This window comes from Ptychodera flava, chromosome 5 (genome assembly GCF_041260155.1).
Source record: "Ptychodera flava strain L36383 chromosome 5, AS_Pfla_20210202, whole genome shotgun sequence".
Classification (NCBI taxonomy): Eukaryota; Metazoa; Hemichordata; class Enteropneusta; family Ptychoderidae; genus Ptychodera; species Ptychodera flava.
The window spans coordinates 39,915,194-40,202,206 of NC_091932.1; the positions used below are offsets into that span (position 1 = coordinate 39,915,194).

Consider the following 287,013-nt stretch of genomic DNA (forward strand, 5'->3'; position numbering starts at 1 on the left):
GGCGAAGGCCAAAAGTCTCCAAAGGCAAAAAGACTCTGGCAGGGACTAGACTAATAGGTAACCGACCAGTGCTGAATAATGCCGAAGATTAACCAAGTAACATTTCCAGGCTGTGTGAACATGAAAATGGAAATCTGTTGTCCTGTCTGTATGAAATTATCTCACTAAGATCATCCTAGGGACCTGTATACCAAATATTAAAGCTGTCTAACCAGTGGTTTTGAAAAAGCAAGCAACCTAACAGTTGACAGAGCTCTGCTGTGTTATGTAGAGAATAACTTTTAGTGACACGTGTTGATGACGAAGGTGGGTATCTTTGATAGCTCATTTCAGGATGGTCTGACCGAAAATGGCAAAATTAGCTGCAAAAATAGCCACAATTGAAGATTGCATTATAATTTCAATATATTACATTAAAGATAAACCTTAGGAACCTGTATATCAAATATCAAAGCTAGCAGATGAGTAACATTTGAGAAACAGAGATTTTGACCAAAAATGGCAAAAATTGAGCCAAAAATGGCAAAAAATGACCCAGAAACACAAAAATTGAAGATTTCATCAAATTTCAATATATTACACTAAGACCACCCCCAGGAACCTGTAGCGTGACCAAATATCAAAGGCATCAGACAAGTAGTTTTTGTGAAACACATTTTTCCACCAAAAATGGCAAAAAAATGCGCCAAAAATACAAAATTTCAGATTTTATCATATATTTAATATATCATATTTAGTTCATCTGTAGGAACCTGTATATCAAATATAAAAGCTGTCAGATGAGCGGTTTGATGAAATAAATGGACAAAAATATTCCTTAAAAATACAGATTTGCATATTTCATCACAATTTGAACAAATCTAAGTTGGGTTATCCTTAGGGACCTGTATACCAAATATCGAAGCTGTCTGACCAGCGTTTATGAAGAAGAAGATTTTTACCAAAAAATGCCTTTTTGGCACTAATTTGCATATTTTCAACAATATTCAAAACTTAAAAAAATATTATTTCTTGTAATCATATTTTGCATCTACCCAACAAATATCAAACTAGTAAGTACTGCGGTTCTCAAGATATTTGAGTGGATGGACGCCTCACAAACGGACATACATACATACATACATACATACACACATACACACACACACACACACACACACTGTGTGTGTGTGTGTGTGTGTGTGTGTATGTGTGTATGTATGTATGTATGTATGTCCGTTTGTGAGGCGTCCATCCACTCAAATATCTTGAGAACCGCAGTACTATACATACATACATACACACATACATACATACACACATACATACACAGACATACATACATACATACATACATACATACATACATACATACATACATACTGACATACATACTGACATACATACTGACATACATACATACTGACATACATACTGACGACGGACGCCGGACAGATACCCATCCCAATAGCTTCTATAGACTATGGTCTATAGTAGCTAAATAGTGTCTTGCAAGGTGTGAACAAAGTATATGGCTACGGTCATCCATACAGACTTGTTTACCCAACTGCAAAGCTATCACACAAGCAGTATTTGAGAAGAAGACTTTTTTCTAAAATTGGCAAAAATTGCTACAAAAATATGAAGTGTATTTCCGAACTATATAAATTATAAGGGTCATCCTAATTAAGGGACCTGTACACCAACTATCAAAGCTGTCTGACCAGCTCTTTTGAAGGAAAAAAAAAAGAAATTGACCAAAAATGACAAAAATAGCCTCAAAGTACAAACTCCCAGTTTTTGGCATAATTTGTAGAAATCATATTTGTGTCATCCCTAGGGACATGTATACCAAACGTTAATAATAATAATATTTATTACTTCAAAAATGCCTTCCATGAATGGAACATCTCAAGGCGCCTCACAAAACACAATCAAAAAACGAAAATTACAAGAGTTAAAAAAACAAAAAAAAACTGACAGTCACAATTGAATAAAAATTACAAGAGTAAAAAAACAAAACTGAGAGTCACAATTAAATAAAATGAGAAGACAGTCGCTGATTAAAAACTACACAATATCATTCCTAAAAAGATTGTGCTGTGTGACCAGAACTATTGTAAAAAGAGGTTTCTGACCAAAAATTAAAATTACACATTTACATATTTCATCACAATTTAAACAGAATTTTAAGAACGTCATCCATGTGGACCAGTGTTCGGAATATCAAAACTGCCCAACAAGCGTTTTTTTTTAAGATTTTTAAAAGATTTTTCAACTGAAAATGACAACAATTGCCTTAAAAATACAAACTTGTATAATTCATCACAGTTTGAACAAATCTGAGTATGGTCATCCCTAGGGACCTGTATACCAAATATCAAAGCTGTCTGACCAGCGGTTATGAAGAACATTGTTTACAAACAAAAGCTTTTTTTTTTGAGATAATTTGCACAATTTCAAAAATATAAAAAAGAGAACAAAACAGTCTGGCATAATCATATGTAGCATCTACACAACAAATATTGAGTCTGAGTACTGCGGTTCTCAAAATATCTAAGTGGGCGTACATCCTCAGCAATATACATATGTATGTAACCGTACCAGTACATACATACATACATACGCACATACATACATACTGACAACAGACGATGGGCAGATACACATCCCAATAGCTTCTACAGACTACAGTCTATAGTATCTAAAATTGATTCATAACTATAAAATCTGGTTTTCAGTCTATTCATTTATGACTCTTTTGAATGGCTAATGTATGTATTCTTGGTTCAAACTTAGCCGCATGTAAATACAAAACAGAAAGACATGATTTACAGTGTTTCATCTAGGATGCTACACCTTGGAGGGGACTGGTCCCCCTCTACATCTGCAGCTTCAACAACTGCCCATCCTAACTCCGGTCTTAAGGCCAGTGTCTTGGTATCTTGAGAAACTGCCATAAATCCACCAACAAAGTGCATCTTGTATGAATCTTCATCATGGTAGTCCCATACAAATGGTGCTCTTGCCAGTCCAGATGTGAAGGCTTCTGTTGTTAATCCAAAAAACTCTTCACTGATGGCCCAATTGTCCAGGCATTTATTTTTCACCATACCCTCAAAACCTTCACGGTAAGGAAACAGTGTGATTATCCATCCAGATATGTATGGTCCTCCAGAATTATCATCTAGCTGTGGAAATGATAAAAAGACAAGTAATTGACAATGATGTAGTCAGAGCTTGAAAAATGGGAATTTGTTACTGGAAGTAACTAAAAATTGAAGTCGATATGATGAGCATGAAAAACGATGCAAGTATCAAAATCACGTCTGTGACTGATGCCCATATTGGATTGGATTGTAAACAAGAAGACATTAGTAATAGTACAAATGGCAAAGAGTTATGTCCTTTTACCAAGTTGGACTGAATTAGTTATCAGTGTCATGTCCTGGCCTTTGAAATGTCAAAATTCAACTAATCCGCAAGAAACTTATCCAGGTATGTCTGAGTAATGGTTCTTGACATAAAAAAGTCAGAACGCCAGATGTGAACCAAAAATGTCGTCATGTTCAGTACAGAAGAGACTTCCTATAATTAGCTATTGATACTGCCAAATGCCTTTCTTGACTGGTACATCTTTCTATGATCAACATCTGCAGCAAGTCATAAGATTTAGTGCAGTCATTCACAATAAAGATCTCTTATAATCAAACGTTATTTCCCGGTTAAAATCTCAACTTTACAACAAAAAACAATGGAGTTGTTCCATACCATGGTGTTAAGAATATTAAGCCAATCTTGGCTGCCACCCTAATCACAAAAGATCATTAAATAAGTCAATAAATAATCTCGTCATCTTGCTACACACTGGACGATCAACATTTGTACAGAGTTTCATCAAACTTGCTGTGGTATTTCTTGACATAATATACTTATTATGAAAGTACATTAAATATGCAAATTAGCAATTAATTGACATTATACTGCTAATGTCTTTGCACATGAGTATTTACTATTAGCGTACTAAGAGATTAACATCTATACCACATTTCATCAAATTTGGGTTGGTATTTATTAATACGGCACCCTAAATACAAAATTCATCAAATATGCAAATTAGCAATGAATTGACATGATTCTGCTGAATGTCTTTGCACACAGCTCTGGTATATGAACATCTGTACCAAGTTTCATCAAATTTGAGTCAGTTTTTCTTGACATATTACTGGAATTATGAAAATTCATTTATTATGCAAATTAGCAATTAATTGATACAATACTGACAAATGTATTTGTGTGATATGAGAGCTTTTTCCAAATTCACTAATTATTCAAATTAGCACTAATTATGAGTGCCACCCCCAAAACATTAGACGTACATATGTATGCCATAGTGTATTATCCTTGTACCAAGTTTGAAAGAATTTGCTCAGGCATGTATGATATATCTGCATCACGGACAAATGGATGCATGTAGCCCAATTCATAAGTGCCCTGGACTTTGTCCTGGGAGACTAATTAAAACTCAAATATTCTGGTGAACTGATTTAAACTTCTGAAAAGATAATATGGTATTGAAGTAATACAACACCAGATTTTAAGATACACGGAATATCAAAACGCACTATCATATTAATTATACAGAATAGACCCTTTTCATAAGTCTAGCGCCCTCCTGTGGCCACTGTGAATTTGAAGTCATTAAAAGCAAGGCCACTGGGGAAAACCCTCTGCAGTGGCTGCCAAGGGTTTTCCCCAGTGGCCTCGCTTGACTTCAAATTCACAGTGGCCACAGGAGGGCGCTATACCGGTACTTACAAAAAGGGTCTAATTGGGCAAATTCACTTGACCTTACTTTGTAGATATCAGACCAGAATTTTCTGTCCACCTTCCCACTAGCAGCCTTGACAAACTGATCCAAGATTGGTAGCAGTTCCTTAGTCCACCACTTCAGATCATACTGCTCCAGTTTTCCTGCCTTTTCCCTGACAGCTATCCAGTCTTCCTTCGTGCCCTCTAGCGTAATGGATGGAATACCACAGAGAGTCGAACACTCATATGAAAAGAATGACTGCATAGCATCCATCAAGACAATATCACCCACTGCCTTTTCCATTGGACCAGTTGTGCTGAACTTTGGAGTGATGAGATCATAATTATTGACTCCAATTTCATCTTTGATCTTCTGTGAAAATTCACCGAACACCTCTGGCCATGGATTGGTTGCCAAGCCTTTTACAAAATCATCTCTCCTGATTGTTATCTTCTTCTTCCCAGAGTGTGCCACAAACTTCTCTCTCAGCTGCTTTGAATTCTGGTTGATGTGGATTGCTAATCCCTGTGAGATACACAGCCATATCATGTCTGGACTCAACACCAATGGATAGTGATTATCATAGGCCAGGTGTACCGCCTTCACCAAGGCATGTAGAGTTCCTGAGCTGACAATGTTGGCATCAGTTTGAAAACAACTCTCAATCTTCTGTTTGGTTCGAGCTGTGATATCTTTTATGTGAGATCCAGACGGTAGTTTTTCATTACAGGGAGATACCCTGGCCACTTCAAAGGTTACTCCTGTAACAGTAATTTAACAACTTGCATTCAGCAAATGATTTTGGTAGTTAAAGTATACTGCAATACATTTTCAACAAGTCATTGTAAATGACATAGTCCCTGATTGGTAAATAAATTTTGAATCCATTGACAGAAATCATGAAATTAAATTCATCAAAGTGTATCCGGTAAATGGCTGATCTTGCATTGATGTGCATGTGCTTTATTGATGTACAAATGGAATGACAGTTTCACTTAATTAGTGTAGTAGCTGGGCAATAAATGTGACTATATGTTATGAGAGTAGGTACAAAAAAGTCAGAAGAAATGGCCAATTGGCAACCATATTCGATTGTATCAGGAGGAAATTTGACTTGCATAAGTAAAGTCACAATGAACATATATCAATGGCTCTTTGAATGTATGAGTAAATGTATATCAGATTATTGTGTATGCTGTCTGCTGAACATTAATATTAAACATCCTCAACCATGCATACTTACACTACATTTTCACCATGACCTAATACTGTCTTACTGCATTGAAGTGGCCAGGGTATCTCCCTGTATTACTGTCCTTTGGATTGACAACCATATATGTTCAGTAGGACAAACTGATTCACAAACCTGTACGACTGGGTGACTCAATGGTTTCTTTCACAAGCTGTAATTGTTTCTCTACCTCCTCAGCTCTTGAAATGACCTCTGCATCACAACAGCCCCACTCCCTCATATCCCTCTGAAAAAAAGGAAGAGGATATTTCAGTCCAATCATGACAAAGTATTACATCCACAAGATAAGCCTAATAGGCTAAACCCGGAATTCGAATCGACCACTGTACAAACAAAGCCATGTGCGCAAACGCTCATAGTCGTACGTGTATTTCCATACGCGTTAACACATGTACCGGCATCACATGATTATTTGGGCGTACTGAGTCTGTAGAACACATCGCGTCCTTTTTATTCCGGAGTATAGAACCATTAAGACAAGTCATCGTTGATGACACTGTCCCCATTTGTCCATTTTGTTATAATCTTTGGTGTCTGTAGCTGTGGTCTAGGTATAGCTGTGGAATGACATTGATGCAACGGGTGCATCAGGCCTGTGACTTGCTTAATAAAGTAATCTGAGGAACGTTCACCATCTCTGCCAGTAATGACCATTGAAGGAACTTTTGATTACATAACACATAACGATGCCCTCACTGCCTCTAGTGTCATGATGGCACATACTTTTAGTATACACATGGTTTGGTGGAATTTTAGAAATGGTATGGGATCGAGTATGTTGTTATAATCAGCCATTTCGGATCATATAATGAAACAACTTAATGTGCACAAGAATGCAGCCATATCACGTTTAAACAAAATCAGTCCATCGAAGGACAGTGACCTATGTTTATGTTTCAAAGACATAAAAAAATCACACCAAAATTGAAATCAAATGGCTGTCTATTGACCATATGGATCATAGCACAAAATTAGTATATGTATGCCATAGTACTTTATCTTTGTACAAAATCTCAACAACATTGGATAAGGAATATTTGCATATGATTAAGCCTCAAAGACATGATGAAATCCAAAAATGACCATCTGGCAGCGATATTAGGGAAAAATGACAATCTGGCAACCATATTGGAACATGTCACGAAGTACATTGACATGTATATGTATGCCATAGTGCATGATCTTTGTGCCAAGTTTGGACAAAATCGGTGTAATGACCTTTGAATTAAGCTTCAAAGACATGCAAAATTCCAACAAAATGGCAGTTCTGCAGCCATATTGGCTCCGATCGCAAGGTTAATTGATACACGCATATGTATGCCATAGTGCTTTGCCTTTGTGCCATGTTTGAACAAAATCGGTTCAAGGATATTTGAGTTATGGTTCAAAGACATGAAAAATCGCTAACAAAATGGCTGTCTCATGCCCATTTTGGATCGTATGTAGGCCATAGTGTTATGCCTTTGTGCCATTTTTGAACAGAATCGGTTCAAGGATGTTTGAGCTATCAAAGACATGAAAAATCGCTAACAAAATGGCCGTCTCATGCCCATTTTGGATCGTATCGCAAAATAATTTGACATGCATATGTAGGCCATAGTGTTATGCCTTTGTGCCAAGTTTGAACAGAATCTGTTCAAGGATGTCTGAGTTATGGTTCAAAGGCATGAAAAATTGCAAACAAAATGGCCGTCTCACGCCCATATTGGATTGTATCGCAATATAATTCAACAAGCATATGTAGGCCATAGTGTTATGCCTTTGTGCCAAGTTTGAACAGAATCTGTTCAAGGATGTTTGTTGAGTTACGGTTCAAAAACATGAAAAATCACAAACAAAATGGCCGGCCGTCTCACGCCCATATTGGATCGTATCGCAATATAATTCAACATGCATATGTACGCCATAGTGTTATGCCTTTGTGCCAAGTTTGAACAGAATCGGTTCAAGGATGTTTGAGTTATATGGTTCAAAGACATGAAAAATCGCAAAAATATGGCCACCTTGCAGCCATATTGGATTGTATCACAAAATAAATCTATGTGCATCTGTAGGTCATATAGTGCTATGCCTTTGTGCTAAGTTTGAACAGAATCGGTTCAAGGATGTTTGAGTTATGGTTCAATGAAAAATCGCAAACAAAATGGCCGCCTCACGCCCATATTGGATTGTATCGCAATATAATTCAATATGCATATGTAGGCCATAGTGTTATGCCTTTGTGCCAAGTTTGAACAGAATTTCAAGGATGTTTGAGTTATGGTTCAAAGACATGAAAAATCGCAAAAATATGGCCACCTTGCGGCCATATTGAATCGTATCGCAAAATAAATCGGTGTGCATCTGTAGGTCATAGTGCTATGCCTTTCCCGGTTTGTGCCAAGTTTGAACAAAATTGGTTCAGCAGTGTCTGAGAAACGGCTCCGGACGGATGGACACACAAGACCCAATCTATAAGCCCTGCCGGACTTCGTCCGCGGGAACTAATAATAGACTAAAATGTATGTGTCGATCACTTTCAAAAGTTAGATACTCGAATTACCACGCAAGAGTTTGATAAATTTTTGACAATGGGTTATGACAAACTAACTGAATTTTGCCTGATGAAAATATCTTGTTTGAATCAGCAGTTGTGAGATCAGTAATGAAAATTAAGAGAATAAACATAATTTGTCAAAGTTGCAGAAACATCATCTCAGAATCAACAATAGTAAGATCATGGAAATGGCCAGAAACTGCTTACGTGTTTTATTGCATGATTGCAGTTGTCTGTAAATTTCACACTTTTGCTACAAGTTTCCAACTTCATTAAAATTGCTATGATCAATATCATGAACAATATTCACCACAGATAATAATAAATGTCATTAAGTATACAAATATGTAATTAGCTAAAATTAAAATACTAAATTTCTAACTGCTGTAATTGTATCACCACTTTATGTAGCAAGTGTAATTGCCTTTGGTCAAGTCCTTCAAGATTTATATGCCAAACTGTGAAAGCTCATTGGATACATAAATTATAAATTAGCTGACATGAAAATGCAAAATATCTTTCACTAATACAATAACATAGCGTCAATGACACTTGGCTCACATTTGGTTTGATGTGGCAGGCCAGAGTGAGTATACTTATCTAAGTTTACCCCTGGGAATATGCATATCAAGTTTCAAAGCAATCAGACAAGCAATTTCAGAAAAAAGTTTTTGACTAATAATGGAAAGCAATTGCCAAATGTAACGCTCATTTATTGGACACAGACACGATCACTGAATCCAACATGTTCTTTTATTTCCGACTCCACAGAAACTAAGACAGAGCACTGGTTTGTTTACAACACAGTAGTTTATGACATAAGACTAAAAGGAAAAAACCAAAGATATCTGCATATCGATTAAACTCTGATGGCATCTGACCATGGTAGATGGCTCAGATAAAAAGTAAATACGGAGCTAACTCAAACTCCGGCTAGAACAAAAATGGCGGAATGTCATATAGCAAATACGCATGCGCGCGTGTTTAATTTGCTCACGTCACACACTTCCCTGCTTGATGGTTGGTGTCTCAACAACCAAGCAAAAGCTACAAGCTAATTACATTTAGTTTGAGAAATCATCTGCATAATCAAAAGATTTGACTGTGCTATATTAGTCAACACTTGCGAGTCAATCTGAAAAGCAACAGTAGATTCTTTCACAGCAGATTTGGGCAAATGAAAAGGGTTAGAATGACATCCAGCATTCTCACGACTTGTATGTCGAAGTCTTACAGTTTCTTCTTCTGTCGGCAAGGGCTCTGGACTCTGTCTGATATCCACCTTGTCTGTAAGATTCTTCACCACTTCCTCAGTACCAGGTTGTGCAGAGCTTTGAGTATTCATGTCAGAGGGCTGCTTCCCTGCTTTGACTGAAGTACCAGGCTCACTACCATAGGTTGAAATTACTTTCTCCTCTGGATTTCCGGTCTGATCAGGTACTGCTTCTGGTGATGCGGAACATAACTGCTCCCAGCGCATACAATCAACGCCATAGTCAAATTCATCATCATCTGACTCACTACAGGACGTATCTTCAGACTTAACCACATCAGTGGGAGTACTGTCAAGTTCCATGTCTTTTGCAAGGCTTCTGGAATCCAACATCTCTCCACGATGAACAGTCTTCTTAGGGCGTCCTCCATCAACGGGCTCAACAACGTAGGTATTCCCACCTGTGTCAAGTCGATCAACCACTATATATGGTTCTGGACTCCATACATCTTGTATTTTATTCCGTCCTCTTGTATTTCTATTCCGCAGAAACACTCGAGCACCGACTGGTAAGTCTGTCTTATCAGCCTTACGGTCATTTCTGGTTCTCCTCCTCAGGGCTTCACGCTCTGTTTTCTTTGAGGCCATATCATATGCATCCATCAACTTCTGGTGATGCTCAGCAATCCACTCTTCCACCTGACTATTGTCGTCGGCATCCACCTCAATTCCTAGTAAATGATCCACAGGGAGTGAAGGTTCTCTACCAAAGAATAAGTAATGCGGTGAATACCCAGTAGACGAATGGGGTGTACTGTTGTATGCATATACCAACTCTGGCAGCAACTCTGGCCATTTACGCTTCTTCTCGGGGGGTAGAGTGCGTAAACGCTCGTGCAAGGTGTGATTAAATCGTTCGCATTGCCCGTTCCCTTCCGGGTGGTATGGGGTCGTGCGACTCTTCACAATGCCATACACCTTACAGAGTTCACTGATGAGTTTGCTCTCAAAATTCCGACCTTGGTCGCTGTGTATTCTACGTGGCACTCCAAACCTCACAAACCAATCACGAACCAGGACTCGCGCTACCGTTGTGGCTTTCTGGTCTCGCGTGGGGATGGCTTGAGTGAATTTCGTAAACACATCTCTTAGCACAAGAACATTCTCGATACCATTGGTTCCAGGTTCTAAAACGGTAAAATCCATGGCTAGTACCTCCAAAGGCTTCGTAGCAGTGAGGGATCCTATAGTTGGGTGGAGTCTCTTCCCTGCTTTGGCCAAGGTACAGCGTTTACATCTGTGACAATAGTCGGTTGCATCAGAGACCATGTTGGGCCAATAACACCTACTCCGAAGAAGGGCAATCGTCTTCTCAGACGCCTGGTGTCCAACCTGGTCGTGTACAGCAAACAATACTTTACTCTTGAGTGAGTCAGGAAGTAATAGCTGTCTAACTTCACGTCCGGTTTCATGTACAATGCGGTACAAAACACCATTATCTTCTTTGATTCTCTTCCAACCTCTGAGTAGTTTACGTGTTGATTTGGTCTCTTTCATCAGCTGTCTATTTGTTGGCGGGTGTTTGTTCTCCCAATAGTACCATAGTCTTCCTATGTGGTCATCAGCTTTCTGGAGTCTGGCAAGTTCATCCCTTGGAACTGTGGGGAAAGTAGAAACAGTCTTTGGTTCCATCTTAGCAGATCTTGTACGTATCTCATCAAGTAACACATCTGTAGTTGTGTGATGAACCTGTTGTCTGACAGCATCTGGTAAAGGCTGAGGTAGTCTAATGGTTGCAGTATGGTTGACAAGGGTTTCACTTGTAGTTTCCTCCAACCGTACAGATCTTGGTTCATTACCATGGCTGACCTTCCTACTGAGCGCATCAGCATTTCTGTTACTCTTACCGGAGCGATACTTGATAGTGAACGTAAACTGTGCAAGTTCTGCGGCCCAACGTGTTTCAGTGGCTCCCAACTTGGCTGTTGATTGTAGATAACTCAAAGGATTGTTGTCTGTGTAAACTACAAACTCAGATCCAATCAAAAGGTCACGGTACTTCTGGGTTACTGCCCATTTCAATGCTAGCAGCTCCAACTTCATACTGGAGTAGTTGTTCATGTTGCGTTCATTAGGCTTCAAACTGCGGCTGGCGTACCCTAGGACTACAATTCTGTCACCTTGCTTCTGTGAAGCACTGCTCCTAAACCTTGGAGGCTTGCATCAACCTCAAGTATGAAAGGTAGGTTGAAATCCGGGTAGCCCAATATAGGTGCCGAAGTCAAGACTTGTTTCAAAGTATTAAAGGAATCTTCATATGACAGATCCCAGCGGTCTCGAATCACACATGCAGTACGCTTCTGCTTGACTTTCTTGCCGGTCTTCTCATCTGCAGAGGGGCTCCTCAGCAGGTTTTGCAGGGGTGCTGCAATGTTGGCATATCCTTTCACAAATCTCCTATAGTATCCAGACAAACCTAAGAATCCACGGAGTTCTCGCTCAGACTCCGGTCGAGGCCACTCTCGTACGGCTCGTACTTTCTCTGGATCAGGGGCCTGTCCCTTCACTGGTCACCAAATGTCCTAAGAAGTGAACAGTGGTGTGGAATAGTTGACATTTCTCAGGCTTGACCTTCAAGTTAAGGTTTGATAGGCGTGAAAGAACCAAGTCAAGTCTTGCTAAGGTTTCCTCGAATGTGGATCCGAAAACCAATATGTCGTCTAAGTAGATCAGGAGAGTTTGAAAATTCAAATCTCCGAAAGCTTTGTCCATCAATCTCATGAACGTCGCCGGGGCATTACAAAGCCCGAAAGGCATTCTTGTATACTCGTACAATCCTCCTGTGCCTGTCCTAAATGCGGTTTTCTCCATATCGCGTTCTGCCACGGGGATTTGGTTAAATCCATGAGCAAGGTCAAGGCTACAGAAGTATTTGGCTCCTTTCATTACATCTAATGCCTCGTCTATTCTCGGTAATGGGTATGCGTCATTGTGGGTCTTCGCGTTAAGGGAACGGTAATCAATGCATAGTCTCAGCTTGCCATCTTTCTTGCGTACTAGAACAATGGGTGAGGCATATGGGCTTGAGGACTCGCGAATGATACCTCTTTCCAATGACTTGCGAATGTACTCTCTCACTTCACTCCACTGGTGTGGGGGTACTCTGCGATGTGGTACTTTAACTGGTTTGTCATCTATTGTTATGATCCTATGTTCCACAACATCACAGAAACCAATGTCGTCTTCGTTCTTACTAAATATAGTCTCGTGTTTCTGAATAACTTTGTACAATTCGTCGTATTCGGTGTCACTGATGTCACCAACATCCATCCTAGAAATAAGATTTTCTATGACAGGTGTCGCTAACTCAGTAGTCTCAGCTGCCTTGATCTCTACCTTGATGTTCTCGTTCACAGCGCAAAACCTGATAAGGGGCTGCATCACTGCCGGTTTGATCACACCAACTGGGGTACGTGGCGATAAGTACACATCAGTATCACTGAAATTTGCCAGCTGCATAGGGACTCTACCGTTACCATCCACAGATACATATGCTGCTCCTACAGCTACACCATTCTGTAGTTCTGCAACATGTGCTACATGTCTCTCCAGCAGTGCGTGGTATGTCTGTCCTGCTGCTGCTGATCGAACGGATCCTTCAATGACTCTGATAGAACGGGCAGGGAGTAATACAGGCTTCCTACCAGCGATGCGTACAGGTTTGACACTTGAACTTGTGGTAGTTGCAACAGCTTCTTCATTTACTGTTAAGGGTTTGCATATTTCCAATGCGTGTAGTAGTTTAAGCTCATCAGGTCTGACAAGCTTTGACATCTTGTCCATGTAGTCATATCCATACTTGTCAATGAGTGTCTGTCTCATATCTCTAAACACATTACAGCCAATAACACCTGGCATTCGTGTCTTGCGTGCTTCGACTGGGGTGTTTACAGGATCACGTACAACTAAAAATCCTAAATCATGAAAAGTGTGGTTCAATACTGTGACAGGAAGCTCGACATATCCGATGAAGGGAATTTCCAAGCCTTGGGATGCTGAGATCTGGATAAAAGACGTGACATCTACTAACTTTCCATCTTGAGTGAGGTGCTCTTTGAAGAAACGTTCAGTCACGGTGCTCACCTCCGCACCTGTGTCAACCAAACATCCAACTTCAGCATGCCCCAACTTGACAATAATCTCAGGACAATCCCCAACAGCTTTGCGTATGAGTGAGCCTCCATCTATCAACGACTCGCCTACCACGCGGCTCACAGCAGTAGGCTGTCTGCGTTTAAATCTTGGGCTTTTGGTGCAGATTGGGACGGAATTGTAACTGTAGACAGATCACTACGTGACTTCCTTTGGGGACAGTTCTTCCGTAGGTGATCCATAGAGTTACAAATCCAACAGTGACGCTTCCCATCTGTGGCCACAACCTGTCGCTTGACAGTGGACTTGCCAGATTTGTTCTGAAGCACAGAGAGGAGTGATTCTATCTGTTTCTGTTGAGCGGCGATCTGCTCCCCTTGTTTCAAGACTAGACTGTACACATCACTCTCCACTGTAGCTTCACGAACTGTTGCATCCCGTTTCTGTTTCTGGCATTTCCCTTTCTGTCCCATCAGCCGTATAATCTGGTCTCTCGCGTCGAAAAAGGAAAGGTCTGGTTGGTCAGCATTAAGTCTTCGCAACTCCATTTGCATGGACTCCTCATGCACTGCCTCGGCAAGGCGATTCTTCAGTTGAGTCTCGCGGCCAGGCTTGAATGAAGGGTCCAACTGTATGATGCGGTCATACAAATTAACTAGTTCAAGTGAACATGCAATAATGTCATCCTTCTCTGTTTGCTTATAGGAATAAAATCGTTGTTGCAACTGAGGCAAACTGTCACCGTCACCAAACACTCTGGAAAGCACAGTAAAGATTTCTCGTGGGCTTGAAGTTACACTCTTCCCCCTTCCAAGAATTTCACGTCTCGCCTTACCAGCAAGGTGTTCTATGATAAAAGCGGCTTGCTCACTCTCCGTCAAATTCCTGGATAAAATGATAGCCTTGGCATCCTCAATCCAATCATCAACAGAAAGCTCTGTAGAAATCTCTGGTTTCCCTTTAAACCTGTCGAGTTTTCTACTTGGTGCCATGTACACCATCTTACCTTGAGTACCACCTGCACTGCTACTGCTTGCATTATGATTCACTCTGTCCTTGTCAATCAGTCGTTTGACCTCTTGCTCAGCTGCCTTGGCATCAGCAGTCGCTGCAGCAACTTCATCTTCTTTACGGGAGAAAGCTGCTTTCAAGTTATCCAACTCCTGCTTCAACTGTGCAATCTCTTCCTCATCAGACATGGTTAGTGCACCAGGAGCAACACAAGAGTATTGAGTAACACAATACAATAACAGTGCACAATACAGTGGCACAGCACAGTGGCAGCAATACACCATGAAGTCTTACTGATAAAACACTTGCACTGAAATAGTGTCCAACTATTAAAAGTGTCTATGCAAAAGTATCAATATAGTGTCAAAAATGCAGTACATACAACTGTAACAGTCATTTATGTGAACAGTTATATCAGCATAAAGCATGTACAACCTTAATGCTACTCATCAAAAATGAAGCATGTACAACCTTAATGCTACTCATTAAAAATGAAGTGTGTACAACCTTAATGCTACTCATCAAAAGTGAAGCGTGTACAACCTTAATGGCAGTGTCATACAATGTCATACAATGTCTCTACAAAATTCAAATAAAAATCATGAGCCAGTTCTGCAATGTTACAGGGATCACATCCCATACTGTTCGATAACTGCAAGCAAACGAGACTATAGTCCAACAATTTGAATTTCAGTGTCCGTATATCCAATTCAAAATGTATGTCCGATGCTGCAATCATACAGTATCAGTTGATCAAGAATACCAATCAGCTATAATCTACTTTGGCTTGATATCTACTTCACATCCACAATCAGGGTTACATAAGTCTGTCCAGTGCAGAGCCTGCTGCAGAGATCACACTGTAATTCTTCGGAAATCCTGCTGACTACGCCAAAATGTAACGCTCATTTATTGGACACAGACACGATCACTGAATCCAACATGTTCTTTTATTTCCGACTCCACAGAAACTAAGACAGACACTGGTTTGTTTACAACACAGTAGTTTATGACATAAGACTAAAAGGAAAAAACCAAAGATATCTGCATATCGATTAAACTCTGATGGCATCTGACCATGGTAGATGGCTCAGATAAAAAGTAAATACGGAGCTAACTCAAACTCCGGCTAGAACAAAAACGGCGGAATGTCATATAGCAAATACGCATGCGCGCGTGTTTAATTTGCTCACGTCACACAAAGAAATAAAAATATGAAAGTTTCACCACAATTTGAAGGCACTTAAGTAAGGTTGCCTCTAGGTACATGCATACCAAGTTTCAAAGCAGTCAGAATAGTGAATTCAGAGAAAAAGACTTTTTGACCAAAAATGTGAAAAAAATTGTCCCTATATGAAAATTTCACAACAATTTTAACAAGTACGACAGAAGTCAATCCTTGGATCAACAATATGAAGTTTTAAGAAATCCAACATGAACTTTGAAAGAAAATAATTTTTTTAACCAAGAATGTGAAAAATTGCCCAAAATACAAATATGAAAATTTCACCACAATTTGCATAAACCTACAGAAGCCAACCCTAAGAATCATGCATACCAATTTCAAAGCAATGGGACGAGTAGTTTCAGAGTAGAAGATTTTTTATCAAAAACAGGAAGAATTGCCCAAAAAATACAACTATACAACTATACAAATTTCACAACAATTTGAACAAATCTCAATGAGGTCACTAAGAACCTGCATACCACCTTTCAACCAAATCTGGGCCTCTGGTTGACTACAGAGTTGTAACAATTTGCTACATTTTCCCTTTTTTACCTCACTTGCATATTTTTGACACTGACATGTTCATTTAAACAAATTCACATCTCCACTCCTGGGTGCACCAGGAAACCAAATACTGAGATGGTAGGTACTGTGATTTTGGAGTTTTTGATGTTGGTTGAAATACATCAGTACACACATAGTACTTACATACCGTACTCGTCCGAGTATAAGCCCCTGCTCGTGTATAAGCCCCCCTACTGATTTTAGAGGATTTTAGAAAATGCATTACATCCGTGTATAAGCCCCTACCTTAGTGTAACTCAAATACAGAAAGGTTAGGAGAGTATATTTGGTCATTTAACTTGGTAAAATTACTTTTAGATAATAAAGAAACTATTAAAAGATGTTAAAACAATGGGAAACTAGAGTTCCCTTGACAGCATCGTAAGGAAAATGACACGTTTTCCCAGTACTATCTTGATTCTTTGACCCTGCTCACCCCCGTCGCCTAAATAGAATAGTCTCACTCATGTCCGCCATTGTTTATTTTCCATTCGCGGCCACGATGTTTTCATGCTTGAAACATGCAGTTTCTTTTGTTTGAAGCAATTATCCTTTCATTTGTGAAGATTTTTCCTGGTGACTATTACAATTTTCACTGCTATGTTGTTGTTTTCACAAGATGTAGACAGTTTGATAATGGAATATTGAGTTGCCTTTCCGTGTAGGCAATGCATTGCATGCCTGTATAATGTTATTCAGCAGCATACATGACGTCTTTGTTTCGAGTTTGGGTTTTTTTTCGATGCTGAAATTTCACCAAAATGTCACGTCTGTATTCAGAGATTGTACAATCAATTTCTTTGGATGTGTAAGTCGATTTTGAAAGCGATAGGAAGATCAAGTGCTGTTGAAAAAAATCGTGCATAAAATTAGCATAAATTAAGCGTACATGCCAGATAACATGGCTCGAGTATGTCCCTCCCCTAGTTTTACCGCTGTTTAGTGTTGCCCAACCGGGGGCTTATACTCGGACGAGTACGGTACATACAGACAGACCGTATACAAATGCTACCGACTTACTGTTTAAGCTCTCTATGGTACATATATATATACAAAATGTGAGCTAATAATTGTCTCATCAATATGCATAGTAAGTTTCATAAACTTCTGTAGTGTCCTTCCAGTCTTATGTCCCTAATTTGGAAGGTTGGTTCAATATGCAAATAAGAAACTAGCTAATGTAAAAATGCTGAGAGAGTACTTTCAGAAATACTTTGTCATAGTGTAGATCTTCAATGAACATATCATGTTTTATCAACTCATATTCAAATATTTATCCCTAATTATGGGATTTTATTAGGTATGCAATTATCAGTTTATCAGTTTATCTAAACATTGTAACACAGCATTTATGATGTATGTTTACATCATAGTATCTCAAGTGTACGCAGCAATTTTCGTCACTTTTGACCAAGTCAATCCAGATGTATATTTCTAAAAGTCAGTAATAACTTCAAATTAGTAATTTGCTGAAGGAAAAATGCTAAATGACTTTCAAAAATGTTACATCATAGTATCTCAAATGTACATAGCAAGTTTCATCAACTTTGATCATGCAATTAATATATGACCCTAATTAGGAAAATTCATTTATAAATATGCAAATTTGCACATTAACTTAACTGTCATTCCCTAGTATCTTTTACTGCTGATATATCCTAGTGTGATCAACTTTTGTTTCAATTCTCATCACATTGATGATTGTATGTATCTGTGACAATGTATATTTTTCCTACAATCATTTTTAAGATACAAGTTCATCTGAAACAGAAATCTACAAGTGTTGGAAGCACCATATGTGAGATCCGAACAAATTTTGAAAGGGATACCTGGGTATGCAAAAGACCTTATTTGAAGTCAGTAAGTCCACGGTCACTTGTGGTCCAATACACAGCATGCAGTTTGCTTTACAGATCTGTGGAGATGCCGTGTACTATAAATCTCTCAATGTATACTACGGCAACTTAACTCCACGGACCTGTGGGTCGCTGTTACGTACCAGAAAAGTGTGCATACAGTGGTCAGCGCCATGAATCGAATCACAGGTGCCTGGATTTGTCTGTGTATATGCATGCATTAAGAGACTTTCCATTTTACCCCCTTCTTTCTATGCATGCGTCATTGTACACTGGCAACTCCATCTTCAGGCATCTGTGGATCGAATTATCTGCGACTGTGATAATATAAGTCTGGTCGTTTGTAAGAATGATTAATTTGTGATGCAGGCAGAATAATATTATGACATTTCTAGAAAGAATAGGAATATCTCTACTAAAGTTTACAGATTTTGAGCAGAGGCCGAGTCTTTACATCTCGGTGTCAACAGCCGAGAGCGACCTCCTAGCCCTGCATACAGGTCTGTGTGTTAATCCTGGCGTTGTGGTGGAGGCCGTATACGCCGGGAACACACAGACCTGTATGCAGGGCTAGCGACCTCCATGCCAGATGTAAGGTTTCCCTTAACCGTCTCCAGGGTGACCGGACGAGAGGCCCTCCTATTCCCTACAATGGGGCTGACACAAGTTTTCTGAGAGTGAATGCTCGAAATCGAAGGCTAAAGGGGGACCCAGGTGGTGCAAATTCACCTTAAGTATATGCAACAGTTGTGCACATTTGAACAAGGTAATGACGTGAAAATCAACGTCAGAGGGGACGTCATCTTGGAAATCGTCTACTCGCGCACGAACGGTCACTATCACAGGCAGCCCAAAAATTATTACTGAGTTTTTCTCAGTTTTCTCTATCATTTTCTCTCTTTTTCTTCATGCTCTGACTGATCAAAGTAAATAAAATAAATGGTTATATAACCTAACCTAGCCTCTGTGACTCTATTTATTTTACACCCCATTACAAGGACGTATATCTCTCATACACACATGTTGTAATTAATTAGTCAACACAACTAATTATGCTAATCCGTGGACTTATCAGGGATTTTACCGGTTGGTCAACATGGCAAAAGATATGAAAGATTACTAAAATTGGAAGGTAAGAAGCTCTCCTGAAACGTTTTCAGAAATTACTAAATTGCTGCCATTCATGACCATTAATCCAAAATTTACTGCAGTCAGTGTATTTCGATGGCCGAGGGGAGCAAGCTACTCTAATCTCAAACGTGTATATGGTCGCGAACAGTGCAAACCCTACCAGTGCCTTGCATGCAGTTCATGGCATGAGGACGTCCATAAAGCAGGAAGTCGAAACCTTTGACCTTTACGTTGTTTATATGTGGGCAAACTTGTAAACATATTTCCCAGGGACAAGTCTGATTTTGACTGGGGTCAAAGTTCTTGTGGTTTTAAGAGTGCAGTGGTTCTCTCAATCGGGTGGTGTTGCTAAGGTTTTGTCAGTCATTTAGTTTAGCTGTGCGTTCTCGATAATTTTGCTGTATTTCTTCTCGAAACATGGGAAATTCGTTTAAGGTTTAAAACATGGGAACTTTGTTTAAGTTTTAAGAAACATTAATTTCTCTATGACAGGAATGTTCTAGCTTGTTGTATCCTTGCATTAAATCGGCGGATTTTCTTTGATACAGTTATTCATGTGGTTTGGAGAAATCTTTAGGGTGGCGTCATAACAAGTGGAATGAGACAACAACATTTCGTTCATGTAAGGAAATCATATAGCAAGTACTTCTTGCGCTGGTGCAAATTCTACGAAATATTATGATATCAAAGGTGTTATCAATGATAGTAATTGTCCCCGAGGTTATCGTTCGCCCAGTTAAAGCAATGAAATTTGTTTCTTCGCTTCGATAAAGTGTGTATGTGCGATGTATGATAGTGAGCATGCGTGCGTGAGTGCTTCACGAACTCTACAACGTGTTGAGCGGTCTCAGTCAGAAAAATGTAACAACTTAGCCGGCTATTGAACCACTCTTTTTTGGGAATGGAGATTTAGCCGAGAGGTTCTCTCTGTGGCCTCTCAGCTAGGCGACTGATGCCGTATGTTGTGGGTTCGAATCCGATTGAAAACTAGCCGTATTTACAAGGTTTCCTGTCTAAATTCGCGAAAATCATATAGAATATCTAAAAAATACTACAAGTAATTATGACTACATTTATCACATGTGTAGAGGTGTTGTTTGCCGTTCACGAACGTCTGTTCTACACATACACGAAGTCTGGTCATCACGTGACAAAGACACTACCCGTACTGATGATGGAACGTAATTACGTGCAACTAAACTTCTCTATAACGATATGTTACCGGCAGACATGGAGGTAATAGCGAGTGAATAGAAATGACGGTGACTGCCAGGTTTAAAAAATTCAAAGTGCTGGCAAAAATTCTCACAGGCTTCTTAACTTAGTGGCCGACATCATTGGTGATGTCAGTTTGTGTTAAGAAGTTGCGAGGTCACCGCTGACGTGACTTTAGTGACGGGCTGCCCTGAGCCTTGCCCATCGCTTGTACGCCAGAAAAATGAACGGTCTGCAAGTAGTCATGTCGGAAAAAAGCTGGTAAAACGGCGTAAGTTTGGTGATTTTTGAGCGGATTTCTGGTCGTGGTAGGCCCCTATTAACCAAGCTGTCGATGAGTGTTGGCAATTGCAATTCGGGTGGAAACTTCGAAATATTGACGAACAAAGTTGCGACAAGCGTGCTGTCGGGCAGAACATTGATGTTCCCATGGCTGTGGTGCAAAAACGTAAAAGTCAAAACAAGCCGTAAAAGGCAGAAATCCCGTCTGAAAACCCACAGCTAGCCTAACAGTACAAAGTTTTATAGCCCGTCCGCCGCTTCTTTCAGGAAGTGTACACGAACAGCATAAGGCGCCATTTAAAATTGATGAATTCCCTAGACAAGTCAGGGAACTAGCTCCATGTAGGGACCAACTCTCTTTTATTAGGCGAAAAAAGTAACCAGCGAGATTAACTCTTTGACGCCGTAGAGTCATTCTAGTCATGAGCTGGTTGCTACCGTATATCAGAAAACAACCGACTTTGACGTCAAAGGCCTGTTTCTGGTACATAGTTTGAGACAGCGAAAATAGCGATATGTTACCGGCAGACATGGAGTTAATAGCGAGTGCAGAGAAATGACGGTGACCTGGTTTAAAATTCACAGTGCTGGCAAAAATTCTCTAGTGCGTACTGCTGCTAATGTGTCACCATTGTGCCACAACGCGGTTTGTAAATTATACTTGGAATATACACTCCAAGAAAACGACGTTGACGACGTGAAACATACATCTATATATAATTTTGATGAAAAGCTCATAAAATGGCCACTCCGGTGATCTTTTTCAGCTTGGTCTGTCTATACTTTCTGGGTGGCATTTGTTACATGGAGCAGGGCCGTGTCTGCTTGGCTATGTTTGAATTTGGCGCTTGGCAACGAAAAGCATGCGCGTTTCCAGCGTTCCTTTGAATCCAACTTCCTGTTTATTTTTGAATAATGAGCAGTGTTTGTTTACGCATATCATGAATATATAAGCGTCCACTTGGTTTACGGACGTCCTCGGGACACGTTTCCCAAGATCTTCATACCTTCTCCTTTTTCATTTACATTTCTATCTTTGCAATGTTGACCAACCCTTGATAAGTCAACGGATTAGCATAATGTGTATATTGCTATGTTCAGACAGGTAAAAATTGAAACGCTTCTGCAACACTATTTGTGAATTGTAAACACAGGGGATTAATAGTTTGAGTCCGCTTGCGTCCATACTCACAAAATTAAGCCATTGTTTTGGTGTTTAAGACGTCTTAATGCGCCCTCTCAAGTTCAAAAGATGTGTATGACCAAGCATAGTACGGCATTGTAACAAGATGGCTGAAATAAACGACGTCGTACTGCTTGTCTTCTGTTTTTTTACCTGCTGCATATGCGGTCCAAACCGAGTCATCGTCGCTGTAATGATCTGAATGCAGACCAAATGCAATCGTTAACCGATTTAGCCCTTGCGTTTGATACGTTCAGAACTGTAATAAAGGGAAATTGGCTCCACTTTTCATCTACACTATTTTTTTCGTTCTCTGTGTTCATGTTTTATTTTGTGCGATTGGCTATATAAGCCATGGTGAGACGTAGCCGTAATCTGGCTGCCGAATGACAGTGTGATCCTTTGACGCTACGTTTCGAAACCAGTGTGGTTTCTTCCTCAGTCGCTTTTTTGATATTTTCTCCCCTTGGATTTTTGTTTCACTGTTTGTGGCTTAATCATTGTCAGTGTTTTGTTCGTCCAGTAAGGAGGCTAGGGTATTTATATTCGAGTCAGTTGATTGTGACCTAATATTTCGCCTTTGATCAGGCCCTTGAAGGTTGATTTTGGATGACATGATTTTCTGTGTAAGAACTGGAATGTATCTGCTGGTTTTTTGTGCGCTCTAGTGTCTAGTATGTTTTTGTTGTTGTATCGTTGACCTTTGTAAATGACTAGTTCAAGATATGTTATTTCGTGTGAATAACTTTCATATGAAAATTGGAAAGTACAGTAGGATGCATTTTTTTAATTAAAGACTGTTCCGCTGTACTGTTCATGCTCCGTTCCAATTAAAGGTCTGGTGAAATGGTCCCGTTCGTGTGACTGAATATCTTCCAGGGGGTCAATACTATTACACTCGCAACAGAATTGCAACCTAAAAGTACGCGCAAGTGTTAATTTTTTTGATATTTCTATGCGCGGCTTTCATGGGGTCATTTTGCAACACTCAGGTCACGCCCATAGCGGGGATAATGGTTGGCCGTCTGTGACGTCACTGGTGTGTACATTTACATCGAATAGCGGTCCAACGCCGCCTTATCTCTGCCTGGTATCCGCTAACAAAACACTGTTCGCGCTGCCCATTTGCCACGTTCGCCAATGCGAATCGAAATCCGAAGTGGCGAAAAAAAAATTGATCCTAATTCGCCACAGCGGCGACACTGATTTTTGTTTAAAAGATATGGTAAAATAAAGAAAACACGTGGGTTTTTTAGTCTTTTGTTTAATCTGCGCTTCATTCTCGGCGATTCCCAAAAACTGTGTCTACACATGGTCGCTCCATTGCGTTCTTTCCGTCGTACGTATTTGCAATCGAGCCAAGTCTCGCGAGAGATTTGACGTCATTTAGTCTAGTGGTGTACAGCATGCATAAATAGCTCTCGCGAGAAGTGAAACTTACACACACGCAATCGAGCCCTCGCGATAAATTTGACGTCATTTTGTCTAGTGTACAGCGGGCATAGGAACGCTCGCTCGCGAGAATTAAAACTTTTGCTATACATAGCAGACATACGCATTTTAATCGAGGCAACAAGGTTCGGTGTTGCAGTTGATTTACATTGGGGTCTAGATGTTCTGTGTTGTGCATTTTAATCACGGTCTTCAACATTCCATGTTGCGGTCGATTTGCATCGCGGTCCTCGTGGTCCGGCATTCCCCGTTGTTCTTCAATTTAATTGCCGTCCCAACGACGCGTTCTGTGTTGCTGTCGATTTGTATCATGGAGGACTCTAGCTCTACCTCCACGATTTGTATCGCGATCTCAACGTTCCGTGTTGTTGTTCGTTTTAATGGTAGTCTCAACATTCAGTGTTGCTGTTCATGCTGTTGATTTGCATTGCGGTCCCAACCTTCTGTGTAGCGAGTAGCGAGGCAGGCTCAGCCGAGGGACCGTGGCCGATCGTACGAACCAGCAGAGACAAGCACATATGGTTCAAACACTCAACACTTGACGGGAACTTGAAAAAGTTTACAGTTGAGCCGTTCATGTTCTTGCCGCTGTCACAGCCACCAAAAGCACAACGTTCTCCCATAGTGAAGGAGGACATTGTCCTGATCATGTAAGCGGATACTCTAGAAGTTACCCCCCGTAGGGAGCTTACGGAGGTGTGAATTACTTTTCTTCCCGTTATGAGATACGGCGTCGGGCAAAGTTCGGAAAGCCGAAAAAAGTCGACTGGAGAGGCTCGGGGGACACGCCCACATTGCATTTTTCTTTTGCCATATTTCATAATCACACGCGCTAAACGAAAAAAGAAATGAATGTAACTGTTTTATAGACCATCAACTGTATTTCTGTGATTTTGCAACATGGGCATTTCACCAGACCTTTAAGATTAGGAAACTATCGTCTCTGAATCTACACCAAAGTGGTATTTTTGTTGTGTGTTCACATATGATCTTCAGTTCTAATTCGTGAAACGTGATGTTGGCAAATCTTGGGTGACGATGGCGATCCCATTGCGCACCAACATGTTTGTTTGTAGAATTCGTTGTTAAATTTGAATGTGTTGTTTTTCAAAATAATGTTTAGCATAGCTAACAGGTATTCTGTTGGCGTTTCTACTGGGATTGACAGATGGCCGATTACCGAGGATCTGAGACAGTTACTCGAAGAAAGGCATCGATATTCTGCCTCTGCCGCTCCGTCTGTTGGGGGACACCGAGACATTGCACTTTTATATGATATCCGATATTTACGGCTACTAGAATATACAATATCGAAGTTAGATTGGCTTAGCTAGATCTAGGGCTGAAATCTCCGATAATAAAGGGTATTTAGCGCAATTTGACAGAATCTAGTATCGTCTAGTATAAAAGCAAGAGTCAGTCCTTGGAAGTCGGGTTTGACCAGAACTTTTAAGGTGGTGAAATCTCTGTATATATATCGGATATTTACACGGGATTTGACAGAAGCTTAGTATCTTCTGGTATCGTAGCTGGAGTCAGTCCTTGGAAGTCGGGTTTGACCAGAACTTTTAAGGTGGTGAAATCTCTGTATATATATTGGATATTTACACGCGATTTGACAGAAGCTAGTATCTTCTGGTATCGTAGCTGGAGTCAGTCCTTGGAAGTCGGGTTTGTCCAGAACTGTAAGGTGGTGAAATCTCCGATATATATCGGATATTTACTTGCGATTTGACAGAATCTAGTATCGTCTAGTATCGAAGCTAGAGTCAGTCCTTGGAAGTCGGGTTTATAACGTGTTGAGCGGTCTCAGTCAGAAAAATGTAACAACTTAGCCGGCTATTGAACCACTCTTTCTTGGGAGTGGAGATTTAGCCGAGCGGTTCTGTCTGTGGCCTCTCAGCTAGGCGACTGATGCCGTATGTTGTGGGTTCGAATCCGATTGAAAACTAGCCGTATTTGTCCAGAACTGTAAGGTCGGATATTTACTTGCGATTTGACAGAATCTAGTATCATCTAGTATCGAAGCTAGAGTCAGTCCTTGGAAGTCGGGTTTGTCCAGAACTGTAAGGTGGTGAAATCTCCGATATATATCGGATATTTACTTGCGATTTGACAGAATCTAGTATCTTCTAGTATCGAAGCTAGAGTCAGTCCTTGGAAGTCGGGTTTGTCCAGAACTGTAAGGTGGTGAAATCTCCGATATATATCGGATATTTACGCGCGATTTGACAGAATCTAGTATCGCTAGTATTGAAGCTAGAGTCAGTCCTTGGAAGTCGGGTTTGACCAGGGCTATAAGGGTATAAAATCTCCGACATAAGCTTAAGCTTATATCGGATATTTACGCGCAATTTGACAGAATCTAGTATCGCTAGTATCGAAGCTAGAGTCAGTCCTTGTAAGTCGGGTTTGGCCAGAACTGTAAGATGGTGAAATCTCCGATATATATATATATATATATATATATATATATATATATCGGATATTTACGCGCGATGTGAATGAATCTAGTATCGTCCATGGGGTTCTGTCATAGTATCGATATTTGAGTCCCCAAATCGCCGGTAAATATCGGCAATTTCATAGACGCGGTTTCCCATGGGACAACCGCAGTTCATTCAAGTATCGCCTAGTATCGGTATTAGTCCCGAAAATGTCGATATGTCAAACTGCGATACTAGATTGTAAATAACCGATATTTAAAAATTGTGCAAAGTCGCGCCTTCATGGTCTGTTGCTGTCCACAACTTTTTTGTATTTTAGCTTCAGTGCCTTGAGCTTGCAGTGACACTGATCTGCTGTCCGGTTTAAACCTCTCTGTAGAGCCTTTTCTGCATTTTTTTCGTACACGAGGCTGTCGCGACACGTTCTCTTTAAAAAGCATTCTCTGAATGCTTTCGTCTGCTGAGATCAGCAAACTTATTTCGTCGTCTGACCAGTTATCTCCACGAGATGTAGAGCTGTGTTCGGCAGCCATGACCAACGTGAATATTGTATGTTGGTTGTTGTTTGTTTATGTTACAAATACCTGTCGCATGAGGGCGTTTAAAACGCCTCTGAAGCGGCTCAGTCCGTCCACACAGCGATTTGTAGATAGAGTTAATCCCTACAACGGCTCAGGTCGGGCCGACTAAACCGTCTCAAATCTGAAACGCTTCAGAACCACTTCAGAGTGTCCACACATAACTTTCTGTGCCAGTATTGGCCCAGAACCGTTTCAGAGGCGTTTCAATGGCCTGTGTATGAACGGCATAAATGAAAGATAAACGTCCTTGTAATGGGTGAGTTAAGAGGCTACTAAGGTTAGATTAAATAACCGTTCATTGTATTTACTCCGATCCAATAGCATGAAGACACAGTACCTATATTCATAGAGGGACAGTGGTGAAGAAAAGGAGAGGAACTGATAGAGAAAACTGTGAGAAAAACTCAATAATAAGCTTATCAATACTGTCTTGGTGGCCTTTGTCACTATGAGAGATCGCGTGAACGGAAACACTTGCATTTTACAGTGAATGTTGTGAAGACTAGGAAGTCAAGATGAGTGCAAAAAATTCCTAATAAGATCTTTTTTCTTCCGAGAAACTGCTGACGAAATTTTTCCTTTGAAACCTCTATGACTTTCGGCATCGTTTTCCAAGAAGTGAATAGCCATGCGGGCAAATTGTACCTTGGACATTTTTCTACTGGTTCTCTGCTCTAAACAGGCTCAGATAAGCAGCGCAAATTAGCGCCCACGGTTTTCCCAAAGCAGGAAGTAAGGTTCGCAATACTGCCATACTTGAACAACGTGCTTTTTCACCCGTGCGCACCTGTCTCTGACCAGAAACAATGGCTCGTATCAATGATACTGTAAACACAAAGGTCAGCGTGAGGACAATCTTCCATTTTCTTTCACTGGGACTTATCAACCCATACAATATTCTCACAGACATAATTTGAAAACTATCAATACACCTTTCACCTGACTCATTATTGTACAGTTAGTCATTTTTTAACAATATTTGATCCGATTGTTGGTCACAATGTCTCATTATTATTCCTCATTGCAGCTTCATCCAGTGTTTGCTGAGTTTTGTAATTTTTGCCTTACCACACTCCTTGAGTGCGTTGTTGAGCAATAAAGTATTGTATTGTATTGTAATATTCTCAGGGAAAGAAATAATTTGGAAACTGATTTTCCAGAGGCTGCCAAATTGTGATCATGCTAATTAGCCAATTTATTTTTTCAGATTTGGACTTTGTACCAACACTTTCAACAGGTGCCATCAAGATTTTGGCAAAAAATTTCAGTTTTAAAAATCGTCCCGTCACCCTACCATCTCTCGTGCCTGTGAACCACTTTCCTCGTCATCCATGCTTTTTCGCTGTCTTTTCCAAGGTTGAGATGTCGACTGCCCGCTTTCCGAAAAGTTTGCCATTACTAGATAAGCGTCTCAGCTGTTGAAATCGAACTGAAAACCAAGTATTGGTGTTCGGTTGGGCCTCAACCTCAGATAAAACCCGGCCGGCCCCGAATTAATCGTTCTGTGAAACATTACGTCAGCGTACTGTGTACACAACAATTGTGCTGATCGAAGCAGTTAGGGATGGACCGTTAGACCTTGGGAGGGGGGGTGGTCACAATGAAATTGTGAAAATTTTTTTTTTTACTATTGTAAATTTCTGAAATTTTTTTTTCCAATTGAGATTAGCTGTGCAAATTTTTTTTTTCAGAGTAAATTTTCAGATTTATAATTTTTTTTTAGTTCGTCGCTGTCTGAAGATAAAGAGGGCAAAGATGTGGTGCCAAGCACCACAAGCGGCCACGCAAGCGGTCACGAGGGGGGGGGGAGGTCAGGAGAGGGTGTCCCCCTGCTGCTGTTGGAGCTTTTGAAAAATAGAGATTAAAATGGTGTTATTTGGTGGCACTTGGGGAGTATTTTTGCGGGGGCTGGTCAGGAGGGGGTGTCCCCCTCCTGCCGTTGGAGCTTTTGAAAAATAGAGATTAAAATGGTGTTATTTGGTGGCACTTGGGGAGTATTTTTGCGGGGGCTGGTCAGGAGGGGGTGTCCCCCTCCTGCCGTTGGAGCTTTTGAAAAACAGAGATTAAAATGGTGTTATTTGGTGGCACTTGGACAGGGCTTGACAATTTTTTTTCCAGTTCACTTGTCCGTCGGACAAGTAGATTTTCAATTTCACTTGTCCTCTCAAAAATTTTACTTGTCCTCCATTTGTAATAATCAAGACCAAAATACTTGCGACGAATTCCGTAGCGGCTTTCAGGGCTTTCTTATTTTGGTAATTTTCGCCGATGTTGACTCCGATTTTTCTCAAAAGTTAACATTGAGGAAGGCCTGCGTACGGTGTGTGTGTTCCCGGCGTTATACGGCCCCATCACAATAGGCCGTATAACGCCGGGAACACACAGACCTGTACGCAGGGCTAACATTGAATTTGAAGGTACACAATATCATACATCGGCTTCCCGTGTTTGGCATGCATAAATGCCGGCGAAAAAAGATTGGTCAGTTTCTGTCGCTGGTCGAAGTCATTCGGTTCACGCATTGCGAGTGCATGCGATCGGGATGTTGGCAAGTGAAACCGTATCGGGCTCAGCGGGACCCACAAAATTTCCACAATCATTGTCCCCGTCACGATCTCATCTGTGATGCGCAAACAGTCCAAATGCGGTTGACTAAACTCGTGAGACCTTATCGATTCAACGCGAAACATGTCGCATCCGTCAAGAAAAGCATTTCGCTTGGTTTGGCTATAGTCTCTTCCTACCTCCATGGTTTGGCAATGGTAGGGTATTTGAGACACGACGCGACGTAAAGAACATTTTGGAACCGTCATATTTCAAGGCCACTGTGCTTTCCATTTCGGGAGATAACATCTACGGCGTTTTACCTCATCATAACGCTTATGTTTAGATCTTTTGTCAGAAACATCGTTCTAATCATCACATCGAGTCATCGATTCTCAGACGATCCCACTCACGCTGGCCCTCGTGCATGGCGCCGTCGTAAATCATCACTACATCGTTTCTGAGAGTGACACAATGCCCATCGTCGTAAAGTACGTGCCTCTTTACGGCAACAGCTTGGCTTGATTTTTGCGTAGGTCTGCGGAGCGGAAATTACGCTCTGGCTCGCGAAAATGCACAATGCCTTGTTTGTGTTAGTTGAAATATTACCGTAAAATACTCATATTTACAGCGATCACTCCACAAACTATCTGCCAACAATGTTCGTCTACCTCGCGAGGCCGCATAAATGATTGTGAAGTACTGCACGGTCGATCGCCGATAAGCAATGTGATTGGGTTTTGCAATTTTTCGCCTAATTTGTTGGGGAGGAGCAGTCGGCATACAACAGAGAAATGCTGTTTACGCCAAATTTTTAAGCAAGTTTTTTAATTGGACGATGAAACAATTTCATGTCGATCATCGAAACATTGCAACATTGTGTGAGTCGGCAAGTGAATCGCGGAAGAACGTCACAATTGTATCTAAAAAGTCAGTGATTGACATTTATTTCGTGTGAACCACAACGCAAATCGGGCGATATGTGCACAAACTGCAACTTAGGTTCGCGTTGATTGCGCCAGAAGTTGTATAAACAACTTGTCCGGCGGGCGACCAGATTTTATTTTTGACTTGCCCGAACGTAAATTTCACTTGTCCCGGGCGTCGGGCGATAGGAATTGTCAAGCCCTGACTTGGAGAGTATTTTTGTGGGGGGAGGTTAGGAGAGGGGTGTCCCCCTGCTGCTGTTGGAGCTTTTGAAAAATAGAGATTAAAATGGTGTTATTTGGTGGCACTTGGGGAGTATTTTTGCGGGGGTGGTCAGGAGGGGGTGTCCCCCTCCTGCCGTTGGAGCTTTTGAAAAATAGAGATTAAAATGGTGTTATTTGGTGGCACTTGGGGAGTATTTTTGTGGGGGGAGGTTAGGAGAGGGGTGTCCCCCTCCTGCCGTTGGAGCTTTTGAAAAATAGAGATTAAAATGGTGTTGTTTGGTGGCACTTGGGGAGTATTTTTGTGGGGGGAGATCAGGAGGGGGGTGTCCCCCCTCCTGCTGTTGGAGCTTTTGACAAATAGAGATAAAAATGGTGTTATTTGGTGGCACTTTGGGAGCATTTTTTTCGGATTACACATCTTCTTCTGAAACATGGTTTTCTTGCTCCTCAGTAGCTTCCTATAGTTTTGAAAATTGACTATTTTGGTTTCCTGGCTTCCCTTTCTACTGTGTGGTGAAATGCCTACATTCACCCCACCAAACATCATGCATATCTCATGATTTACAATTGATTTTGACAAGCTGAGAAGCTAAAATAAGCTAAATAATATAGTTAAATTTGCATATTTGTGTTTTTAGAGCAATTGTTGCCCTTTTTTGATCAAAACATCTATTTCTCTGTAGCAGCATGTCCAAATTGATTGGATGTGTATAGATGTGTTGAAATTTCAATATTTGTCTTTTTAGGGCAATTTATGCCATTCATGGTCAAAAAATCTGTATTCTCTGAAAGGGCTTGTCCAATTTCTTTGAAATTTGCTACACAAAAACGATTATTCATGCAGATTTATTCAGTATTTGCTATCGAGAAACTTTCAACCCCTTTTGTGTGTTTTTGTGTTGGGATTTGTTGGATAGATGGCATTCTTACGTAGAGTATTGTTGAATGTTAAAACATGTGTTGCTGTTGTTTTTTGAGGCTGTTTTTTGAGAAAAAATAATTGAAAATGCCTTTTTAAAAGCAAAATAATACATAATGACTTGATATGTTGTTTATCATTATTGACGTGTTTCTACTTGTTCACCCATTTTTGCATTCATCATTGCAATAAAATGCTGTGAAAAAAAATGAACCTGATGTGGCCTGCATCTGTTTACCTTGATCTTAAAAGGCAAATACAACTTTCTGTCTTGACAACCATACCATAGTTTCAATGTTTTACCTAGTGTACCTGCTTGGTTTGTACGCAGGAATAAGTAGAAAACAGGTTCTATAATTTCATAATTTTCAAGTGATCAGAATACAAAAGTCCTGAAAAGATAAAATAATCACAACTTCCAGTATAAGGGATACAGTCACTCTAAATGTATGAATTAAAATTAAAAATGTGCCTGGAGGATGTACTAAAAAATACAGAAAGTTGCTTTCTGTCGGTAAAATCTAAAAAAAATTCAAAATTTTAAAGATTTTTGCAGATTTTTTTTTTACGCCTTTGTCTTCTTATTTATTTTTTTTTTATTTTGCAAACTAGTTTGAAGATTTTTTTTTTCCTAACTTTCTGCTCTGAAATTTTTTTTTTCTGTTTTTGACCACCCCCCCTCCCAAGATCTAATGGTCCGTCCCTTATACCTGGACGTGTTTCCGGTAGATTACATTTTTTACGCAGGGGAAGGAAGGTTGAATCGTGCCAGTCTAACAGGCGCAGTGTCAAACAAACGAGGATCCAACGTCACCGAACGTTTCCTCAACGTCAGTGTACATCTGCACTGATTTGTATACAAGTACCAGTTCAGAAAAAAAAGTAGGGGAACGTTCACAGTTATTATTGTAGGGTGAAAACCTACAGCAAACTCAGGTACTCTTTTCAAACAACTTAATATTCTCGATATATACAAATTACATAAATTACATATCAGTACATTCATGTATGATCTTATAAATAATAACTTGCCACACAGTCTTACAACATACTGTCAGTTGCCTTCTCATTGCTACAGTACAGGTCATAAAATTAATGGTAACCTTTATGTCCCAAGTGTCAACACTTCCTTGGGTAAATTCTCGATATCATATACAGGCTGCATCTATTGGAATACATTACCTAAACAAATTAAAACAAAAACCACTAGAAGTTCGTTCAGACACTCCCTCTCAAGTCTCCTCATACACGGTTAGTGTTTTACATGACGAAGAGCTATATTCAACTTTACAAATATGTATATCATAGATATATAAATAATATATATTTCACTATACATTTTGTTTTGTTTTGTTTTGTTTTTTATTTTACATATTTTCTACTTACTCGTAATGTATTTATTTAGTTATATATTTATTTATTTATGTAGTTGTTCTTATTATAACTTGCAGATTATATTTTTACTTTATATAAACAAAGAAATACCTAGTTATATTTATTATTAGCTACTATTATTATACTGTAATACTTTATCTTTATTGAAGAAAATTTTAACTTATTTTTGTATCACACTTTTATTGCCACAAATGTGATGTAAATCCTATATTTACAAGCAAGCAATAAAAATATTATTATTATTATTATTATTATTATTCACTTAGTTACTTAGCACTTTCAAGTCTACTTTTACACGATTGGTGTTTTTTTTTTTTTTTTTTTTTTTTTTAAGTGATGATGAGTTATATGAAGAGTTATATGAAGAGTTATATTCAACTTTACATATATGTATATCATATTTAAATATATATATTTTATATACGTTTTTTTTTTCTCTCTTATCGTTTTCTTTTTTACGCATTTCTACTTACTCCTAATGTATCTATTTAGTTATATATTTATTTATGTAGTTGTTCTTTTATTCACTTAGTTACTTTGTTACAATTAGGTTACTTTGCAATCCCACTACTTTCATGTACACTACCCTCGATATACTTCAGTTTTCTTTTTTCTTCTTCGTTTTCTATAGGTAAGCGGACGAGTAGGAGGCGGTTTACGGAATTTAACGGTACAGTTTGCCAGTAAAACTCCGAGGCCCACAGGGCCGAGGAGTTTTACTGGCAAACTGTACCGTTAAAATTCCGTAAACCGCCGACTACGAGTTCGCTGACCGTGTTATACCACGAATTTGCCGAGTTTTAGAGCCTTGTTTGCACGCCGAAAGTTTTTATTTGTAATTTCAGTGCAGTGCAAGTTGAAACTTTGGCAGGAAAACATTGACGCGTTTTGACACCTTGTTGAACGAAAGTATAAAAAATAATCCATGATTGGATAAAACAAAGTTGACATGTGTTGCTATTGTCGTGCGATGACGTGGTTGAGCACCTGGTTTGATTTGAATTGTATGAATTGTGTTTGATTGATTGGTTGGTTGAATGAAGTGAAAAGGCGTTTGCAGATCGACGTTAGAGTCACGCTTTGCTCATTTGGGTCGAAAACTTTGAGCAGCATACACGCAATTGCCGAGTCGCTCTACGTATATCGGTATGGCGGATGAAGTACAAATGAAAGCTGTATCCGGTGCACTTCAACTATCAAAGCCAAAGATGGAAAAGAAAAGTCCCCCTGTCACGCCAGTGCTAACGGCCACAATCGGAAGACCAAGCTACACAGCCACGTCAGAGAAAGGCGCAACAGAAACTGCAAGTACAAAAAATACGTGTAGATCCACAATGACTGTGGTACTAGCTGCGTGTGTGTTTGCCTGTCGCTAGATTTAACTTTACCAAGGGCGACTGAAACCTCTACATTCAGTGTTGATAACTGACTTTGAAGTCTTAAATTTCAGCTTCGAATGATCGTGATAACAATAACCTTAACACAAAAGTGACATTTGCAATCAATACCGTTATTTCACGGTGACCTGCCTGTAATTGATTTTGAGATGTACAGTCGTGCAAAATTAATTTAGTCCGGTGATTCTTTTAAAGTGTCTTTACTCTGTACTTAATGGTGAAATAAATTTCTTCTGGTATATAATGCCTCGCAATTGTTTTTTTTACTTGTCGTCACGTGACTTTATTTTGTTTAAAAAGTGTCCATTTTACAAGTTCTTTTGTTTAAAAGTGTCCGATTTACTAGTAAATCGGACAGTTTTTAACAAAAGAACTGTCCGATTTACTAGTAAATCGGACACTTTTAAACAAAAGAACTTGTAAATCGGACACTTTTTAAACAAAAGAAAGCCAGGTGGTATATAATAAAATATTCGGTTATGGAAATTAGAGAGCATGGTTAGAACAATGGGCACAAGGCAGAGAGTGGTATAACTTGCTTTAACATCAAATGGCTTTGGGAACGGACTAGACTAGCATTTGCTATTTTCCGTTTCCATTTACCCTTTATCACAGCACAACTCAGATGTACATTCATTATTGAATTGTAATATTATTATGATTAAGGGTAATAAAGATTATTATTGTACTTGGGCCTCAGCCCAAGTACATTTGTTTTCATTCCGTGGGAAAAAACTGTAAGGTATAACCATTTCTGGCTGAGACCAGGGAGGGCAAAATGTATTGGCTTCATCTTTCTTGGCATAATAAATGGCGTAATGATGTTAACTGAATGGAAGTGCTGCTCTCAGCCAGTCTTGAATAAGTGAGATGTGAATATAAATGCTTCTCTATCTGAGTTTTTGCCACAAAATCTTCTGAATATAATCAAAATGTGCATCGAAATGCAACAATTAATGCCCCTCCGTTTCTAGGCGATGGCACGACCCTTGCTACACCCACTGGACGAGCCAAAGTGGGAGGGGTAATTTCGGTTTGGTCGAACAGGAGGGCTCGAGACCAGAATTTAACATTAAACTTGAAACATGTTTAATCACTGACAAGATGTGGATTAGTGTTAATCAAAGAGAAAGTTTGAAAAGGAAAGGTTTTATATCCCGGACACAATGAAAAACATTACGACTGGAAACTGTACCCCCGTTGAGAATAGTAATGCCCACAGCGATGGAGAACACTTATCCTTGAGCTGAGAAAACCAGACCATCATTCGAAATAGAGCTGCAGATTCGAGAAGCTCGTTAAAAATAGCTAGGTACACCCCATAAGGGGTGGTTTTCGAGTCTTGAGGGCAAATTTCGCCTCCTTCATTTAGAAATCGTACGTTTGTTTTTCCAGGGGAACACATCATTTGACACAAAATTTGCATGAAAAGGGTCGCCAGTAAGCACGTGGTCAAATCTGGCATAAGAAACAATATGAAATGTTGGGTAAAGCCAGTCCAAAATAAACTGATTTGAACTTTTGTGTTTTGTAATTTATACCACTGCAGTAACATTACCTTTTTTTGACAACATCACACAATGTAATACGTTTGAAACTGAATACTCCGACGTATTCTGTGTCCCCTTTGCTAAAAAATACGGTATGCCGATTACCATGTAAGGAGATGATGACGTCAAGACAGATTTGTAGTGCGTTTGGTCTTGGATGGTGCACGAAGTTTTGTCGAGGTAGCTTGTGTATTTATTTCCTAAATGGGAGATATTAGGGTCGATCTAAAAGGCCGAAGAATGTTATGATACTCTAAGCGAGCTGAACTCCAATGCGAATGGTTGGATAATTTGGAGGATGTCTAGACTGATCTCGTCTCATTTATAAATTTGGCGGTCAGTATTGAATTTCAACTGCGTCACAAGTTTGCGTCGAACGGTCAACGAACGATATTTTAGAAATCTGGAGACATGGCACATCGCAGTTTTATTTTAGTATTTAATTTTATATTTTACAAAAGATGTAAGAAGCAATGATTTTGTTGAAAATTCTGAAAAAAATATAGGAAGATTTGATCGCGAACACATTTTCACTTGGGGGTCAACTAGCCCTGCGTACGATGCTGTGTGTTCCGCTACAGCTAACCGCCGGGCGCCCCGCTCACCACAGCTGCACAGCCCTGCAAAGACCCGTACGTTGGGTCGGTGACTTCAAATCCATTTTGGGACTTGACGTAAAAAGCCAAATTACTGCCGAAATTCAGCGTTCTTGGGCCCAAGTCGTATCCCAGCCTACCTCAGCTACTCGATCGCTTCCAAAAATGACAGTCTTTTATTCACTTCTCGTAAATAACCGTCGATGTCGGCAACTCTCTCGCTGGCCCTGCGTACGATGCTGTGTGTTAGCTGTAGCACATAGCATCGTACGCAGGGCTAGGGGTCAACATGGGTCGCAGCCATGTTGCCTCAAAACTTATTTCTGTCTGCACTCAAAACTCAAAAATGTCGCATATGAACCTGAAAAATCGATGTAATTTTGTCAAACTTCGGCGAAATTTCAGCCTATAGACAAAATTTCATCTAGGTAAGGTAAATTTACTGAAATTTGATCGACAAATAATCCTGAGCGTGAACGTGACAGCTCGCCTTCTCCGGAAGTCATGCATCCGGCCACAGTCGCTCGAGAGCTATTCAGCTCTGGGACTATTCGCCCCATAGACGAGTATACAGAAGCGAGAAATACCTCGCTTCTGTATACTCGTCTATGGGGCGAATAGTCCCAGAGCTGAATAGCTCTCGAGCGACTGTGATCCGGCCAGCTGCCCATATGGCCGGGTGCATGAGATTGTTTTCAAGCGACGGCGGCAGACCGTACGGGGCTCTGGATATGAACCTACCGCCGGTGTAGCTGTAATAACTGTTGCGTTGTTTTTAATCACCACGGACGAAGTCCGAGGGGACTTATAGGTTTGGTCATGTCCGTGCGTCCGTCCGTCCATTCACGCCTACAGTACCCAACCCCATACAGATGCACGTCGATTTGTTTCACAATGCTATCAAATCTGGCCGTGTTAGAGGACTTTTTAGTTTACACCTCCATAGACTCCCATGTATAAGGCAGTTCTCCATAGACTCGCATGTATGATGCCAAGAAAAATAAAAATTTAGTTTCTCATCGTATTCATATTGCCTAAAGAATGCAGTGGCACAGTTTTTTTGTCCCCACGGATAAAGTCCAGGGGGCTTATAGATTGGCTCATATCCGTCAGTGAGTGCATCAGTGAGTCCATCGGTTCACGCAGATATCTCAGACATTTTGACAAAATATCATGTGACCTTTGACCTCAAATATACATTATTGTCCATGACTCAGTAACCACAAGTGCTAAACCTTTCATATTTGGTATGACGGGACACCTTATGATGCCACATATTGTACTCCATTAATTATGTGCATATCTAATTATGAGCGAGCCAATAGAGCAAGAGGTCTGATTTCTGGTATATAGGGATAAGTTAACAATATAATTTGTTTGACAAAACTTCACGTGACCTCAATGACCTTTGACCTCAAATATACATATTTGTCCACAACTCAGTAACCACAAGTGCTACACCCTTCATATTTGGTATGAAAGGACACCTTATGACACCATATATTGTACCTCATTAATTATGTGCATATCTTATTTTGAGCGAGCCAATAGAGCTAGAGGTCTGATTTTTGGTATATAGGAATAACTTAGCAATACAATTATTTGGACAAATATATATATTTGAGGTCAAAGGTCATTGAGGTCACGTCACAGTTTTGCTACATCCTTCATATTTGGTATGATAAGACACCTTATGACACCACATATTGTACCTCATTAATTATGCGTATATATAATTTTGAGCGCGCCAATAGAGCTAGAGGTCTGATTTTTGGTATATAGGAATAACTTAGCAATACAATTATTTTGACAAAATGTCACGTGACCTCCATGACCTTTGACCTCAAATATATATATTTGTCCACAACTCAGTAACCACAAGTGCTACACCCTTCATAAATGGTATGATGGGACACCTTATGACACCACATATTGTACCTCATTAATTATGTGCATATCTAATTCTGAGCAAGCCAATAGAGCTGGATGTCCGATTTTTGGTATATAGGGATAACTATAGGGTAGAAATCTAAATATGCCCATCTAAATATTAGACATCTACCATCGAGAACAAAAGAAATTTGCTGTAATTTGAATATTTAAGGAGTTTAAGCAATTCCCGCTATAAATAAAGAACCCCTGCCTCAAACTCCACAAAAGTTGCTAGACATATTTTGCTGTTGTCATGCCATTGCTTCGTTTAATAACCAGTTAATCAAATGCCTCATTGACAGGAGGAAATTCAAGACCATATTTGAATAGTAGTATATATTGTCCTCAAAATTACTCTATCACGGCCCAAGTACTCATTGCCTTCAGCAATACTGCCTTGTTATTATTATTATTAAAACTGCAAAGGTCTTTTTCAACAGTACAAAGTGGGTTCACTCGTTTTTCAAAAGTATCAAAACCAGATAAAGGGCCAATAATGCTAACTTTTGATGTTTCACTATTTTTGTTTCTAATGCCAACCAAAAATTTGTTGTTCGCCTCCCCAAAGTATGTTGAGATAACCAGATATGAACTTGAAATGCTCACGTGTTTCATCATACATTGCATTTATGTGTAAATTTGAACCTTAAATTACCACTTTTGCAACTTACTGGAAAATGTTATGATAAACATAATGAACTATTCACCACAGATCAATTCTTAAGGTCATTAAGTATTCAAATATTTAATTAGCAGAAATAAAAAAAATTAGTTTCTTTGAGTACTGTCATTGTATCACCACTTAATATAGCACGTGTAATTGCCTTTGGTCAAGTCCTCCAAGCTATATATGCCAAACTGTGAAGCTCGTTAGATATGCAAATTGTAAATTAGCTGACATGAAAATGCAAAATGACTTTCAATATTGTTATAACCTGGTATAATCATCAATGTACATATATTTTGCCAACTGTGGTCAAGTAAATCCCAGTATACCGGTATATCCCTAATTAGGCCCGGAAAGTATTAAATATGCAAATTGGGAATTGCCTGAAATGTTCTCATTAAATATGCAAATTAGGAATTGGCTGAAATAAAAATGTTAAATGACTTTCAATAATGTTGTATCATAGTATCTTTAACATACATAACAAGTTTCGTCAACTTTGGTCTAGTCAATACAGATAACTATCCTTAATTAAGAAAAGATCATCAAATATGCAAATTAGAAATTGGCTGATGTAAAAATTCTTAACCACTTTCAATGTTGTTATATAGTATCTTAAATATATTTAGCAAGATTCATCAACTGTGGTTGAGTCAATTCACAGATATATATCCCTAATTTAAAAGTTCATTACATATGCAAATAAAGAATTGGCTGAAGTAAAACTAATTAATGACTTTCAATAATGTTAGATAATAGTATCATCAATGTACATAGCAAGTTTCATCAACTTTGGTCAAGTCAATTCAGATATATAACTTATAAGGAAAGTTCATTAAATATGCAAATAAGGAATTGGCGGCAGTAAAATGCTTAATGACTTTCAATAATGTTATATCTTAGTTTCTTTAATGTAAGCAGCAAGTTTCATTTATTTTGGTCAAGTCAATTTAAATATAAATCCCTAATTTCAAAAGTTTATTTAATATGCAAATTGTGAGTTGGACAAAGTAAAAATGCTTAATGACTTTCAAGAATGTTGTATCATAATATCTTGAATATATGTAGCAAGTATCATCAACTTTGGTCAAGTCAATTAAGATATATATCCCTTGTTAGGAAAGTTCATTAAATATGCATATTAGAAATTATCTTTCATGTCAACCCTTAATATCTTTCACGGCTCATACATCTTGGTGTGATCAACATTTGTATCAAATCTCATCAGATTGTGTTCAGTAATTCTCAATATATATCCGTTTTTCCTAAAATCATTAATTGTGGAAATGAGCAAAAATTGTTCAAGCCACAACCACCAAAAACTAATCAGATCCTGCCATTTGCAATCTGAATCTATGTACCAGATTTTATTCTGATCTGATGAGCCGTTTTTTAGATATTAAGTACACAGACAGACAGACAGACAGACAGCACTGCGACATATGCTCACCTCAGTGAACACGAGAGCAAAAAAGTGCAGCTTGTCAATACTTTGCATGTACATGTGTAAACTGTATTTTATTGTTGACAAGAAATTTCTGGTCTTGACCAGAATTAAAATGTAAACAATAACAAGGCATTTTACGCATATAGATGCTTTTACAATCTAAACGCTGGGTGTTTCAGCATTCTTCAGGGAGTAGAATAAGAACTTAAAATTAAAATAGAAAATAAAATAAATTGAAAAAATTATCAAAAGTTAGTATTATTTGCCCAAAGGTATACAGTCACCTGTAATCTAAATATGCCCATATATGGTCAAAGGAAATTTGCTTGGTATTCAAAATGCCCTTGTGAGGGCGCTGTTTTTAAAAAGCAGCCATCCGCTTAAAATCTGTGATTGGTTAGATTTTCTTTCTTTTTCCATGGCAACTGTGGCAAAATTGGAACAGGTGACAGTATACCTTTAAAGTCTTTAAGAAATGTCTCAGGGAAGTCTGGTTACTCTCCACAGGTATGATATTTCTGTGTCACAGTGTACATTCTCTGTTGTGGTCTACACAAATATTATCACTCTGTATAACATTACATTCCGTTATATAGGTTTTATGAAATATTTATTTCCTTCTATTCTCATTCATAATTTTGGACAAATACACAGGCAGCCACAACACAGTTATGTTTTTGAACATTTATTTGAAATACTCATATGAATAGCTACATTTCTGACTTCAAGTTGACAAAAAAGATACATAGTACTGACAGCAAATGCAGCAGCATTGCAGAGTTGAGTTTTGCCTGCTATCTCAAGTACTGTTACAAGGAGCTGAGAAAGTTGCAATAGCAACAAGCCCAGCTGACTTATCAAAACATCCATCACTGGGACATGATAGCTTGCAGGTTATATTTAAATTGTTTGAAATGTGGCAGTAAATATCAACTATTATATCAACTAGCTCTTCTGTTTGTTCCACTTATGATCCAATTTTCATTCAAATCTCTACTCAACACTCAGCTCCACTGAACTCAATGAAAGTATTTTGCTTGGAAAATACAGTGCAAAAAGTTCAATAAAAGACACAAGATGTTTACTATGAAAATACTGTCCCAATATTGAGAATTCTAAGTTCAATTTTTTGGCAGCACTCAATTTTAACGACTAGTTTTTAATTTTAGTGATCAACAGTAAATATTTGGTGTTCCAAACTTGAAATATTTGGGTAATTTAATCACAGTTATGTAATACATAGACAAAGCAGGAAATAAATTTGCAATACAAACTATACATGTATTATCAATTAAACTGATTAGAAGTGAAACTAATAACATATTCACTAACTTTCCAATGTTGGACATCTGAAAAACAAAAATATTTCAATTATTTCCCAGTTGTGTAAGAAGTATGTGTAACATTAAATGTGAATACCTGTTGGGATCAGATAAAAATTTACAATTATTTTTAACAAAATATGTAGGAAGTCAACTTAGTCAAAGTAAGTTGAAAGTTGTGATCGAAAGCAGAAAAGCATATATATGTTATCATCCTCTCCTCTTATTAATCCTTTGTAGAGTTGCACTTGGCTTGCCACCATGCTGTGATGATTTACTTTAATCAATTAAAACCTGACAGCTGTGTGTATGTTGATTTAAAGGGGAATGCCATGCCCACAGCACCAAGCACCAAGTTGCACCAACTTCAATCTCTATGCCTTGGATATATCTCACATTGAGAGTTGCACTCTGGAGATTATTAGTTATAAGCAAGTAAAAGTTGCAAGTGGGTGCGTCCCTAAAAGCAAATCAGTTGACTTTTTTCGTCTTTCCGAAGTTCACACAAAAGGTTTATCTAAGTATTTCACACCTCTAGAGCTCTCCTTAAAAAAAATAGTGTCAATGACACTGTCCTCCCATTTTACAGAGATACTAAGTACTAGTACACACATGACATTGCATTCTTACAGGTTGATTACTAAGAAAATTCCATTGCAAGTCCCAATTAATCTTATACCCCGGCAATATGAAATGCTCCATCTCATAATGACTTTTACACATCTGACAGAAAACAACCCTAGGATCAAGACTATCATGTTTTACAGCAATCCAACAAATACTTTGGGAGAAAATGATTTTTTGACAAAAAATGGGAAAAATTACCCCAAAACTACAAATATGAAAATTTCACCACAATTTGAACAAATCTGACAAAGGCCAACCCTAGGATCATACATACAAGTTTTCGAGGCAATTGGATTAGCGCTTTTAGAAAGAAGATTTTTTGACAAAAAACAGGAAAATCGCTCGAAAAATACAACTTTCAAAAATTTCACCACAATTTGAAGAAATGTAACTTAAGTCACTATAAAGAGCCTGCATACCAAGTTCCAACCAAATCTGACCAGTGGTTACAGGGTTTTAGCAATTTGCAGGATTTTTCCTTTTTTTCCCCTTCATTTGTATATTTTGGACTTTGACATGTTTATTTCAACAAATTCACATTTCCACCCCTGGGTGAACCTGTCCACAAAATACTAAGATGGTAGCTGCTGCGATTTAGGAGTTTTTAATGTGGATGGACATACATCCGCACATGCTAACTAACATACATACATACATACATACATACATACAGACATACAGACAGACATGCATACATTTATTTTTACAGCTTTCAACCTCCAACAGCCGACCAACTTGTCAATATCAGCTTGTTCAACTTGATACTGCTGCTTATAACAATATAAACAAGATTAATTACATTCTAAAACAAGACTTGCTTATCAAGATTTATGTCATAAAAAACAGCATATCTGTCAGGTTATAAAGAATCTTCAGCTGGTTATCTTCATCAGTATTTTCATCCCATTAACCAAGCACATTTTAACTTTCAAATTAACATTGCAAGTAAGTTCTGTTGAATAAGTTGAGCCTGTAGGTACTCAGAGAAAGCACACAGAAGAGACAAATGTTTGCAACTTAAAAAGTTCAAGGTCATCAAAAGCATTATAAGGAATCATGTAACACTTTCATTGCATTGTTTACACAGATTGCATAACTGCTATAAATAGCACATGAGGAATCTTACAGCCCGGCTTTACCATAAAAACCCTATCACTTCACCACTCTTTTAATTGACCACTCTATTTTCTCCCTCAAAAAGTAATTTTATTTTATCCTTACCAAGTCAACCATAAATGGAAATTGGAACTTTCTCTATCTCTATTTATTTGACCAACCTATCATGACAAACTATTATGAGCAATTTCTTTTAGATAACATACAGAACACAATATATGACGGTTCAGAATATGTCAAAGTTGGGATTCAGGAAAGTTGCCTTTACATGTTTTAATCCTCCAAGATGGTAAGCATTTCACTATGAACTGTCAAAATAGTTGAACTTTCTAATAATAATTCACTAAAATTATTTGGCTTTGTTGATTTCCTAATTTAATTATTTAAAATCATATTAATTATTTTTTTCTGGGTGAATTGATAGGGTTTATACAGTACAAGAGTTACATACAATGTATTAGTCAAATTCAGTTAAAACTCAATTACCATCTAACATTGCATCATTCATATAAATAGCACCTCAGCCTGGAACAGCACAATCATAATCTGCTCATTCACACAGGCAGTACTTGACTTTGAATGAATGACCTACTACATTTCACCCGTGTACCAAATTTGAAAGCATGACAAAAAGTACCACAAACTTTGCAAATTTCAGATTGAGTTCACAGAGTCATCTTCAGGTCACTCCTAGGAACCTGCACACCCAATTAGAAAGTAATGGCATACACAGTTTCAAAGAAGATTTTTTTAACCAAAAATGGCAAAAATTGCCAAAAATACAAATATGCAAATTTTGCCATTATTTTAATGCATTCTATTTTGAGTTATCACAAATCACCTGCACGCCAAATTTTAAAACGATCCAACCATTGGTTTAAGAGAAAAACATTTTTTACTAAAATGGCAAAAAAAGAAAGAAAAAAAATCATTAAAAATAGAAAGCATCAAATATTGACATCAAATCTATATGTTTAAATGAGTTGGGCCTAAGGTACCTAAAACCCAAATATGACAATGATCAGATGAGTAGTTCCTGAGTTATTGATTTTTGACCATTTTCGCTATTTTTTTCTACCTCATTTGCATATCTGTGAGACTAAAAAGTTCATTTTAACAACGGCACATCTACACCATATATGGCATCACTACACCAAAAATCAGCTTAATACGTGCAGCAGTTTCGGAGTTTTTGCGTTGGACGGACAGACATCCATACATACATACATACATACATACAGACAGACATCTCACATACAGACTTTTTCCAACCATATAACCTCCCAATTGCCATATATGTATGGCAAATGGGAGGTAATAACTGAGGGATTCTGTTTACATAATAGCCATACCACTGAACTTAGTAACCTCACTCAGTACCATTTCTCCACCGATCATCGTTTAAAACTGTTTGTTTTGTTGATGAAAATGAATTTCTTCTAAATTGATTTATTTTTCCTTTGTAACAATGTGTCTTTTTCCTGTACAGTTAACTTCAACTAAATGTCCAATGTGTGCTGTACTATAAACTGCCCGCAAAACAATCCTCATAAAAACTTCCCATCATATGAGTCTAAAGATTTACTGTAGTTACACATCCACGGCGACGTCTGAGTATACCGATAGTAGTATGATGCAGAATGCCAATACTTTGTTGATTGTCCTGAGGGTCATGTCCGCCAGACTGTTTTGATTTTAGCTTTATTTGTAGATCAGATTTTAGAAGTGCCTCTATGTCTGATTTCTATATCATGCATATCAATTGGGATACTTGACGTCATTTGTACCGCATCAACAGTCAATACCTCAGCTGGCTTCAGAGGCTCAACTAGCCCAGCCTAAACCAGGTACCTGCAGGCGTCCTGCAGAAGTACGAAATTTCGCATATTCTTAACTTTTAACATCGTATACGATGCATAACATGACAAAACAACCCTGGAGGAAAGTTTTTATGTTGCTTGGGGCATGGCATAGATACTTTAATAACACAACGGTTGGAACCAAGACAATTATACTGGCATCTATTCCTGGTTGGGTACATCTTGCCATATGGAATTCATGTGGATCCAAATTCCTTATCAGTGTTTGGGTTTCCTCCATGTAATATTTGCTAAAGTTGGTCCACTATATAAAAAGCTTCAGATTTGTTTCCTTGTTCAAATTTCACTTCAGACTGATACCAAATATAACTACATCACTTTACATTTTTTTAAATGTCATGCAAGTTGTGAACAAAGTATATGGCTTAGGTCATCCATACGGACTTGTTTACCCAACTGCAAAGCTATCAGACAAGCAGAATTTTGTAGAGGGACCGTGTTGAGAAGAAGACTTTTTTCTAAAATTGGCAAAAAATTTCCCCCAAAATACAAAGTACATTTCCAAACTATATGGAATTATCTCACTAGGGTCATCCTAAGAGACCTGTATACTGAATATCAAAGCTGTCTGACCAGCTGTTTAGAAGAAAAAAGAAATTGACCAAAAATGACAAACATAGCCTCAACAATACAAACTCCCAGATTTTGGCATAATTTGTAGAAATCATATTTGTGTCATCCCCAGGGACATGTATACCAAACGTTAATGCTGTCTGACCAGAACTATTGAAGAAAGACATTTTTGACAAAAAATTAAAATTACAAATTTCCATATTTCATCACAATTTAAACAAATCTTAAGAATGTAATCCATGTGGACCAGTGTTCTAAATATCAAAACTGCCTGTCAAGCAGTTTTTTGAAGAAGATTTGTAAAGATTTTTCGACTGCAAATGACAACAATTGCCTTAAAAATACAAACTTGCATAATTCATCCCAGTTTGAACAAATCTGAGTAAGGTCATCCCTAGGGACCTGCATACCAAATATCAAAGCTGTCTGACCAATGATTATTACGAAGATTGTTTACCAATAACAGCTTTTTTGAGCTAATTTGCATATTTTCAAAAATATCAAAAAAATAAGAAGAAGACAATTGCCATAATCATATGTTGCATCTACATAACAAATGTCAAGTCTGTAAGTACTGCGGTTCTCAAAACATTTGAGTATATACGTACATACGTACATATATACATACATACATACAGGGCTCCAAATTAACTTTAAACCATGGTAGTCCACTTGGACTACCATTTTCTGAAGTTGATAGCCCAGTGACAATGGCTGGTAGCCCATGCATATTTTAGTTTAGGGATTTTTTCAATAACCAGACAACAGAAAGCTATTTAAGTTCAAGATTCTGCCTATGAAGTGAATGTGTCAGTCATTTGATGTGAATACCTGCACACCTTTAATACCCAAAGGAAACTGGTATAATTGACAGCAGTGATACTCAAAAGTTTGGTAACGTATCATCGTTTTGAAAACCCGTTTCATTCACAGAGTTGTATACAAATTTTGATAGTCGTCATATTGCAACGACCACGATCTTCTAAGCACGACTGTAGCAGGGCTAAAAACAGACCATGGGCTTTCTGCAGTAGGGAGGAGGTACATGTATAGTTTCCGTGTGACCCCATTTAGCTCATCCAAAAGAGATGGTCCAGACATGGCATGCCTAGTACCGGTACTGACTGAATTTCATGTCCCAGGCTTTGGTAGTCCGTCTGGGCTACCATTTCATGGACTTTGGTAGCCCCAGCAAGTTGGTAGTCTGTGGATGCGGGACTACCGCTAATTTCGAGCCCTGATACATACATACCGGTACATACATACATACATACATACATACATACATACATAATGACAACGGACAATTGGCGGATACCAATCCCAATAGCTTCTATAGACTATATAGTCTATAATATCTAACACTGATTCATAATTGTGAAATCTTGTTTTCAGTCTATACATTTATGACTCTTGTGAATGGCTATATCAGGAAAAGTGTTCTTGTTTCAAACTTAGCCGCATGTTACATCTGCAGCTTCAACAACCGCCCATCCTAACTCTGGTCTTAAAGCCAATGTCTTGGTATCTTGAGAAACTGCCATAAATCCACCAACAAAATGCATCTTGTACAAATCCCCAAGGTAGTCCCATACAAATGGCGCTCTTGCCAGTCCACACGTGAAGGCGTCTGTTGTTAATCCAGAAAACATTCTACTGACATCCCACTTTTCCAGGAATTTATTTTTCACCATACCCTTCCGATGTTCACAGTATGGAAATAGTGTGATTAGCCATCCAGATATGTATGGTCCTCCAGAATTATCATTTAGCTGTGGAAATAATAAAAATCAAGTCATTGACAATGATATAGTCCCTGCTTGAAAATGGGAATTTGTTACTGGAAGTGATTAAAATGAAGTCGATATGATGAGCATGAAAAAAAATTCAGGTATCAAATTAAATCCTGTCTGTAACTGATGCCCATATTGGATTGTATTGTAAACAAGTAAACATTAGTAATAGTAATAATGAATGGCATAGGGTTATATCCTTTAACCAAGTTGTACAGAATAAGGTATGTCATGCACGGGCTCTTGAAAAGTCAATATTCAACAAGAAACTGGTCCAGGTATGTCTGAGTAATGGCTTTTGACATTAGAAAGTCAGAAAACCAGATGTGAACCAAAAATGTCTTCATGTTCAGTACAGAAGAAACTTCTTATAATTAGCTATTCATACTGCTATGAAATGCCTTTTTTGACAGTTAAATCATTGTATAATCAACATCTGCAGCTAGTGTAATCAGATTTAGTGCAGTCATTCAGGATATAGATCTCTAATTACAAACACTGTTTCCCTGTTTAAAATCTCAACTTTACTGCAAAAAACAATGGAGTTGTTCCATACCAGGTGGTAAGAATATTAAAGCCGCACTTTTCAATCCCAGGTTCTCGCATTAGTGGAGTTCTCCTCCCAGTCAAACGCTTGGCCAGTACGATGTTTGATTTCTATAACATTGATTAACGCAAAGGAATGACACGGAGACAAGTGTTTGGCCGAAATCCGGGGTTATGCATGCACTGCCATGGCAGGGGCGACGAGGCGTCATAGCGGCCTGGATGGCGGTACCGTGCTCTGGGTACCGTGCATCGGGCAACGTGTTACCGGTCGCCCACAGCAGACCCATGACAGTACCCCCCCTGGAACTTTATTGTATAAAGCAAGCAGTATATAGACGTACAATATCTTTTATTGTGAGCTGCTAGCCTGCAGCGAGGCTTTATTTATTTATTTATTTATTTATTTTGCGGAGGGTGGGCGGGAATTTTGTGGTGTGAACTTGAGCGTGGCAGAAGTTGAAATGGACGAGCTATAGCTTTGCTCACACTGATATGCGCATGGATAGTGACGTGGAGTGGGTGACGCAAATTGTGTAGATAACGGTAAAGGGGGCAGTTGGTAGATAAGGTTACGTCACAAGTACATCCAGCCAGTGGTAGTAGGTGGCGCATGGTGACCCACACATGTCAAGGTCTAAACCCTTTTCCCCGTGTCCTCCCAGACGTTAACAATGATTATAGCAAAGCCATAATCACCCATTACACAAACTGATCTCAACCTTTTGTCACATTTTGCTAATCCTGCAAACAGAGTTTATGCGAGCTTTTGATTGACGGTCGGTTCAAATCGCCAACGGTCATTGATTCCCCACCACAAACGCTTGACTTTCCTAAAAAATTGTCCTCCAGTCGCATTAGACTTTGAATATAACCACAGAGTTCGATCAGCAGCAACTTCGCGCTGACCGCTTGGCAGTCTGTCTGTGTTTTTGCGGCCGGGGAAAACTAAGAAGTTGCATTTTCTGGAGCATGTGCCTGCGTGTTGCCTTTTTGGTGTCCACTTACACAGTGAACACCGCCATAATTTGGCGTCCTTTTAAAGGGAGGCTCCGTCTTTAAGCCAATCTGGGCTGCCATCCTAATCACAAAAGGTCATTAAATAAGTCAATAATCGACAGCATCTTGCTATACACTGGAAGATCAACATTTGTACAGAGTTTCATCAAATTTGCTGCAGTATTTCTAGACATATCACACTTATTATTAAAGTTCATTAAATATGCAAATTAGCAATTAATTGACATTATACTGCTAAATGTCTTCGCACAGAATTACGGTACTAAGAGATTAACATCTGTACCACATTTCATCAAATTTGGGTCCGTATTTCTTGATACAGCACCCTGAATACAAATTCATCATCTATCCAAATTACATGTAGCTATTAATTGACACAGCTCTGGCATATGAACATCTATACCAAGTTTCATCAAATTTGAGTCAGTATTTCTTATCATATTACTGGAATTATGAAAATTTATTAATCATGCAAATTAGCAATTAATTGACACAATACTGACAAATGTCTTTGTGTGCTATGAGAGCTTTTTCCAATTTCACTAATTATTGAAATTAGCACTAATTATGAGTGCCACACCCAAACCATTGGATGCGCATATGTATGCCATAGTGTACATGTATTATCCTTGTACCAAGTTTGAAAGGAATTGGCTCAGGCATGTTTGATATATCTGCATGGACACATGGACAAATGGAAGCATGGAGCCCAAACCATAAATCCCCTGGACTTCGTTCAGCGAGGCTTTATTAAAACTCAAATATTCTGGTGAACTGACTTAAATTTCTGAACAGATATGGTAGTGAAGTAATACAGCACCAGATTTTAAGATACACAGAACATCATGTCACACTATCATATTAATTATACAGAATTGGGCAAATTCACTTGAACTTACTTTGTAGATATCAGACCAGAATTTTCTGTCCACCTTCCCATTGGCAGCCTTGACAAACTGATCCAAGATTGGTAGCAATTCCTTAGTCCACCACTTCAGATCATACTGCTCCAGTTGTTCTGCCTTTTCCCGGACAGCTATCCAGTCTTCCTTTGTGCCTTCCAGCGTAATGGATGGAATACCACACCGAGTCACAAACTTAAGTGAAAAGAATGACTGCATAGCATCCATCAAGACAATATCACCCACTGCCTTTTCCATTGGACCAGTTGTGCTGAACTTTGGAGTAATAAGATCATAATTGTTGACTCCAATTTCATCTTTGATCTTTTGTGAAAATTCACCGAACACCTCTGGCCATGGATTGGTTGCCAAGCCTTTTAAAAAATCATCTCTTCTGACTGTTATCTCCTTCTTCCCAGAGTGTGCCACAAACTTCTCTCTCAGCTGCTCAGAATTCTGGTTGATGTGGATTGCTAAACCCTGTGAGATACACAGCCATATCATGTCTGGACTCAACACCAATGGATAGTGATTATCATAGGCCAGGTGTACCGCCTTCACCAGGGCATGTAGAGTTCCTGAGCTGACAATGTTGGCATCAGTTTGAAAACAACTCTCAATCTTCTGTTTGGTTCGAGCCGTGATATCTTTTATGTGAGATCCAGACGGTAGTTTTTTATTACAGGGAGATACCCTGGCCACTTCAAAGGTTACTCCTGTAACAGTAATTTTAATAACTTGCATTCAGCAAATGATTTTGGTAGTTAAAGTATACTGCAATACATTTTTAACAAGTCATTGTAAATGACATAGTCCCTGATTGGTAAATAAATTTTGAATCCATTGACAGAAATCATGAAATTAAATTCATCAAAGTGTATCCGGAAAATGGCTGAGACAATGTTGATCTTGCATTGATGTGCATGTGCATTATTGATGTACAAATGGAATTACAGTGTAGTAGCTGGGCAATAGATGTGACTATATGTTATGAGAGTAGGTACAAAAAAGTAAGAAGAAAATGGCCAATTGGCAGCCATATTCGATTGTATCAGGAGGAAATTTGACTTGCACAAGTAAAGTCACAATGAACGTATATCAATGGCTCTTTGAATGTACGAGTATATGTATATCAGATTATTGTGTATGCTGTCTGCTGAACATTAACATTAAACATCCTCAACCATGCATACTTTATGGCATTTTCACCATGACCTAATACTATATTACTGTACTATGGTCCCTGGGATTGACAACCATATATGTTCAGTAGGATAAACTGATTCACAAACCTGTACGACTGGGTGACTCAATGGTTTCTTTCACAAGCTGTAATTGTTTCTCTACCTCCTCAGCTCTTGAAATGACCTCTGCATCACAACAGCCCCATTCCCTCATATTCCTCTGAAAAAAAGGAAGAGGATATTTCAGTCCAATCATGACAAAGTATTACATGTACATCCAGGAGATCAGCCTAATTAAGATACTTGACTAAAATGTACGTGTCACTTTCAAAACTTAGATACTCGAATTACCATGCAAGAGTTTGATAAATTTTTGACAGTGGGTTATGACAGACTAACTGAATTTTGTCTGATGAAAATATCTTGTTGGAATCAGCAGTTGTGAGATCAGTAAATGAAAATTAAGAGAATAAACATGATTTGTCAAAGTTTCAGAAAAGTCATTTCAGAATCAACAATAGTAAGATCGTGGAAATGACCAGAAACTGCTTACGTGTTTCACTGTATATTGCAGTTATCTGTAAATTGCACACTTTTGCTACAAGTTTCCAACTTCATTAAAATTGCTATGATCAATATCATGAACAATATTCACCACAGATAATACTAAATGTCATTAAGTAAACAAATATGTAATTAGCTGAAATTAAAATACCAAATTTCTAACTGCTGTTATTGTATCGCTACTTTATGTAGCAAGAGTAATTGCCTTTGGTCAAGTCGTGAAAGTTTTATATGCCAAACTGTGAAAGCTAATTGGATACATAAATTATAAATTAGCTGACATGAAAATGCAAAATATCTTTCACTAATACAATAACATAGCGTCAATGACACTTGGCTCACATTTGGTGTGATGTGGCAGGCCAGAGTGAGTATACATAACTAAGTTTACCCCTGGGAACATGCATACCAAGTTTTAAAGCAATCTGACAGGCAATTTCAGAAAAAAAATTTTGACTAATAATGGAAAAAAATTGCCCACGAAATAAAAATATGAAAGTTTCACCGCAATTTGAAGGCACTCAGGTAAGGTTGCCTCTAGGTACATGCATACCAAGTTTCAAAGCAATCAGAAGAGTGAACTCAGAGAAAATGACTTTTTGACCAAAAATGTGAAAAATTGTCCCAAAAATACAAATATGAAAATTTCACAACAATTTTAACAAGTACGACAGAAGTCAATCCTAGGATCAACAATATGAAGTTTAAAGCAATCCAAAATGAACTTTGGAAGAAAATGATTTTTTTAACCAAAAATGTGAAAAATTGCCCCAAAATACAAATATGAAAATTTCACCACATTTTGAATACACCTACAGAAGCCAACTCTAGGATCATGCATACCAATTTCAAAGCATTGGGATGAGTACATTCAGAGTAGAACACTTTTTATCAAAAACAGGAAGAATTGCCATAAAAATACAACTACACAAATTTCACAACAATTTGAACAAATCTCAATGAGGTCACTATAAAGAACCTGCATACCACCTTTCAACCAAATCTGGACTCTGACAATTTGCTAGATTTTCCCTTTTTGCATAGCAAGTTTCATTTGCATATTTTTGATACCGACATGTTCATTTGAACAAATTCACATCTCCACTCCCGGGTGCAACTGCAAACCAAATACTAAGATGGTAGGTACTGTGATTTTGGAGTTTTTGATGTGGGCGGAATACATCAGCACACACACAGTACTTTTATACATACATACATATATATATACATACATACAGACAGACAGACTTACAAACCCTACCGACTTACCATATAAGCTCTCTTTGGTACATATATATACATACATTGTCTCATCAATATGCATAGTAAGTTTCATAAAATTCTGTAGTGTCCTTCCAGTCTTATGTCCCTAATTTGGAAAGTTGGTTCAATATGCAAATAAGAAACTAGCTACATGTAAAAATACTAAGAGAGTACTTTCAGTAATACTTTATTATAGTATCTTCAATGGACATAGCATGTTTTGTCAACTTTGATTACAGTCTATTTAGATATTTATCCCTAATTATGAGATTTTATTAGGTATGCAATTGCACTATTAGTTTATCTGAACATTATAACACAGCATTTATGATGTATGTTTACATCATAGTATCTCCAGTGTACATAGCAATTTTCGTCACTTTTGACCAAGTCTGACTTGGTCAAAAGTCCAGATAATAACTTCAAATTAGTAATTTGCTGAAGGAAAAATGCTAAATGACTTTCAAAAATGTTACATCATAGTATCTCTAATGTACATAGCAAGTTTCATCAACTTTGATCAAGTCAATTCAGATAATGACTCCCTAATTAGGAAAATTCATTCATATATGCAAATTTGCAAATTAACTTATTGTCATTCCCTGGTATCTTTTACTGCTGATATATCCTAGTGTGATCAACTTTTGTTTCAATTCTCATCACATTGATGATTGTATGTATCTGTGACAACGTATATCCGTTTTTCCTACAATCATTTTTAAGTCACAAGTTCATCTGAAACAGAAATCTACAAGTGTTGGAAGCACCATATGCGAGATCCAAACAAATTTTGAAAGGGATACCTGGGCATGCAAAAGACCTTTGAAGTCAGTAAGTCCGCGGTCACTTGTGGTCCAATACATGGCGTGGTCCAATGTACAGGTCCATGTAGATGCCGTGTAGTATACATCTCTCTATGTATACTACGGCAACTCCACAGACCTGTGGGTCGCTGTTTGTACCAGAAAAGTGTGCATACAGTGGTCAGCGCCATGGATCGAATCACAGGTGCCTGGAGTTGTCTGTGTAAATGCATAGAGAGGTTTCATTTTACCCCTTCTTTCTATGCATGCATGTACACTGGCAACGCCATCTCCAAGCACCTGTGGATCGACTGTGATAATGCATGGATGTAAAAAATAGATTTTTTACATCCATGGATAATGTAAGTCTGGTCGTTTGTAAGAATGATTAATTTGTGAAGCAGGCCAATATCACTTGCTTAATTCGTCGTTGCTGCGAAAACGAGCCCTGCCACTCCTTGACGTGTTCTGCTGGGAGTACCACTCCCGAGACTCGGGCCGAGTGGCAGAGGCTACGGATTCGCAGCAAAATTCGTCGTAGTCAGAACAATCTTTTGAGATTTCTAGAAAGTAAAGGAGTATCTATACTTTAAAATTTTACAGATTTTGAGCAGAGGCCGAGTCTTTACATCTCGGTGTCAACAGCCGAGAGCGACCTCCATGCCAGATCAGATCCATGCAGATGTAAAGGCTTACAGCTGTTGTTTACCTTACCATGGAGGTAGCTACCTCCATGACCTTACCTTCTCTCGTGCCTGTGAAGCACTTTCCTCGTCATCCCTGCTTTTTCGCTGTCTTTTCCAAGGTCGAGATGTCGACTGCCCGCTTTCCGAAAAGTTTGCCATGAAATCGAACTGAAAACCCAGTATTGGTGTTCTGTTGGGCCTCAATCTCAGATCAAACCCGGAATTAAATCGTTCTGTGAAACTTTACATCCGCGTACAGTGTACACAACAATAATGTGCTGATCGAAGCAGTTATACCTGGACGTGTTTCCGGTAGATTACATTTTTTACGCAGGGGGAGGAAGGTTGAATCGTGCCAGTCTTACAGGCGCAGTGTCAAACAAACGAGGATCCAACGTCACCGAACGTTTCCTCAACGTCCGTGTACATCTGCACTGATTTGTATACAGTACCAGTTCAGAAAAAAAACAGTAGGGGAATGTTCACAGTTATTATTGTAGGGTGAAAACTTGCAAAGTAAGGTCTTTTTCAACAGTACAAAGTGGGTTCATTCGTCTTTCAAAAATATCAAGTCCTTCAAGATATATATGCCAAACTGTGAAAGCTCATTAGATATGCAAATTGTAAATTAGCTGACATGAAAATGGGAAATGACTTGTTATAACCTGGTATTATCATCAATTTACATATGTTTTGCCAACTGTGGTCAAGTAAATCCCAGTATATATTCCTAATTAGGCCTGGAAAGTTCATTAAATATGCAAATTAGGAATTGCCTGAAATGTTCTCATTAAATATGCAAATTAGGAATTGGCTAAAATAAAAATGTTGAATGACTTTCAATATTGTTGAATCATAGTATCTTTAACGTACGTAACAAGTTTCGTCAACTTTGATCTAGTTAATACAGATAACTATCCTTAATTAAGAAAAGTTCATCAAATATGCAAATTAGAAATTGGCTGATGTAAAAATGCTTAACCAATTTCAATAATGTTGTAATATAGTATCTTAAATATATTTAGCAAGATTCATCAACTTTGGTTGAGTCAATTCAGATATATATCCCCAATTAGAAATGTCATTACATATGCAAATAAGGAATTGGCTGAAGTAAAACTAATTAATGACTTTCAACAATGTTAGATAATAGTATCTTCAATGTACGTAGCAAGTTTCATCAACTTTGGTCAAGTCAATTCAGATATATAACTAATTAGGAAAGTTCATTAAATATGCAAATAAGGAATTGCTTAATGACTTTCAATAATGTTATAGATCTTTAATGTAAGCAGCAAGTTTCATTATTTTGATCAAGTCAATTCAAATATAAATCCCTAATTTCAAAAGTTTATTTAATATGCAAATTGTGAGTTGGATGAAGTAAAAATGCTTAATGACTTTCAAGAATGTTGTATCATAGTATCTTTGATGTATATAGCAAGTTTCATCAACTTTGGTCTAGTCAATTCAGATATATATCCCTTATTAGGAAAGTTCATTAAATATGCATATTGGGAATTGGCTGAAGTAAAAATGCTTAATGACTGACAATAATGTTAATATCATAGCATCTTTAATATACATACCAAGTTTCGTCAATTTTAATCAAGCCAATTCAGATGTATATCTCTAATTAGGAAAGTTATGCCTGTATTGCCATTTTTCTATTGTTCAGCAGTACTGATATGAACCCGTATTTTAACATATTCACTGTAACCGAACTACTTACAGCGACGCGTACGCGTGACCTTCGCTGGTATGCATGACCTTCGTTGGTATATGTTCCTATCAAACAGCTGAGCGAATAAGACAAATGACAATCTGATCAGAAACGTCACTATGATTATGGTCAAAATTCTGTTGTTTGCAGTCACTTCATGGGCATTGCAATTAGGCACAAGTACAGTTGTACAAAAACATACAAACAAACGTATTGAAAATTTGTTTCATTTGCCGACACCTGTCATCGTTCACGGCCGGTCCCGTGGCGGTGCAGTGTTTTCCGTCGTCTACGCTGCTGAAGATATCGGTTGACAGTGCATCATGATAGAACCGCTTTACGACAAGTTTCCTGTTGATGGGCTTAAGTATCTGGGCGGTGAATTACATCGTTTACAGCCGTAAATGAGCCACAAAAATCCAACCGGGCTGAAAATACTCGCGACAGACAAGGTTGAAGGTGCACATAATATTTCAGATTTGTAGTGTCAGTGAGATCATGGATGTAAAAAATAGATGGTGAGATTCACAGGTCATGATCGTGTCTGATGGCACCAGTGCGGTGCGGTTTCAGATAATTGAAAAAATTATCAAAAGTTAGTATTACTTGCCCTTTAATTAAAGGTATACAGTCACCTGTAATCTAAATATGCCCATGTATGGTCAAAGGAGCGTTGCTTGGTATTCAAAATGCCCATGTGAGGGCGCTGTTTTTCAAAAAGTGGCCACCCGCTTAAAATCTGTGATTGGTTAGATTTTCTCTTTCCATGGTAACTGTGGCAAAATTGGAACAGGTGACAGTATACCTTTAAGGTAGCTACATACCTTTTAGACACTTTCAGATTTTATTTTTTTCTCAATTGAACACATCCCAAACCCAATAAAGTATACATTTTCTGAAAGCCCTGATATAGAGCTATCCGACCAAGTACAATACGCGGTCATTATTTGCATTAGAGTCACGTGACAAGCATTTTGCTGAACCTTCCAAAAACCGGTTTTTCCCGCCTTATGCAAACACGCTGCAAGATTTCCGGTTAGAATTTCTTCATTGACAAGCCTTGACAAGATCCTTCAAAACCGTGTCTGCGATTTTTTCCCGGAGGCTCCATTCAAATTATATGGCGTGATAATTAAAATTCCTTGAAAAGCACCTTAATCTAACACCTTTAAGAGCGCATTAAAAGAAAACAAAGGCATATAAAGAAAATCCCAGACACGGTTTTGAAGGATATTGTCAAGGCTTGTTAATGAAGAAATTCCAACCGGAAATCTTGCAGCGTGTTCGCATAAGGCGGAAAAAACCGGTTTTTGGAAGGTTCAGCAAAACGCTTGTCACGTGACTCTTATGCAAATAATGACCGTGTACTGTGCTCGGTCGGATAGCTCTATATCAGGGTTTTCAGAAAATGTATACTTTATTGGGGTTTAGGACGTGTTCAATTGAGAAAAAAATAAAAATCTGAAAGTGTCTAAAAGGTATGTAGCTACCTTAAAGTCTTTAAGAAATGTCTCAGGGAAGTCTGGTTACTCTCCACAGGTATGATATTTCTGTGTCACAGTGTACATTCTCTGTTGTGGTCTACACAAATATTATCACTCTGTATTACAGTACATTCCCTTATATAGGTTTTATGAAATATTTATTTCCTTTCTATTCTCATTCATAACTTTGGACAAATACACAGGCAGCTACAACACAGTTATGTTTTTGAACATTTATTTGAAATACTCATATGAATAGCTACATTTCTGACTTCAAGTTGACAAAAAAAGATACATAGTACTGAGAGCAAAAATGCAGCATTGCAGAGTTGAGTTTTGCCTGCTATCTCAAGTACTGTTACAAGGAGTTAGGTAAGTTGCAATAGCAACAAGCCCAGCTGAATTATTAAAATATCCATAGCAGGGAGCAGATAGCTTGCTTGCAGCAGATTAAATCTGTGTTTGAAATGAGGCAGTACATTTCAGTCACTCTCTGTTTTGTCCCACCTATGATCCAATTTCCATTCAAACGTTCACTCGAAATTGAGCTCAAATAAACTCTATGAAAGTATTTTGTTTGGAAAATTGAACATTATAATTACATAAAAGTGTTAAAATGAAAGATCTTTACTATGAAAATACTGTCCAAATATTGAGAATTCAGAGTGTAATGAATGGAGCCGCCTTTCGAATTACAAGAAATTACTCTACACAAAGCATATCAAATACAAGCTAGAGCTGAGTGAACGGTCAAATTTGAATATTAGGAAACTTGATGATATGCCTAATTTTTGGACACCATGATTGGCATAGCCTTTTCACCCCCCCCCCCCCCCCCACAATTCCTAGTAAACAGGTCCACACTCACCATTGATAACAATAGCTTTGGACCAAACCATGGTGGTGAAAGGGTTATTAGGCCAGATATTGAGCATCAGAACAATGAGACCATCAGCATGTCTAGCGCTAATCAACCACATTAAGGTTTAAATTTTACCATAGTGCCAAAACACAATAGAAATTATGGCTACTATTACTCAGGGACTGACCTGTAATACAAATTAACTTGTGGAATCACTGACAAATGATTAACATATCATAATCAGGAGGTGGGGCCTAGAACACATAGTTGATTTCAAGTTAATGGTCTACAGTCACTTGTTTCAAACACAAATTATTAACCTTCACACATTCTCACTCTACATTGGTTCAGCATGGGTCATTTTCTTTGAGGAAAGTTTATGGCCGTACTACAACTTTCAGTACCTCTTTATACTCTTCCAAAGCTTATACATTCATTCAGAATTGTGTATTCAGACCAGCCGGACTATGCAGAGATTATTTGCTAATGTTACTGGACATAGATAAATGGCTTAAAGGTGACATTAACACCTGCACTAGGTATATTTTGATACAATTACTTTGGTCATGGTCCATGATGGAGGGACTCTGTACTTTGGTCTTCCAGGAAAAACTTTGGTAGAATTACTTTAAAATCTTGGAAATATTTGCCAGATTACCGCCCTTAAAAAAATGCTCCCCTTACATTGTCTGATATTATTTTTGATGATAAGAAACAAAATCTGTAAACTACAGCAGGAGATCAGTAGTTCTCTCCATTGGCTAGCATAGTACCTGGTGGTACAATGAGAAGGTAAAAACATCATGGCTTTATAAACATTGCATATAGCATTGCAGCATGGCATCCTTTCCTTTGTATGTGTGAATCTCTCATTAATAAAACAATTACAAAATCTTGTCTTTCGTCAGAGAATGTTCTGAAGTTGAATACAATGATAACATAAAATCTTTAGAAAAAGAAACAAATTGGATGTTTTTCAGCCCCAAATATACTATAATCATTATTATTACACTGACATGAAACACCTTCTGGAAAAGTTCACAAAATCTAACAAAATGCTTATCTTATTAATCAAAAATCCAGGGCAAAAACCAAAATATGGTTTGAAAATCATCAGTAACATTCTTACTTCAACATGACTGACCAAAACTTGGAAATATCCTACTTGACATGCAAGATTAAAATTACCAGGTTCATTCAAGACCTGCTTGAATAACCATGGAAACAGCTGATTGGGTGAGTATACCAGCGTAACATTAGTGAGATATAATTACCATGGATACATAGGTCAGATGTGATGTAATCAATAACAGATAATGGCAAACTTTTACAAATGAGACACAGCTGTTGACTGGAATTTGAATAAAGAGATAACGATGCAATCTGCAATTGGGGTGGATGGCAACAATGAAAAAAAAACGGACCCCTGCCATGAAATAAACTACATAACATTAAAACTCACTGTGGCACGTTCCCTTTAAATCTTACTACTTTACAAAGATTGATAACACCACAAGTTATGCTGCCATTTTTAAATATTAATGTTGATGCTTTTGAGATTCTTTTCTCCCGAATAACAAAAACATCTGAATTTTGTAGTAACTTTTAAAGGTATACTGTCACCTGTTCCAATTTTGCCACAGTTACCATGGAAAGAGAAAATTTAACCAATCACAGATTTTAAGCGGGTGGCCGCTTTTGAAAAACAGCACCCTCACATGGGCATTTTGAATACCAAGGAATGCCCCTTTGACCATATATGGGCATATTTAGATTACAGGTGACTGTATACCTTTAAGCCATAACTGACACATTTCTACAAAGGAAATGCTAGATAGAAATGCAATGTCCACTGAATACAAGTACATCACCAGAAATAAATGACTGATACCAACAGTAATATTAAGTATAAACGTGGTTTTCTTAAACAAACATGATGAGAAAATGTGATCAATGTTTAAAAATAGTCAACTTTCAACTTTTTCTAAAGTTCATTTTGTGTTGAAGAAAAAAGCAGCAGAGGTATCCTGGTTTCTAAGTATAATGATAAAAGAATCTTCCATGAATTCCACCTGTATTTTTTACTTCAGTTCCCTACAAAATAGATTAAGTTTATACTCAAGGATTATTGAAATGTCAACATACATTGAAGAAGCAACCTGTCTTACAGCTATTCACATATTATATGAGTAATATACACTTTCTGATATGTCTAGAGTCTAGAGTTAAAAAGTAAAACAAATTCTTCACTTAATTTTGCATGGCTATGCTAACATGATTTAGTATTCACTGAGAGATCTTTCTTCTAATGTTAAGCTGAATACTTAGATTAAAAACGGTGTCAAGTCAAAGGCATCACGTTAAAAGCAAAATAAAATCTGTTAAAAATGAACTCTATGTGTCACAAACCTATCCGAACTGAACTACCTGTAGCACAACCTCTTTCAACTGGACTGTAGCACACACCGGTTTAGACTGTACTCTGCATCACAAACGTGTTAAAAGTGGACTCTCTGTATCACAAGCCTGTTTTTACTGAACTCCGTTGCATAAACCTCTTTAAACTGGACTTTGTAACACAATCTGCTTAAACCAGAGTTTCTGTATCACAAACTTGTTTCAGCTGTACTTTCTGTATCACAAACCTCTCTGCACTGTACTCTCTATAACACAAACCTGTGTACAAAATCGCCTCATATTGCCAGTCTTCTACCATCAAGATACGATACCTTACAAAATGACCTCTATAAACCAAACACAGCAATACATGACTTTTCCGAGTCAAGTTGGAATTTGGTTTTTACATGCTTCATTTCATAACACCATGTAACGGCACCTAATGTGAAGAAGACATACTATGTAATAGTGACCATCGGTGATGGTCTATAGTCATCAGTTTAAAAATAATTTTACTGTTTACTAACAAATTTTTGATTATCTAAAAGACACTACTCATTTCCTGTGTCAATTCTAAAATTTGTAAATCCATTCTAAGATGTTCCATAAATATGCTGATTAGAAAATATGTGTTACTGAAAGTTGTAGATGAATTCCAAAACCACTATCCTTTGATATTCCTCAGAATAGCAGTTTTGGAATGCATCTACTACTGCATCAATGCCAAGTCTCTGTTGAAAAGAACACTTCCAACACATTCCATAATTTATTTTGACAAAACTGAGGTCAACTCTAGGAATCTTCATCTGACAAATCTAAAGATTCATTACATATGCTCCCGATACTTCTGAGAAATCAAGAACCAATTCAAGGATGTCCTCTCACAATAAGACAATAATCCTGGTGAAGGCTTTACTTGTAGACAAGCTTCCCTATCAATGTGTCCAAAATATAATATCATATTTCAAAGGAAGAAGCTTTCTAGCCAATATTCATTCATATTTTAGATCTACATACAGCTAAGAATATCTGTCACTAGCAATCCTGAGAAGTCTTTGTAATGTGTCCAAACCATCAAACAAAATCTTTTCAATTGTTTTCGGAATCAACACCGAATCTTTGATCTGCTTCAAGGTTTTTTGTTGAAATTAAATATCGCTAATTTAATTCAGTGCAAGTAGAGTTCATCACCCAGGCCATGCTGGTTACACTACTACTGTGTTCAGTTCAGATGTGGACATGTATTGAACACTGTAGCAACTGTACATCTGAATATTCAGCAGCTATATTTCTTTATGAGCCTGTTCAATCATAGTGTACACTGGTGTCATTCAATTGTAATTCATGCTTTTCTGAGCTTTGCCAAGTGCTAGCAAAATCTGTATGTCTATTCTTCTACAACATATAAATAATTAAAGAGTTTGGACCACCGGAAGAAAATGAGAACATATTTGTACATTTCAGTACATACCTGTATGACATAAATGAAAAGATTATTATGATTATCAGCCAACATAAACACTGGGAAAACACATACAGTCAAAAAAATATTTGCTAATCAATAAGTCTTGTAAAGCCTGTATGTCAGCAATCTTGGAATTCTGATTTTAGAGAAAAAAACAAAATTAGAGGCATGATAATTGATCACTGAATCTGCTATTGTAAAATTAAAAGGTTGTTTTGAAAGTTTTTCTGAAGTAAAATTGTGACTGTTATTTCAAAAAAGACATCATATTGTATCAACACACAAATCCCTTTACATCAGCAAGCAAGGCAAAACACAATTTGTCATCTTATATCAATAATGGACATAATAGAGGCCATGACATTTCTGGAATTGCTGTCTACCATTGCACCAAAGCATGATGAAATCTAACCAAATCACAGCCAGACCAAAAAAAAATTGTTCACAAGAGAGATTTTTCAAAATTGTTCACAAGAGAGATTTTTCATGGATTCCAACACTTTGTAGACACACTTTGCATAAATGTTTTGATAAACTTTATATAGTCTTGCAAAATACATTCTTAATTCCAGATATTTTTGCTACAGTCATTCAGATTACCATCTCCAATACATAGTATATTTTTACTGAACTGTCAACACATAGATGACAGAGTTATACAGAGATGATGATGACGATTTTTTCCTTCATTGGTAAAATTTTGTTTGCTTACAGCGAGTTTTGACAAGGCTATATATGACTGTGAATATATGGAGTTCCCATATTGGGTTGTTCCTGGTATTTTGCAAGCTAATTTATAAATCATTTACTGGTGCCCAAGAGCTTTAGTTCAGTCACTTTTTCACGCTTTAAACCATACATAAAAAAAGATGATATCTCTTTACAATGAGCAACTTGTTGATAGATTCACCGTGGTGCCAATGGCTCACATGTTGTAATGAAACTCCTATACATGAATAAGATAATTCAAATTACTGCTTTGATATTACACTGAATTTTCCTACATTGATAAAGAAGGTAGCTTTTCATTTATAATTCATGATGCATATGAAACTTTATCAATATAAATTTGACCTATTCACCCAATTTCCCTGTACACAGGTCCACATTCTCAATTGATATCAATGGCTTTGGGCCAAACCAAGGATGTAGGACAGGAACCTAGGCTACAGCCCCTCTTCCCTTATCCACCCCTACCCTAACCAATGGGAAAGACACATACAACACTCAAATGTACTGTTGAACATTAGACATGGCTCTAGTTAATTAAACTCTGAAAGAACTATGTTAAAAGCAACATAAATTGACAACATATATCTATCATTGCCCGAGTTTAAAAGTTTGAATTTTGTGAAAGAACAAAGAAAAATGACAGCATTTGACAACTGAACACTCAGTAATAGAAGTTAAAGCTTGCTAAGCTCAGTATCAAGAAGATAATAGTGTAGCAATGTAATTGACTTTGGCTAATTCCAATGTTTCGGTTGTTGCATTGTTATCAGCAAGTTGTACTACGTGCATGAAATTCAAACAACATACTGACTTGAATTGAAAATCTTAGCATCTCTGCATTTTATGTGTACACACACTGTACGAGGTTCAATTAAACAAAGCTGTACCAAACCACCAGGGGAAAAATTGCAAACAAAATTTGCCTATGAAATAAAATGAACCCTTTGAGCGCTGTTATTTTTACCTCCAAAATTTTACTGCAACATTTTACCAATTTTTATAAATTTTTCTGTCACTATTTTGATGATTTTGGACCATTGAGACATAACTTATCATTGCCTGCAGGTTTTGATCAAAATTTTTGGAAAAAAAATTGAAAAAAGTTATCTTGATCTGCAAAAAATTGTCTGCACTATACTGTGTAAAGGTGAAAAAAATTGACTTTCACTCTTAAAGGGTTAATGAAATTCTGAACTGTCTCACACTGTAGGTTTGACAAAACATGCATACTCAATATGGTAATCTGTGGTACACTGGAAAATATCTACAGGCTTAACTTAAGAGGGTTCTTTTTTAAAAAAACTACTGTCAACTGATTTATGAGACAGCAGTTCCTTCATTTTTACATTATCTGGAAATAGATTGGAAAATAAAGAAAGTGAGATGGAATTGAAAGTTGGAATCATAATTGTTACATCAAACCACTGACTGCATGAATATGTTGCTTGTGTTGAATTATACTTTACATACAGAGTACAAAACTCATCATAACTGATAATCATAATGATAGCTTATTAATTTGTAACTCTTTTTAGACAAACTTTCACCTCAAATTTACTCTTACAAGTCATGATGATAACTCTTCAAAACTTCCTCTACTATTTGCAAGACATCATGTCACAAATTAAGGTATCATTTCACTCTAACTGTCAACAAACATTTCAAAAGCGATGAACAATTTTAAAATTCCTGCCAATGTACACCTGACAATATTATCTGTATGAGGTAGATTGAATTCAGAAATGTGTTAATATCTATGCCAATTGTATGACGCCAAAGAAGAAACATACTTTGTTTTTATATACCGGTATGTTGTCGTCTATTCTATTACTACCATATATTTCCATGTTCTCATTGAAAAATGCACAACTAGACAGTGGTCAAATGCACAGACACACATGTATGAGGAAAACAATTATTAATGTGTGACCAAAAGTCATCAACGACAGCTTTTCAAACTAATCATGAAGGCACAGTGTGTGGATTTGAGGATGAAACAAGTTTAGTATGATGAGGTGAAAATATTCTGAGTTATCAGTGTCAAAGTCTCAAAAATACAATGCAGGTAGTCACCGGTGCAATGGTGATTAATGTTGCATGATATAAACAAGGAACATCAAATGAACTCTAGGTCTCTCAAATACTTTTTCTTTGAAGCCAACCTGAAAAGCACTAAAACATTAACTAGCTGTATGTCATTTCCTCCTCACAATCATACATTCAACTACCACAATCAAGGTACATGTAGCTTAGAATATATAGTATGAGTGTGGCTGATTTTGACTCTTTTTTGTGTGTTACCATATATTAGTGTTCTACACCTCTGCTATCTTGAGATGCAATGACTATATGTACAATTTATGGTGCCACTGTAAGATTTGTGCAACTGAAGCCATATATCACACCACTGCTACTAAGTATTGTTACACAGTACTGCTGTAACAATGTATCATATTACTGTTGCAAACTGGTGTACAACTATGACAGCATATTGTACCATCCTTGTATGAAGTTGTAAAACTGTAATAATCTACTGTACAGCTGTAAAAGTGTATCTACCCCTCACCTCAATGTGAATATGTTACAGTGTATCAATTGACTAATACACTATGTTGAACTGTGCAAATGTTTAAATGTGTGTATAACTGTTACATTGTATCAGTCAAAGAGTATGTGAGGACAACTGGTACAATGGATTACATCACTTAAAGGGGGGGTGGTCGTTGGAACTGCGCGTGTGCGACTTTCTTGTTTACAAACAATGTATTTCATGCATGATATCTATATGCATCACTTAAACATAGCTGCAACATACCAGTATAAAGTTTACAATATTCATTGTTAACAAGCATGTTTCAACTTTCATCAATCGCCAACGTACCCTAGATACAGTATTTACATCGGTCGTAGGGGTCCTGGAAACCTTTGAGCAGAGTTCCGACAACTAGCCCCCTTTAACAGAAAATGTTTTGGGCTACTGTTATTATTTGATCCATTTCACAGCGGATGTACTGGAATGTACATTATATGCCATACATGTACAGTACACAAAAGTCTGTGTAATTAATTATACATAGGTGACAGACAACTTTGCAACTCCCATTGTACGCAAATTACATAAATTAACATTATTGTATAGGAATTACACTTTCACAGATACTATTGGCTGCATATGTTTACAGAACAGCTACAAATAAGCAAAACTATAGCAATGACAAATTTCAGTATTCAAACTACATGTAATCTTCAGAAATGATGTTTTACGACAGAACATTCCCTAATATATAGTACACACTTGTTGATTCATTTGGAATGCAGGTCAACTTAGTCACTACATTGCACTACTTAGGTTCTCAGAACCAACGTAACAAGAACTTAGCAATAGATTTCTGATTAATGAAGAAATAAAGCTGATGTTTGTGTTTAACAAGACACCTGATGAAGTATTATTGGATGAAAAAAGGGGAAAATACTGGAATAAAAAAAACTAATCTGCCATTCAAAGAAATAAAACTGTAAACTCATGTGCTCTTCAAAACTATGGTACTGTATTACTGTATGGGCATTATAAATAGAAGCCATCGTGATTGACAAAGTGAATATAAAAGTGAGCAAATCTTGGAATGTGGGATACATGTACAATAAATCAACTAACTTTTGGGTTGAGAAATGACTTCAACATGTATGCATAAATTTAGCTGTGATAAATAATAACGGGCAATACTAAACTGAATGAACAAAAAAATTAAGAATTATGCAAAGCAATTGTAAACAATGTCAAGAAGATGATGTACTCGTGCCTTCTTCAAGATTTTTTCGCAGAGTTTCAGCTCGTTCTTTCATGACATTAAGCTGAGCGCGTAAGATGGCATTTTCTTGTTCTAACTGTGCTATTTTGTCAGACATTTCCTCTTCACGAGCTCTCCGTGCATCACGTGACCTCTTAGCAGCAAGATTGTTTCGTCGCCTTCTTTCAAAGTATTTGTTGTCTTTCTGGTGGTCTGGAACAGGTTGTTTGTCAGCCCGTTTACGATTAGCACTGACCACTGCTTTAGAGGCAGCAATAAGTCCTGAAATAGACAGTGATTTTAATAATGACAGCTGGCCATTCACCGTAAAGACAAAATATGCAATCTACAACGACATTTATATAACTAGGAACAGGGTATATGGGTATGCATTGCTAACAGGCGTACTACTGATGCAATCTTTCCATAAAAGTCAATTTTAATTTCATAAACGAAATTTAATTATGCAATCCATCAACAAATATGTGATTTAATAAATTATCATTACATCTTGAATGTAAGAATACTCATGCACCTTGACTTATAACCAAGAGTTTTCAAATTTCATTCTTTATTTGTTAGCAAATTGATCTAAACCTAATTGTGCAAAATTTTCAGACCATCACCTTGGTCAATTGTTGCAAAGGTTCATATTGCAAAGCAGTTTAAATTTAAACAATGGATGCATTGCCACATGTAACTCAACAACGATTGATTAGAAAGATGCATGCAATGAACAGAATGGATTAGCCAGAAATAAACATCACATACATATCTTATAAAGAGGAAAAATACAGAACAGTGCAACATTTAAATTAAGTCTGAGTTTTTACTGAGTTTTGTATTGTCTTGGAAAATATGCTACTTTACATGTCTTAAAGATGTTTATAAAGGTAAGTAATACTGTTATACTTGTCAATCAAAATTCATAATGATGTATAGATTTGTTTTTACGGTTTTTTTATGTGACTAACTTTAGTGTAAATCTGATACACTCACTAACAAACTAATGCACTCATTAACAAAGTAAGGTTCTATCCTTTTTTCCATGAAGAGAAATAAGTTTCTTGTTAATCTTAATGATCACTAGATCCTTGGATTACCCTGTTACTGGACAATCAGAATCCACTCCCATATTAAACCCTTATATGAAACGTCTGAAACAGCCTATCATGACAGACACAGATTATTAATTTAAATGAGAAAGTCTTACGGCTAATTTAACATGATCAGGATAATTTTGTTCTTTGACAGATATCATCCAAAAAGTCAGACTTACATGGCGTCTAAGTATCACTACAGCCAGCAGACGGTAGCAGCTATATGATAAGCAGTAAGCACCATGCTAAGCAATGGGATGGTTGATTTTCTCTGCAAGCAAATTAATGCGACCAGAAGTTTCATATCATGCAAAGCAGTACAGAACTATCTAGCAATGCAAAGGATGAAATCTTGCAGAGCGCAGCCTTTACAATGAGCAAAGCTTGATGAAGCTAGCAGCAGAATCTTGCAAAGCATGATTCATAGAGTGCTGATCTGAAAATGAAAAGAAAATCAGGTTAAAATGATAAACTTTCATCTTATAATTTTACATTCCCAGGGTTGATCAGACTTGCATTCAGGCAAATAACGATATATTTATTTTGTCATTTTTAGTCAAAATCACATTTTCTCTTACAGACAGGCCATTAGCTTCCATACTTTATTCATAGATTCCAAGAGGTGGTGTTTCGTTATTCAACTTAGGGCACAATTTGCTTATTTAAACTTCTGAGAATTTTCCAGTTTTTTTTAAATCTCTTCTGAAACTCTTTGTTCAACGGCTGTTTGGCATGAAGCTTTCTAAGAGAGATCATATTCAAGCTTGTTCAAATAGTGATGGATAGCATATTAAATAAAATTCCATGCAAAATTTGCATACGAAATATTTTTCTTCAACATCATTTTTTCTGCAGTACTTTCAGTCATTTCTGATGGACAATTTCAAAGAAATCACAAGTTGATGGACACTAGACATCGACAGAAAATCAACCTATCATTCTAAGCTAAGCATTACACTAGACACCATACCCAAAAATGGGATGGTAAGCAACTTTTTAGGTAATATTCTTTGTAACTTATGGACTCTTTGAGTCAATTTAGAATTTCTAGAAATTTCTTTGCATCTGATACTGGTGTGTGACAGTACCATGTCAAAATCTTCTGCCAGCAGAGAGAACTTTAACCCTTGTCCTACCAAGTTCATCTGACTGACTGATGGCAGATGACAGGTTTGGAAGGAAAAGGTTAAATGAGTGAATGATTTCAACTCTATCAATTTGTCTTAAAGAATAAAATATATATTTCCTTCCTGAGGAACAACATATGTAGACAAAAACATGATCTTGTTAAATTACACCACAAACTTTTCATACTCACTGTCAGTCCCATTGAGTTGACTTGAATTTCTTCCTGTATTATCGACAGCAACCTTGGGTGCAAGAGCAGCCGTAGACGCAATCAGATTCAGAGGATTACTTCCATCCACTGCCTGCACTGGCTGTACAGTGGCTGTGATGGAAGGAACCGCGGCTACAAAAATCGGCGTCCCAGTCTGAATTAATGTATTGATTGGCATGATTCCATTGGCTACTGGCAAAGTATGAGGTATAGAGGGCGTGGCATTGGTTTCTGCTGGTTGCTCACGGTGACCAGTTGAGAGGTCACAAGCAGAGTCTGACTGATCATCTGTGTCATTATTTTGAGATCCATCTGTTGATTTCACATCTGAAGTTGTTCCACCATATGATTGTGATGATGTACTTGTCGCAACACTGGTTGGCATAACTCCATAAGCCTCTTCTTCTTCCGATACGGGTTCTTCTTTAACGACTGGTGTACCCTGACTTGTTGATTTATCCTCTTTTTCCACATTCTCTGCAGGACCACTGTCTTTGGTCTCTGTTTCATTTTTATTGTCACACTCATCCTCAGAGGTACTCATATCTTCATCAAATTCATCAGGATATGGAGGTTCCACTTTGACTGTCTTTTGTGGTGGTAATCGTCCCTTTCGTCTTGATGCTCTTGATGGCTTCTCGGCCTTTTCATTTCCTTTTTTCTCTCCTGATCATGAAATAAGAAGTAAACTAGTAATAGGGCCACAATATATATCAAATGAAATATTTTTTCAAAAATTCACACTAAACTGCCATGTCATAAGTGCCATATGTACAAAACATACAGTTGACAATGAAACTGCCACATACACTTTCTCTGCCGTCACTGTTTTTATCCACACATTATGTTGGGCTGATCATGTATTTGGAACAATCTCCATGATGGCTGATCATTCAACCAAGAATTGAATGCGTGGTAATTAGATGAGTGAATTACTTACTGTACACATAATTTTGTGGTAATTTCATCAAGATATACGATCACAAAGTGTTTTCTATTTGTGTGTAAACACTCTAGAATGATTTGCTGTTGGAAATTAAGGCAGCTACAACAGTTAACAGTTTTAAATGCAATTTGTAAACTTACCTTTTTTGTAAGTTTAATTTGTAATTTTTTATACAACTTCATTTTGTTAATTTTACTGTTTTTATATACTGAATTTTCTCTTTTAAGCTTTATGTGGGGTTGTACTTTTATTATACTTTTTATTTTATTATGTACAATGTGCTGAGATGTGTGTGGTGTATTTCAAACAAACTCTTATAATAATAAATAATAATGGTAATAATAATAATGATTTGTAATTATTTCATGTACTTTTAATCTATTTTATAGGCATGTTGCTATGTAACTAAGAGGCCATCAAAAGCAATATTATTCAAATTTTATTAGAACAAGGCACTTTCCATAATGAACTATGTGAACAATGAATGTATTATTTTTGTTTGTACGTGTATTTTGACATTTTAAAATATATGAAGGCACAAATATACATGCAGCATTCTTAATGGCATTAGGCTGATACAGTTACACCCACTGATGTTCTTCTTTCAGACATAATACTGTAATTTTGTATTTACATGTACCTACATGTGTATTGTCGTGAGTCAACAAACCAATACTGATATCATGGTCAGTCGACCATGTGCTCTTTGGATAACGGGACAATAACATTTCTGACAAATTGCATAGCAGGGATTTTACCACTTTTATTTACTTCGTGAGCTTCAAAATGAAACCAAAAGTATAGTAAAAGTTTGAGAGTCCTCTCTGTCTGTGAGGTGCATTCTACATCAAAAGCAGTTTACAGTTTACCAGTTTATCCTCCATCATAGTTAGACTTATCATAGGACAGAGCAGAGTTTTGTGAAGATATTTTCTTACGGCGTGAACTGAAACAGTTACACACTGGCGTTATAACACGGCACAACTATAATGATTTGAATTGTTCTTACATACATTTGTATATCCATTCTGGGATAACCTGTGATTTGAATTTATAACCATTCTTGCAGTCCATGTGAGACATCCTTAGTAAACATCCGGCATAGAATGTTCACAGATAGAGGCACATTAAATTTCATGCTACAAAACTTACACTGTGACAGCCCCAGTCTCATTTTTTTGCAATTTTTATTACAAATCTAACAACTTTATAAAATTGTCCTGCTCTTCCAACAGACATTTACAATTTTATAAGACATAGTGACTGTTGGCATCAAAGATGCATGAACATTTTACTGAAAGATAAACACAATTTTCAACGTCATGTAGAAATATTTGTAGCACTGAACTTGAGTATTTAATACAAACGATAATTATCCATGTTCTGCATGATATTTGTTGAGAAAATTAAAGATTTATAATGTTATGCATGATGTAGTCACTGAGAACTCACTTGTTGTGAAGAAGAATCAGAATATCAAAGCACAAAATCTTGGTACATTAAATACTGTTTTGCCACCTAAGTGAGTCATAAAAGTCTCATGCAGTCAACCATATTTTAATAATGGCGAATTTCTTGAAGTAAAACATATAAGATTACAGAAGCAAAAGTAAAGTTTTAGGTTGGTACAGGAGTTTAATGCTAGAAATGCCTAAAAAGATGAAAAGATGAATGAGTTTCGCTAGTTTCAAGAATAAATAAAACTTATTGTAATGAAAACTTACATTGTATTAAAAGTATTTATCAGATCACCATTTCAAACTCTTGTTTTAGTGAAAATTGTCTTTTTTACCCACAGTGCATGCATTTCAATATCATGTAGTCCCCTCCCCACCCCACCCCCCGGAACAAGACAAAAGCTATTTAAGGTAGTGAGAATTGTCTGTACTTGTGGTATTAGCACCATCGCAACTGTTGTGATAATAATTGTTAAATATAAGAGAACTGTTGCATCATACACAACAACAGTCACATGTACAGTACTTGGCTGCTTTGTTAATATGGTACTCTACCTGTATGAAAGGTCATATGTCCTTATGCAATACAGTGTTTTCAATCGGGTTTGTACTCACATCCTATGTCAAGTCACTTGGCCAAATGCCCACTTTCATAAGAGTGGTTCAATTACCGAGCTAAGTTGTTACATTTTTCTGACTGTTACCACGCCACACGTTGTAAAATTCAGAAGCACTCACGCTTGTACACTCTCTATCACACATTGCACACATACAAACTTTACACGTGTCATATTAAAGTGCTGTATTTCTCTGTGTGCACTGTATTAACTTTCAAAAATTTCCACACTTTTTGGCAGCGCTTTCGCAAGGTTTCTTACAAGGATGAATGTCACCCCCTGCTTGAAAATTCACTGGGATTGAGTTCTGATTGAGGGGACTATAATAAATTATGCAAATGTAGTTATGCAAATTAAGATTTTATCAGGGTATTACCAAACTAGTGTTATGGCATTAGTCAGGTATCAAATAAAAGACATTCCTGTATATTTTTTCCTATCCAGTACATGCTGAATAAATTAGAAGCCTACACAAATCATTCACACTTCATTCATTTCCGTTCAAACACAATTTTGTAATCTGGAGGCAAACTCTAGTTGAGTCTTTCAGCTGTATCACATCCTTCTGCAGATAGGTAGCTTGTATAACTTTACTATGGTCACATATACTGGATTACATCAACTGTATGATGTTACATCATAGACAGTAATTATGAAGTGGAATACGACTATAAATACTCTGTATAATTCATTTCAAACTCATTGTAGAAGGGCAACATGACATATTGTGCGCTCATGATTATTTGAACAGGGATTTTGATTAGATAGGGCCAGGGGATTTGTTGGCCAGGGGACTTGCGCATTCGCCTGTCCTGGAGAAACACTCCTTAGGTCAGTGAATGAATTTCCTTCATTTTTTCTTTTAGCCCTTCACTTATAATGTAATATCACGTGAGGGTAGCGTAACCATGGTAATATATACAATTTTCCAAAAGCAAAAAACGAACACTTCAGGGAAAATAGCACGTTGACCTGGTTCTTACAACACCCTGGTGGAACTGGTTACAACATGATAAGCTGTTTATATTCCTTAATCATGCCAATTAAAACGTTTAAAAATTGAAGTCAAGAATTAATTGGATTTACTACTGATGTCTTGCTGGCAACAGTCAAGGTCACATAGGTCAATGAACTGCACCTCTAATAAATTTTTTTACCTCAACTATCTTCAGTTTTTGCTGATATTCTTTCTATCAGTCTTATTAGTAGGGATTTTAGGTCACATGACATTCGTGTTGAACGTACGCGTTCGATGCAGGTCTAGTCCGAACTTTCGTGTTAATTCTTAAATAGACCAAATAATCAGAGAAAATGAAACTGTAGTGTTGAAGATGATTATTTTAACTTCATTTTGGGAAATTTTCACTGTTGTACTACGATAAATGGCAAAGCAGCACGACTACAAACTCACGCGTACCGGCGATTTTGGCGTCCATTATGAGCGGTGTGCCATGATCTCAAATGTCCCGCGAAAGAGATCGAATATATACCTCTTTGATAGGCTCTCCGCATGACTTATTCCGATCACATCACTATTTTTTTGGGGTGGTACGAAAGACGAGATCGTGGGCTTCACTTTGAGGGGGTGAACGTTAAAATCGGCCGAGAAAAACTCAATCAATGATCAAACTTTGTGTTTTGTTTGTGTTTTTTTGAAAGAAAATCTTGATTTCCTTAAACGTTTGGCCCAAAAATTAATTTTATGATAAATATTAATTGTAATTCTGCAATAATTACAAGTCTGAAGATGCGAAAAATGATGCTTAAGGCCCTTTTTAGCGAGTATGGTTTCACCCCAACTTTACATCCGGGCACTCCCAGGAATCACATACAAGTAATCAGCGCTTCGCCGCATGTTCTGTGTTAGGTCTAAGCTGAGTTCCGACGTTCACGATTTTGCAGCTAGATTTGTCTGATTTCTTATTAAACACAAGGATCTAGAGATATATTTCTATACTTTACCCTTTCAAACGTTATCTTGTTCGAAGTAGTTTGATTTCCGGGTGATATTTTTCGATAGGCACTGAGAAGTTGTCAAGCCAGCACTGCAGTGCAGGGCTTGACAATTCCTATCGCCCGACGCCCGGGACAAGTGAAATTTACGTTCGGGCAAGTCAAAAATAAAATCTGGTCGCCCGCCGGACAAGTTGTTTATACAACTTCTGGCGCAATCAACGCGAACCTAAGTTGCAGTTTGTGCACATATCGCCCGATTTGCGTTGTGGTTCACACGAAATAAATGTCAATCACTGACTTTTTAGATACAATTGTGACGTTCTTCCGCGATTCACTTGCCGACTCACACAATGTTGCAATGTTTCGATGATCGACATGAAATTGTTTCATCGTCCAATTAAAAAACTTGCTTAAAAATTTGGCGTAAACAGCATTTCTCTGTTGTATGCCGACTGCTCCTCCCCAACAAATTAGGCGAAAAATTGCAAAACCCAATCACATTGCTTATCGGCGATCGACCGTGCAGTACTTCACAATCATTTATGCGGCCTCGCGAGGTAGACGAACATTGTTGGCAGATAGTTTGTGGAGTGATCGCTGTAAATATGAGTATTTTACGGTAATATTTCAACTAACACAAACAAGGCATTGTGCATTTTCGCGAGCCAGAGCGTAATTTCCGCTCCGCAGACCTACGCAAAAATCAAGCCAAGCTGTTGCCGTAAAGAGGCACGTACTTTACGACGATGGGCATTGTGTCACTCTCAGAAACGATGTAGTGATGATTTACGACGGCGCCAGCACGAGGGCCAGCGTGAGTGGGATCGTCTGAGAATCGATGACTCGATGTGATGATTAGAACGATGTTTCTGACAAAAGATCTAAACATAAGCGTTATGATGAGGTAAAACGCCGTAGATGTTATCTCCCGAAATGGAAAGCACAGTGGCCTTGAAATATGACGGTTCCAAAATGTTCTTTACGTCGCGTCGTGTCTCAAATACCCTACCATTGCCAACCATGGAGGTAGGAAGAGACTATAGCCAAACCAAGCGAAATGCTTTTCTTGACGGATGCGACATGTTTCGCGTTGAATCGATAAGGTCTCACGAGTTTAGTCAACCGCATTTGGACTGTTTGGCGCATCACAGATGAGATCGTGACGGGGACAATGATTGTGGAAATTTTGTGGGTCCCGCTGAGCCCGATACGGTTTCACTTGCCAACACCCGATCGCATGCACTCGCAATGCGTGAACCGAATGACTTCGACCAGCGACAGAAACTGACCAATCTTTTTTCGCCGGCATTTATGCATGCCAAACACGGGAAGCCGATGTATGATATTGTGTACCTTCAATTCAATGTTAGCCCTGCGTACAGGTCTGTGTGTTCCCGGCGTTATACGGCCTATTGTGATGGGGCCGTATAACGCCGGGAACACACACACCGTACGCAGGCCTTCCTCAATGTTAACTTTTGAGAAAAATCGGAGTCAACATCGGCGAAAATTACCAAAATAAGAAAGCCCTGAAAGCCGCTACGGAATTCGTCGCAAGTATTTTGGTCTTGATTATTACAAATGGAGGACAAGTAAAATTTTTGAGAGGACAAGTGAAATTGAAAATCTACTTGTCCGACGGACAAGTGAACTGGAAAAAAAATTGTCAAGCCCTGCAGTGTGTACGCAGGTGCACCGCACTTTGCCGATACTATACTGAAATTTTAGTTTCGATCTTTAGTTCCCGAGAAGGGGACTATTTTGGTTCTCTCTGAAGAAAAAGGCCGTAGATTATTAATTTGTTCTTTCCTCATTGATGGTGTTCCGGACTTTGGAAAAGTTGGTTTTTATACTGGTTTGTATTTCGGACCGCTGACTTCGAGGGTCTATGGTATTTCCGAGGCAGCGTAATTTTGCATCCAGTTTAATGCAGTTGTTCATTCTATAAATGCGTGTTGCTGTTTTACGGCATAGAAAAAGGGTTGAGAACGAAGTTTTTTTGACTTTTTGGAAAAGTTCTCTGTAATTGTTAAACTTAAAATCTACATTAATCAGACATATTTCATAATCATTTAGTAAAAGTTGTAATCACACAAAAATAAATTCAAAAAAAATTCTGAAGTTCAAATTAAAAAAAAATATAAAAAAATATTTTGTTAAATTTAAATCAAGTTCTAAAATGTCACAGGTATCGTTTGATTGTTTACAGGTATTGTTGTTTATTTGTTTACCTTGTAAACATAAATCTAAATAATTTTTTTCATATATGCAAAGTAATATATGATGGAATATGATTATCATATTTCTGTTGATGTTCACAATACATAATGCATACAGTGATCAATGTCACAGGTATCATTTGATTGTTTACAGGTATTGTTTATTTGTTTACCTTGTAAACAGCATTCTAAATAATATTTTTCATTTATAAAAATTGAAAACCATTGAACATTTCATCAGCAATATCCACAAAAAATTCATCAATTTTCAATAAGAAATGCTTGAGTTATTGCAAAAAGCACTAGAAATTGCAATTCTAGTTTCCTCAAACAATGTTCAATATGGGGTCACCTGGTTGTAATGATAACTACAGGTGTCTACCATGGCATAATTTCTAAATAGGAAGCTGATTTTTTTAAATTCAACAGGATATATCTCTGCACGTACTGAACCAATTTTCATCAAACAAAATGCCATCAATTCGTCTTGAAGAGAACTTTCTTTTGATATGTAATTTATCATTATTGAAGCTATCTATCAATTTCATGTAAAATCCCTATTATTAGTATGATATTTGCTGTAACTATACTATGACGACATTTATATTTTAACAGAACAGGTGAGAAATTCAACACATTTTAGTTCATTTGAAGGTACAATTTTACGAAGATAACTGAGAATACAATTGCCAAAATGGATATTATTTGGTTGCATGTGTATGAGAGTGGAGAATTAAATGTTACATCTGTGAAGATTCTAACAGATAATGGTATATGAAGGAAGTGACCATATTAGAATCAAGCAGCTGTTTATTAAAGGCTAGAATAAAAAAGTTTCCAGTAAAATACCCCAAAAAGTAGGGTAGGCAGGTTTGGTAATTTTTTTTTTTCATTTTTATTTTGGTGGCTGAGACCCAAAAAATATAGTAAAAGGTAGAGAATTTACTTGAATTTGAAAATGCAAAAAATGTCCAGGATAAGTTGGGTTACCCGAAACACATTTTTTTTTTATTTAGCCTTATTAACTTGTTGATTCTATGGAATGCAGTCCCATTCATTAGTTCATAATACTTATACACAAATCCCTCAGTTACTCCAGCTTAAAAGACTTATTTAAATGTGTAAATCCATGAAAATGCAGAAAGATTCATCTCATTGGCTTTTTTTTTAATGAAGAGTTAATTAAACATGGTGACAAACTGCAAATTGAAAGTTTGCTGGCCAGTAAGAACATATTACAATTCAACATTCATTGAAATTCCTGATATCAAATATAAAAATGTAAATGAAACTAATCAGCATATTAAAGCCACTTTCAGATGCTTAACATAATTTATTATAAATTTCTGACACTATACGGCATAAGGTTCACTGTTGTTCAAGCCTGATTTTCTTTCTATTGGTTTCTTATTATATTTCATATTCCAACTTTTCTGTGAGAGATTTTAAAATATCATACATTTTGACCATCAATACATATGTGGAGCAGTACTTTAATTTGGATATTAATTTTTCTATTCCTAATTTCTTAAAATATATTTTTCATATCAGTCAAAATGCAAAAATATTCATAGTGATTAAAAAATTCACAGAAATGCAACAAATTGTACACAAAAGTTTGAGATTAATTTATTTGACTCTTTTGTCCACTCACTTATTAAGTATGGGCTCTGTCTCTTTGAAATATTTTTGGTATTAGGTCAGAATGACAGATTGGAACCCTGATTCTCACACTTTTGTTAAATAGGTCATATCTGCTCACATAAACCAAATAAATAATATTTTCAACAATTTTCCGTTTATTTTCGAAAGGGTCAGTTTTTGTTATTTGGGTGCACTGAATGCACAATCCAGGAATAAAATACAGCGATGCAATAGTAATGATGTTTTGGCCTTGACCATGGCGAATGAAGGTCAACATGCATTGCTGGTTCATTTTATTTGAGATAGAATTTGAAGAAATGCAGCAATATTTGTTCCCAGTGACAATATCAGTTTTCAACATAAAACATGCCACACAGGAAACTTTAAAGGCAAGAAAAATTACGTTATAAAATTAATGTTTAGGTAGTACACATACATTATCATGTTAACAATTTCATTATGATAATATGCGTTGTATAACATAATGCAGCAAATAACACAGGGCAGTCAGCAGCTAGCAGCTGGTTGATTATGCATTGCGAAGCGTTGACTGGCTTTTGTATTACGTCATTGAAAAGTAGTGCGGTTGTCTGTGTCCGACGTCGACACATGCTTCCATTATCTCCGTCACGTCTGGGAAAATATGTATAACTTACTCAATTATAACAGCTATGCGCTGGGAATTACATAACATGAAACAAACATAACATTATTTGTCAATCATGTCACCGTAAGCATAAATTCATACGAAATGTGGTCGATTTACCTCGCATGGCCGGCCTTGACTGTCCATGATATGCTATGGAGGGCACGGTCACAAGAGTTCATTTTAAGGTCATCGAACAAACAATCGTTTGTGCTTTCTCTGGGAAAAATTAGTGCGCCGGCTTTACAACCAAAAGCGCGTTGAAAAAGTACGAAAGTCGTTGCAAATACCAAATGTCAGCCTAAATTCTCCACTTTCTGTGTTTACATTGCTCAAAATCGTGAAAATTAGGGTAGAATATGTCGTCTCGTTGCGGAATGCTACATGGCGCGCTCTTCAAGCTGTTATGTAACAGCCATAGCAATCCAGTTTACACACTTACCCGTTTTCGAGTCTTGACCTCCATTTTTCTGAGGGTCACCGACGAATTCTATGGTAGAATCCTTCCCAACAACCCACTTGTACATTTTCGAGGTTTGTGAGACTTAAATTTCAGAATTTCTTCTCAAAATTCGCGGATTTCTAGGACTTCCTGTTCGTTAATGTTGACAGGCATGATGACTTCATCGCTAAACATGTTCGTTTTATCTTGCCTCCACTGCAACACAGGCATGAAGGGCCTCCTATCTTCCTCTTGAACCTTATCATTACAGTCCACAACAAATGTGATTGTACCACATAAGGTTAACTGCACTTCAAAATGATAACAAATTATAAAGCTTAGAGTGCTGTGATATCATGAATTATTTTATGGCTTGTTTCAAATAAATCTCTGAACTCATTGCAATCGAATTTTTTTCTTGTAATTGCATTTTATCACCAAGCTAAAGGTACCAAGGGAGATTTGACCTGAAATGAACTATATGATGTAGCCAGTTGTTAGACTTCGTAAACATTCATCGTTGCACAAGATGCGATGACAAAGAGAAGGTTCGTTCATATTGTTTCTCTATTTTATCTTGATTATCTTAATCAGTACCTTATGTCTGTCATCGCCATCTGGGATACAGAGCATCACAAATGAATTCAACCTCAGTTGAACATACGGTCAACGCTCCGAAACGTATTTTTGGAAGTGCAGCTTGGTGGTTGGGGTACAGCTCCTCAACAAAGAATGCTTGTATTATAAATCAATACCATACGGTTGTCCTATTGAAAGAAAGATCGTTTCTCTTAATACAGGGATCAAATCTGTACGACATCTAGTTAGAAAAAATTGAACGGTTCTCTCGAGTTTTGCAATATTCTGGAGTCAATCTCTACATTTCTCTGTCATCAATTTTAATGTACAAATTTAATTTTATGCTGATGAGTTGCAGCAATGCGATTCAATGATTTTTTCATGACAAATTCCCTTTATGATAAGTTATTGCATCATTTAGTACCTGTCCAACATTTAATGTGATCGTTACACCTTGTTGCGCAATAACACTGAGAGCTGGGGTGTTGTATGCAATAAGAAAAAAACTGACTTAAACTAATATTAGGAGAAATACTTAGTGAACACTTTATGCATTTTATATGTTAATTTTCTTTCAATAAAATCTGGTTAACCTGATTTTATTATTTTCAGTGTTGAAGTTCCTTTCTAATTTTAATATTTAAGAAGACAACTGAAATAAATATAATTGATCATAAATCAAATCGACATTTGATCTTTATCTTTTTAAGACAATATTTTAATTCCAATTATCTGTAGCAGAAAATAAAAATCCCACTTTTGTACACATTTTTTTTAATTTCTCGTTGTAATCTATCGTTGATAAAATGTGAAAATGTGTACTTGTAATGTATACCTGCTATACTGTGCAGTTCAATCTAACATAATGAATGATGATGTCACTCCAGTTAAATTGATAAAAGATGAGACATTTTATTCATAAGGTTAATCTAGAGTAGTTAAAACATTAAAATGCATCGGGGTTAAAACATGACCATACCATTGTGTCAGTCTTAGAGTCTTGTGTGAAAATACAGAGCTGAAATTTTCTGATAACATCAAAAGTGACTGATTTGTTCATAATACCACAAGTCTTTAGAAAAATATATGTATAGATTTGTGCTTTACTTACATTGTCACAATAAACAAGCATCTATGCCAAGGTCAGTGGCTGAAATATGTTTTAAAACATCAATACTGTTCAGTGTATTTGTATGAAGTCAAAAGATCAAGTTTACCTAACTTGATAAAGGTCAACCTATGTCAGCCAAAATCAACCTGTATCAGTCAGCATCGACCTGTGTCTGACAAGGTCAACCTGGTCAACCAAGGTCTACCCATGTTTGCCAAGGTCACTCTTAAAATATCACTGGTAACAATGACATCATTCACAAAGTACTTTAATTCTAAACACAGATTATATTAAACCATTTTAAAAATAGAAAATACTGCAATAAGGCCCCCTCTATTCTTTGGCTCTTTGCCAGTAGAATACAATATGTTAGGGGCATCGAAACAGCTGAATTTGGAAATTTTAACCATAGTTGTTTACACATGTAAATATGCCATAATAGCACATTTTTACTAATATTAAATTTTTTGAGGGAAACATGTAGCTGTCCATAACTGTTTCCTCTTGGTACCCCCCACTACAATGTGAAAATTTCCCCTCCCTTCTGTAACTTTTCCCCCTTGTCATTCCAAACTTTCCTTATCACCACCAAAAACTTCCCACTGCCCTACTCCCTCTACTAGTACTTCTTAAAACTGTCTCTTTATCACATGCTGGCAAACTTTCAAAAACAACAGAATCATATTCCTCATCTCAGCATCTGCTCATTTAGCCTTTTTTCAAGATTCCCGCTCATTGTTTTTACCCAGCAGTATACCCTCCTGCAATCTGACAAATCACTTTATGAACAGCTTTAAGCACAAACAGCTTTGTTGGGTGCCACTGATATGTTTTGAAATGATACCAATCCTAAAAACTAACCTTTTATCTGAACTCTTTCAAGGTTTAATTTGGTGTGACTTGTAAGGTTTGTCCCTTATAAATGGTAATACTCCGGAATAAAAAGGACGCAATGCGTTCTACACACTCAGTACACCCAAATAATCACGTGATGCTGGTACAAACAAGCCCACATGTGTACTAACGCGTATGGAAATACACGTACATCTATGCGCGTTTGCGCACATGGCTTTGTTTGTACCGTGGTCGATTCGAATTCCGGGTTTGGCCTATTGATTTCAGGTATTAGGATCCTACACTGAAACTTTTACACAAATATCAATAATTCCATGTCAAATATTCAGTGATATTTTAACAGAGTAAATATTCTTTCAGAGATCAGAAAAGTACAAAATCAAGCAGGCATTCAATAAACAATGAGCATAACAAAGCTTGACAAAATCACTTTGTTGTGTTTCCTCTTTATCTGTACTTAAGAGAGGAGACACAAGTTATCTAACCTGAACTGCAAAATTGACATTTCTGAAAAAAAAACAACTCTGGAACTTGCTTTTAGGACTCACAAATAACAAAGAACAAAATCAGGGAGCAAAACAAATACACATCTTCTCAATGTGAAATCATTTAAAATTATATATTTTACAGTAAATAAGGGTCAAATCCTTTCCACGGAAGATAAAATTCTGTAAATGACAGAGACAGCTACATTATACCAGTTATTACATTTACACAACTTTACAGAATATTCTATTTTATTAATTTAGCCACATATTCATTATGAATACGCTATTTTCAGTGCTTTTACCAGCCTTCATGAAGATCATGTCCATGCTTACCGGAATTTTATCTCATTAGAAATGTCAAGATTTGGAATAATTTGTAGGATCTGCTACAGCCATACACCTAATGATCATTAGTAAATTATACATTATTCATATTGACATCACGGTCACTCCAAACTCCGGACAACCAGAAAGTGAATGTCACTTTAGGCAAGCAAAGTGAAGTGAGACAGGGTAGTCTGATATGGTTAGAATCAAACAAACAAATTTTCAAAATTTGTATGAAATACTGATAATCAATGCAACTCAAGGAGAGAATTCAACAATAAACAATAAGGATATAAAATGCTTTGAGTATATGCAACTCATACTTTTAAAAGTGCTTTTTTACATCATTTATATATCAATAGGCACAGTTGCTAAGCAATATTTAAATATACAATCATTATTCACAGTATGTACATGGACATGTGATTCAGTACTTACACATGATTGGTTAAACATATAAACCACTCTTTGTATGATTGGCTGATAGCTTTATGTTCAATCAGCTGATACTTTTGGTGTTTTTTATACCCAAACCTGAGGTTTAATAGGCTAAGCTTACATGAAGTAAACAAACACAAATAATTGTGTCCACCAAGCTTTAATTGACCTGTTTTCATTTTCAGCCATTGGATTGATATGTTCAAATTTGATTGTTAATCCATTTATTTTGGTTCTTGTTCTGCTTCTTTCATCTTCTTCTCAGCAGCTGTTTGTTTTTGTCTCATCTCTGTCGCTTCCTTGGCTTCTGATGCATTGTCGACATAGGTCTGTTGATGAAAAGAGAAAATACACTATCTATAATCTCTATTATCCTTGAATGTGACAATTACACATATAAAATGTGACAAAATGTTGGTCAAAGAATGTCTAAAAATGCCATGAAGTTTAAAATCAGTATTGTTTTACAAGAAATAAGTCTAATAATTATTTTGCAAGAGAGAATTATTTAAGATGAGCAAATGTTTAGCTCATACTGATATAGCAAAATACGGTATACATGCTTTTACGACATTTTCTACTGAATACATCTGAAAAAGCACTGAATATTTTCTCTGTTTTCACTGATTGTAACATAGCATGGAGTTTACCAACTGAAGACAATGTACTTTATCAGAAGTTTCAATTTTGAAATGTAAGTCAACTTTAAAGTTAATATTCTCACTGAATAATAATTCATCAAATCTATCCAACAGTTCAAAATGCAATATAGAGAAAGAAAAATTCACAATTTTCGTAAGTAAATTACTTAAGGTAGTTTGTGCCTTGAAAATGAATAATTAGACTTTTGCTCAAACTTGCATAAAGTAAACATTAAATTATTCTCTTTCAAAACAAAAAATAAACTCAGAGGTCACTGTGTAAATTTTGGTACCAGAGAAACGAATTACCAGATATTTACCAATATAATATTTGAAATTCAAAATGGCTGCTATCCCTGAGTTATCTCTATGGAAGCAGATAAAATTCCCAATTTTCATGAAACTAAGTGTGTAAAAGCTTTACTTACTCCATAAGCTTAATAATGAGCCCCCACAAGTGATAGGCCAAAAGGAATATTGAAAAATTTTGAAAGTCTAAATATTTGTCCGCAAGGCGTATTCTACCTAAAATGTAGAAACTTTACTGATACTAGAGCTGAAGTCTTACACTTGGAAAGCAGAAAATAAAGCAGCTACAGGAAAGTTGTCAGTAGGTCACCTTTTTTATTTAACTTACCATCAAATCCATACTCATGAAGTAAGGTTTTGTCACTCCATCATTCATTTCACAATCTTCACAGAAACAAATGAATATTGTATCAATTGTCATCTGGAAAGAAATAAACAATAGATTTGGAGTGTATTCTAATCATTAAACACAATTTTCAGTCATTGAAATTTCAACCCGGTGACCAAAATAATTTTACAATTCTTCACAAAAATGATCGTTTAATTAAGCTATATTCCTTGACCCTTTAAACTTATCACACCAATGCCAATGCCACCACCCACATAATTTGTATGGAGTTGTTCAAAGCAATAATGGCCTCTCTGTGACCACATACCTTTTACAAGGTATAAATTATTTGAAGTAATGTTTCTCACTTCTTGATACAAGGTTTTTCTGAAAATGCATTTGGAATTCAATCGAATGAAATTATAAGTTGAGAATGTGACCAATGGTAAGATTGTAATTATGGTCAAATGTTGATGACAGTTTATGTTTTTGTTGTGTCAAAGAAGATTTTAAATTAAAGGGACAATAGACTTCACTTCTGATAATATTTTTATCATTTTTCTCCAGAAAACGTACATTCTCTTCTTCTCCACCCAACGTAGAGTATTTTACAAGCTATGTATTAGCCTTGCAAACACAACACAGTGTATACTATTTATGTTATGTTGTTGTCAACAAATGAATTTTACTCAAGACTAAAATTCAGTTATCAACAATGCCATTGGAAATTACACACATACTGGCTGTTGGCAGGTTGACACATTGTTTTGACGTTGTTTTTGGAGTAGAAAAAAAAACTGCATGAAACAAACAGAACAATCAAATTAAGCATCACCTGACTTTCTCATATTGCAAAGTCTCACAAGATCAGCAGCCTCAATAGACCAAAAACCCTTTTGCAGAAATTTTTTGAGTTTCACAATAACCATAAACTTATCAGCACATGAGTGGTCAACAAACTATTTTACCACAGAAAGGTACACAAACATCTGTAAAGGCGACAAAGGTCCTCATAAGCATGGCTAACACTCACTCATGTCAAAAACAATGGAAAATATATCAAAGTTACGGCAGAAAGCTAGAAAGATTGAAGTTTGTTTACCTCATAGACTGACAAGAAAGTATGGCTGATGATGAAAGCAAAGACACAGGCCAGTGCGATCGGTATTGCTTCGTAATGGACATCTTCAAGATCCTGGCAGCAATGTGTAAAAATTGCAACAGTTGTGATTTTAGCAACTCAATATAGAATTTGAAAGTTACAGGATGGAAAAATTCTGAGACATCAATTAGAAAAATGATGGAGAAGGGTATTTGTTCGTAAACAATTATTAATATAAGGTTGTAATTTACTGATGTGTAGAAAAGAACATTTAGTGTGTACAAAGAGACATCCAATGCACTCTGAAACTAAAAAGGATAACGGCTATGGAGAGCCATTTCAGTTTTCAAATGAAACCTAACCAACCAATGATCTGATGTCATTTATTAATTCGCTCATTCATGCAGTCATTCCTACACAAACTATGTTTCATTACGACCCACCTTAAAGAATACTTCAACGCCAATAACAGCAGTTGCAGCGACCACTGCAAGCTTTCCAAGGAACAGACAGAAATCGCCGACAGAGTTGATGGCTGCGACTCTGAGGGCGTTAGCTACAATAACCACAAACGCTCTCTGAGCAGCTTTGCAGAAATTGTATCCGTGAATTGCTGTGAAAAAAAACACAGAAATTGACTGACAAACAATCTATGGTCAAGTTTTATCCCTCAAACTGTGATTTCAAAGAGATGATGAAAATCAGAGTGACAAATTCACAGCTGTATCAATTTGGGTCACATGACAGACATGTGATGGTCATGTGACTGAAAGGTCTTCAGCTGCACATAGATCCAGTATACATGCCCCGGGATACATGCACAGTTACAACCCAACCATGGCAGCTTATGCCATTCTGTACAATACTTGTATACTTGTACAAACGGGATTAAGGAATTTTAAGACTGCAAACCCAGAGGCAAATGGAGGATACCATACCAGTAGGTTTAAAGGCAGACTGTGTTCTGGGCCATTAGGCACAATGTTTAACTTGTAAAGAAGTTAGCTCATCAGGGATGAACATCAACACAACCTTTTACCTTTATACATACAGCTGTAACAACATTGAGAAATTCCTAGAAAGGTTTAGTGCACACACAGATTCAGAATATGTCCTTCTCTTTATTTGATTTTACCATTGACTGCACTATGCACTTCTAGCCCTGGCAAGTACACTGTCTTGCAGTGCATTAGACTGACTGACCAAGTTTGCATAATGACATATCCCCTAGGCAATTTCTATACTGAACTGTGTCAAAATTGATAAGTTACAAACATAAACTGTCTGTGTATGGGGGTAGGGGTTCTAGAGAGCAGAACCCATGGCCTCTTGGCAATACACATTTGCATGAAACCCACAATACACATTTACATAAAACAAATACAAATGAATTCAGTTGTTGCAAATTAACATTTCACTTACCAATCTCTATGTATGCATTTCTGTTTATAAACTTCAAGAACTTTTCAAAACACCAGAGACAACACTGCAGACACTTCAACAGAAACTGAAGGATTTTGTTTTCTGCACCTTGCAGTCTGTAAAAAAAGCAAAAGAAAATACGTTAAATTCAAAATATCCAACAATATCTTGCTTGTATTTTATAAAAATGTAATGTACCTGCGTTTACTTGTATTTCTGAAATTTGAAGGTGACACAGAAAACATGATCAAGAAATACTAGTGATAAGTTGGAGTTCTCTTTTCACTGACAAAATAACCACTCAAGATGGCTTGATAGACTAGATTTTTCACAGCCCCTTGAATGTGGCCCTCAATATCTCCTTCCAAGAGTAAAAGTTCAGAGGAGCCTTGCTCTGAGTGGCCTGGCCTTGCTGTTGAGGTTTTTGTACATATTTGCCTTGGGAGCCGCCTATGCTAGACTCGTTATGATACATTTGTGTAGGTCAAAGATCAGGCACTAACAATTAAGTCATATTAGGTTGTGAGAGAGTCCAGGATGACATCGTAATGCTTTTAAAATCCACTTTTGTCTGTAATTTTTTTTCACTTTATGTTCTTATTGGTGGCCAATTATCAGTTTGCAGGAAATGTAAATTTTGAAGATATATTCAGCAGATCCAATGAAATCTACAACATCATTTCAAAAAGATTTTCTGCTTTGATATATATTGAAACAGTGTGTCCACCACTTTGTTTCCATCATATCTACTGAACAAAACAAAGATTATTCAGGGTACCCATGATACCTGTGTATATTTCTACCCATGACACAATAATGCTAGTAATAAGTCAGCTACTAAGGTGCTTTAATAAATGAGAGGTCAAAGTTGAACTTACTTGGCCTGAATGTAGGAGAGAATGATTCTTGCAAGTTGAACCAATGCAATCAAAAATGAACCAAATGCAACTGAACCAAGATGATACCTGCAATGTAAAACTTACACTTTCATTTCAAAATTCAAAATTTATGCACATACAGTCAAATCTGTCATAGTGGTCACCCTTACAAGCCGGTGCACCTCATATAGTGGTCACTTTGTGGCAGTCCTATATATAACATTTTACATGTTAGAGGCCGTCTATGGAACAGCCACCTCTTTTATGTGATTAGTTCCCCCATGTTATATTGCTCCAACTTGGTACAAAACCTGTGTTAGCACATCTGACTCTGAACAATCCTGAAAACAAAATCTTAGTCTGAGAGTGAGAAATTACTCTATTTTGACCAATTTTTATTAAGCTGCATCACAATTGTTTCAGAAATTAAAGCAAGTTTTATGATTTTCAAACACTTATGATATTGAATTTTATTATTACTGTACTGAGTCTTTCCCTAAATTCACCATCTGCACCGAACGTAATGCCACACCCACCCTCTATAGAAAGATCATCTCCATGTAGTGGTCACTTTTCCTTGGTCCCTTGGGTGAGTCCACTACACACAGGTTTGACTGTTCTGACCATAACAACTTAACAGTTCTCTGAATTTCTCACTATTTTTCCTTCAAAGTAGTCATCATAACTTCAAGTTGTCCAAGGGCAGACAGAAAATAATAACTTTATTATAATGGCTTTATTTTAGCATTTTGCTACAAGAGAAAAATTCTGTTAAGTGAGGTTTGGTTTCTTGAATTTCAGAAATGGAAAAATGTGTATAAACTTTAAAAGTTAGAAACACATTTAATAAAGAAACAAGTTGTACAAGATTTGAATCATAAAAATACAAAGCCTAACCTCAGTACTCTGTACATGCTGGTAAGAATTGGAAAGGTTGGCATGTTTTTCTTGTCTCTTGTGAAATACCACATTGCAACAGCGCCAGCTATGGTGATTTCTTGACAGGCCCATAGGAATGCTGATCCCCATAGAAGACCAAACAGATGATACCAGAAAAAATACTGCAGAGAATAAACATTTGAACCGTTAGAACTGTGCATCTTTCCCTGTTTGGTGAGGGTGCTCTTTCCAAGGTTGAGTGAAATATGCTTCCAAGGTCTGGCAAACGTAAATTGCTGTGAATTCATCATGGCATAGGTGGTGATGCAGAATGCTGGAAATCCCATGATATAAATAATGTTGTTCAAAGTTGTTATGAAATTTTGTTTTCTCTTGAATGTAATCATACAGAGTATTGTAACACAAGGCTCAAGGACACAGCAGAGTCCAAAGTTCATTTCCAAATTTAATATGAAATATGATTTCATTCAATATGAAATAACAAGGTAATTTCTTGGATGCTGATTTTACATATGATTGGACTAAATCTAAAGATTAAATGTACACCATTATCTGAAATGATACTTTTAATGATGGATTCATAATTCTTGTTACATCTTGACATTTTTACCTCTCAATTACATTGCAATCTTGACTTCTGATAAAATTCTAATAATATGTCGGTACACTGTCCAATCTTCAACAAAATTTCAACAGACTACTTACGGTGACCTCCTTATCCTCCACATATTCTACAAAACCAGTGTCTGAATCAACTTGCGGTTGTCCAGCCGTTGCTAAGTACAGATAAACAAACAACCAATAGCCAGCCAGGATAGCAACGGTGAGAAATGTCTGAAAGTATCAGAAACAAAACCATGAAGATAATATAATATTTATCAACTTTTCTTCAAAGTTACAAAATGTAAATCTATGTAAATCTATGAATAAATAATCATCTCCTTTTCACCTGTGCAGTTGTAATTATTGTCTTTCATAAAAACTACATAAAACAAAAATACCAGTCTACAAAACATGTTGAATCAAATGGAGAACATACGTACACTGCAAAAGTATTTGAAAATCAAGTAGTTTTCCAAACTGAGTTCTCTATTAAATACTGCTTGCTGTGATATATGGTAATAACCCGTTCAACTTTTAGAATTTTCACAATAGTATGAGTTTTCACATAAGATTTCAAGTCTTAGACCAAAGTAACTAAATTCTGTGTTTTGTGTCTGTGCATGAGGTTTTGGTTGTCAGAGAAAAATTCAACAAACTTGTCTTTAAAAATGTTCCTTCCTTGGTTATCATTATTTACAGTAGCTTAAGGAGTCTGAAACTAGGGCTATTCTCTACGTGATTGGCTGTTTGAAAAAAAATTCAAAAAAGAACAGTCAGTTCAGACAACCAGGTGGCTAAAAGTTCCTTAGATGTTGCAAATCATTCCAATTTTGTTGGTAAAAGTACATTAAATATTTGTTTTCTGATTTGAATTTCAAAAGTTACTTACCCAGAATGGTTGTATCAGTAAAAATGGTGAATATGCAATGGCTTTACCAGCTTCTGTAAAGAGCGCCACCACAAGACCAATTCGTTTTCGCATCACCAATAAGATCAATAACAATATCAACTGTGAAAAAAACAGTGAGAATTTAGAAACGACAGATATACACTGATAATTCATTAATTAAATTGATTATCATATCAACCGTTTTTCGTGATGATTTTTATCAGAAATTTGTGCTCGTTATATAATTACAAGGTATACAAATAGTATGTCATTTATGGTGGTTTTGTATTGAGCGCGTGGTTTTAACTCTAAAACAATAATCAGCAAGGTTCAACCACAACACAATTATCAAATTTTTTGAATAAACAAAACATTCAGGAAGTAAATTGTGTAATGCAGACAAACTTTCTTGAAAATAAGGTCTGTGTTATGAGTGACCATTCAAGCAAAGATCAACAGCTGATGAGAAGAAATCAAATGATATGAAACTAACCGTGACACCAGATGCTACAGAGGCATATATCAGCCATGTCTTTACATTCTCTTTGTCAGAATCCAATCTCACTGAAAAGAAAATATACAAACATAACATATTATTAAGACGTGACATTAATACTCTGCTTTCTTCCATTGTAATTTTTTTTCCATAAGTCTAAAAGAAGGTACATGTGTGTCTGTATGTGTATATTGCATGTGTAACAAATGTTTGTTAAAGACATAGCAGCTGTCACTTTTAATGATTTTTTTTCGCTACTTTTGTATTCTACGTCAATTGTAAATTCTTCTTCTACTCAAAGCATGTTGAATCACCCACTACCAGTATTTTGCTTGTCAGTACAGTAAGTATACGTCTTAATTGCACTGTTATTGTTTACATTTGAATTCTTGTCAGGACCAGAATTTACATGTCAACAATAACGAGACTTAAGGCACATGTACAGGCAGATCTAACTGGTGGAATAGAACAGGAAAATGCAGTTGACATTAAAAACAAAAAATTGTGCAAAGTTGTCAGATGTTTATAATACAGCTACTGGCTCTTTAGCTGTTTTACAAATGTAGGTATGATTATTTCCATGATGCATTGCAGTTTAAGGCATGTGTATCATTGCTGTGTATGCTGCTAATGTATTTATTTGATGTCTTGATCTGTTCACTCCTAGTTCCCTGTAAACAGGTCCACATTCACCATCAATAACAATGGATTAAGGCCAAACCATGTTGGTGAAAAGGGTAAAACTTACGGTCAGAAGGAATTTCCTTCAATTTCTGGTCAGCGTCATACCAGAGATACCACAGGAATGCTGTGCCAGCCAGACTTCCAACAACAAAGATGATAATGACAACGTAGATTATGATTTTCGCAAAGAACCTCATGATAACAGTCATCACAAGTGCCAATCCTGAAAGATAATGTTTAGCAGTATTAAGAATCAAGGCCAACGTGAGAGGGCGCTTTCCAAGAGACAAGCTGGTAAAACGCTGAGGGAAGATAGTATCAGGTTTTGCACATTCAGAGAAATTGCCTTTTTTAGATTACCCCTAGACTCCACTGTACCTGGCAATAGTTTCTTTCTAGCACTTACACCACATGTTCCATATGATAGCTAAATGATGATCATAGCCAGAGCAAGTTAACAATTTGTTGCCTGCCCAAGGGATGATGCTCATGACAGTAATATTGCTGATGCGTAAGCTGAAGTTGAGGGTGTAATCAATATTACCAATTCATATCAATGGGTTTTAGAACTGAGCATTCATGCTATGCAAAAGTAGACCTGTATACAGGCAAATATGGATGTAAGTGTTGACCTAGGTGATATCATTTTCACAGCAAATCAAGAACTGTTGATGTTGGTGTCTGTGGTTCACCTTGTACTGGTAACTACATTTGTTATCTATACTTGATAAAATAGATGACATATAAAGGAGATGAAATTATTGTCTTACCGACTGAGATGGCACACAGATACACAATCTGAAGCCAGGTCTTCTCAATGTCACTCATTATTTTCTAAAAATGAACAACAGTACAGTCGTGTTTCATTCATGTAGTGCTTTCAAGACACAAATTAATCTTCATTAAAGAGTCTTTTGTCAAAAGAATTTATAGTAAATTAAATGGAAAATTGATAACTTTCTGCAAGAAAGCATGTGAGCTGGACACATCACAACTCCCGTGTCATTCGTATGAAGCAAAAGCAAGTTCTTTTATCAGTGATGTGTAAACTCTGTGAGACTGGTCATTTCAGGAAGTGTCCCTATCGAATATTGGTGGCAATGAATGTTGGAAAACAAATATATTACATCTAGATAAGTATTGTGCACTCCAAGGATCCTGTCAACCTTTAAGTCTTACTGCAAAGTTACATGCTAAGAATTATTTCTTTTCACTTTGTATCGCAAGATGGTTCATCAAATTTATAACCAATGAATTAGAATCAACAGAATCAAGTTTTCACAATCTCTAATACAGATGAACAAAAGCATTTTTTCTCCAAAAAAATGATAAAAGAACGCGACCCTAGGCTTTAATTTGTGAATGACTCTAGGTAAAAGTGGAATACCTTAATTAGATCAGCATTTAAAAATCCGATGGAGCTAGCAGCTGTAGACAGTAAATCAGCTGGAAGGCATCTGTTCAGGACTGTAATTCTGTAAAGTAAATTGTAACATGAAAGTGACAACTGAACAGACTGGAACAGAGGATGTTATCGTCACAGTCGGCTACTATTACTGATATAGAAAAACAAAGGTTATACCGTTATAAACTATAGAGGGCGCGGTACTTACTGACTTGTCAATGGTAGCGTCGGGCAATCGTCAGTGTCACCGTACGATGCTGATGTGTAATCGCTGATATCGACATCGTAGCTGCAAAGTGAGATGTTGTGTTCAATGGCGTAATCTTTGACGTCATTTGCCGTGATGAAAGTTCCGTTTGGACAGCCTGCCACGCAGATGACTTTACTGTCTTCGAGGGGGTTACTTAAAGCCAGGAAATTGAAGTAGAACACATACCTACAGAAAAAGTAAATTAAAAATTCGTAGGAAACTATCGGTCAATCGAAGATGTATAGAGATATTTTGCTCGATGATGTTTTCTACTGTGTGATAATTTTTATAAAATCTAACTAGTTCAGCAACATTTATTGTCCATTTCCACTCCATGACGATGGTCCCGTACTTCTCTCTGTGTGTGTGTGGAAAAGTTTACTTGTTTCCTTGTGGAAGGCTTTCACAAGTATGCTCTCATGAATAAAAATCAATGTCTCATGACTAATAATAGACACGTATATCATTGTATCATACAGACAAATCCTCAAATAACTTACTTTCTTTCCCTCATATCCATTCCAGAGAGTGAAACATTGGCCAAGGGTTTGTTTTTGATTCCACACACGTTGCCATAGCTATCGACACCGAAGACAAGGCGCTCTGGTTGACCATTCAGGATTGAAACGTAGGCTATATAGCCCTGGAACATGAATAAAATGTGAAGTATAAGTTTTAATGAACCTGTAAATTAAACAGCTTTCTGTTCGGCGACTGTACAAGCATTGATCAGATTATCAGTAACTTTTAGAACGAGAAGATTCATTCCTGTCCTGGAATCTTTTGCAGCAAATGATAAATGTCAGATTTGTCACTTTATTAGCTTCAGTTTGAAAACAAGAAAATATATTTGTACTTTAGTGATTATTATGGAAACTTGTAATTTGTCGCTGCTGTGCCATAAACACAACCACAATTGCGTTGAAGACAAGTTGAAAAATGGCACACATCGACTTGGTGCTTTGTCGTTAGTTTTGAAGATGTACTCAAATCTTGGATAAACGTAAAACTAAGAGATAAAAAGAATAAAACATGAGGAACATATAAAGTGGAACAAAAATTTGTCAAAGAAATCTTTTACGTGTGTATCACATTCGTTCCTAGTCATTGGTCATGCCGTCAATTTGCATGTGGGAGCCATTACTTCTAATTGAATTGTTAGTATAGATTGTAATACTATTATCATTGCAATTTCAATATTTTGTGTATATTTAAACAGTAAACATTTCGTTTTCAGTTCGATGATAAACTGTACATAAAATACACTTTGCGAATAAGCACCTCAGCTTCTCTATCACTCAAAGACATTGCTATCTGCGCTTTGTCGCCTTTTCAACCACACTCTGTGCATTTGTCTAATTTAGAGTCAAACCTTTAATTTTTCTAATTTATAATGATAAAATCATTCTAATGATGTAAATTACACCTTAAACTTATAAATATGCAAAGTATATGTAAAAATAGCATGTAAATATTAAGAGCGCAGTAAGATTGTGTCCCATTGCTCATTCAGGATCGAAACTACACTTGCTATAAGTCCAAGGACATCCAAATATCAAAAAGAGTAAATTAAAGCTCTATATTCGAGCAGATTGTCTCGTAGATCATGGGTTGAACGCGACGGTTTGTCAGTAACTGCTGCTACAACTAGCTGCTACTAGCGCCAGTCTAGATCGAAACTGCAATTAGGTGACTACAGTATTACACAGATGCAACGAAAACTACCCATTCTACCTTTAACAAGGTGGAACTTTGGGAGTATACAACCCAGATGGTATCATATAGGATGCCCCCCCCCCCCCGTTCAAAGTGAGACATAAATCCCATCTACTGATTCAGTATTTAATATGTTCATATTAAGTATCGAATTATATTTATAAAAAGAATTGGTTTTGAGCAATGCAAACGGTACTTCTGCTGTATAGCAAAAAAAAATCACTTGAAAGGCGAGTACATTTAAATTAATATAGTGTAAATACAATCACGAGTGAGGTTATTAAGTCACACTCATATAAAAACTCAAGCGTGGGACTAATACCCTGCCAAGAATTATAGAAAGTGAATGAGTCAACACAGTAATAATATATGTAAGAGAGACCACGTGGATAAGTATATATTAGACAGACAACGTGGATTTCCTCTGATTCTTGAAAACTTGGTAAAATATTACCACAACAGAAATATTTAGAAATGTATTTACCATTCCTCCCCAAAATGCCAGGAATATTAAACAGCATATGACATCACGACAACTTCGATCTTTCGTAGGTCCATCAAATTCCTCTTCATCTTCGCTGTCTTTTTTCTGAACAAAGAGAAAACGTATTTCTTTAATTCTAAACTGATTCTGGGTTGCAACTCATCTTCACTTGTAACTTGACTGGAAATAGTTTTTATTTTACATCTTTTCCTGAATTATACTCCGTCGTTTGCCTTGGGATAATTGCGCTTAGGGTACATTGCCCTAAGGGCACTGATATTCGGACTCTCAAAACGTTTATGCCTACAAATAAAGATTTTATAAAGGCGTGAAATTCATGATATAAAATCAGAATTATGGGAAGAAGGGCGGAGTGTCAGAACTCATAGAAAGTTGTATTTGTATTCATGTTTGTTAATAAAGAATGGTGTTTGTTTGTTTGTTTTCTTTTGTTTGTGTTTTTACAAGTATAGTCAATAAATGATACTTTAAAAAGTTTCTTAAATCATCGAGACTGACCTTCGGTAGTGTTCTAAGACTACTGAATGACGTGAGGGTCATTACGTTGAATTTACATGATTCCTGAACAGTCAGTGAACTTGAACTGTTCCCATTTAATGATTGGAGGACCACACCTTTTAGTTTCTATGTTTACTAAGCCATGCCATGCTTTGACATTCTCAGAGGTCCGAGTACATTGCATGACCACCTGCCGATCATGGCTATCTTTGAAAGTTAGTAATTTGACAGAGAATGTCAGTCTACCACTTGTTGGGTATTATGAAGCCCTGCTCAAAGCAAGTTAAGTTTTCACCGGCTTAGATTTGTGAAAAGTCGGGAAACAATACAGGAATGATGGCCATTTTGAATTTAGATATCGGTAGATTTTGAAAGAGAATCACAAAGTTTGCTTCAGATAAAACTGAGCAAAAGTTTAAAGTCTTTCATTTTTGAGGCGCGAATAACTACAGTTCAAACACCCAATACAGATATGAGACAGGAGAGGGTTACGACTCAAACTTTTTCTTGCATCACAGGACCCTGTGGAGATGAATTTCAAACAGTCATGGGACAATCGGCTAAACTTTTGTTTTTCTTTACGAAACTTCAGAATTTTGCGCTCTTACCTTTCTTACTTTCCGACGCTTCATTTTACAAAAACTGCTACATTTTTCTAACTTAAAATAATTCACCCCTTGTGACGTCAACAAATGGAACACGTGATATGGGTCCGCTTCCGCGGTACGTACGTACATGGTTGTAACAGCGCCCTCTACAAACCCTTGGAACACGATGTGGTAAAGTCGGGAATTTCAGTTCGCGTCTGTGACTTTCCACCAAAACCGACCGATTTAGTGTAAACAGTTATGGACCAACTGGTGATTAACCAAGCCAAATTATTCAGCTACAACCTGTTATTGTGACAAAATTTAGAAACTACTTTAAGATAATTATTGCTACAAATGTGTCGAAACTATCACCTTTTGAATCAGACCCATTTATGCGTGATGTCAGCCCTTTGCATGCGTCCTTGGCGACTTCATTAATGGCCCCATACAAATGAGAAATTACATCATGTATTTATGTACACAGTGATGATCCAATATCCAACCAGTAGCAAACGTCATGCAATTGCATTTAAATAACATTTTGCCGGGAACAAAATGCAAGAAGACAACTGAGTTGACCGTAATTGCAAACGCGACAACTGCCAAAACAAAGAAGACCTTGAGAAAATCAAACAAAAACAAAAACATACCGTATTCTGGTAAATAAACGATAACATGATTCTGAAGAAGAAAACAAACGATTTTTTTTAATATTGTCTTGAAGTCTTGGATTTGAATTTTCATAATTCCTTGACAATATATACCAATTTTATTACAGTTCAAAAAACGTAAAACCTTGACAAAATTACGTTCCGTAATTGTCAGAAACTGCCAGTATGTACTGCATGATATATGACTCAAACAAGACCGAAGCTGAAATTGTCTTCTCAATTCATATCAACTGCAATGTAGTTCGTTATGAATATATGTTGACCTTAACACCGATATAGTATGGATGTCCGTAACAACAAATTGCACAGGTCAAATTTTAACGATTAAACATAACAGTGAGATTGGAAACGACAAAGGAAATAAAATATCTCTGCAAACATGATAGGCCTTGGCGAAATAGTAGCGGTAAAAACAGAATTGTAGGGATTGAAAAAAAAACTGTGTTCTCTTTTTAATCAGCAGGACTTCGTTGTGAATACCAATATTAATCATAATTAATGATCGAATTTATGTGACTCAATGTAAACTGTGTGACAATTATATTCAAAACGATGTGGCGTCCTTTCCTTTGTATTTGGGGTCATTTGCATTACAAAAGACGACAATGCACAGTATTCAACAAAACAATTATTGCATTGTTATCTTCAGGATAATCTTGCATCCGTATTTATTTATAGTAATAAATATGGAAACAAATGTCATGCTGAAAACGGTATTTTAGATATAAGTACTCCATGAATATAAATTTCTATACGGCAACGGTCATAATAAATGGGTCATAAACCTAAAATCTGTATAATATTGTTTAAAATTTCAGTGTTCCTCGCAAATTTTCAGACGAGATCCGTGTACTAATTGTACCGTGGCACAACATCCATTATGGATGTGAGCTTTTAACATTAAACCCCCACTGGTTGTAACCTGTCGATTTGAAGTATGAAAATTTGCATGTATTTTACGATTTATGATTTCATGGCCCCGTGATATATTTAACACTCTGAGTGTAGTATGTTAAGTGTTGAGGGCAGGATAGTTTGAACCAAAAATAAAAAAGTGACAGTGTCTATAAACATTTTAGGTTTTACTTTTCTGTGACCGTGTTCGTATTACATGTCTGTGTCAACAGATTATGTTTATATGTGTATACAACTATATTAAGTTTACGCATATCGACGGGAGTGTATGTAATGTGTGTGTTTGTCTTTCTGTGTGTGTGTGTGTGTGTGTGTGTGTGTGTGTGTGTGTGTATATGTGTGTATATATATGTATATATGAATATATGTATATATATATATATATATATATATATATATATATATATATATATATATATATATAATCATCATGTGTGTGTGTGCTAGGAATTTTGGTGCAATACTTTGCTTAATACTCTGTGTGAAGAATATTAACATACAGGCTAAATACATGACAGAAATACGACATAAATTTACCGTCATTTTTCACGATGTCTATCAATGTTGTGCTGGTTTCTTTGTTCATCATATAATGCTTGACGATTATCATCGCGTATGACCCTGTGTTTGATGAATTCCATGAAGGAGTGCTGTGTTCGCAATTATCAGATTACTCAACATTTAGTTAAACAACGAAAATTTGGCATTGGAAATGTTGTGAAAAAAGGCAACGCGATCTCCAACAGAAATTATAAAAAAATGTTATTAATATTTCCATAGGTTATTTATGTGCATACTATAAACAATACTGGTACCAGGTTCAGTGTAAATTTTACTTCGTTCTGACGCTTAAGTTTATTTTAGTCACCTCGGTATTGCACTGTTGTATTCAAAATTCATCTACGCTGTAACTTTGCCCGCGAAAATTACTTGCTTTTACATCTGAGGAAGCCATCGATTTAAATATAAAGGGGTTGCCTGATTTTGTGTGTCCTTATTCACTTTGTTGTCGAGTAAAATTGTTGTTGCACATTATGATTAACGTGTGTAGAAAAACGAGAAAAGCTTCACTCTTTCTCTCTCTCTCTCTCTCTCTCTCTCTCTCTCTCTCAATTGGTTTTACTGAATTTTGCCAACTGCAGTTTCTACCCTTTAAAAGAGGACCGCCATACCTAAACTGTTATGTAATCTGACAACAGAACATATGCGTGATTAAAACATAAAATGTGAAAGATTAGTCAAATAAACAATAACATGTTTCAATTAAAAAAATGAAATGTGTAGGTATCGATATTACAGGACGCGATAACCATATCTCGCGGAGTTTCTCCGATTGGAACTTCGTCACGTATATTATTCTAGAGATCTGGGAATCTGGTATCTATAAAGTTCATTAAGCTGTCTCGAATGCAATTTGATGAAAGCTTTTTGCATTCAACTGTTTTGTTAGGTTTCTTGGATAAAAACGTTACGTGACGAGGTTAGATATCTGGACCTCTGTTACATTGTTTACACCAAAGGCATAACCAGGTAAAAGAAGATATCTATGGCGTTAGCCTTACATGTAAATCACGTAGGAACTAAACATAGCCTTTCTGCACCCCTGGTGAAATTTCGAATTTTCTGGTTTGGTATGTATGCGGGTGTTTTGTCATACGCTCCTGTACTGCAGCTCTGTTTTTGAAATTACAGCTATGGCACTACACAACGAGACATTTGCTTTGTGATTAGGTTTAGCAAAACCCGTACGTGATATCTCTATCCAGCTTTTCCATGGGAAACAATGAAGAACGTACACTTGATATTCCTTGAAATACTAACATGAAACGATGAGGTACACCTAAATTTACGGACCTCTCCAAACTATGGACTTTCCCCTGCAACCGATAGATTTGTTGAAGATATATTTTCATTGTAAGTCCGCGTGATAGCTTTGTAATTCTACCAGCGCAGCGTGTACATATGTAAAATGAAACATTCAATATCCTGAACAAGTCCACTTTAAAGTTAATTCGGAAAAAGCTGAAAAACTGGACATCGGACCCTTTTATGGGCTGCATATATTCTGAAATTACTGAATCATGGATAAAACCCATCCAAGGATTCAACTAACAGTGGCAACCAATTTTCCAGTGAGAATTTTCACATACAATAAATTTTCCTTTCTCTCTTTCATTCATGCTGTATTTAATATAAATCTACGAGTCGTCTGTCGGCACGAACACTACCTCAATAAGCTTTTCGCTGCCATGAGAATGGCAATACGACCAGAGTCGTAGCACTACGGGCAAAACGGGTCCAAAATTGTTCAGTGCAGCGCCCTCGCCGGACAACGCTTTAGGCTGGTTGCTAGTGACGACAGCGAACATTGTATCAATTTCATTTCAATAAAATTACACCCAACACTTATACACAACCACAAAGTACAAGACAACTGTCTGGCGGTAAATAAGGAAGTACTTTATTAAGACTCCACCAAAACAAGAAAAACAGCAGTGACAAACCACAGTGCAAGCCACTACTGAGAGAACGATGAAATTCCATACAAGTAAATAAGTGAAGCTGCTGCTCAAAGGTCACGTGATTACATGCGTTACAACTAGTCAAAATAAAAGGGAGTGGTGGGTGGGAGCAAAACAGGATGCACACAAAACGAGTTCCCCGCAGAACGGAAACAGGCAGAATGGCAAACTAGAACACTTAAGGTGTCACTAGAGGGCTCCCTATCGTGGGATGTAATTAACCAAAATGACACATTTTTATGCAAATTACACCCAACACTTATACACAACCACAAAGTACAAGACAACTGTCTGGCGGTAAATAAGGAAGTACTTTATTAAGACTCCACCAAGGAAAAGATACCGCCAGAGAGTTGAAAATATAAATAAATAAATAAATAAAAGGAAAGGAAAGAAAGAAAGAAGTAAAGCAGCAGCAGAGTCTTTCTTAGGTACGGAGGAAATTGGTGAAGTCGCAATGGGCACTGCCAGCGGATTGTCTGCAAATGGTCCTGCTGTTGCGCCAAAGCCCACTTCAGAACATATAAATGCATCTACATGCTGAGCAAAACGCAGTGCTGAAATATGGTTGCGCTTACTAGAAACTGGAAAAACGCTATGCGTATAGCCAACAGGCCATCCAAACTCAAGAAAATCTACTATAACACTACAATCAAGGTTCTGTAGCCGAGCCCGCCACGCTGGTATGTTGAGAGACGAAGGTACTGGAATGCGCAAACCAGCAAAATTAGGCATCCCTGAATTAAAAACTGCTAAGTGAGTATTGACCAACCACTCCTGTGAAACAGAAGGAGTAGGCGGCCATGAAGAAATGCATGGTGCTATCCAATCAGGTATATGCGGAAACCGTACCGACAAACTTATTCCTGGTGGCTGTAGAAAGGTACCATAAGTGAAAGCGTATGCGCCATTCAAAGCTTGTAGCAGTGTGAGGAAAGAGAAATGCGAACTGAAGTTACTTGCACGCTCGGAAACGTTGCGTACCTTTAACAATGGCTGACTACACGCAACCGAATTAGAAAGCGCATGACTGATATTAGTACCATGACTAGCTGGCTGCTGATAGGCCAACTGCTGTACAAAATTACAAGGTGTACCTGACACCTCTGAAATACAAAGTTGAACAGATGACTGAAATACATCTGTAATCTCACTATCGAAGTTAACTGAATAAAAAGAGAGATCGGGAAACCTTGACTTAGAAACGGGTACAAAGTCTGAGAAAACAGAAGGCAAATGCTGTGGGCAATCGGCCCCGGTAACTTGGTCAGAAGGGGATCCGTGTGACGAATGACACTTAAAAAGTTGCCCTTCTGATTGGGGAAAACCACCAGGACCCCCTGAAACGGACTGTCACTCTTTGATAGTGGCTTTAGTTTGCTTTTGCTCCCTGTACTCTTTGTCATTGTACGGACAATCAGCGGCGGCATGCCGCTTGTCCTGCTGCCTATATTTCAAACAAGCAGAACACACATGTTTTTCCAACGCGCCATCGACCATATGGTCTTCGGCCTGATTACATTTGTGACTTTGAAAAGCTAAGCAATATCTAGAGCGACGCGATTTCCTGAGTTTACCACTAGGTTGAGTTACACTGGGTGGGGGTGGATTACGAATGAATCTGGTATGAACATTGTCAAAACTATCTCCCCACTCCAACAAACCCTGCTCTAAATATTGTAAAACAATCGAATGATATTTGCGGACTCTATCCCATGGATACAACTGCGCATCGGTCACTATATTCTGCAAATGACTCAGTCTATGACCGGCAGGTTCAGAGTCAAGTTTCATGCTCAAAATGATTTCCAGCTCGCCAGAAACCAACTGTGCTAGAGTCATATCGTCATACTTCAAAGCATCTGGCTTGTTAGGGTTTGGATCCCTGATGAACTCGTGAGGCCAAGGCACATATTTCTTTACTCTATCGGTAGGCTTTCTTTTTGCGCCACTCTTGATCCGTTTACCTTAGAGATGGTCACAGAAGACACGTTGTCTGCCATGCTAGTGCTACCACGATGTCCGACCGTTTTCTTTGCCGACCGGTGAATGTCGATGTCTCTATCCTCACTGTCTGAACTATCACTGGTATTTTCGGTGTCGTCCGTCGAAGAACTAGTTGAATCAACCGTCAAAAGCCGCTCCACTGACTCCTGTAAATGTCTGTCACGTCTAAGATCGGTTAACGTTTTTCCCGGTACGTTTCCCTCGTCCTCGTCTGTTATCAGGTTTCGCGCCATATTCTTTTCATGGCGGACTGTGACGTCACCACTCTTCTCTTGTACCATCCTCATCACATTCGAAATTTGAGTGGAAATGCCGCTAACCTGATTAGTAACTGCTTCTAACTGTTTCTGAACTCTACTGCTTGCCCGCGGGCGTGAGGTCGACTTCTTATTTTCGGATGCCACCTTGAAAACTGTCCTTGGTCTTGCACCGAGTGCAAGCGGCTCGCCAGTTCCTTGCGCTTGATTGCTGGTGGCGGGAACAGGGTCGACCTCGTGTTGTGTCGTGTGCTTTACTTCAGGTACTTCTGAACCCTCATGAACGTCGGATGTTGCTTCTGCCATGTTGATATGGAAAGGAACTACCGATCGGAATATTGGCAACGAAGAAGACTCAGACTTAGGACTGTCAGTATGAAAGGAAAAGACAGCAAAACAGGATGCACACAAAACGAGTTCCCCGCAGAACGGAAACAGGCAGAATGGCAAACTAGAACACTTAAGGTGTCACTAGAGGGCTCCCTATCGTGGGATGTAATTAACCAAAATGACACATTTTTATGCAAATATCGATCGAAATCTGCTCGCCTGTCGCTCGTATTTTCAGGTTACGCCATGAATTTTTCCATGACAGCCCGTTTATATTGACTTATGTACCATAAAATCAACGTATTGGTTGTTTTCTTCCACTCAAATTGAATCGAAGACAATTTGTTTAGTTTTGGTGATACTTTTATGTCTCAGCATATTTTGGCGCTCTTTGGACAAGTTTGGCGCCATGCGATCCGCGGGTATGCAACACAACATTGTAACAATTCGCAACAAAAGAATATCGATCGATAACGTTCACTACACGTTCACAGTGGAGACTCTACACCAGTTCGCTTCCGTTTCGTGTTATTTTTACCAATTTACTGCGATGTTCATGGTTCATATTCATCCAAATTTTGTATAAAAGACAACAACTTGACAGGTATTTGGTCTGTACAATTTAGGAGACACTTGCTGATTAATTTGCGTCAATTTCAGACCCTTGTTCTGCACATGTAAACGCCGTCAGATCGCCATTTTATTGACGGCAACAGTATATTTCAGTGATCAGAATAAATAGAATGGCAATAAAACAAATTTTAGGAAGAAATTCAAAAATCTAAAACGATACGATTTTTACTTATTAGTCAAAGGATCACCGTGCCAATTTTCATTATTATTGGTTCAGAATTGAAAAATTTGAACCGGCGAGAAGTTTGCAATGTGTTCGGTCGATCGGACGCGCATAAACGCCATTGTTTTCTATGGGAATCGAGATTATTCGGCACATCGTAAAATGAAAAATACATCTGAAAAAACCCGTTGGTTTAAATTTTTCATTTCGCTGTTATTTCTCACAATATTTGAGATTAAGCATCTCATGAAGGTTAACTGAAACTCTATGGTTTTAGTTTTTTAAATTTCCCTCTTATTTTTATGAAATGACGAGTTTACGATCGTTTGTGCTGTTGGCCGTGTTTTCGCCTATTTTCGCATAGAGTATTTTCGCTTCGGTATTTTAAGAATTCCTTCATGAAATTATTGCCGAAATATCATAATGGACAGAGAAACATATGAGGAAATGGAATCTGCATCTCTTTCCTGAATATTTAGCTGTGCGGCTAGGAAATTCGGCGAAGTTTTCAACATAACGCGGAAGCTTGATTTGGCTCTCTTTACGCTCATTCAGCGTATGTGCGGCAAAAAATTGTCACACTTTGAGTGAACAATATAGAGGCCATTTTGCCCACAGTGTAGCGTTAGTTAAACAGTCATAGTTATGTTTATTCACTGATGTCATCTGTACAATTTTGACGTAAACGTCAGATCTTCCAATGCATCCATACAGCTACCTAGGGTTACGACGAGTGCACGTATTAGCTATAGACTATTGGGATTTCTAGAATGTCTACCAGCCACTACGATTGATATTATTGTACAATATCATCCATCTATAGGACAACATTTGCGTTAATTCATGAATTATTTATTCATACTTATGAAGCTTGTCCATTCCGATTCAATGTACCTTGTGAAAAAGTGATTGTAGACTTTTGGAAATTTGTTTTCCCTTTCAAGCAACATGTGACAATTAATTAGGTCTTTAATTTGAAACTTATTCAGAATGAGTGATCCGAACGCAATATTTTGTTTCAATAATACAGACAGTCGATCTAGGTTGCAACAAAGCCTTATTGTAATCCCTCAGTGAATTATTTGTTACGAACATACTACCCGGGGTCATTTTTTCTGCAAATGTTTGCTTTGATTGACGTGGAAGTCAAAGGTCTTTCAAAACCAGAACGCGGTAGACTCCGGGTCGAGGAAGTGTTTGCTATGTTTGACACTATAGCATCAATCAGCAAAACTAAAAATAGTAACATCGTGTCAGGATGGCACTATTGTCATATTGGGATCATCATCGTTGTATGTTCGTTGTACTGCGATGTTCAGTCCTGTATTGTGCCAGTGTATGTAAATGACGTCCCCGATGACAACAATCCTGCGATTGCCATACAAATAGAAACAACCCTGCGATCGCTGTTTTCGAACATTATTTCTTGGCTGTCTGATTACCAATATTTGTGCAACTATTGTCGATATTAGGCTAAAATGTGCTCACAATCATGTTCGACAGTAAATAACAACGAATTCTACAAATTCAACAAATTCTCCTAGACGATGGTCAGTTTACGGACGTTGTTAGAATTTCAAATTGATAAATAGATTTGTGAGATGGGTAATGTTTTCTGAATCAGGCGATACTGAAACGATTATCATCTAATTCGGTAAAATGTCAGGCGAGCTAGACCCTTTGTATTTCAAGATGGCGTTGACATCAGATTGAAATGGGAGGGAAAACTAGCAATCAGGTTTGCATAAGATGACAGGGTTGTCAGAAGGTAAACATTCATTCACTATCAAGCGTACCAAGAAATCGAAAAAGAAATCTATACTCCTTGTAACTTTACAAGCTTATACAAGACCTAAAGATGTAGTGAAATAATCGTTTCTCCTCATCACTTGATACAGCCCTGTACGCTGACTGCCGTTTCAACCGTCGTACTTGGTCAAAGCGATATAGGTATTATCATTACACGACAGTATCTACGTAAAGGTAACATCGGATCTATTACACTACGGCCATGTCTTATATCTTTCTAAATTTACAAACCTTACATCAAGGAGTCTGAAGAGGACCTACAACCGACATATCTTGGATATCTTTGAAATTCATCATATGAAGTGAATATCAGTCTTTTGATATCATTACCTTCTCTTGAACCAAGTTCCCCTCCTCCGCATTTGAATATTTCTACCATTCCCCTCTTTACTCGGCGAGGGGTGGGAAGGGGGCCTGTTACAACCGATAACGTAGTAACTAACCGATAACGTATCAAACCCGATAATGTAGTAAAAATTTACCAATAACGTAGTAAATCAACCGATAACATAGTAACGAACCGATAACGTAGTAATTTTTTCTAACCGATAACGTAGTAATTTCTCCTAACCGATAACGTATCAAAAATTTACCGATAACGTATCAATGAACAATAACGGATTAAACCAACTGACAATATAGAGTAGTCAACCAATACCACATCAAAACGACCAATAACGTATCAATTAGTTGATAATATCTGATTAAGCGAATCATGGGGAGCAATAGATCGATCGATTGATTGATAGATAGATAGATAGATAGATAGATAGATAGATAGATAGATAGATAGATAGATAGATAGATAGATAGATAGATAGGTCGATCAATGTATCAATAGATAAATCAATCACTCAATCGATAGATCGACCGATCTATCTATCGATGTTTGATAGATGGTCGGTCGATCGATCGATCAATCGATCGATAGATAAATTGATGGGCAGATCGATCGATAGAACGAAGGCTCTATCAATTCAATAGAAAGATATATCAATTTTTCGATAGATCGATCGATCAATTCGATTAAATGGTCAATAGATAGGTGAATAATTATAGATAGAGCTATAGATCGATTTGTCATCACATTGTCTCTTACTCAATTTATATTTCTTCTATTAATTTTGTCCGTTTAGCGTAAATTGTTATAAATATATTTGTTTCTCATCCTAGACATATTGCAAAACTGATGCGGTGACGCGGTTTTTTTCTTCTCATTTCTTTTACTCTTCAACCAACAAGAATGCGCGAAAAACATGAAAACGACATACGAATGCACGCAGAGATAAATGCACAGTAGTGTTGTTTATTATGTTTGTATAGCAACAGTTCTGCGGTTTGACTTTTAGTGCAGCAATGCACAGTTTTGTCAGCTTAATATAACATTGACATATGTGTACTTTTCTGAATGGAATGTTAGTGTCAGTTATTTTGTTTACAGTTCTGTTTTATACATATTCCTCATGAGCAGAAAAAAAGGTTGACGTAGCGGGTCTTAATTGACACGCGCGAGGATGAGAAACAAACTTTTTATTTTTCTTGGCCTAAGCGGTTTTTTTTCTATCAGCACTATACTATGTATGACTACTCAATAATTTTGAGATGTCTTCGTAATAAGATGTGAATCGACGTGAATAACAACAGAAAGGATAAAAAGGAAAGAAAAAGCGATACGTTGTCTACAAAATCTGTTGACTCGGCTTGCTTACAGGAGTAATTTGCAAAATTAATGAATTTTGATTATAAGGAATTCAATTGAGCAATGAGTCCAGATTTACCTGTTCAGTCCAAGAATGAGAGTTACATGAGTGTGTACTTGTGCTTTACTGTCTGTTCTGTTTTGTGTCTATGTTTATAACTAGTGTATTACGAATTTTGACCTAGTGTTATCAGATTACGGATGGGTATGGTTACGATTATTTTGTAAAGGCTTATTGTCATTTTGATATACTGACGTTGTATATAAAGTAACGAAATTTTATAATCGGTCATATTGAAAACTTTTTCCAAGTCCTCCCAACTTAGAAAGTGTGTCGATAAAGACACTCTCATATGTGTTGTATCTTTAATTCTTTCTGCAGGAATACTTATAAATTGGTTCACATTTCCAAAATTGATGAAATTCGATTCGTGATGTCTGAGTAATATCAAGAAAACAGTATACTTCAATTTGATACGTTATCGGTAAATTTATTGATACGTTATCGGTTAGGAAAATTACTACGTTATCGGTAATTTTTTACTACGTTATCAGTTAGAAAAATTTACTACATTATCGGTTCGTTACTATGTTATCGGTTGATTTACTACGTTATCGGTAAATTTTTACTACATTATCGGGTCTGATACGTTATCGGTTAGTTACTACGTTATCGGTTGTAACAGGGCCGATAAGGCTGATAGCGCTAATAGGTGTTTCACAAATGAAGCTAGTTGTTTTAGAAAAGGGTATTTTTGTATCATCAACAGGAGAGGAAAATGTTGTTCTTTTGCCGGGCAAGCAGCTTGAAGATAAGCCGAACAGGGAGTCACCGGCGATTTTCGCGGATAGAAGTGTGTCGAGGCGAGAACTCATGGGATGCGATTTTTCACATCGTAGCTGTAGGGCAATGGTGAACAATTTTCAATTTTGCCCCAAACTTTTGATTTTTGTTTGAAATGACTCAGAATACATATTTACGAGAAGAATCGCCTGTGTTCATACTTTTCTGAAAATCCGCTGGTTGGCCGCCCACGTATACGATATGCCGTCGCTAATATTATCAGTGACTTGTGGTGGCTATGGTAGATTTGTTCCCGATCACCATTCTTGCAACAAATAGCAAATAAAAGTTCAACTACCATTGTGTGAGTTCTTGATAATAGCTGTGTAAACATAGTTGAAAGAGTTAAATAATAAGGAAATTTAGTATACAAAATTAAGACTGGTTCCTTTAACTCAAGTATCCTGCAACTGAAGTGTCAGTTGTATCCTGTGCCTGCTATTTTATAGGCCACTATCACACACAATGTTGTCCGTTATTGCGAGCAATACGTTCAGCATTATTGGCAAAATATCGTGTTCTGCTACAGACTGTTTGTTTCGTTTCATAATAATATTAAACTCACTTACTCTGCATCATTCTTCGCTATCAATAAAAATTAATATGATGAATGTTATAAGTATATAAAGTAGGACTATTTTCAAGTCTCTCCTTGCGGTCACAATAATGTACATTTTGTTCATATTCATTTTGTTAAGACCTTTCCCTCGATTCTCCACAAAGATGTTTTTATAGTGCAGCATGGTAGCTTGTCTGGTCTTCGTACGGATTTTTTTTCTAGGAATATTATGCAACTCCAAACTGTTTTCAAAAACCAATGCTTCAATTAGTGCACCATGCGGCTGTAAGCTATCGGCAATGATTGCAGCTTTCAAAATCCACTTACACTACAGCTGCGACACTTAATGATTTAAGATAAACAATTTTGCAATTATTTGATAAAAACACAATTATTAGGATTACATACATTTTGTCCATCGTGAAAAGACTACACTGTAGAAAAAACACGTGTAGGATTACAAACGCGGCAAGTCGGAACAGAACATCATTTTGGCAACACAGCGGGATGTCACAAATAGCGACAAAATGACAGAAATAGTTTGGAAGGTGAGTGTTCTCGATATTCATGTGTTTCGCGCATGTTGGTTTATACGATGCGGCAATAACCTGTAGAGTCTAAAAGAGTCTAGAGATATAGATAATCATGTAAGGTGAACACGTCTATCATTCAATAATTACATACTTACATCGAATGGTTCAACCTTATTGCTTCCTCCACAGCAACCCATGGTCAAAGATTTATGTCGCCATTATTTTAAAAGCTGTGAAAACAAACGTAATTATAATTCAGAATTCCTAAATACTAACCTTCTGTTTCTTTTCTTTGTTACCGTAATCTTTTGCAACCTCATCGTGTTTAAGAATTGGTTCCTTTTCACTAGTTTCCTCGCTCTTTGCCTCTGACATTATTTCGCGCGCTGGACGAGTTTAAATTTGCAGAAACTTCTGTTTGCAATGACAGATCAACAAGAGTCACGATCTCTACTCTCTGGGCGACGACGAAAATATGGACATATGGAGAATTAAAATGGACGAGAGGGACAACATCTGTGTCTGTCATCAACAAGAGTGACGGTGTGTTACATTTGTAGTGTATTTAAATCTGCCATGCACCGTCAACGAGGTCGCCCTACTCGCTATTTCTCGTTCTGTTGGGTCGTTGCGTTAACAATTTAATGAGATGCACCATACTACCAGGGTTTACAGTAATTAATGCCTGGGCAAACAGACGAGTGGAACAATAATTTGTGAGCCTTGGTATCTCTTTTGATAATATCCTTGAATTTTTCCCTAAACGGTTTGTGATAATTGTTTCTATCAATATCAGTCGCAGTTATGGCGGCTGATTGTTTCAATAATGACATTTTTGATAGCTTGCAATATTCGCTTTTTATTTAGCTTTCAGTACGAGTGAATTAACCGATGTGATTAATGGCGAGAGTGTGTTAACAACGTATGATTGAAACAGCGAGAGTGTTTCAACAACGATAGAGATAGCGATAGTGTTTCAACGATGAATAACTTTTGCAGCAAAATTATCAAGAACTAGCTGTCATTGATGTTACTGAAGAAGACAAATTATGACAAATATAATCATTCATCGATTGGTCAAGTCAATTACTGTAATGTTCTTTTTATTTTACCGGCGATTTGGAGGTCATTCTGAAACAAGAGACTTCGGCAAAGACGTAGCTATCAAATTACATATGGATGGAATCTTCGATCAAATCAAAGATTTTGACATATTTGTATGTTCATGTTGGAGGTCTTAAAGGTTCCTTGCATAAGCTAACATTTCAGCTGCAGTAGGTCTCTTATGAGGGCGCTCTTCAGAATGGTATCAAACATCACCGTTGTTTTTCATTTTGTTATCGGTAGAATCGTCATTTCTTTATTCATTATATTAATATTTTTGTTATTGTAGTCGTTGTCAGTACATCTGCAGTTCTACACGCTTTTTGAATTCGACACTTTCCTTCGTCTAGGAAGTTATTTATCGACCAAGCAAGCAAGGAGTGATGGCTTTTTCAACATTTCATTGATACAACAATTATAATGCTTAACTATACTTGTTTACGCGTGCGTGTTCTTTCAGATGTGGACATAATTCGTTCAGATAGGTCTATACACAATCTCTAAATTACCCTATGGTAACAAAAACTGGACATAGTTGTATAATATTTTGTAGACTATCACCATGAGCAAAGATTCGCAATCGAAGACATTTCTTCAAATTCTGTCAAAAATGAATTATGCCAGGCGGGAAAACAATGTAAAAATCACCACATTTAAACAATGCCAATCACATATACCAGGCATTTCGACCGTATCTATTAAATTTGAATATTATTTCGAATTCAGCTGTTGTTGTTGTTATTGTTGTTGTTGTTGTTGTTGTTGTTGTTTTTGTTGCCGATGCTACTGATGTTGTTCTATTAGAAAAATCTGAATTTGTTTTGTGTTTAATCATGCAAATATTTCAGGTAACTTTAAAGTCTAGTATTCTGCTATACTCACCGTGATCGGAGAAACATTATGGAGATAATAATTTATAGATAAATTCGTCATTAAAATGTACTTACTGTCACATTAATCTTAGTGTTATGAATGGCATGTATATTACCTTTCGGTTTCATGTATTTGATATTTTAAGTAATTGGTAATTTGACTGCAGGCATTGTAATTACAGCAATTTTCTTGTTTCAAATGGGCATATTTCTTGACGTGTACACTACTTGTTCTATATATGTGCCTATCCCATTTATACGTTTTAAACGCTTGTTTTCCGTTGAATTCGACATCGGCTGGAACAATTTGCTTTCAGTTTAATCTCATCAGGGCCATGCGTCTTTAAAATGACTCCTTGACATTCAATCCAACATCGATGCTGTTGTTATTGTTGTGGCTGAAGTAATGTAATACTTTCGCGTTTACGCTGGCAGCAAACGCGGTTGAAGTAAATGAAAACAAAGAAATTGCAGATTTTTTCCTTCAAATTCACTCCCAGTGCTATTGCAGCTGTGATGGTTGTGATTGGCAAACCCATAAACGATTCCATGTTCTCAGAAATCGTAGAGAAATCACTTGAAAGTGAAAGTAGATGAAACAGCGTAGCAAAACTCAACGAATTCCCGATACGTTTTCTTCCACGTTTACGACGGTATTGATCGATTTATCACCTTTGTTATCGACATCCGCTAAATGTTAATTTGCGTGAAAAAATCGATTAGCTTCGAGCTGGTAGTGACAATCAGAAACATCGTTTTATAATCTGACCCTTATCATCGATCGTTCACTTAAATTTTACGTATTACATATCAATTGGTATAACAATTTTCCATCATTCAACGGTTGTATGACTTCTCTGATGGCTTATATCGGCTTCGAGGGCAATGAACGATTCCTAAGGATGCTACCTGTGTTACGTAATCAACGCAAGGTACGAACGCGACATTTGCCTTGTATGTCGAATGCAACACGTGAAATTATCAGTCTTTAAAGCATCCTTAAAACTTACCTCTTCTAAAAAAGTCGAAACGTTAAATCTGTTTCCGTTGATTATCCTTGCAGTGTCAGTCTTACCAGGCTTGGTATGGATAAAAGCAGCGTCTCGTCTAAGAAATGATGGCGGCTAACTCAGGTACCTGAGCATTTGGTTCTACGTCACACACCGTCATCGATTGCATGATTGACAATAGTTACCATGGTGATAAGTGTCAACTTACGACGCCGTTCAATCAGGATAGAGCACGGCGATGTCTATACATATTAACCACGACGTCAAAGATACGCGTCATCCAATACTGTTTTCGTCTGCAGACTACACATTATGTAAATGTTCAGAAAAATTACGAAGATTTTTCAGAGTGCAATAAAATAGAAAAGAAGATAAATCCTTCCGATACATCCCTACTTTGAAGCCATTTATATTATTAACATTCCAACCTGACGAGTTTGTCCCTGTTTTTAGCTATGAACTTCTAAAAAATAGGTGACGGATTATTTACTCGGCGATGGAACAACTCAGTTTGTTGTCGTATGGGACTGATATATCGGAATTTCAGAAATTGTGTTAAAGGTAAACGCTAGCCGCAAATCACTGTTGTTATAGCTTAGGCAGCCGCTGTGAGTAAGGCTATAAGAGTGACTTTCTGTATATACCAACAATGGAAGAAATGTTTGACGACGCTCAAAACATAACACGACCCCATGGGTCGGTTCATCTTACCCAACTGATCCTACGTCCGTTTCGTACATACATCCTATTCTGTGTTAAAATATACATGTCAAAGGTTGTGGAAATTCGATGCAGTTGAAATAGAAAACTGTTGTCCGAGTTAATAGTGTTGAATGAACTCAAAATAAATACCGTATGAGTTTTCATACTAGTATGTTCTCTACCTTTCTCACAATGTTTGCAAAGAATTTATTCTCAAAAACCATCGTATTCTTAAAGTAATAAATTTTACTTTTTCATCGAATAACTGTATCTGTGCCTACAATTGTAACGTTAGATGCTGTCACAGATGCGTTTTAAGTATTCATAAGCAGTCGACGGAAGTTCGTCTATCGTTGGTCTTGTCTGCTTGTAAGGTACGGTCTGAAGAATAGGTTAGCTTTAAAACGGCAGCTTGGAGCATATCCTTCATGATATTCAAAATATATAGTATATGCAGTATATATATATATATATATATATATATATATATATATATATATATATATATATATATATATATATATATATATATATATATATATATATATTACCATGTACGCATGGAGCTGAAAGTGTTAACGACAGATGTTCAAACATCCAGGCGCAATTACATCACAGTGCCATGCTGGCTGTTAAAATGAAAAGAATAAATAACTGTTGCTTGAGTATCGAAGTCAGTCAATGAGAAAAGTCATGAGTTCAAGTAATACTTGACACCAATTTCCAACAACTCCACATTTCCATGCCTCTCTAAGTTAAGTGCTAACTGCAATAAACAATGAGTCTAGATTGATTAACAAACTATTCCTGACAATACTTCATAAGTAATATGTAGCAACAGAAAAACGATCACTGCTATATGATGGTAGATAGCTGCATGGTTTACCATTTGGTTAACATTATAATATACAAATATGCAGAATGGTTCAACATCATAAACTACAAAAGGAAAGCGAATCCGCAATAAAAAAACAACAAAGTTGTAACAATTATTTTTTCCTGCTGCAGTCATAATACAAATATAATAAATTGCCATGTTGCGAAAAATTGAATGATAATGTTTGCCGTTAGTATTGAATTATGGGAAAAATCTTGTTTCGTCTAGGCAACACACTATGCAGATTTCAACAAAACGCTCTACCTGCAGTGACCCCCTCCCAAAGCGTCGGTGTGTGTAACTGTAGTGACCAATGACACGTGTCCGTTGTGTAATCGTTGCCGGGTTACGAATGTCGCCATGCGTAGCTATTGCCATGGAGACAGACAGTGCCAACTTGCAAATGGAACCACCCGCTCCTTGGTGAAGAGATGTTATTAAAACGTAATAGAAACTAGACTGGTCATGATGTGAGAAGCACTTTTAAATATAGATTTTGGCGAATCCTATCCTTGGCTTGTGTCTGATAAGATTTTTGTCAAATCATGCAAATGAAGAGCAAGACAATATATTTTGACTTAATTAGTGTTAAGTCAGCAATGCAATTGCAGATGAGGTGAAGGAAACCAGGCCAAAAGGGCCTGCCCGGCTTTGGCCCCTAGTCAATATATTATATACAGCGACAACAATTGATCAATACGGAAACTGAATATGATAAAGGTTATGTTAACGTTGAGCCGAAGTGTTTTCGCAATAACATTAGTCTTGAAAAAAACATTGATTCCATGCTATATATTCTACTGTAAATGGAAAATCGATGACGCGTTGCAAAGCGAAGGAAATACAAGAGAGATTTCTTCGATGGAAAAAAATGGCAAACATTATTGCACAGAGCTTTAAAAGAAAAAAAAGGAATAGTTGGTTAGCGATTAATTTAAGGTTATGCCATGAAAACATGATAAATTGTCTTGTAAAATGTATTGTCATTAATCATTTCAAAGTTGTCACTGATGAGAATTGTAAACTTTCCTGTCAGGGGATAGATAAAACTTTACACGAAGTTATACAATCGTCTACTGAGAGGAGTAACATCATTTTGATCTCTTTTCTGCTCAACCAAGTTTTCAAACCAGACAATTTTTCGATCTACTTCTGTGTACTCCGTTTTTAGGTTGTCTTCGTAACCATTCAAGCTTTAATTATAAATATTGCGTTTCCCTTAAAATGTCCTCCGGGAAACACGTTAGGTCGATCGGAAACATTTTTAATAATATTTGGATGTGATCAGCAAGTTTGGCAAAATCATGAGTGGTTTTAGAAAATGTTCAAAAAGGGTATTTTAAATAGGGCAGGTGTTATGAAAAACTTAATACATATGCTGGCTACCTCTGTATGTATGTAGCTCTGTCCGTCCACTGAAAAAACCTGATGACCACTTGATGTATGTATTTGTTATTTAGTGTGCATAGCTGTAATAGTAACAATCACTATTTTCAACATATCATGGTCAAGACATGTTCGATGAAGAATGAAAATGGAAAAAAGGGGAAACGAAAACTAGTTGTGAACCAACTGGTCTCTGTCTAAAAGGTACCGTGTGTTGTAGTTGAGAATGTGTTCAGATGACTCGGTGACAGCTCCCAAACTATGAAGATGAGCTGAAAAATATGCTAAAAAACCAAAATGTCTGTAACTACCGGTACCAAGTACTTTGAGTGTTAGTTGGACCAAAGTTTCTTCCCGAATGTTTGAGTGACCTCGCATGACCTTTTGACTCACTTCACTAATCTAAGCCACAATATGTGCAACTCTTTGTATTTAGCCGCATAAAGCACCTCGTGGTATCTTTGATCACTATTTCACCTCAACTCATTAATTATGTGCATATCTAATTCAAGACAAACCAATCAGGTAAGAGGTTTCGTTTTTCTTGCATTTGGACCACCAAAAGTTTATTCTAAATTTGTGGATGATCTTTCACCTACTCTCATCACAGGTATGATAGGTTCATCTCTGGTATGTAGTGGCATGAGGTACCGTGGGGAGGCCATCTCTTTATCTAAACCACTTACGTGATACACTGAACAGTTTCAAGGTTTTGCTGTGTACTCAGTAGCAGGGCCTAATTTTTGGCATAAACACACAATTTTGAAAGGTAATTAGGTAAGCAGTTCATAACATGCAGAAAATTTCGCTCGTTAGTTATATAATATCCTTGATTATTTCCATGTATGAGTGCCCATTCAAGAATCAAAGCAGGAACTTTTTTTTCACTTCAAAAGCATTTTTCACATTTCTACAAATGTGAAATTCTGCTAGCATGCAGGTATTTTTTAAGTACATTGTACAAAAATTAGTAAACAAAGATTTGTAGGCAAAAAGCTATGCTGTAAGCCCTATTCAAATACTATATACTTTTTTCCATTAAAAATCTCCAAAACCTAAACATGTGGAGGTGCACGCAAGCAACGAATTTAATACTTTGGCCAGACAGTAGTGCCAAAGTCAGGTAATTGATTGAAGTAAAACAAAAGATGATATTATCTGCACTTGAGGGCGCTATATAAAGTACGACTGTCATGTCCTTCTACTGTGTCCATGTCGTCATTTGAACTGCAACACTCTGGTCTCATATACAATACATGGCAAACTTTTTATTCAGTATTGGAGATTATTCAGTTGCAACTTATGTAGATTTAAATAATAAACAGATTTTGAATAAACCTTGATACATAGTCCTGAATATTTATGTAACATATTTTGATGTGTATATGCAGAATAATAATCCTAATTATTCAAGAAAAAAGTGTTATATATTTGGGAGTTATAAATCCCATAAAATACAGTAAATACCAAATAGTATTGCTTCACATCACGTGAAAGTTTGATCTTTGCTGAAAAATCCAACGAGACTGAAACAATATCAATTAAAACTTTCAAAAGAATGTGACATTTATCTTTGGCAATGATTGCACAAGAATTTAAATCACATCAGAAATTCAGAAATTATATTTCTACACATTTGGTCTAACCTCATCAATGAGCTTGTAATTCTATAAACTAGAAAATGTTTGTGTATTTCCTTAAAGCTCTCTCCATACAAAGATAATTCTAATTCTTAAAAACAAAAATTAAATAATGGAAATCAAAGTTATTCAGTAAAAAGAAAAAGCACATACATCAGGAATCAATAAATTTTACTTGTTAAAAGAATTTGATTCCAAATTTGCTGCATCAAATAAACACAATATTCATTCTTTTCTCAAATATTTGAAGAAGAAGAAGAGGTATCTATTTTTAGCAAAACTCATCTCTCATCAGAAAAATGAGAAGCTCTGTATTGTGCAATAAATACTGGCAAATGCAGGGCCGTAGACGGCATGGGGTGTGGCATGGGGTGTGTGTGTGTGTGTGTGTGTGTGTGTGTGTGTGTGTGTGTGTGTGTGTGTGTGTGTGTGTGTGTGTATCTGTGTGTGTGCGTGCATGTGTGCATGTGTGTGAGCCTCTGTGGGTGGGAGGGGTGTTATCTTCCTCCCTAGAATTTCCATGCTGTCAATATGTAAATTTATGTAAATTACCCAAATCATCACTAAGCTAGGTTCTGCCCCCTTGGCAATCTGCTCAGGCTACAGCCCTGCAATAAGAACAGCTATAGATTTCTTGTACTTTGTAAGTGGGAAAGTCAAATTCCAAGCCAAAGCGCCTAATAATATAATACTACAGAATAGTTTGAATAAATACTTGCAAAGAAAATTCAATGACGATAGTTACGCATTTACTTGTTTCACTTCAATTTCACAGAAACTACATAGCTAGTCCTTTACCATTTGATAATAAGATTTCCCTTGAGGAAAATAATTATCAGCGATGAAATGGTAATAAGTGAACACACAAAGTAAAAATATTGCTACACTCTAAGCATTTGAATTTATCAATCAATAATGATAAAAAGAACTGAAAAAGAATTGTCAAAAATCATTTCTGAGTGTTCACTCAAACATATTAAGAAATTCAGATTATATGTGTTACAAGAGTGAGATTGGTGGTATTTTGCAATGAAGGAGTTCATATCATGGCAACGGGACTGCAACCTGGCAACAAGAAAAGGTGTTAGTGGCAGAACTTATTAAAACAGAGCAACTGAGCATCAAAGGTTCTTACCATAGCAACAACACCTCAACTTAGCAACCAGAAAGCAGGCTGGCAACAACAGGACTTGTTAAGACAGCGTAATTAAACAAAATAGCTCCTTAATATAATGATAATAAAACTAGGGAAAAGAGAGTCTTCTTAGTAAACAAAGATGTTTTATACACACAATATTTCACCTTGTATGAAAAATGCTATTTATCCCATAATACTTTGTCATCTTGAGTTTCACAACAGTTCAAAAATCAGAAGAATTAGCATAAAATATGTTTTATTACCATTCTGAAAATTATGCAGTTTTATCATGCCAGCATTAAGCTATCAAATTTATGTGAATTTCAAAACTAATGAGATAGAATAGCTATTCTGTCATTTGGAAAGTCAACCAAGAGAGATTAATACTCTAAGAATAAGACGTTTAATAGACAAGTTGTGATGGGAAATGAGTATGCGGAATGGACTACACAAGTGAGTGTTACTATGGATAACATCATGATACATTTTACACATTTGAATTGTATCATAATATTGGATACATTGTATCTGAATTCCTTGCCACCAGCAATGACCTACAAGTCCCATGATAGGAGCTGCAGATTTGACTTGCAGTGCTATAGGAAAAACCATTGTGGTACCAAAGTAGTGTCAGTATGTGCTATGGTGACAACCCAGGATCATGGTAAGGGATCATGGTAATAAAAAGACATGCATAGTAAACAAAACTCACGTTTGCTCTGAAGTCCAATCCCCTTAATGGAAATTTGCATGTGTGAAAGTGATGTATGATATTCATATCTGGATTTTTGCAAAAAGTAATGCACTGCTAAAATAGATAGTTGGTCGAAGATTAAACTTGTAACAGACTTTTGTGTGACAAACACTTTAAGGTAGAATGCACTTAGGGAACAGATATTCAGACTCTCAAACTTTTACAATTCTTTTCTGATAAACCACTTGTGGGGGTTCATTGTAAAGCTCTTGGTTTAAGAAAACTTTTTAACAGCTAGTTTTTTGAAATTCAAAAATTTTATTTTTTCCCCATAGAGTTAACACAGGGATGGCAGCCATTTTGAATTTCAAATATCGGTAAATCCTGAGTTATTAGTTTCTCTAGTTCCAAAATTTGCATTGTGACCCCCGATTTTTATTCTTTATTTGAAAGAGAATGGTTAAAAGATTCCTTATGGAAAGTTTGAGCAAAAGTTTAAGTCTTTAACTTTTGAGGTGCATACTACCTTAACACTCAATCTGAACAGTGACTGAGTATCACCCATGGCATGACCTTAGCATGTAGTTGGTGATACATATATTCACTACCATACTTTCAAATGGTATGGGGGAGAGGAGATGAGCAAGTGGATACGCCAAGAATGACAGATGACTGAGAAATAAAAGTTTTCTATTAAAGTCAAGAAGCTGAAAAGGTCAAAAGTCAGGTTGTCAATTGAAGCTGATGAACTCAGGACTAATAAAGGTGAAAGCATTGAGTGAATGAAGGAAAATAAATCATTTTTCAGAACTGAACAAGATTATAAATTGAATTCAAATTTGATATTAACTTGTTTAATACTGTACTCTAAAATCTAACTTTTCATGTATTCAGCTACATGAATATGTAATGCCATTAAGAATAAATTTATCAAATTCTTAGGTAATATTAATATTAAAACAGTTCTGTGGGATTATAATTGGTATCTGGTTACACTTGTTATCACTACAATCATAATATTTAAACTCCCTTTCAAAGTCTTATCAGGAAAAGAGCTGACAAGGTGACATGTTATGGTATCCGAAAATACGACAGGTTTTGGCCATCATGTTTAGAAACTTGTCCCAGAGTTCACCGACAATTAATGTGAAAGGCCTGCAATACTTACAAGCCATACCTAGAACTTGCAATCACCATGCAGTGCCTGTGAACTGAGCTATAGGTGGTAAAGTAACAAACTGTATGAAACCAAGGAAACAGTCATCTGATACATTATTGATTAAAGATTGGTATAGGTAATGTTGGGTTACAAAATTGTTCACTCAAAGCTAAATTCTGCTGTTAGTGGGACAAAGTCACGCTTCTTTGAGCTTTGTTCTTGAATTTTGTTTGATGTGAAAAGTTTGACAACTTGAAGCATGCTGAAATACTGGTCAAGTGTGCACAACCTCATCTCTGCTTGCAGCCAGACAAGATTAAAAATTAAGCTAAACATTCTATGATCCCATGATGATCCCTACTGTAAAATCAAGCTCCATGTGCAACTTTTACCATGCATGGCTGAATGTATACATAGTTACCTAAACTTTGGACATTGTACAAGCTTTTATAATAAGATCTTGATTGGCGGTGCTTTCATTTAGGTAAGGATAGCGGTTTTCACATACATTGTGGCTATGTTTACATGTCAGAGTAAACCATAGCAGAATGGCAGAGGTTCATTTTAATATTTCTGGAGATGACAAAGAAAATCATCTATTTGCATTAAGCAGAGAGGTATTTTTGACACTTTGGGGGTTATGTATCATTAGTGTTTGTACACTATGAGTTTATGAATGCTAGCATGTATTCTTTTTATATTAAAAAATATTTTAAAAGAGTGCCTTTGTCCCTTTAACTAGCACAGTAGCCAATATTTGAAATGGGAAATTATGTGTCCCTTACAAAGCAATAAACAAAATGACAGCTTTAAAGTTTCACGTATGCGTTACAAATCATTGACCTTCATTGAAGGTGGGAAACAAAACAATTTAACAAAATTGTCTCTAGAGGGCGGTATAATATTTCCTGTTGCTTGTGGGTAGTTCTATTTTAATGTACCAGTATTTGTTCGGAGGAAAACTTTTAGAAATTACTGGAAAATACTGTAAAATACTTCAAGTCTGAATAACTCTTTCCAGTTTCAAGCTATCAAACTGCTGAGCCTTGTTTCTGGGTGTTAGCTGATGGTGATGTCGCAAGTTGGTTTTGTCCTCTGTTCTCTGTCTGTGTATCTGCTTTCTGTGTCTCATCTTTCCGCTGTCGTTTGTACCAATCACCGTTGTGTTCTTTCTCATTCCAAAATTTACTTGGCTTTTCACTCAAATTCTTCAACAAGGTTTCCACCTGTTGATTGTAAGGAGAAAGACAGGAGAACTAAGTTGGTCCATGGATATGGCAGTTGGGTTTACACACACTAAATTCAGTAAACTGCTTGTCTCTGCCGAAACACTGTGCTTAGTAACATTCAATTCATGTGAGTGTTTCTGTTTGAAAAGCATGGTGAACCTGTAGTCAAATCTTTGAGTCTGGGCAGAATAGTATGTTAAGGCCAAGAAAAATAAAAATTTGTTTCCCATCCTAGAAATACTGCAAAAATAATGCAGTGATGCGGTTTTTTTATTCTTCAATCAACAAGAACGCACAAAAAACATGAAAACAGCATAGGAATGCACAGAGAGATAAATACACAGCAGTGTTGTTTTAGTATTTTTGTATACACTGTAGCAACATTTCTCCAGTTTGACTTTTAGTGCAGCGATGCACAGTTTTTACAGCTTAATATAACAGTAACATATGTGTACAGTTCTGAATGGAATGTTAGTGTCAGTTATTTTGTTTACAGTTCTGTTTTATACAGCACTGTTATGCACTCTTGTTGTGTATTTTTGCGTTTTTTTTCATTTATTTCCTCATGAGCAGATAAAAATAGTTGATGTGGTGGGTCTGAATTGAGAAATTTCTAAATTCAATGATACTGCCATATAATCAAGAAATGAAATTGTCTTCTATTCTATGATTCACAAAATAACAGTATCCTGTACTTGGCCAAACACAGTCTCCTGTGTCCTGCAATGACAAAATATCCTGTGTCAAGACAATGAAAGTGTCCTGTACATGGGCAATGACAGTGTCCCATACTTGAGCAATGACAGTGTCCCATACTTGGGCAATGACAGTGTCCCATACTTGAGCAATGACAATGCCCTGTAGTTGGGTAATGACAGAGTCCTTTGTCTTGTCAATGACAATGTCTTCTACCCAGGCAATTACAGTGTCGTCTGTCCAGGCAATGATAGGGTCTTGTTTCTGACAGTGACCAGAGTTCTGTATTTTAAGGCAACGAAGTAAAAGTGTCCTGTATATTTAGGCAATGGCCTTGTCCTATAGTATATTATAGCTTTGTCAATACCAATGAATTTTGTGACATCATACCCTAATATTATTCCTGATAATGTACATATTCATCCAGCACTGTGGCCTAAAATGTTTTCTACATAGATCTACAAAATTACTTGCATTGCCAAAACTGTAAAACAGTAGCTATAACTTTTCACAATTTTTCACTATTTTATTTTTAATGTCAACGACAGTTTCTTGCTCTACTCCCGAGAACATAAATGAGATACACAGTATTCAGCTTGTCAACTCAGCCTGTACATGTGTTCACTACATTGTTATTGTTGACACGTGAATTCTGGTCCGGACGAAAATTCAGAAGTACACTATTACTTTACATTCATACTCACTGTATAGACACTGTGTTGGCAGGCAAAATGGTTGGTGTTTTAACATGCTTTTAGGGAGTAGAACAAGAACTTGCAATTGACATACAAGACAAAAATAGTGAAAAAATGATCAAAAATTTATTTCAACTGGGCCTTTAACACAATAGTATAAACATATCAACAAATAATGTCAATAATAATAAAGTTTTTATGTGGCAAATATTAAAATCTAAATTACTCCATATTGGTATTAATCAACAAATGTTGGTACATATCTCTGAGTAACAGAGAATGGAAGATAAGAAATGTGACACTATGGCTGGTATTACATGTAAATTGTGGAGACTATACATACCGTGAGAAACCAATAAGAATCTGGTCTGAAAAGAAGTCTTCCAAAGAAACCAATTTTACTTGCTGGAGATATTGCATGAAGATGTAAATGATCAACACTAACCATCGGTGAAAGATGGAAACCATACCTGAAATAATAGAATAATAAGATAAATCTTTCCAGAAAAAAACTCAGAATCAAGAAAAAGAAACCATCACTTTATTTCCTACCTTAGTATTTATTGCAGTAATACCAATAGAAACATTGGCAATTAAAATTGTTTTTGCCAATTTTTTCAAGTCCATGGCTCCAAAAAGCTGTGCATCAGTAATGTCTTGGAATAATTTTACTCATTTCTAAAACTCCGTATGGGCACATTTGGTGCATGGTTTGTGATCTGTGGTAACGCTTAAAGGATCTCTGGACATTACTGATTTTAGGGAAGTCATACAAATGACTGGGAAACCAGATAAATCCTGAAAATATGAAGGGAGAATCCCTTATACCACTCTTAAAAAACACTGTGCATCATATAAAACATAAAAATAGATTCATAGAGAATATTTCTGGTTTGTACTCACCTTACATCATTTACATCAGCTTCATGCTTTGCCAGGCAAATTTTAGCAACATCAATCATGTTCTCAACTGTTGAAAAAGTAAAATAAATGTTTTAAGATCAATATCATATCAGCTATGATGCAAGTTTATGATGCAAGTCATGCGTAATTAGTCTAGATTGGCTTACAATAATTGTAAGATTTCTTACAAAAGAAGACATTTGATTGGCTTACAATAATTGTAAGATTTCTTACAAAAGAAGACATTTGATTGGCTCACAATAATTGTAAGATTTCTTACCAAAGAAGGCATTTGATTGGCTTACAGCAATTGTAAGATTTCTTACAAAAGAAGGCATTTGATTGGCTTCCAATGTCAGGTTTCTTACAAAAGAAGGCATTTGATTGGTGGAAAGTTTGGACATCCTATAGAAGGTTAAGGTATAAAAGCACATATAGCCTTAGCCTAGATTATAATACAGCTCTACTTACTAAGTCAAAGTCTAAACGCACTGTTCCCATTTTTTAAACAATTTTATCTTCTTCACTTTCACTTCGTCATTATTTCAATGCGCAATGGTTACTGAACTTTAGAACTAGAAAATTAAGATGATAGACCTCCCAAGGTCCCACTTTTGCAAATTGCTCAAATCATAGGAATAGTAGATGTTAGATGATACACAACACACACATCACTCGATGTCAATGTTCAGACAATACTGTTAGCAGACACAATAGATAGAGTACTTTGTTTTGATTGTATTCAGTATCTGCATTCCAACTACGTTTGTGCTGTTGACAGTATGAATTGCTTTGAATTTTTGTGATGTTACTAGCATTGGTCAATTACTTAATCATGAAGCAATGTGTGTCAGTTGCATTGACCAATGACTTCATCATGAAATGATGGTTGTTATTAGCATTGATCAATGACTTAATGAAATGATGGGTGTCATTAGTATTGATCAATGACTCGGAATGATGGATGTAATTAGCATTGATCGATGACTTAATAATGAAATGATGGATGTCATTAGTATTGATCAATTCCAATTCTGGAAACATGACCTTTAACCTCTGACCACACGAGTTTACATCCCAGATTCATCAGTAAGATTGATGGATGAGGTACTTACTCATTGGTATATCATCATAACCCAATGACTTGGTATTCTTGATGTGTTGTTTCGGTATGACAAGATAATGTTCTTTGGCAGCCGGACTGATGTCACGAAATACTACATAACTGCTATCCTGAAAAGAGGGCAGTCATCATAATTCAGCAACTGATTGCATCTCATCAACACCATTGCAAGCCAGTTGGTTTTAGCACATGTACAGAAACCTATATTACAAAAAAATCTTTTATTTAGTAAGTAAAAAAAACTGGATATACTAAGCACCAACAAGCACCGACAAAAACTGACAAGATCTCTGATTTGTTGCTAGATCACTATTATATGTTATTGTTCAGTTTATTGCATTCTTCGATAATACAGTTGTGTGATAAAGTAGGCCTCAAACCAAATCCCTTGTTACATTAAGATGTGAAACCACAAAAGATAGTGGTTATAGATACCCTTCCAGGAAAAATCAAACGATCCCATACAAGATGGCGGGTAGGGTTTCCTTGTTTGCCACATGGTTACTAGTAAATGTGTTTGCCGTCATGTCGCCCTGTTTTTTCGTTACCGTTTGGTCAATTGTGTTCATATTCACCAAAATAGTAGAAAATGACGTTATAAAGCCCAATCATAGAAAAAAGGGGTTTTCATCCAACTTGCCGGTCACTTGACGGTCCTTGTCGGTTCTTGTTGGTGCTTGTCGGTGTTTAGGCGGACCCCAAAAAAAATTTGCTAAAGATAATATTTAAATCTTGTGTATTTAGTTTACTGCAAGTGCAAGTGTTCAAGTGAGGAGAATATGCCACCATGCATGTTTGGCTGATTGCATGCATTGAAAAATTGTTTTTAAGAAATCTATCCTTAGGCAGAGTTGAGAGAGGGATTTTTGTGATAAACATTTATTCCTTAGGTCTATGACAGGTGCATAATGTTAACATGGATACCAACATATTTTTGTACTCTTTATTCAATAAATCATTGGGTTTTGACAGAATCAATGCGGTGTATTGCCTTGTGGATCTCTAACGTAATGGCACAAGCCGATGACATCATCATCATCAAACAGGAAGTGTTCATTTGACATTTTAGTTTCACTAACTCAAAACCTAGACATAATAACCAAATCAGGTTTCACACTGTGCTGATTGAATTGTCTAGATGAATTATCAGTTTAAATTCCCCTTTGTTAAGACAATGCCATCTTTACTCCCAATGAATCCTGCTTAAACCTACCCAGCTACTGTTAGCCTAGTCACTAGTTAACACATCATGGTGCCTCATACCTAAGCATTACCAACACATTTCATCTGCTAACCGTTGCCAGTAGATTTGAACAATAAGTAACAAACCAATTCTAGTCCCTTTGGACTGCTATCCAATCAATTCTAACACATGAAGCCACTAAATTCAAGATAAAATGACACACTAATAATTGTTCTTATTGTTATTTGTATATGTACTTTAATTTGGGTTACAGCTGATACTAACTGTTTTGTTGCAAAGGAATATCTATATATTTATTATAGACTATACTTTTTTCAGTTTCTGATATAATAACACACATTAATTCCAGTACAAAGTCATTATATCTGTTACTCAAGTGCCATGCATTCCATATACAGCACTGCAATTTCCTACAAGGACATCTGTATATATATATATATATATATATATATATATATATATATATATATATATATATATATATATATATATATATATTTCTCTTTTTTTCCCCTCCATCTTTATCCTCCAGGAATATGGCTGAATCCCCAATGCACTGTATACTATCCATTTTCGGAAGATAATTCCTTCATGGATATGACATAAAATCATGACATTACGCAGCCATTTCTATGATACTTGATCGAGTGAAGATCAAGAACATCACTTAATGACATTTTGTGTGACAAAGTTCGAATACCGCCAACTCTGCTGACTATAGCTGTACGAAAGTCACAGGTAAACTTGCTGACCCGATGCATGACCTTTGGTACCGATAATAGAGTCAGCAACAGGACGTATACAAGTCACTACATCGTCACTATAGACGCCTGTGACGTGATAAGTACCGTACCACACGGGACACCTATTACGGCACAAAATTTCCGAGTTAATTCAACGAAGTTTGACTTCTAACATCCTATCAGGAAGTTACGCTGATGAAATGCCTTACCTTGTACAAAACATCTGCCCTTGCGTCGTTCCTGAACGCAATATTACAGAAAACACATTTGTCGATTAGTTTCTCCTGTTCTTTCTGTTTCTTTTCCCACTCAGCTTTTTCTTCATCTGTCATGAAATAGCCCCCTTTGGATGCCATTCTTTGCTTCCAGTTGACAAATTCGCCTGCGGTTTTTTCAAATGCTTGCCAGACGGGGCCTCTTGCAGTGTATACAGGGTTGGAAGTCGCTTGTATATGCCTGAGTCAATAATAATGTTGGGATTTCCCTACTCCCTAAGCGCATTAAAAGATGCAATGGAAGAAGACCCCCTAACTCTTTTTAAAAGTGCGCTTGCACATTAGGGCCTCAACTCACTAACCGAGGGTCCTGTGCAACTGCACACCAATAAGCTTGACTGAAACTCATTACAGACACTACATATTGCAATCTGGTAAAAACATATTGCTTAATAAGCTATTAATATATCTGCTTCATCAAAGGCTAGCTTCCTTGAATGACATCACAGTCACCATACGGTCCTCTTATCTTCCTTTCTGTGATGGTGCGGATATTGAACTCTAGTTTACAACATGGATGGATATCCATACCAAACTAGTCATCATATCCTTTTCGGAACACTGGAGTGAAACTGGTATATTAACAGATCAGGTATAGTGATAAGTTGATAAATAATCGTCAATGATAGACTCAAAAAAGTTTGCTGTGATGAAATATAGCACATCCTGTCTTCAAATTGCAGTATCAAAATTCTTCCCAATTATCTTATAATAACTTGAATCTTTTTGTTTTTAGATTCCGTGTGCACTTTGTAACACTATTTTTGGTTCCTGACAGTTTATTCATTTTTAATGTTTGTTTTATATTTGCCCTATTTCAGTCAAAAAAGCATTTGTTGTGCAGATTAGGCCTCAGTAAGTAAATTCTTTGTGCTATCTCAAAATTCAAAAAAGGAAGGCAGGGAAGCAGTAAAAAAATAAATGAAAAATTTCACAAATAAATATGCCATTATTTGACAGTTTTCTCATACAACCAGCACATTCCTGCAACATAATCTTCTATAGGATACCATGTTGATTGACCACATGGTTGAATTGTCGGAATATGTAACTGTTGTAATAAAATATTTTGTGACAATGTAAAAGTTGTGGCTTTGTGTTGCACCAGGATATCATCAATGATGGAAAATCCTGCAGGAAATGTTTTTGTTTTTTTTCTCTGATAAACTCAGAAAAACCAAAAAAGAGTGGATGTGAAACAATGAATTTATTAGGCAGACCTTATAATGGTTTCACATCTTCATAGAGGAGAAAGTGGACTCCTGACATTGGTAATTTTTCATAATGTAAGTCTTATTATATTTACTATGGTCTCTGTGAAGATGCTAACTTTAACTTCCAATGGGTTACTTTTTAAAAGGCATGAACACATGCAACTAGCACACCAGTTTGCCCCAAAACCCCTTTGAACAAGTCAAAAATCATGATTGATAACATATGGGCGGAACCATGGTGGTGGAGGGCTTAAAAACCAGGGAATTGCAATAAAAAATATTTCATAAACATAGCACCGAGCAATGTTTAATAAACATAGATGCAATACTAGTTTTTGTATGGCTTCCCTAGATATGTGTTATCTAAGTAAATATTTGGAAGCACTATTGGGGAGCTTTTAAAAGAAATAGATGGGTATCATTTAAAGCTAATTTGTCTGTGATGACATTCTGGCCACAAAAAAGAATCAATCTAAAACCTCGCAGAGTCCACATTCTCCTCTGATATGAACACTAGAAAATGCATTTTTTTTAGAAATGCAGTTTTTGACCGAATAGTTGAGAAATTTTTTATTCTGTATAGAAATAGTTCACTGTTCAAGGATGGCTGAATTTCCATGTCATGTCACTGCACCTATACAGTTTACTACAAATTTAGACTGCCAACTGTCCCTACATCCATATCATTCTTGATTTCATTATTCTGGCAGACAAAATCTAGAGTCCTAGCCACAGTCCATTACATCATGGACAGAGATTGAGCCACATGTACATACCACTTGAGGGAGTATTTGCCTACAATATCATGCATATTGAATATGAAGACCAGACACAGTATTTGTTTAACATGTCTACACAAGCTATGAAGGTTTGAGGGATTGTTGACAGTCTACCAGGAATTACACTAACTATTGGACTAACTCGGCACAAAAACACAGACAATAAGATGATTGTGTGATTAGTTGCAAGTTTATTCAGTAAAAAACATTCCCTTTACAAAGTGTCAGTGTTTGAAAATAAACTACAAAGTAACCCCGTTCACATGTACGGATTTATGTACAAACAAATTTGGACTTTAATGTCTTCATACAACTGCAAGAGCTTCTAATTTCAATCTCTGTTACAAATACATTGTTTGAATTATTACCATGAATGATAAAATATATTGCAATACTGCTGAAAATGATAATGTACATGTCGGAAACTAGCTGCTTTTGATTTGATTTGTACTTTCATCTGAAAGAAAGTTAGAATTACTTGACACAAATCTTAAACAACACTGTCATCTTTGGTCTGACTGAATATCCTGATCTGCAGATATCACATGATTTCATTGTCCAATCATTTCTTTGTCAGCAGTTTGAGCATCATTGTGAGCATCGTTGTTTCAATTTCAATTTGAAATTTTCATAACTTGAATTTAAACATAGTCCATTATTACAGAGTTACAATTGGGACAAAATGCATGGCCAGTCAGGTAGATTTGCATAGAGATATAACCTGTAATACTTCCGATTTCCTCATCGGATCAATCAGCAATACATTTGCTTTGTATTGAACTCCACTGAAATCTCATACAATACATTTTAAAAGGGCTATCATAAACTTTTCTGATGTTTGCATTCAAAGTTGTATTTCACCCTCAATTCTTTTATAAAAATCTTTCTTAAAAATTTCAACACAACTCTACCACAAGTAATCTCCCATTGATAAACAAAAATCTGATACAAATTAATTTCATGTTACCAAATTTGACTTTCACTGGCAATAATTTACTTCATTTATAACCATTTCTTGCACTATCCATGGACATGATTGGCTACCCTAATTGCTACTACCTCTACAATGTTTACTTCAGCACATATACATCTGTATACCATGATTTCTTACATTCAACTACACCTATTCCACTAGTCAAATTGATATGTCCACTTCAAACATACCCTCCAAATAAATCTGTTTTAATTCTCTGCATCAATTTTTGAACAGTCAGCGATTGGTATTCACATCCATTGAGTCTACATTACATCATATCATTTGTTACATAGTTTGTAAATCTGAACAAGGTTACACTACTTATCATATCATACATACTTTTAGAAAGTTTTCTTTGGCAAATCAAGACTTTGTGATACAAAATTTCAAAATGTTATAAAATTGTAACAAATGAGTTAACTTGTGACTTTCTAGATTTGCATATTTGCAGATTAGAAGTATAGTATTTGCCATCAGGTATATCATTGTTGTTTTTATTACATTTACATAAATTTGTTATTTTCCGAAAACCTTCAACTTTTTACTTTCATAATTTGCATATATGCAAATACTCAAAACATTTTCCTGCGCTTTTCTCATCCATGGATTTCAATGAAATCTCAAATTATACAAAACTTTTGCCAATTTTTAAAGTCATCAATTAAGCTGCGATAAGAATGCTTTGTACTATATGTACAACCTTTTCTACACAGAATATTGTAATCTATGCAACAACCATGAAAAATCTTGACATCAGGCACGTTCTATGATCTAAGTTGTGATACCAAGAAAAGAGGCGATACAACACTATTTCTGTGAAAACATCAAATTCGGATTAAAGTTGAAAAAATATAATAGTCCACTCATTGTTAGGTATTTCAGTTTGAACCGTAGTAGTACACAGGAAGAAACTGAAGGATATTAATCATGAAAGTTTCACTGCATGACTTCGGCCATTTCACTGAAATACTGCTCACATATTCAGTTGAAATATTTTGGTAGTTGATGAAAGAGAATTGGTAGAAGACGAGCATAGCAGTAGTAAATTGCTGGTGAACAAATACCACTTTGATAGGCTCCTTCTCGAAATGGGTATGAGATTTTAAAATATCTCAGAATATACAACTACCAAATTTCCTGGAAGACCTTTTTTTGTTGGAGTTGTTACAATTTCACATGACATGAATAATATTGCTACAAAGCAATTCAACATTGTAACAAATATTTCATTTTTTGTTAATTTGATTCTACAATCCTGGATTATCAAGATAATCTGATTGGTGCAAATTATTGTAAACTCATGCTGTGTGCTGATACATATGTTTATGATTTTATCACACTGACTGACAATGAGGGTTTCAGTTCCTCTGGGTTATTTCGCAAAAAAATTATACTTTGAATTATACACATAGAAAAAATTCTCTCAAACAAATATCAAACAATTTTAACACATCAAAAGTTACATTTTATAAGTACAGATATCTCTTAAGTAACTCAAAATATGGTAACGTTGTCTAACAAAGGTCTCCTCTGCACAACTCCAAATATGGTTACATTTTCTAACAAATCTCTCTTCAGCACAACTCCAAATGGTTGGGTTGTCTAACAAATGGCTCTTCAGCACAATTCCAAATATGGTTACACTGTCTAACAAATGTCTCTTCAGCACAATTCCAAATATGGTTACGTTGTCTAACAAATGTCTTTTCACAACAACTCCAAATATGGTTACATTTTCTAACAAGTCTCTTCAGCATGACTCCAAATGGTTACGTTGTCTAACAAATGGCTCTTCAGCACAATTCCAAATATGGTTACATTGTCTAATAAATGTCTCTTCAGCACAATTCCAAATATGGTTACGTTGTCTAACAAAATGTCTTTTCACAACAACTCCAAATATGGTTATGTTTTCTCCTTCAGGGGCACACACAACTTTTATTTGCAACATGGTACAATACCCTCTGATTTGGTAAAGTTTCAATTTCAATGGCAGGCTGATCATTCTCTTTCCTTTCTTTGCTTATCTTCTCAAAGATATTTTTTGAATCTTTCATGATAAATTTCAGGTTCATCAAGATATTAAAACTTTCCTTGATTTTCCCGACAATGTTATCACTGAAGCACACAAGTGTTACAATACTATTGTAACATAATTTGTCAGGGTTTATTATTTTAATATTCGAAAATATTTCAACAAACCCAGCTGCGACGTGTCAGTTTCTGATTACTTTGAGTCTGCATAAATTCATACATGTATAACTTTCCATTTTCAAAGCCTTGTTATTGACTTGCCACACTTCACCAGCCATTACATTCCTGCCCTTTGCTGTCAGCACTAGAAGTAACACTCTTGGCATTTTATCATTTCATTACTTAATCGCATTCTAATGAAAAGATAAACAATGTATAACAATAATATAGAAGTTCAGATATATACTCCGTCAAAGGTTGCTAGTCTTCTATGAACTGACCACCGTCTGAGAACTTACAGACTCTGCCAAAACACACTAAATTTCATATCATGGCACAAGAATCACAACACAGTCACACACTACATTTGCAGGAAAAGCTTTCCAACATCTCCATGAAAAGAAAATATTTGAAAGTTTAATCAAATGAATAAACAAACACATAAAGAATAAATTTAAATAATGACTCACTCCTATATTGAAGATTCTCACTCGACATTCTGAAATTTTGACAGTTTTGCACCAAGTCATACAAATTTTGAGTTTCCCTCACGTTTTACTCATGAAGTTGAAGGCATTATTTCCTTTTTTGTTTTCCTTTAATAATTTTTCAATGTTTTATTATTTTTAATTTGTTGATTTCTTTAGCCATCATCAGTTTCTGTCTTACATTCAACAGTTTTAATATCAGTAGCATTTTCTGTGTCACTACAATTGTCCTTCTCAACATTTGTTTCTTTTGTTTCTATGGTAACTGTTTCTTTCTCTTCATTGTCAGTGTCTTCATCATTGCTTTGGTCATGCTTTTCTAAATCCATGACAACACTTTTGTCATCATCATCATCATCTCCATCAATTTGTACACTTTTCAATGCTTCATCAACAACTTCATCCAACATGAGTCTCGTCATGGCGACGGTTTCCATCTTTTCAGCTGTATCTACTCCTGTACACAAACAAACGAACAAAAAAACTGAGTATTTCAAAACATATCTAATGTAATGCTAGGTAAAATAATCTCATATGAAAAGCATCTGACAATATTTCAAACTATACATAACCTGATGATCATGATTTTAACCCTGAACACAGGTATGGGCTGTGTATCTTAGGATATCTTTAGGTGGCTCCTCTCTACAAAACATGTAACTACTGAAAGGCCATTCTTCTACAAATCCATGGCTGTATAGGTTTTTGCCACTTCATTTATAAATGATCTCTTCCACTTAATTTTGCACATACCATGTGCAGACTGCAGTTATCTTTTGGATTCATGAAGTGCCCAGGACACTTCACACGGAATAATTTACATTATTTTACCAATGCATTATTTTCATTTCAAATCCTAATAGTTTCCAGTGTCAGTGTACAAGTGTAGTAAACTCTTTCCTTTGAATATGACCGGGTAAAAATACTTTTTTCAGATTTTATGGACTCAGCATAATTGACTGCCACATCGGTACGTCCTGGGTGATGGCATGGTAACTGAGTTTTTTGTAACATTTACGAATGTAATTCCAACAACCTTACCAATCCAGCTTTATCAATCATAAACCCTTCCACTTTCTGATTTGTTCAAATCGTGACCAACATTTTAAACTGATTTTTACAGACTTATATGCGATAAAATGTCGTGAAGATTATAAACACTACCATTTTTGTATGAAATCTGGCATGTAGACCTCCTTTCTGGTTTGAAATCAATTTTGCAAGTGTGATGTAAAACTGACAAAGACTTAAATACCTGCTTTAAAAAACACTTCTTCAGCTCTGTAATAGTATCCATCTTCTAGTTTCGGCTTGTTTATGGAGCACAGCTGAAGACCCTTCACAACTTGACTGCCAAAGTAATCCCCATTAAAGTTACGGTAATATTCTGACTTGATGCGACGTACACCTTTCCTACGCAGACTTGGCGCACGGGATAATTTCATCACGGTAAGATGAGGTTTAAATCCTCTTTCTCCGGTAGATACTATGTTATATTGGTTGTATACCTTCTCAACGGTTTCTATAGTCAAAATATGAAATTTAAATTGTAAGTAGCGAGGAAAGTGAATTCAGGTGTACGATCAAAGATTGATAGAGTTTTGTGATTAAGACTTCTGTAAAATCTGGGAAAATTGTTGAATAAACATTAATACTCTCAATTACTTGGACTTTTAGTGTAACCTAAGTAAAGCATGAGGTAATATTCTCCTTTACTTTTCAAGTGTCCTCAAATGCAAAGTTTGTATTCCTGATTTCTCTATTTATTAAGCTCTGAATTTGCCTGTCTTGCTGACCACGCAAAGTTTACTTCAAACAATTATCCAATAATTTAAGGGCTAGGTAATGCTAACTTTTGATGATTTTTGTCATTATTTTTATTTTGTATATCAATTGCAAGTTCTTATCCAACTCAAAGAATGTTGAAACACCCACTATTTAGCTTGTCAACTTAGCGTCTATATGTGTAAAATGCATTGTTATTGTTTACATTTGAATTCTAGTCTGGACCAGAATTCACTTATCAACAATAACAAATTTACAAATGCACAGGCTGAGTTGACAAGCTGAATATCAACATGCTTTGGGGAGTAGAACAAGAAATTATGGTTGGCATTAAAAACAAAAATAGAAAAAATAGTGACAATGTCACTGGTCGCTCCCATATAGTTATCAAAACAAGCTAAAATCAAGCTAAAAGATTTTTTTATCACAAATAGAAACAATTCCCCCAATAAAATAAAATTATGCAAATTTCACCAGAATTTGATCAAATCTTACTGACGTCACCCGTAAAAAACCTCTACACTAAGTTTCAACTCAATCGGACGTGTGGTTTCAGAGTTAAAAAAAAAATTTTGATCAAAAATGAAAAAAATAGCCAAAAAATGCAAATATGCAAAGTTCACCACGATTTGCCCAGATTTGGGAAAGGTCACTCCTATGCACTTCCATACCAAGTTTCAAATCAATCAGACTTGTGGTTTCAGAGAAGAAGATTTTTTGACCAAAAATGGGAGAAAATTACAAAAAAATTCATGAAAAATAGCAAGTCCAAGATACTGACCCAAGATGTGCACAATCATTTCAGGTCAGCCCAAAGTACTTACATGCTAATTTTTCATCTAATCTGCTCAGTGGCTATTGAGATTTTCAATAAAATGTAAACTAGTAAACATATATACATATGGCTATAAGAGCTAACAAGCGACCCAATGGTCGACAGAGCTCTGCTGTGTTATGTAGAGAGCAACTTTTTGTGACATATGTATTGATGAAGAAGGTTGAGATCTTTGATAGCTCATTTCAGGATGCCTGACCTAAAATGGCAAAATTAGCTGCAAAAATACAAAATTGATGATTTCATCATAATTATGTATAAAAATGTATACCAAATATCAAAGCTATCACATGAGTAACTTTTGAGAAACAAATATTTTGACCAAAAACGGCAAAAACTGACCCAAAAATACAAAAATTGAAGATTTCATCAAATTCACTATATCACACTAAGAGAACCCCCAGGAACCTGTATACCAAATATCAAAGGCATCAGACAAGTAGTTTTTGAGAAACACATTTTTTGACCAAAAATGGCAAAAATTGCACCAAAAATACAAAATTGCAGATTTCATCATATATTCCGTATATCATATTCAGTTTATCTGTAGGAACCTGTATACCAAATATCAAAGCTGTCAGACGAGCGGTTTTGATGAAATAAATTTTTGACCAAAAATGACAAAAAAATTCCTTAAAAATACAGATTTGCTTATTTCATTACAATTTAAACAAATCCAAGTTGGGTTATCCCTAGGGACCTGTATACCAAATATCAAAGCTGTCAGACAAGCGCTTTTGATGAAATAAATTTTTGACCAAAAATGACAAAAAAATTCCTTAAAAATACAGATTTGCTTATTTCATTACAATTTAAACAAATCCAAGTTGGGTTATCCCTAGGGACCTGTATACCAAATATCAAAGCTGTCAGACAAGCGCTTTTGATGAAATAAATTTTTGACCAAAATGACAAAAAAATTCCTTAAAAATACAGATTTGCTTATTTCATTACAATTTGAACAAATCCAAGTTGGGTTATTCCTAGGGACCTGTATACCAAATATCAAAGCTGTCAGACAAGCGCTTTTGATGAAATAAATTTTTGACCAAAAATGACAAAAAAATTCCTTAAAAATACAGATTTGCTTATTTCATTACAATTTAAACAAATCCAAGTTGGGTTATCCCTAGGGACCTGTATACCAAATATCAAAGCTGTCAGACAAGCGCTTTTGATGAAATAAATTTTTGACCAAAAATGACAAAAAAATTCCTTAAAAATACAGATTTGCTTATTTCATCACAATTTGAACAAATCCAAGTTGGATTATCCCTAGAGACCTGTATACCAAATATCAAAGCTGTCTGACCAGCGGTGAGATTTTTACCAAAAACGCCTTTTTTGGCACTAATTTGCATATTTTTGGCAATGACAACTTCATTTGAACAAAATCTCATCTACAGCCCATCATCCATGTACACACCAAATATCAAGATGAAATATGCAGCGTGTTTGGAGTTTTTGATGTTGACGGACGGACAGACATACAGACATACAGACATACAGACATACATACATACATACAGACATTTCCCTAGCCTATAAGAATAGCTTCCATTGCCATATATACATATGGCTATGGGAGCTAAAAATAATCATCACATGTCAGCACTGGCCCTTTAACCTATACAATTTATGTGACACCTAACTGGATGCGTGCTTCATAAGAGATCAGACTGAGTGGTCTTTATCAGTGCAACTTACATTGCATTGTATGATGCAGTGAGAGAAAAGTACATTACTATAGCAGTTCAATAAATTTCAAGTCCAAAGTGGGAAACATGGTCTGACAAGACCATGACTGCATACCTCTTGACTGACTGAAAACAACCCTTCCACGACAAGACCTTCCAGAAATGTGAATTGAAAAACATTAACCGAAGTTGTCAACAAAATAAAAAGAGAACACCATAACCTATCTTTCTTTTTTCAAAAACCACGTCATAATTTGTAAAATGTTTGACTTATTCTAAGTAAACGTGATGCTATTTCTGCTTCTACAATCTTCTGAGAAAGATTTCTACATCAGCCGAACTGGCAGTCTTTAGATGCATTAAAAGCCACAGGGCAACACTCTTGGAGTGTTTATACTCACAAATAAAATCACTGCTGAGGAATTTTGGACAAAATCCAATTTCTGAAGACAATGTTGGCGAAGATGTTGTTCGGCAATATCTAGATCAGATATCACCAAAATAAATTTTTCCTTGGTATAAATTACATTCCAGTATCACATAATAGATGTGGTCTCATGTTACTTGCCATAGCAGATGGTGACAGAGGTCAGAGGTCATGCTGTGTGTTTTGCATATGGAATCATACATCTTCACTGAAGAACGGCTGCACTTGTTCACCAATGTTAAACAGACTATGGAATGTGTCATGCGTGATGAACTGAATTAATAGCACAGAGACCGTTGGTCTTTTCCATCCATAGAAGGATCTTGGCAATGTTTAAATATAGAGCACTGAAATTAATAGCAAGTTTGGTTTATTTTCAGTCCTAATGAGGCCAAACGACGGCTAGAAATGTACAGGTATTTCAAGATATGGTTGACTTAATGTTAAGGTCATAGGTGACTGACATGTTATGTTGATATACAGCACTAATAATAGTCCTTCCTTCGCACTGAGGGATCTCATTACACTTTAGATTATGTTTTATACTGAGTTCATTTGAAAGGATGGTCAGTTTTCTATATCAAAGGACATTGCTGCTCTTGTATTTGTAGAACGTTCAGTGTTTTAAAAATCTTGATTGGTCTTTTGACCCAAAATGAATTAGACACTGACATCTGAAGCCAGGTGCATGTGTCATGTCTGGGGACAAAAGTTGTACCTTGGGAAGTTTAAGAATTCCACAAGTCCTAGTTATATCAATATAAAATAAATTGCAATTGATGTCAAATTACTTTTTTGAATTGATATTTCACTTACAAACTGGAATTTCGAGTACTGATACCTCAGCAGTCATTTTTAAAATCATTTTTAGATGGAAGTCATTTCTTCAAAAAATAATTCATGGCCTTTACCCAGTTCAATGACTTAAGCAAGGTGTTCACTGGAAAATAAACATTGGTAAACAGGCCTTTCTCTTCTGCTACCATTTAGAATTACAGTAAGTCAACAGATAAAATAAAAGTAATGACAAATGTTACCAAGAAAATTGGACATCATGATTTTCACTGTCATAACAATAGTTGCCGTTATTTCTCAGACAGCCTGAGAAAATGAATTTCAGAAGACACTTCACGGAAACAAGTGAATTTCATGATGTCATACAGGAAAATACGCACACATAAACATTTCATTACTTGTGTACAAATCTTCAGTACTGGGAAGTGACAATAATGAAATGACAAACTCATAACTCATATTTCTAAACATGTTTTGTATATGACAAAATATAAAATGATAAATCAATAACGGATTTTAAAAATGTGACATGTTGTGATGCATATTTCATGGCATTTAATTTTGTACAGGACTGGTAACAAATAGCTGACTAATAAAACAACATTTCATTACACAATCTTTTGCAAATGAATAATTATTAAATGAGTAACAAAGACATGACTAACACACAGCATGTGGAGGGGTCGCAGTCAGGAAAATTGTAACAACTTTATAGCTCAGTTATTGAACCACTCTTTTTTTAAGTTTAGGGAATTGGCCGAGCGGTTTTGACTATGGCAACTTCGCTAGGTAGCTGGGTGCCGTACTTTGTGAGTTTGAACCGGATCAAAAATCTACTGAACATACCTGCTATTTCATAGAGTACATTGACATGGTCACCTTCCTGTATTCTGGCAAACATGACTTGGTTGTTGAAGTGACCAAGACCACTGAATGGAATTTCAAGAGCCTCATCTTCAAACTGTGATGCTAACAATGCATGACAAGTACGTAGTGCGTCCTTTGCTCTGTGGTGTGAAAACATGAAACATCGCTGTAAGATGTATCAAACTAAGAAATTGATAACATTGGAAATTTTTGATACATGACATAAAGACTGCTACAACAGCCCAGTACTGTGATATGTAAGGCGACAGTAGCTGTAGTTTTTGATGACTCAATTTATTATTTATTTTTGTATGTAAATTCTAAGATCTTGTTCTACTCCAAAATCATGTTAAAATCCCCACTATTTTGCTTGTCAACACAGCATCTATACGTGTAAAAGTTTATTGTTTACATTTGAATTCTAGACAGGACTAGAATTCACTTGTCAACAATAACACTGCAGTCTACACATATACAGGATGTGTTGACAAGCTGAATACTGTGTATCTCAACATACTGTGGGGAGTAGAACAAGAAACTATATTTAACATTAAAAACAAAAATATTGAAAAATCGTCAAGCGCCACAGCTAGTTTCTGGCCCTTCAAAATGGTGAATGACCAATGTTTGATATCAATCTTGTTTGGCCATTCCTTGAAAGTTGACCCTTGAACTAATGACTGTAATTTGAGTTTGTATACATCTGATGGTATATGAAGTAACTAAATCTGACATTTGAGTGTGTGTACATGAATCTTCATTGTCACAGAAAGTTGCAGCAAAGTTTTCATGCCATGTAACTGAGGCCTATGCAAACGTACCTAACATCTAATCTGCATGAGACAGTGGAGAAATTTATTACTATCAGTCCTGGCAGTTAAGAGGTGTGAATTATCACTTTCATAACACATTAACGTCATGTGAGCATACTTTATGACATCTCATGCAGTACAGTGTGTTCTAAAAGCTGCAACGCTTGAGAAAGTCTTGGAGATCTCTTGTCAAAACTACATTCATGAAATATCATTGACACATGGATGAATATGATAGGAAGTTTTTCCACAAGCTCATGCAAATATTTTCTGATTTTGATTTCACAACGCATCACAAGTTCTGATCTAGGATTGCACAGCATACATGTACATCAGAAATCTGCCCCAATCTAGGATTGCATACGATACAATGAACAGGATCTACAATTCTATATGGTTGCATACATTTTGTCTTGACTTAAAGATTGCCCTGGGTACAAGAATCATGAGCCATAATCTAGAATTGCTAACAATACAATAGTATCTGATCTGTGACTGTTTCTTGTATCATACCTTTCAAGTTCTTCATCATTTGCGATATGCATTACCATGACAGTAAGATGGAGGGTTGGAATCGGTATCATCGCATCTTTCAGTTTCTCATCAGACTTCATCACTGATGCTTGGACATTTTTTAAACTTTCATGGATCTGAAATAAATGTTACAAACTTCAAGTAAGCTGCTGATGTCACAATATCAAGATGTACACATAACAGTCAGAAAAGTACACCGTATTTGTTGAATAATTCTGAAGACTATACAGGCTACTTATCCATCCCTACATCAATTCAAAATACCATGAACTTAATCAAATAAAGTAACTGTATTCTTGTAGAATTATTCTGGTTAGATAATAAGGTCAAAGGTTAAACAAACTGGGATGTCACAGGTTTCCTCAGAGTTATGATGAATGACAATGCATGAACAGTATTCAGAGATAGTCTGAACAGACATGATACAATGGAGAAGTTGGGTTTTAAACACTAATATGCAAATGTCAACATAAACTGTGCATTACTTTGTTTTCCGTTGCTCTCCAAGTTTCACCCAAAACTGATAGGCAGTAATGGAATACTATAACTTACTGTTGGATTGGAAACTTGAATGGCTACAAAATAGTTTGGTGCAAGTCTTTTTGGCTTCTTGTCATCGTCTATTTCCTCTGCTAAGTCATCATCTATTTTATCGTCTACCTTTCTCTTTCTTTTCTTGACACTGCGTTTTGTTTTGCACGCGTTGAGTCTCAATGCTCTGGGCAGGAATGGTGAGGGACATCGCCCTGTGTTGATACAAAGTAACTAATGAATTCTGATTCATTGGTGAGGGACATCGCCCTGTATTGATACAAAGTAACAAATGAATTTGAACATTCATTGGTGAGGGACATTGCCCTGTGTTGATACAAAGTAACAAATGAATTTGAACATTCATTGGTGAGGGACATTGCCCTGTGTTGATACAAAGTAACTAATGAATTCTGATACATGGTAAGAGACATTTCCCTGTATTGATACAAAGTAACAAATGAATTTGAACATTCATTGGTGAGGGACATTGCCCTGTGTTGATACAAAGTAACAAATGAATTTGAACATTCATTGGTGAGGGACATTGCCCTGTGTTGATACAAAGTAACAAATGAATTTGAACACCATTGGTGAAGGACATTTCCCTGTGTTGATACAAAGTAACAAATGAATTTGAACATTAATTGGTGAGGGAATTCTCCCTGTTTTGATACAAAGTAATAAATAACAGCAATGGTGAGGGACATATCCCTGTGTTGTCCAAAGTAACATGAATTTGGACATCCATGGTAAGAGATATGCCAGTATACCAGTGTTGATACAAAGTAACAAATGAATAAATTCATGTTTACCAATATGAACATAGAACTAATACTCAGATTTGAAATCAACACATCTTCTACAAGAACAGATGATGACAGAGTTAGGTTTACATGTAGTATCATGCATTATCATAACCTACAGGAATATGTACCCTATTTTGCTACATTTTTTTGCATAATACTGGACTATAGGAAGGTACGGCAATGTTAGAAGCCATAGCCATAGGAGAAAGCTGTAGTCTTTGTCAGCCATAGCACTGGACACAGTCATACACTTTAACATTTGCTGTTCACAAGAGTTGGACACCAGTACTCATAAGCATTTTATTCATCAATCATAATCAATGAATACCCTCCAATAAAAAGTTTTGTTTAATATTTACAGAGACCCAAGCTTCAATTCTTTTATTTTCTACTCTAAGACCAACCATTTCCAAATTTCAAAATTCATAAAAGCTGCATATTTCAAGATGGTTCAACATAAGTATCGATTGGTCAATGCTTCTACCTTGACATAGAAAAGCAGAACAGTCGTTTGTGTCAACCAGCTGAAGACCGTTATGTGTCTGCTTTCATAATGTAGAACAGCTGCTGGTGTCTACAAATGGAACCTCATCGAAACACTCTAATTGGTCGGGTTTTTTTAAATATGGCTGATTTGGGAAGAAAAACAACTTTTCATACTCTAAATCCACAATAAACGTGTTCACTTTTATATTATTCCATACAGTATTCACTCGATTTTGATGCCATACTGAATACATCTACTTTTGAATACCATACAGTATTGACCATAGACTGCCTGTACTCTGGTACCCCAATCAGCACATAGGATAAAGCCTTCATCACAAAGAGATGAACTGAAAGTGATGCAGTGAAACTGATATTACACTGTCAGACACTGGCAAACGGAAATTTGAGAGACCAACAAACGCCCAATACAAACCTTAACATAAACATTACAGCTAGCACACACTACAAACACATTCATATACCAATATAAATGTACAGACCAACTCATACCCTAAACAGCCCTGTGCCCTAACACATAGCCCAAGGTTTTCCGAAAACACATCCGAACACAGACCAAGACACCCAACACAGACCAAGACACATCTTGACAAACTTTAACATACACAAACAAGACACCCTGACACACGTCACATCCTAACACGGATCAAGACGCACGCTGACACATGGATCAAAACCCATGCTGACACATAGACCCAGGAACACTGTACCAGAGACCAAAATAAATCATAACGCTGTTGGACGGACACATATTGGTAATGTATGCACCAACTTCAAGTACACGTACAGATCGGTATACAAATAGTACACATGATACGAAGCGTTTCTTGGGGACAGATGACACAAAGACACCTTGACACACACATACTATACGATATGAATGCTTGGACTGGACGCTTAGACAGGGAGATAGGGAAACAAAGATTGCAATTTTTGTTGTAAAAACACACGTACCAGTATATGCTGGTATTGTATTTCAGTGTTTTCCAAACAAATTAATACAGAGTCACTCACTTACAGTCAGCTACATACACATATAAACAGACCAAGTTTGACACAGACATAGATAGTTCACCAGCTTTCGATTTCTTCATCGGCTTACCTTCAAACAAAGCACTCAAATCAGAAGTGTGACATCCAGAGCCAGGTTGATGATAGGAATTATCTCCACTTAACAAGTCATCTGTAGGTATAGCACAGTCAGGAGATTTGTAATGGTAACATGCACTCAAAGAGTTCACATCGACATGTACTACGCAATTGTCATCTAAGAAACCATGCAATGATGATGATGTTTCATTTCTTGTCATCTCACACCATGCATTTTGTTTCTTACACACACTGCAATGTTGCTGAGTTCGTGGTTTTTTAGTAGGAGGTTGCATCTGTTTGTTAGACTGTGTTTGTAAATTTTCCATGTTAGAAGATGTCAGTCTACTGTCTATGTTAGGGGTACGGTTACACTCACATAACGTTGCATCAGACAAGTCCGTCAACGAAGCTGATAAGGGCGAGTCCAAATATTGTGGTGATAATTCATAGATGTTATAGTTCGGAAATCGATCACTATATGCAACCACCATACCCTCGCAGGATTCAGCAAGTGACGTATCTGTACTCTCCGCTGGAAGATCCGGTGTGTCCCGTGATTTCACCGTACTACTGCTGCGATATCCGCTCTCTTGCGTCGATACCGTTGATATATCACTGTTCAGGGATTCATTACTGAAAGTTTTACCAAGTTTGGTAGTTGGAAACTCCTCTTCATAGCTGTCCCAGATATCACTATCATAGCCATTTAACCGGCTTGTTAGAGTCAACAAGTCTTTGTTAAAGTTCCGTGATCTCACTTCGTAACAAAATTCTTCCGGTACGTGTGCTAAGCCGGCAAATGTACACGATATTCTGGGTAATTTATTCACTTGTATTGCACCCAATGGTACAGTTCCACGTCTGCCGGGGCGACCTGTAATTGAACTTATCTGGAATGCAAAAGCAAAAACGAATTCAGTGTAATAAACTTTTTTAAATTGTAAAGTAATATTATTCATAAAATACTGTGGTTTGTTAGTCAGTTTGTTCTATTAATATAAGATCCAAAACACCTGGTCATACACCAATCACATTCCAAGGTAGGGTGGAATCAATTTGCATGTGTGTGCAATCATTATTGCAGGACTGTACCCATGCAAGGCATTACTTGGCTTTTTATATGCTCCTTCAGCACTGCTGTTTCTTTCAAGCTGAAATGAGAAATTTTGCAATAATTCAATGGTAATGATATCAAAGCAATTTAGATTTTACTTCATTTCTTATTTCTTGTGTTTTGTTCACATACGTGTAATACACACTTTGAAATACGTGGTTCTTTACAGATGTTTGAAAATGGCTAGTCAATGACAATAACGTAATATCCCAACTCTGTAAGGAAACCATCACAAGCCACCATGAAATTTCTTGTGAATATAATAAAACCTTGAATTTGTTTTACATCGCATGATGACCAATCTTTGTCTTGTTTGTATGAATTTTTCCCTCAAACTATTTTGTCATGCAGATTTTGAACATTTCAGATTCTAAGACAAGCCATGACAATCAAAAGGCATTCCTAATATTATAAAGGACTTATTGGACAATTCTAGACACAACAATTTCTTTTAAATGATAACCATCATCATAAAGAAGATTTACAATTTCTGTGATTTCAAAGTGACAAATTTCAGTGTATTTTCTTATGCAGTTCCATTAAAAACAAAGTTAAGTTTATATCAAACAAGTAAATATAGAACATTACTTTAAAAGTGAAATTCTGTGTTCAATACAAGAATACTCAGAAATATTTTGCTTGAAAAAATCGAATTTTTTACATTGTTTAATAAGTTTTTATAACCTTAAGACCTTAGCAAAACCTTTGATAGTTCCATCTCTATGAAAGTAATGACATTTGTTAATTTACAACCAGCGTATTTCTGCTGAATACTAGCTCAGATGAGGTAAACAGTGGCTGCATCATGGAAATATTTGAACTGTAAAGTAGTGATCTTAAACTTGTGTAAACTGAACCCTGAATAAATAAGCAATCTCTTTTTACTGAACTCTGTCTCAATCAAGTACCGGTACATACCTTTGTTAAGGTAGAGTGCGCCTCGGTTACAGATATTTGAACTTTCAAACTTTTACAATATTCTTTGAGCCTAACACTGGAGGTGGGGGTCAATTTGAAGCTTATGGAATAAATAAAGTTTTCACCAGCTTTATAGTATTGTGAAAACCAGTAATTTTATTTCTTCCAGTGGTGATAACACTGGGATGGCGGCCATTTTGAATTTAAAATACATGTATTGGTAAATATTGGGTAATTTGTTTCTCTAACACCGAAATTTGCAAGGTGATTTTTTATTCTTGATATTGAAAAAGAATGGCTAAAAATTTGCTTGAGGAAAGTTTGAACAAAAATTTTAAGTCTTAAGTCGAAGTCTTTTAATTTTTGAGGCATGAACTACCTTAACTGAATATTTACACTAATAGCGCTGATCGCAAATGACATCATTTTCTCTCTCATTAATATGCATAAATAAATATTTGTCCCCATTTTCCGCATAAACGACGAAAATAAAACCTGCTAGTGTTACAATGGCTACAAAAAGTCACACTAATTCAAATGAATTTATGGCTCAGACTACAAGCTGCAACAACAGCCGTGCATTCAACAATAAAATTTGTCCGAAATTTAGGCAGAGTTGTCCAAAGTCTCGCGAGTGCAGCTATATTTAGTAACAACCTGGAATCGCGATCAACGCTATTCAACATATTTGTCAGCATTTGGAATTCAGTTTATACAAATTTTGACTTGAGAAAGCATTGAGCTTATTTACCTTGAGTAAGCATTCCACAGCTGTATGCATGCAATGAAAGAAAACAGAAAACAACAGATATTAATACGTTAGGCTACTACATTGTCAGTGCAGGGGGAGATGGGTGGGTGCAGGACTGGACAGGGGTAATTGACACAGTCAAATTGTTACAATGTACTTCATTATTCTTTGACAAATGCATGTATATTGGTATTTGCACGGTTACGTATTCCGCCAAATGGGTTTGATTCATATTACATATGGTTGGTCATTTTGGATCATTTCTAGTGGATAATTTATTGTTCAACTTTTTGAAAACTACTGGAAATCTACAAATCATGTGTTTCCATTTATAATCTTATAATCACATTTCTTACTTTCAATGCTAGGCATTGCTGATATTGCTACTATCTTAGGAAAATTAATAATCAATATATCATTCCAAAGAAACTTCATTTTGTTAATCACTTTATGAAGTTTTTAGTGTATGAAGACATTATCTGAACTAATTGCTATGTGCATATAACCTCGAATATGAACTATTTATGAATTCTAGCTCAGTGTCATTGATAGACTACTTGAGATCAGTTTTTGAAATTCACAAAATTTTGTCAAATATCAACCTATTTTGTTGTGTTACAGGTTCATCATGGATTGTAAAGATAAGCACATTCACACTTGTAACAAATACTGAAGTACATCACAATTTGACACAATTAGCATTAGTTACAAAGTAGTCACATTGTAACATGCAAACCAGCTTTGCTACATTCATCTGCTATCTCCTTGGCAACAAGTAATCAGTAGCATATTATACTTCAGTCACAAAGTTTTTGAGAAACCTCTAATTTTTAAATGAAATGTTCTTCTAAAGCTTGTGGACAATATCTTTGTGATCTCTGGAACAACCTTTATCGAAAATGCATTGAAACAAGTAAAAGATGTTGCCAAGAATATAGATTCAGATGCAAAGAAGCAATGCAGTATGGGGTAGGGTGAGGGCAACAACAAAAATAAAAAAGAAAATGTATATCCACCAATGGATAGAGATTATCCAAAGCTAAACTTCTGTCACCATCCGTGGATTCATCTCCACTGTTGCGTAAATCAAAGTCATCCCATTCTAGATCAGAATCACTGGAATACAATTTATGGGAATCTTCATCCGAATTATTTCGTGAATTCGACTTTGAACCATCACCACACAAATCATAATTGTCCCACTCTAAATCACTGTCATCAAGGTTACGAGGCCTCGTTGCCTTGGTGTGCCTGCGTGGATGCAGCGGTGGTAGTGATGGTGTTGGTGGTGGGAGAGGCGGCGGCGCGATATTACCGCCAAACTCAGGAAATGCACGTACATTGACACCTCTGACTGGTCTTGGCAGACGATACAGATTAGAAGGCGCTATCTGGTGGGAACCTTCACCTGTATGTCGTAAATATGGTAAATGATACATGGGTAACCGCTGTAATGTTGTTGACCACATGAGGGCAGGCTTCTCCTTGGACTGGGACACTGAATAACTGTTGAGGGCAGGTTTGTACTTGCTGGACCGGGACTCTGAATAACTGAAGATAATCACCAGTAGAGCTAAGGACTAAGTTAGATTTCAACCCGACAGACTTATTAGATATGTACATCGCTTCCACACGGATTAGTATCTGGAAAAAAACAAAGGCAAACTTTTATTATTGACATTCAAAATGAAATATCAACTGAAATGAAAAACACTATTGTCATCAAGTTAACAAAGAGGCTCACTAATTACCAAGAGAATTCACCATATGGCTCGCTATATTTGCCGATTAGATGTCCAATTTCTAGTCACCTCTGCTGTAAATGAGCTAGATGATGCAGTCAGTAATGCCATATATGAAGAAAAAGAACAACTAAAATATTTAACTTTGCTCAGAACATTGTGTATGTCATAGGGAAATGAAGGGCAGTACATGATAAGGATTTTTTATTTATTTTCTCCACACTGACTACATGTTCAAGGATGAAAGTCATCACCAAAACAGTAATCAATATGTCTTGGAGGACAAGAAATTTGAGTAAACATTCTGACCTTGGCAGAACTAATCTTTATATCCTTAACAAGTACATACTTGTCAGCCAGCTCAATTTAATGACCTCACTAACCTTTACATAGTTGCTATCTTGTTTTGACTACCACAGCAAACATCACAGAAAAGTTAAGAAATTTATGGTTCTTTGTGTCCATTCAAATAAAGTAGATAAACTGTCAAATTACCTCGGTCATCACATTATTGGGATAGTAACCCTTTTCAGATGAAGTCATTCAAAACTGGCATAAAACTAAAAGTACATAGATGATCAATTCAACACTGATGGTACATACACCATCATCATCGCAATCAGATCATGTCAGAAAATAATTATGGTGTTAATCAAGTTTCTCTATGATTTTTTGATTTCTTAAATGGTCAAGTCTATATTAACTCTATTACACAGAACATATGTAACACTTAACTGGTTTTAACCTTTTCACCCATGATTCCCAATTCCCAATTGTTAATTTTGCTTTCTTGAAACCTACGAATGATACATTTTGACTGTCCCTGTTAGCCCGAGCACGCAGCCTTCAAAATATTTTACTTGTACACGTCCCATTTGTTGTATGTGGATTTTATGTAAATATATTTTCATAATAAAAGTGAGGACGATTACCTCAAAAAATTTGAAAAAAAGATTTCCAATGAACAGATCCACAATCACCACTGATAACAATGAGTTTAGGCCAAACCATGGCGGTGGAATGGTTCACCAACTTTGTTAGATGGCAGCAATAGAAGGCACGATATTAGTTCATCTAAGGGGAAATGTATCTGTTCTTGTTTACAATCCATATCACCACCTACAGTGCAATTTTCCAGACTCAGTGTGGGCATGACACAGGATACAGAAGTTTGATCACGCAGTCACGGACAAATTAAGCATTTCATGACATCATCCTGCACCAGTCAATAAATCAATTTCTACTGAAATGATTATGTACAGCCAAACTGAGTCTAGCTGAAGTTATTACAAGTTTATGTGTGCTGATCAAAATCACGTAATTCAGCTTCATAAAGCTAAGCAACATCAATACAACATTAAAAGGGTAAACACTGTGTATGCTTCCATAAAATATGAAAACAACGATTTGTCTCGCACAACACAATTCTAATCAGTCATATAGGTGATGATATCATCATGTTTAGACAGGGTTTCTAATGTCATTATTTCTGATGACATGCTGTCAGAAATTTATTCTGCAACTTGACAGTGTTTCTGAAAATGGCAAGATATTTCATCGGTTGTAAACAACCTGACACGAGATATGCAATGTCTCTTGTGATATCAACTTACATCATCCATGTCTTCTTTATTTGATATTACTTTTATTTTTCTGTAATTTCAATTTCTTGTTGGAAAATTAAAGTTATTTTATTTACATGACTTTTTGCTTTTCTATGATTCAATCGTTAATCAGACATAGGATTCAATAATTATGTGAATTCACATCTGCAGCACTGCAGAGCTGTAGATAGGAGTCTCGATACATGTACAGTTCAAATTGTCCTGTTTCAAAATGACCTACATTACACGTCCTACACACATGTACCCCATGCTCTGATTGGTTAATCCGCTTCTCCAAGGTCCACTTTCGGAGTAGTCATTGGAGGGACCTCATGTGTTAGGTCTCATTATATGTATTATTCAATTTACAGCTTCCTGATTGGTTAATGTGTAGTTCCGGTCCTCCAGTGTTCACTGCCTCATATGCAATGTCCCATGTACTTTTGGATGATGCCTGCACTTGGTCGCAGCTCGATCCCAGTATATGAAGAAAGGTACTCATGCCGAGTATTTGTCAAAATATCTAGTTAGATTTGACCTTGTTCGAGAGTTCCTTCACTATTCACGGCATTTTATGTGATACTGTGAATTATACATGAATTAAATATTGCTAGGAGAAATTTTGTCCTTTTCCCTGCGGTAGTTGGTTGAAATGAGCTACTGACGCCTGAAACCGTTACGTAATTTTTGTTACGTAATGCCTTGAAGCTCTATTGTTTCCTCTCGTCATTCACAGGCCTCACTGTTGTCGATGCGGCCAATGCCCCCGTCAAATCAAAATGAAAATGAAAAGCGTGTACTTTGTACGTAAGCAACAATTGGAAAACAAAGAGCCAACATGCCTGTAATGCTATATTTGGTTCAAGTCGATGAATTTAAAAAAATAAAATCATTTATAATAGTTTCTCTTGTGTCTGTCCAATTTCGTACAAAACTATTCGGAATTTGGTAGCCCAGGCCATGTTTTTCCCAGCGATTGAATGCGCTACCTTTGAGTCTGCGCAGTATAGTGAGTTAGTTTCTGCCGGATTCCGGGTGAAGCTCCCCTGGATAGCGTTCACCCGACTCATCGCGTCCACTCCACTCACGCGCGCGTTTCACACGAAAGCAAAATACATATCGTTGCATTCACTCCTCTCAAACATTAACAAATCGCAGACTTGAACCGAGTCTACTTAATGCATAAAGGGACAGAGATAAGTAAAAACATGGATATTTAACGTATGAAGGTTTGTCGGGCATTTTTCGTTGTAACTTTCGGCCGATCCGTGAACATCACGAATAACGTATTACTTCAGCGGTAGCCAGGAAGCACGTGGGACATTGCATAATGAGGCAGTGAACACTGGAGGACCGGACCTACACATTAACCAATCAGGGAGCTGTAAAGTGAATAATACATAGTAATGAGACCTAACGCATGAGGTCCCACCAATCAGCGTAACGCAAATGGACCTTAAATTACCAGATGAACCAATCACTGATGTTGGTACATATGTCATGGACCTGACTTATGAAACAGGACTAGTATCCATGATTAAGTCTATCATCATACGCATATGTGATAACAGGACGCATGATGTGCATATGTGAGAACAGGGCTCGAAATTAGCGGTAGTCCCGCGTCCACAGACTACCAACTTTTCTCTGGGACTACCAAAGTCCATGAAATGGTAGCCCACATGGACTACCAAAGCCTGGGACATGAAATTCAGTCAGCACTTGGCGTGCCATGTCCGGTCTTTGACTTTTGGACGAGCTAAATGCAGTCAAACCCAGCTGGACACAGTAAGGCCAGACTATGACTTTGTTTTGCAAATTACAAAGACGACCTTGCGATGGAACTTTACAACAAAGTTTCAATATCTCAACTGGTATACTGGATGACAGGCACAGACAATGATGGCCAATGAAAACGTATTCTCATTGCATTTTGATCAAAATGCACCAATCGCAAACTCCTCCCTACTACAGAAAGCCCATGGTCTGTTTTTAGCCCTGCTGAGAAGGCGGTGGTAATCGCCATGACGACTATCGAAATTGGCATGCAACTCTGAGAATGAAATGGGTTGTCAATACAATGAAAGGTCACCAAACTTTTTAGTGTCACTGTCGTCAATTATACCAGTTTCCTTTAGGTAATAAGGGTGTGCAAGTATTCACATCAAATGACTAACAAAATTCACTTCATGGGCAGAATCTTGAAAAATAGCTTTTTCTTCTCTTGTGAATGAAAAAAAAATCCCTAAACTAAAATATGCATGGGCTACCAGCCATTGTCACTGGGCTACCAACTCCAGAAAATGGTAGCCCAAGTGGACTACCAGGGGAAAAAGTTAATTTCGAGCCATGTGAGAATAGGACAAATCATGTGCATATGTGATAACAGGACACATCATGCAATCAAAATGACCTCCCACATGCTCTCACATTATTTCTAGATGATACTGTTAGCACTGTATACAAGTTATTAAATATGGACAGATCACTCGTCAGATTGTTTCTAAAGGAAAGATGATTCATAGAGTTTAATATTCAACACGTCTATATGGGTACAGTGTAAAAATATACTGTACAGTTGTTCTATTAATTTAAGTTTGTTTGCTTTTATAATGAAATGCACATGTATACCAAAGATTTCTTCACTTGTGAACCATTGAAATATTTCTTGGCAAGTCTGAGGCTATGTTCACAATTTTCCTCTCACACTGACCCTGTAATAACATTGACACTATGCAATAACATGACATACTCTCACAACAGAAATGTTACCACCTTATCAAACAGGAGACGTTTTAATCTTGCGCTGGCTTTGTTTATGAATGGAACGTTTGCTGATAGCAACGCGCGTAGTAACCAGGATGAAGCTAGTTCTGAAATGCACGCGCTTGCCCATATTTGGGTGTGATACGGCAAATTATTACACAAATGTAAGAGCGTCTTTTCCCATAGCGTTACACAGAAACATAGCTTGAGGTATACGATAAGATGACATAGTCTTACAACAGAAATGTTACCACCTTTTCAACTATTGTAAAAGCATAAGCAATATTCTGATCATAATAGCCTTTAGGAAAACTGTCATTGTATTATTGAAATGAATCTTGGATTTTTTTATCTGATATTCTATCCTTATTATTTTTAGAAAGAATATACAGGGGGTATGATTAACTGTACTTTCATGATATACCACATCACAAAACTGTACTGGAAACCTATATAACATTTCAAATATTCTAACTTCGCTAGCCAAGGGTGTTTCTCTTGACAGAGCCCCTGCCTCCAAACAGCTGGGAAGGCTATTGCTACGCTGATCTAACCAAGCCATGCAGACTCTGACTGGATAATGCAAATATTCTAAAGAGTAGAAGAAAGCTTTCAAGAAAAAGTCATCGTTGATGACACAGTCCCCACTTGTTAATGGGTACTTTGATTACATGTCCTCAGAGAGGATAGAGTCCACTTCATTAATTAGGTCTGTGATAAAAATACTTTGATACAGATGGCGCTCAATGGCCAAGAATGAGTTCCATGGTGATGAAAACATAAAACCAATGTAGGCCACCATCTAAAGTTCATAAAATGAGTCAACTAGGAATTAATCAACAGGATGTTGCAAAACATTTTTGCATACAATTCTAACACTTGACAGATTATCACTGGTACCATATTTCATAAAGTTTGATGCAGTATTTACAACACTATGAGATCAACATCTGTATCGAGTTTCATCACATTTGCCATTGTATTAATTTGTGGCTATATCACCCTAATTAGGAAAGTTCATTACTTATGCAATTACAAATTAATTAAAATGACACTGATAAATGTCTTTTTTCAATGTTAAAGCAATGTGAGCTTAACATCAGTTAACATCTGTATAAAATTTCATGAATTTGATGCAGTACGTATTTCTTGACATATCAGCCTACTTACGAAACTTCAATAATTGACATGTTACTGCTACATGACGTGAAACAAATTGACGAGCATATGTATGAAATAGGTCAATGTCCTTGTACCAACTTTGAATGTACTGGTGGAAATATGTCTGAGTTATGGCTCTGTACATTTGGAATTGTAACAAAATCACCGCCATGCAGCGATATTTGATCTTACTGTTTAAAAAATCAACATGTATATGTATGACGTAAGTCAATGTACATGTACCAACTTTGAATAAGATCAGTTGAGACTTGCCAGAGTTATGGCTCTCGACATGGAACAACGTATAACAAAATTGCTACCATGTGGCCATATTGGACCATCTCGTGAAACCAATCGACATACATATGTATAAGTAAGTCAATGTCCTTGTACCAACTTTGAATAAATATGCTTGATACATGTCTGAGTTATGGTTCCGGACATGAAAAAATCGGGAAAAAAATGGCCACACGGAGGCCATATTGGATTGTATCATAAAACAAATCAATGTGCATATGTATGACATAGGTTAACGTCCTTGTACTAAGTTTGAATAAAATCGGTGAATAAAATTAGTTGAGACATGCCCAAGTTTGGCTAAGGACACGAAAAAATTGTAACAAAATGGCTGCCATGCAGCCATATTGGATCATATCATGAAACAAATTGACATACATATGTATGACATAGGTTAATGTCCTTGTACCAACTTTGAATAAAATCGGTTGAGATATGCCTGAGAGTATTATGGCTCTGTACATGAAAAATCGTAACAAAATGGCCGCAAGGCAGCCATATTGGATCGTATCACATAACAAATTGACATGCATATGTATGACATTAGTCAATCTCTTGTACCAACTTTGAATAAAATCGGTTGAAACATGTCTGAGTTATGGCTCTGTACATGAAAACATCGTATGGATAAAAAATTAAGTATTTCCTGACTGTATGAAATTATCTCACCAAGGTCATCCTAGGGACATGTAAACCAAATATTAAAGCTGTGTGACCAGCAGTTTTGAAAAAACAAGCGACTCAAAAGTTGAAAGAGCTCTGCTGTGTTATGTAGAGAATAACCTTTTGTGACACATGTATTGATGAAGGTGGATATCTTTGATAGCTCATTTCAGGATGGCCTGACCAAAAATGGAAAAAAATTCTGTAAAAATACAGATTTGCATATTTCATCGGACTATATAAGTCTATAATAGCAAATAAATGAGAGTTAATTACATTCTAATTAAAGTAAACAAGACTTGCTTAAATCAAGATTTACGTCATAAAAAAACAGCATATCTGTCAGGTTACAAAGAATCTTGAGCTGGTTATCTTTTAATATCAGTATTTTCATCCTATTAACCAAGCACATTTTAACTTTCAAATTAACATTGTAAGTTCTGTTGAATAAGTTGAGACTGTACGTACTCAGAGAAAGCACACTGAAGAGACAAATGTTTGTAACTTAAGAAGTTCAAGGTCATCAAAAGCATTATAAGGAATCATGTTACACTTTCATTGCACTGTTTACACAGATTGCATAATTGCTATAAATAGCACGAGGAATCTTACAGCCCAGCTTTACCATAAAAACCCTATCACTTTGACCACTCTTTTAATTGACCACTCTATTTTTTTCCTCAAAAAGTAATCTTATTTTATCCTTACCAAGTCAACCATAATGGAAATTAGAACTTTCTCTATCTCTATTTATTTGACCACCCTATCATGACAAACTATTATGAGCAATTTCTTTAGATAACATAAATGGTGGTTCAGAATATATCAAAGTTGGGATTCAGGAAAGTTGCCTTTACATGTTTTAATCCTCCAAGATGGTAAGCATTTCACTATGAACTGTCAGAAAAAAGTTGAACTTTCTGATAATTCCACACTAAAATTATTTTGGCTTTGATGATTTCCTAATTAATTCAATTATTTAAAATCATATTAATTATTTTTTTTCTGGGTGAATTGATAGGGTTTATACAGTACAAGAATTACATACAATGTAAGTCAAATTTGACCAAAAATGACAAAAAAATTCCTTAAAAATACACATTGGTATATTTCATCACAATATGAACAAATCTAAGTTGGGTTATCCCTAGGGACCTGTATATCAAATAACAAAGCTGTCTGACCAGCGGTTATGAAGAAGAAGATTTTTTACCAAAAACACCTTTTTTGGCATTAATTTGCCTATTTTCAACAATATCAAAAAATTGAAAAAAACAGTTTCTCAAAATCATATTTTTCATCTACACAACAAATATCAAATCAGTAAGTACTGCGGTTCTCAAGATATTTGAGTGGACGGACGCCTCACAATGGACATACATACATACATACATACATACATACAGACTGACGACGGACGCCGGACGGATACCCATCCCAATAGCTTCTATAGACTATAGTCTATAGTAGCTAAAAATGGCTGCCTAGCGGCCATATTGGATTGTATCACATAACAAATCAACGTACATATGTATGACATAGGTCAATGTCCTTGTACCAACTTTGAATAAAATCGGTTGAGATATGCCTGAGTTATGCCTCTGTATATGAAAAAAATCGTAACAAAATGGCCACACAGCAGCCATATTGGATCGTATCACAAAACAAATTGACGTGCATATCTATGACATTGGTCAATGTCCTTGTACCAACTTTGAATAAAATCGGTTAAAACATGTATGAGTTATGGCTCTGTATATGTTATGTAGGTCATTTCCCCCACACTCATCATGACCTGAGTTCAATTAGTCTAGAACATTCTCAAGGTCACTGCCCTTGATGACCTCACAACCTTGAATTCAATTAGTCATGTTTGGAATGTTCTGGAAAGTTGATTAGTTGTGTAAGGGAGATAATTTTAGAACAGTAATTAGCATGTCAATAAAAGTTCTAGATTGTTCTTATATGCCTTTATAAAAGGGACGTGCACAGCTTCCAGTCAGACTTTTGGGATCGTGTCTCTTGTGTGTTACTAAACTCCAGCAGTAGTCATTCTCAAGACTTTTCAAGACCTTCACTGTCAACGCTGGATTTATACTGTGGACTTTGTGCAGCTTCAAGCCTGCAAGCCAAAGGACTGTTCATTCATCCGACAGACTGTTACAACTCTGAGACTGGAGCTTTGCCGTCCCAGCTGAGATAAGTAGTCTGTACACTTTTAAAGCTTGTACTCTATCCCTGACTTAGCAATTAGTTTTATTTTTGTAATAAATTTTGTTTAAACGTTAACTGCTGAGTTCACCCTTTTGTTCGTTTTCTCTACACGTAACAAATTGGGGGCTCGTCCGGGATACGAACATTTTGAGCCGTTTGACAACATTTTGCCAGCCTTTTTAAAACTACTGTATACTGTGAACTCAGCGAAATTTAATCATGGCGGAATTTAAACCAGAGGAAATGGATGACCTTGATCAGGACACATTTGATTCCCTCAGAAAAGACGACCTCATAACACTGGCCAATTTCCTTAAAGTAGAAGTCAAAAGATCTATGCGCAAGAGGGAAATACAGTACCGTATTGCCAAACATCTAGTTGATTTAGGCCAATTTGAGGAATCCACCCTGAAAGATTATGAGCCCGAGTCTACCTCTGAACTCAGAAAATTAGAATTAGAAATGCAGACAAATTTGGAGATCAAGAAACTAGAATTACAAATAGAAAAAGAAAAAATACAAATGCAGTTAGAAATGGAAGAAAGACAGAGAGAGAAAGATAGGCAGGAAAGATTAGAAATGAAACGATTAGAGCTTGGACAGTCAGGAAAATCCTTCCCTTCACACGGTTTTGACATCACTAAGCATTTCAGGTTAGTCCCCCCTTTCCAAGAAAAGGATGTTGATAAATATTTCCTTCATTTTGAGAAAATTGCTCAGAGTCTGAATTGGCCTAAGGAGTCTTGGTCTATGCTTTTGCAGAGTGCTTTGGTGGGTAAAGCCAGAGAAATTTACATTCAATTGTCAGTAGAGCAGGCTTCAGATTATGATTCTGTGAAGGAATTAATTCTCAAGGGCTATGAGTTGGTGCCTGAAGCTTACCGTCAGAAATTTAGGGATTGTGAGAAGGTGAAGGATCAAACTTATGTTGAATTTGCTCGAACAAAAGAACAACTGTTCGATCGCTGGTGTTCTTCTGAAAAGGTCAGTCAGAATTATGACAAATTACGACAACTTGTTTTGATTGAGGAGTTTAAAAGGTGCATCCGGAGTGTACATCAAAACATTTATCAATGAACAAAAGGCAGATACATTGCAGGTTGCTGCACGTTTGGCCGATGATTATTCATTGACCCACAAATCTTCATTTCTCAGCAAACCATCCCAGTCCTTTTCCTACAGAAACAATGCAGGTAAATTTAACTCCTCCTTTTCATCCAAGAATTTTTCAAAGGAGAGTAGGAAATCAAATGAAAACAGTTCACAAAATTCAAGTAACACTTCCACATCATCAGATCCCAAGTCTCAATCTCCTTCTGACAAACAGTTTGGTACACTTTCTTGTAATTATTGTAAGAAAGACGGCCATTTAATGTCAGATTGTTTCAAATTGAAAAGAAAACGTGAAGGTCAAAGTGGTCAAAGTGGATCTAAGCCACCGGCTTTATTTCTTCATCAACTCAATTAGAGCCTAATAATGTGTGCAACACATTTTCTGAGGTTAAATCCCTCTTATCCCCAATTAATGAGGTCAAGGTCAATTCTTCTCAAGATAGCATTATGGGTATTTTCGAACCATTTATTCATAATGGTTTTATATCACTTTCTAGTGATTTCTCTTCCGCTACCCTGTCAAAATTTTAAGAGATACCGGGGCTTCCCAGTCTCTTTTGTTGGCAGATACCCTGCCGTTTTCTGAAAAGTCATTTCAGGTTCTAAAGTTCTTATTAAGGGGGTAGATTGTAATGACTACATTCCTGTTCCTCTCCATAATGTCTATTTGTCTTCGGACTTTGTTTCTGGACCTGTGGCTTTAGGTATTAGGCCTTTTTTGCCTTTTGAAGGGATTCACCTTCTTCTTGGAACGACCTTGCTGGGGACAAGGTCATTACTAATCCACTTGTGACTGATAATCCTAGTTTAGATCAGGATCCAGAGCCAATTGAACAAGAGATACCCGATTTATTTCCTTCATGTGCCATTACTCGAGCCATGTCAAAGAAAACTTCCGAGAATCAAAATACTCTCAAAAATAATGTCACTGATGTTGACTTAAATGACACCTTTCTCAGTCAGGTGTTTGACACGGATCATTCCGTTATCCCTCGTGGATTTGAAACTTCCAGTAAAACTTCTGCTGACCAAAGTCAGACATTTTCTAGATCAAATCTCATTGCAGAACAACACAAAGACCCAGATATTTTGTCTTTGTTTGGCAGGGTAGATGATGAAGGTAAAACTTCAGATAGCTCTGTTTCCTATTATACAAAGTCTGGTATTCTCATGCGTAAATGGAGACCTCCAGATGTTTTGGTTGATGACGATTGGGCTATAAAACATCAAATTGTGGTTCCAAAGCCCTACCATGCTGAAATATTGCGCCTGGCCCATGAAACGCCCTGGGCTGGTCACTTAGGAGTCAGGAAAACTTATCATAAAATTCTCAGTCACTTTTATTGGCCTAATCTCAGGCAGGATGTAGCACATTTCTGTAAAACTTGTCACACATGTCAAATGGTAGGAAAGCCAAATCAGACCATTCCAAAGGCCCCTTTACAGCCAATTCCTGCATTTCAAGAACCATTTAGTAGGATACTAATAGACTGTGTTGGGCCCCTACCAAAAACAAGATCAGGAAATGAGTACATGTTGACAATAATGTGTACATCAACTCGGTTCCCCGAAGCCATACCACTGAGAAACATAAAGACAAAGACTATAGTGAGAGCTTTAGTCAAATTTTTCACTTTATTTGGCCTCCCAAATGTGTCCAGTCCGATCAAGGCTCCAACTTTATGTCTGGTATTTTTCAACAAGTAATGGATCAGCTAGGCATTAAACAGTATAGGTCATCCGCCTATCATCCAGAAAGTCAGGGTGCTCTTGAGCGATTTCATCAAACTTTGAAAAACATGATTAGGACCTACTGTTTTGACACTGAGAAGCAGTGGGATGAAGGAATTCATTTTCTGCTCTTTGCTGTTAGAGAGTCAATTCAGGAGGTCTCTTGGTTTTAGCCCATTTGAGCTTGTATTTGGACATACAGTCCGTGGCCCACTTAAGCTCGTTAAAGAGAAATTCCTATCAGACGATGATGATTGTCTGAATATTTTGCAATATGTCTCAGATTTCGTACAAAACTCTCTAAAGCATGTGAATTAGCCAGAGAAAATCTTGAGTCATCTCAGCAGTCAATGAAAACCAAATATGATAAAAGCACCTCAAAACGGAAGTTTAAACCAGGTCAAAAAGTTCTTGTTCTACTTCCAATTCCTGGCAAACCACTCCATGCTCGTTACTTTGGGCCATACCTAATTGATAAGAAATTGAGTGATTTAAATTACATCATAATAACACCTGACAGGCGAAAACAAAAACAGCTATGTCACATAAATATGCTTAAGCCATATTTGGATAGGGATAATCCTACTAAAACAAGCCTGTCAGTACAGTCAGTTCTGGCCATTATGAAGATAGTGATACTGAAACTGACTTGAGTGAAAATACTCTAAACTCAAAGCTGGGCTCGGTCAAGCTTCAGAACTCAGAAATCCTGGAGAAGCTGGAGTCTACAAAGTTGGCACACCTCCAGCCAGAACAACAACAACAGGTGAAAGAACTGCTCCATGAATATAAACACCTGTTTCAAGATGTTCCAACGAGGACAAACGTCATCTATCACGACGTTGATGTTGGGGACAGTAAGCCTGTAAAACAACATCCATACAGACTGAATCCAACAAAAGCGAAATATCTCCAGGAAGAAGTCAAATACCTGCTGGACAATGACTTTATTGAACCCAGTAAAAGTAACTGGAGTTCGCCGTGCATACTTGTTCCCAAATCAGACCACAGTTATCGTATGTGCACGGACTTTAGGAAGGTCAACACTTTAACAAAGACAGACACTTTCCCAATCCCGAGGATTGATGACTGCATCGACCGAGTGGGGAAAAGCCAAGTATGTGACAAATTTGACCTACTGAAGGGATTTTGGCAAGTCCCTCTGACGGATCGTGCTCGTGAAATATCCGCCTTTGTTACACCAGACGGATTGTTCCAGTACAAGGTGATGCCATTTGGAATGAAGAACTCTCCGGCAACGTTCCAACGGATGATCAACGACGTCATATCTGGGCTAGACGGGTGTGCAGCCTACGTTGACGACGTCGTCCTGTATAGTGACACCTGGGAGGAACACATCAAGCTCATGTGGAAGTTCTTTCAGAGACTGAGCAAAGCAATGTTGACTGTCAACCTTGCCAAATCTGAGTTTGGTTGGGCTAGGGTAACTTACCTCGGACATACTGTAGGACAGGGTGAGGTAAAACCTGTTGATGCCAAAATCAGTGCCATTTCAAGTTTTCCCATACCAAACTGCAAACGACAACTGATGCGCTTTCTCGGTATGGCTGGTTACTACAGAAAATTCTGTCCAAATTTCTCCACAATTACTGAGCCTTTGACTAACTTACTTAAAAAGAAAGTAAAGTTTGTTTGGTCAGAGCAATGCCAACAGGCATTTGATACACTTAAAGCCATACTGCAAGTGCTCCAGTGTTGTCTGCACCAGATTTCACTTTGCCATTCAAATTAGCTGTAGACGCTAGTGATACGGCTGCTGGTGCTGTTTTATTGCAAGAGGATAGTCATGGTATAGATCATCCTGTTTGCTATTTTTCACGCAAATTTAACAAATCCCAGAGAAACTACTCTACAATTGAAAAAGAGTGTTTCCTTTGATATTAGCTTTACAGCATTTTGAAGTTTATGTTACTTCTTCAAATCAGCCAATAGTGGTTTATATTGATCACAACCCTCTTGTTTTTCTGCAGAAATTTAAACAAAAATCAGAGATTGCTAAGATGGAGTTTAATGTTACAGGAGTTTAATCTTGACATTAGACATATCAAAGGCAGAGACAATTTAATTGCAGACTGTCTCTCTCGTATTTAGAAATTATTGTTGTTCACTTTCAAGAAATTTTATTGTTGTTCACTTTCAAGAAATTTTACTTTAGAGTAAAACAAAATTTGAGTACTTAAATCCTTTTCAAGATTACATTTGTAAAAGAAAGATTTTTCTTTGAAAAATTTTCTTTTTTGAAGAGGGGGTGTGTTATGTAGGTCATTTCCCCCACACTCATCATGACCTGAGTTCAATTAGTCTAGAACATTCTCAAGGTCACTGCCCTTGATGACCTCACAACCTTGAATTCAATTAGTCATGTTTGGAATGTTCTGGAAAGTTGTTAGTTGTGTAAGGGAGATAATTTTAGAACAGTAATTAGCATGTCAATAAAAGTTCTAGATTGTTCTTATAGCCTTTATAAAAGGGACGTGCACAGCTTCCAGTCAGACTTTTGGGATCGTGTCTCTTGTGTGTTACTAAACTCCAGCAGTAGTCATTCTCAAGACTTTTCAAGACCTTCACTGTCAACGCTGGATTTATACTGTGGACTTTGTGCAGCTTCAAGCCTGCAAGCCAAAGGACTGTTCATTCATCCGACTGACTGTTACAACTCTGAGACTGGAGCTTTGCCGTCCCAGCTGAGATAAGTAGTCTGTACACTTTTAAAGCTTGTACTCTATCCCTGACTTAGCAATTAGTTTTATTTTTGTAATAATTTTGTTTAAACGTTAACTGCTGAGTTCACCCTTTTGTTCGTTTTCTCTACACGTAACAATATGAAAAAAATTGTAATAAAATGGCCGCCTGGCGGCCATATTGGATCATATCACAAAAACAAATCGACATGCATATCTATGACATTGGTCAATGTTCTTGTACCAACGTTGAATAAAATCGGTTCAAACATGTCTGAGTTATGGCTCTGTACATGAAAAAATCGTAATAAAATGGCCGCCTGGCGGCCATATTGGATCGTATCACAAAACAAATTGACGTGCATATCTATGACATTGGTCAATGTCCTTGTACCAACTTTGAATAAAATCGGTTGAAACATGTCTGAGTTATGGCTCTGTACATGAAAAAATCGTCATAAAATGGCCGCCTGGCGGCCATATTGGATCGTATCACAAAACAAATTGACTTGCATATCTATGACATTAGTTAATGTCCTTGTACCAACTTTGAATAAAATCGGTTGAAACATGTCTGAGTTATGGCTCTGTACATGAAAAAATCGTAATAAAATGGCCGCCTGGCGGCCATATTGGATCGTATCACAAAACAAATCGACGTGCATCTGTATGACATATGAAGTAATCCTTGTACCAAGTTTGAATGAAATCGCTTCTGCATCTCTGAGATATCTGCGTGAACGGACGGACGGACACACACCCCGCACGCACGCACGCACGCACGGACATGACCAAACCTATAAGTCCCCCCGGACGGTGTCCGTGGGGACTAAAAAGTCTACCAGGGCAATCTTTACAAGATTTGCAGATGCTGTTGTGTATTTAAAAAAAAATACAAAAGGCAAATGAATTACCACAGCTGTAGCAAGAACTCTACCGCAAGAAACAACTAGTTTTTGACACATAAATTTTGAGAAAATATTATTACCAACTAGTCTAACTGAACAATACTGATACAATCACAGCACAAAAGTTGGAAATCTTCATTTGGCAATGTTTTGATTGGAACAGATGAATGTAGTGAGGCCCTGGATATGTCAGGAGAGAGGCCAAAGAGCTGACCTTTGACCTACTCTCAAGGGCTAGGTTAAGGTAATTACAAACAGGAATCACATTCTCTAAAATATACTTGCTTTGGTTGCTAGACAACAGGAACAGATGACATCTACAGCATTGAATTTCCTCATTATTTCCTTGCTGTCAGGAATTGTTATTGTGATTTCCAAGTTCGTAAATCAGAACTATCAACTATCTACATCGATGTCACAACAGGAAACTTCTAAAATGCAGTTTCATATCACTCTGTTTACTGAGTTGATCGAAATCTAGAAGAATCCATTTTCAAATCCCTTGTTAATACAAGGTTGTAGAATGCATAATGGTAACTTTTTACAACTGTGGAAATAAATATTGTTTTTTGGCACCATTTTTGCGATGGAAGAATTTCTCTTTAGCTTTAGACAATTTCAATTATGATTATTGTACCCTCAAGATGTACCAAGCTTTATGAAATTATAAAATTTTCAAGGTAAACTTTACAATTATATTGAGGAATGTGAAAATTGGAATATAATCACAATACCACATTGCATATTATATCACATCGAACATACCGGTAACTGTCATCAATAAATTTGGCTCTTTCGCTCCATGGTATATTAAAATCTTGTACCAGTTTATCCTACACTACAGGGCAGAACAATAAAATAAGGGACCATGGGGTGGAGTGCAGGGGATGGTGGAGGGTTAATGCAATGAATTTAAGTGGCTTTCTCAACAAAGGACACTTATAAAGTGACAGAAAAAAGTCAGTTGAGGTGAATCTCCAATTTAACTCTTTCATCACCATGGTTTGTCCCAACTGTTTCCATTAGCAAATTTAGAACTCGGTATTGAGAAATACTGGTGACAGGGTTAAGTGGAGGGAAAGATCAGCTAGTTCCTGTCAGGTTTATTGCTGACATGAAGAATGGAAATAAAGCAGTACATGTATTATGCATTCAGGTGTTATGGTTTTCAGTAGTTTAATTTAAGTATAGAGGGGCTTCTTCAGAAATGGTGTGTTAAAATTACAAGGTCAAAAGTCGCAAACTACCAAGATACATAAGAAATAGTTCACTGAATCATAACAGGGCAAAACATCACTGGAAAAATTTAGTTGCTACTTCCCATAAACGATTTTCCAATGCAGACAATACCCTAAACAGATGTTATGGCACCACAATCTCTGAAGGTAGAAAGTGCCACAGGGATAGATTTTCTGACTCTCAATTTTATACAATACTAACTTAGTCTATCACTTGTGGAAGTTTGCTCATGGAGTACATGAAACTTTCACCAGCTGACTTTTGTGAAAATCAAGAGTTTTTCCTGATAGAGTTAACATAGGTGGCAGCCATTTTGTATTTCAAGTTTCTGTAAATATATTACTACGAAATTTATTTTTCTGATACCAAATTTTGAAACCCTGATATTTTTTGTTGATTTCAATAGGGAATGGTTTTAAGTTCCCCGACAAAAAATTTGAGCAAAAGTTGAATTCTTTCAATTTTGAGGCATGCACTACCTTTAAGGAATGAAATGAAAATTGAAACGTGACATTTTTGCTTGCTGTCATATCATTGCCAAGAATTGCTGCCAAGCTTTGCATACTGTGATGTGTTAGGAAGGGTGGTGTCAAACAGTCTGAATTTCTCTGGACTAACATACCGGTACTGTAAGCACAGGAACTGTACTTTGGAAATTCAACATACTGGTATCGACACTGTACCACATTTTTCAGGTCCATAATTGCATTGAAATGATTGCTGAAGTATCATGACTTCAACATCAAGCTCTCTGGCCAATGTGCAAGCAAGGTACCGGTAGTAACAATTTACAATCAAACCAAAAAATATTTACATGGTATAATGAAAAATAAATAAAGCAAGTTGTAAATGCAGTGAATCTGGGTACAAGGACACATATATACATGTACTATAAAAATTATGAGGTTTGGGATATTTTCAAAATTGCTTCTCTGAGTTTAAAAGCATTACTAGTATATTCAAACTTAAAATATGAAATAATCAAACAATTGTTTAAGATCTTTTTCATGCAAGACTTAAGTGAGGATTTTTAACTTCTGGTGAATATTGTTTTCTCAGTTTGTCACAGAGGAAACACAATTAGACACTGGAACTTATCTTCTGCATATCATTCACTGTAAAACTTCGCTCATCTGTCACAGTATTCTCACATCTCATTTACTCTGTTCTTTCACTACAGATTGGTGGAGGCAGCAAGTCAATTTGGGGTTCCAGTAAAAGTGTTTGGGGTTTCCAGAGACCCAACTTACTGACTATAGGTAGCTCCGAGACACTCAAAATGACACCACTATAAAGCCTGAAGCAAATTTTAGGTTCTGTTTCACAGTAACTGTACCAGGGCAATTGAATGATAAACGTGCACACAATCACTCTACAAATGATCATGATTTGTAAAAAATATCCATAACACACAGAAATTGAGAGAGAACAACAGAATTTCTGGCACAGTATTTCTATATCAACATTTAAAAAGACAATTTTGTCAAGGTTATACTCTCTACAAATATATCTTCAAAAAAATGTCAATTACACCATTCTGCACATTTATCAACCAAAGGGGGAACCCAGATAAATTTGTCATTTGTTTTATTGATAAATTCTGTGAAATCATTCAAGAAACATGCATAGTCTGAAGCTATTCCATTTACTCAGCTGCTACTCACATGAGCAATATAAACTGTTCCTACTGACATTAAACCACTATCATTTTAACAATTTAACTTTTTGTTAGATGAAATAGAAGACATAAAGGGTCAGCCAATGTAATGATGATACACTTTAACCTTGTCCTTGATGTACCGGTACACAGCAAAGTTTTCCCTCAGTCTGAAGATCTGTCATAATGTTTGAAGTGATTACATCCATTTTTATGGTGTTTTGAAAGTTTGAGTTTTTCCAAACATTTTATCCCTGAAAGATGTTCACAGCACAAGCATGATCATTGACACACACGATGTCGACACTTCGACATATTAATTTTAAAACTGCTGACTTCATCACTTTTCTTTATAGTACACGAAATCGATTATTTTCTTCTCTGATTCTTGAAATTGATTGACAGAAACCTTTTCCAGCTAATTCTCAATGCAATATCATATCATCAGAATGAGCTCAACAAAATATTACGCTTTACAAGAAATAATCAGATTTGTTGTGTAGGTAATGTCGCATTTGCAAGCAGACCACATGATATGATATGTAAGGTCATCCACTTGACCTGTGGAAATACACGTACCAATGCGCCAATATGAAGTCCTTAGCATTCAAAACACTGTAATTTTTTATTAAATAGGATCATTTTATGGTAATTTTAACACATTCAATAGAAGTGAGCAGTGGAAGACACGCAATCCGGGCCTCAGTGAAGACTGAACAATGATCTTTACGAAGGCTACTTGTTGCAAAGTTATGGCTTCCATGGATGGTAGACATTTAAAAATGTCATTACACCATCTTGACAGATCAGTGTACTCTGTCCTTCATCTAAGTATTACACAAATCTTACAACCAAAACTTAAAGTACTCATATTCAAATAGGAATCGACCAATCTTGAATTGAAGGTAATTTTATCTTACCTTAAAAAGAAGCCATTTCAAATTTTGCAAATTAAGCTGGCAACTACAATCAGACAGTAAAAGCTTCTGCCTCCATATTGACTTGTAAGCGATACACCAACCTACGTCACTCTTACTAAATACTTAAACATCTCTGGTATTTCCTCTGCTGCTTGGCTCTCAATAATAACAACATCTCTACATCAACCCAAAGTCTTTGCTGGCGTATCATATGAGTACTTCTTCAATTTCAATCATAATTTGACTCAGGATCACGACTGACTCACTGTATATGATCCAGATTATTCATTATTTGTCAAAAATCTAACGAAATATTTGGATTTACTGAGAAGTTTGGCCTAACTTCACACACAGCCTGTGTTGGAATGTAGAGTTTGATAACACCCTTCAGCCTATTCTAAGAATTATCTTCCAAGACATTATATCGAACAACTACGCTATTTGGACATCAAAGAGCTCTTTCCTACTTGAACTACTTGATCTGTAAACTGCAGACTTTTTTTGAAAAGCATGATAAAATTTTCTTTTTCATTTAAAGGCTTTATGCTTCTGCATATAAAAATATTGTGCCGGATCTTGAAAACAAGATACATAAAACAACAAGTCAAAGATGTAGAACTTATTTCTTTAGAAATGATGCATTAATTAATCTAAATTGGATCAAAAAATATCTATTGATACATCTACTGATGTGCAACTTTGCTGTACTTAAAAAGAAAAACACAGAAAACCTGATTTTCATGACAAAACATGATGCATCTCACCATGGGAGGTTAAAGGTCAGACAATATGGCACAAGTCTTGAATTTCTCAATACAGCATACAATAATTACTCCATCAAAGATGATTATTGGCAATTATCTCATAATATACATGACAATTCTATGAACTGCTGTTGACACTCTATGGAACATAGAGATTGTACACTAATAATTGAGACATGGATGAAAATTCATTTATTCTACAATTTTTTTTTAGACAAAATTATGTATTGACATACAGGAAGTAAAGAAGTCATAAATATTCCATTTGTATTAGACAATAAGTCATTACACTGTGACTCAGAACAGTATCACCTCATGAAAATACTAATGATGATATTAACTTCAGAGGGAGTACTAATAGCATTTGTTACAGCCTATACGTTTACTGTCCTCTTCAAGCTCTGTTTTCCATGATCACCTCAAATTTTAGGTCCAGAAAGTTGCAGGATCTAGGAAGTTTTACTTGAAATTCCAAGGCCAAAGTTTCTTACACAATTGTTGTGACTTACAAAAGAATGTTCAATACTATTCCTAACAGTGGCATTGGTTTCTGAGAAAAAGAAATTAAATTTGCTGAGCAAACTCATTTTACAGGGATACTGTACAATATCACAGATTGTCTGTTTTATGAGGTAGGTTTATTCATGTTTATGTACACACCGACCCCATGAACTGATTTGTCCAAAGTCTATGGCCTTTATCCAAATGTTAACAGAGTAAATTGCAAGAATGAACTTCAGAAAACACTTTTGCCTTGACAATGTAGTGAAGCAAGCTAGTATAATAAACAACTGCCAAAGCCCGAATAAGATACAATAAAGGCTACGTAACAAACAACATACCAAGTGACTAGTGGGCAAGTCTACATTGTGAAGTGATGGGATTCTCCATTTCTTGCATTGATATCACAAAACTCATATAGACGCTGATATCATAATGTACCACACACAAACTGATACCGATAACGATTTTATCATGTAATTTATGACAATCTATTTCCAGAGCGATAAAATCTCTAATTCTTAGCAGATGATCAGTCACGTCATTAGACCAGAACTGCTGTATTTCTACAATGTAAATGTCGATCTAAGAACTCTATGGGGGTAGTTCTGTACACTGATTGACCTCTAACCTCACACAGACTACCACAACAACAGTCTTTATCACATCCTTATGTCAAACGCACTTCTGTTTGGTTTGAGGTCAAAATGGCCGGTGAATTCAGATGAAGTACATGCATCGGTAGAAACACATTACACATTACTAAGAGATAGAAATGTCAAGAATAGTGTCTATTCTTCCACTGGTTCCTCAATAAACCAATGAACTTGTCTCGTCAAGTGTACAATTTATCTCTCGTTTATGTTTTCATACCTGTCATCAATCCATGTATAAATTTTAAATAGCATTTAAATACACAATCTTGGTGTCTTTCTTGGTGTCTTTATTACTCCATTGTAACTTGAAATTAAAAATTAACTTGACATCTAAAAATATCTAATATCTGTTCAGCTGGTTGTCATATTTTGAAGGCCTTGTTTGTGTTTTATTTAGATAAATTATGTCTAGAAGTAAAGACAATTATTTCTACTGAAACATAGGGATCTGGCTATGACACACGTTGATTAACAACATGGAAATTTAGTGATTTTAACTTTCATCTTGGAATTGAATACACAGAACTCCAAATACTATCTATCCATGCCTATCAATTGGACAAGTCACATTTATATTTAGTCATCTAGGTCACAGAAGAAAGTGTCTTCAGACTAAAATGTATTTATAGTGATCTGGTGTTCCAATATGGCAGGCTACTTAACACTATTTTTTTTTATAGATCAACACATAAAAATACTATTTTGCATTGGATAGAATGAAAAAAAATGGTCATTTTGAAAATTCATAAATGAGTGCAATACAGTTAACTGCTTGTCCAAGAATCAAAATGGCTGTCTGCAATGGGTAGATCCAGTTCCGTCAATTTAGACCTGTTTTCAATGCTAATGGCTTGAATGTTCTCTTTCCCATTAAACCATCTCTTTCTGGTTAAAGTCTACTAAAACTATAACTATTGCAGATAGATTCAACTGTGCAGGCATAAACAATTTTATTTTGGTCAGAATGTCAGTAACATTGAACTAAATCCATCTCATCTGGCAGGACAGGTCAACAAGCATAAATTTCCACCGGTAAAAATTTTGGCAAAACCTGTCCAAAGCATGCTAGTAACTCTAGCCTGATAAAAACATCACAAAATTTTGCAGCCTTGAAAAGGATCCAGAAGTAGCTATTAGGTTGAATTTTAAAGTGTTCTCCTCATAAAAAGTATTTTATTTGAAGTAATGTCTGTTTTCAAAATTCATCACTTTGAAAACTGTTCAAACTAAAAATAGTGATGTTACAATTTTGATGCGGTCATACCGAAATAAAACGTTATTACTTCACAACAGAAAATACATTTTTCCTTTAATGTACCACATACCAGTACAAGAAACCTAAAACTGACCTGAATCTGATTTTTTTGTTATTTTGATCAAAGCTACCATTTGTATAGAGTTATCACAACAATTTGACTTCAGTCATGACCCTAGCCAATACAGAGCAGTATGTTTGCTTGGGTTGTAAAACTATTCTAAGAGACTTGGGTCAAAGGTCACAGCAATCCTGCTGTCTGCCTATGCAGGGACTGGCTGCATCTAATGACACGATAATGGAATCTCCGGTGCTAAAACTTTTATTTTCCACAGATGTGAAAACTTTGCTCTAATCAGCTGATGTATATGCACTCACTTGGTTTTGATAATGAGACAAATATTTCACACTAACAGTTTATGAAACTTTATCACATCCTCTAATTCAATCAATATTCCATTATTTGAACCATTATTTGATAGTTTTCGATTTGTTCAGCATAGTGGACAGAATGATGGCAAACAATCAAATTCAGAGCTGTATACAGTACACTTTGATCTGTGTACAGTACAATCTCACAAAAAGGCCAAGCATAAAACTTTTCATACAAATTAAACTTTCTTTCTCAGTTTTTATAATTTCTCTAGAGAGCGTATCTGAAACATCTACATTGGATGTGTTACATTAGCTTTGCAGGATGCATAGATCGTGCAAGCTGCTTTACCCCAGGCTTTACCCATTACTGTATACGTGTTTTTGGGCAGTACCCTGGATATGACCTTCAACCCCTACAAGGAGTCTTGTTACCATGGCTACTTCCTGTGATAAAAGTAGAAACAAAATCTGAACCAATCAAACTGGGAACACATTCCAAAAACAATGCTCTGTCACTACTGACAGGCAAACTAATTAGTACTAATTACAAACTTTAAGGTAAAATTTGTTCCTATTTACACTGAACAACACATATTGCATTGCATATTGCCAGTATGAGGCTGTGGTAATTACCCTATATTCTGCTGACCTAGGCACAACGTAGAGACACACAAGAATGCATATGGAAACATTTGGGAGTACATTTCAAAAAGTGAACCTTGTCACTATCATGAACAATGATCCGCTGAAAGTTACAGAACATGAATGCCTATGATGAAGCTGTTGTGCTAGCCAGGACATTTTATTCCAGAATTTAAAGAATACAGTCGTAAACCATGGTGTACACTGTTGTAAACTTTCCCAAACTGTGAAACGATGAAGTGGTTCTATTTCTAAAATACAAACTCTATAAACTATGATTGCTTCAGCCTGACCTATGATGATTAGTTCTAGGCCATGAAATAAAACAGGAATGCAATGTCAAAACATGTTGCCAGAATAGGGACACTCATTTTGATAACAATTTTTGAGGCATCATGATACCGGTACACAATTGCTAAATGTTACACACACTACTACCATAACACAAATTATTGATACTTACTACTAACAGACAAATTAAACCTTCAGTTGGAATTTTATTCTGTGGAGAAGTAAATGTGACTTTGAGTCACACATGACTTTAAAATTTTTTACCTTCATGCAAACAGTGACAACCCATTTTTCTCGCTTGATTCACAGATTTTGCGAACAGAGAAGTTCAGTACAAGACAACTTTTCACACTTGGGTCTTCTCCGACCAGCTATCTTATCCCTCCCCCTCCCAAGATATCCCTACAGAACACATACAGAACACATACCTTGCTATGTAATATGAATTTTTGTACCCCCCCCCCCCCCAGCACAGTTTGTTTGAGAAGATCAGGTGGCAGATTCTCTCGTTTTTTGGTTTTTTTTACTTTTGCATGACATGCATCACCAAAGTGTGAAAAGATTGATGATCAGATAAGTTTACTGCTTAAAACTTTTCATTAACATTTGAAGTTTTTACAAATTATTTAAAAAAAAAAGTTATTTCCATTCCCACATTGGTAACCTAGGATTCTTTGACTACCTCACTACATGGCAGGTTCTTGACGATCTCACAATAAGTTCTGCTGAAAATGAATTGATTTTCTGACTGCTATTCATGATCTGATATTAACAACATCACTGACTATCAAGGTTCCTTTTAAAAGTGAAAGAGTGGATTTCAATACAGGGAAAACAAAGACAAGAGGAGCTAATGTTGTAGTTCTGATCAGACAGAGCAACCAACGAAAGCTTTCATGATCTCTTTCACCTGTATCTCAATTTTATGGCTTGCATCGATGAAATGACTACATTACAATGTTATGATCCTATAAATCATTGAAACATTTCCACTTCATGGGAAAAATTACATCATTGGCCGATTTAACTTTCCTGTAACTTTTTGAGGGACAATAGAACTATCCTTATCACAATATCACATCACACTTTTATGGCAGAAAGTGTTCAACAATGCAAACCTCTTTCCTGAAGGAATATTGCTTTACTAAACTGGTTTTAAAAACCAGGCAATATAACTTACAAATGTTTCATTAAATAAGTAAATATATAAACACTAATTCTCATTCTGTTTCACATTCCTGTAAAATCTTCAAGTTTTTCAATGGGAGAGTACTCTTTTCACTGCCATTTCATCCATTCCTTTTTTTAACTGTTAATTTTTTTGTCCCCGCTATCAAAGTCAACATCACAACCATCATCATCAGTATCATTGCCATGCACCCCACCATCGATCGTCTCATTTGTTTTTTCTGGTCTTGGTAAATCAAAATTGTTATAAATTTGTCAATACTGTACTTCTACTGTGACAGACCAACCACCCAAAGTTTTTTTTTAATAAAATATAGAAAAATCATCGAAAACAACTCTAAAATTGATCTTCAGGATCCAAATGATAATCTTACAAGTTCTAACACTAATTTCCAAATTACGAATAATGAATGTCTCTGCAACAATGCCTGTCAACTGAAACCCTGCTTGGCTGTGGGTGGAGGGACAGTGGCTGTACTAACTCAGTGCGGCTATTTTTGTCAAATGAGCCATTGCCATTGCAAAAGTAGTCATTTAAATACCGATGACACACCCTGCTCGAAGCAGCTGACGAAAAAGCAGCATCAACAACTCCCTGTATAGTGTTACATTCCTATCACAGCCATGACATATCAACGCATGAAATTCGAGATGACAGCTTGAGAGTCTGAGTGACATCATCTTCACGCACGAAAAATACACTGACATCAATAACTATGAAAAATACGCACAGCAAAAGTTGTCACTTCTCTAGGTAGTCTTTATAGAAGCATTTTGATATCTTCCGTCATAAAGTATAATTCTCTGCATAAAAACTTTGTTCCAGTATGTTTGATAAAAGACTGTCTCGAGGGGGCCCAGTTCAAGAAGCTTGCATTGCTATGACGTATGACTGCACCACTCACTTTGTATCCACTTCAGCAAAAACTTTCACCTATAGTGTGCAAATGAGCAAGGTTTTGCTGACTAAAAGAGCTACGGCATAAAGCCATCCTTGAAACCACGCGTAAAATATTTGAGGGTTAAATCGTCAGAATTTACAGGTAGAATATATAAACACATCACTTACCTTACAAGCTTCTATACGCCATGTTGCATACTGCTACTTCTGTACCTCCTACGTCATTAGCATATGCACGACCTTTCAACTTTGTCCAAAAACAGCTGTACCTCGAAAGTGTGAATAAATTAAATAGACAAACCTTTCGTTCAACCTTTCTAAAATTATCATTTCAAGGAATTAAGCATATTCCATTTTAATTTTACCGATACAAGTCTTCTTTTGTAGTATAAAACAGCACCGATGGTTTGAACTTTGAGCTTTGACCTTTAGCTGTAGCATTTGCCGCGGCCTGCAAACGCTCTGAATCACAGTTTTTTGGTGTTGCATGTGTTTAGATCCGTGCGTGATGTAGTGTGTGGATGTGTATGTAATTTATTTCTGTTAAGTTGCATTTCAACCTACCAGTGAAAGTTTAGAGATGTGATACTGGCCCGAACGAGTAACGATCACCAGCAATTCCTCTTGAAAACCGCCGGCGCTCAGCAACCAAGGCGCCTGTCTTGAAAACCGACAATGATCAAACAAGGCAAGGTTTGTTTACGCATGGTTTACGTCGTAATTCACGCGTCAATTTCAACCACAGGTGTCCGGAGTTGCCGGTTGTACGTGCCCATTCTCTCTATGCATGTATACCGGCAACTCTGGACACCTGTGATTTCAACTATCCTAACCTTTGACGAATATGTGCTCCAAGAAAATTACGTACACCAGGCACTGAGTCACGATTTCCCTTCCTGCATAGTTGAGTACAAACGTACCGAATCGAAAAGCAGTTGAATCAGTTCATCCGTAATTTGTTGTATTAGACTTGTCACTTGCTGCAGTTTCGTAGCCTAGCAACTCCCCTTTAAGATTTTTTGTGTGGGGTCACCTCCCCACACAAAAAATCTTCGAGGAGAGGGCAGATCGTCCATGTAGCCGACACGAACACGAAGTGTCTGTTAGCGGGTACCAGAAACTATGAAAACTAGTAAAGAATGAGCTACAAAATCACTATCAGTTTTAAGTTGAAGGTAGAATAAGTCTGTGCCTTTGTGAGGGAGGTGCGGAGTTGCGGGGCTACGAAACTGCAGCAAACTTGTCACTTGGAGCCTGGATGTACGTTGGTTGTATTGTTACTAATGTTAGTGTTCACAGTTGAATTTGTGTTCCGACTTGATTTCAACTGTAAACAATGACAATGCGCTTCACTCATAAATATGTAGACAATATTCAATAGCCAAATTCTGATCATTGCAACATGATCCAGACAGGAAATATGCTTGATGCAAAACTTATGCAATTTTAATTACTGTCTCAATATACCATATTGTCCTCAACCCACAATTACTCACATGTAATATTATCCAATCATTTGCATTATTCGATCACGCTTGCCAAGGAAAATACGAATCTATCACTGATTTATAAAATCTTGATGCATTCAGAAAAACTCATTTACAGTGCACTTTACCAGTTTGCAGCACATTCTCTGCCAGAGATCAGGTAAACAATTGTTACTCACAAACTTAAGTTTGCGTATATTTCAAAAAGAATGTGTGGAACAAATATGTATGATTGTTAGATTTTTTCTCCCAGAGTGTAGGAAATGACTTCATTTTTTTTCTCATTGCAATCTAGGTGTTGGTCATAGCACAATGATTTTACCAGATCAAACCATTATCCGCCGTCTTCTGTATCTTGCTGTTCTTGTCCTCATATCATTTCCTCTCGTCACTAGTGGTGATGACCAACAAAATGATGCAGATGATGAAGAGAAGGTGATCTTCATCAATGATGATGAGAATGTTTTCGGAGTTGACAGTAAAAACCAACTAAACGTTGGCAGCGCCGGAAAATTACCTGTATGGGATCCATTTGGATATGTCATGTATTGTCCATGTATGGGTAAGTTACATCAAACACTTTGCAAGGTTGAACAAAGAAATAACAAGCTTAGAAATTGCAGTCGTTTGTTGTCAGAAAAGAAATCTTTTATTTTCATTTTAACTTTATGAGCAAGTGATTCAAAGTTAAGCAACAATTAAAAAAACACTGAACACCAATAAAATTATGAACATATATTTAGAAATGAGTTTTTTACATTGAAATCTGTTTGATTAGCTACCTCATTTTGGAAGGGGGTAAACCATGTGCCCAAAGTTAAAGTGTCTGATGACCATCGTCACCTGAAAAGAGCATCACAGCAGGAAAGACATAAACATCTATGCTAACCATAATTTAAAGTAGTTTTAGTCCTGAAGAGGACTTGTACTCTGTTTTGTGGCAAGTTTTGAAGTACTATTCAAAAACAGACTTCTGGTACCGTAGCTATTGCACTTGGCAAGATTTCTCTGGTTGTTGAGAACAATGATCACCAATTCTTGAAAGATGCTTGTCGTTGGTCAGCTTTCATCACTGAAAATGAATAAATAACTTTCTCATTGATTCAGGAACCGTGAAGACTTTAGTAATCATCGACTTAAAAATCTCCAGGTGATTAAAGTGAAGGTATCATCAGCCGCATATGGCTACCATGGAAACCCCTCCACATGTAAAATGTGTTTTCACAACTGTAATTAGTTTCTACTGACTGCCATCTTGTGTTCTCATGAAACATACTGCTTGAAAATCTTGCAATATTATTAATATCGAAACAAGAGTATTGTCTGTTCTGATATTTTTCCAAATTGAAGATACTTTAATTTCTATGTTGGTTTCAATTTCCAGGTAGATTCGGCAACCAAGCAGAGCAGTTTTTAGGTTCCATAGCATTTGCTAAAGCCTTAAATCGAACATTAGTTGTGCCTCCATGGAGGACTTATGTAAGTTCCTTTGTTTTAATAAATTCATAAACATTGTGAAAATCGAGCAATTCAAAATTTGTTAAAGGATTAAACTTTCATTTTTCAGAGTCAGAAATGAGTTGGATTATTGTGGTTAATTTTTATTTTTTGACAACAGTGATTGCAGTGCTTTCAAGTTATGTACAAAGTTTACACAATGCAAACATTTTCTTTGAAATACAAAAAGTCATTGGAAGTTTCATTTTTTACCATTACATGAACAAATTTATCAACAGTAATTATAATTCAATTCAGAAAATTTCAAATGTTTGCATGGTTCAGAGATTCCAGGATTTCCTCATCAAGTTTGTCACCATTATCAAAATAATGAAAGTTTATGCTATTCCAGAACTAAAAGTCAACCACTGTCATTTTGCCAAGAGTCTGTGATAATGGTGATTGACAAGGAAATACTCACACTACCAACTTGAAGATAATAATTCCAGATAGCAGAAAGTTCGATGCATATTGATCATTGCTAACAAGGCATAACCAATTCAATTGTACACTTAAAAAGTAATAAGTAATACATTTCACATAATGACCACACTGTTACAGTGAAGAAATCCACAGTTCTGAGGACCAGGGCAAACCAATTAGACTATGATTTTCCCAGACCTGCTCATTGTTCATGCAGGTTTAGCAGATCAATCAATGTTTATTAGAAGTATGTGATAAAACACTGCTATTAGGACTACCAACTTAGAGGGTCATCAAATGCTGCTCAATACAGGTCCTCAGACAAACACAAGTGAATTTACCGTACTCACCTGTACATTGCACCAATTTGAATGATGGTAAATACACTAAACAAACTGTCCTGCTGTACTCCTACTTTTCATTCACTGTCTTAGAAATATGTTACACAGATTTTTTTTTGTGGTATCTTTCAGAAAAATGTTCCCTATGATGAGTTTTTCAAGTATGAAGAGTTGCAAAAAGCCCATAAAGTTATCTTAATGGAAGAGTTTATGGAGTATCTAGCGCCCTCACACTGGCAACCAGGTCAACGGTTAGGTTACTGTTGGTTGCCTAGGAACTCAGATCAGAAATGTCAAATGAAGAAAGGTTAGTGAATTACAAGACTCATCTATAAAACATAATTTTAAATGTACTTCTTTTGTGCAATGCCCTTCAATAAAGGGCACAGAAAACCCAATTGTTGTCACAGTGGTGTATAATTGACATGGAAGTAAAAGTTGCCTCAAAAATGAATGTTATAAGTACTTAAATTCAGCTGTGTTGAGCTGATTTTGTTGTGAAACTGACAGTTCATGAGAAAGCCTTCATCCAGTATGCTTTGGTTTCAAGTTAAATTAAATGAAAACAACAAACAGTGTCAGTAATTTTAATCTTTTAATGTAGATGTGAGGTTGATTAGTATTCATACCGTATATACAGATCAATTAGATCATACATGTATAGTTGGAGGCCAAATGAAAATATGTGTGCTTCCAGAACCCTGACCCACCCTATTTAAATCCCTCTATCCCTAAACTTTTATTTGTCAATTTCAAAAATCAAGCATGATTTTGCCAAATTTTGCTGTGTTTTGATGGGTCACACTCAAATAAATTAAACAATTAAAAGGTTCCAAAAACCAACCTATCCTATTTCCTGAGGGCTTGTTACTGGAAACACAATTTTTGCCTTATGCCTGAGCATTGTTCCAGCATTAAAATTTTATGCAAATAATCCTTTATGAATGTGATATATTTATATACCTTGCATCTTTGATTGTATAGTTTCTAATTATTCATGAGTGCAAAGTTCAGCAGATAAAAAGAACAGCACGCCTCATAATATGTTACAAGTTAATAGACAATGTTGGCAAAACAAAAAACATACATAATCTGACTTAGCCAGCAGGGTGCAAGTAATGATTAAGCATTTTTAGCTACTATAGACTATAGTCTATAGAAGCTATTGGGATGGGTATCCGTCCCGCGTCAGTCTGTATGTATGTATGTATGTATGTATGTATGTATGTATGTATGTATGTATGTCGTTTGTGAGGCGTCCGTCCACTCAAATATCTGAGAACTGCAGTACTTACTGATTTGATATTTGTTGTGTAGATGAAAAATATGATTTTGAGAAACTATTTTTAGCTACTATAGACTATAGTCTATAGAAGCTATTGGGATGGGTATCCGTCCGGCGTCCATCGTCAGTCTGTATGTATGTATGTATGTATGTCCGTTTGTGAGGCGTCCGTCCACTCAAATATCTTGAGAACCACAGTACTTACTGATTTGATATTTGTCGTGTAGATGAAAAATATGATTTTGAGAAACTATTTTTAGCTACTATAGACTATAGTCTATAGAAGCTATTGGGATGGGTATCCGTCCGGCGTCCGTCGTCAGTCTGTATGTATGTATGTATGTATGTCCGTTTGTGAGGCGTCCGTCCACTCAAATATCTTGAGAACCGCAGTACTTACTGATTTGATATTTGTTGTGTAGATGAAAAATATAATTTTGAGAAACTATTTTTTTAATTTTTTGATATTGTTGAAAATAGGCAAATTAATGCCAAAAAAGGTGTTTTGGTAAAAAATCTTCTTCTTCATAACCGCTGGTCAGACAGCTTTGTTATTTGGTAGACAGGTCCCTGGGGATAACCCAACTTAGATTTGTTAAAATTGTGATGAAATATGCAAATGTGTATTTTTACGGAATTTTTTGTCATTTTTGGTCAAAAGTTGACTTACATTGTATGTAATTCTTGTACTGTATAAACCCTATCAATTCGCCCCCCAAAAAATAATTAATATGATTTTAAATAATTGAATTAATTAGGAAATCATCAAAGCCAAAATAATTTTAGTGTAGAATTATCAGAAAGTTCAACTTTTTTTGACAGTTCATAGTGAAATGCTTACCATCTTGGAGGATTAAAACATGTAAAGGCAACTTTCCTGAATCCCAACTTTGACATATTCTGAACCGTCATTTATTGTGCCCTGTATGTTATTTAATAGTTTGTCATGATAGGGTGGTCAAATAAATAGAGAAAGTTCTAATTTCCATTTATGGTTGACTTGGTAAGGATAAAATAAAATTACTTTTTGAAGAAAAAAATAGAGTGGTCAATTAAAAGAGTGGTCAAAGTGATAGGGTTTTTATGGTAAAGCTGGGCTGTAAGATTCCTCATGTGCTATTTATAGCAGTTATGCAATCTGTGTAAACAGTGCAATGAAAGTGTTACATGATTCCTTATAATGCTTTTGATGACATAAATCTTGATTTAAGCAAGTCTTGTTTACTTAATTAGAGTGTAATTAACTGTAGTTTATTAGCTACTATTGACTAATATAGTCTACAGAAGCTATTGGGATGGGTATCCGTCCAGCGTCCACCATCAGTCTGTATGTATGCTGTATGTATGTATGTATGTATGTATGTATGTCCGTTTGTGAGGCGTCCGTCCACTCAAATATCTTGAAAACTGCAGTACTTACTAATTTGATATTTGTTGTGTGGATAAAATATATGATTTTGAGAAACTTTTTTTATTAATTTTTTGATATTGTTGAAAATATGCAAATTAGTGCCAAAAAAGGCGTTTTTGATAAAAAATCTTCTTCATAACCACTGGTCAGACAGCTTTGTTATTTGGTATACAGGTCCCTAGGGATAACCCAACTTAGATTTGTTAAAATTGTGATGAAATATGCAAATCTGTATTTTTACGGAATTTTTTTTCCATTTTTGGTCAGGCCATCCTGAAATGAGCTATCAAAGATATCCACCTTCTTTATCAATACATGTGTCACATAACACAGCAGAGCTCTGTCGACTGTTGAGTCGCTTGTTTTTTCAAAACCGCTGGTCAGACAGCTTTAATATTTGGTTTACAAGTCCCTAGGATGACCTTAGTGAGATAATTTCATACAGTCAGGAAATACTTAATTTTGTATCCATGTCTATAGTAGCTTCAGGGACTTTGGCCCTATGTTTTTAATTTTTTGATATTGTTGAAAATAGGCAAATTAATGCCAAAAAAGGTGTTTTTGGTAAAAAATCTTCTTCTTCATAACCGCTGGTCAGACAGCTTTGTTATTTGGTATACAGGTCCCTAGGGATAACCCAACTTAGATTTGTTCAAATTGTGATGAAATATGCAAATGTGTATTTTTAAGGAATTTTTTTGTCATTTTTGATCAACATTTGACTTACAATGTATTTAATTTATTTATGTAATTCTTGTACTGTATAAACCCTATCAATTCACCCCCAAAAAAATAATTAATATGATTTTAATTAAATTAATTAGGAAATCATCAAAGCCAAAATAATTTTAGTGTAGAATTATCAGAAAGTTTAACTTTTTTTGACAGTTCATAGTGAAATGCTTACCATCTTGGAGGATTAAAACATGTAAAGGCAACTTTCCTGAATCCCAACTTTGACATATTCTGAACCGTCATTTATTGTGCCCTGTATGTTATCTAAAAGAAATTGTTCAAAATAGTTTGTCATGATAGGGTGGTCAAATAAATAGAGATAGAGAAAGTTCTAATTTCCATTTATGGTTGACTTGGTAAGGATAAAATAAAATTACTTTTGGAGAAAAAAATAGAGTGGTCAATTAAAAGAGTGGTCAAAGTGATAGGGTTTTTATGGTAAAGCTGGGCTGTAAGATTCCTCATGTGCTATTTATAGCAATTATGCAATCTGTGTAAACAGTGCAATGAAAGTGTTACATGATGCTTTTGATGACCTTGAACTTCTTAAGTTTCAAACATTTGTCTCTTCAGTGTGCTTTCTCTGAGTACGTACAGTCTCAACTTATTCAACAGAACTTACTTACAATGTTAATTTGAAAGTTAAAATGTGCTTGGTTAATAGGATGAAAATACTGATAAAAAGATAACCGGCTTAAGATTCTTTATAACCTGACAGATATGCTGTTTTTTTATGACGAAAATCTTGATTTAAGCAAGTCTTGTTTACTTTAATTAGAATGTAATTAACTCTTGTTTATTAGCTACTATAGACTAATATAGTCTATAGAAGCTAATTTGGATGGGTATCTGTCTGGCGTGCACTGTCAGTATGTACAGGGCTCGAAATTAGCAGTAGTCCCGCGTCCACAGACTACCAACTTTTCTCTGGGGCTACCAAAATCCATAAAATGGTAGCCCACACGGACTACCAAAGACCAGGACATAAAATTCAGTCAGTACTTGGCGTGCAATGTCAAATATCTGAACTGACGTACTTGAATGACTGGCACTGGAAGTGATGGTCAATGAAAACGCATTTTCATTGCATTTTGATCATAATGTATCAATCACGGGCAATATGCCTCCTCCTACAGAAAGCCCATGGTCTATTTTTAGCACTGCTACAGTATGTCTAGTCTCGACGTGCTGAGAAGGTCGTGGTCGTTGTCATGACGACTATCAAAATTTTCATACAACTCTGAGAATGAAACAAGTTGTCAATAGATCACCAAACTTTTGAGTATCACTGTTGTCCATTAGGCCCAAAAAAGATCGTTTCTGGTCACCGCGTGCGTCATTTCAGAACCTGCGCGTCATGGCATTTTTTGGAGTTACATACTGATCAGTACAGCTATCCTTGATATCCCTGTTTGCATGTCCAAAATGCTAAACAGAAAACGGAAGTATTATGCAGCCAGTGATAAAAGACAATAACTGTTGCATCAATAGTGCCAAACCAGCATTGTTAAGAAAAAAAAGGAAAAAAAGAAAACCGCGTCGCCACATCACTTTTGCTGAATGTCATGGACCAGAATTTGTTGGTTGTTTGGGTTTTTTTTGTTTTTTGTTTTTTTTTGGGGGGGTGGTACTAGGTGTGTAAGTATTCACATCAAATGACTAGAAAATTCACTTCATGGGCAGAATCTTGAAAATTGCTTTTTCTTGTCACATATCCCTAACTTAAATATGCATGGGCTATCAGCCATTGTCACTGGGCTACCAACTTCAGACCAGATATGAACTGAAAATGCTCACGTGTTTCATTATATATTGCATTTATGTGCAAGTTTGAACCTTTGCTACATGCTTTGCCTACATTTAAAGTGTTATGATCAACACAATGAATTTCACCACAGATCAATTCTAAAGGTCATTAAGTATTCAAATATGTAATTAGCTGAAATAAAAATAACTAATTTCTTTGAGTACTGTCATTGTATCACAATATAGCATGTGTAATTACCTTTGGTCAAGTCCTTCAAGCTCTATATGCCAAACCGTGAAAGCTTGTTAGCTATTTATGCAAATTATGAATTAGCTGACATGAAAATGCAAAATGACTTTCAATACTGTTATAACCTGGTATAATGATCAATGTACACAGCATGTTTCGCCAAATTTTATCAAGTAAATGCCAGTATATATCCCTAATTTGGAAGGTTCATTAAATATGCATATTGGGAATTGGCTGAAAAAATGTCAAATGACTTTCAATAATCTTGTATCATAGTATCTTTAATGTACATAGCAAGTTTTGCCAACTTTGGTCAAGTCAAAACAGATAAATATCGCTAATAAATGCGGGATATCGGACCGCAGGCGGGCGAAGATTGCATTATAAGCGCGCCAACCCAAACTCACTGCATGGACATCACATTTACGAAATCGAAGTCCAAAGTCAACTACGTCATTGTTAGAATAAGAGAGGTTTTCCATCACACGGGAGCATACCACCACAAATTTTGCACAGATGGCGTTGCACTGGCATTGAAAAAGGGTGCATGGGAGCATGGGAACGCGGGCAGTTTCCCTCGCTGTGGGTAGGAAATGCATTGAGCAAGACACACTTCCGGGTTCGCAAAAAAAACGAGGATCCCATTTACGGGGCGCTCAAATATAAACTATTTGCTGTGATACATAGCAGAGGCGTATATGTTTGTGATGCTGAGAATAACATCAGTAAATAAATGACGGGTTTTAAAAGTTGACGTTTTTTGCGATGAAACAGACTTCTGAAGATAGCTCGCTTGGGGAACACGTCATCCCGGCCGCTGTCCGCTTTGACCCCAGTAATTCACAATGGTTTTGGTCGGCCCCAGGTACCCAAGTCACTTCGACCCCGTCACACTTTTGCCTACATGTCCACGGAGACGATTCAACATGTTCCACAACAAAGCCAAGACAAAAATTGAAAATATCAATAAAATGGCTTCACAAAGGCTGAAATACACGATACTCGATGAAGTATGAAGTTTATGAAATGAAATCAAAATTGACAACACAAGTGTTTGTCTCGGGTAATACCACTTGAAGTTGTTTTTTCCATACAGTGCAGTATTTGTCAGTGACAAATTAATCTTTGCAATACATTTTTTTGCGATGAGCTGGAAATTTGATTAATATCGAGTTAATGTACATAAATATTCCGTTATTTACTGGGACACGTTTATTTTCTCGATCCGCTATCTGCGGACTACGTGCTGAAGTACATTGACTGTTCATGTCAACGATCGTTTCTCCCTCTGCAGAGTTTCTGTATCCCGTTCAACAACGCTGTACCTCGATCACACGATAGTGACGCTATGTAGCTGTGCAGTATTGAAACTTATCATAAAATGGCCACCTCGTCTAACAGTAACACGTATTGTCGGGATTATCGTACGGAAAAAAGACTGCAAAAGTAAGACTTATGAATCTTCATCAGAATTGAACACATCATGATTGTACACGAGTATCAACCGTGAATGCACGTTGAGCTCGGCAGTTACACAAGCATGGTACGCTACATGCATAGCCCTACGAGTATGGCGACAGTGTCCGGCTTTTGCTACGCCGCCTACCGGAGGTGGGAAGCCGCGTAGCCAAAGCCGGACACTCTCGTCATACTCGTAGGGCTAGCTACATGCACTGCCGCGATGCCGATCGTATGCATTCCAAGGCCTATCCCGGAATTTGTTTCACAAACAACCTCAAAGGAGAGCAAACATACTTCTATGGACATGACGAACACGTTTCTTGGCGAAGCAAAATCAAAACAGTGCAGAAGTACATGAAGTAGGTCATGGCCTTGGACTCTGTGCACGAACCTGATTGGACACTTCAATACCTTTGACCCAAAGTTATTATTCATCAGCACTTCCATGCCATGAGGCTAGGTAGAGAACGTATGTACTCATTTCTGGCGATCGAGCAGCGAGGGAAACAATCAATTACCAAGGATAAAGCTAATTTGCTAAATGATATTTTATCTTGAATAGTGAGTTGAATGAGTAATAAAATATCATATTTTTAATGTTCAATACGAGGTTGAAACACGGAGGGACCGTGGTTGAAACCAGTGCTATCCAGCTGTAGCCAACCTGGACAAGCACATTTCACAGCGCCCTCAAACAGTCGATTGTTTTCACTTGTCATACGCGGCGTAACAGAAAAATTAAAACTTTCATAACTTCATTAATATCCAAGCCACGCCCACCAAAACCTTTTCAGTTCTAGCCATTTGAATTCTGAAGATGTCTACCAAATTTGACTGAAATACGTTCAGCCGTTTTTGAGAAAATGGACCAACAGACAGACAGACAGACAGACAGACAGACACACAGACAGACAGACAGACAGACAGACAGACATCGCTGCGACATATGCTCACGTGTTCACACGTGAGCAAAAAATGGTAGCCCAATGGGACTACCAGGGAAAAAAGTTAATTTCGAGCCCTGCTATATGTATGTATGTTTGTATGTATGTATGTATGTCCGTTTGTGAGGTGTCCTTCCACTCAAATATCTTGAGAACTGCAGTACTTACTTATTTTATATTTTTGTGTGGATAAAATATATGATTTGAGAAACTATTTTATTAATTTTTGATATTGTTGAAAATATGCAAATTAGCACCAAAAAAGGCGTTTTTGGTAAAAAAATTTTCTTCTTATTAACCACTGGTCAGACAGCTAGTTATTTGGTATACAGGTCCCCAGGGATAACCCAACTTAGATTTGTTGAAATTGTGATGGATATGCAAATCTGTATTTTTACGGAATTTTTTTTTCCATTTTTGGTCAGGCCATCCTGAAATGAGCTATCAAAGATATCCACCTTCTTCATCAATACATGTGTCACAAAAGGTTATTCTCTACATAACACAGCAGAGCTCTGTCAACTGTTGAGTCGCTTGTTTTTCAAAACCGCTGGTCAGACAGCTTTAATATTTGGTCTACAAGTCCCTAGGATGACCTTAGTGAGATAATATCATACAGTTAGGAAATACCGGTACTTAATTTTGTATCCATGTCTATAGTAGCTTCAGGGACTTTGGCCCTATGTTTTAATAATCGCAAAACATGTAGCATAGATGACACTGCCATTTGCCAAATTAGAACTGCTCAGGAAATGATGTTGTCACATCATGCTTTGTCAAATACTTGCAGTCATGATGAGCTCCAATGCAAAACGGTGACTATGATCAAAACAATTCAGAGACAAATCTGTATGGAAACAATCCTGCCTCAAGACATTCATCTTATGATTATCATAGAAAACATACGATGTCAAACTGAAGTTTTAAATTTTCATGTTAGAGTGAAAGTGACTTTACACTATTAGGGCTCTTTCTCTCAAACCTTTCATTGATTTTGAAAGAATCAAATTTGGAAAGATCTGATGCTTTTGAAATTGCATTTTTCACACAAAATGTCTTACATCTGCAAAGATGATGAAAGCATGCATCTGTTGATCTACAACTGATCTTCAACAAGGAATAAGCAAATCCAGTGGATATATACCTTGGACTTCCAATCTTTTTGCCTTGAACAGCGTATTCACTATGCTATCGTTCTAGACTCAGTCCAAGTCTGTGAAAGAAAAAAAAATATTTTGGTGAATCCTGTAGTGGAGAAATCAAAACTGTTTTTGCTGACCATGACATTGTGGAGTTATCACTATATTCTGGGAGAAACTTACTGCCAATTGCATTCACTCCATGCACGCACAAAGGCGCCGCAAGATCAGATGCAACAACAAAATGTATCATCAATGCATTATAACCTTCTGAAATGACTGAAGTTCACATAATTGAGCCAAGTCTACTACTGATTCAATGGACCAGTGAATGACGCTATAGAAATAACGGGCGACACGCTGACCATAACGTTTATTTGTGGGCAAGGGCGAGAGGAAAGCCAAAAATTAACGGGCGAGGCTTGTCGAGCCTGTTAATTGGCTTTCCTCGAGCCCGCGCCCACAAATAAACATAATGGTCAGAGCGGAGTCTGTTATTTCCATTATATATCAGCGAACCCGAGAAAACGTCAAAATTTGCGAAATTCCAGAAGGCGGAACGACAACAGGGCCCCAGAAAATGAGCAATACGTGACGCACTGTCACGCGCGCTGTAAAAATTGGCAAATCCGGAGATGTTTTCAGAAAAAAAAGTATCTCAACTTGACCTACAAGTACTCCATTTATTTTGTGATTGATTATGATTTACGTTTGAGCTGTAAAGTTACGATACTTTGAGTTGTTAATCTTATTATTCATATTCACGGCGCATGTAAACAAACCAACTGTGTATTTGTGGTCAGTCACGTGGTTCAGCTCGACACAATCAAAATGCGAGGGCATGGCATGGTAATATAATAACAAATATAGCCTTAGGATTACAGAATATACAACAATACAGTTTGTCAGACAGTCAAACACTGAGTATCTTTGCTCACTTTGGTACAGCAACATCTTAGTGTTTAGTATATTCTTCATCATCAAAGATTACAGTATCCATACATATTACATGTACCACAGTGTCACTTATATTATTTTGTAGTTCCTGACGATTCACTTCCAATTTTCATTTTTCTTCAAAGGTAGTCCATTTGGTCCATTTTGGGATGCATTCAACATTGATTTTGATGAGTTGGTGTCCTATCATGTCAGCAGCTATGTCAGTGGATCAGAGAAAGATTTTTCTGCATTCCATGAAGAATGGAATTCACAGTAAGAATCTCTACTCTCTGTGTTATTCTTATCAATACCTGTTTTAAAGACTGCCTTAAACTATATGATCAACCTTAATGTAGTTCATGAACTCATCCATGTCCGAGGAGATTTTAGTCTGGTTGCTGTGATGGTCAAAGCCAAAATATTTCCTCACCCTAACTTTACCTCAAGGCAACAGCCTTAGATTGTCCGGGAACAGAAAGTTTTAAGTTTCAAAAATATTTAAAAGTGCAAAACTGAAAATTACAAAGAAGGGTGGTACAAAAGATAATTCGTGTGTACAAACGCCTGTAAAAATACATGTCTTCTCATATGTTTTCATACATGGTATCTGTTTGTATTGCCATGACATCTTTGGTGAACACAATACATACTTTTATTTCATAATAGAAACTGTCTTATCAGTTTATTATGATAAAGAAAACCATGGCAAGACTCCAAAAGACTTGGCCCATATTAAGCTACACTGCAGTTCATGCTTGTATTTATTAGTCCCCCCCCCCCCCACACACACACACAGATGCAGTCTGGCGTGGACTTAAAGATTGGGTCCCATCTTAGTCTGGCAGAGACCCTGCGATTCGCGTTCTTCTAGCCCTGTTGGAACACGCGCGCGCCCTTCAAAGACCGACGCGAATCGCCAGGGTCTGGACGTTCTGCAAGCGACCGGTCGGATTCTGCCTGATCCGGGTACTTTACAGAAACTCTACGATCCGTCAATCAAAACAAATGACAAGTACACAGGCCTAATAAAATTAAAAATTAAAAATAAAAACAACATACTGCGTATATAAGTCTACCAGCTATAGTAAAAATTTCTCCGCCCAGTTAGATTGGTGTTTCTTTGACGACACTACCCTTATGATTTCATTATACTTGCAAAGAACCGACAGTCACTGTGTCTGGCAGCGCGTGCTCACAGCTTGCACAGCCTTCGAATGCAGGCCTATCGCGGCGCGCACAAAACAAGGCACAGCGACTGTGGAGAGTCTAGGTCCATCTGTCAGTTCATTTGGCTGTCAGTCAGCAGCCGTTTCTCTGTCACCGCAAGCCGATTTTTTCAAACTGGGTGCAAGGATAAAGTACTGTGGCATACATATGCACATCAATTTATTTTGCGATACAATCCAATATAGCCACTGGGCGGCCATTTTGTTACGAATTTTTAATGTTTTCGAACTATAACTCAACTATCTCTGAAACTATTTCGTTCATTGTTGGTACACAGATATAGTACTATGGCTTATATATACATGTCAATTTATTTCGTGATACGATCCAATATGGCCGCCGGGCGGCCATTTTGTTGCGATTTTTTCATGTTTTTGAACCATAACTCAACTATCCCTGAACAGATTTCGTTCAAACTTGGCACACAGACATTGTATTGTAGTGTGCATGTGCATGTCAATTAATGGTGCGATGCGATCCAATTTGGCTGCAGCAGTTTATGGTGTGATGCTGTCCAATATGGCTGGTGCGATGTGATCCAATATGTCCACCGGGTGGCCATTTTATTGCTTTTGCTACGTAATAGCATGTCTGTTTTGCTACCTGTAGAACTTTGAAAGAAATTGCATGATCTACCAGGCCAGAAGGCAAGTGTAATTGAAAAATGTGACATGCATGTGGTATATAGTGGAGTGCATCCAGCCAAAGTACATTTTGGAAGAAAAATCTGCATCATCTGTCTTTTTCTGCTGTTTACGTTTTCCCCAAGTACACAAACATGACCCCAACAGACCACTATCATGTGATTTCCCAACATTTAACAAATTCACCCCTCTCTTCTATAATGAAGCTACTTAGCATGTAATTTAATCACCGTAATTCAAACGCCATAATCCAGCAGGGACTGTGTCATCAGCAATGACTTGTTCATAACAAAAGGCGCCCTCAGACAACTACTGATGGATAACATTAGGAAGAGGGACCAGCATTCGTAACCTTGCTTAATTTCACATCTGTTTTGGTACAGAATTTCTCCTTTCTCAACACTGATTATTTGGATTTTTCGTCAGATTTCCAGTGTCTGAACATCCAGTGTTTGCATTCAAAGGAGCTCCAGCGTCTTTCCCTGTACATCCTGAAAACAGAAAATATCACCAATACATGAAATGGAGTGATTCTATCATGTCTGAAGTCAATGCACATATACAACAACTTTTCCACGGAGAATCCTTTGTAGGAATTCATCTCAGAAATGGAATGGACTGGGTAAGAAATTCCGGCAGTGTTTGAAGAGTGAAAGGGTTTTGAGTGGCTTCTCTGAAAGGTGAAATGGCTTCCAATGTGTCTTGAAATTTGTCCAACAGGATTGAAACAGAATTCAGTGGCACTGTGTAATTACAAAATTACTCAAATGAAAAATATACATCATCTAGAAATTGATCATAAACTCACTTGACCTTTTCAATGTCACCAGATGAAAACTCATCAAGATATTGAAAAAAAGAAATGTAAAATTAAACAAAAGTAAACATTTTACAATCTATATTAATCAAGATTTTCTCTGTGATAGAAATCGAAATCTACAGTAAAAATAATGTCCCCAATTATTTTAGGACAGGGCATGTAACCATGCTGAAGGTCGTCATAATCTGATGGCATCACCACAGTGTTTAGAACGAGGTCAATTACTTACTAGAGGAATGTGTTACCCAACAACCCCAAGTATCCTGGAAACAACAAAAGCTGTTGTCATGAAGATTCAGGCAAAACATGTTTCATAGCAACAGACCATGATCCATTGGAGGAGGAACTCAATGACTTCTTAAAACCAATACAGGTAGGTGATCATTTTGAGAATGAATAAGATTTGATAAATTTACTGTCAACTTTAATGTAATTAGTAATCTTGATACACCAAAATACCTTTTCGTGTCAGTTATAATTTGTTTTCAAATAATTTGCCTGTAAACGGCAGATTTTCAAAAAGTGAGAAAAACAAATACAGTCCCCCCATTGTGTACTGACATAAGAACCACTCACAAGATATTTCATAAATCAGAAAGAGACATTTTGATATGGCAACCGTGTCGGTATTTGAAACACATGGAGCTAACTCAGTATGGTTCACAGCCAAAATATCGTTCATCTGCAAGTCATGCTTTATGTGTCGGAAACACAGTTCACATGAGTTGAACTCTGGACAGTATGGTGGCTGGAAGAGCAAACTAACATTTCAATTTCTGAGCATTTCTCTGAGTTCTGGTTCTGCAATTCCACCGTGGTGGAATCCAGCGTTATCGATAATCACAACATCGCCGGGACTGATCACTGGATTGCCATCTTCCCGGATAACTTGCAGTGTTTCATCGGAGAAATGTAGCATTTCCATTCCGTTTGAAGGCCGTGTATAGTAATGTTAAAATGAGATACTCCCAAAGGACTGTGCAACAAGTTTAAGGTTAAATTCACATCAGAGTATACCTTTGACTTCGAACGCCCTCTCTCCCACCTGACTGTGACCATAACTTCGGTTACCAGTTGTCCGTTTTACTCCGGCTTCGTCGAAGAAGTGCACAGTAAGCGGATTCATCATTGATACCATGTTGATATACTGCACAATGCATTGCATGTTTCGTTCGTGTGTTAAGCTGTACCTGAGACACTTTCTTGTATGTAAAATTAAGATCGCGACGAAAAATGTAATAAATTGTCCTGTGTGCCGGTAACGTGTTCAGATCACAGACGCCACTGTGTAACAGGTCAGCTCGAATTTCAGTCGCTGTCATCAACGGTTTTCTTGACTTTAGGTACTCGATGTACTCAACGACTTCAGGTCTAGATTTTTCATGGGGCCGTCAACTTGACCGGCCTTGAATGGTGAGACCTGTTTGCTGGTATCTGTTGATAATGTTAGCCGCTGTTGATACAGGAGGATCCGTTTCTTTTGCCACCGATCTAATACTATAGACATACCATTTAGCCAATGTCAAACTACGAGGTTCGAACGTTCTCGGAATTCTTTGGTTGGCTGACATTTTGAAACACTGGTTTTGGATTGCGCGCTGCTAATATGTAGTTATTCACTTGTGGTGATACCATTTTCGTCAGGAAGTAGGTGGAAAGAATACATTTAATCAATTTCTAGGCCTGTTTTACGATAGAAATTTAACACAACATTTAACCAGGAATAACAAAATGAAACACATCCTCTTTAGTAGATAAGTAACTCATGAAGTTTTGAAAATATACAACCTTATTTATTTCAATAATTGATGGTCTGCACACCCCATTGTGTAAAATGGAATATCCAGTTTCGGACACTGACTGGCTTCCCGCAGACACCGACACAGCCGCCTTCATGTCTCAACAACACTGATTGCTAATTACTTGAGTAGATATCGACGTCTCCAGCGGTTTCCCTAAATATATTGGGGCTTCAGTGTACCAAAAATTACCACGATTGCAATAACTGATGTACCGGTACAAGTAAATGAGCATTTGTCACTTGTCTTACAGATGCGCTGGCTGGCACTATTATTGCCTGACACAATACTCTGATAAAAGCAAAAGTTTAGCCGTGAGAACTAAGAAAATAGTGAACGCCATGTTAACTGGCAATGCACAGACACTCTGTGCAAAATCTATTCACTCTGTGTCGAACTAAATGTGAAGTAAAGTCATGAACAGATATTTGTCTGGGTGATAATTCTTGATGTTTGAGGGAAACTATTTCACTATACCTTACAAAACTTTAATTCCACTGATTGATTAATAGATTTGGTACTGCACAAATATGAATCCTTGAGTGAGATTGAAAGACAACGATACCTTTGATTATATTAAAACTTAATTTCAAATTTTATTGTCGTAGATGTACTTGTTAACTGTAGATGGAACTGTAATACACATCAAACGCCACTAAGTGTGCAGCAATGGAGGTTTATATGATATTCATTCAGCAGCCTTAACTAAGCGGCACAGTTGCAGTTGTGTTCTAGACTAACAGGTGATAATAACTACGAATGTTGGTCTGCACATACATCTATTACATGAATGAATAACTCAACACAAGTGGGTATTAATCACAAATGATTTGAACTGTTCAGGAGGTAGAGTTGTTCAGGGTTTAGGGTTTAGGGTCATGACGAGATGGCTTCTAGACGACCGGAACCATGCTGACTGGATCCTGGTCAACTCGACCCTGAACCCTGAACAAATCTACCTCCTGAACAGTTCAAATCATTTGTGATGAATACCCACTTGTGTTGAGTTATTCCATTTTTTCATGTAAAAGACGTAAGTGCTGACCAACATTCGTAGTTATTATCACCTGTTAGTCTAGAACACAATTGCAAGTGTGCCGCTTAGTTAAGGTCGCTGATAGAGAACCTATACTACCATCATGCTTCAATTGGGGTATTAGCGCATTTTCCTTATTTACTTACACAAGTGTCACCAATTTTCATGTTTACATGTATTTGCGATGAAAGTAAAGAGTTCTATGGGGTTGGTTTTTGATTTACATTCATCACATCCCTAATGTCACCGCAGGTAGTGAACCTTTGGAATGAATTGATCAGGGCATGGATGCTTTGGCAAAAAAATGATTTGGGTCCAGTTGACTTGTGCAGGGTCCAGTTGAACTTGGGTATGGTTCTAGTTGTAAATACGGCTAGTTTTCAATCGGGTTCGAACTCACAACATACAGCATCCAGTTGCCTGAGTGTCTTGTTGACGCGGGGTGCAGTTGACCTAGCTGTTACTGATGAGATGGGTTAAGTTGCTGACTCTCAGGGACTCCTGGAAGCTTGAAAACATGGGCTTTGGTACATTCACATTATCTTCTTGTTGATTTTGCTGGAGATGGGATTCTCAAGCCTCAGTGTTCAAGCATTGGGAACAGTGTATAAATGCTTGGAATCATAGAGGTTACCAAGGTTTCAGGCCAAGCAACCAGGCCAGTTAGGTCAGTACCAAACCTTAGAGGTACCCAGTAGATGGCATAGCCTTTATGACGTGAGTGTCTTGTTGATTCAGTTGTGTCTGGCTATTGCTTGATCAAATGGTGTCCTGTTGATTAGCAGCATATCTGACTGGTGCGTAATTGAACAGAATGATGGAGGGAACTGGATGGCGAGGAGTTGGGCGGTTGGATGTGGCAGGAAAGTTATGCTGAATGTAGGCTGGAGGAAACCATTGCTATGGCCTGGCAAGGAATAAGCTGCTCTACTTCTTGGGTCAGTTACTAAGCCAGGCTGTCCAATGTAGTAGTCGAGTGGATTGTGCCTAAGATTGTGCCCGAGGAGTGGGTCTGGCACAGGGTTAGACTCAGAGAATTAATTGTGACGATTTTCGCTCACGTAGTCTTCACCGACTTTTTGTGAGTGTCGTCTTCTGGCCAGCTGGCATGCTTGTTCAAACTAACTCATAGGTATATATACCAAAGGCCTTTGAGAAGAAGGTATGAATAAGCAAACAGAGGTGAGAGATGTGAGTAATTGACTGCACTTTACACACGGTGAATAGAGTGAACGGCTTTGTGCCATTTGCAGAAGAGGAGCTGTTTGGCTGAGAGAAATGTGGAGGGAACATGTTTACAACTTATAGTGTCTAGAAGCTGGAAGGGAGCAGTTTGGCAAGTTCACAAAACATATCTGTGCCAAACACACAGATTTCACTAAAAATTAAGTTACAAATCAAGAACAGAATATTTGTCTAGGTGATGGTTCTTGATGTTTTAGGGAACTATTGCACCTGCATTTACAATATTTCCATTTTATTGATTGATTGATTGAGTTGGTATTGCAAAAATGAATCCTTGAGTGAGATTGAAAGATGATACCTTTGATTATAACATAACTTACTTATTTCCATGTCTTTTCCATAAAATGAATTTCAAAGATTATTGTCATACCGGTAGATGCACTAGTTTACTGAAGATTGAGAGATCTCTAATACACAAACACCACTAGGTGCTCATCAACATAGGTTTACGTTAAGGAGGCCCTGCATGCTTGCATTTGAAGCAATATCTTATCCACAATAGCAATATATTACGACATTGTGACCTTGTGAAAGTGGTGATTCAATATGTATTTTACTTTTGACCCATATCCAAAGGAATGTGGATGTCACTAATTTTTATTCAATCATTTACAATAAGTTTTGAGATTTTATATTGTGATCTACACTGTATGCTAAGTTTATTTCATTTTGTCTGAAATTTATTAACAGCAAAACTGTGTAAGGTAAGGTCTAACAATAAATCTTTGATCTGTCTGTCATGACAAGCGTACACTGGTCTGACAGTGTATGGTAATTGTTCCAGTTTAGGTTGGCCATTCTTCTATACATTATAGTGCACTAATTTCAAACCCCTTTTACTGTGAAATACGTAAAAAACCTGCTATTGCTCTCCTTTCAGAATTATCCTTTATTCCTTATTTGTATCGGTAATATTTTAATATTTATTACTTCTCTGATGACCTTGAGTGTCCAAGGTTCAAGAAGCAGGTAGTAATTGCATGTAATACCAGTACCCTGGTTTGCTGACTAACAAAATGGTTTATTGACTCTGCCAGATCAAGACATAATACTTGTCTACAAATTTCATGCATAATACATCACATGATATAGTATGATATAACCATATATGGACTTCAAAGGCTGAGCTTCTTGTCAGTCTCACTGCAGCCTGATTAACAGCAACATCATTATGGCGGCCTCCAAGCTTGCAACACCTGAAGAAATTCTGGATGAAATTGGAGAAGATTTTTTGACTTGTCCAATCTGTCTGGAACAGTACAAGAATCCAAAAATTCTGCCATGTTATCATACCTTCTGTCAACAATGTCTGGAAAAACTGGTGGAGAAAACAGGAAGTTTGAACTGTCCTAGTTGTCAGAAGTCAGTACAACTTCCTGAAGATAGGGTTGCTGGTCTTCATAATAACTTCAACATAAATTCAATGTTGGAAGTTGTCAACAAGAGAATAGGAGAAGTCACTGATCAAAATGAAAGAAAATGTGAGTTTTGTGAAGAAACTAAAGCTTCAGTGTTTTGTGTGGATTGTGGGCAATGTTACTGTGATGTGTGCAGTGAGAAATTTCACAAAAAGCTAAAACAAGCAGCCATGCATGAAGTGTTGACGGCAGAAGAATACAAGAAAGGAAAGAGAAGGACAGAATCTGTAAAATCCATACAAAACTGCGAAATTCATCCAAAGCATGAGATTAATTTTTTCTGCGACACGTGCAGGATTCCCATCTGCAGCGATTGCACCATCATTGACCATCGTATTCCTGACCATAGTCATCGATATCTTCAAGAAGTGGCAGATGAATGCAACAAGGAGTTGTCAGTGCTGGTTGAGAAGTTGAAAGTGAAAGCAAGAGAAGTGGACCAAAGCACAGCAGAGGTCAAGGATGCATGTAAGAAAGTGACAGAACAGTGTATGATGAACAAACAGAAAGTTAGAAAACAGAAAGACGCCCTCATTGACAAGATAGAGAAAGAAGAAAGAAAGCTGATAGAAAAATTGGACACCAACTGTAGCCTGCAGGTCAAAGGTCTTCAAAGTGACATCAGTGACCTTGAATCGAAATATGAAAATCTTATAAGCACTTGTAGTTACACTGAAGCACTGATGCATCTTGGGAATCCAGCTGAGCTTCTCTCCAAAACTCCAAGTGTAGTGGTCAAACTTGAGGAGTTGGTTTCCATAGATACCAAATCTACATCTAGTATAGAACATGGAGTGGTAGAGTTCTTCCCTTCTGATGACATCACAACAGATGGAATCCTGGGATTGCTGAGATCTGATGTCTGTATCTCACAGTGTACAGTTGACAACATTCCAAAGTGTCTGCTGAAAGGTGAATCCATAAATCTACAGATCACAACCAAGGATAGATCTGGAAAACCAGTGATTCCAAGACAAGCAGTGGAAGTGACATTGACAAAACCAGATGGATCAAAGACAAACCTTGATGTGACAGACAACAGAGATGGCACACACACTGTGACTGCTAACACTGACATGGATGGTAAATATCAAGTTGCCATGACAATAGGAGATCAGGAAGTACCAGGATCACCATTTGAAATTCCTGTCATCAAAGGATTGGTGAAAACACTGGGTAAGAAAGGAAACAATAAAGGAGAGTTTAATAAACCATACAGTTTGACAATCAACAAAAAAGAAGATTTAGTTGTAACTGACTTCAATAACCACAGAATACAAATTATTGACTTGGATGGAAATTGGAAGAAAACTTATGAATTTAAACAGTTTGGAAAGGCATTTCGTCCACTTGATGTAGCAGTATCAGCTGATGACAGATACTTCATGACAGATTTCAACAACAAACAAGTTGTTGTAAGTGATGAGGATGGTGAAGTCATCACAACCTTTGGACAAAATGAACTGAAATACCCCACAGGCATCAGCATCAGTCCACTAGATGGCGCTGTTTATGTGACAGACTGGGATGGAAAGTTTGGAGATGAAACTGACAAGGATGGACACTGTATCAGGAAGTACACACAGGATGGCCAGTACATCAAATCATTTGGTAAATATGGTAAAAAGAATGGTGCATTCAAAGGACCATGTAACATGATACATGATGACAAGGGCACACTATTTGTAGCAGACTGTGATAATGATCGCATTCAGGTATTCAATGCAGATGATCAGTTCCTGTACAAATTTGGAATCCCTGGTGTAAGAGGATGGTCAGCTGTTTGGTACACGTAATATATGTTTTGACTCAGACAGATACATTTATATCAGTGATGATGATCATTACATTCAGAAATTTGACTGCACCGGTAGATTTATATCTCGTGTCGATAGAAAGGAAGATGAATTGAATTACCCCAGAGGATTGATAATAACCAACAGTGTTCCGATGAAGATGATGGTTGCAGACACATTCAACCACTGTATTAAAGTTTTTGTACTCTGAATAAGACCTTGTGAACCTCAAGATTTGTCAAGAAGCAAACAATGGAAAGTGACTCAACCACATTACAATGTAAAGACATTCACTCAGAACACAAACAGAAACAAATACTTGCTTGGGGAGTGCAGTTGATCAGACTTTTTAAACTCACAACTTGAAAATTTAGAAAATCTTGATAAAAAATCCGATGTATAGAGCATTATGATCACATTGGAAACCTAGTAAACTTCTGTGAATGAATGGTGAACTATATGTAACAGGAACAAAGTTAACTTGTGTGTACACGCCGCTACACAGGATGTGAAGTAAAGGGATGTCTATGTAAAATTTTGGTATTGAACAAAAAAATTACCCAATATTTACCAATATTTTAATTCAAAATGGCCACTAGCCCTGTGTTATCTCTATGATGGAAAAATAAAATTCATGAATTTCACAAAAGTAAGTTATTGAAAGTTTTATCTACTACATAAGCTCAAAAATGAGCCTTTACAAGTGGTAGGCCAAAAGAATATTGTAAAAGTTTTAGAGTCGAAATATCTATCCCCAATGCACATTCTTCCAGAAGGTAGTCTTCTTGACACAGTGTTCGCCGGTGACTTTTTTCTCCTCGCGTACGGCATACGCATTAGTCTGCTAAAATTGCGTAATGGTGGATTTGAGTGCGTAATTTCACTTCCGCACTCGATTGATGAAAACACTGACAGCAAAATACAATGTGCCGTTGAATAAACCTACACTACATATTCGGATTGTACGATGTAACATTATTTTAATGAAAACAGTTAACGAACAACTTGAACAATGTTGAAACGTAACAGCGAAGGGTATACATGCAACCGTCACAACACATCGGGCAACCCAAAAGTTAGAGTTATGGCAGCTTATCCAGACGGTTTCTGGACGTTTCGGCACCAAGTCGTTTCGGCCCAAGACGTTTCGGCCTTCCAATTTCAGGCCCCAAGTCCGAGTGTTTCGGCACCGCAACCCAAGACGTTCGACACCACTGAAGGCTACCTGTGGGAACTAGTGCTGGAGCGTAATGTTACAAATCAAAGTACTAAAAAGTATAGTGTCAACTAACATTCACGTACATGCTTAATCTTTGTGAGAACATGCGAAGACACCGTAAGAAAAACTTCATATCATTTTCAAATCTGTTACACAAGTTTATCGATATCAATAGCCGCCGACACGGCAAAAGTTTGAAAGCGGTGAGGAAACAGCACGGCAAAATTCACACAAAATGCACATAAAGTACTGGTCAGAACGCAAAGGTCACGCTTACGAATATGACGGATCAGTCAATTACTAAATAGTTTGAAAAAAAATCGAAACACAGATGCCGAAACGCCTTGGGTTGCGGTGCCGAAGTGACTTGGGACGGAAAATGAGAGAGGCCGAAACGACTTGGGCCGAAACGACTTGGTGCCTGAACGACCAGTTGCAGTTACCATATAGACACTTTGCAGTGTTCAAAATTTATCGGGATTCCGACGAGCTCTACCAATGAATCATTTAGTTCACGGACTCGTAGAGCAAAGTTGAAAGAAATTAAACAGATTTGTCTGCTTCGACGCCATGCTGCATGTGTGCTTGATCAAAATTTGGGAACAGCGAGACGCGATGATCGTGCACGGTTGGCATTTATATAATTTGTCGCAACATTTCTGTCAATCACTCACTTTCAGAAACTATCGCTCGCCTGAAAATTAGCAACGTAATTCATAGGCACAGCTGACATGATAACGTGCCTAACGTGATAACGTGTGGACTACGATGCCGATTTTTCAGACAACGCCCAGAGAATTCGAAACTTTCCACACAAAATGAGTGATTGACAGAAATGTATGTGTTGCAACAAATTTCGTCTGGTTGTCGCCTAAGCTCAGTCGTGGGGAGTGCTTTCGTTGTTATCCTTTGCGTATAGAAAACGCATAAAGATGAAAAAAATGCGTAGAGAGTCAATTTCAATGCGTAAATACGCACGATTTTTGCGTAAACGCGAACTCTGTTCTTGTGATGTGAGAAAAAAATCTACATGTATTTTTATTTTCAGGTCAAAGTTCATTATCTGAAGCCCGCTCTACCACAGATAGATCTAGCAATACTTGGAGAAGCTGATTATTTCATCGGGAATTGTGTTTCTTCATTTACATCTTTTGTCAAACGTGCACGAGACACCAGTGGTGAAGACAGACCAACGATGTACTGGGGATTTGATGTTGAATAGTCATATGTTTATGGAAACATACAGTGACGGAGTTATAAGGCTGTTGTGAAAGCCAAAGAAGGTGAAACAAAACCAAAACATTTTTCTGTGAAATTTTCAAGTTACTTTGTTTAAGCTGTAGTAGGTGACATCATGTATTTCTACTTGACAGTGAAGAGCTGCATGGACATTTTGAAAGAAAGTTTAATTATGGGAGTGCAAGCAACAGATATCACATGATGATTTAAAGTACACCGAAAGCCTTAAGAATCCAAACAGTGACTAACATTATAGAATTTACAAAGCTTCATTCTCTATGAACAAGTACATTTCTTTTAAACAGTAGTGGGAAAAACTGTAATCTTTTTTATCATGTAGACACTTTTTCTACAACTCATTCATACTTTTCTATTGATTGTATTGAAAATTAGAAGCTTTAAACAGTGAGCCAGGGTATTTGGTAGTGGATATGAGACCCCTTGTGGAAAAAGAAGTACATGTATAAGTTTGGCAAAAAACAATCTCCTCACTTTACTTTACAGTATATTGCACCAAATATTTTAATTGTTCTGACAGAATGAGATCTTCTATTCACTTTAAATTACCAGAGCACATCTTTCATCAGTTTTAGTTCATTATTATCCATCATCCAATACCTCCAGCCAATCAGATGGCTTGATGATGAGACATCTTATTGTGTAAAATACAAATCTTCTTCAGCATAGCATGTCAGCTTAACACAGCAATGTCCCTCAGTTTGAAGATTTATGTAATTGGATTTAATTTAAAGAGAGTACTAGGATTGTCAAAATTTGGATGTCATTTCAGACAATTGCATTGTAAAGAATTTGAAGTATTGCAAGGTCAGTACATTGTTGAGAGTTCATAATACAAGTCAAATTTCTATATTTAAACTACTTTTTAACTAAAAGTTACTAAAACTTATGTACCTATCTCAACTGTAAAAATCATGAACACCAACGCCTGCAATTTCTTTTATGTTTTAATTTCCACAAGTATTGTACAAGTGCAGATGTTTATAAGCAGATGCATAAGTTTTTATTCAGAATTCTGGAAACATTCTTAATTGGGTGAAATAAAGATGTCTTTAAATATGTGATGACATTGAACAAGCAATTGAATTTCTATAAATTGTAGCAAAAACTCTGTTTAATCTGCTATTAACAAAGTTATACACTTGGATTTAATTGTGCTATTTTCGCTGATAGATAATATTCATTAAATTAATTAGAATACCTTATTTTTATTCTTGCAAAAACAGTGAATTTCAATCCCAGTGAAAATGTTCATGTCTCAAACATCACAATTATGAAATTAAATTAAATGTCTGTGAAAATAAATGCCTTTACAGTATTGTCATCCCTCGAAAACCTTATTTAGATATAAATCAAATGGGGTACATCACTCAATATATTGGAGACTCAATATTTCCCTTAACATATCATATCAGGAAGTGGTAACTGCATTGCAAATACTCACTTTAGCTTTCTTATGATAAGAAGCTAAAGTGAGTATTTGCAATGCAGCTCAACTGTATTTCAAAAAGAACGATTGAAAAACTTACTTACCAATAATTGTCTTAGTATAGCTATAACCTACATTATCTATATACATGAAAGTGCAAAATGAACAAACTGTGATTTGAACTGCTTCATCACTGATAACCTTTTCACAAGATCACCAGAGGCAAACAATGATCCAGGAGTACAGTAATCTGTCTCTACAATTAAGTGACAACATCTAGTAACCCCATTGATTGATTTGAACTAACAAGAATGAAATCATCCCTCTGAATCTCAAACCAAATTCAGAAGTGGTTTCCATTAAAAAGACATTTTGATCAACAATCAGTGTTCTCCCCAATGCAATTCGAGTGGTGGCCACCACTCTTTAATTTTTGGTAAACAAGAGAAACTTATTACCATAACACTTACATTTACTGTTACGCAAATTAGCATTATTACTGGCACTTCAACTGAAGTTACTTATGTCACCACTTATCTAAATTTAATCACTTAATGTAAGTTTTCAGACTTTGTGTTGTAGCCTACACTGTATGCTAGTTTATTTCACTGTGTCTAGGACGGTAAAACAGTGGCAGGTCAGGTTAGTACATAAATCTTTGATATACCTTCATGACAACTGCACAATGATCTGACCATATATGGCATGTTCCAGTTTAGGTTGGTCAATCTCCAAATCTATCACTAATTATTCATTATAGTGCACTAATTTCAAGCATCTTTTATCGTCAGAAAAGTAAATACTAGTAACCTGTCATTTTTAACTTTGACAATTATTCTTTGTGAGGACAATTTTAGCCCATCTGCCTAACGTTTTGTTGACCTAAAAATCTTGTAGTCACATGATCTAATATCTTAATATTTATGACTTCCCGAACTTTAAGTGTCAAAGGTTGAAAAGAAGGTAATAACTGCATGCTATACCAGTTCTCTGGTATGCTGATAATAAAAAGGTTTATTGACACTGCCAGGTCAGGACATGTTAGTTTTCTACGAATTTCATGTAAAATACATCACATGGTACAGTCTGATATGACCATATATGGACTGTGCAAGCTGAGCTTCTGGTCAGTCTTGTCAGCACAGCCTACACACAGCACAGCAGCATCATACATCATTATGGCAGCCTCCAAGCTGGCAACACCTGAAGAAATTCTGGATGAAATTGGAGAAGATTTTTTGACTTGTCCAATCTGTCTGGAACAGTACAAGAATCCAAAAATCCTGCCTTGTTATCACACCTTCTGTCAACAATGTCTGGAAAAACTGGTGGAAAAAACAGGAAGTTTGAACTGTCCTAATTGTCAGAAGTCAGTACAACTTCCTGAAGACAGGGTTGCCGGTCTTGACAATAATTTCTTCATGAATTCAATGTTGGAAGTTGTGAAGAAGAGAACAGGAAGAGGTCGCTGATCAAAGTGAAAGAAAATGTGAGTTTTGTGAAGAAACTGAAGCTTCAGTGTTTTGTGTGGATTGTGAGCAGTATTACTGTGATGTGTGCATTGAAAAAATTCACAAGAAAATGAAAAAAGCAGCCATGCATGAAATATTGACGGTAGAAGAATACAAGAAAGGAAAGACTAGAAAAAAAGGAGCAACTTTCAAAGCGCTTGAAAAATGTAAAGTTCATCTGAAAAATGAGGTCAAATTCTACTGTGATACCTGTAGGATTCCAATCTGTATTGAATGCACTGTAATTGATCATCGTATTCCTGACCATAGTCATCGATATCTTCAAGAAGTGGCAGATGAATGCAACAAGGAGTTGTCAGTGCTGGTTGAGAAGTTGAAAGTGAAAGCAAGAGAAGTGGACCAAAGCAGAGCAGAGGTCAAGGATGCATGTAAGAAGGTGACAGAGCAGTGTATGGTGAACAAACAGAAAATCAGGAAACAGAAAGACGCCCTCATTGACATGATAGAGAAAGAAGAAAGAAAGCTGATAGAAAGGTTAGACACGGACTGTAGTCTGCAGGTCAAAGGTCTTGAAAGTGACATCAGTGACCTTGAGTTGAAATATGAAAACCTTATCAGTACTTGCAGTTTTACTGAAGCACTGATGCATCATGGGAATGCAGCTCAGCTTGTCTCCAAAAGTCAAAGTGTAAGGGCAAGACTTGGCGAAATGGTTACTATGGATACCAAACCTATACAGAACATGAAGTGGTAGAGTTCATCCCTTCTGATGACATCACAACAGATGGAATCCTGGGATTGCTGAGATCTGATGTCTGTATCTCACAGTGTACAGTTGACAACATTCCAAAGTGTCTGCTGAAAGGTGAATCCATAAATCTACAGATCACAACCAAGGATAGATCTGGAAAACCAGTGATTCCAAGACAAGCAGTGGAAGTGACATTGACAAAACCAGATGGATCAAAGACAAACCTTGATGTGACAGACAACAGAGATGGCACACACACTGTGACTGCTAACACTGACATGGATGGTAAATATCAAGTTGTCATGACAATAGAAGATCACGAAGTACCAGGATCACCATTTGAAAATTTCTGTCATCAAAGGATTGGTGAAAACACTGGGTAAGTTAGGAAACAATAAAGGAGAGTTTAATACACCAAACAGTTTGACAATCAACAAAAAAGGAGATTTAGTTGTAACTGACTTCAAAAATCACAGAATACAAATTATTGACATGGATGGAAATTGGAAGAACACTTTTGTATACATGCAATTTGAGCAGAACTTTCTTCCAATTGATGTAGCAGTATCAGCGATGACAGATACTTCATGACAGATTTGAACAACGAACAAGTGGTTGTAAGTGATGAGGATGGGAAAGTCATCACAACCTTTGGACAAAATGAACTGAAACACCCAAGAGGTATCAGTATCAGTCCACTAGATGGCGCTGTTTATGTGTCAGACTGGGATGGAAAGATTGGAGATAAAACTGACAAGGAAGGACACTGTATCAGGAAGTACACACAGGATGGCCAGTACATCAAATCATTTGGTAAATATGGTAAAGAGAATGGTGAATTCAAAGGACCATTCATGATGGTTCATGACAAACAAGGGCTGTTATTTGTAGCAGACTGTGATAATGATCGCATTCAGGTATTCAATGCAGATGATCAGTTCCTGTACAAATTTGGAATCCCTGGTAAAGAGGATGGTCAGCTGTATGGACCAAGTGGCATATGTCTTGACTCAGACAGATATGTGTATGTCAGTGATTACTATCATCGCATTCAGAAATTTGACAGCAGTGGAAGATTCATATCTCGTGTTGATAGAAAGGAAGATGAATTGAAACACCCAGAGGATTGATAATAATCAACAGTGTTCCAATGAAGATGATGGCTGCAGACAGAGACAACCACTGTATCAAATGTTTGAAGTCTGAAGACCCTGAACACTTCAAGATGTGTCACAAAGGAACACATGGAAACTGTCAGAAGACATTCACTTATAAAAACACACACACAACCAAAACTGCTTGTGGAGTGCAATTGTTCAGACTCCTGAACTCAAAATTTGAAAATCTCAAAACTAAAAAATCTTGTGTATCAAGCTTTATATGTACATATAGAAAAGTTAATGTGTAAACTGCAGTGAATGAATGAACTAAGGAAAAGTTGACTTGACTCAGTGTGACATATCCCCCCCCCTCCCCCAATATGTGGGTAAAATTCAAATAGAACAAACATAAACACATCTGATATTTTACAACAAAGAAAAGGTCAAGATTGATAGAAGTGGTAGGCAATTTAGTGCACTCGTCACTGAACCAATTTTACTGGTGCACAAACAGATTAGGCCAGGAGTTGTAAACATGTGTGTAATTCAATTTATGGATTTGCCTATGTCACAATGGAAATTTGCTTATCTTCTCAATCAAAGCTTGTACAACTTGCCCTACTAATTCTATAACCAGTTGGTATAAGCAGTCTATGTATTTTCTACCATAAAACTTCAAACTCATGATCAAACAGGTGCATGTTTCATCACCTGAACCTGAGAATCATGGATTCCAATTTCATTGAACTGAAATTGTCAAAGAACTACTGTGTGCCATAACCATGACAATAGAGAAGCTAATGATAGTTTATCTTTTGATAGCAATAAGATTAGTTGTCATCCTAGAGATATCATCAGCTGTAAAATTTAGCTCCAAGTTAAGCTTAGTTAATTTCTATGCCTGATTGATGTTAGTCGTCCACCAATCTTTCTCAAGAATGGCTGCTCTTATCAGATTGGACTGAAATTTGTGTGTATATTATTATTGATTATTTGTCGATACAACAAGAACAGATTAGTCTTTAGATAATTTTTTGCTAATTTTTGTCATCAATCAAAATTAGACATTCACACAATGTCTGCACAGGATTTAATGGATATTGTCATCAGTATTTAATTTTGAAATTGTCTTGAGAGAAATTTAGCATGTGATAATTCTATGTCAATGCTCAATTACATTTTCAACAAGTCTTTGAAATAGGGATGTACATTCAAAAGTTCTTCACCAATCTTGATTAATTCAAACAGTTTTTGATCTCATAGATTGCACTCATAAAAAATGTGCAAGTGACAAACACTTCACCGTTCAGCAGGTTTAGCAACAGATCATCTCAAATTAAAGTAGAACATATATCTATCAAGAAGTGTTGTCTTTAGTTGAGATGTCTTTTTACAGCATTGTAATTGTCCAGATTCACTTATTTTGTCTTATGTGTTTTGTCAAAGCATTCCTCTAAATATTGACATTTGTGTGCAATTCATGCACCATGCACCATAGTAGTACCACTGACATTTTTCTGGATTCTTCACAGCATTTTATACGATCCTTCTGTCATCCTTATTGATGCTGTGTTAGTGTATTTTCTTTGCTGTTTCATGTACATATTTTATGCTTATTTGCTTAATTACCAGTCATAATTTTAGGAAAAATGGATATACATTGAGAAAGGCTGTACAAAATTTGATGAGATATGCCACAAATGTTGATTACACTAAAATAGATCAACAGTAAAAGAAATTTAGAGGTGACATGAAAGTTAATTGTTAATTTGTGCATATTTGATGAACTTTCTAATTAGGGATGTAGAATCTGCATTGCTTTTACTACAGTTGACAAAACTTGCTATTAAGTACATTGAAGATACCTTGATGTAACAATAATTAAAGTCCATGTAGCATTTTTACCCCAGCTAATTACTAAGTTACATATTTAATGAACTTTCCTATTGAGAAATATATATCTGAATAGACTTAATCATAGTTGGCAGAACTTGCCATGTATATTGAAGATAGTACAAAACAATGATGAAAGTTGTTGAGAAGTTTTACATCAGCTTGTTACTAATTGCATATTTACCAAACTTTTAATACCAACATGTATGAAACTTACTATGGATATTGATGAGAAAATAATATTGTATTAGTGAAAGACATCTTGTACTTTCATGTCAGCTATTTGAAAGTTTGCATTTTTAATGAACATTCCATGTTAGGCACATTAAACTGAAAGGACTTGAACAAAGTTGATGAAAGTACTATGATAAAGTTATATAGTAGTAATAGTAGTGAAAAGAATTTTGCATTTTTCAGTCAGCGAATGTATAATTTGCATATTTAATGAGCTTTAGACAGTTTGGTCAAAGGCAATTACACTTGCAGTCAAAGATATTTAGTATTTTCATTTCATATGAAAGTTATATTATCTTTTTATTGTAAAAATGAGATTGTCATTTGCCCAAAAGTCTTCAAATACTTTTGTTCAAGAATTCCAATTTTAATCATTTCAATCTGTGATTTCCAACTTTATGTACATGTTGATACTAGTATTCAGTACAATTTAACAAAAATGGATGAAGTTACACTGATATAGTCTCTGACATTCTCAACGCCTTCTCCAACCTTTTATATTTGTTGTACTTGATCCATACAAACACTTAATGTCACTGTATATTACACTAAGTTTCTACAATTAATACTGTATTTTTTTCTCAAATTAGTGTCTTTGTATTGCCAGATTGTTGAAATAAAAACTTACATGTAAGTATGATGTACTTAACCTATTCATTCTGTTTCTCAGTACCAAGCCTTTTCACTCTGTCATCAATGTGAAAATATGCAAAAAAATGTTCTCACTGTCTCAGTCTTAAAGGTAGGATGCACCACTGGAACAGCTAATAAGACTCAAATTTTTACAGTATTTTCTGATTTATCACTTATGTAGGCTTTTATGAAGCTCTTGGAGTACATACAATGTGTACTGTCCTATTTTGTGAAAATTGAAATTTTTAATTTTTTCCCAAAGAGTTAACACAGGGATGGCGACCATTTTGAAGTCATTTGTAAAGTAATTGGTTTCTCTGGTACCCCAATGTGCAGCCTGATCTCTAATTTTAATTCTTGATTATGAAGGAGAATGGTTGAAAGTATCTTTCATGAAAGCAAAGAGTGCAAGTCTTTCACTTTTGAGTGACATACACTACAGTTTTCAAAGAAACTTTTAACACAAGAATATTTTGCGTATTCACAGCTTCAGAGTGAAATATGAGTTCATGTACCAAGCAATAGTAGGTGTCTTTTAATATGGAAAGTAGTTATAATTTTTAAAGCCAACATTTATGTTGTTATATTGCACCTTGTTCATAAAGTTAGTTGACTTGCAATCAAGGGCCTGTGTCTCCTTTTAGGGTATACTGTGACTCTGACTTTTGCTAATCAGGTGGCTTGATTCAGAGATGGCATATTTTCATGCAATATACAACATGGCAATCGCTATTAAGCTCAAGAATGACCATCATTTTGAAGACTTGACATTAATTTTAGTTTTAAGAGAGTACACTGGATTGTCAAAGTGTGAATGTCACATTACAGAAGTTCATTGAAAAGAATTCTACATTTTGCTAAGTTTGTAGATTGTTTAGAGAACATAATGCAAGGAATAGTTCAGGACATTTTTTCATCAAGTGCAGAGATCCATTGAACAGGGATATAAGAGAATTATTTTCTATTTTTAAGACAGACGTTGCCTACATCACTTTATCATCAGTCTTTTCTGAGCCACACATGATAACTTTTATTCAAATTATACTTCTGAAAAATGGCTGTGACCTTTGCTGCGGGTACAAACTATTTCCAGTGAATGCTATACACATATTGTACTGAAGTTTATGATCAAACCAATTGATTCACTTGTATTTCCTTACTTACAGCTTGAATCATAAAAACCAACACCAACAGTTTTGTTATGTAGTTCATGAATGTTTTCATGTCTACAAGTGTAATGTTGCAGCCAAAGATATATCAGCAATTCCAGTTTTTATTCCAAAATTTTGGAAACAGTCTTGAGTCAAATAAACCTTCCATTTTCTCGAAATGTGTAAAGTAAAGTAAGCCTTTATTGAAATCGTATCCCAGTTGGGATCTTGATCATAAAGTACAATAAAGGTTTTGCAAAAACAACAATGAAAGAGTATATATAATATATATATATATAAATATAAATATCTATACATGATGTCGTGTTAAAGGTTCATAAATAGTTTACTTTGTCTTTTTCATTTTGTCTTGTCTGTCAGTTTAAAACATGTATGTATGTATTTTCCCAATTCACATAGTGATGCTTTATCTGTCCTTGAAAAGATGCTTACAAGGTCTTGTGTGCCTCTGAATGCATTTTTACAAATGTTTAGTTTACTGAAAAAATCATGTCTAATGTCTGTGTATCCTTTGCAATGAAAAAGAAAATGTATCTCATCTTCTACTTGTTTGTTTTGGCAAATTGGGCATGCTCTGTCTATGACATCGAGGTTTCTATATCTACCTGTTTCTATGTGTAGTATGTGTGCACTAATGCGTAACTTGCACAGGGCTGATCTGTGATCTGGGTTTTTTATAACATGAAGGTAGCTTTCGAGAGAGAAATCTTTTTTCAACTCTCTGTATGTGCGAAGTTTATTTTATGGTGCCCTTGTCTGGTATCATCATGAATCAATTCAAATGCACATTTTTCAATAGCTGTTTAACTTTTACATTGAAATTAGTTTTAAACTGTTTGTCATTTTCTATCTTTACATTCATGGCATCTCCAATATTTACGAGCAGCAACGATTGTTTAATTCCTGACACCCAATTATCTGTATGTGCATTGTCCAGTTGACAACCCAGATCATAAGCTCACGAGTCAGTGTTGTATCTGCTTTCTTACTTATTTTTAACCAATATTTGACCATTTGTGTTATGCTTGAAACAATTAGAGGATATCTACCCAGTTCCATTAGGATGCTTTATTATTCACTTTAAGTATGTGCTTGCAAAATTTAATGTGCAACTTTTCAATTGTGTTTGTTAAGTTTGTGAGTATGGTTTTTGCATTTGTGCATATGTCCGCAGTCCATACTTCTGTACAGTATAGCAGAATAGGTTTTATCATGGCATCAAACATTTGTAAATGGACCTTAATTGGATATTTGACTCTGCAAAGAGTAACTGTCTCAATTTAAAACATGCCTTCATATAAGCTCTGTTTTTCAAATCAATTTGTGCTCTGTTTAGTTTTCCTGTAATATTTAACTTTATGCCAAGGTAAGTATATGTTGACACATTTTCCAACTCATTACCATGTATAGTAAATTTAAATTTGTTGAAAATTTTCCCCGATTTGTTGAAAACCATGATTTTTGATTTGAGAATGTTTATGCCTAAATGCCATTTTTCACAATAATGCCCTATTGAATTTATAGTATTCTGTAGCCCCGTAGGTGTCTCAGATAGTAGAAGTAAGTCATCGGCATAAAGTAGACATGATAAAGTACTCCGTAATAAAGTTGGTGGGTCATTGGTGACACAATTAAGCGAATCTTTTATGTCAGTAATGTATAGGTTAAAAAGCAGTGGGCTTAAGCCGTCACCTTGCCTTATTCCTCTCTCCATGGGAAACTGTTCAGTGAGTCCCTCTTTCACCCTAATGCAACCCTTCGAATTTTAATAAATTGACTTAATGATGTTATAAAATTTCCCTGTGATACCATACTTTATTAATTTGTGTAGAAGCCCCACATGCCACATGTGTATTGAACTGGTACACATACTTCTTAGATTTATGAAATCACAGTAATCAATTATAATTTTGTATGTTCCTTAAAAACTACATTTCAATACATTGTATAATCAAATGGGGGTCACTAAAAATGTTGTAGTCTGAAAAGATTTCGTATCATGTTAAGCCATATTGCCATGCAAATAGTTGATATATTTTAGCTTTTCATGCTCAACTTTATTTTAAAGGAATGATGAAATGCTTTGTTTCTTCTTGTTATTCACTTATACTAGGTATATAAACATAGGGCCAAAGTCCCTGAAGCTACTATAGACATGGATACAAAATTAAGTATTTCCTGACTGTATGAAATCATCTCACTAAGGTCATCCTAGGGACATGTAAACCAAATATTAAAGCTGTCTGACCAGCGGTTTTGAAAAACAAGCAACTCAACAGTTGACAGAGCTCTGCTGTGTTATGTAGAGAATAACCTTTTGTGACACATGTATTGATGAAGGTGGACATCTTTGATAGCTCATTTCAGGATGGCCTGACCAAAAATGGAAAAAAATTCCGTAAAAATACAGATTTGCATATTTCATCAGACTATATTAGTCTACAATAGCAATAAACGAGAGTTAATTACATTCTAATTAAAGTAAACAAGACTTGCTTAATCAAGATTTACGTCATAAAAAAACAGCATATCTGTCAGGTTATAAAGAATCTTGAGCTGGTTATCTTTTAATATCAGTAGTTTCATCCTATTAACCAAGCACATTTTAACTTTCAAATTAACATTGTAAGTAAGTTCTGTTGAATAAGTTGAGACTGTACGTACTCAGAGAAAACACACTAAGAGACAAATGTTTGAAACTTAAGAAGTTCAAGGTCATCAAAAGCATTATAAGGAATCATGTTACACTTTCATTGCACTGTTTACACAGATTGCATAATTGCTATAAATAGCACATGAGGAATCTTACAGCCAGCTTTACCATAAAACCCTATCACTTTGACCACTCTTTTAATTGACCACTCTATTTTTTGCTCCAAAAGTAATCTTATTTTATCCTTACCAAGTCAACCATGTATGGAAATTAGAACTTTCTCTATCTCTATTTGTTTAACACCCTATCATGACAAACTATTATGAGCAATTTCTTTTAGATAACATAAATGGTGGTTCAGAATATATCAAAGTTGGGATTCAGGAAAGTTGCCTTTACATGTTTTAATCCTCAATTCACTATGAACTGTCAAAAAAGTTTAACTTTCTGATAATTCCACACTAAAATTATTTTGGCTTTGATGATTTCCTAATTAATTCAATTATTTAAAAACATATTAATTATTTTTTTTCTGGGTGAATTGATAGGGTTTTACAGTACAAGAATTACATACAATGGAAGTCAAACTTTGACCAAAAATGACAAAAAAATTCCTTAAAAATACACATTTGCATATTTCATCACAATTTGGACAAATCTAAGTTGGGTTATCCCTAGGGACCTGTATACCAAATAACAAAGCTGTCTGACCAGCGGTTATGAAGAAGAAGATTTTTTACCAAAAACGCCTCTTTTGGCATTAATTTGCCTATTTTCAACAATATCAAAAAATAAAAAAAAACAGTTTCTCAAAATCATATTTTTCATCTACACAACAAATATCAAATCAGTAAGTACTGCGGTTCTCAAGATATTTGAGTGGACGGACGCCTCACAAACGGACATACATACATACATACATACATACATACATACATACATACAGACTGACGACGGACGCCGGACGGATACCCATCCCAATAGCTTCTATAGACTATAGTCTATAGTAGCTAAAAATCTGAAATGAAGAAATGTGCTTTGAAAAGCATCATTACTGGTAATTAGACATCCTTAGAGCAAGACCATCATTAGATGCAGAGGCAAAACAATGGATACAGTAATGTCTCAGTGAAGCTACAATATCTGGTAACTGGCTGATTTGAACAAACCACAAGGAAATATGATCCTTTAATTAGGAATCTGCAAACCAAATTTGGAAGTTTTCCATCAAAATATAATGACCAACAATGCAACTTACCTAATTTAAAATTATAAATTTCAACTTGACTGGAACATAAGAGACTCTATGAGGTCATATATATAAGAACCAACAAACAAACCTTGAAAGCTGTCAGATATAGAGTTTGAGAGAAGAAGTTTTAACCAAAATTTAACAAAAATTGGCCCCAAAAGTTTTAAATATTGGATATTAATTTCAGGAAATTTGACAAGATTCTATTCCAAGGTGCATCCTCTGCCGGGATTTGCTTGTTCCTTGTAAATCAATTATAGATCAACAGCTCAATGTTTTACAGTGATCCCTTCAAATCTAAAGAGACGTTTTGTTTGAAAGTTTCTTTTTTCAAAAGCATCATCAAAATTATTAAAACTATTGATAAAGCAGGAACATAGCTGCAAACATGTTATAAACCGATCTCAAAATATCTCGTTTTCCAAGAGTTTTCTTTGAATAAGCCCATTAAAGACTGAAAAAGTGTATAACACTGTCATAAGTGTCAAATTCAAAGGTTTCAACATCGTTTTAGATGTAACAGAGAAAATAAAGATTACAACAACAAAGTGTTGGCCCCATCATGTGTTGTGAATTCAAGTAAATGGCATCATGCATGTTTCCTTTATGATTACGATGTGTGAGTGCAGGAAATTCTGCATTTTTGTGCTTTTCTGTGGGGTGCCATTTTACAGTGGTTTGCTTTGAAGCATTGGCATTAGACGAACTCTAGACATATTGTCAAAATCGAGGTGTTGCCAACACTGTTGGGTGCAATTATCAGCTAAGCGGTAACATGAGTCGATCATAAAAAAATCAACTCTGCAAAAGTTGAAACATTGTCTCACAGAAGGTCAGACGTAGTCTAAACAACACCACCATATATGTCTAAGCACGTCCAAGTCTTATCACTTGCTTTCAGGTGTAGTTGTTTTGACTACATCTGACCTCCTGCAAGACAATGTTTCAACTTTGGCAGAGTTGATTTCTCTGTGATTGACTGGAATTACTGCTCAGCTGATAATTACACCTGACAATGTTGGCAACGCCTCGAGGCAATATGTCTACTAGTTCGTGTAATGCCAATGCTTCAAAGGAAACCACTGTATGAGTGTGGCACCTGTTTATTATTTAACTGTGAGCAATGATACTTCTATACATGTCCATCTGTTAGCACATTTATGGAACCAACTTTGGTTTGAAAATAAATCATGAAAGTAAGTATAAAATTTGCAGCTATTGGGGATTTAATACCTTTTACTATCAATTATCTAGGTTCTGTACTTAAGATTTCAAGAGTTGCTTGTAAGGCCAGTGAAAAAAACATTGTCCTTGGTATTTTTAGATAAGCTTTAGGGATAATTCCCAGAAGAAAAAGGAAACCTGTAAAATAAGCACAACCAAAATGCCCAAAAAGTTGCAATATGGAAGTATACATTTGTACAATTTGTTAAAAATTCCTAATCGGCTTAAGTTTGGAAGCGGCGATTCTGAGGAACAATTTAATTACAAAATAGAGAGCAGATATTTGTCTAGGTGATAGTTACAATAGTCTCATGACACTGATTGATTGAATTGGTATTGGAAAAATCAATCCTTGAGTGAGATTGAAAGACAGTTACCTTTGATTGTATCATGACTTAATTTCCATGTATTATATAAATTTCAATATTGTCATAGAATTACTCGTTTACTGTTGATCTAACTGTAATACACAAACCTCTGTGCAGTGTTCATCTGTCAATCAGACAATGATATACAAAAATGAGTAAGAAATGTGATCTGCATACTAAACTGTTACTTTTGTATGTTAAATATGTATGATTAAATTCATCCCCCAGACTACAGGCTGACTAGAATATAATGAAATCATTTGAAGTGATGTTTTTATTCACAATAGAAATGTACTTACTTAACCCTGTGACCATTGTGAAAGTGCTGATTCATGTATTTTAATTTTGACCCAACTTCACTGGCCAAGGGTTTTTTCTGTGGGCAGAGCTATAGCTAGACCCTCTGTCATTGGTTGGACTATGCAACATTGACCTAAACCAACCTGTGCAGACTGGACAATAATGTTTTGAACAATGAACTGCAGCATAACAATGTGTACAAAATTTGTTGACAGTAAAGGGCGAATGTTTTGCATGACAACTGCACAATGGTCTGACCATATATGCCATGTTCTATTGTAGGTTGGCCTGTATTCATTATAAGTGGCATCTTTTATCATTAGAAATGTAATCAAACTGCCAATTTTACCTTAGCATGATTATTCTTTGAAGGAAAATTTTCTAGCCCATTGTTTTCCAATAGCCAGGTATTGTATTCTTGTAACATTTATGATTTCTAAGACTTGACTGTTCAAGAGGCAGTGTGGTATTGGTATGTTGGCTGACAAAGAGTTTATTGACACTGCCAGGTCAGGACATGATACTTTTCTACGAATTTCATGCAAAACACATCACATGATACAGTCTGATATGACCATATATGGACTGTACAGGCTGAGCCTCTGGTCAGTCTCACCACAGCCTGGTCAACAGCAACATCATTATGGCGGCCTCCAAGCTGGCAACACCTGAAGAAATTCTGGATGAAATTGGAGAAGATTTTTTGACTTGTCCAATCTGTCTGGAACAGTACAAGAATCCAAAAATCCTGCCTTGTTATCACACCTTCTGTCAACAATGTCTGGAAAAACTGGTGGAGAAAACTGGAAGTTTGAACTGTCCTAGTTGTCAGAAGTCAGTACAACTTCCTGAAGACAGGGTTGCTGGTCTTGACAATAATTTCTTCATGAATTCAATGTTGGAAGTTGTGAAGAAGAGAACAGGAGAGGTCGCTGATCAAAGTGAAAGAAAATGTGAGTTTTGTGAAGAAACTGAAGCTTCAGTGTTTTGTGTGGATTGTGAGCAGTATTACTGTGAGGTATGCAGTGAAAAAATTCACAAGAAAATGAAAAGAGCAGCCATGCATGAAATATTGACTGTAGAAGAATACAAGAAGGGAAAGAGCAAGATAGCATCTGTAAAATCGATACAAAATTGCAAAATTCATCCCAGGCATGAGATTAATTTTTTCTGCGATACATGTAAGATTGCCATCTGTATTGAATGCACTGTAATTGATCACCGCATTCCTGACCATAACCATCGATATCTTCAAGAAGTGGCAGATGAATGCAACAAGGAGTTGTCAGTGCTGGTTGAAAAGTTGAAAGTGAAAGCAAGAGAAGTGGACCAAAGCAGAGCAGAGGTCAAGGATGCATGTAAGAAAGTGACAGAACAGTGTATGGTGAACAAACAGAAAGTCAGGAAACAAAAAGACGACCTCATTGAAAAGATAGAGAAAGAAGAAAGAAAACTGATAGAAAAGTTGGACAATGACTGTTGTCTGCAGGTCAAAGGTCTTGAAAGTGACATCAGTGACCTTGACTTGAAATATGAAAATCTTATTAGTACTTGTAGTTATACTGAAGCACTGATGCATCATGGGAATGCAGCTCAGCTTGTCTCCAAAAGTCATAGTGTAAGGGCAAGGCTTGAAGAGTTGGTTGCTATGGATACCAAACCAAGTACAGAACATGAAGTGGTGGAGTTCTTCCCTTCTGATGACATCACAACAGATGGAATCCTGGGATTGGTGAGATCTGATGTCTGTATCTCACAGTGTACAGTTGACAACATTCCAAAGTGTCTGCTGAAAGGTGAATCCATAAATCTACAGATCACAACCAAGGATAGATCTGGAAAACCAGTGATTCCAAGACAAGCAGTGGAAGTGACATTGACAAAACCAGATGGATCAAAGACAAACCTTGATGTGACAGACAACAGAGATGGCACACACACTGTGACTGCTAACACTGACATGGATGGTAAATATCAAGTTGCCATGACAATAGGAGATCAGGAAGTACCAGGATCACCATTTGAAATTCCTGTCATCAAAGGATTGGTAAAAACACTGGGAATGAAAGGAGAGTGTAATCAACCGTATGGTTTGACAATCGACAAAAATGGAGATTTGGTGGTAACTGACTTTAGAAACAACAGAGTTCAATTTCCTGACATTGATGGAAATTGGAAGAAAAGTTTCGAATTTAAACAGGTTGGCAAGGCATTTTATCCAATTGATGTAGCAGTATTAATTGATGACAGATACTTCATGACAGACAAGGAAAACAAACAAGTGGTTGTAAGTGATGAGGATGGGAAAGTCATCACAACCTTTGGACAAAATGAACTGAAACACCCAAGAGGTATCAGTATCAGCCCACTAGATGGCGCTGTTTATGTGTCAGACTGGGAGGAAAGGTGGGAAATGTCGACACTGACAAGGAAGGACACTGTATCAGGAAGTACACACAGGATGGCCAGTACATCAAATCATTTGGTAAATATGGCCAAGAGAATGGTGAATTCAAAGGACCAGGGATGATAGTTCATGACAAACAAGGGCTGTTATTCGTAGCAGACAATTGTAATGACTGCATCCAGGTATTCAATGCAGATGATCAGTTCCTGTACAAATTTGGAATCCCTGGTAAAGAGGATGGTCAGTTGTATGGACCAATGGGCATATGTCTTGACTCAGACAGATATGTGTATGTCAGTGATTGCTATCATCGCATTCAGAAATTTGACAGCAGTGGAAGATTCATATCTCGTGTTGATAGAAAGGAAGATGGATTGAAATACCCCAGAGGACTGATGATAACTGACAGTGTTCCAATGAAGATAATTGTTGCAGACAAAGACAACCACTGCATTAAAGTGTTTGTACTTTGAAGACCTTCAACACTTCAAAATGTGTCATGAAGCAAATTATTCAAACTGTAACATGTGAAGACACCACAATATTCACTCAAAACACACACAGAAACAAAACTTGCTTCTGCTGTGGAGTTAGTGAGGCTTTTCAAACTCATGCACAGCTTGAAAATCAAGAAATCTGAGAAAATCTGTTGTTAATCAAGCACTATATGCACATATTGAAAACCTGGTAAACGTTAGTGAATGTGTAAATAATTAAGGATCAGTGTCATGCCACTGCCCCTTCAAGTAATTAAAATTCAAATAGAAAAAAAGTGAAGACAGGTGATCATGCTGCTTCTGTAGCTTTTATAATTCTACAAAAAAGAAAATTTCAAGATTGATAGAAGTGCAAAACAAAGTACACTCAATCATCACTGACCAAAATTTACCACAAACACATTAGACCAGGAGTAATGTACATATTCAATTTACAAGCAACTGTTGATGTGCCAATGTCTTCTCAACCATCATTTGTACACTTGCCCATCTAATGAACTAGATACTGTAAACAGTCTATGTACTTTCTCTTATTAAACTTAATTCACACTCATGATCAGACATGTGCCTACTTAATCATCTGAACCTGAATAAATCAAATTCCATTTTTCATTGAACTGACACTCCCAAAGACAGATCCATTTCTATGTTACAGAGAGATATATGATAGCTTATCTTTTGATAGCAGTAAGATTAAATGTCATCCCAGAGATATCATCAGCTGTGAAATTCAGCTGCAAATTAACAAGCTAAGTTTTATTTTTATTTTATTTTATTTTGATTTGATTTGCTCATCAACGTGCCATCAGGCAGCCACTTACTGTCCAGAAAATAAAGAAAAGGATAAAATACACTAAGATTTAAACAAACATAAAAGTTCTCTAAACATCAAACATTGACAAAAAACAAATTAACATATCTTTTAAAAGTTGAATGAAATTCTTCAAAAACATCTACATCACAATTAAACCTTATCAATCAAATCATTAAAAAGTCGTGACACACGTCCAATCAGGCCATTTTTTGTAACATCAATTCTACAGTAAGGGATGTGTAATAGAGATCTATGTCTAGCAGAGTATCTAGGTAAGTTAATTTCTATCCCTGACTGATGAGTCATCCACCGATCATTCTCGATCAGGCTGCTCTGATCAGATTGGACTGAAATTGGTTAATGTAGATTATCACAGATTATTTTTCAACACAACAAGAACAGATTAGGATTTAGATTATTAATTTGCTAATTTTTGTCATCAATCAAAATTAGACATTCTCACAATGACTGCATAAGATATTAATGGATATTGTCAGCAGTACTTATTTTAGAAATACTGGAAGTCTTGAAAGAAGTTCAGCATAATTCGGTATCGATTCTCAATTACCGTATATGTGTGACAAGGTTTTGAAATTGAGATGTTTATTTAGAAGTTCTTCAACAATCTTGAAAATTCAAACAGTTATTGATCTCATAGAAATATTGCACTGAAAAAATTTGCAAGTGACAAACACTTCACTTTTCAGCAGGTTAAAGTTAGATGACTTTAGATGGCTCCTCAAGACATAACATCAGATCATGTAAAATTATAGTAGCATATATCTCTATCAAGAAGTATTGTCTTAGGTTGAGTTGTCTTTTTATCATATCCTAATTGTAGAGATTCACTTATTATGTCTCATTTTTTGTCTAAACATTCCTCTTGTGTGCAAGGATAAGATATTTAATATTCATGTATCACAGCAGTGCCACTGATATTTTTCAGGATTCTTCACAGCATTTTTAACGTCCTTCTTGATGTAATTTTAGTGTATTTTCCTTGCTGTGTCTCATATATATTTATGCTTATTTGCTAAATTACCAGTCATACTTTTAGAAAAAATGGATATACATTGAGAAGGGCTGCACAGAATTTGATGAGATGTGCTACAAATGTTGATCACTCTAGGATATATCAGAGTACATATAACTTTAGAGGAAAAGTTAATTATTTGATGAACTTTCTAATGAGGGATAAAGATCTCAATTGACTTGACCAAAGATACCTTGAAAATACCTTGATATAACAATAGAGCAAGTCATTTAGCATTGCATTTTTACCCCAACTTATTAGTTTCATAATTAGCAAACTTTCTTAATTAGAAATGTATCTGAATAGACTTGATTATAGTTGACAAAACTTGCAATGTACATTGACGATACTATTTGATAAAACAATAATGAAAGTTGTTGAGTATTTTCACATCAGTTAGTAACTTAATTGGCATCTTTAACGAACTTTACCAAAGTTTATGAAACTTACTATGGATATTGATGAGACAATGATATTGTATTAGTGAAAGACATTTGTATTTTCATGTCAGCTATTTAAGTTTGCATTTTTAATGAACATTCCATAGGCACATTAAACTGAAAGGACTTGACCAAAGTTGATGAACCATGATAAAGTTATATAACACTACTAGTGAAAATCATTTTGCACTTTTGTGTAAACAAATTTATAATTTACATATTCCATAATCTTTCAGTTTTGCATATGAAGGACTTGACCAAAGGCATGACGTTTGCTAGTAATGTAAAGTGGTGATACAATGACAGCAGTCAAAGAAATCATATTTTCAGTACACATATTAAGTTGTATGATCTTATTATAAAAATAAGTTTGTCTGTTGCCTGATTAGTCTACAGATAATTTTGATCAAGAATTTCAATTTGTGATTTCTAAATACCGACCATGGATAAAATTAATCTGATAAATAGTCTCTGACATTCTTAACACTTTCAAATCTCCAACCTTTTTAGCTCACATTTGGTAATGTATACGGTGACTAAGAGAGCTTATATTGTTAAGTCAGAGACATCGGTATTTATATATGACTGTCCATATCAAAATTTCCAAAACTGCAGAACCTTCAGTCTTAGTATTTGGTTACAGGTACACCCACATGTGGAGATGTGAATTTGTTCAAATGAGCATGTCGGTGTCAAAAATATGAAAACAGTTAAAAAAAATGAAAATCCTGCAAATTGTTAAAATTCAGTAACCACAGTCCACTTTTGGTTGAAAATTGGTATGCAGATTATTTAGGTTACTTTAGTTAGATTTGTTCAAATTGTGGTGATAGTTGATAGTTGTATTTTTTTGGCAATGTTTCTGTTTTTGTTCAAAAAGTCGTCTTCTCTAAAGCGCTTGTCCCATTGCCTTGAAACTTGGTATGGAAGATTGTAGCATTGGCCTTGAAACTTGGTATGCAACCTTAGTTGAGCTCCTTCAAATTGTAGTGAAATTTTCATATTAAATTTGTATTTTTAGGCCAATTTTTCTCATTTTTTGTCAAAAATCATTTTCTCTAAAATCACTTGTCCGATTGCTTTTAAACTTGGTATGCATGTTCCCAGGGGTAAACTTAGTTATAACTCTGGCCTGCCATATCGAAGCAAATGTGAGCCTAGTGTAATTGATGCTATGTTTATATTTGTTGTACTTGTTCCACACAAAAACTTGATGTCACTGGTCTATTATACTATACTGATTTTTTTTTCTTACCGGTAGTACAATTTCTGTATAGCCAGATTGTTGAAATAAAAACTTTAAGGATGTACTTAAACTGTTTCTCTTGTCATTAATGATGGAAAAATACAACAACAATCTTTAGGCTTAGGTAGGATGCATATAGATATTTAATAGGTAGGATGCACCTCTGGAACAGATATTAACTCCCAAATGTTTGCAATAATTTTCTCAAATTTTTACAATACTTTTTTGATCTACCACTTATGCAGGTTTATTTTGAAGCTCTTGGAATACATATGATCTTATTTTTGTGAAAATTGAAATTTTTTTCACGAAGAGTTAACACAGGGATGGTGGCCATTTTGAATGCCATGTGTGACGTACATAATTCAGGTTTCTCTGGTACCACAATTTGCAGCCTGATCCTGATTTTAATTTTTGACTTTGAAAGACAATGGTTGAAAGTTTCTGTGAGGTCTGTGAGGAAAGCAAAGAGTTTAAGTCTTACACTCTTTTCAGTGACACAGTACCCTAAATAGCTTCCAAATAAATAAATAAATAAATAAATTATATATATATATATATATATATATATTATATATATATATATATATATATATATATATATATATATATATACCATATATATATATATATATATTTTGAATATTCACTGATTCACTGTGCTCCAAAGTTTCTTATAATATGAGTATCAAGCAATAGTTGGTGACTTAATCCATAAAAGTGTTAAAACTTCCGTGGAAAACTCCCTCAAAGCAAAGGATAAAGTCATTCATTGATTGAATAACATCAGGATTAGATTTCCCACTGAATACCAAGGCCATTGGTCGTGATTAAAAAAGCAATTACCTTAAGTGAACTCATCTTGCACAAACCCTCTCCACTTAACGACAGCATTTCCTGACATCAACTGAATCCAAGCTTTGATATTTAGAGAAATGAATCCACTAAAAGCAACGATTGAAAGTCAATTGACAAATTTAAAGTGTGGGTAGATTTTTGATCAGCTTTATCTCTGAGCAAATTTTCTCACTGTGCGGAACTTTTAGAGAAGAAAAAGGGCTATAATCACATAAACAGTCCTGTTGACAACCACAAATGCAAGAATAAGGGATTGAGGACAGCCGCTTCCCATAATGAACTCTATGCCATCTCAATGAAGTGGTAAGTCTAAATACAAGCTATGGGTGAGAATTAAATAGAATCTGACACCCCAAGGACCTGGGATCAGAGGTCTCATACGAGTTGGGGATATTTTGTTTTGCACTTGCCTGTAGCGAGTGTGAGACAAAATATCCCCAGTGTGTGTGAGAAATCTGATCCCAGGTCCTTGGTGTGTGAGATTCTTTTTCTCACATGACCACGAAATGCATTAAATTCATTTTGGAAACATTGAATGTTTAACTGTATCAGCGACTATCCTACTTTGTGGCCATCTAGCATTCCATGTCACTAATGCGATACTACGGATGAGATGTCCAACAAAAAAAAATGGCTGTCTGTATGTATATGTGGATGTATGTATGTATGTATGTATGTATGTATAGTATGTCCGTCAACATCAAAAACTCACGAACCACTGCACTTTTTAGATTTGTATTTGGTGTATTGATGCATCCTGGGCTTTAGATGGGATTTTATTCAAATGAAGTTTGCATTGCCAAAATTATACAAATGAGCTTAAAAACTGTGAAAATGGTCAAAAATCAATAACTCAAGAACCTCTGCTTTGATTGCTTTGAAAATTAGTGTGCAAGTACCTAAGGTAAACCTTATACAGTTATGTGTATATTGTGGAGATATCTTGAATTTTGTATTTTTGCTGAATTTTTAGCTCCCATATACGGTATGCATATGTATATATGCAAATGGTAGGTATTCTTATAAGGTGGCAAAATGGCGTCTGTATGTATGTCCGTCACATCAAAAACTCCTAAACTGCAGCACCTACTGTCTTAGTATTTGGTGTACAGGTGCACCTAGGGGTGAGATGTGAATTTATTCAAATGAACATGTCAGTGCCAAAAATATGCAAATGAGGAGAAAAAAGGAAAAATCCTGCAATGGCTAAAACTCAGTAAGCATTGGTCAGATTTGGTTGAAACTTAGTATTACTCTTTTGTTTTTGTCAATCTTTCTCTGGCTGATTTTTTTTTATTGACATGTGCAAATGTATGTAGGATCTGTTAGTCCCATTGCTATAGAAGTTGATATGCATGTTTTTTACATCCATGGCCAGTAGTCAAGAATTCTGCATGTTTTACATTTTTTACATTTATCCATGCACGAAATACATTCTTCACATTCAATACATGTATTACAACAAAGGTCTGCACGAAATACATTCTTTACATTTAATACATTTATACATGAAAGAATGTATTTCATGCAGACCTTTCCTGACATAAATGTAAAAAATGTATTAAATGTAAAGAATGTATTTCGTGCAGACCTTTTATGTAAAAAATGTAAAAAAATGTATTAAATGTCTTAAAGTAAAGAATGTATTTCGCGCAGACCTTTCATGTAAAAAATGTAAAAAATGTATTAAATGTTAAGAATGTTCGTGCAAGCCCAGCTAGACCCGACCCGACCATAGTATTTCGTGCAGACCTTTCGTGACATAAATGTAAAAAATGTATTAATATTTCGTGCGAGCCAAGCTAGACCCGACCCGACCATAGAATGTATTTCGTGCAGACCTTTCGTGTAATAAATAATACTCTAATACTTTATTGCTCAACATCACACTCAAGGAGTGTGGTAAGGCAAAAATTACAAAACTCAGCAAACACTTGATGAAGCTGCTGCTGGGGGAGGAACTAAAGTACAAGAAATAAATTTGGCAAGAGATAGTTTATCTTTGTTAGTAAAGATATACATGAACTTTCTCTGTCATTCAAATCAAGAAAGCCTGGATTATGTGGATGAAAATAGACCATCTCAATACGTTCTGTATTTTGGACATTCTATGACAAAGTGAAATTCATCCTCAACTAATGACTTACAATACTTGCAGAATCTTAAGTTGCAGGAACTTTTTGAATTGACCTTCTACCCAGTTCTATTTGTAGGTTGTGATCCGAAATTCTTAGTTTTGTCAGCCACCACCTATAGGTAAAAGATCTTATATCTAGCAAGTAACTTTCAAATTCAAATTTTGCCTTAAAAGTCTGTAAGTTCGGAGCTTATTCTTCTGCATTCCACACTTCCTTGTATCATTATGAATGTTTCTCAGCCATGTTTGTTCATAAGTTTCACATAAACTATCATATACATTATTAACTGTGGAATTAATATTGCAAACACAAGACCATATATCGCTCCCACTGTGAGAGTTCGAATATGCTTTGTATATATTTATACCAATCTGAAATCAACTGGATGTATAAGCAGATCTCAATAAGATGTCATCTGATAAAACCAAACGATGCCAGTATTTGAGCATGTGCTTTATCACCATAAAGTGAATTGGATATCTACCCAGCTCTCCAACAACACCATCAGACGGTGCATGTTTAGAGACTCCTAGGATAATCTATAATTAAGATATACTAACATGACATTGAGAAAGTTACACTTGTCATTAATTTCGATCATGTCCCCATATTTCACAGCCATATGTGTAATAAATGTATTGAATGTTTTAAATGTAAAGAATGTATTTCGTGAAGACTTTATGTGTAAAAAATGTATTAAATGTTTTAAAATGAAAGAATGTATTTCGTGCAAGCCCAGCTAGACCCGACCCGACCATAGAATGTATTTCGTCAGTGTTTGATCTAGGACTTCAAAAATAGGGCCATTGTGGGCCCACTCCCTTGAAAAAAGGGGCCATTGGCAAAAAAAGGGGGCCATGGTGTGCCCCTTGCAATGTTTAAAGAGGGCCCCTGTTGATCCCAAAGTGCCCCCAGGAATTATTGATCAAATTAAATTTGCAATTGTTTTTAAAAGGCTAATAATTGAAAGATTGGGTTGCCAGGCAACATTTGCAAAGACAGATTCCACTGTGCGCTGAAGGAATTGACAAAAGATGCAGTAGCTGTAACTGTTGATATTTTTCTTTTTGTGTCAATCAACAACTGCAGTTTTCTATTGAGCTTCAAGTTATTTGACTAGCATTCATTTTGTCAACTACGTTTTACTTATAAACCTTTATTGTTCACAATTTAATCTAGATTCAATTGTCAACAATAACATTGCTAGAAATAGAGTGAAAATACGAACTTTGTTGGCAAACTTGATCTTTGGAGAATTAAAAAAAAACATTTGATGCTCAGAATAAAAACACTGAAAGCAGCCTATTAAAAGTGACAGCTACTGTCCCTTCAATCAAATAATATGAAGTTACTGCAGTGACTGGCAGTTCACCCACAAGAAGGATCTCTACAAAAAGTGACGTACAGGTGAGTCAACATTTATTAACTCACTTTTATTCGTTTTTTTAATTTTGACCATTTTCTCAACTCAATACTGTCTGTGTCCTGTGTTTTATTGCAGACATGTACTATCAGCTACCATCCATCATGTCCATAGTACAGCCAGTGCAATTGTGACAGCCACTCCACCTGAGAGAAGAAAATATGATTTATTTTATTTAGCTGCAAACACTGAAATGCCAAATCTGATTTTAATAAAGATTTTACCCTCACTTGTAACATTTCTGAATTCATTTCTGAATTTATTTTAAGTAAAGAGTAAAGGAATAAAATAAAAGAGTGTATAAATAGTTCAAAAAATAAACTATTAAAAATGTAAAATACTAGATTTGGTATCCAGAGAAAAAGTAAACTTAGATTTGAACACATTCAAACAAATGTATAGTGAGTGTGTCCTTTATCTCAATTTAATGTTTCTCTGTATACGCATATCTAGTATTTCATATTTCTTCAAAAATTTCACGTTTAGAGTAAAGGAAAAGTAAAATAAAAGTAAATAAGTAGAAAAAAAATAAATTATCAAAACTGTAAAATACTAGATTTGCGTATACTTGAGGGAAATTAAACTGAGACAAAAAACTCACTCAATCTCTTCTCTATTTGTTTGATGACAGAAATACGAAATATCCAAACCGTTTTTGTAAGACTGGACACCCAACGTTGCTACCACGCTGGTATGCGAGTCACTATGCACTAACAAACGAACAAATAAACAAGTGACTTGTCCTCGGAAACTCGCAGATAGTTTACAAACATAACCATTCCCTGCCCTGCCACTCGGATATATTGTTCGACCCAAGAAATGTCAGCAATAGCGTCCAAAATACCATGCACTGATAGTGATACCAGCCCCAGCCACTCATCGTGTAAAATAGTTATACCGCATAAGCATTGCCTGCTATTTGATCATAACGTACAACAGTGAGCTTATATATCGAAGTCAACGGTAAAATTCCAAAATTATATTCACCTGTGCTGTTGGGTGCGGCTTTGATGCGAACCGGCAGCACGGCCTGCGTGTCAGTTTCTGACGCTTCCATCGTTGTACCTGCTTCATTGTCGGGCGTGGGTGAGGAGACAGCCGACGGCTTTATAAGAAAATCACTCAATATACAGTCACGGCATAGTGACCGTCATATAGGCTATAGCTGTTTGCATGCGCTATGCATGGCCTTCTGTACACGTCTCGTCAAAGACGTCATCCCAACTTACGTCATTGTCGCAAAATGTCGTGATCGAATATATACCACATTACGGTAAATCCTTGTGTTATCATAGAGCATTGGCGTAAAAAATAGCGACCCGGCGGTAACAAATTACCAGGCACCGGCCCGCAAATATTGCGTCCAAAATGGCGCCTGGGTCTATGAAAATAGCGCCATAGCTTTTTTTTTGCGCAAAATGCGCAATGGCGCACTCTAGATCAAACACTGTTTTGTGCAGACCTTTCGTCACATAAATTGTAAAAAATAAATTAAATGTAAAGAATGTATTTCGTGCAGACCTTTCGTGTAAAAAATGTATTAAATGTATTAAATGTAAAGAATGTATTTCGTGCAAGCCCAGCTAGACCCAACCCGACCATAGAATGTATTTTGTGCAGACCTTTCATGCCATAAATGTAAACGGCAACTATTGGCCATAGCTTGTTTTTTAGCTCCCATAGCCATATGTATATATGGCAATGGAAGCTATTCTTATAGGCTAGGGAACTGTCTGTATGTCTGTATGTCTGTCCGTCAACATCAAAAACTCCAAAACCGCTGCACATTTCATCTTGATATTTGGTGTGTACATGGATGATGGGCTGTAGATGAGATTTTGTTCAAATGAAGTTGTCATTGCCAAAAATATGCAAATTAAGTGAAAAAATGTAAAAAACAGTCAAAATTGAAAAAACTCAATAACCACTGAGCAGATTACATGAAAAATTAGCATGTAAGTACTTTGGGCTGACCTGAAATGATTGTGCACATCTTGGGTCAGTATCTTGGACTTGCTATTTTTCATGAATTTTTTTGTAATTTTCTCCCATTTTTGGTCAAAAATCTTTTTTTCTGAAACCACAAGTCCGATTGATTTAAAACTTGGTAAGGAAGTGCATAGGAGTGACCTTTCCCAAATTTGGGCAAATTGTGGTGAAATTTGCATATTTTTAGTTTACACGTCCATAGACTCCCATGTATAAGGCAGATCTCCATAGACTCCCATGTATAAGGCCACGAAAATAAAAATTTAGTTTCTCATCGTATTCATATTGCAAAAAGGATGCAGTGACACAATTTTTAGTCCCCACGGATGAAGTCCAGTGGCTTATAGATTGGGTCATGTCCGTCCGTGAGTCCATCCGTTCACGCAGATATCTCGGATATTTTGACAAAATGTCATGTGACCTCGATGACCTTTGACCTCAAATATACATATTTGTCCATAACTCAGTAACCACAAGTGCTACCACCCTTCATATATGGTATGATGGGACACCTTATGACGCCACATATTTTACCTCATTAATAATGTGCATATCTAATTTTGAGCGAGCCAATAGAGCTCTAGAGGTCTGATTTTTGGTATATAGGGATAACTTAGCAATACAATTTTTTTTGACAAAATGTCACGTGACCTCGGTGACCTTTGACCTCAAATAGCTAGGCGACTGATGCCGTATGTTGTGGGTTCGAATCCGATTGAAAACTATCCGTATACATATTTGTCCATAACTCAGTAACCACAAGTGCTACACCCTTCATGTTTGGTATGATGGGACACCTTATGACGCCACATATTGTACCTCATTAATTATGCACATATCTAATTTTGAGCGAGCCAATAGAGCTAGAGGTCTGATTTTTTGTATATAGGGATAACTTAGCAATACAATTTTTTTGACAAAATGTCACGTGACCTCGGTGACCTTTGACCTCAAATATACATATTTTTCCATAACTCAGTAACCACAAGTGCTACACCCTTCATATTTGGTATGATTGGACACCTTATGACACCACAAACTGTACCTCATTAATTATGCACATATCTCATTCTGAGCAAGCCAATAGAGCTGGATGTCTGATTTTTGGTATATAGGGATAACTATAGGAGAGAAATTTTTTGACCAAATGTCATGTGACCTCGATGACTTTTTACCTAAAATATATGTTTATGTCAATAAATAAGTAACCACAAGTGCTATGTCCTTTGTATTTAGTAGGATGGGAGACCTTATGACAACACACGCTTTACCTCATTAATTTTTCACACATCTAATTCGGGGCAAGCGAATGGAGTCTGAGTTTTTGGCATATAGGGATTAATTAGCAATATAATTTTTCTTTCAAAATGTCATGTGACCTCGATGACCTTTGACCTTGATTATACATATATATGCATATCTCAGTAACCACAAGTTCTATACCCTCCAATTTTGATAGGATATTAGACCTTTTGATGTCACATCTTGTACCTCATTTATTATGTGCATATGTATTTCTTGGCTGGCCAATACTGCTAGAGGTCTGATCTTTTTTCCCGATTTAGAGCCATAACTTAGACATGCCTCATGTGTTTCAAATTGGGAACAACGACATAGACCTATGTGCCCATAGATCTCAACATATACACTCCAGTGATACTTCTTAATGACCACATTTCCTGCCCCATCAAGACTAATACTCCTATTACAAGTGGGGACTATGTCATTGTCAATGACTTGTTGAGTTAATGGTTGTATCACAGTATTCGATATTTCTAATTCTGTATTTTTTCCATTTTATATCTGAATAAATACATTAAACATATTTCACTGTCTCCAGTACATTACATTTAAGTATTTTCACTTCATGCACTTTATCCCTCTCACACATGTTCAAATATCTGACCAGAGAACAAACACTAAATGGTCCAGGATGGGAGCTACAGTGTCATTGACGCTATTTTTAATTTGACCCCACAACCTAAGTTGCAAACCTTATTTGCTTTTTTCTTTCTTGTTTTTTTCTGGTTGCACTTTATAACATCAATGTAGAATTTTGCTGCACTGAACAGATAGAAACAACATTCATCGATGATCTTTGGTACCAATACTAGTACATGTATGTACCAATTCTAATCAAATGTGAGCAACACCGTTTCATTGGCGGCATTTTTTTGAAAATTCACCATCTTTGTGAGTCTTCCACCAATGACTTACAACATTATCCAAAATCATGACAATGCTGTCATCTGTCACTGTAGTCTGACCTGCTTTAATTTTAGTTTCAGTCTATGTGTTACTCATCGTGCCATTAGATAATATTTTGTGCGTGGAACAAAAGGCTGTTTATCATCCAATCAGAGCTTGTGTAATATAGTGCAGAGTGTGGGACGGTTTCTGAGAGTGTGGGATCGATTTTTCCCACACTGGCGATCCCATGCACACTCCCAGTTGCCAGGAAATTGTGAGCCGAGAAATCTGTGTCTTGACCTGTTGTGCCAAGCAACAGGTCTTTGTAAGCAGTAGGATGGTCTGGTAATCCTGATGTGCATATTGATTTGATTTGACTGGTTGATTGGCACAATGAAATGCCATGTCATTTAAGGATTATCGCCACTTGTAGTTACCTATTCATCTAATGAAAACAGCTGCGGTCACACCATACCCACCTTTTTCAATATCATCACTTTCATTTCATCTCATTTGTTATGAAATTATTACAGCATAACTGTTACGGTTCAGTAGCACATGTGACATTCTCGCGAGCCAGAGCATAATTTCCGCTCCGCTGACCTATGCAAAAATCTTAATGGGTAGCGCTGAGCTGTTGCCGTAGAGAGGTGCGTGGTTTACGAGGATGCACATGTGACAGCACTGCAAAAGTCATACTTACCGCTAGTTTTGTAGTGCAGTGAATTCTTTGCAGCAGTACGTGTCACAGACTTTCATGAGAAATGTTCTGTTTTCCTATTTTTTAGGTTAAACGTTCATTACTTGAAACCAGGTCTTCTTCATTTCATCTTTTGTCAAAAGGTGCACGAGACATGTCAATTAACTGCCCTTGTACTGGGGATTTGATGTTGAATAGCCATGACATGTATACATGTACGTTTATGTGCATGACTTAATTATTAAGTTCACAAATCAATGATGCCATGAGAATGAGAATGTGCTACCAGTGTATGAACTGTGACTCGTATGTTAAACTAAAAATCCTGTAGACTGCAGTCTGAGTGACTAAAATATAATGAAATCAATTAGGAGACTCTGCTTGCATTCTGAAGCAATTTCTCATACTCTGATCTTATGACCTTTGTGAAAATGATGATTACTGCATTTTAATTTGGACCCAACTTTGCCAGCCAAGAGAGTTTCTTAAGGCAAAGACTCTACCTCCTTGGTAAGAGAGTTACCAGTAATGCCAACCTTACCAAAGTGTGTGGACTAGAAAATTTTGACCAAGCAACAGAAGCAACATTGTACCACTGTGTATTTGATCATTCACAAGGAGTTTTCAGTTTTTTGTTTAAAAGGTGTGACCTACACTCGACGCTAAGTTTTTCTCACTGTGTCTCGATTTTGTAGGTAAGGTTAATAGTAAATCATGTCTACCATGACAACTGCACAGTCATCTGCCTATGTATGGCATGTTCCACTGCTTAAAGTTGGCCAATTTCCAAATACACAATTTTATAGTGCACTAATTTCAAACATCATTTACCATTTGAAATTGAATTAAAACCTGCCATTTTAACTCTTTTGACGATTATTCTGTGGGAGGACTATTTTAGCCAAATAGCAAAATCTGTTTGGTCCCAACTATCATGTATTCACATTCTTATCATTTCAATATTTATGACTTCTCAGACTTTGAGTGTCCAAGGTACAGTACATTCTAGAGTAGGTGACACCACAGGGCGTTGTCTACATGTCCGTCCCCAGGGGTAGGTAGGTGTTTCGTTGTATCGCTAATAAAGATATATTCTACCAACCTTTGGTGTTTCGGTCTTAACTTAGCACTGCCCTTGACAATCTTGCGTATACGTTTTATCAACATGCTGCGTCTATTATCTGATGAGTTTGAGTGCCTAATTAGCCAAAGTAATCAAGGGTAAATTACTAATCTGTGGACGCTCTCACCAGATTATCACCGGATTAAATTTGACAAAGTCAACAACGAACGCACCAGCAAGGTATAACTGAAGAAAGGGCTGAAACTCTCAAAAGCCGTGTTCACAGAAATCTACTTTACAATAAACATTTCCTAATTTTTCGAACGTCAACAGTTTTCTGACATGTTTAAACGGGGACAGGCAAATTTATGCCTTCGTCGGTTGCTTCTTTGAGCAATAGAACACTAATCGAAGTGGTGGAGTCAGTGTCCCGATGTGGTCCGTCAGACCGGAAGCCGGAACTAGAAACCTTTGACCTTAGAAATGTTTAGTTTAAGCCCACATGATCGATAGAGGTAAACAAATTAGCCAACATGCTTTGGGATCAAGGGTCAAGCTCCCCTCATCGGTGTTTATAAACACGGACATGACAATCTATGTTTTTGACTACAGCCGGTCATCGTTTGGGGGAGGAAACTCGCCGCTTGTTACATAAAAACTGACCAGTCGGCAAAAGTATTTTCATGCCTTAGCTTATTCGTTTCAAGACGAGATGAAAGCTGCGAAGACACATTGGAAGCACAGTATAAATACTCAACCAGGTTGATCTATACGTTGGGGAGATATTGATGTCACGGTCTTGTCGAACGAAAACGGGGATGTTTAGGCGATAGCAAAGACGATAAATCAGTCAGCTGAATAAAACGAATTTTTTTGGACACCATATCTTTTTATGTCAGTTTTGAACCCGCGTGAAACCCTGCGTAACAATGTAATAACTATATATAATCAAAACCTTTTGGACATATCTTTTTATGTCAACGTTTGGACACGCTTTAGAAATGCATGATATAGCATACTGTATATGTCTGACTGTCGGGGAAACACTACTTGCGCCGCTGTCGGACTCAGTCGCGCGATCACGGTGTCTTTCCCGTCTTTCCCTCGCACATTCGCTTTACCAAAAATGTGTTTTTTGTATAAAAACCGCAGCTTTACAGTTAAGGATGTTAGACTTCGAAGTTTATGCAATCCATCATCATATGGCCACCCTCTCGTCTTTACATGTTATGTGGGACTTTGCTCAGAGTTCACTACAATATGACGTAGGCTTCGTCGACTGATAGAATGGAATAACAGAGATGTGTACATCGGACACAAATGCAAATGCACTGTTTTTTGTGCCTCCGTCGTGTTTTGTATAAAAACAATTTTACCGTGAAGGATGTGATCCCTCAAGGTTACTAATACACTTGTCGATTTGATATGCGAAGACACACTGACGACCAGTTATTTATTAGTTCTCAAACGTCAAACCTGGTGAAAATCATTCCGCGACACTAATCGATTATATGTCTTTTGGAGAACGTCCTAAGAACCTGACATGACCCTTGTTTGATGCGTTAGGTAGTTGAGTATAAGGATTGATAAAATAATGTATCAAAATATACACAGATTCACGCGACTGCACTATCATATTCTTGGCAGCTCAATGACGTTTATGGCCGAGAGGGCGGGAGTCTCAGACCCAAGGGAGCATAAGCAGTATGCAGTACATTGCATGCTTTCCATGCAAAATCCGGCTTTGACTAATGTTCCCGTCCTGTTTCCGAGCATAACTTTCGAGCTGCGTAGCTAGTAATGTCATGGATGTTACATCCATGGTAATGTTGAGGTCAAGATATCGGAATCGTTCGTGTTCGAAATGCTTCTTGATTTACAGAGAGAACACTCGACCTTCTTGTTTGTGTTTTAACTTAGCACATGGGGTCAATTGAAAAATTCAAAGCAAAATACCGCGGTGTATAAAATCTGCAGGCACGTAGTCACCAACCCACAACACTGCTTGTACTGCAGAGCACACAATCGGTCGTATGTAAAACATGTCTTTTGTTATTTGAAAAATAAGACTAATACAAAAGTGTACGTATTGCAAGAACGCAGTTGATAAACTGGACAAGTTGAAGGCGAGCTCGAATGTCGAGTTAATAAAGTCTTTTCCGTTCTTGTTCTCGACTAACACGGAATTTTTCAATATAGGGCTCCCCGTGAAGTCTGATTCAGTTCGATGCGGTGTTAGGCACGTCGACCAACGTGGTTTTTGCCAGGCCAGCAGGAAGAGTATAAACACATCTCCGATACGTTACCAAGGTGTGTTCAACACATACCACGCATTCCTGGGAGGTCCTCCTTTCCGACCTGTTCGTTTACAAATGAATATAAGTTTGTTTTGCCTTCTGTTTGTTTCTGAATACATGAATATAAAGTGTCCACTAGTTTTACGGACCACCTCTGGACACGGCTTTTGAGAGTTTCAGCCCTTTCTTCAGTTATACCTTGCTGGTGCGTTCGTTGTTGACTCGTCAAATTTAATCCGGTGATAATCTGGTGAGAGCGTCCACAGATTAGTAATTTACCCTTGGTAACTGTGGAGGTATGTAAGACCCCAAAAATTGACAAAGTGAGCGTCAAAGTGCTCGATCGAGCACTTTGTGGAAAATGGCAAACTGAGCGTCAAACTGAGCGATCGAGCACTTTGTGGAAAATGTCAAACTGAGCGTCAAAGTGAGCGTCAAAGTGAACATGATGGCGCCTCCAACGATAGGATGTGGTATAATTAATTTTGCCATCAGCTGTGAGATCGCGTCCCGCCAGGTCGATGTTTACATTCACTATGGCGTTACCCAATGAGTCGTCAATCCCGCAAAATGATTTGGTATGAGTTGACATTCCCTGTTACTGTTGCCCTGTTTCAGGTAGATAATCTTTCCGAACAGATTTCGCTTCAAGGCCATGACAATTACCATTTTTATACCTCTGCCTCACTTACCGCCAGGATTACCGCTGCTCAGAGACTGAATATTCATGAAAAGTCATTTACCACAGACTGGAAGTGAATCATTCACACCTCTTCTACTCCTAACGATCGCGGAAATACCGCAGGCACAGCGCTAAATGGCATGAACGGCTACAGTTTGCAGTATTTTGGGGGGGGGGGGGGGAGAGCGAGAGAGCGTGTACATCTACGTCTTGGTCAAATAAACAAGTACGTTGTCACTGTTGCGTAAGCTTATGTCCATTCTCTTCCGTCTGTAAAATATTGCAAACTAAATACCGAACAAAAGGTGCATTTCACGAACACCCCCTAGCATGTCTTAGGTGTAATCGATGTCAAAAAAATAGTTGACAATTTATCAGATGTAAAGTTCAAGTTAATTACGACATCCAAATTTTGTTCTATTGGTGCGAGATCGGGAAGTAAAACTCTGGTCATACATCGGTAGAGCCATTCCATGATAGCAAATATCGACATCGCGTCTGGGGACAATTTGTCGTGTCTATTTTTATCTATATTTGATAGCAACATGAATGTCCTTGTACTCAATAAAGAAGGCAATGAAATTACCAGTTAAAATTGGCTAACTGCTACGATGGGTTGCGACGTTTTAGCCACATCGTTCACCCCACAACTACGTAACAGCCTATCACCAACCCGACATGCGAACAACCGGGTAGGCGAAGTTTATTCCTTAAATTTATGCCATTTTGATATTTATACGCCTACGGACTTGGAGCAATTCTACGATCAAGTTTATCATCACTTCATAAACACGTTCAATAAAGAAAGAATTCTGCTATAAAGTTCGTGTCAATAAAATACGCTGCTGGTATAATTGTTTTGAAGTCCAAAGCTCTGCATTCAAGATTACAGAATGGTAGGTATTCTTTGAACTTTGAGCGAACAGAACGATGAATGTAAGCAAGGAATAAACTAGAAATATTTATGTGTTTATCACACGACACCAATGTTATGTCTTGTGTTGATAGCATTGTAGTTTTTTTACAGAGTGATAGAGATATTGCAAATCTAGTTGGCGCGATCACTATGAAATAATCAAGAAAAATATAAATTGACCGACATATCGACGTAGTTTACGGCTGCACGCATCAATATTACCATGGTCGCGACGGGGCCCGGGATATGTGTCGTTACGGACCACGCTTCTCTAGATAAAAATCACTCTGCATTTTGATGATTTTGAATGAATGTGTGTGTGGACTATTGTAGCTGCACAGTAAAATTTCTCAGATCATTTCTGCGCTGATCGCCATAAAATGCCGACGTTTTTGTCAAGCGACGCCGCTCACTGGCACCATTTTTTATATATCCATGACGGCGATTTTTCCCAACAAAATTTTTGAGGGACATTTTACCAATTTTCATGAATCTTCCTGTCATTTTTTATAATTATACACTAGAGAAGAGAGTGTACGCGTTAGCATATGGCCGGCAGTTGTATCGGGCCAAGTGTCCTTGTAGCGTTTCTTATGACATCTACGTTACGCTTGAAACATTAACAACAACACAACAGTTATGTTCGTTGAATTTTATTGGTCAACAACAACAACAACACGACTAATAAACATAAACAACAATACAAACAACAACAACAACCAGACTTCTTGGTTCCCTATGCTCAGAGGGTTGAGCCCACTGCAGCACTGAAAATTCCATGAACTTGATTTGTTTGAAGTCCTGTCAGCGTGGCTAAACTTGACTGACATACAGTTCGCGTACGTTCAATAATGATTCTACATAAATCAGACTTGTTATCCAAAGACTCTTGATGTTGAAAGGTCAATTTAGACGTTGCCTGAATAAACACATTGTCTGGAAATCGTTTGCTGAACGTGACACTCTATGCGATGATCGTTTTTTTGACGTGGGATTCTGTGCATGTGATGACCGAGATTTTCTATCCATTTGACATCACGATTGTCGAACAATGTCTTATCATGACAAATGTTTCAGAATTAAAGCAATGAGAAAGAACATCTTTCATCCGAAAAAGTGAAAGTTACAGTAATTTTTTCGGCTTCAGGCGTAAGCTTATGATTGGCTCAAAACTTTTCAGTCTCGGTCAACCCATAGAGAATGACGTATATTTGACCTCGCTCTGCCTGCCATTTGTCTACACTACAGATAGTGATTGACATTGCTCCATCGAGGTCCGTCGACTGCAGGACCTTGACTCCTATCTCTTATTCTTTTTGACTACGAAGAGTAAACTGTAATTAACTGTAATTATGACACCAATATTGGGCGCATCATTGTAAACACGTTTTTATTAGCCAACTGGCAAATCGTGTACTATCCAGTACGCGCTAACTGAGCACCCATGCAAGCTATATTTCTCATATTCGCTACATTTTAGCACTCAGTTCTTCTTTTTTTCGCCCAGTTTGACGCTTACTTTGTATCAAACGCTGTTTGACACTCACTTTGTCAGTTTCCAACGCTCAGTTTGACGCTCACTTTGCCATTTCCAACGCTCAGTTTGACGCTCACTTTGTCTTTTGCCACGCTCAGTTCGACGCTCACTTTGTCGAATTTGGGACCCTTACATACCTGCTTACTTTGGCTAATTAGGCACTCAAACTCATCAGATAATAGACGCAGCATGTTGATAAAACGTATACGCAAGATTGTCAAGGGCAGTGCTAAGTTAAGACCGAAACACCAAAGGTTGGTAGAATATATCTTTATTAGCGATACAACGAAACACCTACCCACCCCTGGGGACGGACATGTAGACAACGCCCTGTGGTAATATCTGCATGTATACCAGTGCCTGGTTTGCTGACTTAAACAAAGGTTTATTGACACTGCCAGGTCAGTACCTGATAATTTCCTATGAATTTCATGCAAAGTAACATCACTTTGAAGACCATATATGGACTTTACAGGCTGAGCTTCTGATCACTTTCACCACAGCCTGGTCAACAGCAATATCATTATGGCGGCCTCCAAGCTGGCAACACCTGAAGAAATTCTGGATGAAATTGGAGAAGATTTTTTGACTTGTCCAATCTGTCTGGAACAGTACAAGAATCCAAAAATCCTGCCATGTTATCATACCTTCTGTCAACAATGTCTGGAAAAACTGGTGGAGAAAACTGGAAGTTTGAACTGTCCTAATTGTCAGAAGTCAGTACAACTTCCTGAAGACAGGGTGGCTGGTCTTGACAATAATTTCAACATGAATTCAATGTTGGAATTTGTGAAGAAGAGAGCAGAAGAGGTCTCCCACCAAAGTGAGAGAAAGTGTGAGTTTTGTGAAGAAACTGAAGCTTCAGTGTTTTGTGTGGATTGTGAGCAGTATTACTGTGAGGTATGCAGTGAAAAAATTCACAAGAAAATGAAAAGAGCAGCCATGCATGAAATATTGACTGTAGAAGAATACAAGAAAGGAAAGAGCAAAAGACAACACGGAAAAGCAACTGCAAACTGCACAGTTCATCCAAATAACGAGATCAAATATTACTGCAATACATGTAGGATTCCCATTTGCAGTGAGTGTACCATAATTGATCACCGTGCTCCTGACCATAATCATCGATATCTACAAGAAGTGGCAGATGAATGCAACAAGGAGTTGTCAGTGCTGGTTGAAAAGTTGAAAGTGAAAGCAAGAGAAGTTGACCAAAGCACAGCAGTGGTCAAGGATGCATGTAAGAAAGTGATAGAACAGTGTATGGTGAATAAACAGAAAGTCAGGAAGCAGAAAGACGCCCTCATTGACAAGATAGAAAAAGAAGAAAGAAAGCTGATAGAAAAGTTAGACACAGACTGTAGTCTACAGGTCAAAGGTCTTGAAAGTGACGTCAGTGACCTTGAATTGAAATATGAAAACCTTATCAGTACTTGCAGTTTTACTGAAACACTGATGCATCATGGGAATGCAGCTCAGCTAGTCTCCAAAAGTCAAAGTGTAAGGGCCAGACTTGAAGAGTTGGTTGCTATGGATACCAAACCTAGTACAGAACATGAAGTGGTAGAGTTCTTCCCTTCTGATGACATCACAACAGATGGAATGCTGGGATTGCTGAAATCTGATGTCTGTATCTCACAGTGTACAGTTGACAACATTCCAAAGTGTCTGCTGAAAGGTGAATCCATAAATCTACTGATCACAACCAAGGATAGATCTGGAAAACCAGTGTTTCCAAGACAAGCAGTGAAAGTGACATTGACAAAACCAGATGGATCAAAGACAAACCTTTATGTGACTGACTACAGAGACGGAACATACACAGTGACTGCTAACACAGACATGGATGGTAAATATCAAGTTGCCATGACAATAGGCAATCAGGAAGTACCAGGATCACCATTTGAAATTCCTGTCATCAAAGGATTGGTGAAGACACTGGGAAAGAAGGGAAACAATAAAGGAGAGTTTGACTATCCATTGGATTTGACAATCAACAATGATGGAGATTTGGTTGTTGCTGACTTTAATAACCACAGAATACAAATTATTGACTTTGATGGAAATTGGAAGAAAACTTTTGAATATACACATTTTGAGAAGAGCTTTTTACCAATGGATGTAGCAGTATCAGCTGATGACAGATACTTCATGACAGATTTCAACAACAAACAAGTGATTGTAAGTGATGAGGATGGAGAAGTCATCACAACCTTTGGACAAAATGAACTGAAACATCCAAGAGGTATCAGTATCAGTCCACTAGATGGCGCTGTTTATGTGACAGTCTGGGATGGAAAGTTTGGAGATAAAACAGACAAGGGAGGACACTGTATCAGAAAGTACACAGAGTATGGCCAGTACATCAAATCATTTTGTAAATATGGTGAAGAGAATGGTGAATTCGAAGGACCATACCTGATCGTTCATGACAAACAAGAGCTATTATTCGTAGCAGATTGTGGTAATAGCAGAATTCAGGTATTCAATGCAGATGATCAGTTCCTGTACAAATTTGGGATCCCTGGTAAAGAGGATGGTCAGCTGTATGGGCCATGTGGCATATATCTTGACTCGACAGACAGATATGTGTACGTCAGTGACTGTAATCATCGCATTCAGAAATTTGACAAGAGTGGTAGATTCATATGCCGTGTCGATAGAAAGGAAGATGGGTTGAAATACCCCAGAGGATTGATGATGACTGACAGTGTTCCAAGGAAGATGATTGTTGCAGACAGAGACAACCACTGTATTAAAATGTTTGTACTCTAAAGAACACTTCAAGATGTGTCATCCAAACTGCAGTGTGAAGACATGCACTCAAAACACACACATACACAAACCTTGCTTGTGGAGAGCATATGTCCTGATTGAAAATTTTGAAAATCCTAGAAAATCAATTTATAAGTCTTTTCATTACCCTATCTGTACACTGACTTACATGTAGAAATATTCCTAACGATTAAATGACAAATGATGGACTTCCAGAAAATATACAAATCTGATTAAAATCAGATGTAGAGTTCTGCAGTGTATATACTTACACGGTATTCTCTTGCTGTTGTTACTGTTGCCTAACAGGCGACAGCATGAGAGGCGACACCAAGAAAATACAGCATAAGTATAGACATTGTGTACTCTCCATCTGATTTTAATCAGATTGAGAAAATAACATATAACGATAACATATACTCAGAAATTTTTGGCAGCTCTCTTGGCCGTCGCCATATTCTGATTTTGTTTCCAAAGATTTTTCCTTGAAACAGGATGGACGAGGGCTACCATTTGACTGCATGTAGCTCTATGGGAACCAAAATTCACATGCTGGTGTCTATGGCAGCTCTCGACCATCACCAAATTCTGATTTGGTTGCCAAAATTTTCTTCCTTGAGACAGGACAGCTGAGAGTTGCCATCCGACTGTGTGAAAAGCTATGAGAACCAAAAAAGATACTGGTCTACTGTGGCACTGCTGTCAGCCATAGTGAAATGCATTTCATTTTGTTTTCATTTTACTTTTAATTTACTTTTATTCCATTTTGCTTTTAATTTGCTTTGTAATTTACTTTTATTTTTTTTCTCATTTTACTCAGAATTTTCCTTTTAATTTTACTTAAACTTAATTTTTATTATAAATTTTGATTTAAATTTTGTTTCTTAAATTGCGAAAACATTATTCAAATAAATGTTCCTGCTTTATTTAGGAAAATAAAATACTGAAACAAACATTTCAAATCTCTTTAGTTTTGTTTTTCAAAAAATATTAATTTTTAGTCCTTTGTGCCCTGTGGGCACAAAGTAATGTGATGACGCGGCCTCTGTTGTCGCATACAGTGGGCCGTATGCTGTGGACGCAGGTATCTCAGAAACGCTTCAGTAACTTTTCTGAAATTTGGTCTAGTGGTCACTTGGGCATGTATCTCAAACGGTCTTTCTTGTTTTTTGATTGAATCATTTTAAAGTCACTTTTTTAGCTTTTTTCTGAAAACCCACTATTTTCACTTTTTCCTCAAAACCACTGATTTGATTATTGTGATATTTGGCATGGGTGTTCGTATAGTTGAAATGCCGTCAGAAATGTTCAAAATTTGGTGATACATGCCTTGTATTATTTTTAAACAATATTTTTATCCATTTTTAGTCCTTTGTGCCCTGTGGGCACAAAGTACTAATGTGATGACGCGGCCTCTGTTGTTGCATACAGTGGGCCGTATGCTGTGGACGCAGGTATCTCAGAAACGCTTCAGTAACTTTTTCTGAAATTTGGTCTGGTGGTCACTTGGGCATGTATCTCAAACGGTCTTTTTTCTTTTTTGATTGAATCATTTTAAAGTCACTTTTTTAGCTTTTTCTGAAAACCACTATTTTCAATTTTCCTCAAAAGCACTGATTTGATTATTGTGATATTTGGCATGGGTGTTCGTATAGTTGAAATGCCGTCAGAAATGTTCAAAATTTGGTGATACATGCCTTGTATTATTTTTAAACAATATTTTATCCATTTTTTGCTCACGTGTGAACACGTGAGCATATGTCGCAGCGATGTCTGTCTGTCTGTCTGTCTGTCTGTCTGTGTGTCTGTGTGTCTGTCTGTCTGTCTGTCTGTCTGTCTGTTGGTCCATTTTCTCAAAAACGGCTGAACGTATTTCAGTCAAATTTGGTAGACATCTTCAGAATTCAAATGGCTAGAACTGAAAAGGTTTTGGTGGGCGTGGCTTGGATATTAATGAAGTTATGAAAGTTTTAATTTTTCTGTTACGCCGCGTATGACAAGTGAAAACAATCGACTGTTTGAGGGCGCTGTGAAATGTGCTTGTCCAGGTTGGCTACAGCTGGATAGCTCTGGTTCAACCACGGTCCCTCCGTGTTTCAACCTCGTATTGAACATTAAAAATATGATATTTTATTACTCATTCAACTCACTATTCAAGATAAAATATCGTTTAGCAAATTAGCTTTATCCTTGGTAATTGATTGTTTCCCTCGCTGTTCGATCGCCAGAAATGAGTACATACGTTCTCTACCTAGCCTCATGGCATGGAAGTGCTGATGAATAATAACTTTGGGTCAAAGGTATTGAAGTGTCCAATCAGGTTCGTGCACAGAGTCCAAGGCCATGACCTACTTCATGTACTTCTGCACTGTTTTGAATTTGCTTCGCCAAGAAACGTGTTCGTCACTGTCCATAGAAGTATGTTTGCTCTCCTTTGAGGTTGTTTGTGAAACAAATTCCGGGATAGGCCTTGGAATGCATACGATCGGCATCGCGGCAGTGCATGTAGCTAGCCCTACGAGTATGACGAGAGTGTCCGGCTTTGGCTACGCCGCCTCCCACCTCCGGTAGGCGGCGTAGCCAAAGCCGGACACTGTCGCCATACTCGTAGGGCTATTATATATGCATGTAGCGTACCATGCTTGTGTAACTGCCGAGCTCAACGTGCATTCACGGTTGATACTCGTGTACAATCATGATGTGTTCAATTCTGATGAAGATTCATAAGTCTTACTTTTGCAGTCTTTTTTCCGTACGATAATCCCGACAATACGTGTTACTGTTAGACGAGGTGGCCATTTTATGATAAGTTTCAATACTGCACAGCTACATACAGTGTTGGAAACTGGCCAAAATATTTGCCAGACATCAGGACTGGTAACTTTCAAAACTTGCCTGTCCTGCCAGAAAGTTGCCTGTCCTGAATTTTGACAAATCCATTCATTCAAAAAACACAAAATCATTATGTACTTCAAACTGTAAACAACTTTATTTTCAACATGAGTATTAACTATGATCTTACAAACAAACTGTTCTGAATTCCACTGTTTGAAATGAATTCTAATCCGGACTTGAATACTAAATTTCTACAATAACAATGCTGATAACACTCTGATTAATTAATTAGTTAATTCAAACACACTTTGCCCGTATCGCTCAAACAGTTAAAAGGTTTCACGATAGCGGTTTTAACAACGGGGAAACAGTTTTTTTTTAATTTGTCTCCATTTTTTGCCACTTTATCGTATAAAACCAAGATGCAATCTGTCATCGAATTGGTACTACAATCAACCAAACTGAAAAGATTGCTGAGCAATACAGAAAACATCATCTGGCAAAGAAAATCAAAAACTGAGAGAGCTGCCATATAAGTAATCAAAGTTGGCGGCATGAATTAAATAAACCAATACTCTCCTCAGACCAAACCGATTTCAAAGGCCTTTTACAGCAAATATTGTTAACGAAACCATGAAACCTGGGAATGACTAAACACAGAGAAACAAGATTTATTTCTCGAAGCAGCCCTTCACAACATGCTTTTCAAACACCGGAAAGCAGGCACCAATATCGACCCTAAATCTATTACAAAGTCCACGAAAAATTGACACAAAACTAAAAGTTCGGATAATCGATTTAAATGCCTAAAACAAACTAATCGTTGACAGATTAGTACAACATTTACTGTTAACATAACGAGCACTAGCAACGCTCAAAATATGCCCTAAAACAAAAATCCTTATAAGCGTCCAGAAACTCCGGTCGATGCTGGGTCATGTTAATTATAATATGACACCACACACCGGATCGCTCACTATAGAGTCAGTCAATAGTGGCTAACTCTCTCAATAACGAATCTGGCTTCTCCTCCTCGAGGACGAAGATGACTTCATCACACAACCAAACGGATGGGATACAAAACAAGAGAGCGACTGATGAAGGAACCCCATTTTTGGTTCCGAAACACCGTTAAGACGAATCACTCAATCAACAAACCGGTTTACCGGGGACCCAAATCACCTGACTATGGGTCAAAGCACTATCGATTCACCAGTGTCTCGCCATGTATTCCACACAAAATAAATGCAATGATCCTTTTATTCACCATATCGTAATACTAAACAATCTTGGTAGAGCCGATGTGTGGAGTTGCCCTCATTTTCCTTTATATCCTTTATATCTTTCCTTTATATCTTTATATTTATAGCACTGGCTGATATCGCGCAAATCTCGCTTAGTGTGAGATTTACTAGTATGAGCGACTTCCTGTTTACCCGTGTTTACATGTCTCGCTTGCATTGCGTTCCGGCGTCACACAGTTGCACAGTTTCAGTAGAATAAGCGCGTCGAAGTCGGACGTATTGGTATACTACATTTCGTTTATTTTACACAACATCTAGAAGCAGCTGATCGATGAGATTACTGGTATGCCGTATGGGCTACTATCGAGAGCCCGACACACGGACGTGGAAGTACAATTTTCCTCCCGTCCGACTGAAAAGTTACCCGTCTCGGACGGGAGGACGGGCGGTAGTTTCCAACGCTGCTACATAGCGTCACTATCGTGTGATCGAGGTACAGCGTTGTTGAACGGGATACAGAAACTCTGCAGAGGGAGAAACGATCGTTGACATGAACAGTCAATGTACTTCAGCACGTAGTCCGCAGATAGCGGATCGAGAAATAAAAACGTGTCCCAGTAAATAACGGAATATTTATGTACATTAACTCGATATTAATCAAATTTCCAGCTCATCGCAAAAAAATGTATTGCAAAGATTAATTTGTCACTGACAAATACTGCACTGTATGGAAAAAACAACTTCAAGTGGTATTACCCGAGACAAACACTTGTGTTGTCAATTTTGATTTCATTTCATAAACTTCATACTTCATCGAGTATCGTGTATTTCAGCCTTTGTGAAGCCATTTATTGATATTTCAATTTTTGTCTTGGCTTTGTTGTGGAACATGTTGAATCGTCTCCGTGGACATGTAGGCAAAAGTGTGACGGGGTCGAAGTGACTTGGGTACCTGGGGCCGACCAAAACCAGTGTGAATTACTGGGTCAAAGCGGACAGCGGCCGGGATGACGTGTTCCCCAAGCGAGCTACCTTCAGAAGTCTGTTTCATCGCAAAATACGTCAACTTTTAAAACCCGTCATTTATTTACTGATGTTATTCTCAGCATCACAAACATATACGCCTCTGCTATGTATCACAGCAAATAGTTATATTTGAGCGCCCCGTAAATGGGATCCTCGTTTTTTGCGAACCCGGAAGTGTGTCTTGCTCAATGCATTTCCTACCCACAGCGAGGGAAACTGCCCGCGTTCCCATGCTCCCATGCCACCTTTTTCAATGCCAGTGCAACGCCATCTGTGCAAAATTTGTGGTGGTATGCTCCCGTGTGATGGAAAACCTCTCTTATTCTAACAATGACGTAGTTGACTTTGGACTTCGATTTCGTAAATGTGATGTCCATGCAGTGAGTTTGGGTTGGCGCGCTTATAATGCAATCTTCGCCCGCCTGCGGTCCGATATCCCGCATTTATTAGCGATATTTATCTGTTTTGACTTGACCAAAGTTGGCAAAACTTGCTATGTACATTAAAGATACTATGATACAAGATTATTGAAAGTCATTTGACATTTTTTTTCAGCCAATTCCCAATATGCATATTTAATGAACCTTCCAAATTAGGGATATATACTGGCATTTACTTGATAAAATTTGGCGAAACATGCTGTGTACATTGATCATTATACCAGGTTATAACAGTATTGAAAGTCATTTTGCATTTTCATGTCAGCTAATTCATAATTTGCATAAATAGCTAACAAGCTTTCACGGTTTGGCATATAGAGCTTGAAGGACTTGACCAAAGGTAATTACACATGCTATATTGTGATACAATGACAGTACTCAAAGAAATTAGTTATTTTTATTTCAGCTAATTACATATTTGAATACTTAATGACCTTTAGAATTGATCTGTGGTGAAATTCATTGTGTTGATCATAACACTTTAAATGTAGCAAAGCATGTAGCAAAGGTTCAAACTTGCACATAAATGCAATATATAATGAAAACACGTGAGCATTTTCAGTTCATATCTGGTTATTTTATATTTACTTGATTTTGACTCGCTTTCGTTAAAGCTACCGTCTGCGCATGCGCACAACTCTAGGACAAATCTGAGTTGAAGAATCGAATCGGACGCCATCTTGTTTCTCGTTCTGGGTACATATTTTACGTCGTGATCGTTTCACTGTGTATTTCAACATATTCTATAGTTATGAAGTTGACAGTGATGCACTTTTGCGGCTGTCGTGTATTTTTTGGTACGAAAGGCGCTTTTGATCGACTGAAGAATGATGGCCTCCGTAGGCGATAAACACCGGTACCGGCAGGCATATCAGTTCTACTGAGGAAGCAATCCACTGGCCCGTATAGGTCAGGGGCTCACTTAGGGGAGAACCACATGATTTCCGGGGGGGGGGGTGGTATGGAGGATTTTGAGAAAAAAAAATGTCACCAGGTGAAATAAAAGAAAAAAATTAAGCCTGTAATGGCTTGAGAAAAAAAAATTCTCATAATAGACAGAAATAAAAAAGGAATTGTCACAATGCAGTTGAAATGAGCAAAATTTTGGAAACTTCATCCTCATGTATTCTTTGCTGGCATGCTGCCATAGGCAGCGCAAATGTTTTTACCACAAGCAATTCTTATGTGTTTTTTTTTCCCAGCACTTATGATATAAGCATTCACTACTTTACACCTCAGTGCACTCGATGTTTTCCTTCCCTTTTCTGACCCAAGAAATCATATTTCAGGATTTCTGTTGCAATATCTCAATGGTATAGGCAATATCTAGATGGGACTATTTGACTTCTGTAAATTGTGAAAATTTAAAACACAAGACAGGAGTCAATAAACTAGTGTTAAAACCAATACATTATTCTCTCAATATAAATATGTTAGAAAGATTACAAGTTGACAATGAAAAATTGAGGAACAACAAATATAAAGAAATACAATGTGTGAGCCTTGTTTCTCTGACCACAAAAGATAACATCCCCCCCCCCCCCCCGAGAACTTAAAAGGAATTGACTATTTTAAAGAAAAGCAGGTATAGTAATGATCACAGTTGATTTGCCAAAAAAGTGTTCTACAATTGAAAGTTGTATATATGTTACACGCCTCACACGGGTGTCGATTATATTAATTGGTATGAATTGGGTTTATTGCAGGAGTAGTGAAAACCGTAATACAATAAATCCTCATCAGAGATAGTTACTCTGGTACAGGTCAGATTCAGTCTGATGCAGTGTCCTCAGCAATGGATTGGTGCATTGTTTGGTGTCAGATATATACCATGTGGATACACTAGTGGTTGTGGTTGCATCATTGGCATCATCCACGGATATAGTGTAGGCTGCGCTGGCATATATGGTGGGTACCACATCGGCGTTGACTGTCGTGGCGATGCTGCTGGTGGTGTAACCATGGCAACGTTGACATGTGGGTCGATGCGGTGATATTCAGGCTGTCCCATCGATGTATAAGTTAACATAGATGGTGGTCTGGTCTCTCTGGCTGGATATCGTCTGGTTGATGTGTCTGTATCTGGCACATTAACAGTTGACTCACCTTGTGAGCGTTCAGGTACATTTGATGGTTGTACTTGGTGCTCAGTTTGGTGATCTGCTGCTGTGGTGCTGTCCCTCTGTGGCATTGGTGGCTCTTCATGGGGCTGCACTACAGGTGGTGATCTGGCTGGCTGGAAACTAGGAATTTCTGGATTTAAGTCATGATGTGTGACATCTCCAGGTTGATCCACTTGTGTTTCCGTCTGGGTTTGGTCTGTCTGCTCATCAACTGCTGCAGTGTTGCTAGGCCGTGTGATGTAGTAATGATAATTTTCATCTTCATCACTGGTGTTGCTGCTGTCACTTTCACTGACTTCTTCAGTTGGCTGGCTGTCTGGTCTCTGTCTCCGACTTCGTCTTCTCACCTGGCGGGTTGATGTAGGCGCTGTTGGAGATTCTATTTCCACAGGTAGTCCATCACAGGGCAGGAGCAGATTGCGATGTAGCACTCTGATTCTTCCTTGGCCAGTTTCTGGTCTAACCTCATAAACAGGACTGTCTGTACCTTTTCTTTCTGTCACGACGTGGATTTTGTCTTCCCAGTATGATCGGAGTTTGCCTGGTCCGCCTCTTTCAGTCAGATTTCGTACCAGCACTCTGTCACCTGGTTGGAGTTCAGTACTTTGAGCTTTTTGGTCGTAGTACTTCTTTCCACGTGCTGCTGTCTTGTTGGAATTCTGGGATGCTAATTTATATGCTTCTTGCATTCCATTTTTCCACTTTTCTACATATTGTAGATAGTCGCCTTGATGCTTGTCTTCTTTGATATCAAACAGGATATCGATTGGTAACCGTGGAGATCTTCCAAACAGTAAGTAGAATGGAGAATATCCGGTTGCTTCATTTCTTGTACAGTTGTATGCATGGACCACTTTGTTGAGTGAATCTTTCCAGTTTGACTTTTGCTTTTCTGGAAGTGTTTTCAACATCGACAGAAGTGTCCGGTTAAGGCGTTCCACCTGTCCGTTCCCCATCGCGTGATAAGGCGATGTTCGAGACGCTTTCACACCACTAAGCTTTTGGAGTTGTGCGAAAAGCTTATTCTCAAATTCAGTACCTTGGTCATGGTGGAGTCTGGCCGGAAATCCAAAACGTGGAATAAAATCGTTGAAGATCTTTTCCGCTGCTGCTGTACCTGATTTGTTGGTGGTTGGGTATGCTTGGGCAAATCTAGTAAAGTGGTCGACTAATACCAGAATGTACTCATAGCCTCCCTTACTCTTCTCCAAGTGCAGATAGTCGATGGATACTATCTCAAATGGTGATGTGGTGACGATGTTTGTCAGTGGTGCTCTCGCCATCACATTTGGTTTCTTCTGCTTGATACAGCTGCAGTGTTTTGTAATGTACTGTTCTATGTCTTTCTGCATCTGAGGCCAGTAGAATCTGTCCCGTGCCAGAGTTACTACCCGTTCCACACCAAGATGTCCCATATCTTCATGGAGCTCTTTGTAGACTAATGGTCTGTATTGCTGGGGCAGAATAAGTTGTAATCTGGTTGCAGTCTTTCGATGCAGAATTCCGTCTTTATCGATGATTAAGGTATTCCACTCTCTCATCAGTGCTGTTGTCTGTTGCGTTCACCTCTGCGCTCTCTTCGACTTGGTCGATGGCCACTTAGCTTGTATTCGATTAGTCGATTGATTGCAGTGTCTTTCTGTTGTGCGTCTTTAATTTCTGCCTTCGTCAAAGGTTTGACAGTAGGCTTAGTCTTCATGATGTTCTCCTCTAATGTCACTGGATTATTTGTCACTGATGTCAGCCATGTTGCATCGCCGGTGTCGATAGCTTTGGTTGACTGGACCGTTGCTTCCAAGACATCAACAGGAGTGTTCTTCGTACATTGATTCATGAGTTCATCAATATTCATAGGCATCCTTGATAATACATCAGCATCAATATTCACTTCCCTGGGCGATATTGATGTTGAAGTTATAGTCTGCCAGTTCTGCAACCCATCTGTGTCCGGTGGCATTAAGCTTCGCCGTTGTAAGGACATAAGTCAGTGGATTGTTGTCTGTGTATACAGTGAAGGATTGTGCGTAGTACAAGTAATCACGGAATCGCTCTGTTATTGCCCATTTCAGTGCCAGAAACTCGAGTTTTCCAGAGTGAAGGTGGTACTTCTTCTCTGCCGGTGTCAGTGTTCTGGATCCGTAACCGATAACAACCATCTTGCCATTTTTCCGTTGATAAAGTACTGCGCCAAGTCCCTCATTTGAAGCGTCGGTGTGAAGTACATACGGCTGCTCATAGTCTGGGTAGGCCATCACAGGTGCGTCTACTAAACAGGTGATCAGGCTGTCCAATATTTGCATGTGTTGATCTGTCCACACTATGGGTTGAGCGGAATGCACTTGACCCTTTGCTGTTTTCTTTACCTTAGATTTCTTCTTGCTGTTGGTGCTGTCATTTTCTCCTTCATTTGGTGAAACTGACAGTAAGTCATACAGTGGTTGGCTATTCTGGAAAAGTCTTTGATGTATTGTCGGTAATACCCGATGAATCCTAGCAGTTTACGCAGTTCACCTACCGTTGAGGGTTTTCTTTCCTTCAGGGCTAGTACAGCTGCTGTATCTGCCGGGTCTGGTCTGTATCCGTCTGCTGATATTATCTTCCCCAGATAGCGCACTTGTCTCTTGAATAGGTCACATTTCTTTGCCTTCAGCTTTATGCCATGTTCTTGCAATCGCTGTAGGACTTTTCTGATATTCTGTATGTGTTCATCAAATGTTCTGCTATAGACCAAGATGTCGTCTAAATATGGAATACAGATGACATAACTTAGTCCATCCAAACATTCTTCCATATGTCTTTGGAAAGCTGGTGGTGCATTTGTTAGTCCAAAGGGGATCCGTACCCATTCATAGAGTCCCCAAGGTGTCACAAATGCTGTGAGCGGTCGACTTTCATTGTCCATGAAGCCCTGGTGGTATGCTTTCCCTTGGTCAAGGATAGAAAACCAAGAATTCCCTCCAAGTCCATCTAAGATGTCCTGAATGCGTGGAATTGGTTGTCGGTCCGGCTGTGTCTTTTTGTTGAGTTCGCGAAAGTCTATACATAGACGTAAACTCCCATCCTTTTTACGAACACAGACCACAGGCGATGAATATGAAGACTTTGATTTGGTTACCCACCCTTGATCGATGAGGTCTTCTAAATATTCTTTCACTTCCTGGTATAGTGGACGGGGTATAGATCGATAAGTCCGCTGCACTGGCTCCTTATCAGTCAAATTGATATGCAATTTCAAATTCTCTATACACCCAATGTCCTTGTCATCTCTGGCAAAAGCTCCAGCTTCTTCTTTCAACATCTGTCTTGCTGCCTTTAGCTTGACTTCTATCAGGTGACTAAGATCAACAGGTGGTTCCCATGTGTCCTCAGTACTCTGGTCTGTCTGTTTGCTTTCTGTTGCCCTGGTAACCACTTCCGGTTGTATCTGTTTGACATCTGCTTTCTCCGTAACTTCACGGACTTCAAGCGGTTGTCACTGACTTGATAAACTGGAGTGATCCCAGTGCTGTACGGCTTCTGAGAATTATGTCATGCTTGTTGTGTTCTGCACTGGTACACTGAATCGGTGAAGTGATCCCGGCTGTAACTTTGTTAAATGTTCAGGCACTTGCAATCCATCAGGCCAGGGAGATTTGACGTCAGGTTCAAATATCACTGGTCTTGGCTCGATGATGGGTCCAGTACGTGCTTGACATTTCACATGACAAGTCTGTCCGGCTGGAATCTTTACACCTTTTCTTCCCACAGTAACAGTGTAGTGATGCTCAAACTCAGTGTTGTCCTGAATTAGGTTGATCACTGCTTTCAAGTCTTTCTGTGGAACTGTCGGAAATGCGGCTGAAATTGCCTTCACTTCTCTTTGCGAATCTTGGCTGTAGTCCCTACATATTTCTTCTATCACATTATAGCCAATGATCGGGTAGTCGGGGTCATCTGATGTACTTTTGCTTACCAAGATAGGTACTTTCAATCGCTCACCAGATGTCTCCTCTGTGTCAAGTTCAAAGTCCACTTCCACCCAACCACTGTAAGGAATGTCTGTTCCGTTTACTGCTTTAATGTTCAATTTTGTACCCACTCCCAGAAGAGCTTCTATCGGTTTTAGTGGCACATTGTTCAGGTAAGTCTGTTTCCATGACTGTGAGATAACACATACCTGTGATCCGGTATCCCACAATGCTTGTACTTTCTTCCCCTGGATGCGACACCATACCATACACTTCTTTCCCACCAATTTGGTTAGTCTGTCATGTCGTACTGGTGCAAGATGACATGGAAATGACATCTTCGGTACTTCTGTTGAACTGCATCTGATACTTTCTTGGGCCTCCACTTGCTGTATTACTTTACAAACAACACGGTGGTGTTCCCAATGTGCTTCTGACAGTCTTTTGAACAATACGTACCGGCATGACATGCTGAACACTGGTAGAATGTCTCTACATCTTTCTATGGCAGTGGTTACAACTTCGGGACTCTTCAGGCTGGTGGTTACTCCTAGTCCCGTGGGGGTAACCTGCTGTCGTTTCCCGAATTTCTGTGTCTTGTCCTCCTCCTTGGACAGTCTGCTTTGACGTGGGTTGTATCTCTGCAGATAAAACAGTGATTACAGTCCCGTCTTCCCTCTTTCACACAATCAGCACAACCATAGGGACGAGTAGTTGTGTTTGATGTAGTATTCGCTCCACCACCATCTTGCTTTCCCTGCAAGGATTTCACCATAGCAACTAATTCATCATAACTTGGCCTGTTTTCTTTCTTCTTACCTTGCTTAGCTGGGTTATCTGCAGGTGTTTTGGAGCTCTTCTTGTCTTCTTTCCTCTCTACATGCACATCTGCAGCACTGGCTGTGGCAGTCTCCTCTGCTGCAGTTATCTTTTTCTTCAGCTCACTCTTCTTTTCTTCTTTCTGAGCAAGTAGAGCAACTTTACGGATTTCATATTGGTTCAACTCACCGTTGTCTCCTAGCTTGAGATACGGAGCTAACATCTTCTTTGAGTCTGGGTCTCGAATTCCTGATTCGATTACTTTCAGGAGTGCCTCGTCAACTGTCTTCTTTGGGTACATCCTCAGCTCAGCTTCAGACGTTGCAGTTTCCAGTATAAGATTATGTAATCTTATCACTCTGTACACAAAGTTTGGCAATGTCTCTGATTTTCTCTGCATGGTGGTATCCATTTCTCTGAACAGATCCCCTGCATCTAATTGCAAGTATTGATCCTTCAAAGAGTTCTTTACGTCTTCAAAAGTCACATTACTGTTACTTCGAAACATCTTCCCAAACTCTACTGTCTGCGCAAAGCTTGCAATACAGCTCTTACAATTTCCTTATCACTGTACCCCTTACTTCTACCATCATCCATTTGATTAATTATGTCTATAACCATCATTGGATCAGTCTCTTCTGGCTCCCCAAGTTGACCTTCAATCTTAAAGTCTTTGGTATGTACAACAGTGGACACAGATTTGGCGGGCTTTGGCTGATCACGTGACTGCCCAGGGGCCACACCCGAAGCTACGATGTTGCCATTTTGAGGGGCGGTTCCCTGAGAATTTTCTTGCTGGCCGCCATTTTGAGATGGATTATTTCCCTCACCTGGTTGACGGTTCTTTCCAAGTTCTTTTATGATCTTCTCCCATTCAGTGATGATTGCCAATCCCTCATCTTCTGCACCACCATTCCAGTCCCCTGGAGTACCAATAAATTTGTGTAGCTCCAGCAGGGCTGCAAATTTCCCATTCTTTGTCTTATCTTCGCCTGGTATTTTCAGTATCTTAAAGACTTCACCTAACTGTTCTATTGTCATCTTCATAGTTGTTGTCATAATACTTTCTTGCAAAGTCTCTATCTGTTCCATATCTGCCATCTTGATGTTCTTGTCTTTTCAAGGTACAGCAATTAAATCACACTTACAGTTTACTGTGCAGTCCGTCCGTACTGTGTAGCAGGTCTTGCTAATCCTGATCAGTTTCCAATTCAATCCCAGCGGTGCCTCCAGAAATTGTTACACGCCTCACACGGGTGTCGATTATATTGGTATGAATTGGGTTTATTGACAGGAGTAGTGAAAACCGTAATACAATAAATCCTCATCAGAGATAGTTACTCTGGTAGTAGAATGTATACACGTCTTGTCTATCTGTGGCAGTGTCAGGTCTGTTTCCTTCAATGTCCTGTACTCGAGTGCAATGCTGGCTGTCTAATACAATGTCTGTCTTTGGTCTTGTGTTTTGATTAGTCATTATCTTAATGACGTCTGTAAACGTTGCGTAACATCTCCTTGCACGTTAGATTTGTCACTTAAAATGAGACACGCCAAGGGTCAACCTACACAACTACATAAAAGTCAGAAAGTATTCAATAATTCATGTCAATACTGTCTTATTTCATGTGTCCAATATTGTCTGATAAATATCAATACATGTCGCGTCATCAGTAGTCACTTTCAAAGCTTGATTACTAAGTTTGCAATTTTGTCAAAACTTAAAATCTGCACAAGTCATTTGCATATAACCAGAGGTCATCATTGTAGGTCATGTTGATCTCAAAAATTTTCTAGTCAGTTTACTGGACATCCAACATATACTAGACTTTCCATTTGTTTTCATTTGTTGGAATGTAAAATGAATACATAAAACCATCCTGTGATATGTGAAACAGTGGCTTAAATTTGAAAATTCACTGCTACTCCATTTGAAAAAAAAAATTGATGCAGGTCTGACAGTAGAAATAAAAAAAATGCTGTCTCTCTGACCAAAAAAAGTTCCCATACCCACTTCCTGCATACCCCCCCCCGAAATCAAATGGGTCACCCCTTAATATGCGCATGCGCATATAACAAGTTAGCATTGTTTTGCAAGGACTTACGCCATCTTGTTTCTCGCGTCTGGTGCGAATCTTGACGTTTTTTTGGGTTTTTAGCGTGTATTTGATGATGTTTTGTAAATATGGAGTTCACAGTGATGGTACTTTTGTTGCTGTCATGTATTTTTTGGCACGAAACGCTCCTTCGATAGACTGAAGAATGATGGCCTCCGTACTCGGTACTCCCCAGTACCATTGCTTCAGCGAGGCAATCCCACCGGCGGCCCGTACTAATAGCTGGGTGAGAGCGAGGGAACGCTCTGTCCTACCTCCATGTCATAACAAACTAGCGTCGTTTTATGTTGATGTACTGTCCTTTCGACATAGCGATAACTTTTAGTTTTCTGTTGCTTATTTTGGGTAATTTCGACAGTTGTGCATTGATTTTGACATCATTGTTGACTCCGATCGCTATTACAGTGTGTGCATGCTTATATTGACCTAGCCATACGTACGATGCTGTGTGTTCCGCTACAGCTAATCGCCCCGCTCACCACAGCCCTGCAAAGACCCGTACGTAGGGTGAGCGGGGCGATTAGCTGTAGCGGAACACACAGCATCGTACGCAGGGATGTTGACCGATTACTAAGGAAGTACGCGCACTTCAGAATCACGGCATAATCCGACATGGTATAAATTTGGCATGATCATCAGATCATACATGATCCGAGATTGCACTTCAGCAAGGTCACGATAACTGATGTTGTTTGTTTCACTGTCGTTTAATACCATATTTCCACTAAAAGACCATTAGAATTTCATCCTTGCTACTTTGAAATCGTGCACTGGCATGCATGTAGTTGTCAACATCACTATGCTTGAATGTAGTAGCTGACTCTTACTATGAACATATCGACTGTCACTGCATATTGCATATGTGTGGAAGTCACTCCCTATCATATCAAAAAATGTAGTATTGCGACGTTTGAGCTGCCAGAAGCCAGAATTTACAGTTTACGAGAAAGTTATCTTACATGTAAAACTCAGTTCTACTGTGAACAAAATGCAAGCTATGTTGTATAACTATCGTGAATAGCATAATATTTTGTACCTATCACCGTGTCAGAAAATCAGAAGGAAACAACCAGTCAGACAAACTGTGGTCAGGATGATACTGTCCAATTTTAATATTTGTCTCTCGGCACACACCAGATACTCATGACTGTAAAACAACATTTCCATATAATTGTATATTCAGTTTTTATATTTAATTTGCTTTTCACCATATTGTATGTCCTTCCCTGCACTACATAATTCAAAACTAAATATTGTCTTTGGCCTATACATACTTGAGGGGTAAGCTTATTTAGTCTCACACATTAAAGATGCACTGTTGACCTACAGAGTCCAAACTTTTTATCATTGTATTGTAGATGGGTGTACACTCCAAATACTAAGTACAAGTGTGGTGAGTGTAACAAGCAAATGTTTTTTAGTCAATGGCCCAAATTTATTTTCTATATGATGGACAATAAATACATGTGTAATCAATGCCAACAGTCCAGTTTAAGTAATTTGGTTTAGATTAGCCATTGGCTAAATTTTCTCCCCTTCTGTATTATATAAGTTACCGTTTCCTGTTTTAGATATTGTTGATCCTATTGAGTCCCATCTCTAATTCTTAATTCACTTTCATATCAGGGTTGTTGATACTTAGAATCCACACTTGAACTTATGCTGGAGCAGTAACCAACCAGTTCAAATAACTTTCATTTTGTCCAAACAATTGACTTTTTGCCAGAATTTCACATTTATGGCAAATAATAAACAGTAAGGAGGTACAAAGGACGTCGGTGCCCCGGGCCCCATGTTATTTTATATTTACTTGATTTTGCCTCGCTTTCGTTAAAGCTACCGTCTGTGCATGCGCACAACTGTAGGACAAAATCTGAGTTGAAGAATCGAAACGGACGCCATCTTGTTTCTCGGTCTGGGCATATTTTTTACGTTGTTAAACGTTTCACTGTGTATTTCAATATGTTCTATAGTTATGAAGTTGACAGTGATGCACTTTTGCGGCTGTCGTGTATTTTTTGGTACGAAATGCGCCTTTGATCGACTGAAGAATGATGGTCTCCGTAGGCGATAAACACCGGTACCGGCAGGCATATTAGTTCTGCTGAGGAAGTAATCCAATGGCCTGTATAGGTCAGGGGCTCACATAGGGGAGAACCACTTGATTTCTGGGGGGTATGGAGGATTTTGAGAAAAAAATTGTCACCAGGTGAAATAAAAGAAAAAGATTAATCCTGTAATGGCTTCAGAAAAAAATCTCATAACAGACAGAAATAAAAAAGGAATTGTCACAATGCACTTGAAATGAGCAAAATTTTGGAAACTTCATTCTCATGTATTCTTTGCTGGCATGCTGCCATAGGCAGCGCAAATGTTTTTACCACATTGTGAAAATTTAAAACACAAGACAGGAGTCAATAAACTAGTTTTAAACCAATCTATTATTCTCTGAATATAAATATGTTAGAAAGATTACAGGTTGACAACGAAAAATTGAGGAACAACAAATATAATGAAATACAATGTGTGAGCCTTGTTTCTCTGACCACAAAAGATAACATCTCCCCTGAGAACTTAAAGAAATTGACTGTTTTAAAGAAGAGCAAGTATAGTACTAATCACAGTTGATTTGCCAAAAAAGTGTTCTATAATTTAAAATTGTAAATATACTAGAATTTCCATTTTTGTTCATTTGTTGGAATTTAATATGAATATTACATAAAACCATCCTGTGATATGTGAAAGACTGGCTTAAATTTGAAAAATTGCACTGCTACTCCATTTGAAAAAAAATTGATGCAGGTCTGACAGTAGAAATAAAAAATTGCTGTCACTCTGACTGGGAAAAAAATTGCTCTCATACCCACTTCCTCCATACCCCCTCCCCGAGAAATCAAATAGTTCTCCCCTTAATACGCGCATGCGCATATAACAAGTTAGCATTGTTTTGCAAGCTTCAAGGACTTTGAAGAATCAAACTGACGCCATCTTGTTTCTCAGTCTAGAGCGAATTTTGACGTTTTATAGTTTTTAGCGTGTATTTGATGATGTTTGTTAATATGAGGTTCACAGTGATGGTACTTTTGCTGCTGTCGTGTATTTTTTGGCACGAAACAGTCCTTCGATAGACTGAAGAATGATGGCCTCCGTACTCAGTACTCACCCGGTACCGCGTACCGGCGAATCCATTGCTTTAGCAAGGCAATCCCACTGGCGCCCATACTAATAGCTGGGTGAGAGCGAGGGAACGCTCTCTCCTTCTTCGTCCGTGTCATAACTAGCGTCGTTTTATGTTGATGTACTGTCCTTTCGACACAGCGATAACTTTTAGTTTTCTGTTGCTTATTTTGGGTAATTTCGTCAGTTGTGCGTTGATTTTGACATCATTGTTGACTTCGCTAAAAACAGTGTGCTTATGTGCTGACCGATTTACTAAGGAAGTACGCGTACTTCAGAATCACGGCAAAATCCGACATGGCAATTTGGCGTGATCATCAGATCATACATGATCCGAGATTGCACTTTAGCATGGTCACGATAACTAATGTGTGTTGTTTCACTGTTGTTACATATATTTCCACTAAAAGACCATCAGAATTTCCTCGTGGCTACTTGAAATCGTGCACTGTCAACATCACAATGCTTGAATGTAGTAGACTCTTACTATGAATTACATCGACTGTCTGCATATTGCATATGTGTGCAAGGCACTCCGTATCATATCAAAAAAATGTAGTTATTGCGACGTTTGAGCTGCCAGAAGCCAGAATTTACAGTTTACGAGAAAGTTATCTTACATGTAAAACTCAGTTCTACTGTGAACAAAGTGCAAGCTATGTTGTATGGATATTTTGTATCTATCACTGCATCAGAAAATCAAAAGGAAACAACCAGACAGAGAAAAGTGTGGTCAGGATGATGCTGTCCAATTTTAATATTTGTCTCTTGGCACACACCAGATACTCATGACTGTAAAACAACATTTCAAATCATTGTATATTCAGTTTTTATATTTAGTTTGCTTTTCACCATATTGTATGTACTACGTAATTCAAAATTAAATATTGTTTTTGCTTGTACATATACTTGAGGGGTAAGCTTATTCAGTCTCATACATTAAAGATGCACTGTTGACCTACAGTGTCCAAACTTTTTTTCATTGTATTGTAGATAGGTGTACATTCCAAACACTTTAAGTACAAGTGTGGTGAGTGTAACAAGCAAATGTTTTTTAGTCAATGGCCCAAATTTATTTTTTATTTGATGGACAATAAATACATGTGTAATCAATGCCAACAATCCAGTTTAAGTTATTTGGTTTAGATTAGCCATGGTCCATTATATTACAATAGTTTGTGGCTAAATTTTCTCCCCTTCTGTATAACATATAAGGTCACTGTTTCCTGTTATGGATATTGTTGATCCTTATTGCATCCCATCTCTCATTCTTAATTCACTTTCACACATATACTAAGGCTGTTGATACCTGGATTCCACACTTGAACTTATTCTGGAGCAGTAACTAACCAGAACAAACAACTTTCATAATTATGTCCAAACAATTTGACTTTTTGCCAAATTTCACATTTATGGCTAATAATAAACAGTAAGGGGGTACAAAGGACGTCGGTGCCCCCGGGCCCCATGTTTCAAATTTATTTTGTCTTATTTACAATCATTTCTTGTTTTTGTTTAAAGATGAATTCTTTCTGTAAAAAAATCACTTAAATTAATTTGTAACATAAAACTAAATTCACTAATAATTTTGACATATTTTTATTGGCTGCAGTTCCAGGCCACCATAGACATTACCGGAAGACTCCATTGACTTAGGAATACCCTACTTCCCTAGAGGATAAATTTCACAGACCTGCCTTTCCTACAATGGCACTACAATAGCACCAGCTGGATTAGATAAACATAACAATGGAACATTCACACCTTGAGGGATTAAAAGTCTTCTGTTTGTCACCCGAGTTGCTCCGGCAAGGACTCGGGTTTCAGGTACCATGCAAGTTAATGCAGTCGTCCCCTAATGAAAAGTTTACTTTGATCAGTTTTGTGCCCCCCCCCCCCCCAACGCACCAGGGTAAGTCAAATTCAACTAATGGAACAAACAGAAACACTTCTTATCTTTTACAGTAATGGCACTAATACAACATAAAGAAGGTCAAAACTGATAGAATTGCCAGGCAAAGTGCACTCATTACTGACTTTCAAAAGTATTGATAAGAGGCCGCGTTCAAAAAAAGTGGTGAGGGGGGGGCTGGAGGAATTAAGGGGGGGGATTCGAAAATTTTTGGGGTAGTCGAGGGGGGACTTGAAAGTTTGCTCTGCCTATAGGGGGGGACCTGAAATATTTGACTCCCAACATTTTGATGTCGTCCAATGGTTCTAATGTTAGTAATAATTAAACAAAATCTAGAACCGTTTTGTCGTATTTTATGTCTTTAATCTCAAAAAAGTCTAAAAATGTATGAATGCCATTAAATTTTCGTAGAACAAGTTGGCCTTGTAATGGGGCAGGAGCTACAACTGTTGATAATTTTTCAATATTTCTATGCAATGTATCAAACACAGTTTCTTGGTGTCTCTCTACAGCATGCTGAAAAACACAATATTCAGTTTGTCAACAAAGCCTGTTTGTCTAAATATGACTCTGATGTAGTTTAAGAAGAGTTTCAGTCATAGGACACTCAATTGACAGTGAAACATACATCTACTTGTACACAAGATCCAGCCAGAGAGCAACACATAGAAGACTAGGGACTAACAGTTACCATGGATTTTTGAATTCTGGCATATGAGAACAATCAAATATTAGAGAAAAAAGATGGGGTCACCATAATTGATCTTATACAAATGTACGATGAAAGTTAGTTTTTCTAAAATCACTTAAAATCAATATATAAAACCATTCATTTCAAGTTCATGCAGTGAATGAAATTTTCACATCTCATTGTACCAATAACACAAAAGTAAAACTTTGAACAGTAAAGACTCTAATTTAAATGGAAAAATGTGTGACTAAATGGAATCTTTTATTTTTATCAAATTTGCCATTATTACACCCAAAATTTCTGAGATTAAAACATTATTTTCATGGAATATTTTAACCTTCCAGTATTGTCAATTTTGTAAAACATTTTATAAGTGGCATCTAAGTTGTATATGTCTTGTACTTTTGAAAAAAAATTTTGGTAGGTCACTGTGCTCATTTTTTCACAATTTGGTTAAACGTAGCTAGGAATACACAATTTTCATACTCTCTCATGATTGTCATTTTGTGTGCTTTTCAGCTGGTGCCATTGAACTGGCTAGAGTTGGATAAACTTAAGTCGGCTTAGACTGAGAAATCCAAAAAGTTCACTGATGCATTTAAAAATGATTCAATTTAAGAACTTGCCCTGGGTATATGGCTCTACAACCTGCTGATATAAAGAGATAGTGTTGAACATTTGCGTGCAGAACGACACATTACATGTTTTTTTTACTCTGCGTGCATTCCTAATAAATATGCGGCTATATGGTAATTGGGGGGGGGACTTGAAAATTTTTGAGGGTATTGAGGGGGGGACTTGAAAATTTTTGAGGGTATTGAGGGGGGGATCTGAAAAAAAATAAGATTTCAATCGCGATTCCTCCAGCCCCCCCCCCCCCCCCCCCCCCTTCACCATTTTTTTTGAACGCGGCCTAAGAGTGATTTAATTTTGACTCTTGGACAATTGTTATGATATTTGCACATGTAAATTTTAGGGCACTTTCTTTCTTGAGTCAGAACACATTTTTCGTAAAAATGCAGGTCAAACAGCTTTCAAATTTAGTTAAAACAGGTTCCTTTGGCATGTTGTCTTTGTGTTTTGTGCAAATGATGATGAAATGTGCTCAATATTGTATTATTTTTGGTGAAAAAAGTCAAGATATACCTAATTCATTGATTTCAATAATTGAATTTTGAGGCAATTTTCTATGGACTAGTTAAGTTCCTGAAAAAATCTTTTTGATAATAGCGTATTCTTTTTTCATCATCATGGCCATATGACACAGTGGCCATGAAAGTGTTACTTTGATTTTTTTGTTGTACTTGTTTGATAACAACACATCTCCCAATATTCCGAGCAAGTGTGATGTCATTGAAGAAAAGGATTTCCCCCAACATCGTGGCAGTATATCCATTTGAGCCTACCTCAAATACGGGCTCAAAGAGATTCTGGGCTACGTTGGGGGAAACACAAGTCTTAGATAATATCACATGGGAAATACTGGGGGATTATATAGTTATACATAGATAGACCCACTTATTTTTATTCCAAATAAAAGTATTTTCCTGAGCGATGTTATTTTGACCTTAATGTGTCATTTTGGCAGATTAAGTCATTCTGTTCCAGCTTATTCAGGTAATAAGATCACAAACTCTTTCAGTCACAGTGCTCCAGTTGTATTTTCTCTATTGGATTTTCTTACAAATTTTGAATGGTATAACTATCATCATCAAGGACAGGTGAGAGGACAATTATTGTCAGATGCAGCATTTTATGTAAAGGCATCATGTTAATGTGATACTGTCAAAAAGTGTTTTTGAAATTTTTCCTTTGCCATGCTGTGCTAAGCTGTGTGTCACGTTCACTGTACCAAACTGCACTGCATGATCGAACACTGTGCAATGATCAGTAATTGCCTGTGGTTTCAAAAATTGTGTCAAAAATCTTGTCTTCGGTCACAACATATGAATAAAGCCTGATTTAAACTGTACATCCCATGATTGTGACTTGTCGATTATTTATTAATACACCAGTGAAAATTACCAGGCTTGGAGTACAATGCAATATGAAGATGATGATGATTATGTTCTGAGTACGTAAAATGCTGTTTGAAATATTGGAGGGAATCCTCATGCCGTCATTGTACTTATAAAAGGAACAAAAAAATAAACTCTGTCAGTAAGCAAAGTCATACAAGTTAAGTTTTAGTGTTTACTATTTGACGGTGGTTGAGCCATCTATCGTGTGTGTCACATGTAAATGCACTCAACCAACTTAATGGCAGCGACTTAGACAGATCGACATGTTGACAATATAGACTCACAATTGGAATGCTGATCATTGTTGTAACTCCAATGAACTCTCTTCCTTGTCTGGACAGTATACTACCAGTCAATAACAGAGAAATTAACTCTGCAAAAGTTGAAACATTGTCTGGAAGGAGGTAACCCGTGTTGTTAAAATAACACCACATACTCACAAATGTCCTGCTGTCCAGTGTCATCATTTGCAAACTTTGGGCTGTATTTGTGCAGATCTGGTCTTGTTTGGACTACATCTCTGTTTCAACTTTCATAGAATTCAAACCCACATTTGCCTTATTCTTTTGATATAATGGGTCAATTCCATGGCAGATCACATCAGAGCAAAGGACAAATTCAACAGGTTAATGTTCTAAGGTGAGATCAGATCTCCCATACAAATCTAAATACCTCAGTGGCATTTGGTGTTTCAAAGTGCCAAATGCAATCATGTACATGTGTGAAAGTTGTTTTTAAAAGTATGACTACAGTACAAGTAGCGTCTGATAACTTACTGCTAATATACAAAGAAAACATTGCCACCTATAAATCTCAGCGTCACTGACAGCGGAGCTAAACAAAAGTAGCCATGCATTCCTCTGTGTGCTCCAGAGAAAGTGATTTTCCTCACATCTTTTTGACTAAAGAGCACGTGTGGAGATCACATGACAGTGCAAAATGTGCACCCATACCCTAGCCCGAAGCATTGAAAATTTGCAGTTGCTTGTGGTTTGATACACAGCATAGGCCGCTGTACGCATCAGAAAGATAGCAATCTATCTTGTCTGCCATGTATTTTGAACTTAGTAACTTCTTAAAACCAATACAGGTAGATGATAATTTTTGAAAATATTTACATTTAATAAAGTCACTGTCACCTTTAAATGTATTGATGAAATAAGTTTATAACTTTTTATTTCAATGTGTTCTTAGAAGAAAAACACAACGATGTAAAAATATGCCTGACAAAAATGCCCTAAAAGTTGCAATACAGAAGTATTTGCCATTTCAAAAAATTCAAATAGGCTATAATTAGAAGTGGGTATTCCAAGGAACAATTAATTTATTCTTCCTGGCCTAAATGACTAATTCTCAAAAAGTAAAAATAACAAATAGTCCCTTCAATGGATACTGCCACAACGACACTTGAAAGAACTTTCATAAATCAGAAAAAGACATTTTGATAAGGCAACAATGTAGGTACCAGGCACTTCAAGGTACTCTACACTTGAAAATACTGGGAGTTATTTAGCTGGTGTACATATTAAAATAGTACCTTTCACTTATTTTCTGAAAGAAGCTAGCCAGTGCTCCATGCAATGCCTTCCACAATATCTAAATAAAAGCAAAAGTTCAAAAATGAGAAAGAGAGAAATAGTAACTCCAATATTAAACTGACCATAGTCTCTATATAAAATCATATTTACGCCATGCTGAACTTAAAGTGAAGTAAATTAGAGAACAGATATTTGTCTCGGTTATAATTCATTCTTTATGTTTGAGGGAAATAGTTCCCTGTTGTTCACCTGCATTTACAATACTCAATCCTCTGATTGATTGATTGATAGATAGATTTGGTATTGCAAAATAAATCCTTGAGTGAGATTGAAGGATGATGATGCCTTTGATTATATCAAAACTTATTTCCATGTACATGAACCTCAAAGTTTTATAATTGTCATAGATTTAAGATTACTGTGCATGCAACAGTAAATACACAAATATCACTTGGTGGACACATCAATATAGAATTATTAATTTTGTAAACTTAAAAAATTAATGCCAAAGTAAATGAGAATATGCTGATCAGTGTACTGAACTGTAACTCTTGTATGTTGAATATTTATGATTAAATTGAAAATCCTCTAGACTGCATATGACTAAAAGATCAAATCAAAGGAGGCTGTGCTTCCACTTGAAGCAGTTTCACATCCACCAAAGCAATATACTATGACCTGTGACCTTTGGGAAAGCATTGATTCATCTATGTTCAATTTTACTAATCAACCGAAGAAATATGTTACATACTGCCCATCTGTATTCAATCAACTGCAATAAGTTTTCAGATTTTGTGATATGACCTAGGCTGTGTGCTAAGTTTATTTCATTGTGTCCTGCATTTATTGACAGTAAAACTGTGGCATCAGGTTAATAGTTAATAAATCTTTCATATGCCTTTCCTGACAACTGCACAATGGTCTGACCATTTATGGTATTATGTTCCGTACAAGTTGGTCAATCTCAAAATCTATCGTGACTGCAGTATTCATTAATGTGGCCACCGATTTCAAGCAATTTTTATCATTACAAATGTAAACTAACCTGGCATTTTTACTTTAACAATTATTCTTTGGGGGACTATTTTAGCCGATCAACCTAAGCTTTGTTGATCTAACAATTACTTTTCATTATTTATGACTTTTCAGACTTTCAGTGGCCAAGGTCCAAGAGGCAGGTAAATACAAGTATATTGACTGACAAAGTGTATTATTGACACTACCAGGTCAGAACATGATATTTTAACTACAAATTTCATGCAAAATACACGATGAGATTATAGTCTGATATGACCACAAAATGGATTGTACAGGCTGTCAAGGTGCTGGTCAGTCTCACCACCCCCTGGTGGACAGCAACATCATTATGGCGGCCTCCAAGCTGGCAACATCTGAAGAAATTCTGGATGAAATTGGAGAAGATTTTTTGACTTGTCCAGTCTGTCTGGAACAGTACAAGAATCCAAAAATTCTGCCATGTTATCACACCTTCTGTCAACAATGTCTGGAAAAACTGGTGGAAAAAACTGGAAGTTTGAACTGTCCTACTTGTCAGAAGTCAGTACAACTTCCTGAGGACAGAGTTTCTGGTCTTGATAATAATTTCTTCATGAATTCAATGTTGGAAGTTTTGAAGAAGAGAACAGAGGAGTCTGCTGATCAAAGTGAAAGTAAATGTGAGTTTTGTGAAGAAACTGAAGCTTCAGTGTTTTGTGTGGATTGTGAGCAGTATTACTGTAGAGTGTGCTGTGAGAAATTTCACAAGAAGCTGAAACAAGCAGCCATGCATGAAGTGTTGACTGTAGAAAAATCCGAGAAAGGAAAGAGAAGGAGAGCATCTGTAAAATTGATACAAAACTGCAAAATTCATCCCAAGCATGAGATTAATTTCTACTGTGATTCCTGCAGGATTCCCATTTGTGTGGAATGCACTGTCATTGACCATCGTATTCCTGACCATAGTCATCGATATCTTCAAGAAGTGGCCGATGAATGCAACAAGGAGTTGTCAGTGCTGGTTGAGAAGTTGAAAGTGAAAGCAAGAGAAGTGGACCACAGCAGAGCAGAGGTCAAGGATGCATGTAAGAAAGTGACAGAACAGTGTTTGGTGAACAAACAAAAAGTCGGGAAACAGAAAGACGCCCTCATCGACAAGATAGAGAAAGAAGAAAGAAAGCTGATAGAAAAGTTAGACACCAACTGTAGTTTGCAGGTCAAAGGTCTTGAAAGTGACATCGGTAACCTTGAATTGAAATATGAAAATCTTATCAGTACTTGTAGTTACACTGAAGCACTGATGCATCATGGGAATCCAGCTCAGCTTGTCTCAAAAAGTCCAAATGTACTTGTCAAACTTCAGGAGTTGGTTTCCACAGATACCAAACCCAGTCTAAAACAAGAGGTGGTGGAGTTCTTCCCTTCTGATGACATCACAACAGATGGAATCCTGGGATTGCTGAGGTCTGATGTTTGTATCTCACAGTGTGCAGTTGACAACAAGTGTCTGCTGAAAGGCGGATCCATAAATGCACAGACCACAACCAAGGATAGATCTGGAAAACCAGTGATTCCAAGACAAGCAGTGGAAGTGACATTGACAAAACCAGATGGATCAAAGACAAACCTTGATGTGACAGACAAGAGAGACAGCACTCACACAGTGGCTGCTAACATTGACATGGATGGTAAATATCAAGTTGCCATGACAATTGGAAATCAGGAAGTACCAGGATCACCTTTTGAAATTCCTGTCATCAAAGGATTGGTGAAAACACTGGGTAAGCTTGGAAACAATATAGGAGAGTTTAATACACCATACAGTTTGACAATCAACAAAAAAGGAGATTTGGTTGTAACTGACTTCAACAACTTGAGAATACAAATTATTGACTTGGATGGAAATTGGAAGAAAACATTTGAATTTAAACAGTTTGGCAAGGCATTTCATCCACTTGACATAGCAATATCAGCTGATGACAGATACTTCATGACAGATTTTCACAACAAACAAGTGGTTGTAAGTGATGAGGATGGGAAAGTCATCACAACCTTTGGACAAAATGAACTGAAGTACCCAAGAGGTATCAGCATCAGCCCACTAGATGGCGCTGTTTATGTGTCAGACTGGGATGGACAGGGTGGAGATAAAACAGACAAGGACGCACACTGTATCAGCAAGTACACACAGGGTGGCCAGTACATCAAATCATTTGGTAAATTTGGTGAAGAGAATGGTGAATTCAAAGGATCATGGATGATGGTTCATGACAAACGAGGGCTGTTATTTGTTGCAGACTGTGATAATGATCGCATTCAGGTATTCAATGCAGATGATCAGTTCCTGTACAAATTTGGAATCCCTGGTAAAAAAGATGGTCAGCTGTTTGGACCAAGTGGCTTATGTCTTGATTCGGACAGTTTTGTGTACGTCAGTGATTGCAGTAATCGCATTCAGAAATTTGACAGCAGGGGAAGATTCATATCTCGTCTCGATAGAAAAGAAGATGGATTGAATAAATCGACAGGATTGGTGATAACTGATAGTGTTCCGAGGAAGATGATTGTTGCAGACAAAAAAAGTCACTGTATTAAAGTGTTTGAAGTCTGAAGACCCTGAACACTTCAAGATGTGTCACAAAGGAACACATGGAAACTGTCCTAAACACATACACCACAATATAGACATTCACTAACACACAGATGCAGACACAAATCTTGCTAGTGGAGTGCAATTGTTCAGACTTTTAAACTCAAAACTTTAAAATCTGAGAAAATCCAGAGTATATCAACCATTATATAAATGATGGAAATCTTGTAAACTTAAGTAAATGAACTAAGGAAAAAAGTTTTGTTTGTAAGTAAAATTGAAATACGACAAACATAAACACACTGTTAATTTGTTACTATGAAATAAATGTCAAGAATTATAGAAGTGCAAGGCCAAGGTGCACTCACCACTGACCCAATTTTACCACAAATTGATCAAGCCAGTAGTGTACATGCACTTTTTTACATGTGTACAATCTAATATGTAAGCAAGTGTAGATGCTACAATATCACCAGATGGAAATTTGGCTGTTTTCTCAACCAAAGCTTGTACAGCTTGCCTGAGTAATAAATCAACTATAATGGCTTCTAATAGAAGCCATAACCTATGTAGTTTCTACCATTCCACTCGATCAATCAAATAGGTTCAATGCTTGATCACCGGGACCTGCAAATCATGGCTAATTCCCTTTTCATGAAACTGAAATTGTCAAGGAACTGTGAGCCATTTCTACGTTTAATATAGAGAAGCTAATGATAGCTTATCATTTGATAGCAAGAAGATTAAATGTCATCCCAGAGATATCATCAGCTATAAATTTTAGCTCCATTGAGTTAAATAAGCTAAGTTAATTTCTATGCCTGATTGTTGTTAATTAATTACATCAATCTTTCTCCTTGCTGCTCTTATCACATTGGACTGAAATTTGTTTATAGATTATTATGGATTATTTTTAATACAACAAGACCAGATAAGTTTTCAGTGGGTGTGGTTTTGTCATTAATACTAATTTTTGTAATTTATCAGAATAAGACATTCTCACAAATACTGAATAAGATAATAATGGATATTGTCAGCAGTACTTATTTTAGAAATACCGGTAGTCTTCTAAGAAGTTCAGCATAATTCTGTATCAATTCTCAATTATATGTGTGACAAGGTTTTGAAATCGAGGTATTTATTCAGAAGTACTTCAACATAGCATCAGATCATGTAACATTATTGTAGCACATATATCTATCCAGAAGTACTGTCTTAAGTTGAATTGTCTTTCGTCATATCCATACTGTACAGATTCACTTATTATTTCTCATTTTTTGTCTGAATATTCCTCCTTTGTGTGTAAGGATAAGAGATTTAATTCATGCACCATAGCAGACATACAACTGACATTTTTAACAATTCTTCACAGCATTTTGTAATATCCTTCTTTGATCCTTATGATGTAGTTTTTATGTATTTTCTTTGCTGTGTCTCATAATATTTTATGCTTAGGGACTGGTCAGTTTCTTCGGCTGGGGGGGGGGCGGGGCCGGTGTGGATTATTTTTTGCCGACGTCAAAAAGTGGCTGACCCCCCCTATTCCAAATTTTGAAAACAGGGTGACCCCCCTTATCCCAAATTTCGAAAACAGGGTGACCCCCCCCCCCCCCGCACGCCACAACTGTAAAACAAAAGGTGGACATTATATATATATATATATATATATATATATATATATATATATATATATATATATATATATATATATATATATATATATATATATATATATATATATATATATATATATATATTATATTTTACATACATTTATATTTTAACAGTCATTCTGTGTTTTAATGAAATTGTTGACATGTCAGTTGTAAGATAGGAATTTCAAAGTGTCAATCTTGAAGTTTGAATACAGTCATTTTGAATGAGTTGTGAATGTATTTCACATTTTCTATGCTTAACCAGATGTCCTGAACAGAAATAGATGTCAATCATTAATATCAAAGAGAAAAAAGCAGTAAATCAAAAATTTTGATGGGTGTTAAGACTTGCCAGCTATCCAATTAAATCTCCTGAGGAGCCATAGAGAGGCATTTTAGCTAATTCTGATGTGTGCAGTGTCTGAGATGTCTTTTCTTGTAACATTGAAACCATAAAAGCACAGCTAATAATGACAAAAACTGCCTTTTTAACTGTTATTTTGGTCATAAAAAAGCATCATTCTACAGAAAACCTGAGACACAAAGGAAAACAGTTGCGTCAATGACAACGAAAGATATCTTGTCATTTTTCTATCTCTAAAATAAGTCACTTTATGAAATATATATAATTGTGAAATATTTGTGCATGTTGCTTTCTCATACTGAATTCTCATACAGAGAACAGAAAAGTATCAGGAATTTGTCATGCTTTTCATATGAAATGCAGATTTCATAACGGTACACTTTCACTTAGCAAACATCAAGATATCTCTTGCATATATCTCTGATTTATTAAAGTATGACGCCCAAAGGGCGCGGAGAAAAATATGAAACATCCTGATACCTCTGATATATATTTCTTGTATATTAAAGTCATGCACAGGAAGGGCGTACTGAAAAATGTCTGACATATTAAAGTAATGTGCTCGAAGAGCACGCTGAAAAGTATTGAACATACAGATATCTCTGATATATGTATGCCTGATATGTTAAAGTTGGGGGTGCTGAAAATATGTCTGATTATTAAAGTTACGCGCCCTAAGGGTGCGCCGAAAAATGCAACTGAATGATGAAATTTGTGGCTGACACGATGCATTTTAGGCAATGATGAGCCTGTGTCGAAATTCAAAAACACACTGACCCCCCCTATTGGGCATTTCAAAAACATGGTGACCCCCCCTATCACCAAAGTCAAAAACAGGGTGACCCCCCCCCCCCCCCATGAATCCACCGCCCCCCCCCCCAGGCCGAAGAAACTGACCAGTCCCTTATTTGCTAAATTGTCAGTCATACTTTTAGAAAAAATAGATAAACATTGAGAAAAGAAATTTAGAGGTGATATGAAATTTAATTGTTGATTTGCATGTTTGATGAACTTTCCTTAGGGATATAGATCTGGATTGACTTGACCAAAGTTGACAAAACTGTACATAGAAGATACTTGATATAACAATAATGAAAGTCACATAGCATTTTTACCCTAGCTTATTAAGTTACATATTAAACAAACTTTCCTCATAATAAATATATCTGAGTAGATTTGATCATGATTGACAAAACTTGCCATGTATATTGTAGATACTATGATAAAGCAATGATGAAAGTTGTTAAGCATTTTTCATCACCTAGTTACTAATTTGCATCTTTAACGAACTTTACTAAAGTGTATCAAACTTACTGAGGATTGACGAGACAATGATAATTGTATTAGTGAAAGACATTTTGTATTTTCATGTCAGCTATTTGACAGTTTTCATTTTTAATGAACATTCCATGTTAGGTACATTAAATTGAAAGGACCTGACCAAAGTTGATCAAAGTGTCATGATAAAGTTCAATAAATACTAGTGAAAATCACTTTGAAAATCATCTTGCATTTTTGTGTCAAATATATATTTCAGTTTTGCACAACACTTGAAGGAGTTGACCATAGACAATATTACACTTACTATGAATGTAAAGTGGTGATACAATGACATCAGTCAAAAAATTATTTTCGTTTCATATATTTTCAGTAAAATAAATTAAGCTGTATGATCTTATAATTTTAAAAATAAGTTTGTCTATTGCCTGATAAGTCTACAGATATTTTTGATCAAGAATTTCAATTTGTGATTTCCAACTTTACATTGATACTTGAATATTTGGTATTCACCGACCTTTGTGAAATTAAACTGACAAATAGTCTCTGACATTCTCAACACTTTCTCCAACTTTAAAAATTTGTTGTACTTGTTCCACACAAACACTTGATGTCACTTGTCTATATACCATGCTGATTTTTTATTGCACAGTATGGACCTGTCTCTGTATGGCCAGATCATTAGTCTCACCCTGTCATTAATGATGAAAATATACAACTATCTTCTTGCCACTGTATGGTAGGAATAGAGCTGTTGGGTAAAATCAAAGCTTTAATTTTTTCCCAAAGAGTGAACACGGGAATGGTAGCCATTTGGAACGTCATTTGTGAAGTAATCAGTATCTCTGGTACCACAATTTGCAGCCTGATCCCTCATTGTAATTCTTAACTTTGAAAGACAACAATTGAAAGTTTCTTGAAGGAAGCAAAGAGTTTAAATCTTACAATTTTGAGTGACAAACTACCTTAAACAATTTTCAAAGTGTGTCTGAGATTTTTTATATCTTGCTTAGTTTTTTGGAGCACAATTTTAAAGAAATCAACCAGAGTTAAATTCACCACTCTGGAAATTTTTCGTGCCTAAAAATTGTGTTAGAAGTTATAAAAAAATTCTAAGACACACTTTGGAAGATCCTTGCGACAGCTTGCACTCACACAAGGTTCAGCCACATATCTCAAAGCAATGAAACAAAACCTCAGGAAGACCAATTTTCAAAGGTTATGCAAATTACCTGTTACATGAAAGTTATGTAAACAATGGTGACACATGGTAAACAAAGTGTTTCCCTATATTTAGGCTTTCCGAAAATATATAATTTACAGGGGTTCTGAGCTTGTTAACCATTAAAGAATTGTTAGCTTAAAGAGGTCAATTTCTTGTCTTGGAACCTTAAATGTTGTAAATTAATTGCTTATTTGATGAACTTTCCTACTTAGTGTGCTATACCGCACAAAATTTGATGAAACTTGTTACAGATGTGATCTCAAAGTGTTGTAGTAGCAAGCAATGGTATTTACTGGCATTATGTCAATTACTTTCGTATTTGCATATTTAATGAAATTAGGCTGATAACGTTAAGAAATACTTAATCAGATTTGTTGAACCTTGGTATAGATGTTGAGCTCATGTTGCTTTTATGGGGTTCACATCTAGGCCCAGGGCCGGCCAGAACTAATCCGGCAGAATGTGAGAAGATAGCTAATCTTTTGTCCACGTTCACATTACGTTCAACGCTGTCCTAGCCTAGATCATTTGGTAGTGTCTGCAACTGTCCACAACCGAGCCTGCAGCGGGATTTACTGCAGGTCTGCTGCCCATAATCTGGCTAAGTTCTTCGTAAAACATACAGGTCTTTCTTCCCCGACCGCTTGTCCTATTATTATCAGAAACTTTTTTGAATTCGGACTTCCAATGTTTCATCTTACGTTTGCATTGATCTGGGCTACGATCAAACCCATGCTCTGACAAACGCTGTGAGATGATATTGTAGGCTATTCGATCCCTTGACGTGCCGTCCATCAGATTTTTCACCATATCTTCGTTCCAAATGCCTAAAAAACACTTGATTTCTTCCATAGCCCAGTTGACTCCTCGACTCGCCATGTCTAAAATGATACTGAATCGTCGAATAGGTCAAAGACTACACTGCATGTCAACTACAGAGGGCGTCAACTGGGACCTGAGTCGGACAAAACGCGTTCACATACGCTGTTTACTGCTCGGCCAGAGACCTGGGTCGGCCACAAACCACCCCTCTCGACTAGGACAGAAATTGTCCGGACAGTGGCCGGCCAGAACCGTTCACACCTGTTTTTTTGGTCGGCCACGAACCTGGCTAGGACAAGGGCCTAGTCTTTTTTGGCTAATGTGAACGGCCTTTTTATCTGTGTATAAGGACGTTTATCAGTATCATGTTAATTTCTTATGTCTAATTTGCATATTCAATGAACTTTCCTAATTAGTGTGAAATGTCCAGAAATCCGGACTGCATCAAATTTGAAGAAACATGGTACAGATGTTGATCTTCCAGTAGTGTAAAGTGAATAGCAACATACAGTTGATAAATTATTAAATTGACTTCAAATATTAATGATCTTTTATGATTAGTGTGGCAGCCCTCATTGGCTAAACAGAGAAACATGTTTGTAATTGGAGATCTATTTACTGAATGACTGCACTAAATCTGATGACACTTGCTGCAGATGTTGACTATACAAAGATTTATCAGTCAAGAAAGTCATGATTTTAAATTTTAGCAGTATCAATAGCTAATCATATATAGGAGGTCTCTTCTGTACTTAACATGGGGGCATTTTGGTTTAGATCTGGCGTTCTGACTTTTTTGTCAACGAGCCATTACTCAGACATGCCTGCACTAGTTTCTTGCAGACTAATTGAATTCTGACATTTCAAGGGCATGACATACCTTATTCTGTCCAACTTAATTGGTAAGTCTGGATATAACCTTTATGCCATTTATACTATTACCGTACTACTGTCTTCTTGTTTACAACCCAATCGAATATGGGCATCAGTCACAGACAGCTGGCTTTGGTTACCTGCATTTCTTTTTCATGCGTATCATATCGACATCAATTTTTAGTCGCTTTCAGTGACAAATTCCCCATTACAAGAGGGACTATTAAACAGCTTGTTTAGCATATTTCACCATCCTTGATTGTGCTAAGTGTACACATATTACAAGGACAAGCAAATCCACGAAATTTCTGATGGTCCCAGGACCAGGTACATGTATTTGATGATCCTCAGTGATTAAAGTTGGTCATACACTGCTACCATCCACCTATCAGCTGTAACCATAAATAACTGATATATATCCTCGGTTACAAACTGGCATCTGCCAAGGAATGTTCAACACTTCTGAATCAGCTAACTTATAAAGTAAGAACGATAATTAGAAAAATGATATTTATCATAAATATCCCAATAGAATGTGGTAATTGTCATGACTCTCTCATAAAAAAATTCACCTTCAAGTTGCTAAAAGAAAGTTTTATACTCTTGCTAATTTACAAATTAAGAACAGTAATTAGGAAGCAATAATATTGTAGGTATCAGATATATCATTTGTAAAATCATTTCAACCACCAACGGATGTTCCAAATTTCTAAATTTAGAATGATTGTTCTGATTGGAGAACAATGCAATAATTAACTATTCTTTAGCTTGTGTTTATTGTCGACTTTACCTCTCATAGGTATACATGCAATTAGAAAAGAAACGCTACTTTTCCGTTGTACCATGCTATCAACATCAGAGCTGTCTTGGTGTTAATCTTTCAATAAATATTTGTAGTATGAATTTATGAACCATCGTCCCTCAACATGAATTGAGCAAAGGATGCACAGAAGCTGCCAACTTTAAAGTCTCAAAGCTCAACATAAAATTAATTCATGCACAGAAAGTTATATCAAATATGGAAGAATGTAGCCGTTATGTATTTATTAATCACCAAACTTAAAGGTATACAGTCACCCGTAATCTAATTAAATATGCCCATATACTGTCAAAGGGGCGTTCCTTGGTATTCAAAATGCCAAGTGAGGGCGCTGTTTTTAAAAAGTGGCCACCCACTTAAAATTGTGATTGGTTAGATTTTCTCTTTCCATGGTAACTGCAGCAAATTGGAACAGGTGACAGTATACCTTTAAAGGCACCTTTAGACAAACACTGATTATTACCATTGAAGGCAGAGGGACCAGCATGCATTGGAATCTAGTTTCTGCTACAATGTTTCACATTTGCTTTCATTTCTATTTGATTCTTCTTTCTCAAAATTGATTATTTTAATTTTTGGTCAGATTCTAGTTTCTCAACATCCAGTGTTGGCGTTCAAAGGAGCCCCAGCTTCCTTCCCTGTACATCCGGAAAACAGAAAATATCACCAATACATGACATGGAGTGATTCAATCATGTCTCAAGTTAATGCACATATACAACTTTTCCAGGGAGAATCATTAAGTCATCTCAGAAATGGAATTGACGGGGCAAGTAGAAATCCAGCAGTGTTGAAGAGTGAGAGGGTTTTGAGGTGAAATGGCTTCTAGTATGTCTTGAAATCTGTCAGAAATTTAACATAATTGATAGAATTCAGTGACAATGTGTAACTACCAAAATTTACACTCTAACAAAAATGTACATCATTTAGACATTGTAAACTCACTTGACCTTCTGAAGATCAGCAGACAAAGACTCATCAAGATATTGAAAGGAAAAATGTAAAACAAACAAAAAGTAAACAAAATGTAAACATTTTATCATCCTGATTCACCAACATTTTCTCTGTGAAAGAAGTAGAAATCTAAAGGAAAAATATCGTACTGTATATTTCAGGAAAGGGCATTTACCATGCTGAGGGTTTTTATGCTCTGATGGCATTGCCGCAATGTTTAGAATGAGGTCAATTAATTACTTTCTAGAGGAATGTGTAACCCGACAATCAGAACTAGGTCAGTTACTTACACTACTCTCATTTCACTGATTGATTGATTTGGTTTTGGAACAATGAATCCTTGAGTGAGATTGAAAGAATAACTTTGATTATCCTGTAGAATAGTGCAGAGTGACTACGTTAAAATAATGTAATCAAAGGAGGCCAATTACATTTTAAGCAGTTTCTCATCCACAAAAGCAATGTACTATGATCTATGACCTTTTTGAAAGCAGTGTTTCATGTTTATTAATTTTGACCAATCAACCGAACCAATGTTGATGTCACCACTTATCTGTATTCAATCAGTTACAATTTTCAGAGTTTGTGTTTGACCTACACTGTTTGCTAGGTTTATCTCATTGTGTCTACAGTTTATTGAGGGTAAAACTGCATGAACTGTGGTATCAGGTAGGTTAGTTAATAAATCTTTGATATGCCTTTCACAACTGCACAATGGTGTGGACCATCTCTGGCATATTCCAGTGCAGGTGGCCAATCTCTAAATCTATCACTGTATTCATGATAGTGGCCGCTAATTTCAAGCGCCTTTTTTCATTAGAAATGTAAACAAACTGCCATTTTTTCCTTTGCATGATTATTCTTTGTGAGGGCAAATTTTAGCAAATTAGACTTAGCTTTGTTTTCCCAGCATTATGTATTTACATTATATTATTTTAATATTTATGACTCCTCAGACTTGGCTAAGGTCCAAGAGGCAGGTAATAATTGCATGTAATACCAGTACCCTGGTATGTTCGATGAGAAAGAGTTTATTGACACTGCCACGTCAGGACATGATACTTTTCTATGAATTTCATGCAAAACACATCACATGATACAATCTGATATGACCATATATGGACTACACAAGCTGAGCTGCTGGTCAGTCTCACTATAGCTTGATCAACACCAGTAACATCATTATGGCGGCCTCCAAGCTGGCAACACCTGAAGAAATTCTGGATGAAATTGGAGAAGATTTCTTGACTTGTCCAATCTGTCTGGAACAGTATAAAAATCCAAAAATTCTGCCATGTTATCATTCCTTCTGCCAACTGTGTCTGGAACAACTGTTGGAAAAAACTGGACGACTGAACTGTCCTAATTGTCAAAAGTCAGTACAACTTCCGGTAGTGGGGTTGCAGGTCTTGATAAAGGTTTCTTCATAAATGCACTGTTTGATGTTGTGAAGAAGATAAAAGGAGAGGTTGCAGATCAAAGTAAAAGAAAATGTGAGTTTTGTGAAGAAACTGAAGCTTCAGTGTTTTGTGTGGATTGTGAACAGTATTACTGTGAGGTATGCAGTGAAAAAATTCACAAGAAAATGAAAAGAGCAGCCTTGCATGAAATATTGACTGTAGCAGAATATGAGAAAGGAAAGACTAGAAAAAAAGGAGTAACTTTCAAAGCGCTTGAAAAATGTAAAGTTCATCCTCAAAATCAGGTCAAATTCTACTGTGATACTTGTAGGATTCCTATCTGTATTGAATGCACTGTAATTGATCACCGTATTCCTGACCATAATCATCGATATCTTCAAGAAGTGGCAGATGAATGCAACAAGGAGTTGTCAGTGCTGGTTGAGAAGTTGAAAGTGAAAGCAAGAGAAGTGGACCAAAGCAGAGCAGAGGTCAAGGATGCATGTAAGAAAGTGACAGAACAGTGTATGGTGAACAAACTGAAAGTCAGGACACAGAAAGACAACCTCAGTGACAAGATAGAGAAAGAAGAAAGAAAGCTGATAGAGAAGTTAGACACAGTCTGCAGTCTGCAGGTAAAAGATCTCAGTGACCTTGAATTGAAATATGAAAACCTTGTAAGTACTTGCAGTTTTACTGAAGCACTGATGCATCATGGGAATGCAGCACAGCTTGTCTCGAAAAGTCATAGTATAAGGGCAAGGCTTGACGAGTTGGTTGCTATGGATACCAAACCTTTGGTTGCTATGGATACCAAACCTAGTACAGAACATGGAGTGGTAGAGTTCTTCCCTTCTGATGACATCACAACAGATGGAATCCTAGGATTGCTGAGATCTGATGTCTGTATCTCACAGTGCACAGTTGAGATTCCTGAGTGTCTGCTGAAAGGTGGATCCATAAATCTACAGATACAACCAAGGATAGATCTGGAAAACCAGTGATTCCAAGACAAGCAGTGGAAGTGACATGACAAAACCAGATGGATCAAAGACAAACCTTGATGTGACAGACAACAGAGATGGCACACACACTGTTACTGCTAACACTGACATGGATGGTAAATATCAAGTTGCCATGACAATAGGAGATCAGGAAGTACCTGGATCACCATTTGAAATTCCTGTCATCAAAGGATTGGTAAAAACACTGGGAAAGAAGGGAAACAATAAAGGAGAGTTTGATTACCTGGTGGTGTGGTAGTCAATAAAAATGGAGATTTGGTTGTAGCTGACACAAATAACAAGAGAATACAAATTATTGACATTGATGGAAATTTTCAGAAAGCTTTTAAATTTAAAAAGTTTGTAAGGCATTTTCTCCAATCGATGTAGCCGTATCAGCTGATGACAGATATTTCATGACAGATCTCAACAACAAACAAGTGGTTGTAAGTGATGAGGATGGGAAAGTCATCACAACCTTTGGACAAAATGAACTAAAAAACCCAAGAGGCATCAGCATCAGGCCACTAGATGGCGCTGTTTATGTGTCAGAGTGGGATGGAAATTTTCGAGATAAAACTGACAAAAGACACTGTATCAGAAAGTACACACAGGATGGCCAGTACATCAAATCATTTGGTAAATATGGTGAAGAGAATGGTGAATTCAAAGGACCATACATGATGATGCATGACAAACGAGGGCTGTTATTTGTAGCAGACTTTGAGAACCACCGCATTCAGGTATTCAATGCATATGACCAGTTTCTGTACAAATTTGGAATCCTTGGTCAAGGGGATGGTCAGCTGTACTATCCATGTTGCATATGTCTTGACTCGGACAGATATGTGTATGTCAGTGATTGCATTCATCGTATTCAGAAATTTGACAGCAGTGGAAGATTCATATCTCGTCTGGATAGAAAAGAAGATGAATTGAATCAGCCCAGAGGATTGATGATAACTAACAGTGTTCCAAGGAAGATGATCGTTGCAGACACACTCAACCACTGTATCAGACTGTATGTGGTCTGAAGACTATCCAAAGTTCAAGATCTGACAGAAAAGCATAAAGTAACAGCTTCACTCATTTTGAATGGCAATACTCTGTTGTGCAGTACAATTGAAGCACCTCATTCAACTTTAAAACTAAGAGATCCAAGAAATCTCCAAAAAATGCAGGTGTAACATTCTGTAATATATCTAAAAGATTTAGTCCAAACATGAAAAGCAATCAACTGTGCAAAATGGTGCAAAAGGGAGATAAACCATTGTAATTTAATGCTTTCATCGTCTGAGTGCTGATAGCATTCCGTTGAAAAACCTTTTGCTTTTTCAAAGTATTCACTGGATGAACATTAATTGTAAAGTGATAATGGTTCCATAAAAGCTATCACATTTCCCGATGAAATGACGTTACTCTACAACATGTAGCCATTTTCATTAAAAATGTAAAAAATTTAAAGCTTTGTATGTACACATTTAGCATTCACATTTCCCTTTGAAAAGGCCAAGTTATCACAATTTCACAAGTTCCGTTAACATCATAAGTCATAGGTCAACCCTAGGTACATGATATGGGGATAAAGTTGTTAAGTACTTCTATGCTATCATAACAGGAAAAATACAAAAGGTTAAACTGGTATATCAAAAATATAATTGCAATGGATTGTGCAGCCATTGACAAGTTATTCTAATAAAGTACATATTCTTATCATGCAGGCAATATTTTTAAAGATACATTTAATTAATTACTATCTTATATTTCATGAATATAGATGAAAATATGTCAAAACATGAACTTGCTGCAATCAAGCCTCCAGATCTTCACAGATTATAATTATTTAAAGATTATCCTTTGATTAATAAAATCTGAAGTTCAGATGATCTGTTGCCTCATAAAACCTACTGATAATTTAATTATCTTCTTGTATTTCAAGTTATGAGCTAAACTTCACATTGAAAGTTGTACTTGGTAAAGTTTGCCTACAATGTATAAAATGACGTTGATGTGATCAGGGGATCACATGATGTCTCTGACCGTAATATAGAAATCTCCAAGTTTATTATGTTGCATTTGTTTCAATCAGAAATTTTGTGTTACTTTACATGTTGATTTTTTTATCAGAGTGCTGTCTTTAAATAGCTATGGGCTGCTGTGAATAGAAGATATAATGATGTACTGTTAGTCATTTCCCTGTACAATCTGTTACTAAGTATTCAAAGAATTTGTCATTTGTTTCTTGATTCACAGCCAAACTTTAATGTCATATGAATTAAACCACTGAAACCCTGTTTAGATTCATTGAAAACACAGATTGTGGACCCAGCCAAGGTAATGATGGATTGATTGATTGATTGAACAATGTCTTGAGATGGAGCATATTTCTTGATTAACTTAATTACCTTATGCCTACATGTAACTTGGGCAGTTTCAAAAAACAATGATTTCCTTTTCTTTAATTCTTTACCTTGAGATGAACCAATCTTAAAATGATCACCTATATCATCACTGCAGTCCTATGGCACTTCTTGATGTCACTCGAATCCAAGCCTGAGTGATATCTAGAAAGATATCAGTTGAACTGTAACTGAAAGTAAAAAGATGCTTTATGGTAGTGTGAGCCTCAAAACTGAAAACTTTAAATCTTTTTTCAAGGTCTTAATAAAATCCCTTTGAAATCATGGATAAAATTCAGGTCAAAGTGCAAGAGAAGTAACCTCCTCAACTCTGGAAAATGTACATGGCTGCCATGCTTGTGTTATCTCCACAGAGAAAAAAAATTGCAATTTCAACTGTCATGAAAACAAACCAGTAAAAACTAATTTTCCCAAAAGCTTAAAAATGAACCACACAAAACACCATTATGATAGTTGAGGAGTGTAAATATCTGTGCCAAAGGGGCATTTTATGTTTAATTAAGGGACGGACTTTTCATCAGCTTTAATCTGTGAGCAGGTTGACTGGGGAAATTTCAAAGGACAACAAAGGACTAAAAATTACAATCAACGACACTGATGAGCGCCAGCAATTGACAACTGCTGCTTTACGATATTCCATAAGGACCACTTGCTTTAATATCTCCATGAAGTAATGCCTTATTACAACCTTTTAGTTTGAAGTTTGGTATTGAACTTTTGTTAAACATAGGGCCAAAGTCCCTGAAGCTACTATAGACATGGATACAAAATTAAGTATTTCCTGACTGTATGAAATATTCTCTCACTAAGGTCATCCTAGGGACCTGTAAACCAAATGTTAAAGCTGTCTGACCAGCGGTTTTGAAAAAACAAGCAACTCAACAGTTGACTGAGCTCTGCTATGTAGAGAATAACCTTTTGTGACACATGTATTGATAAAGAAGGTGGATATCTTTGATAGCTCATTTCAGGATGACCTGACAAAAAATGGAAAAAATTCCGTAAAAATACAGATTTGCATATTTCATCAGACATTTGGCTGTTCAGATTGACGACTTTGCGTCGGCCTAGGTCCGGACCTGGGCCGGGGCCGACGTAAAAAACCAATGTGGACACGCTGAGTCGGCCCTGGGCCGACACAGTTTGGTCCCGGTGAGAAGGGGGGGTTCAGGGCCGACTCAGGGCCGACGCAAAATTTGGTCCGACGCAAATCGCCAGTGTGGACACTTTGCGTCGGCTCTGGTCCCAGTTGACCAGGCCTCCGCCATGGATTGAAGTTGAACAAGTCACCCTATTCGCACAAAACAAACAACGTTTGAAACTAAAGTTTACACCTATCGAAAGTTTTCAATCCAGTCTTTACATTTTAATATCATCCCATGTACGCAGAACTTCCCACCAACCTTAAACGAGACATGTCATTCGATTCCACAGTGCACGTAATAGGGCAAAGTGAAAAACCCAGGCCTAGTCGGGCCTAGCTGTGCCTAGTCGGGCCCTCTAGGTTGGCGATCAAAAATGTAAAGCGAATTCATGTGTGCTTGTGCTCCCTCGCTAGTGGATCGCCCGGCTACACGGTTACACACACCACAGTCCCTCTATCCATAGAGGGACTGTGCACACACGTAAACATATCAATACGGCTATCTGAACGTATCCCATATGCTTTTAGGCATGTCTGAGTTTACAGTTGTACTGTCTAAAAATGGGCGGAGAATGGCAGGGAAAGACATTAACCCCAACATGTGCGGTTAATTCTCAGAAATATCTTTTTTATTTGACAGAAAACTAGTTTGTATGCGTAAATACTTCCATGTTCGGCACACAACACGATATGAAGACGGTAACAAGTGAGAACGGCCCCACGCTACGTACGTTCGAGAAAACGGTCCCGGGACATAGAGCATGTCGAGCACACGTGAATCGTCGCGATGCGAAGTCTGCTTTCTGCTTGTACGGGAAGAGAATTACCGTAAAAACCGTATCACTTTGACCACCCTTGTTCGACCACCCATTTTTTTCTCAAAACATATAATTTATTTTGCCCCTATCCGACGGAAACTGACTTTCTCAATCCCTTTTAATTCGACTGAATGACATAGCTTTCAAAAAATTCCTTCAGTTGGTGAATGAACGACATTTCAAGACATCGAAAACAACGTAAACAGCGTTACGAATATAGACTCTTTCTGTGTGTGAATCAATATTCCTTCCTAATTTGACAGATATTATGTTCTAAACCACATGTTGCTTGTTCCTAAAACGCGTAGACAGATGTGCCCCGTGCACTAAAAGGACAAGTTTGCGAAACGCTAAAAAAATTGCTGAAGAAAAATCGGTATATTACATGTTGGCAAGTACAGCCGACGCTGCCCCGTGCGTTCTTTATACCGACTGGGAATAGACTGATATTTTCAAATGCAAATGGGGACAGTGTCAAGGAAAGACGACGACTTATTTTTTCAGGCTGAAGGGATGCTCTTTCTGGTTGTGTTAATGAATCAATCGAATATTTTGTTCCCAATTAAGAATCATAGACAATCTCGATTCTCGGTTTATGGCAATTTTTGTCGACCGATAAGTCTTTTCATCTTCAATATTCCATTATAATCACCTACGGTATATAATATCCTAACCTCCTGTGACTGGTTCCTTCTAAACGTTAACTTGCCTTGTGCACGAAAAGAGATATGCGAAACAATGAAAAAACTCGCTGAAGAAATAGCCATGTATCAGTCAGTGCGGCAGGCGAAACTCGGAGGCCAATCATACCAATTGCGGACAGAGTAGATGGAAACGCATTAAATGGGGTGTTATTAAAGGAAAGGCGGTGACTTAATTAAAGCTGAATAAAATGCTCTCTCTGGTTGTGTAAGTCTGTCGATCAAAATACAGTTCCCAGTTGATTAATCGTGGAAGTCTCGTTCTCCCCTTATAGTTCGATATTTACTGACTCGTTCCTTCTCATTTTTGTCAATGGATGAAAGCATTTTTGTCTTCCATATTCAATCTTACTTGAACAATGTTATATTCTGACCTTTACTGCCATTAGTTTTGACCAACGTACAAAGACGTGGCTATGCACCCAGTTGACAAGATGTTTTGCGAAATGGGAAGAAATATTTGAGCATGGCCATATACCAGTAAGCTTACTCGTGGGGGCCCGGGAGACATCGATGTCACTGTCTTTCCGGACTGTTTACATGTAGCTTAGGGGATGTCAAAGGAGATGAACCAGTTAGTTGAATAAAACAAAACTTTTCGGACATCAATTTTTATGTCAATTTTGTCAATGTCGGACTTTGGATTTGATTGAGAAACCGGAATCACCTACAGAGATGTAGCATTAAAGACGGACGCACAATTCGGAATAGTTTGTTGTGCCGCTACTGTCGATCTCAGTCGTGATATCTCTCCTATAAAAGTTCGAAGCTATAGGCCTACACTTGTCGTTTCGATGCACAGCGGTACACAGATGACCAGATATTGTATGTTTTTAAAACTAGTCTAAGCCAAGATATTGTATGTTCTTAAAACTATAGTCTAAGCAATTTACGACTGTCTTTGTCATCGTGTCTCCCGTGAATGTCCTTGAACCTATGGCTGTGACCATTGTTTTACTGTATCCGTTAGAGTGTAAACCCCTGCTCGTCCCCAGCAAAGGACTTTTTAAATATTATGCTGTACATCCGTGTACACTGTGTGCATAAGCCCCTAGACCTAGTTTAATTCTATTATGGAAAGGTAAGTAACTTAAGAATAAAGGGTCGTTACAGTAGCTAAAATCGCGAGAAAAACAGAACGTTTTTCCAATAGCTTTATAGTTCTGTGCTTTCCGTCCCCGTCACTAGAATAGAATAGTCCCATTCCTGAGCGCTATTGTCCACGATGTGCTGTTGATTTTATTCTTTCGTTGTGCAATTTCATTCGTTTGAAGCAATTATCCTTTCGTTTGACTGCTCTGTGGGACTCTTTTGGAAATGTGTTTTGGATAAAAAACAACTCTTACAATAAAAGACATAAACTTCAACGGTGATAGGCATACAATATCGGTTCCATGTGCGAAGGTATACAGATTACAAGTTAATTTAGAAGTTCTCAAAAGTAGTAAAAACGATTCTGCGCGCCACTCATTGACAGTGTCTCCTTGTGTGAACGTCCTTGAATCCGTGGCCGCGACCATTGTTTTTGATGTGTTCGACGGTTGATGATTGGTAGATTAAAATATCCAAATTTGAAGACTGAACACTATTACGTTGTTGGCATTGTTAGGTAATAGACGGTGTTGAGGCGAGACGGAAAGTCCACCGTGACGGGCCAAGGAGCTCGAGCAGGAGCAGTACATCGCATGCTTTCTTACAATGAATGAACCATCGGTTTCCATAGCTACTACGTGAAATCCGGCCTCACTGATGTCCCTGTCCTGATTCGGAGAGCAATTTCAAACTGCGTGTTGAGGTTCAGATGTCCGATTTTTTCATATTCAAAAGGCTTATTGATTTACAGAGAAACCCTTTCTTGATTTTACATGTAGCTGTAATTATCACATGAGAGCAATTGAAAATTCAAAGCCAAATAGCGGGAAAAAAATTCGACGACTTGGTCTCACCTGCGCTCGCAATGAAAAAAAATTGCAAAGTCTCTGAAGTCGGTATCATTGCTCCGCCATGTTTATTGTTGGTTGTACGGCCAGTTTAAAGTCACAGACTTTCTTCACGGTAAAATTCATATAATTGCCATACCGCGAAGTTCCCTGTGCATTTCAAAAGCAAAAGCGAAAAGCAAAAGCGTCACGGACATTCGATCGATGGTGATTAACTTTCTCCAGGCCGTGACATGTCACCAGTTACGAACTTTACCGGTTTTCGATACGAAAGATGCAATATATTATCAGCGTTGTTCACGTTGTGTTTTGAGTCTGATATCGAATATAACAGGAAAAAACTAACGATTAGAGTGACGACAGAGACCATGCCCGACACGTGAAATTGACATCAACTATTGCATTGAGCAGTGACCTGAAACTTCAAACTGATATTTAAATGTCGACAAAATAAAACATCGAAATGCCAGGGGGAGAGAGAGAGAGAGAGAGAGAGAGAGAGGGGGGGGGCGTTGGTTTACGCTGTCGCGAACTGATTATAGTCTTTCGGATATGACTTCAATATAGACGCTACACAGACATCGAAAATGAACATCTACTTTCAAGAAATTATAATAAGAGTAGAACAAATCCAAAAGTATTGGTTGAAGTAGGCCTAAATCTTCAGATGTTGGTTTCCCAACTTTGCGAAGTCAGACCATACTTACAGACAATGGCCGTCAGAGACTTCTCTTAAAAAATACTATCTGCAACACCACGTTTCTTATGATCGGTGATGTCAATTTTTATTATTTTTACAAAATGTTAATGCATTAAACGCTCTTAGATTATCTAATCTGCCTGTCACGGGGTTGCAATATATTTCAAGGGCCGGCACACGATGTCATATTCGACGATTTCAAATCGTAATTATTTTTTTCTGGTCGAATTGATAGGGTTTTTACGGTAATCAACCCCGCGCTCGCAGAGGCATGGCAGGCTGTGATCGATGCAAATTACAAGTGGCTATTTCGCCGCACGAATTTCAATAAGACAAATAATAGCAAGAGGCAAAATCGAACCTGCACAAAATATATTGTGTGTTCGGTGGCAAAAAAGTAATCATCAATCGAGGGTACGCAAAATGCTTGCGACAGGGTCAGCTGAGGCACAATGTAGCTTTGTGAGACTCTCAGTCTCTGCGGGAATTTCCAACGTGTTTGAATTCGCGCTAAATTTTAGATCGCCAACCTAGAGGGCCCGGCTATATACCCGACTAGGACCGACTCGGCCTGGGTTTTTCACTTTGCCCTTATATGGTGATTGGCAGTTCAGTCCCAGATTGAGTCTGGGACCGGTCCCAGATTAGATCTGGGACCAGTCCCAGATTACGTCTGGGACCGGTCCCAGACTTAATCTGGGACCGGTCCCAGATTGCATTTTGCGACATCTGGGAGTCCCAGTTTCTGGTCCCAGTTTGAGGTTTGAGGTACTCTTACATACCTCCAAACAATTAAAAAAAGCAGTTTCTCAAAATCATATTTTTCATCTACGCAACAAATATCAAATCAGTTAGTACTGCGGTTCTCAAAATATTTGAGTGGACGGACGCCTCACAAACGGACGGATATACATACATACATACATACAGACTGACGACGGACGCCGGACGGATACCCATCCCAATAGCTTCTATAGACTATAGTCTATAGTAGCTAAAAAAAAACTTAGCCTTTTCAGTATTATTCATTCAGCTCATTTGCTTTGAAATGTATTACAGCTAGAACTGGTACAGTTTGGCAACATAAATGACACCACTGTAAAAGTCCTTACAGCACAAAGGGCTCAAGATCCTCCTCACTTACATTTGGTTGTAACAGAGCAGTATTCATGTCGGTGTCTGAGTGACCGTGACTTCCATGTTAGATGACATCCATATTGTCTCCGTCAAGTTTCACTACTTGAAGCCAGCTCTCTCATAGACATGGTCAAGTCTGTGAATAAAAAATAATGTGCATTTAGAGGAAATGCAACTACATATTCTTTCTGACCCAGATGTAGTGACATTATTGTATAAAACTTAAGTGCCGATCACATCACTCCATACATGCACAAATAGGCTGAAAGATCAGATGCCTGGCCACGCCAAGACAGCAAGCATAATTGTAACTGTATTGCAGTCATCTAACTCTCAGTGTTTCACATAAAAGGTATCATTGATGCATTTTAAGCTGCTGAAATGAATTTATTTCACATAATTACCAACTTGAACCAAGCCTAACTCAACCAAAAATAGATCAAGCAAGACCTGCTAGAGAAGATTATTTCATTGGAAATTGTGCTGCTTCATCCTTGTCAATTAAACAGGCCTGAAAAGTTTGGAAAAGAACTGTTTTCTTCTTCTTTGTAGGACAACATTTTTGTACAATATATTCATACTTGTTTATTGATCGTATTGTAACAAGAGCAAGTAAACAGCAAATGATGCTGTTAGGTATAGACCTCTATGGAATCTTAAATGGGAAGTTACAGGAGTGTGGGTGCACAATAGGGGAATTACTGATGACAGCCATTTGCACACACTGGGCAGAAGTTTACAATTCTCATAGCAGTGTTTGACCGTATGATAAATTTGGATAATCATGAATCGTGACATATTCAAAGAGGGGTCAAATGGTCACACAGGGAACACATTTTGAAACATATTGTGTTCTCCAACGAAAAGCTGAACATTTTTTCAGTTTATTTTTTACTCAAGTTTATTTGCTATATATTCATAGACATCATATGCAAGATTCAGCGACAATGAATGCCTGAAACATGGGAAAATTATGGGATTCTGGGACCAAACAGTACGTCCAATCAGTAGCATGGCTTTTTCACATTCACATCTTGTTGTTTGGTGTTCTGTAAACGTTGGTGTTTAGATGGACACGACGGATTAAAAATAAGTCTACCGCACTCTACAGCGCTTCAGCCTGAATCAATAACTTAACAGCATAGATTTACGATAATCAGGTTTTTATAGCGGAAGTTCCTGTTTAACATATTTGGCAAAAATGATCACCCCCACTTCACTTGGTGATTTACTTACACTAAATATCCTAATATCCCACTACAAAATTCTGA

General features: G+C 37.0%; 13 protein-coding genes across 23 annotated transcripts; 6 read left to right on the plus strand and 7 right to left on the minus strand.

The window, feature by feature from the left end:
- Window positions 1-1,837: 1,837 nt before the first annotated feature.
- Window positions 1,838-28,387, minus strand: LOC139133913 (uncharacterized). 2 transcript variants are annotated; one of them, XM_070700695.1, is made up of 4 exons: window positions 28,190-28,387; window positions 6,159-6,270; window positions 4,835-5,553; window positions 1,838-3,170 (listed from the first exon to the last, which is right to left on the minus strand). In XM_070700695.1, the coding sequence occupies exons 1-4, from the start codon at window positions 28,289-28,291 to the stop codon at window positions 2,811-2,813; spliced, it is 1,293 nt and encodes a 430-aa protein (XP_070556796.1). In that variant the 5' UTR covers window positions 28,292-28,387; the 3' UTR covers window positions 1,838-2,810. The 2 variants fall into 2 exon arrangements, with proteins under 2 accessions (XP_070556796.1, XP_070556797.1); XM_070700696.1 differs by lacking the exon at window positions 28,190-28,387 and adding an exon at window positions 19,896-19,933.
- A 17,117-nt stretch (window positions 28,388-45,504) lies between these two features.
- LOC139133921 (uncharacterized) lies at window positions 45,505-55,056 on the minus strand. The gene is made up of 4 exons (XM_070700712.1): window positions 54,830-55,056; window positions 51,565-51,676; window positions 50,270-50,988; window positions 45,505-47,783 (listed from the first exon to the last, which is right to left on the minus strand). Exons 1-4 carry the CDS (start codon window positions 54,929-54,931, stop codon window positions 47,466-47,468), a joined length of 1,251 nt encoding a protein of 416 aa, XP_070556813.1. The 5' UTR covers window positions 54,932-55,056; the 3' UTR covers window positions 45,505-47,465.
- A 3,141-nt stretch (window positions 55,057-58,197) lies between these two features.
- LOC139133922 (transcription factor atf-2-like) lies at window positions 58,198-79,779 on the minus strand. Of its 2 annotated transcripts, none has more exons than XM_070700713.1 (3): window positions 79,590-79,779; window positions 69,642-70,328; window positions 58,198-67,505 (listed from the first exon to the last, which is right to left on the minus strand). In XM_070700713.1, exons 1-3 carry the CDS (start codon window positions 79,672-79,674, stop codon window positions 67,213-67,215), a joined length of 1,065 nt encoding a protein of 354 aa, XP_070556814.1. In that variant the 5' UTR covers window positions 79,675-79,779; the 3' UTR covers window positions 58,198-67,212. The 2 variants fall into 2 exon arrangements, with proteins under 2 accessions (XP_070556814.1, XP_070556815.1); XM_070700714.1 differs by lacking the exon at window positions 58,198-67,505 and adding an exon at window positions 68,556-68,759.
- A 1,276-nt stretch (window positions 79,780-81,055) lies between these two features.
- On the minus strand, window positions 81,056-113,152 carry LOC139133914 (choline transporter-like protein 1). 2 transcript variants are annotated; one of them, XM_070700698.1, is made up of 18 exons: window positions 112,532-113,152; window positions 109,701-109,775; window positions 95,495-95,599; window positions 93,795-93,937; window positions 93,253-93,480; window positions 93,027-93,114; window positions 92,410-92,473; window positions 91,704-91,862; window positions 90,953-91,023; window positions 90,460-90,579; window positions 89,673-89,801; window positions 88,965-89,128; window positions 88,068-88,154; window positions 87,190-87,305; window positions 86,211-86,380; window positions 85,768-85,860; window positions 84,666-84,758; window positions 81,056-83,716 (listed from the first exon to the last, which is right to left on the minus strand). In XM_070700698.1, exons 2-18 carry the CDS (start codon window positions 109,740-109,742, stop codon window positions 83,612-83,614), a joined length of 1,977 nt encoding a protein of 658 aa, XP_070556799.1. In that variant the 5' UTR covers window positions 109,743-109,775; window positions 112,532-113,152; the 3' UTR covers window positions 81,056-83,611. The 2 variants fall into 2 exon arrangements, with proteins under 2 accessions (XP_070556799.1, XP_070556798.1); XM_070700697.1 differs by lacking the exons at window positions 109,701-109,775; window positions 112,532-113,152 and adding an exon at window positions 109,822-110,166.
- A 3,592-nt stretch (window positions 113,153-116,744) lies between these two features.
- Window positions 116,745-127,213, minus strand: LOC139133916 (adenosine 5'-monophosphoramidase HINT3-like). The gene is made up of 5 exons (XM_070700699.1): window positions 126,930-127,213; window positions 124,766-124,883; window positions 123,651-123,717; window positions 123,091-123,217; window positions 116,745-121,353 (listed from the first exon to the last, which is right to left on the minus strand). The coding sequence occupies exons 1-5, from the start codon at window positions 127,074-127,076 to the stop codon at window positions 121,159-121,161; spliced, it is 654 nt and encodes a 217-aa protein (XP_070556800.1). The 5' UTR covers window positions 127,077-127,213; the 3' UTR covers window positions 116,745-121,158.
- A 1,946-nt stretch (window positions 127,214-129,159) lies between these two features.
- On the minus strand, window positions 129,160-173,679 carry LOC139133918 (uncharacterized). Of its 6 annotated transcripts, none has more exons than XM_070700706.1 (9): window positions 173,578-173,679; window positions 147,136-147,763; window positions 143,830-144,226; window positions 143,347-143,427; window positions 140,950-141,143; window positions 140,377-140,513; window positions 139,031-139,191; window positions 133,901-134,167; window positions 129,160-133,102 (listed from the first exon to the last, which is right to left on the minus strand). In XM_070700706.1, exons 2-9 carry the CDS (start codon window positions 147,586-147,588, stop codon window positions 132,801-132,803), a joined length of 1,992 nt encoding a protein of 663 aa, XP_070556807.1. In that variant the 5' UTR covers window positions 147,589-147,763; window positions 173,578-173,679; the 3' UTR covers window positions 129,160-132,800. The 6 variants fall into 6 exon arrangements, with proteins under 6 accessions (XP_070556807.1, XP_070556805.1, XP_070556806.1 ...); XM_070700704.1 differs by having other exon boundaries at window positions 143,713-144,226; XM_070700705.1 differs by lacking the exon at window positions 173,578-173,679 and adding an exon at window positions 166,837-166,971 and having other exon boundaries at window positions 143,713-144,226.
- A 154-nt stretch (window positions 173,680-173,833) lies between these two features.
- LOC139133923 (GDP-fucose protein O-fucosyltransferase 1-like) lies at window positions 173,834-200,592 on the plus strand. Of its 3 annotated transcripts, none has more exons than XM_070700715.1 (8): window positions 173,834-174,097; window positions 175,192-175,458; window positions 176,281-176,375; window positions 177,290-177,464; window positions 187,211-187,340; window positions 189,365-189,560; window positions 189,908-190,131; window positions 199,320-200,592. In XM_070700715.1, the coding sequence occupies exons 1-7, from the start codon at window positions 174,085-174,087 to the stop codon at window positions 190,073-190,075; spliced, it is 1,044 nt and encodes a 347-aa protein (XP_070556816.1). In that variant the 5' UTR covers window positions 173,834-174,084; the 3' UTR covers window positions 190,076-190,131; window positions 199,320-200,592. The 3 variants fall into 3 exon arrangements, with proteins under 3 accessions (XP_070556816.1, XP_070556817.1, XP_070556818.1); XM_070700716.1 differs by having other exon boundaries at window positions 173,840-174,102; XM_070700717.1 differs by lacking the exon at window positions 173,834-174,097 and adding an exon at window positions 174,963-175,056.
- Window positions 195,010-199,493, plus strand: LOC139133712 (tripartite motif-containing protein 2-like). Its single transcript, XM_070700476.1, has 2 exons — window positions 195,010-197,019; window positions 199,320-199,493. Exons 1-2 carry the CDS (start codon window positions 195,010-195,012, stop codon window positions 199,491-199,493), a joined length of 2,184 nt encoding a protein of 727 aa, XP_070556577.1.
- Window positions 200,593-202,538: 1,946 nt separating the features above from the next.
- LOC139133713 (tripartite motif-containing protein 2-like) lies at window positions 202,539-204,310 on the plus strand. The gene is made up of 3 exons (XM_070700477.1): window positions 202,539-203,117; window positions 203,258-203,559; window positions 203,743-204,310. Exons 1-3 carry the CDS (start codon window positions 202,539-202,541, stop codon window positions 204,308-204,310), a joined length of 1,449 nt encoding a protein of 482 aa, XP_070556578.1.
- A 10,342-nt stretch (window positions 204,311-214,652) lies between these two features.
- Window positions 214,653-216,539, plus strand: LOC139133714 (tripartite motif-containing protein 2-like). The gene has a single exon (XM_070700478.1). The coding sequence runs from the start codon at window positions 214,653-214,655 to the stop codon at window positions 216,537-216,539; it is 1,887 nt and encodes a 628-aa protein (XP_070556579.1).
- Window positions 216,540-236,764: 20,225 nt separating this feature from the next.
- On the plus strand, window positions 236,765-239,014 carry LOC139133715 (tripartite motif-containing protein 2-like). The gene has a single exon (XM_070700479.1). It carries the CDS (start codon window positions 236,765-236,767, stop codon window positions 239,012-239,014), a length of 2,250 nt encoding a protein of 749 aa, XP_070556580.1.
- Window positions 239,015-246,348: 7,334 nt separating this feature from the next.
- On the minus strand, window positions 246,349-248,223 carry LOC139133716 (protein NYNRIN-like). Its single transcript, XM_070700480.1, has one exon. It carries the CDS (start codon window positions 248,221-248,223, stop codon window positions 246,349-246,351), a length of 1,875 nt encoding a protein of 624 aa, XP_070556581.1.
- A 15,978-nt stretch (window positions 248,224-264,201) lies between these two features.
- Window positions 264,202-266,508, plus strand: LOC139133717 (tripartite motif-containing protein 2-like). The gene has a single exon (XM_070700482.1). The coding sequence runs from the start codon at window positions 264,202-264,204 to the stop codon at window positions 266,506-266,508; it is 2,307 nt and encodes a 768-aa protein (XP_070556583.1).
- Window positions 266,509-287,013: the final 20,505 nt, after the last annotated feature.

Bases quoted from the DNA above. Each gene is read 5' to 3' on its own strand.
- LOC139133913 (XM_070700695.1), bottom strand. From the start codon at position 28,291: ATGGCAAACTTTTCGGAAAGCGGGCAGTCGACATCTCAACCTTGGAAA. The intron at 6,271-28,189 runs GTAGGGTGACGG...CCTTTTTTTCAG, and splicing joins GTTCACAGGCACGAGAGATG to AGGGATATGAGGGAGTGGGG. The intron at 3,171-4,834 runs GTAAGGTCAAGT...TCATTTCCACAG, and splicing joins TCTGGTCTGATATCTACAAA to CTAGATGATAATTCTGGAGG.
- LOC139133921 (XM_070700712.1), bottom strand. From the start codon at position 54,931: ATGGCAAACTTTTCGGAAAGCGGGCAGTCGACATCTCGACCTTGGAAA. The intron at 51,677-54,829 runs GTAAGGTCATGG...CCTTTTTTTCAG, and splicing joins CTTCACAGGCACGAGAGAAG to AGGAATATGAGGGAATGGGG. The intron at 50,989-51,564 runs GTTTGTGAATCA...TTACTGTTACAG, and splicing joins TGAGTCACCCAGTCGTACAG to GAGTAACCTTTGAAGTGGCC.
- LOC139133922 (XM_070700713.1), bottom strand. From the start codon at position 79,674: ATGTACAAGTGGGTTGTTGGGAAGGATTCTACCATAGAATTCGTCGGT. The intron at 70,329-79,589 runs GTAAGTGTGTAA...TTTCATGATCAG, and splicing joins AGGTCAAGACTCGAAAACGG to GAGAGAAAAAAGGAAATGAA. The intron at 67,506-69,641 runs GTGAGTATGAAA...TGTCTATTTCAG, and splicing joins TCAACTCAATGGGACTGACA to GACTTATTGCTGCCTCTAAA.
- LOC139133914 (XM_070700697.1), bottom strand. From the start codon at position 109,920: ATGTCAGAGGCAAAGAGCGAGGAAACTAGTGAAAAGGAACCAATTCTT. The intron at 91,024-91,703 runs GTAAGTTTTACC...TTTTCTTTTCAG, and splicing joins GAAGGAAATTCCTTCTGACC to TGAGATTGGATTCTGACAAA. The intron at 86,381-87,189 runs GTAAGTGAAATG...TTTTTTTCACAG, and splicing joins AAATGCATACATAGAGATTG to CAATTCACGGATACAATTTC.
- LOC139133916 (XM_070700699.1), bottom strand. From the start codon at position 127,076: ATGGCATCCAAAGGGGGCTATTTCATGACAGATGAAGAAAAAGCTGAG. The intron at 123,718-124,765 runs GTAAGTACCTCA...CTTTTTCAACAG, and splicing joins TTATGATGATATACCAATGA to TTGAGAACATGATTGATGTT. The intron at 123,218-123,650 runs GTGAGTACAAAC...CTATTATTTCAG, and splicing joins GCTGATGTAAATGATGTAAG to GTATGGTTTCCATCTTTCAC.
- LOC139133918 (XM_070700702.1), bottom strand. From the start codon at position 147,588: ATGTGGTCAACAACATTACAGCGGTTACCCATGTATCATTTACCATAT. The intron at 140,514-140,949 runs GTAAGTTATAGT...CATTTATTTCAG, and splicing joins TTCAAGTTTCCAATCCAACA to ATCCATGAAAGTTTAAAAAA. The intron at 139,192-140,376 runs GTATGATACAAG...TTCACACCACAG, and splicing joins AATGATGAAGAACTTGAAAG to AGCAAAGGACGCACTACGTA.
- LOC139133923 (XM_070700715.1), top strand. The intron at 175,459-176,280 runs GTAAGTTACATC...TTCAATTTCCAG, and splicing joins CATGTATTGTCCATGTATGG to GTAGATTCGGCAACCAAGCA. The intron at 177,465-187,210 runs GTTAGTGAATTA...TTTTCTTCAAAG, and splicing joins GAAATGTCAAATGAAGAAAG to GTAGTCCATTTGGTCCATTT.
- LOC139133712 (XM_070700476.1), top strand. From the start codon at position 195,010: ATGGCGGCCTCCAAGCTTGCAACACCTGAAGAAATTCTGGATGAAATT. The intron at 197,020-199,319 runs GTAAGAGGATGG...TTTTATTTTCAG, and splicing joins ACAAATTTGGAATCCCTGGT to GTCAAAGTTCATTATCTGAA.
- LOC139133713 (XM_070700477.1), top strand. From the start codon at position 202,539: ATGAAAAAAGCAGCCATGCATGAAATATTGACGGTAGAAGAATACAAG. The intron at 203,118-203,257 runs GTAAGGGCAAGA...TGTATCTCACAG, and splicing joins TTGTCTCCAAAAGTCAAAGT to TGTACAGTTGACAACATTCC. The intron at 203,560-203,742 runs GTAAGTTAGGAA...CAATTGATGTAG, and splicing joins AGGATTGGTGAAAACACTGG to CAGTATCAGCGATGACAGAT.
- LOC139133714 (XM_070700478.1), top strand. From the start codon at position 214,653: ATGGCGGCCTCCAAGCTGGCAACACCTGAAGAAATTCTGGATGAAATT.
- LOC139133715 (XM_070700479.1), top strand. From the start codon at position 236,765: ATGGCGGCCTCCAAGCTGGCAACACCTGAAGAAATTCTGGATGAAATT.
- LOC139133716 (XM_070700480.1), bottom strand. From the start codon at position 248,223: ATGAGAGAGTGGAATACCTTAATCATCGATAAAGACGGAATTCTGCAT.
- LOC139133717 (XM_070700482.1), top strand. From the start codon at position 264,202: ATGGATTGTACAGGCTGTCAAGGTGCTGGTCAGTCTCACCACCCCCTG.